The sequence below is a fragment of the Podarcis bocagei genome (assembly GCF_964188305.1).
Source record: "Podarcis bocagei genome assembly, chromosome: 1".
Classification (NCBI taxonomy): domain Eukaryota; kingdom Metazoa; phylum Chordata; class Lepidosauria; order Squamata; family Lacertidae; genus Podarcis; species Podarcis bocagei.
Genome location: NC_138125.1, coordinates 24895078 through 25183435, shown reverse-complemented (window position 1 = coordinate 25183435; position 288358 = coordinate 24895078). Strand labels below are relative to the sequence as shown.

General features: G+C 44.0%; 2 protein-coding genes, 2 long non-coding RNA genes and 1 pseudogene across 11 annotated transcripts; 4 read left to right on the top strand and 1 right to left on the bottom strand.

Annotated features, from left to right (window-relative positions):
* Window positions 1-85189: 85189 nt before the first annotated feature.
* Window positions 85190-231699, bottom strand: FOXN3 (forkhead box N3). Of its 4 annotated transcripts, none has more exons than XM_081173691.1 (8): window positions 230286-231699; window positions 224326-224882; window positions 184857-184993; window positions 155495-155559; window positions 114994-115059; window positions 105221-105329; window positions 87692-94404; window positions 85190-87591 (listed from the first exon to the last, which is right to left on the bottom strand). In XM_081173691.1, exons 2-7 carry the CDS (start codon window positions 224866-224868, stop codon window positions 93834-93836), a joined length of 1491 nt encoding a protein of 496 aa, XP_081029817.1. In that variant the 5' UTR covers window positions 224869-224882; window positions 230286-231699; the 3' UTR covers window positions 85190-87591; window positions 87692-93833. The 4 variants fall into 4 exon arrangements, with proteins under 4 accessions (XP_081029817.1, XP_081029816.1, XP_081029818.1 ...); XM_081173690.1 differs by lacking the exon at window positions 230286-231699 and adding an exon at window positions 229451-230276; XM_081173692.1 differs by lacking the exon at window positions 230286-231699 and adding an exon at window positions 229451-230276 and having other exon boundaries at window positions 114997-115059.
* LOC308575691 (lysosomal enzyme trafficking factor pseudogene) lies at window positions 184056-215678 on the top strand (annotated as a pseudogene). Of its 4 annotated transcripts, XR_014013504.1 has the most exons (4): window positions 184056-184287; window positions 188056-188202; window positions 189583-189616; window positions 214421-215678. The product of XR_014013504.1 is annotated as a lysosomal enzyme trafficking factor pseudogene (transcript). The 4 variants fall into 4 exon arrangements; XR_014013493.1 differs by lacking the exon at window positions 188056-188202; XR_014013482.1 differs by lacking the exons at window positions 188056-188202; window positions 189583-189616.
* Window positions 231700-246215: 14516 nt separating the features above from the next.
* Window positions 246216-278961, top strand: LOC308575902. The gene is made up of 3 exons (XR_014002966.1): window positions 246216-247029; window positions 267032-267193; window positions 277877-278961. It is a non-coding gene; the product is annotated as an uncharacterized lncRNA (long non-coding RNA).
* Window positions 248983-252210, top strand: LOC308576160. The gene is made up of 2 exons (XR_014003121.1): window positions 248983-249074; window positions 252070-252210. It is a non-coding gene; the product is annotated as an uncharacterized lncRNA (long non-coding RNA).
* LOC308592710 (uncharacterized protein) lies at window positions 271676-277757 on the top strand (the record flags this gene model as incomplete). The annotated part of the gene is made up of 3 exons (XM_081204363.1): window positions 271676-272206; window positions 273883-274715; window positions 277639-277757. Exons 1-3 carry the CDS (start codon window positions 271683-271685, stop codon window positions 277755-277757), a joined length of 1476 nt encoding a protein of 491 aa, XP_081060489.1. The 5' UTR covers window positions 271676-271682.
* Window positions 278962-288358: the final 9397 nt, after the last annotated feature.

Here is a 288358-nt window from a genome sequence, read left to right as displayed (position 1 = left end):
TCTCTTCCTCTAAGGAGCTCAGCCCAGCTTATGCCTGGTTCCCAGGCAGGCGGTCTTCCATTCAAGCAGCTTACAAGGTCAGACCTGCTTAGCTTCAGTAGTAGAACAGCATTACTTGCCTTCAGATCATTTTCTGGTTGATTTGTTCTTATTCTCCAAGCAAGCCAGGGAGTTCTGTCATTTTGTAGAAACCCTACAAGGTAGTAGGTTAAGTCAAGAGACAGCGAGACTTGCCCAAGACTACTCAACAAACCTTATGGCAAAGAATCCAGTTCTCCTCCATCCAAGTCTGACACGTTAACCACGATACCACACAGAATGCCTCTGTGGGTGCAATTAGTGTGGCAGCATCTACACTGTGGAACTCCCTGCCTATTGATATCAAGAAGGCGCCTTCACTGTACTCATTGTGGCGCCTGCTAAAAACATTATTGTTTCAGCAAGGTTAGAAAGTTGAGGTAATTTAAATCTGTTTTAGTATTTTAACTTTTGTATGTTTTTAAGTATGGTTGTATTTCACCCCCACCACCTTGGTTTCTTTATCTTTCTGTAAACTGCTCTGAGGTTTTTCACAATCAAGCGGTGTATACATTTTATGAAATAAAATTAAATAAACGAAATGTTGCAGTGTGTGTTGAGTCTGACTACAGTGGTACCTCTTGATGCGAATGGGATCATTTCTGGAGCCCCGTTCGCATCCTGAAGCGAACGCAACAAACGTCCGCACGTGTGCGGGTCACGATTCACCACTTTCGCGCATGTGTGTGACGTCATTTTGAGCATCTGCGCATGCGTGAGCGGCAAAACCCAGAAGTAATGTGCGCCGTTACTTCTGGGTCACCGCAGAGGGCAACCCGGAAACGCAACCTGAAGCTACTTCAACCCGAGGTATGACTGTACTGCACTAGGGCTTCCAGGTACAGTGGTACATTGGGATGTGAACGGGATGCGTTCCAGAGCTCCGTTTGCATCCCAAACAGAATGTAAGACAAGACAGCGTGTCAGCACATGCACGGGTCACATGTTACATCTTGCAGGGGTGGGTGGAGAGAATTTTCATTGTTTCTGTTCTTATTTTGATTATGTATTCTGTGTTTTTATATTGTGATTTTATCCTGCGAACTACCCTGAGACCTGCGGGGTATATAGTGGAATAATAATAGTCATTATCATCCATTCATTTAAAGCACATGGCTTTTGCCAAATAATCCAGTAATCGCCAATGATATTTTGTTAAGGGTGCTGGGAATTGCAGCTTTATGAGGGGTATACTACAGTTCTCTTTGGAGGAAGTCATGTGCTTTAAATATATGATGTGGAGGTAACCTGAATTTGGGGGATGAAAACATTTATGATACGTGAAACCTAGTAAGCCAATTATCACTTGTGCCTTGCTCTCCTTCTCACCCTGCAGTCCTGTGTCAACACTGAAGTAAGCCTCGTTGAGTTCAATGGGGCTTACTCCATGGTAAATTGAACTAGAATTGCAGCTACAGGCTAGTAAACTATTTGCCAACATATGACTCATGTCGTATGTGTACTATAGGGGTTTGCTTGTTTTGTTTTGCAGATGCTGGGTCCCCCCCCCACACACAAATAAATTTGATTTAACTGCAGAATGTCATTGCTGACTTTCAGCTGTTTTTCCATTGGCTGGGTGGGGGGAGGGCAGCCATCTGTTGGCTGTGAAGCCTTTTCAGGCACAATTTCTGCAACGAGAAGGAGAACATATGCAAGTGCTAAACTACGACCAAGAGGAAGCACCAAATGGGGATCAAATATTATTAATAGGTAATCTTAATAAAAAATATTTTGTAAATGCCATGCTATATTGTCATAGGCAACCATGCACCATTGCAGCAAATCGCAGACCACTTGATCTGCGCTTAAACCTATGCTAATTCACTCCTGTGCTGTGCTACAGAACGGTACCTCTTTGATGGAAAGGGGCCTTCCAGTGCAATAGTATTCAAGTTATTTATTCCAGAATGATGAAGCTGACAACCATAGGGCTGAGCTGGTTTTATGTAGATTGAGGATTTATGAGATGTGTTCAGGCTGTGAATGTCAACTGGTAGTTTATTTAGGTTAATGTAAAGCTAGATGTCTGCTTTGGCATTCTAAAGGATACATCATGGACATAAAAAACATCCCACCAGACCTCAGGCCATTCTCCAGGTTCCTCTCTGCACAGCAGGCAGAAATTCAACAGGTGAAGCACCCCTTAACTACATCCTCATCCTGCACCTGCTAATATTGTCAAGTCAGTGTCTGGTATTGGGGTGGGGGTGGGGTGTGTAGCCACTGACAACGCCTCAGAACTGTTCTAGAGATAACAGTGTCAATAAGGGTCTGAAAATCAAAGAAAGTTATGAGGTAATAAGATTTAATTGGATAAGCTTCGTATATAGAACAAAACACCATGTTATTTGTCATTTCCATGAGTGGATAAATAGGGATTTTCTGCATATTAAAAGGCAAAGCCACATTCTTTATAAATTTCTGTCAGGAGTACAGCTGCTCTGTAGTTTTTAATTTGGAGTGCACATTTTAAAAGGAACGGAGCCATAACTGGGACATTAACAGCTGCTTCATATGCTGATATTTTATTTAGAAGGTTAGCCCTGCGTTCCCTTCCTCCTTTTCCCCCATTTATTTTGTTCTATTCAACACAGGTTTCTATTCAACATAGGTTTATGCCACCACAAATACACCAAGCAAAATTCCTGCTAATTGGGGCAATAAATAAATAAGTAGATATTGGATGTGTTGAATGAAAACCATGTAGCTATGCATACAAAAAGTATGGCAAGAAAGAGAAAGAAAGAAAGAAAGAGAAAGGAAGGAAGGTGAAAGTCACGCTAGGGTTATACATTGAATTAGGCCAATCATATTGTCACAAAATAATGTTCAAGCTTTCAAGTTCTGTAGAGTTCTTCATCAGGATAGATACGCCTTTGCCAACCTGCTGTTACAGAACCTGCTGCTATTACAGAATCTACCCAGCTGCGCTTTATTACAATGGAAATGGCTGTTGGGCTGAATCCATCTGCAGTAAAACAAAACTTGTTTTAGGGAGAATCAGCGTGGCATTATTTCAACCGCAGACAGAAAGCAGTCGCTTTTCTAAGTGCATTTCCACCCCTTCCCCCTTCCCAGCTTCTTTCTGTTTCTTCTCTTCCAAAGCTTCTGTTTTTCTGCTTCCTGCTTTGCTTTCCTCCAAAGCAGGGATTAGCTAGCAGCTCAGCCAAGGTTACCGTGCGCTACTGCAGCCTTTCATAATAGATTCCAAGCCTGGAAGACACAGACAAATAAATAATAGCTCCAAAAGGAATAACAATAAAGGCCAGAGAAGAGAAAAGCAGCTTGAAGACAAATGCAAACAAATTAAAAAGCAGAAGCAATAACTGGTTATATTAGTTCCTAAATTGCATATTGACAGCAATAATGTGCTTTGCTGAATGGCCCTTTCTGGCTAGGGCAACTGTTCATATGGTGCAGGGTTAATTGTTTCTATCAACATGGCCCATGATACAGCACAGGGAGGTCAAAAGTTTACGTCCAGCTGTAGTGGTGCTGCCAGCCCAGGCAGCCAGACACAGAGCCTGCTAACATGCATTTGTAAGGGAGCTTAGGCAAAGAATAGAAAAGGGAAGGTAGACAGGACAGGTTGCTATAAGCAGAACCATGCGCTTGGTGGATATACCCAACCAAAAATGTAGGTGGGTTGTAGATTTGTTCAGCGAAAGGAACCGGCTGGAGAAACTTGCCTCTTGGAAAAAGGGAATCGAAAAGAGAAAAGAAGATAATTCCAGCTGATAAGCAGACTGATCCAGATGGAGTCGGATCAGATGTTGACTGGGTAGATAAAGTGATGATTGATCACTCAGGCAGCCAGAGAATTAAAAGGCCTGATTTTGTTTCACCGAGACTGGAAAACACCAACCAGATACATACATACATACATACATACATACATACATACATACATACATACATACATTGTTTGATTCTTTCCGTAAACTACCCTGGGAATGTGACTGAAGTAAAAATTAATACCTACTGTATAAAAAGCAATTTATAAGGTCTGGTCAATTAGAGAGGAGGTTTTTTGTAAAAGGTTATAGGCGACACTCAGCTAAGTCAGATTAACTGAAATCAATGGGACTATTATGAGGGTGACTCAGTTCAGTGGTTCCAAAAATTTTTTTTCCTGTGGAACATTTGAAAATTGCTGAAAGTCTTGATTGACCAATTAATGATTTTTCTGCTTGTTGTAGTAATTGTCATGTGCTGGCTAGTTGCTGTGTGGTTTTAATTGTGTTTGATTGCTTCTTTTGTTTCTTATATTGTATTTTATTGCAGTCCATAGAAATAAAATTGCACAGACCCATTGAATGAAGGTTGTGGATTTGTGGTGGTCTAAGGATCACCATTTGGGAATCCCTAACTTAGTTGGATATCACCCTGCATGTTTTAGTGATGTAGACTGGTGCACAAGGATGAGGGAAAGAGCACCTCAATTGAACCAAGCGGGGGGGGGGGAGGGAAGGGGGAATTCTGGTGCTCACTGTTGTAAGAAATCTTAAATGTAGGTTTACATGTCTGGTGGGTATGACGACTCACTGAAGAACTATCTAGTTCTACAAATTCTGAAAGTAAATGATTCTTCAAACTTAACCAACCGCAGAAACAGCTTGGAACAATATCAGGACAAACCAAATTCATTTCTCTCTCCGCATCTAAATAAAATAAAAATTAAAGCAGGCAGGTGAGAAGAAAGCTGAGTAGTCTCTTTCTGAGCTGCAGTGCAAAAGAAATTACTGCCAAAGAGAAATTGTTTTAACAGCTCTTTATCCTGGCCAGGGCTTCTAATTATTTTCTCTTACGCTTTAATGTCAAGAAGCACTACCCTTGATTAACCTGCAATCAGTTTAAGATGAGATGAACAACTCACCCAACACTTGCCCTTGAAAACAAAAGGGCAAGTTAATGTGTCATTTGCAAAAAGTGCAGGTGGGGTGAGGATGCATTGTACCCAAAATGCCCACATCTCAGAAATGTTTCTGTCAGTGCCATACTACTGGAAACTTCTCCTGAACATTCAATCTGCCAGTAATACAAACCGTGCCTACGCATTAACAGCAAACTTACCATTCTGAGGCAGGCTGTGGTGTTGACAGCACAGATGGTTATTGTGCCCTGGAGTGAGAATTTGCTATATGGAAACTTCTGGGGTTACAACTGTGAGGGTGGATGAACAATTTCATACCCGCTTCGATATTTTAATTAAAAAAAACACCAGGAAAACAGGATAGAAATCCAATAAAGGAATACATAAGTGGCAACAGAAAAGCCCAATCAATTCTGTCCACAAGCACCATGCATTGTTGGTGGCAGGATTATACTATGTATACTTGTTTTACATAATCCAGCAAACATGCGCTGGATTATGGAGAAAGCTAGAGAGTTCCAGAAAGACATCTACTTCTGCTTCTTTGACTATGCAAAAGCCTTTGACTGTGTCGACCACAGCAAACTATGGCAAGTTCTTAAAGAAATGGGAGTGCCTGATCACCTCATCTGTCTCCTGAGAAATCTCTATGTGGGACAAGAAGCTACAGTTAGAACTGGATATGGAACAACTGATTGGTTCAAAATTGGGAAAGGAGTACGACAAGGCTGTATATTGTCCCCCTGCTTATTTAATTTATATGCAGAATTCATCATGCGAAAGGCTGGGCTGGATGAATCCCAAGCCGGAATTAAGATTGCCGGAAGAAATATCAACAACCTCAGATATGCAGATGACACAACCTTGATGGCAGAAAGTGAGGAGGAATTAAAGAACCTTTTAATGAGGATGAAAGAGGAGAGCGCAAAATATGGTCTGAAGCTCAACATCAAAAAAACAAAGATCATGGCCACTGGGCCCATCACCTGGCAAATAGGAGAAGAAATGGAGGCAGTGAGAGATTTTACTTTCTTGGGCTTCATGATCACTGCAGATGGTGACAGCAGTCATGAAATTAAAAGATGCCTGCTCCTTGGGAGAAAGGCGATGACAAACCTAGACAGCATCTTTAAAAGCAGAGACATCACCTTGCCAACAAAGGTCCATATAGTTAAAGACATGGTTTTCCTAGTAGTGATGTATGGAAGTGAAAGCTAGACTATAAAGAAGGCTGATCGCCAAAGAATTGATGCTTTTTAATTATGGTGCTGGAGGAGACTCTTGAGAGTCCCATGGACTGCAAGAAGATCAAACCTATCCATTCTTACGGAAATCAGCCCTGAGTGCTCACTGGAAGGACAGATCCTGAAGCTGACGCTCCAATACTTTGGCTACCTCATGAGAAGAGAAGACTCCCTGGAAAAGACCCTGATGTTGGGAAAGATGGAGGGCGCAAGGAGAAGGGGACGACAGAGGACGAGATGGTTGGACAGTGTTCTCGAAGCTACAAACATGAGTTTGACCAAACTGCGGGAGGCAGTGGAAAACTGGAGTGTCTGGCATGCTCTGGTCCATGGGGTCACGAAGAGTTGGACACGACTAAACAACAATGTAGTCCTTAAAGCCACATGGCCCATGGCCAGGTGTGATGGGAGTTGTGGTTTAGCAACATGTGGCAGACCAAAGATTCCCCACATTTGGGCGAATGTAATATTCTTAAGCGGGTCTTTTGTGCATCTGTTCACAGTTGCACACCCTTGTGTTAACCATGCAGCACCGCAGTGACTTCAAGAGAACAACAGAACAGTTGCTTTGTTAAGCAGAGGGTAAACAAGACTAGGTCTGAGGCCAGCTTACCAAGAAGTGAACTGGAAGAGGGCTGAAATGCACACACAATATAAAGCTCACCCACTGAGTCATAGGAGGAGCTATGGCTGGACTTCCTGTTTTAACCCTTTACACCATATACCCCAGCTTTGGCTTCAATTTTTTTATGTCCTCAGTTTCTCTGCTCCGCCTGATAGTTTATCCACCTTGAGCCTATTGGAGGAATGGCATCATTTATGAACTTTACTCAGCAAAAGCAGGAAAATGTTTTAAAATGTGTTGGAAGAAATGCACGCAATGAATGATTTATTCTTTGATTTGAATACATTTTAAATTTTAGATAATTTGTTTGATGACTTTATGATATCTATATGATATATATGTAGTACACACTTCTTAGTTCTTTTCCTCTTGTTAAGCTCCTCATACCAGCCCAATTTTAGTGCATTTTATCGTGGTATTCTGTATTTTGAATACTCCTTCTGGCCTTTTGCTAATTGATAAAATTATGATTACGATGATTACCACCAGCCTTTCCCCAGAAAGTGCCAGGGAGGGTTACAGCAATATAAAACATGGCTTTAAAAACAGTTTAAAACAAACTTGGCAAACATATGCCTAAGAGTAAATCAGCTTTAACCTACCAGTAGTGATAAGATGGAGGAGAATCATTCATCCTTGCTTTGCCAGAGACAGCCTTCAGGAGCCGTCAGTCTTTATTTTTCAGGAGACAGCAAGAGCTTTTAAGACTGATTGACCATAATGAGCAATATTCAAACCAAACAAGAGTACAGATGTACCGGAATCATGTAAATGAATTAGCATTTTCACTGAATTACTAGCACACTTCAGATTGTCTGATGAGGAGGCTCAAACTAGACAAGATGGTAAGCATACTTCATGGGAACCTGCAGTTGGCTATACCAGAATTGAGAAAAAGAGATCAATCTGTCAATTCTTTCAGTGTCTCTTCCAGCTCATCAGGATCCTTATCATGAGGCAGCTGGTGGTTGAGGTCCTCTGTTGAGAGGAAAGAAAAAGTCCAGCTGGATCAGGCCCCAATGTCGTCTCCTCTTGTTTCCATGGGCTCCACATTTCCTTCATGATGTTTAACAAATCTCTTCTGAGGTCCCAAACTTGTTTAATCTTGATGAGTATAATGTATACTTGATAGTTTAGGTCACACAGAGAATCTGTGTTAATTTTTAGAAGATGAATTAGTGATTATAAGGTTGATTGTAGAAAGGGCAATTAACTTCACATGTGCTAGAGTCTGCACTAAAACCTATTCTGGTGAGCCCTGGAATCATTTTCCAGAGCAATTCTGTGATTGATAACAAAAATTGTGTATCAGATGGGAAGTAGTCCTGCCCTAAAGGGGACAATAGTTGGAAAGGGGTTGGTTGAGCCTCCCTTGGGTGACACATCGCATTTGGCCCAAGTCTAAATACACAACAGATGAGGTAGAACTTGGACTCTTATGTCTTCTGGTTGCAGGAATAACATGGATGAATACTGCTCCTATATAAATCGCTGCCAAAAGAAAACCAGATGCCAGGACTCTAGTCTAAATTCCTCATTGATAAGCTAGTATTTCCCCAAATTAGGGAATAATTTAATGGACAACCATATTCAATAAAATACCATATTCAACGGTGGTTTCGGGTGTTTTTGCTTGTTTCAGTCCAGAAACAGCTTTGTCATGTGTGTAAACTGGAATGCATGGTGTAAATTACAGGCGTAGCTGTAAGGGATTTTTAAAAACAAAAACACAGAACAGTACAAAGCTTCAATAAATACCTGAAGCGATGCAAGTTGGCAACCCATCTATCTAGTTAATAAAGTGTTTGTCGTCTCAGTCTTGGCATTAATGCAGACCTGATAAATATTGATTAGTGGACTTCACTGCAGAAGCAAATTAATGAGACAACAAAAGGCTCCCTTGTTATAAAACTTCACAGAAATAAATGAAGTTGAGCCCACTCACATCAATGGGAATTCTCTCCTCCACTTCTGTGCTTTCCCCCAAGATACTGATACTATATATGCGGCACAGACTTCTCCTGTCAGTGACAGATAGACTTAGAAATCAAAGTGGATTTTATTCAGCTAACTAACTCTCACTTACTGTGCAGAAATGTGAGCCAATAAGTTAATTAATGCATCAAAGCTGTGGTTTGCTGAGATATGGGATCCCCACAAGAAAGAGAAGTGCGAGTTACTCAAAATCAGGCCTGCATTGTCAGCTCGTGTCAGAACTAACCCCAATATATTTTGGCATCTGAGGTGTAAAACCCATAGATTCCCACCAACAATGAAATAAAGAAATAAAAATACTGCTGAGAATATGGGGGCTCATGCAACACCTTCCATGTGCGAAGGGCGGGGGGTCATGGAGTCATGTGAATAAGCTCCGCCCTTCACTGCCACAAGCAACTGCCATGCTCCCTTGCTCCCACATGTTCCAAGTACACCAGAAAGTTCTACAAATGTAGCAATGTACATGCATAGAGTTGGCTGAGGGGAGATTTGAACCCTTGTCTCCCAGGTCCAAGTCAAAGACTCCAACCACAACACCACACTCACAATTCTAATCCCTCATGGAATTATTCTAACTTTAGTTGCGAGAGTGCCCCAAACAGTGCAGATGGGATCATTCCATCTGGCAAGTTGAAATACTAAATGCCTGCGCTGACAGAACTATTGCCACAGCACTATTTTGAATTCCTCCCATTTTTTTTAAAGTACGTAAAGACATGTATTGCATGTCATTCATGATTTTGCTGCACCAACTATAAACCACTGACATATATAGCTTTAGGAAATTTTGCCTGGTTATTTTAGATCACTTTGCCCAAAGGCTTTGTCTTTCCAAAGGAAGTGCACCTGCAGCTTACACTGACTATTCCTAAGGGGGGAAATCAGTTTTATGGATTGTTGTAAAAGCTGGATATATATTATTATGGTATGCAGACTTGTCCAAATCTTCCAGTGTATTTTATCTGTGATGAAATACAATATGCATAATGAAACGACAAATCTCTAAATTAAAAGAACAAAGCATTCCAACCAATGAATTGACAAAAAGTGATTGTTTCCTCTGAGCTGGGACACATCAGAGCACATTTATAATGCATGGCTCAGTCCTGAAGGTGTGAAGTAATAATCTCTGCTCATGTGCAGGGTTCATGACAGCAGGATAATCATAATCAACCTCTATTACGTCTGAGATTTGGGATTCTATCTTCCAGGTTTGGGGAAGGGTGTGCAATAACAGTGAGACAACCACAGAGCCCAAATTTTTCATTTGAGAAATTCAATGAAAAGGTCACATATGGCTGCTGAGAATTCCATTCCTCCCTTGCTGCAGATGTGTGGGATTGTTACATGTCCCATGTCTGTTTACATTCCAGCACTGGTTATTGGAGTCTTGTGAGCAGAAAGGGAGATACGCTGTTTCCGCTCTGTATAGCTATTATTTTTGCAATTCTCTCTCCGAGAAAGAAAGACAGAGAGAGAAGCCATGTTCTTCTTTGTTCTTTTTTCTGTTACGTTTGATTTAATTTGCAATAAATTAGGCTTAGGTGTTACTCCTCAAGGCTGAGCATCTGTTTGGACTCTGCTAGTTGTGTGCTCATGTCCTTGGATATGGGTCACATCAGTTTGATGGGAGACCAGAGGGATGCTACATTGGGGAGTGGGAGTGGCACCGGCCTTGGCGTTATCACCCAACAGTTACCCAATAATGATCATATTTTCTACCCTTCCTGTGTATATGAGATATATCCCTTATTAGGAGAGCACCTTGTTGGAAGCAGATCCACACACCTTTTCTGGAGAATATCTTGCATGTGGCCCAAATCTACCTTCCCTGGCCTGTGGAAACAGGAAGCTGAACAGGAAGATGGGCCATTTAGGGATTTGGTCATTATGGGATACCACTTGCTTCCTGCGATTGATTGCTGACACACAGAATTTGGCTACATTTAATGTAGTCTTGGGATTCTTGTCCTCTAGCAGTAGTTTTAAACTATGGAGTTCCGATACTTTCCTGGACTTTTGCAAAACAGGTGTAATAAAAGTCAAACGTATATCCTCATAAAAACGGCATCGTAATAGTACGTGTGGAGCAGTTTCAACTTCCAACGAGCCACAAGGGCAGACCCGTGCTGTATATGGTTTACCCTCAAATCTGCCCTGAAGTAAGGCAGAAGGGAGAATGTTGAATCTGGTGAGGGTAAAAGACCGTCTGTATTTGGGTACCTGAAGACTTGACAGATAATTAGCTGGAGAGAAACCTCTCCCATGGTCCCTTATTGCTGGATGTTTGATCATTTTGATCATTTCGCTCATGTGGCATTGTAATTCTACGTCCCAGATACGCTGGTGAATTGTAGTCCTAGCTTTCTCGAAGCCTGTCGCTATCAGGGTCTGCTGTGGGATCCCCAAGCCTTTAAGCTTTTCCAGCAGTGTAACTTTCCATTTAAACCATTGGACTCTCTCACTCAGTGTTGTTTTCAATGATGGAAGTGGCTCTCCAGGGCTCACACAGATTCCTTTTCCTGTGGATTGAATTCTGCATGCAACGCTACTTAACCGACTTACAATACTTTCAGACTATAAGAGGAAGATTCTGCCACCTACCCGAGGAGCTCAAACCTGTAGCTTCGATGTTATCGGCATGATGCTCTGATCAACTGAATTAGCTGGCCAGCTTGGATATTTGCTAGCAGCAGCACCCCAAGGTCTTGGGACTGAGATCTTGCTCGTCCCTGTTACCCAAAACTCTTCAGTTGAAGATGCTAAAGATTAAATCTGCTCTGCCACTTTTCTACAGCTCCTTTGAGGTTCTTCCTTGGTGATTCGGAATAAATGAATTTGCTTTCCGTACTCCTGTTCCTGCTGTGCCTCACCAAGCTTAAAGAAACCATTCCTGCCTCCAAATGGTACCATGAGCTTTGAGGTCTATTTTGGTAAAAATAACTAACTGCTTACCAAACAAATGAAGGAATGAATTAATGACCATCCATGATAGATATCACAATAGTGCAAGTAGTGTTTTTGTTTTTTTAATGAATTGGTCCAACCTTAATCTTAAAAAACACCTAATTTACAGCTTAAAGCTAATAAACAAAAATACAGATCTTTCACCTAGGAATGTGTGAGAAATACTTCTTTGCAACGCATCCTTCTGTTTATATGGCACTCAGGGTGCCTTATAATTATCTTACAGTCTGGCGTATTATTCACCTCATTTCACTGATCGTAAAAGGTAATTAGGGACTAAACTGTTTGTGCCTTCCTGTTTGTGCCTGCAGATGTTCAAAAGAATGATGCTTTTTTATTATTCCTAAAGAAGTGCCACTTATCATCAGGGCCATCTTTACCTGAGGGTGCAAGGGGTGCGGGGCACCCGGGCACAGAATTCTCGGGGGCACCAGGCGCCCACTGCTGAAGCTGCCTAGGCTGTTAACTATCTACCTGTTATGAAATAATAAATAATTTTGATCAAGCTAGAAAAACAAAATACATATATACCTATATATACATATATACATATATACATATATACATATATACATATATACATATATACATATATACATATTACCGAAATGTATACCTACTGTTTCACTAAAGGACGTTCGACATTGTGCGCTCATTTACCAGCGGCAGCACAGCGCTTGTCCTTCACAATGGCGGCACTTGTCAGACTCAACAATGGCGCTTGTCATTCACAATAGCGCCATGCACACGAAATTAACTCCAACATTAAAATATTATGTTACGTTTTGTATTGAGCTGCTATGCGGCAGCAGGGTCAGAGGCACCTTTGACACAACTGAAGTTTCTCTTAAGTAGGTGCCTAAACAATACTTATAAGTTTAAATGTGGTGGTGTTGTATTCTTAAGTATAAGCGTATTGTAAATAAATGAGCAAATAAAAAAAGTTTGTTTCTTTCTGACATAAGCACAATAAAAGTTAATTTGGGCGCTAAACTAAGTTTGGGGACACTGGACGGATCTTTGCACCCCGGCGGCGCATATGCTAAAGTCAGCGCTGCTTATAATCTAGATTGGTTTATGCAACTTAGTGGAAAAGAAAGAAGTCCTATGATTAAAGGTCTTAAGAGAACGGAACACCGTATCAGAGGGCTATTGGCTGGCCTTAGTTCAATACTGTCTACATCTACAGATAGTTATTCTTCTGGGGTCTTTCCCAGTCCAACTTGGAAGATTCTGGGATTTTATGCATGCCTTTCCCCATATATGTTAAATTCTGTCATGATGAGTAAACTGTCTTGCTGTATAAAGGAGAAACAAAGGAGAGTAAAAACAAAATAAAAAATTCCTTCCAGTAGCACCTTAGAGACCAACTAAGTTTATTATTGGTATGAGCTTTCGTGTGCATGCACACTTCTTCAGATACAAGTCCATTGAATATACTGTTTCAGATACACTGAAACAGAAGTCCACTGAAACTTCTGTTTCAGAGTATCTGAAGAAGCGTGCATGCACACGAAAGCTCATACCAATAACAAACTTAGTTGGTCTCTAAGGTGCTACTATGGGACGCGGGTGGCACTGTGGGTAAAACCTCAGTGCCTAGGACTTGCCGATTGTATGGTCGGCGGTTCGAATCCCCGCGGCGGGGTGAGCTCCCATCGTTCGGTCCCAGCTCCTGCCCACCTAGCAGTTCGAAAGCACTCTTAAGTGCAAGTAGATGAATAGGGACCGCTTTATAGTGGGAAGGTAAACGGCGTTTCCATGTGCTGCGCTGGTGCTGGCTCGCCAGCTGCAGCTTCGTCACGCTGGCCACGTGACCCGGAAGAGTCTTCGGACGGCGCTGGCTCACGGCCTAGAGCGAGATGAGCACGCAACCCTAGAGTCGGACACGACTGGCCCGTACGGGCAGGGGTACCTTTACCTTTACCTTTAAGGTGCTACTGGAAGGAATTTTTTTAAATTTTGTTTCGACTATGGCAGACCAACACAGCTACCTACCTGAAAGGAGAGTTAGTGCAATTTTTATCTTTTTTCCTAAAATTTAGTGCAAATGAATCTTGTGTGACAATTGAGAACTTTTGAATATTTTTGAACATTAAACAGAGCTCTTCTGAGGTCATCCTTTCCTCTGCTAAAACTGAAGCTTCTTGAAAGAGTCTCATGGCACCTTAAAGACTGGGAAGACTGTTGTTTCTGCTAAAACAGACAAATATAGCTACAAATCTGGAAATTATATTTCTTATTATTCATTTAATGATATGTGTGTGCGCGTGTGTTTTTAAGAACTAGAGGTCATGTTGAAGACCTCATGAGACCTTTGTCGCGGTTTCCAGTTTCTACCAGAAGTCGCTTCCGAGGCTTCGCAGAGCCTCAGACTCTGGTGCAACTTTTTTTGGTAGAAACCAGTAGTTGCGTCAGAGACCCATGGTGCGGCTGCTGAGCACCCACAAAAAATAAACAAATTGTGGGTGCCCTGGCACCCAGGGCCCCCTAGAGTTAGCAGCACTGTCAGAGGAAAAGCAAAAATTGCTGCTTCCCTTCCATGAACAGGAGGTTCTTTTAATTGAACTCTGCTGTGATTTGGCTGGTACACACCTGTATGCTCATTTTTACTGGCTTTTAATTATTTTATTGTTGTACTGTACTGTAGTTGTCCATTAACTTGGGATGGGTTGCCTCCCCTTAAGAATAGTATTAACACATTTTAAATACATAAAATAAATCAAGTTGCTGGCATGTGTTTTTTGTGTCCTGTTTCATTCGTCTTTGTAAGCTACTTTGTTTCTACAGAAAAGCAGAATATCAAACCCCGCATTAGAGCCGATTGCAGCTAAGTGGTATATTGCTAATTTAATAAATAAGAAACAGAGTATTTGTTGAGCCAAGGAGACCAGTTCTCTCTCTCTCTCTCTTTCCTTTGATTAGAGTTAGGTGTAACATTTGGTGTAACACATGAAAAATTATAGTGACCTCTCTAGGGCTAAGCCATGAAACGCAAACTCTCCTTTTGACAATTTATCTCTTTACTCTAAAACAAATATATAATGGTAAATGGGAGTGGGAAAGAACGATTTTTCGCTTTCTTCTGACCGTGCAGGGCGGAATCCTGCCATCCGGTGACATCAATGGGAGTAATTATTGACTTCAGATGGAGGGGATTACGACTTTTGGTGCAGCCTTGTTTTTATTTATCTGTCCCATCCGCCGCGCACCTAGCACTTTCTTTCAATGTTGTTACACCGAGGGAGTTCTGCAGTAACCTTTGACCTTGGCAACAGCCACTAATCAGCACAGCTCCAGTTTAAGCAGCAAACATGACTCTGTGCTGGATGACAACTCTCTAATTCAACGGGAAGGACTTGGCAAGCTGCAACTAGACTAGCGCCTGCTTTGCTGTGCTTTCGCATTCACCACTGCATTTTTCCAGCCTTATTGCTTATTTATTAATTGAATGATCTAATTGAATTATTTGCCTTCTTCAAGTGGATCAGCTTAGTTTGTATTTTAGCCACACAGTCAAAGACGTTTTTCAGTGGAAAGCCAGCAAAATGTTTCCCGAAACAAGAGAGTTTATTCTGGGGCAGGTTTGAAGGGGAGCAGAATTCCTCCTAAATTCGAGCATTTTCATATGGAGGCTGGAGGAACTAGGCAAACCTCAGGTAATGGGATATTTTAGTTACTGCAGCAGTTCCTAACATGCTAATAATACACATCTCCCCAGTGTATCGAAGTGACATTGTGTCAGATTCAGTTAGGCTGCCTCCCATCATGTCATGCAATGCCTACTGATGTGTCCTAGTACGGTCACATGGCAGACCTGTGCCAAGCCACCAAATTAAAGGGAATAGGCCTTCTTTGCTGAAAAGGGGAAGGGTTTTCTTTAATGTTTTAAAATTTTAGTGACAGCCATTATTATATTGCATGCACAGTTTCAGAAGGACTTCCACAGAACTCTTTTAAGTTCTCCTTTCCACCACTGCGTACACCAAGGCCAAAAAGGACAGCATATTGTGAGCCCAAAGAAACAGGGACTGGAAGCATGTTTCTGACATGCTTGGTTTTGAGTTGGATTTTAAAACTTGCTGCATGTTTTGTGCTGCGAGCAATTTAGTGGCAGAATGGGGGGGGGGGAATAGTAGTAAGGAATATGAAAATGCCCAGAAATAAAAACAGACAAATGAGGGGAAGGGCAAAACTCCCCCCTCCCCATTTTTCCTGGTTTGCTCCCGGACCTTTTTATCTCTAAAAGTATGGAAGCATTACATAAAGACCAAGGGAGTGAAACAGATTTTATTTGTATCCCACCTTTTCTTTGCAGTCCTCTAGGTGACACACATCAGGGGACATGGGTGGCGTTGTGGGTTAAACCACAGCGCCTAGGACTTGACAATCAGAAGGTCGGCAGTTCGAATCCCCACGATGGGGTGAGCTCCCGTTGTTCGGTACCTGCTCCTGCCAACCTAGCAGTTCGAAAGCACGTCAAAGTGCAAGTAGATGAATAGGTACCGCTCCAGCGGGAAGGTAAACGGCGTTTCTGTGCACTACTCTGGTTTGCCAGAAGCGGCTTAGTCATGCTGGCCACATGACCCGGAAGCTGAATGCCGGCTCCCTCGGCCAGTAAAGGGAGATGAGCGCCCCAACGCCAGAGTCGGTCATGACTGGACCTAACGGTCAGGGGTCCCTTTACCTTTAGGTGACACACATAAGCTCACATCCAAGCACTTCCCAAAGCCAGACCTACTTAGCTTCAGCAAGGTTGCTGCATTTTAGAATCATAGGACTGTAGAAGGGACCACGAGGGTCATCTAGTCCAACCCCTTTGCAGTGCAGGAATCCTTTGCCCATCGTGGGGATTGAACCCATTCCCCTGAATTAAGCGTATAATACTCTACCAACTGAACCATGTGCCTTCACAGCATGCCCTGGGCCTGTAGTGCACAGCACAGCATCTTTCCCAAGACTCTTCCTACAACTTGCGTTTCTCAGCAATCACCACTACCCGTTTGTATTACTTTTATCTACATTCTGCGTTCTTAAAATCAGCCTAGACTTTACATGTCAATTAAAAAGACATATAAATCCAGATTGTCCATATGGAAAAGCAATGGACTTGAGTAAATATTTGTTTTAAGAGACAGCAAATCAACTGCATTTGCATGGGGAGAGATGGCAGGTCGTTATCCCCTTCAGAGCGCTGTGAAGTCATTATGTAATTGCAAAAGGAGGCAAATCTCCCTGCCAGAAAAAAAGAAAAACAGAAGTCAGCTACATCTTCTAGCCTAAAGCTCCAGCTGCCTGTAAGCTTCTGTGTGACTCAAGAACCATAGCATCTACAATTACACTTTGCTGTTAACACAACAGTTAGCAGTGTAAGTTACAATTGCTGGAAGGGAATCTGGAGGGTACGGGAAGAACAGGATCCGCAGCTATCTGTAACTGAGACTTTGATGCAGCTAGCAAAGCTGATGTCAAGAATATGACCTGTGTTTCCCTGTAAAGGGCAGGATGGGCAAAAGGGAAGAATGCTCACGCAGAGAGCTGGCAGACATCCTCTGCTCCCTTTAAGCTTCATGGGAGAATCATTGCAATTATATAACAAGGGCAGCTTTGTGCTCAAAGATGCCTAATAGTCCAGTCCTATGAGCCACTGTTTTGAAAACTAAGCATTTTTAGGTACAGCGCTGCACGGATGCTATGCTGGGAGGAGGTCGTGTTTGTGCAGCTTCACTGGGCTGGCTCTGGGTTTCTGTGGTGCCCAAGTGAGAAGACTGGTGTGGCCCTTTCCAGGCAAGAATTGTAGAGTTGGAAGGGACCACGAGGGTCATCTAGTCCAACCCTCTGCAACGCAGGATTCTTTTGCCCTCTGTGGGGCTCAAACCCACAACCCTGAGATTAAGAGTCTCATGCCCTACTGACTGAGCTATCGAAGAGACTGACTGAAATATACTCGGAGTCGAGTGTGGATTTCATGCTCTTTATTCAGCTCACAGTAGCGAGGAATGAAGGTTCCCCCACAATATCTGCTTTATATACATTATTTACACAATGGGCTGCACGTGATTGGCTAATTCCGGGATTCTCCTGTAGGCCAATCAGGTTGCGGATTCATTTCCACCTGGAGCTGGATTGGGTGACTCCTGTGGACCAATCATACTGCTGCATTGTTCTAGGACCAATCAGACTGTTGCATTCTGAATCCTATTGTTCTAGGACCAATCAGACTGCTGCATTTTGGATCCTATTCAACTCAGTACATAACACTGACAAACGATCCCACCTCACCCTCATATTCATTGCACGTCTGGAAGGGGGCTTCCTAAGCCAGAGGTTGGCAAGGTTTACCTCGCCTGGACTGGTTCACTCCAGCAGAGATCCCTCAGTGCGATCGCGCGCCCACCAGTGATTTCTGGCATCTGTGCCTGCGCAGACGTGATTTCTGGTGCCACAGAAGTGAGTTCCCGCACCGCGCTGTGCCAGTTTAGCGCAGTGCGTGGGGATACGCCGAGCGGGCGGCTCGGTTTGGTGGCAGTTTGTGGGCCGGTTAAACAACCCCTATGGGCTGCTTGTGGCCCATAGGCCTTAGGTTGCCGCAGCGGCGTAGCGTGAGTTGTCAGCACCCGGGGCAACGCAAGTAATTTGCGCCCCCTAACCCGGGGCAAGGCAAGTAATTTGCGCCCCCCCAACCCCTAACCTGCGAGTTGCCGCTGGCGCTGCCGCGCAAACAACGCTGCTTGCCCGGAGGAGGATGGAGGCAGAAGCAGCCGCCGCCTGTGGCTGGGCCGAGGGGATGGCGGCGGCGGCAGGGTGCAGAGGCTGCCCGTGCCCGGCCAGGCATCGGTGGCGGCGTCGGCGCTGCTGCAGCGGCTGCTCCTCCTGCGAGCAGTGAGCGGAGCGCAGCCACAGCGACGGCGGGGGGCGCGCGCGCTAGGGCGCAAGGCTGGCGGTGGCGGCGGGGAGCCCGGCGGAGGAAGGAACTTGTCCCTTCCCTCTGGACTCGCGCCCCCCCAGATGTTGCGCCCGGTGCGGTCGGCACCCCTGGCACCCCCACGCTACGCCACTGGGTTGCCGACCCCTGGCCTAAGCGCTGAAAGAGTGGTTGAGTGGTTTGCTTTTCTTCCTTTCCCAGGAATGTTTGGACTGAACAGCTGCTACAAATGCATCAAATCAGCTGAAAAGGGAAGGTGGCCACTTTGTCCTCTCTCTGTTTTGGCTTGAAGAGGCAGCTACTTGAGGAAATGATTTCACAGGGGATCTGCTGACTCAGTGAGCTGTTAAGCATATCTAGGCAGCTGTGGCCAACTCCTTTAGTTATTCTGCTGGGAGCTGTTGCTTTTATCACTCTGATTACGGCCTCCATTTGTTCAGATAGTACACAGAAAACATACTTGCTTTTTTTTCAAACATTCCCCACTTGGGGGAATGTTTTTGAATATTTGATGTGCCATCAGTTCTGCGTGTCTTTCTTTCTTATGATTAGAGATCTGTGAAAAAACATTTCATTGTTCATTCTGAATATTTCAGCTACAGTGGTACCTCCAGTTACGAACTTAATTTGTTCTGGAGGTCCGTTCTTAACCTGAAACTGTTCTTAACTAGAGGCGTGCTTTCGCTAATGGGGCCTCTTGCTGCCGCTGCACTGCTGGCATACGATTTCTGTTCTCATCCTGGGGCAAAGTTCTCAACTTGAGGTAACTATTCCAAGTTAGCGGAGTTTGTAACCTGAAGCGTTTGTAACCTGAGGCGTTTGTAACTCGAGGTACCACTGTATATCCCTTTGTGCTTTCTTTCACTTTCCCTAAGCCCTGTGTGAGGATTTCCCCATTTGCCCCTCCTGCCTTAATGGATCCCAGGACCCCATATTTTGTAATTTCTCATAGTGCATTATGTGTTCTTTGAATAAGATTTTCTGTAAATTGGCTGCTGTTATCAAGAAGATGTTGTTACCTGTCTTTTTGTTGGCAAAAGAAACTCTTTTTTTGTCATATACATCTTGGTGGAAAGCACTGCTAACACCCCAAGTTCCAACTGAGAAATGTATCTTTCAAGTCTATAAAGAACCCATTACAAATACCAGAAATTATAAAAAGAAATGACTCCTCATCTTTTTACTCCCAGTAAATCTTGACTGGAGAGTGGTACATTGTACGTAAGTATGACAAGATGTTCAATAATGCACTTAATACTTCAAATAGTATTTGGCAAGAACGCAAGGCCTGATTGGTGTAGTCTGTTCAATCTTACACATTTCATTTTTAAAATTTATGGTATGTGATCATTCCTGCCTGCCTTGGAAAGTTGTGCTTCTGCCAGAGGCCCTGGTTTAAGTTTGTTGTATTATTCATCCATAATGTCAGTTGACACTAAGCTCCAGACAGGGGAATGGAACATGAGATACCACTGGAAAACGAGGACAAAATGTTGTTGGGGTTTTTTTTTATGGCAGAGGGGAAGAGAATATTTCAATGCAGAATGACAGGAGGCAGAATGAGATCAGGAGTCCTAGAGCAGAAAGGTTCGAAGACTTGAAGCAAGGCAGTGACAGAATGATGTGTACAACTCAGTATCTAACCCTGTTTATATCTATTCAAATTCCAGTATCGCAGAAAGCAGTCCTATTGCAGGAGGAAGAAAAATGGCTCTCATGCCTAACCTGGAAGTGGCAGGGGCTCCTGAGGGATCATCAAAGTATAAACTCATACAAGGATTCCCTTTACAAATAACTACATATAAAATGGATTTAAAGGGGCCTGGGTGAAGTAAAAAGGTGCCAACAAGACATTAGAGTCCAAGAAATGTGGATTATTATTTTTTTGCAAGTCCTGTCTTTTTAATTTTTCCATTTCTCTTTGTTATATTTGCAAATAAAAATTACAATTAAATCATAGCTGCTGCAACAACAATGTACCAGACAAGCCTCCCCGAAGGATGATTCCCATACATTGGGCACCACCAAAAAGATGCCATCTTTTTCTTGGGGCACCTGAAGAAGAGTCTCAAATTAAGATCTCAGTGTGAGCAGACTCCAATTGGAGAAGATGGTGCTACAGAGACCAAGGAAGGAGCTGCATAATTCATATCTTGCCTTTCTTGTGTGGAATCTGAAGTAGCCTATAAAGGCTTCCGGTGGGGGGGTGTGTGTGTCTTCCATCCAGAGAGACCAATCTAAATCAGCAAAGTTGCTGTGTCCTGTGCATTCACACCATATAATGAGGCTGCATTTTAATGTTTTAATGTTGTATTTTAATCTTGTTTTTAAGTTGTATTCATTCAACTTGTTTTTATTATTGGTTGTTAGCCACCCTGAGCCTGGTCTTGGCTGGGGAGGGCGGGGTATAAATAAAATTTATTATTATTATTATTATTATTATTATTATTATTATTATTATTATCATGTAATAAAACACCAGGGACGCGGGTGGCACTGTGGGTTAAACCACAGAGCCTAGGACTTGCTGATCAGAAGGTTGGCGGTTCAAATCCCCATGACAGGGTGAGCTCCCGTTGCTCAGTCCCAGCTCCTGCCAACCTAGCAGTTCGAAAACACGTCAAAGTGCAAGTAGATAAATAGGTACCGCTCCGGCGGGAAGGTAAACGGCATTTCCGTGCGCTGCTCTGGTTCGCCAGAAGTGGCTTAGTCATACTGGCCACATGACCCGGAAGCTGTACGCTGGCTCCCTCGGCCAGTAAAGTGAGATGAGTGCCGCAACCCCAGAGTCAGTCACAACTGGACCTAATTGTCAGGGGTCCCTTTACCTTTACCTAATAAAGCACCACAAAATATTTGTTTTAGCAGAGTGATCAAGCAAGAATAAAAATGCCAGTCAGCCCCAAAGCCTGCCTAAGATAGATAGATAAAACTTTATTCGCCTTAGCCAATGGCCATAGCAACAATAAAACATTACAGTATACGAAGAAAGGGAAATTTGATATAAGAGCACAATTTAAGGTCCTGAATCAGCAGTCAGTTAGTGGCCCTTATTCTGATTGCCCCTGCTATGAACCTAGCAACCTTTGCTAGGTTCTGCTCATTTTGATCTGATAGAAGAAAGGACATTATGGCAGTGGTTGAGCACCCTGGGATGGTTAGTACGAGTGGGGTGATTATCTTGTTCCTCAGGTCTTTGTAGAGAGTGCAAGACAGGAGGACGTGTGCCACTGTTTCAATGCTACTGTCTCCAAAGAGGCAAAGACATTTCTCAGGCGTGATCTTTTGGAATTGACCCTCAAGTACCGCAGATGGCAAAACATCCAATCTTGCAAGTGTAAAAGCATGTCTGTATTTTGGGATAATAAGTTTGTGCAGATATGGGGCCAGAGAATCAAAATGGAAAGGTGGAAAATGAACATACCGAGGGCAGAAGACTTTATCTGCCTAAGACTTTATCTGCTTGCTAAGAAGGGCACAAACTGGTTTAGGCATGTATTGGTTGGAAGAAAAGTCCAGCATAAGTGCTACCATGGAGAAAGCATGCGGTAAGCATCTTTTAAATGGGATGTCAAGCATCCTTGTTGTGTAGCAGTATAGAGTCTGGTCCTCAGACCTGGCTACCACAGATCATGTTTAGAGCTTTCATAATGTGTGAACCCAGAATCTATCAAACCAGACAAATTTGCTTGAAGATAAACCTGGTCCTTGAAAACTGCCAGTTTAACAGATCAGGTGGACTAGTCCTTGCTTCATAAGTGATCTTGCATGGGGTGGGATTTAAGGGAATATCAGGGCTATGGCTGAGATTTGGAATTGAGCCATATTCCCAGCAACGCTCCATGACTTGTTATTAGATCATAAGTGGTAGACCATTTTGTAGAAGCAGGAGATTTTGGAAGTGCTGATCTCCAAAGAAACGGGAATGAAATAGTCCATCTCTGAGATTATCACTTGTTATGTTGCAATGGGAAAGTGTCATAATGTATATTTTAAAGATTGTCAGGAAAGAGCCATCAATCAAAAATACATGTCATGGCACGCTGCCAAAATCAATGCACTAAATTTCTTCACTAGAGAAAAGAAAGCATTCTGTTATTCAAGCTGCCCTGAAGAGTTGTGGCTTCCCACAAGCAAATGGTAGTATTCTGGTAACTGGGTATAAACTGCAGAAAAATATATGCAGCTAAAGATTAGCTGCAAATTTTGGCACATGTTGAAGAGGCCAAGTAACTAAATACAGTGGTACCTCGGGTTACATACGCTTCAGGTTACAGACTCCGCTAACCCAGAAATAGTACTTCGGGTTAAGAACTTTGCTTCAGGATGAGAACAGAAATTGTGCAGTGGCAGTGCGGCAGCAGCGGGAGGCCCAATTAGCTAAAGTGGTGCTTCAGGTTAAGAACAGTTTCAGGTTAAGAACGGACCTCTGGAACGAATTAAGTACTTAACCACTGTAATGCAACTTCCATTCTAATGGTGAAAGAAGTGGCCCACACTGCAGCAAAAGACCAAGTTGTTATCAACAACACTGGTATCAGGACCTCAGGATCCTTTGGCCCTAATGCTACAATTTATCCATGTTGTTGACATTATTGAAGGAGGATACAGTGGTACCTCTGGTTACGTACTTAATTCGTTCCGGAGGTCTGTTCTTAACCTGAAGCACCACTTTAGCTAATGGGGCCTCCCACTACTGCTGCCGCGCCGCCGTGCGGTTTCTGTTCTCATCCTGAAGCAAAGTTCTTAACCCGAGGTACTATTTCTGGGTTAGCGGAGTCTGTAACCTGAAGCGTATGTAATCCGAGTTACCACTGTACCTCTTGTCCCTGGCGATTTATAGTGACTCATGCCTTGGAGACACTGAGCACACATCCAGAGTCCAGCAGAGATAAAACGCAGTCAGAGCCAGGCTGGGGTTGTAAGCACTAAGCTACTTTATTAAGCATAAGGCAGAACAAAAGAAAACATAGCTCCTCTCTCTGGTCTTCCTCAGAGAGAAGTCAGAAGCGAAAGCAAAAACCAGAGTACAGTAAACATCCGCTCCCATGATTCCAACAGTCGGTGCTAGAATACATAACACAGACATGTGATGAACCAATCCTACACAATATCTGCACAGTGAAAGGAATAGAAACCCAACATCACCATCTTTTCATCATCTTTAGACGCCTTCGTTACAATTTTTAAATCCCCCAGCAGCAGGAAATCTACCACTAAGTTCACAGATTGTCTCTCCAGATCATTCCACAACAGGGATAACCTTATTAGTATAACTTGAATTGTAGACTTCAACTATGCAAAACAAACACTCTGAACACTTAAGCAAATATTAATTATGGCCCTTAATTCAAATAAAATGCATTCTCACCCCATGATTTCATGTGGTTCAAATGACCATTTTTAATATGCTGATGTATGGGGCCCAATGTTCATTCTATGGTACTTGCATTTAAAGGGTTTTTGCTAGCACATCTGAGTCTTACATTCATGCCCTTTAGACTACTCAGGCATTAGGGAATTGTATCAAATGTATCAAAATGCATACCCATGACCAAGAGTCTACAAGAAATCCCAGCAACTTTAATTAGAAGCTTCCTCCTTCTGATTCTGCTTTCTGAACTAGAATAGACAAGGTATTACTGATTAATTTCCCCTTAAATATCATATAATAAGACTGTTTATGTTTTCTGAGGAAGGAGGCAGGTTATTTATTACCTGCTTCCTCTCGTTATTATTTTGCTTTTCCATTACTATGAAATGGAAATATTACTACTATATACTACATAGTTTTTCGATAAAAGCAAGAACAGGAAATAAAGAGAAAACCAATATTTAAGTCATTGTCACAAGGTACAGGAACTTCTCATAGAATCATAGAGTTGGAAGAGACCACAAGGGCCATTGAGTCCAACCCCCTGCCAAGCAGGAAACACCATCAGAGCACTCCTGACATATGGTTGTCAAGCCTCTGCTTAAAGACCTCCAAAGTAGGAGACTCCACCACACTCATTGGCAGCAAATTCCACTGTCGAACAGCTCTTACTGTCAGGAAGTTCTTCCTAATGTTTAGGTGAACAATTAAAGGGCAATTCATCAGTAATGCTGAAGCATGCTGAACAGGCAGCTGCAATGAGGAAGTGAAAGCTGTTAATTAAAGGTACAGTAGTCATGAAAACCTTCAATCATGCTTTTCTTGTTCACACTGGATAGCATGGCACTGTAATTGTGTCTTAAGCGAAGGGCAACCACAACAAATTAGGTCTTCTAAAGGGTAGGGAACAGAAAACACGGCAATAAAACAAGTTGATAATAATATTGTCTGGATTTTCTCTGAAAAGGATGACCATTTCAGATTAAATAGCCAGAATAGTCCATACTAATAAATTGGCTCATGGAATGACTTAGTATAAGTTACAATCATTTGTTGTCATTTAGTTGTGTCCGACTCTTCGTGACCCCATGGACCAGAGCACGCCAGGCACTCCTGTCTTCCACTGCCTCCCGCAGTTTGATCAAACTCATATTCGTAGCTTCGAGAACACTGTCCAACCATCTCGTCCTCTGTCGACCCCTTCTCCTTGTGCCATCAATCTTTCCCAACATCAGGGTCTTTTCCAGGGAGTCTTCTCTTCTCATGAGGTGGCCAAAGTATTGTCCTTCGAGTGAGCACTCAGGGCTGATTTCCTTCAGAATGGATAGGTTTGTTCTTCTTGCAGTCCATGGGACTCTCAAGAGTCTCCTCCAGCACCATAATTCAAAAGCATCCATTCTTCGGCGACCAGCCTTCTTTATGGTCCAGCTCTCACTTTTGTACATCACTACTGGGAAAACCATGGCTTTAACTATACGGACCTTTGTTGGCAAGGTGATGTCTCTGCTTTTACGATCATATGTTACGATCATATGTTCATACATTTAAGCTAATGGTTCAAAGTGCTCCAAGTTTTCAAGCCTTACAGTATTGTTCTTCAGATTTTTGTTATTAAAGCAAAACTAAAATTAAACTACACAGAATACAGCATTATTGATCCAGCATGAACGTTAGTCACTTGGAGTGTTTGGGCAGCTTGGGCGATGATCTGTGTGCCTTGTGTTCAATGTTTGGCTGTGATTCGTTCTCATGGCTGGCATCAGGGTTGAGGAGCAAACGTGTAGACCTTGTGAGCCCCAGACCAGCAGCAGACAGAGGTGCTGACAATGCAAATTCCCCACAACTCTCCAATATAGCGTTGCTTGGGGGCATTATCAAAAAAATAAAATGGTGGGTAGGTTGCAGCTGCTTGCCACAAGGGAAAATTGGGTTGGGGAAGATGGGCAAGCAGGGAAGCAGAAAGAAAGGCACTTATGGACCCTGAAAACGGCTCAAGGATGCTGAGTGTTGATGCTCACCCTGTTGCTTCTGCCTAGGACAGGGGTGCCCAAACCTTTTTCAAAGAGGGCCAGATTTGAGGACGTGAACATGCGCGAGGGTTGACCAAAGTTCAAAGTTGTTGAACTTTTTTTAGGATAGCACATATACTACCACAGGGACTGGATTAAAATTGGCAGGCCGAATTATTAGGCCCCTGAGTTGGACTTTGGACATGTCTGGCCTAGGAGATACACACATTTTGACTGTCAAAAATTCAGAGGGCAATAGAAAAATTGATAAGTGTGCAGTGTGCATTTCCTGGTCTACTGCGAAGCACCTGTTCTAAACCAAGTCTCGGCAACCTGACAGGTGTTCCTTTGCTTTGCACTCTTGTAACCAACATGTTTCCATTCCGAGCGTAGATCTCATATGACAAATTTCAGCCAATCGCACGTTTTCACGCCTGAGTTGGAAACCCTCGATCAGTGCTGACACAATCTTTCCTAAGCAGGAGGGTGGATGCTGCCAACAGCGATCCGTTTACGAAGAAGACAGACCTTCCTCAGGTGTTCTCCTATTACCTGGCAACTTGAAACGAAGGAAGGAACCTGCTTAACAAGCCTCTGCAGTGTCTGCGTGCCTTTCATACTTTACATGTAGCAGGGAAGATTTTTAGTATGAAAAGAAACAGTTCTGAGAAGTCGGGTCAGAATGTTTTGAAAAAGGCAGGGCTGGCACAGCTACACAGACAGACCCAACAGTTTCTGTGTGCATGCATTCATGCAGGATAATATTTTGAGGTGCATCCATATGATAGTCAAGATTACAGTCCTTTTCCATTAGGAATGCAGGAGAAATTCAGTTCAGTCCACCTTTAAAGGCATAACTATGCAAAGTGAAACAGAGCCATCCTTTCAAATTAACATTCCTCTGAATTTTGCAATGCAGTTCGCCAGCCAAGTGGTGTCTGTATAAATGAAGGATACATTAATAAAAACAGCATGGAAGCATGCATTATATTGGGGGAAACTGCTTTGCAAAATTGAGCATATTGGGCCAATTGCATACAAAAATGTGTATTATTAGGAGAAATCCACACTAAAGTGCTAATGAATTGCATAAGGACTTTTAAAAATAAATAACTCCCAAGCCGCTTAAGAAATGTGGAGAACTGAACTTAACCATTTTCAATGGAACCCAAGCAATACCTTTTACAGATCATAGTGTTATTATTTTGCAACAAAAGCAAGAAAGTGTCTTGTAAGCACCTTAAAGACTATATTTTATTGTGGCATCAGCTTTCATAGGCAAGTATCTGCTTCACTGGGTGTATGATGAATGTGCCCTGCACTATAGCTTTAAAAGATGTTTAATTTCAATTGCAGTCAAAATTAATACGACAGGATCTTTTGCCAGTTTTTTTTAAAAACACCAGTACAGCTTTATAAGTGATAGAAGAGTGGAAGAATAGCACAGAAAAGAATTGATCCCCATCATTAAAAGCTAGGGTTTAAAATTATGCTTAAAAGCAGTGATTCAGCAATTCAAACATGCATTTCCTTAAATCTAATCAAAGCTTAAGTAAAAGGATTGTGCCAGCAGGAAAGGGCTTGATTTTTATTTATTTATTTGAAGCCAAAATTAGTCACTTCACAACATCTGGCATCCATTATATGGACCCTTTTTATATTAAATTAATGTTACAGTTTATTCAGGAAGTCTACACTTTGAGTGAACAGGGATCAAAAGGCAAATTTTATTTTTTCTTGGGTTTCTAAGGCTTTCAAGTACTAAAATGGCTGCTCTAGTGTACTTCATGTGATGTATAAACATAATATAGCTAATTATCAAAAGCTGCACATCTTGTCAGAGAAATAAAGAGAAATGTCATTGAAACAAAAAACCACAACAGACAGAGAGCAAAGTGGCTTGATTCTACCTGATAAGATATCCTTTAATTAATGTGTTGGTGGATAACAAGCAGTGCCAGCTGAATAACTCAATGGGAACCCTACACTGCTGAAAACATAAAGCGTCATAATGACTTGCTAAATGTGCAAAGGTTGAAAAGGGTGCTTACTACTACTACTACTACTACTACTACTACTACTACTACTAATTTATTTATACCCCGCCCATCTGACTGGGTTTCCCCAGCCACTCTGGGCAGCTCCCAAAAGAATATTATTATTAATAATAATAAAAGCGATAAAAGATCAAACATTAAAAACTTCCCTAAACAGGGCTGCCTTCGGATGTCTTCTAAAAGTCAGATAGATGCTTATTTCCTTGACATCTGATGGGAGGACATTCCATAGGGCAGGCACCATTGTAACCTCACTTCTTGCAGTGAGGGAACTGCCAGAAGGCCCTCGGAGCTGGACCTCAGTGTCCAGGAAGAACAATGGGGGCGGAACAATGGGTCCTTGGAATAGTCTCTTCGGTTTTCATCAAATTACTCCCATAAACATCTAAAAACCAAGAATAAGGTAAAGGTAAAGGGACCCCTGACCATTAGGTCCAGTGGTGACCGACTCTGGGGTTGCGGCGCTCATCTCACTTTATTGGCCGAGGGAGCCGGCATACAGCTTCCGGGTCATGTGGCCAGCATGACTAAGCCGCTTCTGGCAAACCAGAGCACCATGGAAATGCCATTTGCCTTCCTGCCAGAGTGGTCCCTATTTATGTACTTGCACTTTGACGTGCTTTTGAACTGCTAGGTTGGCAGGAGCAGGGACCGAGCAATGGAAGCTCACCCCGTTGCGGGGATTCGAACCGCCGACCTTCTGATTGGCAAGTCCTAGGCTCTGTGGTTTAACCCAAAGCGAAACCGTGTCCCCAAAAACCAAGAATACTCTGCTACTAAAGGACATGGAGACAACATCAAGAGGGTTGCAATCCTATGCGTGTTTACTTTTGATGCACTTCCCCCTGAGCAAAGTGGGACTGACAGTATGCACAAGGTCTGTCTGTCTTTCATTCATTTTGCACATTTTTTCCATTAAATGTTTGAGGTCGATAATATCACAATAAACATGCCATATTCAATTAAAACAAGATATTAAAAAGACTAAAACAGCAGTGGGGATAGTTTCATATATATCTACAGCAGAGAGAAAGCCAAAGGACAGAACAAAATTGAGACAACCCTGTCCTCTGCAAACTTGCCCAAGAAGGGAGGTCTTAGCAACTACAACTCCCATCATCTCTTACCAGTAGCCATTATGGTGGGGGCTGATGGGAACTGGAGTCCAAGAACAGTTTGGAGGGCCACAGGTTCCCTGCTCCTGGAACCTATTTTTCCTGGTTATACTACAGACTTGCACTCAGTTCTATTTTTAAAAGAGGATAGATGCAGAAAGAGGATAGAAAGCAGAAGGGAAAAGGGAGAGAATGTCCAACGAGGTTCTTAATAAATTAACTATTATGAGCACTGCAGAGTTTACTAAGCTGCAAACAGAGGTGTCTGCTGTTTTATTTTCCTCTGTATAAATGGCCTTTAATCAGAGTCCTCATTTCCAGTCCTGGTGTGCTGCAGTTCCATCTGGCTTTCTGGAACAAACATAGGTCACTCAGATTAGTGCTAAAGGATGTGTTGTTTCTGGTTACCATGGACATCCCTGCGTCATGGTAACTAAGGATAAATGACTTCTTGCTTTTGCTTTGTGGTGCATTTAATCGATAATGGAGCTGGCTTGGTGGGATTCTGCACCACTGATTCCCATTCCTACTATCATGGTCTAATAGAAGAGACTGTGGCAGTTTCTTGCTTAAGCGACCTTTAAAAAATATCCTCAATTCCAGAGACGAAATCATGGTCTCTAAGCATACCTTCAGAAGTATAGTAATCTCTAGTGGTCTGTCTATGACTCAGGTTTTGGGCCGGCCCTATCATTAGGCAACATGAGGCAGCTGCCTCGGGCACCAGATGCTAAAGGGCAGGAAGCAGACAGAGCCATGGGTTTCACGTGACCTTCCTTGTGCCCTGGATACAGTCAGGTGCAGTAGAGGACAGTGACCCATTACCAGTGCTGAAGTAACATTCAGCTGTGGTCTTCTTGAGTTTTGTACATGTGGTGTGGGGAGACGACATTTTGTCCTTTGCCTCAGGTGCTAAAATGCATTGAGCTGGTCCTCTTCAGGCTCACTGGTTCCCAGAGTGTTAGAAAAGAGCCCAAATGGGAATGTATGATGAGCTATGTGCTTTGATGGGATAGAAAGGTCCCATGGTACAACAGTTTATTGAAACCGCCCCCTAATCATCGACCTGTTCTTGAAATCCCATCACTTACTCCACATTAATCAGTGGCCAAACTGCTTTGACTTCATTGTGGTCAAAGGCTTAGTTCTACACTCTGACGGAAACTTTATCCAGGCATCTTGATGTGACTTACGTTACAGGCACTATAACTACACAAGGCTATCACACCATCCCATTTTGTAATCTTTTTGTGGGATGGATGGGCATTTCTTTCTGCAAAGCAATGAGAGGATGGTTCCCAATTACCTGTTTGGCACCACTTTGCAACCACCCAACTCGGTTCGAGTTATTGTTTTATTAATTCATGGTAATGAGATAACGGAGGATCACATAAAAGGAAGCTACTTTTAGCACCTCACATACTTGCATCTCTCCTGGAGGTAACTGAGACAGACATGGCAGTCCCTTTAAATACAGTAACATTTGTTCAGGTTACAAGTGTATCCTGAAAACTGTGTCCCGGTGAGACCTACTGGCCCCTTCGTTTGATGCTTGTTGTACAAATATGAAAACATTTATTTATAGGTTACAGAAGCCTGATACTATTTCCACACTGCCATCTCTACCTGGCAAGGGACGACAGAACTAATCTTTCTTTATTTCTCACCAAATACTTTTAAAAGCGCCTATAATGTATTAAGCACTGTACATTCATACAGACGTTATTGATTCCCAGAAAACACAGTATAAAATGGATTGTGATGGATTATTATAAAATAATAATTACTACAACCAGCTTCCTGCCCACAGGCTAATTTACTTCTCTCTCTCTGTGTTATATAACCCTCCCCTACCTCTCATTCTCAGTTAAAGTGGTAATAAAAAACCCTCTTTTTTCTGACCCACAAGGGGGGAAGCTACTGAGGATCACACAAAAGTATTAATCAGTTGGATTAATTAAGTAAAAAAAAATTATTATGAGCAATATATATATATATATATATATATATATATATATATATGAATGACATTAGGGTGGGGTGTTTCTCTTCTTTGACATCTTTGGTCCTGAACTGCAGTGAATGGTTTCTGGAAATATCCAAAAGGCAGACAAAATTATAAGGTGGGGGGGGGGACACTGCATCTGCTCCCCACCATGCCACAGGTTCCCCACATCTGCTTTAAGGTTTAACCTTGAGGGTTAAACCTTCTACATAGAATATATTGCTCTGGTGGATCCCCTTTTTTCCTCTGCCTTTAGATATTCTGAGGAGTCAAAGCTGCCTCAGGCCTTGTTTCCCAACTGAATATTGTTAGTGATCAATGTCGTTGCCCTTTCTTCTCATTTACTAAGATTGTTGTTATGGTGCTTTATATTCAAAATATATTGTTTCTATTTAAATTCATGATCAAAAGTGTGACTATATTAGGAGAAACGTGCTGAAAAAAATTCATTCAGACTTCTTTCCCCCCCACAAACCGATGCAGAAATGTTGCAAAGTGAATTTAAGATGGCGAGCGGGGTGAGAAACTAAAATTGACAGGCTTGTCCATCTTTGATGAGGATTGAGTCTGCGGCCACAGACTCCTGAGTGTCTGCTGGAAGGGAGGAATGGAAAACTGGAGATAAGGTGAAAACAGTATGGCGTATCGTGGAGCATGTCATGGCTGACTGCAACACTGAATAACATTCAGTTGCAGGTCCTACCGGTATCACAACTACTTACTCCGCCTCTCGGTCTGTGCCAGTATACATCTATGCATGCTTATGTAGACGTGGTATTAATTTAGTTAGTTATATCTGGCTTTTCACTACAAAGTCATTCAAAACATCTTGCAAAGTAAAATCAAGTCATACAGTAGAACTTACAAGATTATGATTCTAGCTGGAATGGCAGTTATTGCTTTGGGATGGAAAGAAAAGGCCAAATGGAATATGGAAAAATGGAATGATTATGTTTTTGAATACGTAGAATCAGAAATATTCGCACAGATAGTGGTAGAGGATAGATGGGAAAATAAATGCCAAAGAATCACAAATAAATGGGCATTTCATAGAATCATAGAATCATAGAATCATAGAATCATAGAGTTGGAAGAGACCACAAGGGCCATCAAGTCCAACCCCCTGCCAAGCAGGAAACACCATCAGAGCACTCCTGACATATGGTTGTCAAGCCTCTGCTTAAAGACCTCCAAAGTAGGAGACTCCACCACACTCCTTGGCAGCAAATTCCACTGTCGAACAGCTCTTACTGTCAGGAAGTTCTTCCTAATGTTTAGGTGGAATCTTCTTTCTTGTAGTTTGGATCCATTGCTCCGTGTCCGCTTCTCTGGAGCAGCAGAAAACAACCTTTCTCCCTCCTCTATGTGACATCCTTTTATATATTTGAACATGGCTATCATATCACCCCTTAACCTCCTCTTCTCCAGGCTAAACATGCCCAGCTCCCTTAGCCGTTCCTCATAAGGCATCGTTTCCAGGCCTTTGACCATTTTGGTTGCCCTCCTCTGGACACGTTCCAGTTTGTCAGTGTCCTTCTTGAATTGTGGTGCCCAGAACTGGACACAGTACTCCAGGTGTGGTCTGACCAGAGCAGAATACAGTGGCACTATTACTTCCCTTGATCTAGATGCTATACTCCTATTGATGCAGCCCAGAATTGCATTGGCTTTTTTAGCTGCCGCGTCACACTGTTGGCTCATGTCAAGTTTGTGGTCAACCAAGACTCCTAGATCCTTTTCACATGTACTGCTCTCAAGCCAGGTGTCACCCATCTTGTATTTGTGCCTCTCATTTTTTTTGCCCAAGTGCAATACTTTACATTTCTCCCTGTTAAAATTCATTTTGTTTGTTTTTGCCCAGTTCTCTAATCTGTCAAGGTCGTTTTGAAGTGTGATCCTGTCCTCTGGGGTGTTAGCCACCCCTCCCAGTTTGGTGTCATCTGCAAATTTGATCAGGATGCCCTTGAGTCCATCATCCAAGTCGTTGATAAAGATGTTAAATAAGACTGGGCCCAAGACAGAACCCTGTGGCACCCCACTAGTCACTCTTCTCCAGGATGAAGAGGAACCATTGATGAGCACCCTTTGGGTTCGGTCAGTCAGCCAGTTACAAATCCACTGAGTGGTAGCAGAGTCAAGACCGCATTTTACCAGCTTCTTTACAAGAATATCATGGGGCACCTTGTCAAATGCCTTACTGAAATCAAGGTAGGCTATATCCACTGAGTTCCCTTCATCTACCAGGCTTGTAATTCTGTCAAAAAATGAGATCAGGTTAGTCTGACATGACTTATTTTTCAGAAATCCATGCTGACTATTGGTGATCACAGCATTCCTTTCTAGGTGCTCACAGACTGTTTGCTTAATGATCTGCTCCAGAATCTTCCCTGGTATTGATGTCAGACTGACTGGGCGATAATTATTTGGGTCCTCTCTTTTCCCCTTTTTGAAAATAGGGACAACATTTGCCCTCCTCCAGTCTGCCGGGACTTCGCCTGTTCTCCAGGATTTCTCGAAGATGACTGCCAGTGGTTCTGAGATCACATCTGCCAGTTCTTTTAATACTCTTGGATGCAGTTCATCTGGCCCTGGAGACTTGAATACATCTAAACTAGCCAAATATTCTTGTACTGTCTCCTTAGTTATTCTGGGCTGTGTTTCCTTTGCTGAATCATTTGCTCCAAATTCTTCAGGTCGGGCATTGTTTTCTTTATCGGAGAAGACTGAGGCAAAGAAGGCATTGAGGAGTTCAGCCCTTTCTGTGTCCCCTGTTTGCATTTCACCATCTTCTCCTCTGAGTGACCCCACTGTTTCTTTGTTCTTCCTTTTGCTACGAACATACCCATAAAAGCCTTTTTTGTTGCTTTTAACCTCTCTAGCAAGCCTGAGTTCATTCTGTGCTTTAGCTTTTCTGACTTTGTGTCTACACGTGCTGGCTATTTGTTTGAATTCCTCTTTGGTGGTTTCCCCCCTTTTCCATTTTTTGTACACATCCTTTTTTAATCTTAATTCAGTTAAAAGTTCTTTAGATAGCCACCCTGGCTTCTTTAGGCACCTTCCATGTTTCCGTCTCATTGGTATTGCCTGACGTTGTGCTTTTACTATCTCCCTCTTAACAAACTCCCAGCCATCATGAACTCCCTTTCCTTTTAGTATTGCTGTCCATGGGATCTCACCCAGCACTTCCCTAAGTTTTATGAAGTCGGCTTTCTTAAAGTCAAGAAATTGAGTCCTAGTATGCTTGGCTGCTCCTTTCCGCTGTATAGTAAACTTCAGAAGAGCATGATCACTCGCGCCTAATGATCCTTCCACTTCTACCCCACTAACCAGGTCATCAACATTGGTTAGGACCAGATCTAAAATGGCTGTTCCTCTTGTTGCTTCTCCCACTTTCTGGACAATGAAGTTGTCTGCAAGGCCAGTGAGGAATCTGTTTGACCTTATGCTCTTGGCTGAGTTTGACGTCCAACAAATATCCGGGTAATTGAAGTCCCCCATTACTACTATCTCCCTTCCTTTTGCATGCTTGGCCATCTGTTCCAGGAAGGCATCATCTATGTCCTCCGTTTGGCTTGGGGATCTATAGTAAACTCCCACAATGAGGTCTCTGTTATTCTTCTCTCCCTTAATTTTGACCCAAATGCTCTCACATTGGCTTTGAGGTTCTAAATCTTGGATCTCTTCACAGGTATACACATCCCTGACATATAACGCCACTCCTCCTCCTTTCTTGTCTGGTCTGTTTCTCTGAAATAGATTGTATCCCCCCATTATTACATTCCAATCGTGGGACTTATCCCACCAGGTTTCAGTGATGCCTATTATGTCATATTTAGTTTGCTGTACCAAGAGCTCAAGCTCATCTTGTTTATTTCCCATGCTTTGCGCATTAGTGTACAGACATTGAAGTCCATTAATCATTCCCCCGTGTCTCTTATTTAAGGATTTTTTCCTCCCACCACTAGGTCCGCGTGCTGTTTGCTCCATTTGGTCTATGACATTTGGATGATCATCTTCATTAATTGATAGACTCCTACCTTCAGGAGCACTGTCTCCCTCCCCCACATTAGTCAGTTTAAAGCCCTCCTGATGAGGTTTCTGAGATTTTTGGCAAAAACATTCCTCCCAACCGTTGTGAGGTGCAGCCCATCACTTGCCAGAAGTCCATCTTCAAGAAACTGCAGTCCGTGATCTAAGAATCCAAACCGTTCCTGTTTACACCATTTGCGAAGCCAGCTGTTCACTTCCACTATTTTCCCCTCTCTCCCTGGGCCACGTCGTTCAACTGGGAGGACAGACGAGATGACAATTTGTGCATTTAGTTGCTTCAATTTCCTGCCAAGAGCCTCGTAGTCTCTTTTGATCTTCTGGAGGCTATTGCTTGCAGTGTCATTGGTTCCCACATGAACCAAGAGGAAGGGGTATTTGTCAGTGGGTTTTATGATTCCTTGCAGTCGTTCAGTTACATCTTGGATCTTAGCCCCGGGGAGACAGCACACTTCCCGAGACATCTTGTCAGGCCCACAGATCACTGCTTCTGTTCCCCTCAGTAGGGAATCCCCTATCACCACTACACGCCTCCTCTTGGGTTTGGTCGGGGTTCTTCCGTGAGCTGTCCGTTCCAAGGTCGCCTGCACATTCCCTGAGGACTGACTTTGCTGCTCGTCTTCATATACCTGATCGACTGTAATGAGGGAGAGATCCTCAAATGGAGTCTGCTCTTCGTCTTCCATGCTAGGGGAGAGGACCTCAAAGCGATTGTGTATTTCTAAACAATCAGAGTGAACCCTGGGCCTCCTACTTCTTTGAGTCACGTTTCTCCATATATCTGGCTCCTGTGTTGATGAACTAGCCTCCTTCTCAGGGGAGTCCCCTGTCTCCTCCTTGGTGGGGACGGTGTGCTCTGTTGCTTCCAAGAAGAGCTCCAGCTCTCTAATTCTTTGGAGCGTAGCTACACGTTCCTCCAGTTGCTGGACTTTGTCTTTTAAAAGGGCAATCAACATGCAATTGCTGCAGGTGAAGCTGCCTGCAACCTTTGGCAAGATGGCAAACATTGCACAGGAATCGCAGGCGACTGCAGCTGTTCCCTCCCCTTCCATCTTGAGATCGTGTTGTTGGGGGTGGCTACAGAGGTCCTCCATCATAAAAAGCTTGAAGACAGGACAAATAACTTCGCCCACAAAATAAAAAAAACCTAGGTCTCCCCCAACAAACGTTTGAGACTAGCTCCCCTAAATCTAAAAGATGGATATAACTGCTAATCCCCTGCCTCAACAGAAACCCTGCCCCCTCTGACCTTTACACAGGGAAAACAGCTAATCAGCCACAAGAAACACACACACACAAGAAAAACCCTTTTTGCTCCTTCTTCAACTGCTGCCCTACAAACTCTGATAAGCTCCTCCCACAGCTAATCCCCTGCCTCAACAGAAACCCTGCCCCCTCTGACCTTTACACAGGGAATACAGCTAATCAGCCACAAGAAACACACACACACAAGAAAAACCCTTTTTGCTCCTTCTTCAACTGCTGCCCTACAAACTCTGATAAGCTCCTCCCACAGCTAATCCCCTGCCTCAACAGAAACCCTGCCCCCTCTGACCTTTACACAGGGAAAACAGCTAATCAGCCACAAGAAACACACACACACAAGAAAAACCCTTTTTGCTCCTTCTTCAACTGCTGCCCTACAAACTCTGATAAGCTCCTCCCACAGCTAATCCCCTGCCTCAACAGAAACCCTGCCCCCTCTGACCTTTACACAGGGAATACAGCTAATCAGCCACAAGAAACACACACACACAAGAAAAACCCTTTTTGCTCCTTCTTCAACTGCTGCCCTACAAACTCTGATAAGCTCCTCCCACAGCTAATCCCCTGCCTCAACAGAAACCCTGCCCCCTCTGACCTTTACACAGGGAAAACAGCTAATCAGCCACAAGAAACACACACACACAAGAAAAACCCTTTTTGCTCCTTCTTCAACTGCTGCCCTACAAACTCTGATAAGCTCCTCCCACAGCTAATCCCCTGCCTCAACAGAAACCCTGCCCCCTCTGACCTTTACACAGGGAAAACAGCTAATCAGCCACAAGAAACACACACACACAAGAAAAACCCTTTTTGCTCCTTCTTCAACTGCTGCCCTACAAACTCTGATAAGCTCCTCCCACAGCTAATCCCCTGCCTCAACAGAAACCCTGCCCCCTCTGACCTTTACACAGGGAAAACAGCTAATCAGCCACAAGAAACACACACACACAAGAAAAACCCTTTTTATTTTACAGGAACTGGATAGAAAGAGGGGAAGCCAACCCTAACATACAAGCTCGAATGAACAGACTGTGTACATGGATAAAGATATGAAGAAGGAAGGCCTGACTGGGGGCGGGGAGGGCTGGAGTGGGGAGGGAAGGGGGGAGGGAAGTAAACTGGATGGTATTTTGAATTGATTTTGTTATGTAAGCCTTTTTTCAGAAACCACATATATTAATGTTATGTAGTTAGGCGTTGTAGCATGAATGAATTTTGTTCTGTATTCTTTGTTTTATAGAATATATATAATAATGTTACATTAGACCAATTGACAGATGAGAAGGATGAATTGTATGTATACTCCTTGTTAAGAGATAAATATGAATTACCTTAAAAAAAAAGTCATACAGTAGAACTGCTGTTTCAGAATAAACCACCAAATGACTTGACGCTGCTTACGTGATTGTTGCGCATACCACAACACATAGATAGGTGCATTTAAGGCATGTAATGGCTACTGGAGAGGTAGCCTTCCAAAGTTCCATACTGTCTTGGCACAGCTTAAGAGGACTCCTGGTGAGAGATTTTCTGAAGTGAGCCCATCCAGCTGAGAGCCCATCTGCTTAAAGCAGAAAATGGTGCCTTATAAAACCACTGGAACATAAACAGAGGAGTGACTTCCCAAGCAGCTTAAAATTGAAGTTTTATTCCTCTGTGCAAAAATACAAAACAAAAAACAAAAAACACCCCAAAAACATCTCCCTGAGATTCATTAATTAAAAAGGAAGAGCAGCAAATTGTTTTGAAGAAAAAGCAGAGAATTCAGGGCTTTTTGTTGTTGCTGCTGTTAAGCTAAATCCAATCCAAATGAATTTTGCCCCCTGTGGAAAGCTGAAACTGGGGTGTTTTCTGTCGTCGAACTGGTTTAAAAATTGAATTAAAGTTTGGGCAACTCTCATTTTCCATCACCATATTTCATCCAAGGCTTAATCACACAGAATAGATTACATTTTTTAATACATGACCTTGAACAAATAGTGAAATTGCTTTCCATTGAGGGTAATACATTTACAGCATTCTCTCTCCCTCTCTGTCTTCACATCTATATTTATATATCTATATATATCTATCTATCCGGAGGGAAGGGGAGAAGGAGAGATTGAATCTATACAGCTGGATGTTTATATATACACATAGGGTCTTACATCAATTATCTGCCTGATGATCCATTCTGTTTCTTGGCATGCTCTTCTTAAATATCTCAGCATCAAAAGAAGAATCCTATTGGATCAGATCAAGTGTCAATCTTCTAGTGAAGCAACTCGTTTCCCATAGCGACCAAGCGGATAACTCAGGGTAACCCACAATATACAGTCATGAAGGCAACAGTTATTTCACAGCATGGGGTATTCATAGGTATATTACTTTTGAACATCATCCATTCCTTACAGTTTTCTTATTGATAGATACCCATGTTATTGTAATTATCTGACACAGTCTGGTGCAGTAGTGTTTATGTGGATTTAATTTTTTTTAATCCTCTGATTTAAAAATTAACTGAGTTTTGGATGATGATATATATCCTATTAGCTTGATTCCTTTGGGGGTGGTGGAATGCCTGCAACAGCTGCATCTGCTATTTCATTTTGCCTTAATACCCTTGTGTCCTAGAATCCAGAATAAAGCAAATGTCAGTGTCTTGTTCAGTGCACATTATAGCATTATGCTATAGGTACCATACAGCCATGCATAATTCTCCCGATAAGACACTGTTAGCAAATTTCAAAGGAAAGCCATTAGAAGAGTAGTCTGCGTCTCCATAATCCACCCTAGAAATAATGAGAACTCTGCATTGACTACTGACAAATGATCTAAGAAGATCTTCTAAGCCTTCTTAATGCTGAACTGCATAATATTAAAGCCCTGCAGAAGCTATGACAGCTGATGTATGGAACCATTACGGGAAAACTGTATGAAAATCCCACAAGTAATTACTCTAAATCAATGGTGGCATGCATAAAATGCAGGTCTATATGTGTGTGCACTCATGAGGAGAAAAACTGGAAGGGAGCACTTACATACTTAATTATCTGTATTAATTGAAAGCCAGTTTACAAGTTGCACAGAACAAGGTGGAGTGCCAAAATGACAGAATTCTGGATATCTCAAGGGAAAAGGCCTCCTGCGTGTAATACTGCTGCAGATCAGGGAGAGAGATACATTAAACCTTTTTTCCCGGTGCGCTCGTTTTCTTTTAATTAAGATATTCATGGGTTTTTCAAAATGGGAACAACACCACAAACTACTGTAAATACAAAAACATGCTCCCCCTAAAAAGCAAAAAAAGAAACACACACACCTGACACGATGCAACTATTGCATGTATTGCAGCTAAAAGAGCCATAGGAGAAAACCTGGTTAGAATTAAAAGTACAAGCAAGACAGTGTATGTTCCAGCTACAGCTCCTAAAGGACAAATACAATGTGAAATAAGATGATGTAATGCAAAAACTGTAAGTTCCAAACAGCAGCACAATGAGAAATTATTATTGTTAATTCAATTTGTATACTGCCTTATACATACAGGGCTCAGGGCTGTTCACAACATAAAATGCATCTAAAAGAAAGAAAATTATTTGCTCCATCTTTTCAGTTCTCACTTGATCCCTTTCCAAGCTGGACCACAGTTAGCTTTTTTTGGGGGGGGGAGAAGTGTCACCCAGAGATCCCCAGTTAGCTACAAAAAGTTTATTCAGATTCTTATACATACATACATACATACATACATACATACATACATACATAATTTTATTTGTATGCTGCCTTTCCACAGTTGAAACCATGGTCAAATTGGCTTACAACCTAAGTAGTCATAAACAATAAATAAAACATTTAAGAAATACACAGCCAAACTGAACAATTTCCACATAAATCACCAGATCTAAAATAAAGATACAGAAAACTAACATCAACAGCAGCAACAAAACTCCCCAACAAAACCCCCCCCCAAACAACACTCCTAGATTGCTTAGGGAATACAGTATCCTTAACTCGCTGGATCATCACCTTGTCGTGGTGAGTGGGTTTACACGTTGCTATGACCCTTGTGAGCAAAGCCATCGGAAGTCTCGTACTCCCAGTAGGGTCACCCAAGGCGGTAAGTCAAAGGGGAGGAGATAGACAAAGAATGATCCAAGAAGTCCTCAACGGCAGAACAGGCGGAAGATAACAAGCAGTATGTTACAATGGCTGTGAAGGCGGATGAAGGCTGCAGAAGAATCTACCAGTCATTGTGATACTCATGCCATCAGAATAGAGCGTTACTGCGAAGACTGTGTGTTGGTCAGTGTTCACTGATCTACAGACTTAAAACAAATTCACACACAGGTGTCTTACAAAATCCCATCCCAAACGCAAACCTAAAAAAGTCCCATGGCGATCGGCAAATGGTAACAGGGGCAAGACCGTGAAATCTGGAAGCCCCTAGTCATGAACCGGCATGTGGGCCGTAGATACAAATTCATTTGGTCTGACTCAAGGAATGCGGCAGTTGAGTAGCTCAACAGCTGTATCCATGAGTTAGCAGTCCTATTTAGGATCCACTGTGCTCACCCTGAAAAGGAGGAGGGGCTAGAAAAGGTGCCCTAAACATAGCGTGCCTCCCTTTTCCTCTGACTGGATTACTGGGCCCAGTGAGGTCAACACCCAGCAGTCCTAATAGACCATTGAACTTTGGAACATGGAATATACAGACTTTGTTGGATAACACAGATAACGAGCTTCCCGATAGCACGACTGCCATCATTGCAAGAGAGTTGCAAAGTTTTAACACTGATATGGTAGCGCTTCAAGAAATTCGAAGAGCAGGAGAGGGACAACTGAAGGAAGAAAAAAGAACGTTACACATTCTTCTGGAAAGGTCTATCTGAACAAAAACATTGAATACGTGGAGTAGGCTTTGCTATCAAAAACGATCTTGTGAAGCTTTTGTCAGAAGTCCCTACTGGCATAAATGAGCGACTTTCAATCCTTTGAATAAAACTCACCAAAAACCAACAGGCTACTATTCTAAGCGCTTAAGTACCAACACCGGATGCCAATGAAGGCATTAAAAAATTACTCTCAGCTAGATGCCATCATATCAGAGCCGCCTAAGGAGGATAAAATTATCTTCCCGGGTGATTTTAATGCGAGAGTTGGGCATGATTTCAATCTGTGGCCTGGAACTATTGGGAAAGAAGGAACTGGCAACAGCAACCAGAATGGAATCTTCCTTTTTACTATACATACAGCACACAACCTTGTTATTACCAACACACTCTTTCAACAACAAAAAAATTAAAAATATAATAGAGGCACCCTCGGTTGAACCACTGGCACCTCTCAGACTATGTAATTGTCCAAGCTGAAGATTTCCGTGATGTGCTCCTTACCAGAGCCACAACGAGTGCTGACGACTGCAGATCACAGATTAATATGTTCCTCTATAGCTATCAAGATTATACCTCAACACAGCTTCAAGGAAGAAACCAAGGTGGAAAATGAACACTCAAGCCCTGCAAGATCCTATTAAGTGGGATTGCTTCCAAATGACTCTGAAGGACTATCTGCTTTCGGAGTTCCCTGACAACACGAAGGAACACTGGGCCAAGCTAAAAACATCCATTATTGCAGCCTGTGAACAAACTATTGGATACTAAACCAAGAAACACCAGGACTGGTTTGATGTGCTGGCAGAGGAACAGGGGTGTGGAGGGAGCGGACCACCCCTGGCACCACTATTCTGGTAGGGTGCCATCGTGGCGGGCCCCCTGGACACTCACCACGTATCCCCGCATGCTCCTGGTGCCACACCTCCACAGGTGGCGTGCCATGCCCCCAGAACGCACATCACGCCCCCGCGGGCAGTGTGCCATGTCCCTGCGGATGGTGTGCCACCCCCCTGGGATGTGTGCCATGCCCTCCGGGGTCGCCAGCCACGCTCCTGCCTGCTCTCCGCCCCCAGTAGCGGAGCATGCAGCTTCGCCACTGGTTTGATGAGAATGACAGTGAGACTGAACACATTATTGACAAGAAAAGGAAGGCCTTTCAGATCTGGCCAAGAAATAGAAACTGCACCACTAAGAAATAAACCAATAATAATAATAATAATAATAATAATAATAATAATAATAATAATAATAATAATAATACCCCACCCATCTGGCTGGGTTTCCCAAGCCACTCTGGGTGGCTCCCAACAGAATATTAAAAACAGAAGAAAACATCAAACATTAAAAGCTTCCCTAAGTAACGCTAAGGCTGAGGTTCAAAGAAAAATTAGAGAACTAAGGAACACCTGGTGGATAAAAAAAGCTCAAGAAATCCATCACTTAGCTGACACTCATGATGCACAGAGTTTCTTTAAAGCCACAAAGAGCATCTATGGGCCAATATATCATGGCATATGCCCCCTACGCTCAGCAGACGGTATCACACTTCTAAAAGATAAAGAAGCTATTGCACTGTGCTGGAAAGAACATTACCAACATCTCCTTAACCGCAACTCCCCCGTAGCTGCTGAGGTCCTCTCACAAATTCCACAAAAACAAGGTAGAGATGTATCTCGAAATCTGAGAGAGTTGTGTACAGCTATTAACCAAATGAAAAACAACAAAGCCAGTATACCTGATGGGATACCTGACGAAGTCTTCAAAGTGGGTGGAATTGAACTTACAAACTACTTCACATGCTCATTGGAAAAATCTGGGAGAGGGAAGAGATCCCAGCAGACTTTAGGGATGCTAAAATTATCAATCTCCTTTAAAAAGATGATAGAACGGATTACAGAAGCTATTGAGGTATCTTTTTATTAAGCTGCAGCTGGCAAAATTCTTGCAAGGATCTTAGCAAACCGTCTCTTAAAAATATCCGAGGTGACCCTCCCTGGCATTCTGGTACATAAGGGAAGCTACGGTAAATGACTTTCTGAATCTTGTTAAAGGAACCAGGAATTTCAGCAACAAAAAATGTGGCAAACCTGATAACGAACTGTGCATTGTTCCTGTCAACTCTTTTAAGAATCTACCAATTTCTAATAGCCTAATCCTTGTTTCACACCTGAAGCAAAAAAAGAAAAGAACAACAGTATATTTTGCCCTTGTGGGTTTGTTAGATCTCTGACAGAGATTGAATCAGGGTGAGTTCAATTGCTGCAGCCCTCTCCCCACCCCCCTGCTATTAAAAATAATAATACTGAAAGCCCCTATCACTTCTTTGCATTAATTGCACTCTGAGAACACTTGAATACTGGTTTGCTGCAAAGCATTAATGCCTTTATTTAACATGTTTCAGTTTAACATTTCTTAGCCACATGCTCTAGAGCCATGTATCGTATCAAAAGCAGCAGGGCTCTTATTTAACCTAAAAAAGTATTAACGGTAATACTGTGTTTGTTATACATATTCAGTCTCTTTGCCACTTCTCTCCTGCAGCCTTTTGCGTACAGTTGTAATTATTATATTCACTTCTTTCTGCTGCGCTTTAAGAGTTACCGAAAACAGCCAATTTAAATGCACAAGCCACCTGCTGGCAGAACAATTTGGTTTTGTGTTCTGCCCTTGCAAGATTAAAGTACTTTTCATGCTTGATCCTCAAAGCCAGCACTTGAGCAACTCACATGGACTTCAGTGAGGTTCAAAATAATGAGGCACAATTTAATATACTAAACTGAACTAAAATAAAAGGTACTCTTTAAGAGGCTGTAATCCACACCTGTGCAAGTTTACTCAGAAGTAAATTCCACTGGGTTTGGTAGGGCTTACTCCCAGGTAAGTGTGTACCAGGATTGCAGCCCTTGATTACAAACTGTCCAGCCATGCTGCCAGACCCTCCTAGTGCCCCTATTTTCCAGGGACAGTCCCGGATTTAAAGAAGCAGTCCCATTTTCTGGTTTGATCCTAGAATGTCCTGATTTTCCTTAGGATGTCCGTATTTTCATTGGAGAAATGCTGGAGGGTATGGAGTTATCCAGCCCCCAAGCCATCTGAAGGTAACCCTGTCTAGGGAAGGTTTTTTATAATGTTTAATGTTTTATTATATTTTTATATATGTTGGAAGCTGCCCAGAGTGGCTGGGACAACCCAGTCAGATGGGTGGGGTATAAATAGTTAAATTATTATTATGGAATGGGACATCCCTATTTTCATTGGAGAAATGTTGGAGGGTATGTGCTGCTGTGCACATAATAACCTCATTTCTCAAAGGGGAGGCAGTGATGGGTAAAAGCTGCTTGGCTGCCAACCTGCCAGCCCTTTGTGCCTTTCCCCACATCCCAAAATGCCTGGGATTTTTATTTGGCACATTCTCAGATACACCCTCTCATTTAATTAAATGCACTTTGCATTTTAAATCTATCTGAATTTCATTTTACAGGTTCTCTTTTTCTTCTCTGCTGACTAATGTGGTTTATTTTATTTTATTTTATTTTGCTGGCTTTGAAGACCAGTAGTGATAACTAAATTGATATTGTTAGGCTTGCAGTTTGAAATTAAGTTCTTCGTTGTGAAGTTCACTTTTGGTTATAACCCTGTCAATAGTATTATGGAGATGAATTGTTATTGATTTGTTTATCACTTGCTATATTATGCTCCGACTGAACTGGCAATAGGAACCTGCAATTAAAATGTTGCAGTCACTGGAGTTCCAGCCACTCTATTCCACTGGCGTACAAAGGGGGGGGGGAGTGTGGGAGTGTGCCACATCATCACGGCCACACACCCCCAGGATGTGCAACCCCGGGACGCGTGCCAGCCACACCCCTGCCTGTTCTCCCCTCTGGGGGCTGCAGCGTGTTGCTCCGCCACTGCTCTGTTCCATTCTGCCTGCATTCACACAATGCATGTAAAACACATTGCTTCCCCATCCCCAAAATCCTAGTGTTATGTACTAAGCTTGGATCCTAGAACAATAGGCAAGTAGGATCATAGAATGCAACAACTGACTGGCCTGCAGGAAAAGACCAATCAGGCTCCAGGAGGGAAGCAGACTCAGCCAATCAGATGAGACTCATTGTGTAAATGATGTATATAAAAGCCTGAGGTTTGGGGGGCAATTCAATCACTGTTTTACAAGCTGCAATAAAGAGCATGAAATCACTACAGGACTCCGAGTATATTTCACCTAGGAACTACAACTTACGCCTCACAGTGCTAGTTTCCAGCACCTTTAACAAACTACAGTTCCCAGGATTCTTGAGGGGAGGGGGAAGCCACGTGCTTTTGCTTTAAATACATGACCCTGGGCCTCCCCTATTGGGTTTTCCTTTCCCCACAACAGTCAGTCAGCATTCCATGGCCACTGAGCATGCTCAGTCCTCAGTGGTAGCAGGGTCCCCTCCTTCCCATTTTAACTGTTTCCCCTAAAGCCTTTTTGTACTTGGGTCCCCTTGTGTGCATGGCTGGTACTGTTTTGGCTAGGTTTTGGCTAGGTAAAAGGTAAAGGACCCCTGGACGGTTAAGTCCAGATAAAGGCGACTATGGGGTTGCAGTGCTCATCTCACTTTCAGGCTGAGGGAGCCAGTGTTTCTCCACAGACAGCTTTCCGGGTCATGTGGCCAGCATGACTAAACCACTTCTGGCACAACAGGACACTGTGACAGAAACCAGAGCGCACAGAAACGCCGTTTACCTTCCTGCTGCAGCTGGTGTGCTTTCAAGCTGCTAGGTTGGCAGGAGCTGGGACAGAACAACGGGAGCTCACCCCGTTGTGGGGATTCGAACTGCCAACCTTCTGATCGGCAAGCTCAAGAGGCTCACCGGTTTAGACACAGCGCCACCCACGCCCCTTAATTAAATGTGTATACCCCCTATACCCACAGGTCTCAGGGCAGTTCACAAGATGGCTGTGTATACAATGGCTCTCGGAGCCTTTGGGACATTGGGAAGAGACAGTAGAAAGTGAAATTGCAGAGGATGTATTCTTCACCCCTTCACTGGCCACATTTAGAAGGATGCAGAAAACGGAGCTCTTTCAGTGAACACCCTTGAACTAAGGGTTTCCTCAATGTGCCTTACCCTGCAGTGGCTTATGCTACTGCTTTAAACGGTGTGTCTGAACACTGGCTTTCCTTTTTCTTTTGATCATTTTTTTTCTCTTGGTCTGTTCCTTAAATAAAACACGCAAGCCGTTTTAAGTACATGTAAATGTAGAAAAGCAGGGTAGGGTATAGATGATATAAAAGAAATAAATAAATTGCAATTATGCTTTCATATGCAGTGATTTTTTGGGGTGAGCTTCTTGGGCGCTCCAGTGTGGAAAAATGGCACCCAGGTGAAGATTATCCATTGTTGTTGTTTTATGCCATTTTCTGGTCTGAGCTCCAACCTTCAATACAAGCTCCAGGTGGCAACCAGTGAGTTCTGGTTCAAACTGAAGCTTTTCCTTTTCTCTTCCCCTGCCACTTTCCCTTCCTAGAGAAGGGTCGGTGCAGGCCCATGCAGAAGTTGTCTGACACCAGGGGCAGGAGTCACTTAGAATAAAGTTATAAACTCAGACAAAAAAGCAGCCAGTTGCTGATGGGGCTGCCCAGCCAGCTTAGCCCCTCCAAGGCTCAGGGCTGCCCCCCACCGCATGGGCCTGGACTGATGTCAGACCCATGGTCCATCTAGCTTGGGCCTCAAATTTAGACACGTGGGTTTTTTGTGGGTGGTTTTTTTTTTACATTTAATAAGTTCCGCAACTTGTTTTTATGTGCAGCAAATCATGACACACTCCCTCAGCTTAGAAGAAGTTTGGACTTGGTATCCCACCTTTCACTCCCCTTCAGGAGTCTCAAAGTGGCTAACAATCTCCTTTCCCTTCCTCCCCCACAACAAACACTCTGTGAGGTGAGTGGGGCTGAGAGACTTCAAAGAAGTGTGACTGGCCCAAGGTCACCCAGCAGCTGCATGTGGAGGAGCGGAGACACGAACCCGGTTCCCCAGATTACGAGACTACCGCTCTTAACCACTACAGCACACTGGCTGCAAATTTAAGCAAACAAGAGGATGTGATATGGTAAAAGACATAATCGTTACTGATATAGGTTTTGTCATATGCTTAATAAAGTTCTGCTGGTGAAACTGGAAAGGACTTATCCAATATAGGAGCAGGAATAATAATAATAATAATAATCTGAAGCTGTGGTCTGAACTCAGTTGAAGTGGTCTGCTCAAAGGTTACAGAATAGTTGAGAATGTCTGAATTTGGTCCCGCACTTGATTTCCACACACCTTAGCACTGGGGAGCCAAACCAAGGGCCCGTGATTTTCAGCACTGGAGAAGCCTATTAGGTACCGTAATTTTTCTTTTTAACACTGCCCATTAAAGGAGACCTTCTAAAGCTCTGAACAAACATAAACAGGACCTTCTAAACAGCTTGGACTAAGGCCTGTGATTTTCGTAATAAATCACTGGTTTGGATTGTGATGGTGGCACTGAAGAAAATAGCATTTATTTAGTGATCTGTGGATACACCCCAGGATTTTAAAGTTGTTTGTGAAACGGTGGTGCCTGAGAACCACTGTTATGTCGTGAAGAGCAATGCACTCCAAGACAACTAAAAGAGAGAGCAAGCGAGAGAGAGAGAGATAAAAGCAATCATTTTCTAAAACGGGGCCAAACAAATTAACTTATTACCTCTTCATTCATATTAGGTTGTTTAAAGTGGCCCTTGCCAAGGCATGAATTTATATAAAAGGATTTGAATTAGTAATTTTTTTTGCGGTGGTGGTGGGGAACCTGTCTAACTGTAACTGAGAAGTGTTTTTTAAACTTGTGAGCCAAGAGTAATAACAAAATCCCATTAATATAAATGGAACTGCTTGCCTGACTAAAGATGAAATCACATTGCATACTTTATTTGGAAGGTCTGTGGAATTTTCCTCTGAACAAAGAAACAGGATTTGTTGACCTGCAGTTCTTGGCACCTTTGCTTCATTGTAAGTAGAGCAAGTCCTGTCAGTTCTCCTTCCCACCCCCACCCCCTTTTTTTCTTTTGACAGTTAAATCCAGTTCTCCATATTTGTTCAGCATTTTAGTGAAATTTTCTCCTAATAAACACATTTTTGCAGCGGTGGAAATTTGGGCTCTCAAATCTCAGAAGTGCTATGAGTGACACTAAAATTTGCCTCTTGCTACAATTTGACGGGGTGAGCTCCCGTTGCTCGGACCCTGCTGCTGCCAACCTAGCAGTTCGAAAGCACCTCAAAGTGCAAGTAGATCAATAGGTAAACGGGAAGGTAAACGGCGTTTCCAAGCGCTGCTCTGCTTCGCCAGAAGCAGCTTAGTCATGCTGGCCACATGACCCGGAAGCTGTACGCCGGCTCCCTTGGCCAATAAAGCGAGATGAGCGCTGCAACCCCAGAGTCGGTCACGACTGGACCTAATGGTCAGGGGTTCCTTTACCTTTACCTTTACAAAGTTCTATAGAATTGTTTTGGCGACCCTGCAGTGCAGCGCCCAATGCGCCCAGTTGCTCCATGCTAAAACTGCCTCTGATTTTGTATGCAGTTTTTACAAATATATACAACATCTTTAAATATATTCAACATCTTTATCAACGACTTGGATGATGGACTCAAGAGCATCCTGATCAAATTTGCAGATGACACCAAACTAGGAGGGGTGGCTAACACCCCAGAGGACAGGATCACACTTCAAAATGACCTTGACAGATTAGAGAACTGGGCCAAAACAAACAAGATGAACTTTAACAGGGAGAAATGTAAAGTATTGCACTTGGGCAAAAAAAATGAGAGGCACAAATACAAGATGGGGGACACCTGGCTTGAGAGCAGTACATGTGAAAAGGATCTAGGAGTCTTGGTTGACCACAAACGTGACATGAGCCAACAGTGTGACGCGGCAGCTAAAAAAGCCAATGCAATTCTGGGCTGCATCAATAGGAGTATAGCATCTAGATCAAGGGAAGTAATAGTGCCACTGTATTCTGCTCTGGTCAGACCTCACCTGGAGTACTGTGTCCAGTTCTGGGCACCACAGTTCAAGAAGGACACTGACAAACTGGAACGTGTCCAGAGGAGGGCAACCAAAATGGTCAAAGGCCTGGAAACGATGCCTTATGAGGAACGGCTAAGGGAGCTGGGCATGTTTAGCCTGGAGAAGAGGAGGTTAAGGGGTGATATGATAGCCATGTTCAAATATATAAAAGGATGTCATATGGAGGAGGGAGAAAGGTTGTTTTCTGCTGCTCCAGAGAAGCGGACACGGAGCAATGGATCCAAAGTACAAGAAAGAAGATTCCACCTAAACATTAGGAAGAACTTCCTGACAGTAAGAGCTGTTCGACAGTGGAATTTGCTGCCAAGGAGTGTGGTGGAGTCTCCTACTTTGGAGGTCTTTAAGCAGAGGCTTGACAACCATATGTCAGGAGTGCTCTGATGGTGTTTCCTGCTTGGCAGGGGGTTGGACTCGATGGCCCTTGTGGTCTATTCCAACTCTATGATTCTATGATTCTATACATTTTGCTAGTGATTTCCCCTAATATAATGTATATTTGTAAGTTACTTTCATAACATCTGCATTTACACACAAACTTTGTTCTAATATGTGCATTTTTGCACCGATGGCTTGGCTGGGGAACTGTATTGCAAAATTCAAATTTCAAAGGGTGGCTTTGTTTTTGTTCATATATGGTTTCGGAAACTGCAAATTTGTTCAGTTCATCCTTAAGTGTGAAGTGAATTGAATTTCTCCCCATCTCTCGTTATAAGTCCCACTGATGTTAGTGGGATTTCCTTCTGAGTAAACATGCAAACATCTGGTCTGCATACCTGTGAAATAAGCCCTATTTGGGAATTCAATTTTGATTGTGTTTTTAAAAAACAACAACAAGGAAAGGAGAGCAGAGATGCCCTCTCAAACTCCACTCCTTCTGATGTTTTGCCTTTGACCAGCCTTCCACAAGTTTGAGGGCAAAGTGGGAGGCTTCCTCTAATCATGTGATTTAGAGCCATGAGTCTGCAGCGTTCTAAAATTGTTTCAGGTCTTTGCGCTCAAACTCTTGTAGGGCTGAAAACTGGGTGAAGGTAATGTGTGCTTATTTACCCGCAATTAAATTGAATTTTCAAATACTTATATCCCACCTTTTTGCTTCGATGCAACACTGGTGTTAGAAGTGGTGTTCTATTGGTGGTGAAGTTTCAGAGATGAAGGTGCTACCATAGGTTTGGTTTCCTTTGAAGGAAGTCACTGGAGACTGATGATGTTTTGCAATACTTGCATTTATATAAGAACATACAGGTTGAGCATACATAGAGGTTCACAGCAGTAACACCCCAACAGACCTTGCTCTGCCAACAGATTTGTAGCGGGGACACCTAGCATCTTCAGAGCTCCAAAGGAATCCCCAACCCTGATCTTTCCTCATATTGACTTCAGCTGCAACAATGTCGTTTTCAAATACACACACAGCCCGCCTAGGTCATGGAAACAATCTCTGGCAGTTCTACTAATTCAACCACTTTAGTAACCCCACCCTTACCATCAAGAACCATGGGGCTGGAAGGGTTCCAAGAGGACATCTGGCCCAACTCCTTAACAATAAAATCTATTTTCTGTAAAGTCTAGTACTTAATCACATAATTTCATTCCTCCTATAAAAAAATACTGAATTGTCCACACAGCTGAGGATGTGCTTCTAATATATTATTTGCTAATGAAATATGTATCTAACCTGACCTTTCTCTTCTTATTTGCCACAGGAAATGGATTATCTGTTTTGCACAGGCAGCCTTGTCACTGTGCCTCAGGGTAAGGGCTTTGTGCAGGAATCTTTGCAGAATAATTATGGGAAGTTAGTAGGGTAGAAGGAAATGTTCTCAACCATTTCTCTTGCTTCAGAGGATGCAGAGAAAATGGAAATGAGCTTCGACATTGCTGCAAGCTAGACAGTTAAAGTATTCCAGATTTTCACAAGTTTAGTAGTCCACTTCACAGTATCCAATAGGACTATAGGGCTTTAAGATACAAGAAGGTAATCAAATCAGGTTCTTTATCCTAAGGTTGGTCCAGGAGAAATCTCTCTCTCTCCTCTCATTCTGTCTGTCTGTCTGTCTGTCTGTCTGTGAGTCAGTCACAAATATACACAAACAATTCACTTGCACAGTCCAAACCACTATGTGTTACTAAAATGCAGGTGGATTTTCATGATGACTTTTTAAAAATTGCATATTGCTGCCAAAATGTGGAAAACTATATTTTAGAATTAATGCTTTTGAATTATGGAGCTGGAGGAGACTCTTGAGAGTCCCATGGACTGCAAGAAGATCAAACCTATCCATTCTTAAGGAAATCAGCCCTGAGTGCTCACTGGAAGGACAGATCGTGAAGCTGAGGCTCCAATACTTTGGCCACCTCATGAGAAGAGAAGACTCCCTGGAAAAGACCCTGATGTTGGGAAGGATGGAGGGCACAAGGAGAAGGGGACGACAGAGGAGGAGATGGTTGGACAGTGTTCTCGAAGCTACCAGCATGAGTTTGACCAAACTGCGGGAGGCTGTGGAAGACAGGAGTGCCCGGCGTGCTCTGGTCCATGGGGTCACGAAGAGTCGGACACGACTAAATGACTAAACAACAACAACAACATATTTGAGTTTGGGGAAATTAGAAACAGATAGAATCTGAAATTGACAGATCCAGTCATTCCTAACCACGAGTCCCATTATTCCTGCCAAGCCGATGAACGGCACCATGTTGGCTACCCTGACTCATGCTACATTAGTAAAGAAACAGCGTTTTGAATGCGTTATAAACTTGCAACACCAGATGGTGCTGGAGAGTAAAAAGAAATTCTACGCGATTTCCCATAGCATTTCCCCCCTTTTGTTATAACAATTTAATTTCTGACTTATTTTTAGTGTTTTCCCCTGTGTGTGCATCCATCCCAGGATGCATCCTAAGTATTAGAGAAATGACTTTGCTTTCTCTCTGCCATCCTGGGCAATGCACAGCTTATTATTCTATTTCTGGTACACACACTGGGAAAGCTTATACTTAAAAAGAAGAATACTTACAAATTAAAACATCTTTAAAATTGTAGTACAGTTCTCTGCCAAAGTTATTTCAAAGGATACACCAGCTGTTTTAAGGAAGTAAGTACTGTAATACCCCTTCTGGCTTGGAGAATAACACAGCTGGATATTCTTAGCTGCTTGGAGCTGCAAGCTAAGAGTCACAGCTGGTTTGAACTCATGAACTAAAACACAGCAGGTCAGGAACCGTAATGTATGCCAGCCTGACCCAGGCTGCAGATGGAAAGCATGAGGCAATACTTGGTGTCCAAAATTATAAAACACACCTCCTGAAAATGAAAATCCTGTGCCCAACAGGTGACCTAAAGGAATGGAAGAATTCAAAATGATTACTATTCGTTTTAAAGCAATCACACATTAGAAATTTATTATAGATAAATTTACCGTATTTTTCGCACCATAGGGCGCACCGGACCATAGGGCGCACCCAGTTTTTAGGGGGGAATTCAAGAAAAAAAATCTTTTTCCCCCCCGCAGCCCCAAAGAGCAGCGTACAGGCTGCACACAACCTCTCCCTGCCGGAGGGGTTGCGTGCAGCTATGGATCAAGCCAAGGCAGCGAGCGGGATGGATCCCGCTCGTTGTTTTGGCTTCCCCTTTAGCCCCGTGCAGCCTCTCCTTGGCGGAGGGGCTGCACAGGGCTTTCCTGGCTTTACTGGGAGGTGGGGGGATTCCCTCACCTCTCCCCAAAGCCCGCAGAAGCCGTGCAAACCCTTTAAAGAGATCACGGCTTCTCCTGGCTTTCCTGGGAGGCGGGGGGATTCCCCCACCTCCCGCAAAACCGGCAGAAGCCGCGCGCCTTTTAAAAGGGCTGCACGGCTTCTCCTGGCTTTCCTGGGAGGCGGGGGGATTCCCCCACCTCCCGCAAAACCGGCAGAAGCCACGCGCCTTTTAAAAGGGCTGCACGGCTTCTCCTGGCTTTCCTGGGAGGCGGGGGGATTCTAACCAAGTCGGGGGATTCTAACCAAGTCGGGGGACAGCGGCAAAGGCGCGCTGCGCCCCTGCCGCTGTCCCCCGAGTTTGCGGGGCTGGCGACGGGGAGGAGCAGGCTTCTCCCCCCGCCAGCCTTCTAGACAAATCGGGGGACAGCGGCAAAGGCGCGCTGCGCCTCTCCCGCTGTCTCCCGAGTTTGCGGGGCTGGCGACGGGGAGGAGCAGGCTTCTCCCCCCGCCAGCCTTCTAGACAAGTCGGGGGACAGCGGCAAAGGCGCGCTGCGCCCCTGCCGCTGTCCCCCGAGTTTGCGGGGCTGGCGACGGGGAGGAGCAGGCTTCTCCCCCCGCCAGCCTTCTAGCCAAGTCGGGGGACAGCGGCAAAGGCGCGCTGCGCCCCTGCCGCTGTCCCCCGAGTTTGCGGGGCTGGCGACGGGGAGGAGCAGGCTTCTCCCCCCGCCAGCCTTCTAGACAAGTCGGGGGACAGCAGCAAAGGCGCGCTGCGCCTCTCCCGCTGTCTCCCGAGTTTGCGGGGCTGGCGACGGGGAGGAGCAGGCTTCTCCCCCCGCCAGCCTTCTAGACAAGTCGGGGGACAGCGGCAAAGGCGCGCTGCGCCTCTCCCGCTGTCTCCCGAGTTTGCGGGGCTGGCGAGGGGGAGGAGCAGGCTCCCCCCCGCCAGCCTTCTAACCAAGTCGGGGGACAGCGGGAAGGGCGCACTGCGCCTCTCCCGCTGTCCCCCGAGCTTGTGGGGCTGGCGGTGGGGCTCTCCTGAAGCCTGGAGTGCGAGAGGGGTCGGTGCGCACCGACCCCTCTCGCTCTCCAGGCTTCAGCGAAAGCCTGCATTCGCACCATAGGACGCACACACATTTCCCCTTCATTTTTGGAGGGGGAAAAGTGCGTCCTATAGTGCGAAAAATACGGTAATCAATATATGGCCTTTGGCTTGGAATCAACTTGATCCCCTCCCCCTCTTTCCTTTTTCCTTTCTCCTTCTGTGATGGAACTCCTATTTGGGGACTTCCCTGGCTTTTTTCTGGCCCACGTAGGACCAGTCTGGATAGTTGGCCTTGGTAAAGAGTTGACGTTTTCATCCCCAAAAAGTTTTTGATTTGAGTTTCTACTGAAATGAGGCTGCATTTTAATGTTGTATTTTAATCTTGTTTTTAAGTTGTATTTTAATCAATTGTTTTTATACCTGGTGTTAGCCGGCCTGAGCCCGGTCTTGGCTGGGGAGGGCGGGGTATAAATAAAGTATTATTATTATTATTATTATTATTATTATTATTATTATTATTATTATTATTATTATCATCATCATCATCATCATCATCATCATCATCATTATTATTATATCAAACAAGCACCTCAAAAGATCCTAATAAATCCATTAAAAATTTCTTTGTGTTGCAGCCTTGCAATATTATCACACACTAGTGAATTTCAGAACTCCTCTAGGCACGCTTATGGGTGGGTGGGTGTTTTCAACCTTTTTGAGTCCACGGCTCCCTTGACCAACTACATTCTTTCTGTGACAACCCTGTGGGGCTCAGGAGCCCGGTTACCTCCCCCCTTGCCTGCAGAGCTGGCAGCTTCTCACCCTTTTACGAATAGCCTCCCTTGTGGAGCATTCCCCCAGCCTCCTCTCCTCTCCCCTCTCCTTGGGAGTCCTCTGGGCAACCACTTCTGCCACCCCTGGTCTGAGCTGAAGAGAGCTGCCTCCTCACACTGCCCCACAGGGGGCTGGGACTTGTCTGTCCATTCCCAACAGCAAGGGCTGGCAGACTGGCTGGCTGAGCTCCCTCACCTACTTGCTTGCTTACTCCGAGGCCACCTCAGCTCCTGGCAACCAGCACCCCCATATTCTGAAGTTGTATTTATAGAAGGTTTTGGAAAATGCATACACTCATTATTTGTGCAAAGCCAGATGCTAGCAGCTTACCAGCCAAATATTCTTATCTCCCCCCACCCCAAATCTAGCATCTTTGGTGATTTTCAATCTATTCTCCTATACAAATCTTCAAAGTTGAATTCTGGCTTTAGTGGCAAAACAAATTCACCTTGTGGATTTGGGACACAACCACTCTTATTTAAGACCCATAAAATTTTAACAGATTTGCTTAGTAACCATCCCTAATGGATTGCACTATTATCTGGGTAATTAATCTGAAAATTGTGAGATGTTTCTCATTTTGGCAATATTGCAGCGGCAGCGGCAATGTCTTATTGCTGTTTTCATTTTAATACAATAATGTCTTTTATTTGCTCTTTCAGGGTTCAGTCCTAATGTTTTTATCATCCTTCTCACAACTGTCCAGGGAGCCACTCATTGAATTCCCATTCTATAGACTGGGAAACTGAGACTGATATGATACCTAATGACTTCTCTGGAGCAGCAGAAAACAACCTTTCTCCCTCCTCTATGTGACATCCTTTTAGATAGCCATGTTCAAATATATAAAAGGATGTCACATAGAGGAGGGAGAAAGGTTGTTTTCTGCTGCTCCAGAGAAGCGGACACGGAGCAATGGATTCAAACTACAAGAATGAAGATTCCACCTAAACATTAGGAAGAACTTCCTGACAGTAAGAGCTGTTTGACAGTGGAATTTGCTGCCAAGGAGTGTGGTGGAGTCTCCTTCTTTGGAGGTCTTTAAGCAGAGGCTTGACAACCATATGTCAGGAGTGCTCTGATGGTGTTTCCTGCTTGGCAGGGGGTTGGACTCGATGGCCCTTGTGGTCTCTTCCAACTCTATGATTCTATGATTCTATGACTTTCTCAAGGCCATCCAAATAAAAAACCTGCCCACCCCACCCAGCTACAGTCCTCTCCATCACCTCATTCTGCTGCATATGGAAAGCAAGCAATGTGCTAAGGACATTGTCAGGCATCTCCCAGCAGCTGACTGCTGCCCCCCTTTCCAGGTTACAGCTTGGGACAAATGTCACAGTGGCCCCCTGGGCAGCTTGGCCTCTTGCTGTAGTGGGACAAAAGATGAAAAGTCAAAGGGGAATGTTATTTAATTGTGATACGTACAGAAGCCCGAAGCAGGAGATGTACTTGGACACAGAAGCAAAGGTGGGAAGGGCAGTGTTGGGAGAAAAAAGCAACTGGCTTTCAGTGTTCCTCAGCAATCAAGCGTTGGAAAGGCCTGTGTGATCTAAAGTTGGTGATCTAAAGCTACAGAGAGTTTAATGGGTTGTTGTTATGGTGCTAAGGTAAAAGGTAAAAGACCCCTGGGTGGTTAAATCCAGTCAAAGGTGACTATGGGGTGTGGCGCTTATCTTGCTTCAGGCCAAGGGAGCTTTCCGGGTCTGCTTCTGGTGCAACAGAACACCATGACGGAAGGCAGAGCACACGAAACACCATTTACCTTCCCACCACAGTGGTCCCTATTTATCTACTTGCGCTGGCATGCTTTCGAACTGCTAGGTTGGCAGGAGCTGGGACAGAGCAATGGGGGCTCACCCTGTCACGGGGATTCGAATTGCCAACCTTCTGATCAGCAAGCCCAAGAGGCTCAGTGGGTAATAATAATAATAATAATAATAATAATAATAATAATAATAATAATAATTGTCAGGGGTTCAGGAGCAGAGGCGAGGGCAAGGGAGGAAACAGAGAGCGAGGGGGAGGAGGCAGACGAAAAGATGAGTGATGACGACGACCCGAGATCTCCGAGTCTTTCCAGTGAATCAGAAGATTCACAGAAAGGAGCACCAGTGGCCAGAACAAGGGGGGAACCTAGGGGGACACCCCAGGAAGAAGGGTCCAGAGGGGGCTCAGAGGGGAGCAGTTGGAAATCAGGACCAGCGTCACCAACAGAGAGCAGGGGAGAAGAAGGGCGCCAGGTATCAAGCGCTGGCAGCTCGCAACAGGAGGGAGGGCACGAGTCAGGAGTGGCCACACCTCCATCGGGGAGCGAAGAAACGGTCAGGCGGAAAGTGGAAGGTTGGGCGCGCGCGCCAAGTTCAAATGCACAGGAAGGTGGCGCAGTAAGCAGCCCGGAAAGGGAGCCAGGTCCTAAAGCCCGGCGCAAGGAGACAGGAGGGTCCGGGGGGTCCGCGTCAGAAGAATCCCGGAAGGAAGAGACCACGGGGGGCAGAGGGACCCAGAGAAGAACGGTCAGGCGGAAAAGGTGGAGTAAGACTAGGTTAGTAAGCTGGTGCACAGGGGGCGGAGACTCAGACGGAGCTTCGCCGGTCTAACCCATAAGACGTAGAGCTGCACGCAGCAGCTTGAGAATGGAAACTGTAACTCAATAAAAACTTTTATAAAGTGAACGCTGGCTAGCGTGATCCTCTGTGAGCTAGGATCTGGAAGCAGCTCTGACAATAATGTTTATATTTCTTCTCTCCATTTTATCCACATCCTTTGAGGTAAGATAGACCGCGAGTTGGTGACCGGCTTAAGGTCACCCAGTTTGCTTCATGGCTGAGGGGGAAATTGAACCCTTGCCTCATACCCTGATGAAAATAGCGAAACCCTATTTAATAATAATAATAATAATAATAATAATAATAATAATAATAATAATACCCCACCAATCTGACTGGATTTACCCAGCCATTCTGGGCGGCTTCCAACATATATAAAAACATAACAAAACTTTTTTTTTAAAAAAACAACTTCCCTATTCAGGGCTGCCTTCAGAAGTCTTCTAAAGGTTGTATAGTTACTTATCTCAGGGGTTGCATAACTCTGAATCCTCCAGGATTTCTCTGATGAAAACAGAGACATCCTAAGGAAAAGTAGGACATTCAGGGATCAAATCAGAAATTGGGGTGGCTTCTGTAAATCTGGGACTGTTCCTGGAAGATAGGGAGACTTGGAGGGTCTGTGGTCTTCTCCCAGGCCCTGGTCCAACGCTTGCATCCTGTTTGCACAGCATTCTGAGCATGGAAGGCTTGTGTGTGCTCTGATGTCACTGGATCAAAGCACTTTTATGATACAAGATGATAATATAAGAGACAGACCTGGGAGGGACACTTATGAAAAGCAGAGATGAATATCAATAAGCCCGGCGAGATGGAGCCATCCAAAGAAATCTTCCGCAGCAGCCTGTCATATATTTAAATCAGAGGGAACATTGTGTTTGGGCACCCAAGCAGGGAGCCATGTAGCAGCCAGCCAGACTGAGAGCGAAACACAGTCTCATTGTTACATATTATCGGTTTATCCTTTCAAATCTCTTGACCTGCATTTTTATGAGCAAAGTGCCTTTTTAAAAATAAAAACCTAACTCTGCTGTGCCACCTAGAGCCGCAAGATAACATTGCTATATATTGGCATTTCTGGAGCTACGAAAAACACTGGGGCCATTCAGTGTAATATCAACCCATCATTTGGCTGTTACAAGAACGAGCACGCAGGAATCTCTGGCTTGCATGCTCTCCTCACAGGCCACATTCAGTATTATCTGATCCTGGTTTCTCATTTTGTCCAATTGCCTGCAAGCGAGGTTTGGCAAGCGCTGGGCATTCCTGGATTATAGAGCACTATAGCTCCCCTTGTGCATTAGTCACATGAAGGGGGTATCACATGATTACTGTGAGTAGCAATGGGTGAATGAGTCCATTTCCATTTCCCTCAGTTTCCTATTTTGCCAATCTTAAGTTCAGTTCTCCACATTTTTATAACAGTTTTGTGCCAATTTCTCCTACTAAACACATCTTTGTATGCAATTTCCCCTAATATAATGCATTTTTGCATGTTATTTTCACAAATATATGCATACTTCACACTAGCCTATTTTTTTTATACCCTGAATTCCTGTTCTATTTCTTTCTATTTCTTTTTATATGATTTTATCTTTTACTGAATTAAGGTTTGTTGCTGGAGACAATGGAGGAGAGCGCCTTTGGGGGTGAAGTCAAATGGTTGGAAGGTTGCAGTCCCTGCTGTTGCTGCAGAATATTTCTGTTTTAATGCATATTGCAGATAATGTACACTGCTTGGATACTTAAAAAATAATAATATGCAGTTTAGAAATGCTTTTCATTGAATACCTACAAATACAACCCATCCTTGAAACATGGTTCCATACATATTAGGCTTTGCATCAAAGTGTTTACGTACATTCCCTCATGTATGTCCATCTTTTTATTTTCCTGTGCGTCGCTGTGTGCATATTCAACCACAAAGGCGCACTCTTCCATCACCTCTCAGGACAGACGGATGCCATCCAGTTTGGTCCTTGTTTCTTTATATCCACTTTTCTCACAGTTTGTCACAAATTTATGGATGCAAATGCCATGGTCCGTGAGATAGCTGCGGCAGGAAAATGACTGATGTTGGAGAAGGGCCTTAACTCAGCGGTTGAGCACCTGCTCTGCATGCAGAAGAAGCTCAGGTTCAATTCCCAGGATCGCCAGGCAGGGCTGGGAGAGACCTCAGTCTGAAACCCTGGAGAGTCAGTGTAGATAGATGGGCCAATACTCTGACTCAGTACCAGTCCTATGTCCCTATGTTCTATAACTCTGTTACCCTGGGACTCTGGAGATGAAGGGAAATGTTCTTTGTCCCCGGCCAGGAGAATAGGAGACTGTACTCCCTGCCTCTCAGGTTGAGTATCCTGCCAAGATGCAGACCAAGCTGGCTCCATCCAGCAGCTCATAAAAGTGCAGCTGCTCCAATGGTTGTTTCCTCTTCCCTCCCTGTTCCTTATTCCTTTTGTATCATGTCTATTAGATTGTGAGCCTGTGAGTAGGATCTGTCTTCTTAGCAGTTGATAGCTTAAGTGTTTTATAAGTATTATGTATCATTATATATTGTTTCATAGATTATAGTTTTATAGATGATAAATTGTTAATCATATACAGTGGTACCTCGGGTTAAGAACTTAATTAGTTCTGGAGGTCCATTCTTAACCTGAAACTGTTCTTAACCTGAGGTACCACTTTAGCTAATGGAGCTTCCCGCTGCTGCCGCGCGATTTCTGTTCTCGTCCTGAAGCAAAGTTCTTAACCCGAGGTACTATTTCTGGGTTAGTGGAGTCTGTAACCTGAAGCGTATGTAACCCGAGGTACCACTGTAATATGACTTGTGGTATTTAGTTGCTGCTTTGTTAATAATGCTTTATAGATTATAACTGTTTTATTGGCGATTTGTTAATTACTTTACATGACTTACATTACATTTGTGAGGTTTTATTATGTTATTATTATTTATTGTTTGTTAGCCGCTCTGGGATTCCTTTGAATGAAAAGCAGCATAGAACTGAATAATCAACCAACCTTTATTTAAATATAATGATTATAAATTTGAGGGCAAATAGATACATGCATAGAATTATAATCCTCTATCATCTCCAATCTTACTTAACTTTTTCTGCATTTCCCCCGCTTTCGGGCCAGCCTTGGTAGTAAGAATACAGAATGAAACCTTCCTCCCCTACAACGTGGTTCCTTAAACAGACGACAAAAAAGGAAGGGGAAAATCTCCCCATATTATTCTGTTGTCCAATTTAGGTTTCTGCGAGGATCGAACTCTCGATTCCTAAGCAGTCCAAGCGCTGATTGTGCGGCAGCCTCTCTAAAATGTGCAAGGATGTCGTGCAACGCGAGAAACCAGGCACAGAGCAGCTCCACGTCCCGAGGCGCCTTGCAAAAGGGCTTTTTGCCCGCTGCAACAAAAGAGCTTAAAAGCAGCGGCGGCATCCTGGGTTAGCGTCGCTCGAGGGGCGGACGCTGAGGCCGGAAAGGAGCGCAAACTGCAGGCGCAACTGCCGGAGCTGCTTCCGCGCCGGGAGCCGAAGCCGATCCACCCTGCCCGGGAATGCAATGCCATCCGCGCAGCAGCAGCCTGTATTCCTAAGAATTTCCCTTTCCTCTGCCCGATGTGGTTGCAGCACAATGACTATGCCAAGGAAGCCTCGAGAGCCCGCAGGAAGGATGCAGCGGTGCAACTCCACCCGCCGACCCCGTTTGCTGTTTTCTCTGCTTTAGAAGACTGCCGCGGAGGAGACGATCAAAAGGACGCACTTAAGGTCGTTTGCAACAACACCACCACAAAACCAACCTCGGGTTCCTCCTGTTGCACTAGCGGCTTTTGGACGCTGGAGGGCGCAGCGGCACCACATCAAAGCAGAGGAAAGGCAGTCAAAAGCGGGCGGCCGCTTCCCTGCCTTTCCTAAAGGGCTGGTGGACTGATGTGACCGACGTAATTCTACAGACAGTGGCTCATCCGGAAGAGGAATAGACTTCTCATTGGGGCATTATACTAACAACACTCGCTGTGCAGTGTAGGACGCTGTGGCTGAAGGCCAAGGCACCTTTTGCAGCAGAAGGCATCAGGGCATGGGCGCCCCCCCCATGCAGTGCAGCTGATCCACCTCCCCCCATTTCGAAGTAAATGATGAGAAACACACGCCAGGTGTTGGCGGAACAGGGAGAAGTTCCTCTCTCTGATCTGCGCGTCTATGCAGGGTCATACAAGAGGCAGCCCTTCAGTTAGGTCACAAGTTGTTTGGGGTTTTATAAGTCTTAACTGTAATGTGCCTAGAAACAGACCAGAAGACAGTCTAACTGCTGTAGCCTAGGAGCCATGTTATCCCTATACAGTGGTACCTTGGGTTACAGACGCTTCAGGTTACATACACTTCAGGTTACAGACTCCCAGAAATAGTACCTTGGGTTAAGAACTTTGCTTCAGGATGATAACAGAAATCACGCTGTGGCAGCATGAGGCCCCATTAGCTAAAGTGGTACCTCAGGTTAAGAACAGTTTCAGTTTAAGAACGGACCTCCAGAACGAATTAAGTTCTTAACCCGAGGTACCACTGTAAATGGCTTCAGTCAACCTTCTAGCTGCAACGTTCTCGAGCTGCTGAAGTTTCCAAACAGTCTTCAAAGGCAGCCCCGTGTGGAGCACATCGTAGAAATCAATTTTAAGTGCAACTCAGGTTTGCAGAAGTATCTATTTATCTATCTTTTTAAAAGTCCCTATTTTGCAGGGAACAGGGACCGAACAGCTCACTGGTGGCTAAGCAGACGCTGAATGCCTAGTGATTGTGGAAAAGGAAGAAATGGAAAACTGCAGGTGAGCAGCGGGGGAAGGAAGAATGGAATGGAGTATCCCAGGAAAGGGAAGCTGGCTGGAAGCCTGAGCAGGACTCCTCCATCGCAACATTTTGTTGCCCATCCCACTGTTTTTATAGACATACATATAAAGCAATGAAGTGATTTTATATAGTTATCAAAACATAAATGAACAGAGAATATAAAAGTAACAAGGATTAAAAACAAAATATCAGTTATCAGCAAAAATAAGAACATTACATCAAGCGAGTCCAAAGGCTTATCAGAAGAGTAAGGGCTCAACTTGGTTCCTGAAGGAACAGTGTGTTGACACCTGTCAGGCTTTCTTCCGAAGGCATCCCTTAGAAGTTGACTTGGGCTGCAACAAAACTGAAGCAATTGTACAACTTTGCCTGTGGTTTATTACTTTTTAAATTACAAGCAACATTCCCCTCCCCCTCTGAAAGGTGACCAGCCTGCAGGTCAAGTTCAAGCTATAAAATCTAGTTAGTGTCATCGCTAATGCTGCACCTCAGACATTGAGCTCAGACATACTCTTGGTTTTCTCAGTACATTAGTATTGACAAGGCAAGTCTCTCAAATGTATTTTTAATGACCTTTTCATATGGTGTAATATGTCTGAGAATCCACTGCATTTTTTTTTGGCAGTTTGTAATGGTTGCTGGCCTTACGTGCAAGAACTTAAAAGATGGCTTTCCTTCCTCCTATTAGAGTATTTCTTTAATTTTTTTATTTTTTTTAAAGGTGGCCTCAAAAACATTAACACTGCGAATATTAATAACCCAGCCTGCTGGAAGAGTAATCTGGCTCTGCACATATTGGACAAAGATTGCAGCATGGCTAATAGAAAAGTAGCTTTACAGATCAGGACCCAAGCCAAAACTGCAGGCATCTCGCTCCACAACTGATGATTTATCAGCTGGTGTTGACCTTTCATGTCACTGCATTAGTACAGAGATTGTGCAGGCTGCTTAAATATTTAGCCCAAAGTTATCAAACCATCTGCCTTAGGAACATAGGAAGCTGCCCTATACTGAGTTAGAACATTGGTCTATTAGATGACTGGCAATAGCTCTCCAGTTTCAGACAGGGAGGTCTTCCAGCCCTACTCTAGAGACACCGAGGACTGAACCTGGGACCTTTCTCATGCACCAATGAGCTACCACCTTCCCCAAGCCAGGATTGGCCTACTCATCCACTGTCACCACCAGATTCTCTCCTTGCCCACCCTCACAACCCAGGAAAACACAACCAACTAAATAACTTTGGGGTGAGCTCTCCACTCCAGGCTCTTCATCCATAGCTGCCAACAGTCCCTTATTTGGCGGGAAACTCTTATCCCAGCGCCGTTTCCCATTGCTGTCCCGGATTGATGATATTTCCTGGGTTTCAAAGGAAGCAGCTCCTCTCCCTCCCTCCCTGCTGGCCAGGGAGGAGGGAGGCTCCAACTGTGCTGCTTGGCTGCGTTGCTCACCCAATAAGGAGTCTAAGAACAACTGGGGGGTGGAGCTTGCATGCCTTGTGCTGATCAAATCGGCCACGTTGCCTGGGGACTCGCCTTTGCTCAGCGCTTCCCAGCGGAGAGGTGACGGTGGGTTTCCTTGCTGCATCCCCTTTGCCAGGTTGCTGTGCTGTGGGAACCACCGCGTGAGGCTTCATTTGGCTGCTGGTTGACTAAAATCCCTTATTTTGGCTGCTGATCCCTTATTTTCGAGGCTGCTGGTCCCTTATTTTGAAATCTGTAAGTTGACAGCTATGTCTTCATCTGATGATCCTATATGGATGTAAGAAGGCTTTGATGCCAATCCTGACCCATTTTCATCACAGGCAGTGCTGCTTCCATTCAGCTGCAGTTCGGCTTCTAAAAACAACAACATGTCTTCCTGTCTGCTGCGATGGAATTGTACATATAGAAAAAGCCACCCATTACATATTGTTTGTGGACTGAAAACATAAACAGCAGCAAATACTGATGGTAGTTACTGGACTGATTACCATTCTGGTCATGGGATGAATAAACAAACACTGGCAATTTCCACTCAAGCTTCTGTCTCTACGTATGTTGCAAACTATCCCTTTCCCCCAGGGACAGGCTGAATTTCTAGTCTTCTTTCCTGGTGAATACAGCCTTCCTGTTTGCCTTTGGGCATGAGTTGCTTAGGTTATGAAGGGTGCTATATGTGTGCAAATCTGCTGCTCTCACATGCAACCTCTTCCTTTTTAGGATCTTTTGACCCTGAATCTAGGCTGACTCACTGAGGGAGGGAGTTTATAGAGGTGGCCCTGCCTATGGGCTCTTCAGAACCTGAAGACGACACAGGGGTGGCTGAATGCCAGAAAGCTTAGCTTGTCCAAAGCCACCTGATGAGTTCCTCTAATTCGAAGTCCAGAATTTTATGTTGGTAACATATTTCTTACCATTTCCCCTCATTAAAGACTTCAAAAGATGCCTCTCCCCCGCATCCCTGGCCATTTCTGAACTATTCCAGTTCCAATGCTTGTTAGCTGTGTCCCTAGGGTTGCAAACTAAAATGCGCTTACCAGAGAGTATGTTTCATTTAATTCAGTGGGACTGACTTTTGGGTAGATATTGCATAGGCTTGTGTTGTAACCCATCCTGCATTAACTTCCTAGAGGGATCGAGACAAGAAGTACATCAATTCATCCCATGTCCATGAAAGGAAATGGAAAAATCAGCAGTACATTGCACTACCGCCACTGGCAATTGACTGTGTTTTAATTAACATCCAGTATCAGCAAAATCCAGTATCAGCAAAACAAGGGATGCGGGTGGCACTGTGGGTTAAACCACAGAGCCTAGGACTTGCCAATCAGAAGGTCAGTGGTTCGAATCCCCGTGACGGGGTGAACTCCCATTGCTTGGTCCCCGCTCCTGCCAACCTAGCAGTTCGAAAGCACATAAAAGTGCAAGTAGATAAATAGGTAGCGCTCCAGCGGGAAGGTAAACGGTGTTTCCGTGCACTGCTCTGGTTCGCCAGAAGCAGCTTAGTCATGCTGGCCACATGACCCGGAAGCCGTACGCTGGCTCCCTCGGCCAATAAAGCGAGATGAGCGCTACAATCCCAGAGTCGGCCACGACTGGACCTAATGGTCAGGGGTCCATTTACCATTTTATTTATCAGCAAAATACTAGGCTAAAGGCAGCGTCCTATGCATGTCTACTCAGAAGGAAGTCCCAGCAGAGCTCATTCCAGGTATGTAGGTATAGGATTGTATCCTTAATCAGCCATTTGCCATCTGGACTATTCAGAATGTTGTTTCTTCAAGATCAAATGAAACCTCCATTTTGATCTTTTGAAACAGTAACAGTAAACACTAGCAAATGCCTTTCATGGGCTGGGATTCATTTCCTCTCAAGTCCAATATATCTGACCATCCAAAGGGACATGTTTTACTTCTCTTGCAGTTTATAAGACCATGCAGCTGGCACCACCTGTATCTTGATTGTGGCAGATTTTCCCCTGACGTTTTTCCCTCCTTCCAGGGGGCATTGGTCAATCTCACTGCTTTCGTTTATAGAGCAATAAAACCACCTCATCACATTTCTAACTCTCCGCACCCCCCGACTTTCTGTGTTTCCTTTTGTTTTGTCTTTCATTGGAGGCCCATGTTTTCATTAGGGAGTTGGGGGGGCAGGAACAAGGCTCAGCAGGTATTCACTTGGTGCCTATGAAATAATATCCTCTGAAATGAAAATGCCAAAACCAGTTGTTCTTTATAGGCCTGCTGATAAGGAGTGAGTCCCTTGCGGGACAAGGGGTGTTCAAATGAGATTTTCCACGCCATTTCTTCGCTATCCTGTTAAGAACAGGAACCGCGCTTCATCTTAGGGGTCAACAGGTAATTTTCTTTGACACAGACAGCCTGCTGTTCTCCCCATTAAAGTATGTCAAAGGTAATGCACTGAATATTAACTTGGTCTTGCCAAACACTGCCTTTGCCATAATGCCTGTCTTTCCAGGAGGAGGGGGGGGGGAAGTCTGGTGGATCAAAAGTCAACCGAGATGTTGCAATCAATAGTAGTATCTTCTCTAAATTCTTTCTTAACAGTGGTAAAAGTTATTGTTTTCATTTATATTGATTTATTGTTTTATTTTTTTTAAAAAATGAAAGATTTCCTTGGTTTACCAAAGTACGTGCCTTATCTCTGTTTTCAAGTTGTACAGTCTTTTCTACAGTTTGGAGACTGGGGTAGCGTGCGACAACATAAAGAAGGGAAATTTGAATTAAGTACTATGAGGTGTTAAGCAATTTGGGGACCACACCAGTTTCAAAATGCTAACATCACTGGGGACATACTGCAAGAGACATTAAACACCTCAATGTGTTTAACGGTGGTTTGTTCGTTTCGAAAAAGATGCAGATAGCATCAGGATGCAAGAGGCTGGTGATTATTGAGATTACAGCAGGCATGGAGAGGGAATCCTGCTACCATCCTCAGGAAAATCACTCAGAAGCTGGTATTTGCATTGGCCCAACTGACACCAATTCCCTCTCCACACCTCATGTGATTAAGACGCTGATTATGGTTAAAGCTTCAACTGTAGCACTATAGAAGAGCACATGGAACTCAATACACGCACCTCAGCCAACAGGCTACATGACAATTTTTTATTTTGGTGGTGGTTTTCAGAGCAGAAAAGTTGAAAAGACCCACGAAATCTATTCAGGGTAAGTCATTTTGTTCCACATCGAAAACAGCAGCTGTAAGGCAGAAGAAAACAGTGACATTTTTGGAGTGGTGTAGATACGCTTGGTCGTTGGCATCCATCTGTGGAGACAATGGGGAAGTGCACCTTTGAGGGGAAAGTCCAATAGTTGGAGACTTACAGCACCTGCTGTGGCTGTAGAGACTGATACGGGAGAGACATGTTTTGTTGCAGCTTCGACAAATGAAGGCATCCAGTTTCCCTGTTACAGATGCACCATGGCGTTTCTTCTCTCTGTGCTCCTCCCAGCGGTCAATCCTCCTCTGGTCACTACTGTGGCTACATGACCTGACCGATGGTCTCCAGGCACTGTGGTCATCTGTAAGGGATTCCCATACTGCGGGGTTTATTTTATCTTATTTATTAAATTTGTATATCACCCTCCCCCTGTAGACCTCAGGGTGGTTCACAACGTAAAAATATGAAGCGAGAACATAAAATACACAATAAAAACAAGAACAGACCAATAACCCCCTCCCCCAAACTACAACTCCCAACTCCACAGGAAGTCATTAATAGTTCCTGTCTGGGAACTTGGTTCACAGCAAATTGAATCTCTCCCACAGCAATGCTAATATCTGTGCAGCTACATCATCTCATTCATTTTACAGACCTCCCTTTTCCCAGCAAGGCAAAAAAATTCACCAGAGGCAGAACTGCATGTACAGTGGTACCTCGGGTTAAGTACTTAATTCGTTCAGGAGGTCCGTTCTTAACCTGAAACTGTTCTTAACCTGAAGCACCACTTTAGCTAATGAGGCCTCCTGCTGTCGCTGTGCTACCGCTGTGCCGCCGGAGCACGATTTCTGTTCTCATCCTGAAACAAAGTTCTTAACCTGAGGTAATATTTCTGGGTTAGTGGAGTCTGTAACCTGAAGCATATGTAACCTGAAGCGTATGTAACCTGAGGTACCACTGTACCACCAAAATTGAGGCAACTCCCCTCTTTGGGGGGAGGGCAGCAAACACTGGATACCTGAGGTTGGGGCTCAAAGTTCCAGAGAAAGACAGAATCCTGGGGCAGGTGGGAACCTCCTCCTCCTGACCCACCTCCAAGCCAAGTTCCAGGCTGGAGTGGATTTCTGATGGTGCCTGCATCCTCAGCTCCCCTGTTGTCCTATTTTTATTTGTGAAGGAGGAGCTTCAGAAAGAGCAGCTGCTCCTTTGTTCCACTCACTGTTCCCAGATGATCTACCCAGGGTCTAACCCGAAGCAATCCAGTTTAGCTTCAGCAAGCTTACTGTACCAGGTGCCTTCAGATCTCTGTCTATCCTAATATATCCTAATTATCTTCCAATGCCACTGTTGGGTAAGTATGCAAAATTAATAGATTATCATGTGCAGAAGTAGAAGGCTGCACACCTATTAAGCAGAATATTGCTGTTGATTTGGAGGGGGCGTTGCAGGTACAAAGCGTTCAGAAGAAGGATCCAATCTCAACAATTTTGAGATTCAATGTTTTTCAAAGGAGACATGGGTCATGGTATGTTCCCTCTCCTCCAGAGCATCAAGAATCACTTACAAAATGTAATACTAACAACATATTGGGAACAGGCAACCTGCAAGATCACCTGCTCCTGTATAGACTTGTAAGATTGCTTAGATCATCTGGGGAAGATTACTTGTAGCACCAGAGGATGGTGACCCAAACATGGGCTTCCACCATTGCTCCTGCATACATAAAATATCATCCATCTGTTGCTTCGGACGTCTTGTGAATACAGACCTTTTTGCCTAGACTTTTCCTTTTCCGTAAGAATGGGCCCTATTATTACTGAATTCCTTTTTATGTTACTGCTTTAATGTTGCATATCAGTTTTTATGATGCTGCCTTAATTGTTTTTATGTTGCATTTATTTTATTTTTTTAAAAAAATATTTTAAATAAACCAAATAATCAACATACATCACATTGTGCATTTTCCCATTGCCACTCTGACTACCCCTTGTGAGGACAGGGAAGAATTATAATATAAAAGAGGGGAAACTCAACGATTTTGATTACTGCTCCACATCTCCATCGCATACGATTCTGCCCTAATAATGAAGGACCTTAGGAGAAAAATCTAACCTTCCTTTCAAGGCAGAGAACACATTTTATCATTCAGCCTCTCTTAGGAAGGTGAGCGTGAAAAGGTAAAGATCTTTAGCAAATAATTATGACTTTCTAGACACGTGGTCGGTGAGCCTGGTCTTGCAAATCTCGCTCCATCAATCATATCATGCTCCCCTTTGCTATCAGGTCATCATATTTCCATAACCATTAATCATGTTGCCCAATAAATTCTTGTGCAATTATTTAAACTGTTCTCTTATCAGCAGCCCACTCTGCATACTGCCACCTTGACAGCACATTTCCCTGGGCTCCTTTGATTTGGGAGCCTGTTCAATCAGATCAACAGAACGTATGCGAGTCAGGGAGGGTGGGCCGGAGGAGAAGGTGCAATGGGCTTCAAACGCGAACAAGGCATTACTTTCATGTGAAATCTCTCGTTCGGAATAAGCCTTTCAACTCTGAAGCTAAAAGTTTTATTTCTTTCTCTGTAAAGATGGGGGGGGGGCAGCTGCTGATAAAGGGCTCTACCAAACGTCAAATAGGCGACGTCGTATGTATGCGGTGTGTTTGGAAATGAGAGAAAAGCAGCGAACGGAATATGAAAAATAGCAGCTGCGGGAAAGAGATGTAGCCAGCTTAGCTTAATTCGTAGCTGCCAAGTTGCAGTTGCCTGTGAGGGGTGTTTTATTTAAATTATATAATTAGCTAATTTGCATGTTTGAAAATTATTTGCATATACATAGGACTAAAAAAAGAAACCCGACTTGAGTTTTTCGTGTTGGGTAACATCAGCACAGAGGATAATATGAATGAATGAAAACCACGGGGAGGGGAGCATACTTTTTCCTTTATAACATCCCCTTGTTTCCAAGACCCCAGAACAATTTTACATCTCTAAGCCGTTTTTGGCACCAAACTATAATTACATATTTACGAACTGAGTTTGTGAGTAGACACACCATGAAACTTCCACATCTGCTTGATTCACTATTCAGGAACATAGTCAGACAACATTGGTCCATCTAGTTCATTATTGTCTGCACTGACTGGTAGCAGCTTTTGGGGGTTTCAGACAGGTAGTCTCTGCCAGTCACTGCTACCCACAAATAGCTGCCATGTTTTGCTGTTTGTGCACTCAGTGTTCACACTGTAGCAGCCATGAATGCCTGGACCTTCCAAGCACAGAGTTAGACCCCTGCCTTCAATTGAAGCTAGATAGATCCTGGAAGCCAGCAAGGACTGTAAATTCCGGCACAACGTGTTTCTGAATAGACTTACCCACCAGAGGAAGGCTTCCACATTGCGCAGCTTTTGAAGTGCCTGAGCAGTTAAGAAAGACATTATAGTGGGCTTACTTTGGAGTAGCCATGGTTAGAATGGCAGCCTTAGTGCATACAGGCTGTCTCTAGCAACGAACAACTTACACAGAGTCAACAAACACCATTTCAGAAAAAAGAAACACAATGTGGCTCCTATCCTGGCAGTGGCAATTATACATTAATTAATATGTAAATAATGTACACTGCAAAGCAATTCACATATCTATTTACATAGGTGTGCCTGATATTTATTTTTTAAAAAATGTGTTGGCAAAATAAAAGTAAAAATCATTTGTAACAAGAGTCCATGCTGTGGTGGTAGGTGAACAGGTGGACAGGAGCCCACTCCCAGGGACTGAGGTCCCTTTGCGCCCCATAAAATATTAGAAGGGGACAGCCCCCCCAAAGTTGATGGGCATTGCCATGAAAATGGTGTGTGTGTGTTGTGTCATGTGATCAGTTGTGTGTGTTGTGTCATGTGATCAGTTATGTGGGGTGGAGCCTACCTGTGCCCTCCCAATATTTTATTCAAGTTGGCACCCCTGAACAGGTGGACAGAAGGAAATGTACCAGATTTGCAACACCCTATATGTGTGTGATACAGTGGTGGGCCTACATGTTGGGGGGCCCTGAAGCATCTCAGATTTTGAATAAAATTGCTGTACAGTGGTACCTCGGGTTACATACACTTCAGGTTACATACGCTTCAGGTTGCAGACTCCGCCAACCCAGAAATAGTACTTTGGTTAAGAACTTTGCTTCAGGATGAGAACAGAAATCGTGCGGTGGCAGTGTGGCGGCAGCGAGAGGCCCCATTAGCTAAAGTGGTGCTTCAGGTTAAGAACAGTTTCAGGTTAAGAACGGACCTCTGGAACGAATTAAGTTCTTAACCTGAGGTACCACTGTACTGGTTTAACTCACATGTCAAAGTCACTGGTGTGAACAACAATTTCCTATGTCTTATAGTTTTATTTCCTATTCCTTACAGTTTTCAAGTTAGGGAAAATTAGGAAAATGCATCACAGAAATATTTGAGTCTTGCAACTCAGATTGGGTCTACTAGGCCCCCAAAATTTAAGCAATGTGGACTGAAGTCGCTTCTGGGGCCCCTCTGGGATTATGGGCCCTGAAACTTAAACTTCATTAATTTCATGGTAGATCCATGATGTGTATGACCTTCTGTAGATGTTTCTTCTGAAATGTATGGATCATCTGTGCAGCAAGTTAAAAAAAATAAAATTTTGTGTGAGTTTTGGACTTTCAAGGACCAACATAGAATCTAGGCCAGAATGGGGACTCACAAAAAGGAGGAAGGCTAAATTTCACCAGTGCTGCATCCTCAGTCTTCCTCCAATTCACAAAGGCCTATATGAGCAGCTTGCAACAGAGGAACATATATGCAGTAGTGCCAGCAAGGAATGTACATCCACAGCCAGAAAATTGCAAATTTCGACTGGCAATAACTATTCCATTGTCCAGAATCCAATTTCCAAGTTTATTACTGAATGCTAAACTGCAGATTAACTTCCAGTAGTTGGGTGCATGTCAAATGAGTTGCCTTATATTCGCCATGATCTTCCTGTAAGGGAACCTGGCCATATGTGTATCAGGGTGGAAATTATTTTTAATAGACTAGACAGGTTTTAGGTTTTAGGCTAATAGGTGTTCATTTCACACCTAATGTGGTGTTGCATGGGGCCTTTTTAGTTTTTTATGCCAACTCCTCTCAAAGCACTGATAAAATAGCAAGCTATCTGACTAGTAAGCGCCAATATTTCAAACCACACGACATGCTATCTATATTCCACATTGTAAATAACTGTGGCTGTAATTTTCTTTCAAATCCCCTGCTCTATAGCCTCCAGTCTCTCTGGTAGTGTAATGCAAGTCATTAATTTTTCCATTCACTGCTCAGCCAATTCTTCTTTTATTCTGTCCCTGAAAAATATCTAAATTTAAAATACATCTCACATAATTGGATCCCAACCAGACATCACTAAGCAATCATATTTTTCATTGATACTGCAGATTTGCTGCAAACATTAGTAAGAAGCTTCTTCTGTCCGTATTCTGATAGAATTTAATGCCATCAAGTACAAGTTATTAAACATCTGATTTTTCACTCTGTGACTTTACATATCTTTGCAGAAGCTTACGAAGAGCTTGGCCTATTGCTCAACATCCAAAACCCCCAAAGTGCTGCACCAACAAGCACAAAACAACCCCTCTGCTGCACCACAAATCCAACTCAATGGTGTAATATTGGATAATGTCAATCACTTTTCCAACCTGGGCAGTTAACTTTCCACAAGGGCCAACACTGATGCCGAAATCCAGCATCACCCGAGCTCTGTAAGCACAGCTTTCTCCCGACTGAAGTGCAGAGTGTTTGAGGACCGGGACATTTGAAGGGAAACCAAAATGCTTGTTTACAAAGCTGTTGTACTACCAACCTTACTGTATGCTTGTGAAAAGTGGACAACTTAAAACTCCACTCTCCAACTCCTTGAAAGATTCCATCAACGGTGTCTCAAAATTTCTTTTACATATTACTTGGGAAGACAGGCAAACTAATACCAGTGTACTGGAAGAAGCAAAGATCACCAGTGTTGAAGCAATGATTTTTCAAAATCAACTTTGTTGGACTGGTCATGTTGTGCGGATGCCTGATTATCATCTGCCAAAGCAACTACTCTATTCTGAACTTAAAAATGGAAAATGCTGGTGGTCAACAAATGAGGTTTAAAGACTCTCTCAAGGGGGAAAAAAAGTAGTATAAACACCAACAATTGGGAAACACTGTCCTGCGAGTGCTCCAATTGGAGTACAGCCTTTACCAAAGGTGTCATGGACTTTGAAGATGCTCAAACTCAGGATGAAAGGGAGAAACACGCTAAGAGGAAGGCATGCTTGGCAAACCCTCACCATGATCAACTCCTGCCCGGAAACCTATGTTCCCACTGTGGAAGGACGTGTGGATCCAGAATTGGCCCCCACAGTCACTTATGGACTCATTGTTAAGACTGCGTTCATGGAAGACAATCTTACTCGGCTATGAGTGATCGCCAAAGAAGAAGAAGGCGACCATATCTACGAACTACTGTTGGACTTTATTATCTTATATTTTATATTATACTGCTATTGCATAATACTATAAGACTTCGTGTTCACAGCAAGGCTTTTCAACAGCACTACCCAACAAACAAACACACATTCAAAACCACTTTTGAAAGTATGGAGAGTTTCAAAAGTTGCTTATGGCGTGGTACAGAGGTATGTTGCTCAAACAAAACCATATATCAAATTATCTGAGAAAATTCTGCTGAAAATTCTCTATGAGTGAGGGATATAGAAAGTTACTAAACTAACAAACAACCAAGAACAAAACACCAATGAGGGAAAAGAGAGCCCTGATACCCTGATGTACCAATTTTATACGTGTGGGTGATGTATTCGATGGTAGAGCATTTAATCATGTGAGACCCCATTTGGTACCTGAACTAGTACAGCCCAGACACAAGTTTACCACCTCAATGAGAACTTTTTAACAGCTTTCCCAAGGGTCAAGTCCTCTAATCACATATGCAAAGATGTATGTGTGCCCCACATCATATAGGAAAAACCGGGACATCTTGTCTTTTTCTTGCGAGAGCACTGCAGCCATTTTGGTGATCCCTCACAATTTTGCACCATGATTCCCCCCCCAAAAAAGTGCATTTTGGTGGCCTTCATCTCACATAGCACCCCAGAACACACATTTTTGGGTTTCATGGCCCCCAAAAGTGTTTTTTTCAGCAGGAATCACAGCATGAAACCACACAAGATCACAGCACCCAAAATGGCCGCCATGCTCTCATGAGAAAAAGCAGGAAGATGGCATCCCAAAAGATGGTGTCCAGCTTTCTTCTTTCAACATTTTGAAGGATATGCAGTATGCTTCGAACCATGCTCCTTTAAACTGCAATCTTGCATCCAGTTACATTTACTCGTTATTTGTTTGTTTGTTTGTCTGCTTGTTTAGAGCACTTACATTTTGCATAACATTCCCAAAGTAGAAACTCCCAAAGTGGAATTTATAAAACTGGATGAGAAGAAACCTCCAGAAGCAGATATAAATGTTTTTGAGGATGGATGGTACTTTTAAGAAACACATACCTCAGAGTAAGATCACAGCTGGAATGTCTAGTAAGAATGGCTTTTTTAAGCTGGTTGAAACACCACAGGCAGTTGGAGCAGATTCTGAAGTAGTTTCATATCTGCTTTTCATACTGCTAGGAGATTTCAAAGGGGAGATTTTAACTCAAGAGAAAGGTGAACAAAAGTAAAAGATTGGACAGGCAAATAAATCTGAGGACTTCTGAAAAATCAGCCTGAGTCATGAACGGCAGTGTACATTTTAATAAGCACCAGCAAATCTGTTTTCCTGGCACCCAACTCCTTTCTTTGTAGAAGAATTTAAACACCACTTTCATTTCTCCAAGACTGTGATGTCAGGAAAAGCATAATTTTCACATTCCATCTGATGTGTTAAGCACCCCACCGTGTTATGACTTTTCGGATTTCATCCAGTCACATTAATTTACATTTGCCCAGGCTCTCTCAGTGGAATGTGCACTCTGGGTCAATTTCCTATCGTAGCTCGATCACTTTGGCATAGTTGTATTGCAGGGTATTTGGGCCCTGTAAACTGATCTCCACATACCCCATACTTGCAATTCATTAGCAATCATTTCTCTTCCCCGCATGAAAGAATATGAAAAGGAAAGACACAGCAAGAAAGAAGCAAACAAAATTAGCTCACAGTCTGGAATATGGCCTTTTTACCACTCGGCTCGGTTATGTTAGAAAATGTGCACTTAAGTAAGTGAATTGATTTAAAATGGATGTACTGATCCAGCAATAATGTCACTCCCAGCCTGTTTAGACATTCCAGTTTACTCTGCATCCAGTGTACTCCCATAGCTGGTTTAACCACAACCCATATCTGCCCTGTATCTATACAGTGGTACCTCAGGTTAAGTACTTAATTCGTTCCGGAGGTCCGTTCTTAACCTGAAACTGTTCTTAACCTGAAGCACCACTTTATAGCTAATGGGGCCTCCCGCTGCCGCCGCACCGTCGGAGCACGATTTCTGTTCTCATCCTGAAGCAAAGTTCTTAACCCGAGGTACTATTTCTGGGTTAGTGGAGTCTGTAACCTGAAGTGTATGTAACCCGAGGTACCACTGTATTGTTGTTTCTTGGGAAATACTGTATTTTGATGTGGTTTTCCCGAAGCCAGCTTCAGCCAAAACTGATAAAAAGAGCAACCTAGTTGCACTTTAAGCTGGTAGTATGTACACCACCCCAGTCCCTCCATTTTTGATTCAGCTTACATTAGGGGACTCAACAAGTGACAAAAATCCTTACTGGAAGCATCCGAACCCCCATTCCTGCCTGCCATGCCTTTCAAATGGCACTTGACAAGGGGAAAGCCCTCCAGAGTTCATATCTGCCTTGATTGGTGGAAACCATTAATGTGTGTCTGTGTGGAGGCTGCAGGAGTGGCCCATCCTGTTTTGCCACCTGAGGCAAAATGGAAATGCCGCCATTTCCCCTGCTGGAATGCGCCGGCTGTCACTGAACTAAGTGGGAACTGCAGTGTTCCACAAAGTGTTGCCACTAGGCTTCTCTGCCAGTGGAGCGGGGGCATTCTTCTGGTGGCGGAAGTGTTGGGGAGTACGGAAAGTTGCCTCTTGTACTTCCATTGCCTCAGACGGGTGCTTCATGGGCTCTTGTGGCCTGTCTTGCCTAGTATATAATAGAATTCCCACATTCCCATTTCCCCTCCTTAGTTAACTGGGAACTAGTTGGAACCTTAGTCTTGCCCATGGGTAGGCAAACTAAGGCCTGGGGGCTGGATGCAGCCCAATCGCCTTCTAAATCCGGCCTGCGGACGGTCCAGGAATCAGCGTGTTTTTACATGAGTAGAATGTGTCCTTTTATTTTAAATGCACGTCTGGGTTATTTGCGGGGCATAGGAATTTGTTCATCGCCCCCCACAATATAGTCTGCCCCCCCACAAGGTCTGAGGGACAGTGGACCAGCCCCCTGCTGAAAAAGTTTGCTGACCCCTGGTCTTGCCTGTGCAGCAAGTCCTATCTGATATACAGAGCTGCTGTTTTGTTGTTCACGAATAAACACAACTATTGAAGCTCTCCTGCTTCTTGGTATTAGGGCAGGTCTGTTGCAAGGTTTTCCCACACCCTGCGTACCCTTTCCGAACCCATGGGATACTACAGGACTGGTTCTGAAGCTATACCAGCCGCATAATGTGCAGGGCAGAGATGGGACACTTACAGCCCTGCAGAATTTATTGGACTCCAACCCATCAGTCCTAGCCATCATGGCCAATGGTCAGGGAGAAGGAGAGGAGCAATCCAACAGCAGCAAGGAGGACAAAGGTTCTGTTAAGTTGTGGGTGAACATATCAGATGACACAGTGATTCTTCAAACAGCTCTTGTTTATTTACAGGCCCAGAACAGAACTGGGCTGAAGGGTTCAGCCAACCTGCTTATATAGAGCTCAACTACAAAGCAACAGTAACAACTTTCTGTAACTATCCAATCACTGAACGTCACTTTCAATTCCTTATTTGCATATGTGGACCTGAGTGAAAACTATCTACAGTATCTCCCTGCTGGCCCAGGGTGAGAACTTCAGTACGTAACAGGTTCCCCATTCCTACCTCAAAAAATCAAAATCAATCAAAAGCAGCACTCTGAATTGATCACAGAAACAAAGTGGTAACCACCAGTTCAGTAACTGGTGCAAGCTCCAATCATGTCCTTTCTGAACCCAGTTTGTCACAACTGCAGAAGGCAGCTCATTTCATGAGTTGCATGGAGAGACAGACCGACTGGTGGTAGATACAACTTGTTTTAATTTGCCAATATGAAAAGGAAAGGGCAGTTACAGAGGAGGGAAGGAGGAGACACTCAGAAAATGAAATGCTTGATGCCTGAATAAAACCATTATTGAACAAGGGACTAAATTAGCTCCTAATAAGATCCCGTACCAAAGGGAGTGATGCAACTGGAGTGAATGAATCAGTCTTGTTCAATAAAAATCAAAGCCCTTTGTTTTCTTCCAAGCAGTTCTCACTCTCTGCCTTTACATGATAATCAATAGAGGCTGAATTTAGGGAATAGTGTCAGAGCCATGACTGCAGCCTCTAACATTAAAATCCATAGGGTTGCTGAGAGCATTAAAGCATCCAGAATGAAGTAAGTAAGAGCTTTTGAAGCTCGGAGAATCACCAGGCTTTTGAAGCTTAAGCCCTGTTTAGATTACTTTAGATTAAAGTGGGTCCAAAAGCTTCACCAATCAATACTATTTTTTTCTTTTTCTTAAAAGCACAGTTGATACAGAAGCAGATTTAATTAGATCTGCAAGACCCTGCCTGGAAGAGAGTCCTTTAGCATATAATGAGACAACTTGAAGCCAGAGGAGAGAATTTGGGAGAAGGCCTGGGGAAGAAGGGAGGCCAGCTTGTCAGGTTAGCTTTTTAAGAGTGTGCTTGCAGGAACTGCATAAAAATAATCCATTCATTTGGGAAGGTGGTGGGGAAAAACTAAAGAGCAAGGCAGAAAGAGCTGGTGCAGACGGCAGTGGCTAGGTTGCTGAGCAGAGCATCCCTTCGCCATCGTGTAACATCTCTGCCCAAATATCTGCACTGACTGCCAATATGCCAGTGGTTCAAGTTTAAGGCTTTATTATTAGTATTTAAAGCCCTAAACAAAGGGACGCGGGTGGTACTGTGGGTTAAACCACAGAGCCTAGGACTTGCCGATCAGAAGGTCGGCAGTTCGAATCCCCGCAACGGGGTGAGCTCCCGTTGCTTGGTCCCTGCTCCTGCCAACCTAGCAGTTCGAAAGCACGTCAAAGTGCAAGTAGATCAATAGGTACCGCTCCGGTGGGAAGGTAAATGGCGTTTCCGTGTGCTGCTCTGGTTCGCCAGAAGCGGCTTAGTCATGCTGGCAACATGACACAGAAGAGAAGCTGTACGCCGGCTCCTTCGGCCAATAAAGCGAGATGAGCGCTGCAACCCCAGAGTCGTTCAAGACTGGACCTAATGGTCAGGGTCCCTTTACCTTTTAAAGCCCTAAACAACTTGGAAGTAGGTTACCTGAGACTGCCTTCTCCCTTATAGGCCTGCCCTGTCACCAAAATGATATGAAGAGGTCCCTGTGGCTAGCCGGGTAAGCAGAACCTTTAGCGTGGTGGCACCTGCCACCTGGAACACTTGCCCCTTGGAAATAAGGCATGCATTAACTCTGTTTTCAATGTATGCTGAAATCTGTTTCGCTCACCTAAGGATTTTCAGGTTAGTGATATTGGTTAGGACCACAGGAAGCTGCTTTGTTCTCCTTTAGACTATTGGTCCATCTAGATCAGTAATGCTTGTTCTGACTGGCTGCAACTGCCACCGTGCTGTTAGGCAAGAAATGTCCTGAGTGAGGAATTGACTATTGTCTAAAGTACACACACAAGTTAGGAAAAGGCATGTCTATCAGTCCATGACCTCTCAGCTGCTCCTAGGTGTGTACCTGATGAGGCAGTTGCTGTAACAGAGAGGCTATGCCCTCGACCACAACTTATGTATCTCCCCTGTCTGAGCTGCATGCAATAATAATAAATAAAAATAAATTTTTATTTATATCCCGCCCTCCCCGGCCAAAGCCGGGCTCAGAGCAGCTAACAACAGTAAAAATAGCACAATTTACATAAAATCACGGTCAGTTAATTAAAATACATTCTAAAATCAATTCAGAATCAAATTAATGTCAACCATCGGGCTAGAGTTCTATGATGATTACAGAAGGAGAGAGGGGACCAGACTGTGCCTTGGCCAAAGGCCTGGTGGAACAGCTCCGTCTTGCAGGCCCTGCGGAAAGATGTCAAGTCCCGCAGGGCCCTAGTCTCTTGTGACAGAGCGTTCCACCACCAGATCGGGGCCATGGCCGAAAAAGCCCTGGCTCTGGTTGAGGCCTGGGATCTCCAAGATGTTTTTGTTTGTAGACCGTAAGTTCCTCAGTGGGACATACCGGGAGAGGTGGTCCCGTAGGTACGAGGGTCCTAGGCCATATAGGGCTTTAAAGGTTAAAACCAGCACCTTAAACCTGATCCTGTACTGCACCGGGAGCCAGTGCAGCTGGTATAGAAAGTTTTTCTTGATGTTTAGTCGGAATCTCCTTTCTTGTAACTTGAAGCCATTGGTTCAAGTTCAGCTCCCCAGAGCAGAAGAAAACAAACTTGCTCCATCCTCCATGTGATGGATGCCCTTAAGATATTTGAAGATGGCTGTCGTATCTCCTCTCACTCTCCTCTTTTCCAGGCTAAATATACCCAGCTCCTTCAACCGTTCCTCATAAGGCTTGATTTCCAGACCTTTTGTCATCTTGGTCGCATATATAACAACGGCATGCATGAAAACTGTTAAAACAATGACATATTAAAAAACCAGATTCAAATCCAGGACAGATACTGACTTTGCTTTTTTAAAACCAACCAACCAACCAACCAACCAACCAACCAACCAACCTCCACTTACAAGGTATGTTGAAAGAGAAAATTCTACAACATATGCTGCAAAAACAAGAGAGTACCCCGTCTTATGGGTACCGGGAGGGAGTTGCATAGGGTAGATGCTGCCACACTAATACAGAATCACATCCTTTTTATTCTTTTGTGCAGTGCTTTGGGAATTTTAATATTAAAGCACTTTATAAGTATTTAAAATAAAATAAAAGTAATTCATAATCTACTGCCATACATTTTCAAAAGTTCACTGTTTGTCTGTTCTTTATGGCACCTGAAGATATCATAACCAGATTTTGCATGATGGTTCCTGAGATCTTGCATTCCAATACCGCACAGAGGAGGGATGGGTACGGTAATTAATTCTCAAAGCACTTTTGCACACATTAGTTCTAAAACATTTGTTAAAAATACTCAAAGACCTGATTGCTGATGCCAGGTTATCAATTTGTCCTTTTGTCACAGCACTTATTTTTTTTCATTTAACAGGATTTATATCCCACTTAATCATCAAAACCTCTAAATGGTTTACTTAGGGACTTTCAATGCTGGCAGCCCGGCATGCTGCCTTTTTAATGTGAACCCATATTTTGTGTGGTTGGTTGTATACTTGCAAAGAGATTGTGGGTGGAATTCAGCAATTTACTCGATGCGTTGTTGTCACAGCACATGAATTTCACTGCAGCCGGATTTGAAGGGAGGAGCACGACAGTGCAAATTCTGCCTGCCCAGGAGAGTTAAATGTCTGAGCGATTAGCTGCTTCATTCACGGGAACATCAGCAAAAGCCTAACCTTTCCCCATTTGTTTACTTTTCTGGTTGAACAAAGACACAGAACAGGACCTCAAGAGGGTCTGGCATTTCAAGGGGTTAGACTCCAACTTCTTGAGGTTATGTAAGGCAATTCGCCTCTCAGCTAAGCATATGGTGGGAATATATCCACAATTCAGAGCAGTCAGCAGGAACCGAGCGCTGCTGTGAATGCATGTGAAATGCACGAGAGAGCAGTGCACCTTAATGCCATAGCAATGGTGGGTGTGGACATGTTGTTGTTGTTTAGTTGTTTAGTCATCTCCGACTCTTCGTGACCCCATGGACCAGAGCACGCCAGGCACTCCTGTCTTCCCCTGCTCCCGAAGTTTGGTCAGACTCATGTTTATAGCTTCGAGAATACTGTCCAACCATCTCGTCCTCTGTCGTCCCCTTCTCCTTGTGCCCTCCATCTTTCCCAACATCAGGGTCTTTTCCAGGGAGTCTTCTCTTCTCATGAGGTGGCCAAAGTATTGGAGCCTCAGCTTCACGATCTGTCCTTCCAGTGAGCACTCAGGGCTGATTTCCTTAAGAATGGATAGGTTTGATCTTCTTGCAGTCCATGGGACTCTCAAGAGTCTCCTCCAGCACCATAATTCAAAAGCATCCATTCTTCGGCGATCAGCCTTCTTTATGGTCCAGGTCTCACAACTAAATGACTAAACAACAACAACAACATACAAATAAAGAGATACTACTTAATCTTCATGTGTAAGCTTTAAAAATCAATGAATTTAGTTTGTTGGATATCCAGGTTCAAAACGTCCCTCAGCCATGAGACTCACTCGTTGACCTTGGACCAGTCCCCCTCTTTCACATGGTCACTGGGTGGATGAGCTTGGTTATACGGGCAGGCTCAAGACAATTTGCTGCCTAAGGTAAGAGACAAAATGGCACCTCCTCCCAATCCACACACAGTAGATTGGTAGTTGAATCTTACTCCATCACTGGCACATAGACAATGTCCTGCACTACACTTGAGGGCAGTAGAGTAGCTAAGGAAGTATGGAGTTCTCTTTATTCCCTGGCCCTCAGAATCTGCCACCTGAAGCAGGTGTCTCATTCTGCCCAATGGTAGGGCCAGCTTTGTTGAATGCTAGAAGCAAGTGCCCAGGCCATCTTCCTTTTTTCCCAGCTGTGCCCCAAATACCTGCTCTAAGTGGCAACAGTGCTGCCGGTTGGCCTAGATCACCAGTGACCTAGATTAAAATAAGAGCCCTTATTGACACACAGAAGGCAAGGCCAGCAGTCTAATTTTACATCATCGTATCATGCTGCTCTCTGTGACTGGTGTGATTTAAACCAAGGCCTATGCTACGTGTTTTTTAAGAGTGCATCTGCGCAAAGTAGGAGAGGGCGAACGATTCAAGGATGCCCTGTGTGTTTTTGTTAATGTACCATTCGCTGTTTGCCTGCCCTGCTATGTAAACAGAAGTAAACACGGTCAATGCAGTTCCTGCAGAAACCTAACATTTTCACAATAGAAATCACACAGAAAGCAGGGTCAAAGCAGGTGGGGAAACCACTTTGTCATCTATTTTAAAAAGCCCACTCAGCATGGGATTGCAATAAATGATTAGTTACTTGCTTTTGCTGGTTATTAATACACTGGCTCTACTAGGGAGAACATTTTGTGCTTTGATGAGCAATGAGACTGACGTGCTCTCCAGATCAACCCTAGGAGGGCTGGGGTCTCATCCTGTGTGTGTATTGACTAATCAACTAAAAACACAGGGAGCTAAGGTGGTGTTATGGCTCAGCAAAAAAAAAAAAAAAGGAATTCAAGGCCCCCATCAGCCACATGCATAGGAACGATGCCCCCCACCCCCACGTCAGATACTAAAAATAAAAATCCCAAAGAGTTTTAGAATTTTCGCTTTCTCCATATTGGCCAAGCTGAGTGCTCCTTACTGAGGGCTAACTTCAGCCAGGGCTGGCCCTACCATTAGACAGAGTGAGTCAAGCAGCCAGGACTGTCCCATGACACTGAGCTGCCCAATCTGAAGGATAAGACAGCATTTTCATGTACAAGGGACAACTGGCCTGGCAGACAGACCTAATTTCAACACCAGTGGTGGGACAAGGGAAGAAGGGGTGGCATGCAGTCCCATCTTGTAACACAAAAGTGGGGGACAACAGGGCTGGTGGATAAAGGTGGCCCCCAAGCCTTTCTGTCTGGCCTCTAGGGACTTCCCTGGGCCACTCCTCCCTTCCACCATCTCTCCCCACACCTGTCACCACCTGTATTTCATGCTGCTTTGGCCTGGCTGGCATGCACTTTTAAATTCTGATGACTCTTGCTTGCCTGGAGAGAGGAAAGTCTGCAGATATGGTGGTGAGGAGCCTGTGGCCTTCCGGAGACTGCTAGACTCCATCTCCCATCAGCCCCAACCAACATGTCAGGGATGATGGGAGTTGTAGGCCAACAGAACCTGCAGTCCACAGCTTGGTCACTGCTGCTGTAAAGTCCATGAGACCCTTCTTCTGAGTTGGCATCTTGAACATCACACCATATTTTGGGAGGTGTGGGGAGCGGGATGAGGAGAGCTGGCTAGATTGGTAACTCCTAAAGCCTGACTTGACTTGGCAAATAAGCTTAATAATAAAATAAAGTACTTTGGACTTGTCTGAGCTAATCTGATGTCAACTTCCTAGTGCTTAAGTCAGTGAATAAGGTCTTCTTGCTTCTGACTCAGACAGATGGGTGGGGTATAAATAATAAAATTATTCTTATTATTGAAGCAGTGGGATATGGACAAGGCCCTCTTTGTGTTGGTATAGAGGCCTTTTGCATGGCCCTTGTTACTTATATACAGCTTTTTGACCCAAAGGCCCCCCCAAGTGGTGAACAGCATATTGATACAAAATAATTTATTTGGACATGTTAATTATGAATGTATGACTGCAAGTGTATTAATCTTCTGAATCAGTGCCCAATTCTTAATGGTTAATCTGATACCAAACACTGCTAACTAAAGAAAGTGGATACACTAAAGTAGCAGCGCAATGAGAAAAGCCAATTATGTAATGTCTTCAATTAATTCGTCAGCCCTCTGGCAATATGAAAATAATAAGGAAAGTGTGGTGTGGTGAAAACAGAAGGCTCACACTTGTGTGAGTCAGCAACAACCCATTCAAGATGAACAACACTTAAAAGTAAATTCATGGGAATAGATAATTCATAGTCCAATACTTCAAAACCTCTTTTTCTCCAAAGGATTTATGATCAGGCAGGAGTTGCTTCCAGGCAATGCCATGTTGAGTGCCAAGTCCAAGAAAGCTGGTAGCGATTGCCCTACAAATATGAACTACTTTCTCCTGCAGTCTTGCTCAAAGCCAGCGGAGTTTAGTCACACACCTCCCAATCCAACCAATCTCAGGATTGTTGAGAAGGTAGAACAGGATGACCCTACGTTCATCTTCCAAAACTCCTTTCTTGGGAAGAGAATAAATGTGATAAATGAAGACAAACCACAGGAAGAGCCTGCTGTATCAAGTCAATGGCCCATCTCATCCAGTTCTCACAGTGGCCAACCAGATGTCTATGGCAAGCACAAGGGCAGGACCTGATCCCAACAGTGCTCCCCACTTGCGACTCCCAGCAACTGGTATTCAGAGGCAAAACATATCAATTGCAGCCAGCAGCCACCGATAGCCGTATCCTACATGAAAAGTCTAAGGCGGAACAATTTCTTCAAACCCTCTTTGTTTAGGCTGCTTGAAAAAAGAAAAAAGCAGGTCCTGGGGTAATCCAAATCACCGTATTTTTCGCTCTATAAGACGCACCAGACCATAAAACGCACCTAGTTTTTGGAGGAGGAAAATAAGGAAAAAAATATTCTGAAACCCAGAACAGCAAGAGGGATCACTGCGCAGCGAAAGCAGCAATCCCTCTTGCTGTTCCTGGCTTCTGGGATAGCTGCGCAGCCTGCATTCGCTCCATAAGACGCACACACATTTCCCCTTACTTTTTAGGAGAGAAAAAGTGAGTCTTATAGAGCAAAAAATACGGTAAATAAGGATGTTTTAAATTGGGTAGCTTCTTCAGCAGCACTGCCTGCCTCAAACAAGGGCCCAGCAAATATATATATATAAATGAATGAATGAAACAATAAAAGCCAACACCCGTAAGTGCAATTATTCAATTGATGCAACTCAGTAATTTTTATTGCAACTGGAAGACAATACATCACAGAAACTTTATGGTAGGTTTTGGGAAAGTGTTATTTACAATAATAACTGATGAAAGAGTTTGTCTTTGGCAATATGATTACACATCAAGAAACGTAAAATGCAAGTATGCCTCTAGATCAACGTTTTTTTCCTTGTATTTCTGGCTGATTGCACTTGCCTTTCGACTGCTCATGTAGGTAAACACAAATACAACTTAACATCACTGTTTATGCCCCCCATCACAGTTCTCATTTTATGTCAATGAAACTGGCAGTTCCATTTACCTAGTACAGCATTAAAAACAAACAAAAAAGGAATTAAAAAACAGAAACAAAAAAGAGAGGAAAAAATGGCTTATTGCTGTACTAAATTAATCTATTGGCCAATGAAGGTCTCATGACCCCTAAAGCATTGATATTGTACTTATTGGTCTTTTGATTGCTTCATCACTTTTTTTTCCTGCAGAACAAAAGAAATATTTCAAAAATATTACAGAAGAGTATAAAAATGTACAAGTTCATAATGCTTTTCATACACTCAGAAATCATTCCCTATCCCCATCCCTTCCAACATTTGACACCAAGGCAAACTGAAGTAGTGAGTGTGTATAATGCAGATGCGAAACCGGTAAAGCAAAAACAATTGTTTCCCCAAAATACTGGGTGCATTAGGGAAGGGTTGGAGAAGAAAAACTTATCAATAAACTTTTTTCAAAAAGCACTACGTTCTCACTCTGAACTGGAACCAGAGAAAGAAAATTATCAGCTTTCAAGCCACAGTCAGCAAAGTCACATCATACAAAACATACCAGTCACATCAGAAGTCTGAATTCAGTAAAAGGGCAGAGAGTTCTCACGGTCATTTCAATAACACCCTAATCCAACTTCTGCATGCAGATCCTGAGCGCTACATGAAATCATGTGTGCAAATACATCATTCTCCTTCCCAATTCAATAGCCTGGGCAGCACTTGTGTGTCACACCCCTTTTTTAAAAAAAAAGCTGAAATCCTTTCAATTGGCTGTTTGTGGGGAGCTTACTTCCTTCCAACAAAAAAGTTGATGGATGTGATTCCAACTTTCTTAAAAAGCCTACATGTCCAAAGCCCTAGTTCTCTTGTACCCACTCTGTTGAAGCCAAGGTCTTAAGTGGAGTTCCTAGAACTACTAATTCTAATTTCTCAAGTCTCTCCCCTGTACTCACTAGAAATAAAATGCAGTGCAACTTGATAGCATGTGCATCTACAAGGAAGTCAGTATTAAACCACTTTTGTGGTTTTAAACGTAGACCAATGAAGCACAGCATCACAGATAGATGCCTGGTTCACATATGTAAAAATCTATGGTTTGGTGCGAGGTGGACAAACTTCCACAAACCCCTCCTCCTGCATAGCCAAGAGGAGAATTTCTTCCAAGTTTAAATTAGCTTTCCAAGAAGCTTGATTTAGCATGATGTTCAAAATGGGGGATTGTGCTGTATAACAAACAACGGTTAGTTAAACAAGCCAGCTTCCTAACTCACAGTTTAAAGTTGACTTGTTTGGCCAATGTTCTAAACCATGATCCTCCATTTATCTATTAACAAGGAAGAGAGGGGAGTGTGTAAGGCTGTCGCTTCTCTCAGGCTCATGGAAGCATTAAACCATGGTTTATCGTTGCATGTGCTAATGTTTACTCACTTGGTTTTGGTTTCTAGTCAGCAAGGCAAGTGGCTGCTTGCTGAGTTATAGGATTGCGTGGACGTAGTTAACATTGTAAAATCAACCCACTGATTCTGAACTTTCATTCCAGAAAAAAAAGAGCATCAAAAAGGTTGCACGTATTCCTACCAAAATGCTTCCCCTCCTGGTTTGCGGCTGATTACTACAATCAAAGATACGGGGTAGGAACAGATGCAATGAGAAAAGTTCATACAAACCACATAGACTAAATGTTTTTTCTACATCCAGTTAATACAAAGCCTACACCAAAAACGATAAATGGATTTATGCGTTCTGCAAAGGAAAAGTAAACTGGGTGTTGTTAACAGCATCTTTTTATTCCCTACAATAGAAAGCAAAGAGACATTGGATGTTGGCAGAAGATTATCACTGTAGCAAAATGTTAAAAGTATATTACATATTTAGTATAATAAGGTTATTTAAATTAGATCACAGTGCTGCATTTATGTGCATAACAGTGTTTTACATATTATAGGGAGAGCTGGCAAGAACAGTCACAGACTTGACTGTGAATGAGCCTGGTCTCAGGTGGAAGAATACTTTTTAAAAATGGTAACAAAGAAACATGGGCATAACAACAAAACTATTAGATGGGCAGCTTACTGAAGTCAATTGCCTAATTTTACTTATTAATGGCAAAACCTTGATTGTTGTTAGCCGCCCTGAGCCCGGCTGTGGCTGGGGAGGGCGGGATATAAATAAAATTTATTATTATTATTATTATTATTATTATTATTAAAACCTAAGGACTTTTTGCAGGTTATCCAGAGCCAAATAATCTCCTGGTATAAACTGGTAGTGCACCCTTTGTTTTTAACAGTAGTTCTTTCATTTAATGTAGGAAGGTACCTGGGCTCTCTAATCACCTTCTCATCCTCCAGTTTGAAGGGAGATGGTCAGAATGAGTGGGAAAACCAACTGGTATGTAATTGAGAATTGAATAGCCAATGGCACTGATCACCACCATTTGGCCTGTAGCAGCTTACAGATGTGACTGCCATCTTGCCAAACCACCCAAGACCACATGCAAATGTAACGCAGCAAGGGCAATGCATGCCACAAGCTTGGAGTGAATATTTGTGACCAGCAAGCCTCAACAGCCACCCCATGGTTCACAAGCTCTGCCCCACTATATTGAGATTCTCATATTCTGCCTGCCATGTACTGGGGTCATACTTAGTTTGGACAAAGGATGTGCCTGCATCAGCCCCAATCCAGACCATTTCACCATGCACATGAACTTGTGTGCAAGCTGATGCAAAGTTCATTCACTTCTGTCTTGGGGACAGCTCAGAGTGTGCAAAACACACACACCTTTGACCACTAAAGAAGTGAATGCGAGAGCCCTTGATTCACTGGTGTAGCAGCAGTTCTATCACCGATTTGCTCTTTGAGGAGGATCTGAAAACATGTTGAGAGGCACAAGCTTGATGAAAGCAGCCAGCGTCAGGTTGGCTGTCAGAAAGGTTTGTAGAGAACTGCTTGTGCATCTGTTAACGTGGATGATAAACAGACTGTAAGATAAGAATTTAATAAACATAAGCGAACCTGGAAAGACTGGTGGCATACATTAAACATTTTCTTATTTTAAAGGCTTTACCCAAGTGCCCGAGAACTTTGGAAGCTACTTAAGAAAAACTGGATGCACCTGCCCCAATCCTGTATTCAGCCACGGTGAATGGGCAGAGCATCCTCATCACTGCCCAAAGAATGGCCAGCTCAGCAAGGACCTCTGTACCCCATCCATGCATCCTGAAGACGTTCTGAGATGTTATCCCATTTCAAACTATCTGAAGGTCTAGATAGAGGAAGGATGCAGCTGAGCAGGGCCTGCATCTTCTGAGGCATGCGTTAAGTGCTCCAAGACAGCCTCCCATGGGAGTCAAGGACTTACTGGACTGTTGTTCTGTACAGTACAAGAGGCCAAGTTGCTCACCTGCCTAGTGCTAGCTCGGATCCTGCAGTGCAAGGTCCATGAGTTCTCTGGATGCTACCTCTATCAGAATATGCTCTGGGCTTGTGCGGTGTCTGGATCATGCCCACAAGTTTTCAGCACCGAAGCTATGATAACATTTTACATCCAACTTTATGAAAAACCCTCGATTACAGGTACTTTCCACAGTAAAATGGTCATACACAAAACAGGAAGAATTTGTGTATAAAATACATAAGTGGTCATGAATTCTGTGACTTAAGATTTTTCTTGTTAAAAAAAAATCCCCATCTAAATTCTAACAAATAATCAAGTATTTCCAAAATAGTATTTCCAAAACAAGCACTCCCTCTGTGCACTGTTTTCAAAATGTCTGTGGCACACAGGTAAGAAGCTCAAGAAGTGTGGAGGAAACAATCCACCATGTGCTGAATGGAAGTAAGCACATCCCTGCAGCTGAAGTCTATATAATTGGACCCAACTGCTTTAATCCACTTTTGGCATCAAAGTGAGAAGTTGGCACTGTAGGACCTAACACTGGAGTTTGTATAAAAGATGACAGTTTATTGGAGGTGGCTGTGCAAGAGACAAGCCAAGCTTTCATCGGATCTTCTCCATTTCAAAACCATTACTAATAGGAATTAGGTACTTAATTGGGATACTTAAATGAGACATCCTTTGCCTCCAAGAATAGGTAACATGACATCTTTTGCAAAAAGATTATCTGCAATTGCTTTCTGTACAGTGATGATTAAAGGAAGCACCCAGCACAGACAATTTTTTTTACTCAAGCTATGACCCATGGATGGTCAATAGATGGGGCATGACTCACCTAAAAGTAAGGAGTGCCTAGGTCTCTGTGGCTTTTAGTAGGAAAGTGGGGCATGTACTTTAATTTCAGTGGGAAAGCTGTGGCACCAATTGATGAACTTTGGCTTAATTGTGCCTCATCTGTTGAACAGTGCTCCTTCATTCCTGTAAGCAATGAGTCATATCAGAACTGCTCTTTCCTGTTTATGAAACACTCTATCTGAAGATTATTGCTGTAGTAGATTAGCTACTGATGTAAACACTGTGTTTCCCACCTTCCCTATATATTGCCCTGAACACTGTAGGCAGGCCACAGCTGAGGTCTGGTACTACTCACAGGATGATTAGCATAGCAATGAATCCCAAAATTAGATAGAAGTAAAAGTATGTTGTGGACACAAACATTTGAATATTTGGCTCTACATCACCTGCAAAAGCTTCCAAGCCCAAAGTCTTTGGGTGCCTGATTCATGTACAGATATCATTATGGAACCTGAATCTCCATGGTGAAATTGAAGTTTGGGTTGTTGTTTTTATTTTTTAAATACTGTCCAATTAGATTATTTAATTGTTTTGTGGACCATTCTTACCAGAAAGAAGGTAAATGGTAAAACAGTCCATCAAAATGCAAGGGGAAAGGCATTTTTGTACACAAAACATTCGTGCTAGCAATGGTGGAGTATCTATTGCAAAGGAACCACTGGAGAAAAGGAAGTTGTTCTGGGTTTACACTGGTGTTGCTAAGCAAAATGTATGATTAGCATGCCTCCATGTCAAAGAAGTGTAAGGCAGACTACAGCAGTCTTTGCCAACCTTGTGCCCCCCAGATGTTTTGGACTAAAGACTCCCAACAGCCCCAAAGGGCACCAGAGGGTGAAGAGGGACACATTCGTGATTTAAAATGTGTTTAAGGCGTGATGTTTCTTCTAAACAAGCCTCATTCAAACCTCACGGAAAGGAAGGCAGTTGCGCAAGACTTGCACAGCGACCATTTTTTTAAACTTGGGCAAAGGGTGGGTCTGAGGGGTTTTCCCTATTTAGAGGACAAGCAGGTGCAATGACCCTTGAATTTGTAATTCAGCTTGCAGTGCACCTGCTGGAAGTCCATGGTTTACACATGTATTTACTGGGGCGGGGTGTGCGTATGTGTGTGCGCACAGGCAGACCAGATGTAGCAATGTGACATAAATCTACAGCTGCAATCTTCATCCCCCCCCCTCCATGGCTTAGGCAAAGACTCTCTGCATTGAGGACTGACCCAGTACAAAGCCAGAATTCCTGTCAAGTCCAAGATTTAGTTTCTAGACAATGAGCAATAAAGAATTTCTTCAGCATGCTACACTCCACTGGTTGTCTATATAGGCTACAGTGCTGATTCGAGCATGGAAATATTGGCATAATCAATACTAATCAGAATTAAGAACCATTCCCATTTTTGTCATGGTGGAATATCTTTTTCATTCCACTAAACAGGCTACCACATCTTTTTACTATTAAAATTTTGCTCATGCTTGGTAGAACTCCATGGCAACTAAGTATGGCACTCTAGTTCAGAGAGAAAACCCTTAAATTGATTGACATGGTTTATTTTCTCTTTAGGCAAGTGTTACCTCCCCCCTTCTTTTGGCAGACATGGATGTATTGAGAGAACTGGTAACACATAGGCTGAACTTGCTGATGGACCTGCGTCATTCCAAGCCTGATTCAACACTCCCAATATTTCACAGGTCTGTTGGCATGAGTGTCTAACTCATACTGTATGCATTTTCACGAATATCCAAGCCTGCAAAGCGGAATTCCCTAAGATGCTTTCTGCATTTCCTGCCAAAGCCCAACACAAGGCAAAAACCCTGAGCGCCAAAACAGCAAACAACACGACTTCTGTTCAGTGTAAAGCTGTATTTAGTCTACCTACAGGTCTGGAACCCAAAGAGTCTCTCACACATGCCAAATCCGCTCCAGAGGGGGGTTGCCAATTTCTCTTTCTGGCTGCAACTTGTTTTGCTGTTCTAGGAGAACCCCATTTTTCCTATGGTGACCTACAGCTAGGATGGTGGTCCACTGGAGACCTGGTCCATGTGCCGACCTACGGATCACAGCCTATAGGACTGGAAGTCTCACGATTATGGCCTTTGATACCAATGCAACTGAAAAAGAAAAGATCAGTCGGAAGACGTTGCCTTATTGCAAAGCCTTCAATCTGCTAATGGACCCATCACCGCAAACCAAGTATGGCTGTAAACAGAACACGTCTTCAGCATGCATCTCTTAAACCGCCGCAATGAACTCAAACCAAAGCCCTTTCGTTACTTGTTTCCTCACTGGCAGATGAGCAGATTTGCGTGGTCATCGTCTTCTCCCAAATCAAATGGCCAAGTTTTCCCCACCGTTCACAATTCAGTGTCTTCCACTGTCTTCCTTAAATCATACACACTCACTACTTGCCTTGCCCTCGAAATTATTGCGTAATGTTTTAATACATGTAAAGACAAAGAAAGGACAAACGTGTTCAAAAAACAGAGAAGTAGGGGGAGGGGGCTGAATGTGCAGACAAGGCAATATAATTCAACCATCCAAGCCCTACCCGAGCATGAAGTTTTATTTTTAATATTGCAGAGTAAGTTCCCCAACAGTCAGTATTTATCCCTGAAAAAGGTTAAACCTTAAAAAACACCTGCTTCCAAAAAAAAGGAAAAAGGGGAAAAAGAGAGGGAAAAAACAAAAAACAAAAACCCAAAAAACAAACTAAGCCTAAGGGCTTAAAAATTAGAGGCATAGCCTTTTTTCTATTTTTCTATATTTATATGAAAATAATTCATGCTTCATGCTAAATACATTATTTACCTTACAAGAACTTTTGTTATCTTTGAATTAATAAAAATGGTTTGTTTTTATTATTATTTTGTACTCCAAGTCCCTCCCAGAAAGGAATCCATGCAATGTGGATCAGAAATTTCAGCTGGTTGCAGTGGTTAAAATTGGAAATATATTGTCATTTTTTGCACAGATGAATCCTGACTGACCTTAACTGGGTACCTCATTTTGAGGAGCACAATTTCTTTATATTTTTGCCTAGCCAACATGGATTTTATTTTTTGGAAAGAATAAAAAAGCAATATAATACTAATGGCAAGTTTTGTAGCATTTTCCCCCTAGTGAGATCAAATCTTTGTGACTTATAGAAAAGGTTTTCTCATTTTGATCCTCCTTAAATATCTACTCATAATTTTCTTCAGATTTGATTGCTTTTCACTCAGGCAGTTAAGAACTCATAGCTTGTTTTCCCATAATATTTTTGCAGGCAGTGCCAATCTTCAGGCTTATGGCTTTTTATAAAACATTCTTTTAATTTAAATATAGAAGACAATTAATTGATTAAAGAATATCACTAGTCCCCCTCTCCCTCCACCCCTTCCTCTTTATTTCACTGAAACTCATTGCATACACAGTTCAGTATTCCATAATTTATAAATTAAGTCTTCACATTTTGAGCCATATACAGTACATGAAGCACTAATAGATCATTACTGTATGAGCAGCTGTCATTAGTGGCTATTCCAAGATTTCTATGGCACAACCGCAAGCAAATGCCACTATATATGATCCTTGGTTCTGAGGATATTGTGTGTGCCTCTCGACTTCCCCCAAATCTCTAGACACGTCACACACAAACCCAATCATAAGGCCTTTTTTCCACTTTCAATTCTTACAGCCTGGCCTGAACGATTTCCAAATTATCCAATTTCTTCTAGGTTATAAGAGATTTCCAAATGCCGAATTTTTATTCCTCTCACATTAACTGGTGACGTCACAGCATATTCAACCATGCATTTCTGACAAAGCTGGAGAAAGCAATGGCGATTTTGGCTTTTACTTTCTTTCTTTTTTTGTCTTCATGTAATGAAAAGCTTTTGTAAAATTAGTTGAGTATCAGTATGAGTTCTATGGCTTCCATCTCCTTTAAAAAATTTAAAAACAAAAAAATCTCAAGGGTTCGAAAAAAAGAAAACACACACAAACAAAAAAAAAGAAGAAGAAGAGGAGGGGGTGAAAGAAAAACGAAACAAAGAAAATATTTGTTGATATTGCCACAAATCATTAGAATTCACCTGACGTGCTGAAACGAAATTGTTTTATAAGTTCAATCAATGGATTTGTTCTCGTTTTTCGTGGTGTCCTTTTGCTCTTTCTGCCCCTTTGCCGTCCGATTGGTGATGTTGTTCAAACAAGACCGTATTCCCGCCAAGTGCAGGAGCGATCCGGCCGCTTCTTTCATCTCCTCGTCGTCACTCTCGGGGGGTTTCTCCGTACGCCTCTTTTTAAGAGGCAGCGTGTCACTCGGTACTTTTTTTGCCTTCAGCAAATGCTGACGTTTCTTGTGCTGAGAGGCGTAGCCGCTATCAGCTAAAGAATCCTTGGTTTCTTTCCGGGAGCTCTGCCTTTTGTCCTCCTCTTCCGCTTCGCTATGGCTCTCGTGGCTGTGGAAGCTGACCTCACTGCCCTCGCTACTGTCCCGGTTGCCTTTAGTAACAAACTCGTAATGGTCGTCGGCGGAGGAAGAGGAAATGGAGTCACTCGTGGGCGACGTGCTCCGGTGGTTGGAAGATTTGGCACTGCTATAGTTGTGGTCCTCCTTTGGGTCGCCGCTCACCACCGGGGAGCCGCAGGACTGCTCGCTGTCTGTCCGCATCCGGCAGTTTGAGATTCCATTCCTGGAGAAGGGAGAAGAAGGAAACACACAATCAAATCAAATTCCCCTATAAAACTGTATTTTTCAAGAGAAAACTGCTTTCCCTGAATACAAACAAGTACAATCATACCTGAGGATGAAGACGCTTCAGCTTAAATATTTTCGGGTTGCGCTCCGCGGCGACCCGGAAGTAACGGAGCGCGTTACTTCCGGGTTTTTCTGCTCGCGCATGCGCAGACGCTCAAAATGACGTCGCGCGCATGCACAGAAGCGGCGGAACGTGACCCGCGCATGCGCGTCTTACGTTCGCTTCAGGATGCGAACGGGACTCCGGAACGGATCCCGTTCACATCCAGAGGTACCACTGTATAGCCAAACATAACATTGTAAAGGCCAAGGCTGATGGCCATCCACCATAAAAAGTGGCTGTAAAATGGAGGCCCTCCTGGCACTCACTTCCAATTGGGTAAAATGTCTGGTCTGGGCCTCACTGTAGATCGTAGGGAAAGTACAGTCATGGCCTGTGGCAGCTGCAGTCGGCAACACAATCTCGCTGGCCAGTGGGGCCATGAGATGTTAGAGCTATTTAAAATTATGGAAAATAAATAATTTAACTGGCTTTACAAATCCATCAACCAGCAAATTTACTGAAACTTTGGTTGATTTATCTATGGGTATCTTCCTTATCTAAGTATCAATTGATGGAGGCAAGTTGATGCATTTTGATTGGTTGGGCTGAGACTGAGGGGCACACATTTCTTTTTGAAGTCATTTTATTATTATTTTGGTGCATAGTTATAGTACGGAAAGTATTAATACGGACCTTATCTTCTAACAATGAGTGGTAGATGTTTGCATACCTGTCAAGTGCCCCAGAAAAAAGGGTCATCCCATGTTTACACACGAGATTGTGGCAGCCATTTTGGGTGCCAAAAGCACTCCCCGCCCCCCAAAAAAGCACTTTTACAGGGCTGTGATCTTGCGCGGTGTCCCAAAACATGCATTTTTGGGTGCGGGGCGGGAGTGAGATGTGTGTCACGTGACTCACCCGGGAGTGTGTCCTGGAAGACGCACACCCCGGTTTTGGGTCCGAAGGATGGGATGCTTTTGTTATTAAATGGCGAATTCTCATAGTTACCTCAAAAGCCTTGAAAAATTAACTACTTTGAAGCTATCATAGTATGCAGATTTATTTAAATTAACCAACTGCTTGATTATAATGTAATTCAATTAACTGAAATAAAAACACATTTAATCAGCTGGCTAGCCTTTTCATGTTACTGAGTCTTTTACACAGTTTTCTAGATCATTTGGACCATTTAAGAATGACAGAATTTGCAAACAAATTAAGCCTGCATACTTAGTAGCAGAAGTACTGTGTGACCTTTCTACCCTAGCCTTCCTCCAAGTTTTGCTACACAAAACATGCCAAGACAACAGCACTAAAGTTACAGGGTAACTACTGCATTCTAAGAAACCATCTGTTGGCCCCAATACCAGACTGCATATGTACGAACACACAAATATTCCTTTTTTTTAATTTTTACTTGTTGCACAATTTTAGGCCACCTTTCAGGGTAGATACCCTCCCATGATGGCTTATGATAAATAAAATTCAAAACAATAAAAACAGATAAAATCAAATCAATGCAGTATAGTGTCGTGTGCTTTTTGAATCTGTTTGGAGAGGGGGGGTGCTTGAAGATGCAGCCACATTTCTATCCAAACACATCACGTGTGAGGGGAAAATGTTATATACTGTCACAGGGGATTTTCCATAGCATATAGAGAACAGTCTATTATTTACACAAGAACAGGGAAGTCTGAACAGAAAAAAGTAACAATAAGGGAATTTAAAAAAATAAAACTGACAAATGTACTTTGTATTGTATTTTTGCTATACAACACACTAAGATATAAATAAGTACTCTGCAGTCATTTTGTCATTTAGCCATATTCTGGGGAAAATATGGATTCTAGCTTACAGTGAGGGGAAAAAGTATTTGATCCCCTGCTAAATTTGCCCCTTTGCCCTCTGACGAAGAAATGACCAGTCCATAATTTTAATGATAGGTTTAATGTAGATGTGAGAGACAGAATAACAACAGGAAAAACCCCAGAAACCCAGAAGACAAAAGTCAAGGATTGTTGTGCATTATAATGAGTGAAATAAGTATTTGATCTCTCACAGCTACAATAAACCTACCATTAAAATTATGGACTGGTCATTTCTTCGTCAGAGGGCAAACAGGCAAATTTAGCAGGGGATCAAATACTTTTTCCCCTCGCTGTATTACGAGGGTCGTCGCAACTGCAAATTTGTTAGTATGAGGCATCCTGCAAATACTACTTTTACAGTTGAGCTATATATTAAGCCAAGACCATTTTCTTTTTACAGGTAGAGATGACCATTCCATTTTGGATCAGGGTCACTTTTGCATGTTTTTGCCCATCATTCTGTCTAATTTCGCTTCTGCATCAATCTGCAATTTGTGAAACAATTCTTCGCAATATTAATACAAGCTACATCTCAGTGGTAGACCTTGGGGTCTCAAATTTGTGAAGCCAAAATCTGGCACCCCCCGCCTCCCATTCTACATCCCTGTTGCAGCGCCCTCTGTGGTGGCCCTCAAGGCTCTGCACCCAGTGCAACTGGACCAGCCGCACTCCCCCATATCCGCCTCTGTACATATCTAAATAAATATTTGATTTTTCCAAATTTCTGAGAACTACAAAAGAGAAGTGCTAAATCCAGTGGTCAGCTAAAATGTGATGTGCATATTATCATAAGAGGCATAAAATGAATAAAATTTCATATAGGAACATGCAAAAACAGATTCCCTCAAACTTCCAGAGCTACAGGTATTAACTGTAGGGCTCCTTGACACAACTGGGTTTCCACTGCTGCATAAAACACTAATACAAAATAATCATTAAGGACCTGTTGATAACTTCATTTTAACTCAAAGGGATTGTCCTAAAGTACACTGGAGAATATACGTTCCCTCTTATGTCAGTTTAATAAAGTGAGGTCCTGTGATTTACAAGTGCCCTTAATTCTGCCCTATTTGATTCTCAGACTGTATGACTAATCAGAGAAGAACTGAAAATGCAAAGCGTTTCGATGACACTTGAGAGAAGCCACTCCAGGTCTTAATATCATCTTCCGCAGAAGTGATGTTTAAGACCATCAGAAGTGGCCATTAGGTCAGATTTCAGGCTGGATCTACCAATCTTGTATCTGGCTTCAGCCATTATGATAGACCATAGGGCAGCCTCCCTCAGCCTGGTCCCTCTAGATGTTTTGCACTTCAACGTCCATCAGCCCCAGCCAGGACCACGCTGGGGAAGGCTATCATGGAGCAACAGCATAAGAAGCCAGGAGAAAAGGTGAGAAGAATCCATTCCAAGGTGGGTTATCCTTTGGCCCTCCAGTTGTGGCTAAACTACAACTCCCATCATCCCTGGTCACTGACCATGCCTGCTGAGGCTGATGGGAGCTGTAGTTCAGCAACATCTAGAGGGCCAAAAGTTCCCCAACACCTGATCCATTCCTTGCAAAATACTTATAGGGACTGAGACAACAACAAACATTTCCTCGAATCATCTTATTAAACAGACAGTGCTGAGCCTGTTCTTAGTGGTGAAACACAAAAATATTTTCAAGGAGAAATAAGTGAAGAAAGCATTTTGCACGATCTGGAAATATGGTGCTTTGTAGTTTGTTGTGGGAGGGGGGAGGAAAAGAGGGACAAGGAACTTGGCAGAGGGGGTATCACCCTTGCTTTTTTGTACCCTACTAGCAGGGGCACTTTGGGGGTAGACTCCACGGGTCCCCAAGCCCTGTGTTTTACACTGAGCCTCACATTTTTTAAAAAAACTTTGCTTAGTAAGTTGCAATACGTAACTCTAGCAAGACCACAGACACGAATCATATTACTCAGTGCAGAAGCCAGGCTTTATATTTGGGGGGGGGGGGCAGGCTTTATGTTATGGGGCAGAACCTCAGTTAGTTAAGTACTTTTTATTTATTTACTTCATGGGGGGGGGCAGCTGCCCCCTGCCCCCTTGGCTACGCCTATGCCTGTGCTTTGTCTTGTTTTAAGTATGTAGCAAAAGTACTGCCTTATTCTAAACGAGCTTGATCTAGATCTTTTTGAAACCAGTGATATTTTTAGCCATCCAATGGTAGTGAACTGCCCAAGTTGAATATATGCACGCACAACTTTAAAAATGAAACTAAACTCTAATTGGCTTACAATGAGCTAAAACAATAAAGATTTGTATGAGAAAACACCTGATTTCTTTGCTTTGAATCTGTATTAATTATAGCTGTGTCTCAGCACACCAAACTATGGCTTGTATTCAACAAAGTTGTCCTATCTAGCACAGGATTTCTACCTGTGCAACAGGACTTCCCCGCTCTCTCTCTCTCCTCTCCTGCACAGCTTCTGAGCATCCCATTTTGATCCAGAGGGTTGGGGTCACACCCAGAAGAGACGGGTGTGCGTGTGCAGGGAGAGGAGGCCCTGTTTTGCAAAAAAACAACCCCAAAACCAGAGTTTGCTGTGTTGTGACACAACAGCAAGCTATGGTTTGCCACAAACTGCAAAATGATGTGCTTCTGATCATGGTGAGCTAGGAAAGGATGCAGTATATGAGTCTGAGGCTCACAGCTGCTCATACACTTTACATTTAACCATGGTGTCACCATTTGCCACAAAGAAACTTCTATTAGTTATCATGTTAAGCTTTTGAAATGATAAAACCAAAAATAAACACGTATGAGAAGCTGGCAAGATTGCAAAGACCTTTCTTTTCCTGAGAGAGACAAATGTTAAAAAAACAACAACCACAAGTTGCCACCTCCCCTTCCAAATTTCCATCCTTTCTTGCTCAATAACATTTTTTTTTTCCTTGGACATTAGGAGGTAGTTTATGATCCATAAATTATATGCAGAACCCAGCAGGGGGGGAAAAGACAAAGACAAAGCTCTTTCAATTATTAATAGCTAAACGCAATGTCATTCATGATTGTGCAGCACGCCAGATGCATTCACTCTGAAACGGTGTCACCACTGCAGGGGTTGTCATTAAACGATGCCAAATGCTTTAGAGAAGAAGTCATCCATATTCAAAACAATGGTACGGTGCATTTAAAACCAGCTCCTTAAAACCATTCATTAAGGAAGAAGCACGTGACGCCCTTTGAAGTGGCAGATTTCTTGGTTTTTAAGCCAAAATGGTACGTTTTGAAGATGATGCTCCAGATCAGCACAATTTAGGGGAAAGACTTAAGTGACTTGGGTCATCATTATTATTATTTTTGCCTTTACCAGTTCTGGCAATTGCTGAATTAATGCGACGCAGTCAAGAGGATGTGCCACTGAGGCTTTGCACGACACTTGGCAAGAACACTCTTGCTCCGAGGGAGTCGAGGGAGTGAAGAGATTGAGCACAATAGGTGAGAAGTTGCACAGCATGGCAGACTCTGTGTAAGAGAGAACATATCCAGCTTTACAAGCCAATCGGTGCACTACCATATTTTAATTTTACCGAACTTGTTTAGATGGTAAGGGGTGTGTCTGTGTGTGTTCACAGATGCAAACCAGGTTGCCTCCTCGTATCCAAAACTGCAGATGGATAATTGAGGTGAAACATATACTAGTCTACTGATTTGTGCACAAACCATTAACAGTCAATGGGCAACCCACCCTGATCTAAGTTGCTAAGAGAGCCCTGGGAAGCTGCTTCCCTTCTGCCAACCCTATGGAGGTCCACTCCCCTCTCAACTCTCTCCCACTGGGCTAGGCAGATGAGGAGCACAGAAAGCAAGGGCCAACTGTTTAGCCCGACAGGAGAAGAACATGGGGTGCCTCCACTAACGGCATTAGCAATCTGCCCCACGGCATGTAGCCAGTATTTCTCCAAGCTTCCTGGATGCTGGCAATTGCAGCTTGCAGGGACCTTGGAAGCTGCCTTATATAGCAGGCCCATCTAGCACAATATTGTCTGCTCTGAGAGGCAGTGGCTGTTCCAGGAACCCAGGCACAGATCCTTCCTGCCACCTGGTACCCAATCTTCTGAATTAGAGATGCTGGGGCTTGAGTCTGGGGCTGTCTGCATGGAAAGTGTATTCTTTATGACACCTGACTGAAATTAAAAAGAATACATGTTGCCACATGTTCCACCCCCCTCTCTATTTCACACTCACCCACATAAAAATCTTTGTGAAAAAGTTATATCAGATCCCGAAGTCCACATGGAGTCTCCATTCCGATATAACATTTTTCTCTCCACTGGCATCTGACCACCCAAAGATTGCTGCTTTTTTAAACAGTAGGGGCTTGGTTGCACAGAGAAGAGCAGTGGGGTTGCCCATGGTGACGTGGCTTTTCCTGAAAATACTGAGTTGCAAATGCCAATTAGGGTATGTTTTCTGATGCTCTAGGCTTATAGAGTGATCTAACGTAGCATGACTATTTAATTGTATTTATTAAACAAAACTAAACACTTCAGAATTTCTAGGCTTGCCTGATATTTTTTTGCAATTGGCACCCATTCATTGTTAGTCCCTGAACCCCAAGGCAGTTAACGTTGCAACTTTGCTGGGGTACCTTTTAACACTCACATAACTTCTGTTTTAAAACAGCTGCATTGGTTAGCAGTTCATTTTGGGGTCTAAATGAAGGGCCTATGGGATATGTGTTTACAGGGCCCATCCAACTCCTGTGACTGCTAATTTGTTTTTAATTGGCTTGAATGTTGAATTTAAAATGGTTGTGACCTGTCCTGGGATAGTGAAGGGTGGGTAATAAATTAAATAAGTAGCAACTTCTTCTTACTCTTGAAAAAGCCTTTTTGTCAAGAGCTGCAAAGGTGTAAACCAGGAACCATCGTTTGTGCGTGCAGCCTACCGCTTGTGGTGAGCAACCAAAGCTTCAGCATTGCTTATTTTCATGGCAGTGAATTGTCCTTGGGCTTTGGACAAGAAGGGCTATAAATGGGCTGGGAATTTTCCTGAGCAGCAAGGTTTTCCTCGGTATATTTCTAGATGGATCTTGGTTCTGAATTCTTGGTTCAGCTCCTGGTTCTTGGTTTGAAGCTATCCTCTGACAGCTGCCTAAAACTTAGTTCTGACATCTCTCTCTGTGTGTGCACAGTGGTCCCTCTCTACTGATTCTGGTTAAGAGCAAAGTATAGTGTTGTATGGACAAATGTAATTGTTCCGGAGAATAATCTTTGTGAAGACTGCAGCTTTTAGTCGCTGGTGAATCTGGGAAGTTAGTAGCTTTCGCTACTCCATATTTTCCCACACTTCTGTGCAGCGACGTGGAAGAGTTTCCATTTCAAAGCGGGAGAAATGTTTTCTCAGCCACTTCTGGTTCTAAGGGAGTAAATTAGCACTAAGCAGTATTCCCTGGCATAATCAGGTCCCATCCCAGTGGGTCAAAGACTACAAATCAATGAAGCTAAGTCTGTTGTATTATTGGCAGGAAAACTTACAGGAGGGATTTCACATCATAATTATATATGCAAAGCTCCACTGCAAACACAGCCTGTGTAATGATCTGCTAATAAAATGGGGCTTTGACTATTATCAGAACAGATGTAGCATTAATGCAAAGGTGTGCACTGTCAATGCGGAGGGAAGTTCACCCCTGAGAGCATTGGTATCAACATGGCATATGTTTCCAGAATCCTGTATTCCCAAAAGCAACCTCTGCTCTGCGACGTATAAAGTGTTTTTCGGATTGAACAAGGGGAACCCTTTAAATCGTCCAGATTTATTTATTTGCAAACACACTTGCTGGCTTCTCATTTGGGAAGACGTGGTCAGGACTGCGTATGCCTGGTACCTACACTACATGCTACAATGGTTAATTTTGCTTTGGTGCTACTCAAAGTGTCAAAATGGACACTTAAAAAGGCATGGGAGGGGGGAAGCATGTAAAAAAAAAGGCAAATAAATATATTTTGTTTATTTATGAAAAAAGATCAAATTTGTACAAAATAGGTATGGGTATAAAATAATGACAGAAGGCAGGCCTCAAACCAGAAGCTGGAAATGAAGTCCCAGAGTCAAACTGATCTCTTTTTACCAAACCAAGAGCAGAACTGAGGTAAAAATAATACAGTTGGGCCTTTGCTTTATTACCCACCCACCCTTCTCCAGCTGTTGCTGATGAAAAACTAATTGCTGACCACAGTTCAACAGTGCAGAATAAAACAGGTAGCATAATCTGCATGTTTTTCTCAGCATGAGGGTGTGGAAAAGAGTTATTTCCCCAGACATTGCTGGAGTGTACGCTCTCATTTTTCCTTGTATGCAAGGTAGTGTACGTGAACACGTCTAAATACTGAGCAGGAATGCCAAACATTTGTAGTGGGGAGGGAGGCAGGCGGAGGTAACCATTTTTATCCCTCAGGAAAGGCCGCATGTGAGACATGGGAGGAGCCAAGGCCAAAAGTGGGTGGGGCCAGAGCTGGTACCTTGGCACCAATTTTCCTTCTGCCATCCCCTCTCTCTCTCTGCTAAAATCCCTTCCAGTGAAGCAGCTAGGCTTAGAAAAAAATCCGGGCTGGCAACTGCCTCTTCCTATCCACCCCCCTGCCACCAAAAAGGAAAAGAAGAAGAAAACCGGCAATTACGGTTGTAAAGATGCCCCATTCAGGGGCGTACAAAGGGGGCACCCCCCAGATATCACTCTGGGTGTGTGTGTGACAAGATGGACTGCTGCCTCCCCCCAGCTGTAGAGCAGATGAGGGTGCGCATGCAGTCAGTATGGGCACCGCTCACACGCCATCCGTATGGGCTGCCACTCACACGGCAACCGTACAGGCTGCCACTTGTTCGCCCCGCTCCTTGGCATCCTGCCCCGCGTACCAGAGAGGGTTCCTCCACCACTAGTTCCATTCACACCTCCATCTTGGCCTTTATACATTACAATGCACAGGGTGGAACAGAGAGAACAGCTTGTTTAAGGCAGAAATGAAATCTGAACCAGGGACTTCTGGATTCCTGGTTCAGGCTCTTGGTCATTAAGCTTCTAGCTTCCACTCACAATGAAAAATCCTTGCAACCATTCACTTTTATCATGTTCCCATTAACTTTGTTCATCACTGCTCCACCTCAAAAAAGTAGCAATGGAGGCAATGACAAACATATGGTCCCATTTAATAAGAGAGATCCCATTACATGAAAGTTCCCCAATACAGTCTATGGCAGCCTTCCTTAATGTGGTGCCCCCCATAGTCTTTGGACTACAACTCCCATCAGCCCTAGCAAGCATAGTCATGGGCTAATGGCAACTGTAATCTAAAACACCTTGAGGGCTCCAAGTTGGGGAAGGCAGATCCATGGACACTCTTCCCTGGGAAGGCATTATGTGTAAGTTCCAAATGTAATGAATGGGAGCGTAGAATAACCCTTGCTGTTGGCAAATGTTTTCTTGTGATTATGGCTTAATTTCGTCAGATAGGATCACATTTTAAAATGAGTAATTACAAGAAAATTTCAGAGACCACTCTTGTCAACCTGACATTTCACCTGTAAAAAATTGACCACGGACTACCAATTCATACTAGTCAAGAATTGCTCTTCAGAACAATATAATGATGTTTTATAATTTGTATGGGCTTGCTTCCTAAAAAACAACAACAGAATAGTAAAAACAGGAAGCAAAAATAGCAGCAACAAGCAACAGAAAAGCAGCGTGGATACAGTGAAATAAGAGCTGCTGTCAAAAAAACCATGTTCTGTTGGGGCAGCTTTAGTGCTAAATAATGATGATTCAACACACTAAAAATAGTCAATTTCCATTTACAGATTAGACTGAAACAAAAGATCTATTTATGTGGTTTAAGCCAAAAGGACAACAGCAGCATAATGACATAATCTCCCATGGCTAATCTTTGCGTATGTCAAGTGGCGAATTCGCCCTGGGTTTTAGTATTTTCGAACAATGCACATTATCCAAACAATTCACAACACCTTGGGTTGGACACTCAAAGGTGAAATGATTGCAAAAGATCACTAACTAATTGGATCAAGGGCCAGCAGCCAAGTGAGCTTGCACAGAAACTGGGAAACAATGAAATTCATTCATTCAATTACTGTTTGAAAAGGGAACAGTCTACAAATGGCTTAAACAGGCTACAACTGTGAGATGTAATGAACAAAACACACACACAGAGAAAAAAAGTGTACTTAAGCATGTTGGCTAAATACTTAGCTAAAATACTGCATTTTTCTTATGTTGTGAGCACACAAGTAGTCATTTGTACATAATCTTGTGATCAAGTAGACTATGGGCACTTGACCAGTTGCATTTTTTTGGGAGGGGGGGACAAGGACAAAGCATTCCCTGATGGTACTGAAATAGTGAGAATAGACCAGAAAAGAAAGAAAAGAAAGACCCAAATCTAAGACATGTCTTAATATTCAGTGAAATATGTAAAAATGTAATAAAATAAAAAATATGCATTTAATATTTTGCCTGACATGGCAATTGCTTCTGGGAGAATTGTATGCTAGAGCCACCCCTTGACAAGTAAGCACAGAGTAAAAAGCTGGATAAATTTGTTTTTCTAGTAAATGTTTCTGTACGAATCTGAAAAGCTGCATTACTTGTGTGCAAAGTGTGGCCACAGCCACAGAGAAAGGACACCTCTAGATTTTGCTTCAAAAGGAAGTAAATTGTGGTGTAGAAGCTGCACTGAAAATCTGTCAATGATCTTGCAAATAAACCTGTTGCAAGTTCAGCAGCGCTCTCTCAAAGAGTTCTCCTTTCAAGGTTCTTTGCCATCTCCTGCTGCACCACTGATTCTGTACTTACCTTACTGCAGCAGCCATGCTTCCGATTGGGTTTATTGGCAGTGGCCTGACTCCTGGGAAGATTCCTCTACTCAGAATGCGAGCTCCATTTTGGATAACTCCGGGAGGAACTGGAGGCAAATTGCAAGAAAAAGAGGAGGACAAATTAGCTCAGTTGTGAAACTGACATGTTTATTAAAATATCAAGCTTCATTGGAGCAGGGGGAAAGAAGAATCGCTGCTTCATAAATTTATATATATATAAAAACAACTTAGGAAAGAGTTGCATGTGATATTTCATGAGTCAAGTGTAGCCACAGAAAGTTGTGATAGATCAGTCAGTGCAACATACTGACAAAGTATGAGAGCTCCTCTGATCAACTCTCACTCCAGCAACTGACCTCTTGGGAGAAGTCAACATGTGCAGTGGAATAAGAGTGGAAAGACTTAATGCTTGCCAGATCAACTCTGTTTTCTTACTAGAACCTGAAGATTGATCAGCTAGAGCCACACACAAATGATACACAGAATTACTCTCCAGAATATTCTGAACCCAGATTTTTTCTTCTTTTGTACCAGAACTCAACTGAGCTCACAGTCCCTTCACACATAAAAGTCATTCCTACTTAGCTTTCTTCATTTCAGCAGTCTTATTTAGGTGTGGGGGGAATGTTTTGTTAAACAAGTGGGAAACAAAAACTCTTGCCGATGTATGCCAAATCACTCAAGAGATTTACCAGTTGACCCTGGTGCATCTTCTGCCCTGTGTCAGAGAATAGGACGTATCTTTGTAAGGTGTCCAAGTTCAATCCATGGCCTCTCAAGATAACAGGATCTCACATATTTTACTTGTGAGGAAACACATATACAACGCCAAAGGAAACTCCTTCCAAAGGTGAGCAATCTTAAGGGTGACATCAAAATCCTCACCATGATTACTCAGAAACAGAGAGGCACTTTCTCGAATAAACTGATTGTTTTTTCCTTTTTCTTCTTAGCTTCTAAAAATACATTAACAAACTACCCCAACATAACCCCACCCCTCAAGAAACGGACACAATTTGACTAAAGATCTGAAAGAGGCAACCTTAAACGTTAGTTGAGTGAAAATGAAGTGAACTGTGCTTAGAAAGAATCAGCAAAACTGAGGCAATTCATTTATATGCTCCCACTTCTCCCCCATTTCCCTTGTAAAACTATGTGCTTGTGTTTCAGACACCTGTTTAGCTCAGAGCAACTCCCTACTCACATTAAAATGAAGGCAAGGTTTCGCATAATGTTTATTTATTTTTACCTTGTCTTTCGGCTCCCCAAAGGGTGCTCAAGGATGCTTACAATATAAGCGCGCGCGCACACACACACACACACACACACACACACCCCAAATTCATATTCTACAACTGTTACAAGGAAAATAGCCAAAACGGATAAAACAGCAGAAAAATTCGCCACGAAACAGTCAGCCCACCAACATATTCATTAAAAATCCTATTTAAAGTAATGTCCACCTTAAAAACAAATGCAAATTGCTAAGAGATTCTATGAAAGAAAAAGTAATCACGCATCTCTGTGGAACCCAGTTTCTTGATTGTGGTCCAATCCCCCCCCCCATTTTTAACCACAATACAAGCAGGTAGAACAACAATATATAGTGTCTTCTAATAAATTTCGGTCATGGGATCTAGCCAGATGTTATGGGGGCACATGACTGCTGCCAACCTCCTCTTCCCTAGTGATGTAGCTCTCCAGATGTTGCTGTACTCCAGCTTCCATCATCCCTCACTACTGGCCATGCTGGCTGGGGCTGGTGGCAGCTGAAGTCCAACACAATCTAGTGGGCCAAAAGTTCCCCATCCGTGCCCTGTAACATCTAATTGCACCATCAGAATCCACCTTCTAGTTTCTATTGCCAGCATTAAATATTGGATGAAGAGAACAAAATAAATAAGGCACCCATTAATTACACAAGCCGTTAGCATACACTGTAAGCAAAGGATTGCCAGGAATGACAGATTTAATTTACAAGCCTTAACTCTTGTTGCACCCATCAGATGACAGAAAATTGTACATTTTCCTGCAAAATAATCTTTTTTTCTCTTCCTTTTTTTGTCCTAAGGAAATGTCACTTCGAGCCCATTAAAACAATTAGGCTTTTGCTGATATTTCCAGCAGATGTTCCACAGTGTAAGGGTACCCATCACACAACAAGGGAGATCATTTGGAGGAAACTGAAGTTAGCTCAAAAGAGGCCCTATACATCTATTAAGAGTGTTCAATAGAAACGTCTTTGTTCCATGGGAAAACGTTGCCTCCCAATGCTCAGGCTTCATGGCACTCAAATTGAAATGGACATCAAATGCCCAAGGCGGCTGCTGAACTGTGTGCCACTTTTGCACCAATGACATTTGCTTTATGCAGGCGCAGATGTAATGTTCCTAATCAGGCTGTGGGCTTGCAAACTTCCTTCACCCACCACCTCCTCCGTTCAGAGGCACAAGTCTAACCACATCAGCACCGACTATAAGAACGGTTAAAGCTAAATAGATTTCCCACTTAGCCCAGAATCTGAAATCAACTTCATGCCATTATTTCGGATCTTGCATTAAGCAAGTCAACATCAGCGCAGCTGGAACCTGGGACACAGAAGCCAGACCTTTGGTCTACCCAGCCCACTACAAATCTACTCCGACTAGCAGCAACTCCCGGCCTCCTGCACAGAGGTAGTAGGCACAGGAGTCTTCCCTTAGTCCTGCTACCGAATATTATTTTAATTGCAGGTGCTGGAGATTGAAACTGTGACTTTTTTGTGGTACTTCGCATATCTGTGATGGCAACCAGTAGTAGGGGATGTAGTGGGGTAGAGCAGAGCCACCCTCCAGCATTGTTGCTGCAAACCTGGACTGGGATGGGGCAAGATAAGGGCCATGTGATGGAAGTGTCAGGTGAACACAACCTGATAAGCAGCCCTGATGGCGTCAGGAGGGCAGCTCTGCCCTACATGCACATACCGCTACTAATTGAACAGGGGTGGCGTTGTGGTCTAAACCACTGAGCCTCTTGGGTTTGCCGATCAGAAGGTCAGCGGTTCAAATCCCCATGACGGAGTGAGCTCCCGTTGCTCTGTCCCAGCTCCTGCCAACCTAGTAGTTCGAAAGCACACCAGTGCAAGTAAATAAATGGGTACCGCTGCGGCGGGAAGGTAAACGACGTTTCCGTGCGCTCTGGTTTCCGTCAACGGAAGTGGCTTAGTCATGCTGGCCACATGACTTGGAAAGCTGTCTGTGGACAAATGCCGGCTCCCTCGGCCTGAAAGTGAGATGAGCGCCGCAACCCCATAGTTGCCTTTGACTGGACTGAACTGTCCAGGGGTCCTTTACCTTTTTTACCTTTTACTAATTGGAATTTGTGCTGCAGGAGATCCTGTTGCCTGCTACTGGTTGCTTAGCACACTATAGCTAACTGGGGTAAAGCCATAAGGAGCTGTACATCTGCTGAAGCCCAGGAAAGGATTTTTTTCAATCCACCTTAAGCATGGCAAGGACAATGTGGGATACCAATTTAGGAAAATGAATGAAAGAAACTATCAAATGACTCAGCTGCCTGCCCCAGCCTGTGTTGTCTCAACCTGGGAAATGCCCTTCAAGTTCCTAATGGTCCCTGTTGCCCCATTTGGGCACATCGGCCATAACAGGCTGGCCCCCATGCTCACTATTACTGCTTCCACTCCAAACTCTATTTACTTTTATCTGGTCTCTTGCTTCAGCTTCCTTTTGCACACTCGCCTCATTAAATCCCTCCTCAAACCTAATCCTTGGAGAATCATTTTTTATTTTTTATTAGCAACATTGTCAGCAGCCGCTTAAGAACCTCTGTGTCAGCAACATGCCTGCAAATCTGTATCATATGTCTACATTTTATATTTGTTTATGTCTTCCCTTTTCCGTTCTACTCTTCTTTGTGGTACACTATGGGCTGCTAGGTCAGGATTTTTTTTATTTAAATGCCTGAAGTTCTTTGAAGCTCTCAGCAATTTGTGCAGGGTACGTTGCAAATCAAAATGAAAATTTGTGTTAAAAATGTTTTTGCCTTTTAGTAGTGCTTTCCATGCCATTTAAGATTTGGCAGCTCTCAATGCACGAGCTAGCAGCTCCACACAGTGGATAAAGAACAAGTGGCATGGACAACCTATGCCTATGCAGTTAGCAGTGTCGCTGATTATTAGAACCATCATCCAGAGAGAGACAGGAAGAGATAAGTGTACACCAGCTAAGGATGGATTCATCAATTTGTCAGTACATGTCAATTCCACATGTGTACATTCGTACGGTTCCATCCCCATTTTCACATTATTCTGCACGAAAATGATCTTCAAATATTACTCTCTCTCAATGTATGAAATTCTAAATGCATGTTCTAAAACACATGTTTCGTTTGAGTGCATTTTCAAAGCTGGGAATTACGCTATTGCAAAATTCAGGGAAGTGAAAACCTGAAAAAGAATAAATTTCTCATTTCCTGTTCCACACATTTGTCTGGGAGGTGCATATCAAATGATTTCCCATCGGAATTCACAGAAAGCAAACTCCTCAAACATCTCTAGCAGGTGTTTTTACACCTCTGAACAGTGGGGTCCTCCATTCACCCTTTTAAGTTTTTCTGCTCTTAAAAAGTGGTTTGCCATGTACAATATAAGGGAGTTGCTTGGAAGATAAGCCCCACTGCACATGCGTAGTAAGGTTGTGTATGCGTGGTAGAGATTAGGTGGTTCCCTTTAACTTAAACATTTTTAAAAATATAAATAATGGTATTCAACTGAGCCAATAGGATTATAATAATGTGGAACTTTGCCTTGTGTTCCGTGGAGGCGGGCGAATCGGGCGGTGAGAGGCGGGGCGGCGGCGGCGAGCACACGCGGGACGGCGAGCGAGCGAGCTCCCACATCCCATCGCCACTCGCTACTTGGCCTGCGCATCCGCTCGCTACTGGGCCTGCCCCAGGAGGTGGGGTTGCGGGCATCACGCCCTTCCCCACGTGAGCGGGGAATCCCATCCGCCCCCACGTGAGCGGGGAATCCCATCTCAGCCCCCGCGAGAGCAGGGGAATCCCATCCGGCCACGCCTCCTGGCCAGCCAATCGGCTGGCTGGAGGGGGCGTGGCTTGCCTCGAGAATTTTTTCATGAAACAAGTGTGCCTTTGCCCAAAAAAGGTTGGGAAACACTGTTCTAGTGCAAATGTTCATGTCGATATTCTGCATGAAACAAGAGTAGCTCTGCTTGCCTCAGTAGGGAAGTCCACCAAGACAGCGGCACTGATGTAGGAGGGGTCCATTAAAAGATGTCCGTGGTCTTCCACACCTGTCCTTACTTCCCTGCATAGCCCTGTTTGTGACCCCCGCACCTCCAACCACTTAACTATTGTCAGCCTGCCTCTATAAAGGCCTGAACCAAGTCCTAGCCACTTTCTGAAAAATGACTCCTTTCTCTCAGAGAAAGATGAAATAGTCAGCGCAAAAGACCCTAGTGTCCTGGGACCAGTAAGATAAAAAAAAAAGTCTTTTAACATGAATAAATTGCTCCAGTAACAGAAATCAAGGGTATGAAACACACAGAGGTGGTACCAAGGTCATCCCGTAAAGATACAATGAGAATTAAATGAATACCTTGAGGGATGCTCCCTCCCTATGCTTAGTGATACCCATTAACCACGTTAGCATACAGTTCCATAGAAGCTCTCACCTAGCAAACTTGGTGCCCTCCAGATGTTGTTGGACTTCAACTCCCATCATCCCCAACAACTGACCATGCTGATTGGGGGTGATGTAGTCTGTAACACCTGGATGACACTGCATTGGGGAAGGCTGGTCTAGTACTACAAAATCTCTCTCTTGCTGATTACATAACTATGTCATGCCGCTTCCATCCTTAGCAGTCAAAGTCCCCTATGACCATCCATTCTCTTCTGCTGTTCTCCCCTGTGCTGGAACCACAACTCTACGAGTGGGCAGTTAGGCCAAATCCAGATGTCAAGAAGAATGCCACCTCCCCCCCCATACCTAGTTTCCCACCAAGAAGCAGATGAGGAAGGAGTGCCAGTCGTGACAATAAGATGACCCTACATAGTGCTTGTGGGGTGGGGGTACAGGCTATCACAACATTTCCATTTCAAAACAGCCCTGCAGAAAATAACTTGCTGACCAGGGATCAATGCACGTTTTTCTCCAAAACCCTGACTTCACTTCACAGGCCAGGTTTTTTTTTTAGTTCATGGCCTCTCTCTAATCTTATTCTGTCATCCAAACCACCAAATAATCAGCAGCAATCTCTGAAGCAAGGAAGTGCACAGTCGTGATGTGCAATGCAAGGCAGCCCTGTTCAGGGAAGTTTTTAATATGTGACATTTTAGTGTATTTTTCATCTTTGTTGGAAGCCGCCCAGAGTGGCTGGGGAAACCCAGCCAGATGGGCGGGGTACGAATAATTAATAATAATAATAATAATAATAATAATAATAATAATAATAATGTGTTCAGCCTGACACTTTATGCTCAGCCAGCCAGCCAGGTAAGGAGACAGGAGAGGGAGCAGGAACCTTATACCACTCTGCAAAGCACCACATGCATTGATGGTACAGTACTAAAGATAACAATGAACAACAAGACTTGTTCATTGGAACTATCCCCTCTACAAAGCCTTAGGAATCACACAGTGATTTGCAACTATGGTTTGTTTTGCACAATTACAGAAAGCATGCCACATTTTGGGTGTTGCTTGGAGTTTCCAGAAGTGACTCTTTGGTGACAAAACAGGGTGCAAATTCTGAACCACGTCAGACAGTTTAAATGAGAAAAGGCATAGGCTTGCTTTGGAGAGTTAACTACCATTCTGTATCTCCAACTGAGCTTAGAAATCCCATTACAAATATAGCTATGAGGATGGAAAGACAGCCATCTTTTTATCTTAGCACTTTCTATCCACTGTGTGCAAAAGACGATGGTCAAATGTGCTGTGGTGTAATCTGTATAGTAATAAAATAAAAAATAAAATAAAATAAAATATCAGGTCAGCTCACTCAGTTCTTGCACACTTTTTTATCTGGAAACTATCATACATGGTTGGAAGCATGCGCACGCGCACGCGCGCACACACACACCCTGGAAATACTGATAGAAGAAAAATAAAAAAATGTGCACACTTTTAGTGGGGAGGAAGGAACAGTGCCGGGAGGGAAAAAGAGCAACATATCCTTTCCCCTTTAACAATACACTTGTTGTGCTCCTATGTTTGCACAGTCTTGAAACAGCTTCTCCGGCTTCCTGACTGTTTCCAAGGACCATTCAAAGTGTAATGGTTGGGACCTAAGACTGTTCATCCCCGTATGAAGCTGCCCAGGCATTAAGATCTGCTCCAGAAGCCCTTCTCTTGCTGCCCTGCGAGGAATTTAGCGACCAGAGAAAGGTGGCACAGTCTGAATATGGAATGTGCTCCCCAGAGAGCCCCAGCTGTCTTCTCCGTGCTGCATTAGGCATCTGATTAAGAATGTTTTCTTTTCCCGAGCTTCAAAAGGTCAAACTAAACACTGTTTTAACTCTGGAAAACTTTTGCGAAGACTGTTTTATTTACGTTTTTATCTGACGCTTATTACTTTTATTGTTGTTGATGATGTTGTTGTCTGATGATGTTGCTGTGCTTGACTTCACTTCATGATATATCCTAAACTTAGTTTGTGCTTTGCGGATACTTAACTGTTTGCCACTTTGGAAATTTGCTTAGAATCTAAAAGCAGGATAAACTAGGTAAAATAGATTTGGGTCCCAACTACTGCAAAGGGCGTTCGGCTTGTGGAATTTGGAGGGAGGGGTCTAGTCTCTCTGTCCACACTAGAACCTCTCACTTTCCTCAAATGCTGATCCCGAGGGCGAGGAATCCTGAGAAATGGCCTGGATTTGGTTCACAGGACTGTAGCTGGAACAGTGGTGGGGAGAGAGCGATATCGGCAGAAATCAAGGGCTCCTCTCCCCCTCTTCCACTAGTGCACCATTGGATCCCAGCCATTCCCCCCCCCCAGGCTTAGTCAACTGGTAAATGAAGCTCCGTATGTAGTAGTAAGCTTTCTAGCAAATAAAATAGAAATTAAAAGGTTCAGGGTCAGGCTTGAGGAAGCCCCCTCAGGAGGCTTCCCTAATGTGCCAACATCCCTGCCCCATGCTAGCTGATGACCCCCTGTCCTCTTGTTTATTCTATTTATCTCTGCAGAACAGGTGGGTGGGTGGCTTACTAAAGAGGAGCAGAGACAGCAGTGGTGGCACTCCTCTGATGTGGGTGGCCATTATTGCAATTGCTGCAATGTCACAGAGTCTAGCTCTGGGGCCACTACGGACAACTACAAGCAATGGTGGTTGCCCAGCAATGACTGCAGCACCATCAGCAGCAATGGCCCCTCAGCAGATGCCATATTGTGATGCCGTCTCTGGTTAGGGGACAGATTTAGGAATTATTGACATAGTACATCTTAATTTTACAGGCCACCTTTACAGTGGTACCTCGGGTTACAGACGCTTCAGTTTACAGACTCCGCTAACCCAGAAATAGTACCTCGGGTTAAGAACTTTACTTCAGGATGAGAACAGAAATTGGGGTCCAGCGGCACAGCAGCAGCGGGAGGCCCCATTAGCTAAAGTGGTACTTCAGGTTAAGAACAGTTTCAGGTTAAGAACGGACCTCCAGAACAAATTAAGTTCTTAACCCAAGGTACGTATCACAAAAGCAGTTCCAGTAAAAACAACAGCAACAACAGGATTGTTGCCCAAGACTCATCAAGGACTTATTCCACGTGATAACAAGGAACTGTCCTCAGTTTATTCTTTTTAGAGAAGGAATATTTATATGCTGTTTTACACAGTCCATTTTCTCCTACAAGCAACAATCCTGGCACTCGCTGAGCACATGCTCATGTGAACCAATGCAATGTGTGAACCTGGTAACCAGGCACATGGCAGGCAGAGAATCCCATAAGAGACATTTATTCTAGCCACCACCACCACAGGAATTTCCACTGGCTCTGTTTTGTAACGATCTGGTTCCCATTTCATTTGTCCGCACGTACCTGGAGCTATTAGGCTTTGGGACTGTTTGCATGTAAAACAAAATATAAGTTCTGATGTAGTAAGTTTTATAGTCTGGGTAAGAGCTCTCTAATGCAGAAATAGGTTTTTCAAAAGAAGAGTGAATACCTGGACTAGGAAAACTCTGAAGTGGGGAAATCCTGTTCAAGTGCTCCTTTGACAAAGCCACCTTTCCGATCTTTTTTATAAATGGATCTGATTCAGCCATGCAAGTTTAACATTCAAATTAAAGAGTGAATATAATTTTAATTCTTCCTTTCTTCAAGTTTCTCAAAGGCACCCCAAAAAGTGGAAACAGAAAACAGAACATAATTTTCTAGTGGTGGCCCTAGGTGTGACTGTCTTACCTGTGCTGTAGAAGGAAAATACTTATCAGGCTACTATGCTTCATTACGACTGACAATTGTATACATCTAATACATGCCACTAGTCATGGGAATCGGAGGTACACAATTGTTGTCGTTCATTAGACATAGAATTTTACACACAGGAACCACCCCATAAAATTATACTAAGTAGAGAATTTGCAAGGGTCTAACTGAGAAATATTGTTTCTCAATCAGAAACATTTTTTTTTAATGATTATTTTTAAGCCTGCTAGTCTGTGTACTTTGTGAAAGAGAAGGTTAGGCTTACATATCTATGGTGCTATAGGCTATAGAAATATCTACTCACAACCTGCTTGTATCTCAGGGGGAGTATTCAAAAGCATCATGGCAGTGGCAGCATCAATGTCAGGATCTGGAAAAATCAACCAATAAATACATTAATTTACAAGTGGACCAATTTCCACTCCCACTAATTTAAAGAATGAACGGAATCTCCACAGTGACGAGTGTTACCAAAAAGTAAGATTAAATTTGCCAATATATATATATAACTGGGAAAAGAAAGATCCTCGCATTTATAAAAAGTTTGTGTATTATTTATTATTATATGTGGTCCCAATGCTACAGAATTGGCCACCATTCTGCATTTTCCTGCTGGGATAGCCATGCCGTTATTGTGTTCTCAGATAACACTAAACCAAAAACATTGGTTTATTGAACTAGGGTATGCACAAAGGGGATGTACCATATTTTTCGCTCCATAAGACACACTTTTTTCCTCCTAAAAAATAAGGGGAAATGTCTGTGCGTCTTATGGATCGAATGTGTGGTTCCTGGAGACGAATTGCCCGAGTGCAGGGGTGAAAAGCGGATCGTGCGGCACAGAGGAGGGAAGGCTGCAGAGAGGAGGCTGCTGGGGTTCAGGGGCGCAGGGGAAGAGCCCTCCCGTCGGAGCGCTGCTGCGCCACCACCGCCTCCCTGGAGCCAGGCCAGGCTGGGCTGTGCAGTAGAAGTGGCGGCGAAGGCGGCAGCAGCAGCATCGCCTCTGTCAATCAGGTGGACTTCCCGCACGCACGTACTTCCCAGCCAGCCGCCTGTAGGTGTCTCGGCTGCCTTCGCAGCGGAGAGCAGCTGCTCGGAGAGGAGAAGGAGGGCGGATGTGCCAGGGCGAGCGCTGGCGGGGCTGAGGGTTCCCCGCCGCAGGCAAGAAGGGGGCACCGGCTACCCTCCAATGTGGCTGGAGCCCCCTGCAGGGCACTTTTGGCAGCCTCTAAGATGCGTCTTTTTAACGCTCCAAAGCGGAGCGGAGCAGCACCCGAACACACGTCCCCCTATTTACTCCAGAGGAATCCAGCCACTACGTAGGTGCGTCTTATGGTCAGGTGCAAAAAATACGGTACTCTCAACACAGCTCCTTTCCTGCTGCTTTGCTCCTCTCTGCATTTAAGTGGCAGGAAAAAACCAGGTTTCAGAACTAAACCATTGTTTCCCATTACATGTGCACCCAGAAACTACAGTTAGCGGATTCCAAGCAAGCCAGGATATTAAGTCAACTAAACCATGGCTTGATATCCCGGCTTGTTTTGAAGTAGCTAATTATGGTCTCAAGTGTGTCATGAAACAGGTGGCTATATGGCCAAGTGCTGAATCCTGGTTTATGAAGAGAGGAGCAAAGCGGCAGGAAAGGTCCAATCTGAGGGTTCACACAATTCATGCATATATTAGCTTATTAAGGACCCTCCAACATCCTTGTGTCATCACTGGAGTCCAAATCATATCCTTTCCAGATAACATGGCCAACAATCGGGGTGATGGCACATGTGGTCCAAACATCTTTTTTGTATTACATGCAAACACAGGAGGAGTATTGTGGCACCTTCAAAAGATTAAATATGTACCACAAGATTCTTTCTCTGTGTGTATGAATTCCTTTCAGAGTTGTGATGGAGATTTCTGTGAAACTCAGGGTGCGCTCCAGTCCCCCAAAGTCACAGTGTTCGCATGCAGCGGTATTATTATGGGGTTCATCTGACCCCCATTTCCTTATTTCACAGCTCTGAGTCATGCAGTCCATTCAGGAACTGAGAAGTCTCTGTGTGCTTTCCACACCTCCACTCAACCCTCCCTTTTGCCTGGAATACTAGTTACAAGAGTTTCATTGAGCTCTATGGCAATTACTCAGCGTGAAAGCAGTGTTAGAAACTGAGATATGAAAGCTAGGAACTAAATGGCACCTTAAACCTAGGTTATGGGGCGCAACAACAGAATATCTAGGTATGCGGTTTTTTATAACAAGAATACAAAGCTGAAAATGAATGAACTGCAGCTAAGTTATTGTGTTCATTTTTCACATGGTCTAGTCCTCCCCCTGCCCGTCCCCCTAATATTCTTAAGAGGGTCTCTTCTCCAGCCTTCAGAGTAGCTGGAAGTGGGGAGGCAGAAAAAAGTCCTCCTTTCCTTCCACTCTGCAGTTTTAATCTGAAATCTTAGGCGCAGTACTGTGTGCCCAGAGATCAGAAACTGCTTGCGCTAATGAAATTCCCTGTCACAAAAATGCGCCTAGAACAATGGGAGTTTCGAACACTGTGTGTAAGTGCTATTCCTGAGGGGAAATCCCTACCGATATGTATCAGATCATAAATCTGTAGCAAGTGTGTGAGCTAAAAGAGCAGACTGGACAGTCTAAGTCTTAGTACATAGGGTGTACACACACACAATAGCAGGACATCATACATGCCCCACTCCTGTGTCCCAGCAAGTGAGAATTAAAATTCTGTGCCTATATAGGGAGCTTGAGAACCATATTGGGGGGGGGGGGCACAAACCTCACAAAGGCACCACAAAGCCATTTGCATCAGGACCACTGTTACTTTTAATAGAAGGATCATCACTTGTCTGCCGTTATCCCTAATCGGTTTCTGAATCCATCATGCGCAGTTGGTTGACAGATGGCTAGTAAGGGACACAGAGCAAAATATGATCCTTTTATAACTATATTCACTTGCCTCCAAGAGGAGGCCGCACGGCTGCTGTGGAAATAGGGGTAGCCATGACAACGGTAAACAACCAAGAACGGCCAGTGAATAAGCTGAAAAGAACATCTGCCCCAGCAAAGCGTCCCAGCTGCCCTAGGGCGAAACTTGCTAATCGCCTAGTGATGCTGCGTGACAGGGAAAGCCGCCTATGCCATGTTCAAATAAATGAAGTGTGCAATTGAAGCAGACATAAAAATGCACACCCTTGCCGACTGCTGCCTCTGTGCTTCTAAACTGAATGACTAATGGGATCATTTTTAAGGTGGTGGTGGTGGGGGGGTGCAGGGGAGAAGAGGGAGGTGAAACACTTGTCACTATTTATGCTAAATTACATACCGCAAAAATTCAATTTGCTGCTAATAGCTTCTTGGCATTTTATTTTGGGTATTATGTTGGAAAATTACATTTTAGTGTTAAAAATACATATTTCATATTTGTTATAAATGCAGTTCAATTTCAAGGGTAATAACGTAATGGAGTAGAAAGCCCTGCAATCTGTTAATAAATACAGACTGCACACAACCTAAGAGGTTGTAATGGCCACTCTTCTCTCCCCCTCTCTCTCTCTCTCTCTTTCTCCCACACCTGCCCATCCTCTCACATACAATTTCTTTCACCTTTTATGGACTTATTTATCTGATGTCTATGCCATCCTCCTTTACAGATGAAGGCTTCACTCCCTCTAATAGCAAACTCAGTGACCCCCCCCCCCCGCCACCTGGTACTGTGCTAACATCAACAGAGCTGAAATACGGTTACTCAGAAACAAGAGGGAAGTAATAGTTTGCGTGGGGAAGCATCAAAGTTTGAGGAACTACCAAAAATCTTTTGCGTTGTTGTTTTTTAAAAGCCACATACAAAGTGGGTCTGGAAACCCCACCCCCCAACAGAGATGGAAAAACCAAAGAGGAAGAAAACCAACACGGGGTTGGCTGCGGGACAACTTGCAACCACGCGGTTTCCCCTCTGCTCTGACTGGCGCTGCTTCCTGTTCTGGAAGGAAAGGCAATCTTCTATCACTTCATGCCCAGATGAAAAGTCTTTTCAGCATGCAGACTTCTGTGCCGATTTTCTTCAGCTGTCCTCTCTAGCAACAACAGAGGAGGCCACAAAAAAATGTGTCCAGGGCTGAGTAGAGAAGAAAACTTGACTGAATGTATAGTGGTCAGGGTAGCTGCAGGATCATTCATAAGCTGCTGTGCACGAGGATGAACAGTCTATTGCACCCAACTCATTCACAGGCATAGGGACCCATACGAGGTAATGCATGCAATTATACGAGGAATTATGCATGCACATCTGGTCGTGACCTGTAAACTGCCCTGCCCTATGAGCATGCTTCTGCAGAACAGGAAACTCCATAACCACCCATCAGTGATATGGGGTGGAGTGCTTTATTGGTCTGAAGAAAACAATCCATTTCATAAGCTCATCGGTAGCTAGGAACGGATGCCAACCGCAAAGACAGTATTGGGCAAACTTTGGCAGCGACAAAAGTTTTCTTGCATTGTTTACTAACTACAAGGAAAACAAATGTTGGCTAATTATGCCAACTGCATGTCAGTGCAGAACACGGTTTACTTTGGAGTACAGGATGATAAAGCAAAAAGCAGGTTAAAAAAAAAGGCATTAGACTGTGTGCACATACAGGCAGCCTTAGAAAATCCCCAGGCGCATTTTGCTACTGGTGTGGGTCCAACAGCAACGACATGGAGATTTCTGCGGTGGGTGGAGATTAAAACCAAACGCATCTTAGAATATAAAATGTCACGTCTCGAGTTATGCAAGCATATTCTGATATGCGGGAATTCTACCTAAATTTTTAAAAAATGCTGAAATGAATGAATCGTGTGGTTCCTGTCCCAATCAAACGTGTCATTTCATGTTGATTTTAAATTTAACCCAATGCCATATTTGTTTGAAAAACAACCCCTCTTTCACATTTCTCCTTTCAAAAGTTAATGCATACATCCTGAAACAGTGGGGACAGTGGGGTGGGATGGTATGGTATGGCAGTTCTTACTTGACCTCCCGAAAGCAGAGTCACTTCTGTTTACTGAGAGGGAGAGAGGCAAAGCAACGGGGAGGGCAGTGCGGAGAAATCATAGTGGCAGGAGCTCCAGATTTAACTCTGCTGGTGCATCTGCACCACACTGCCCTTCCTGCTGCCTTGCCACTCTCCCTGAAGGTAAGCAGCATCAATTCTGCTGTCAGGAGGTCAGGTAAGAGCCGCTGCTCCATCATGCCATCCACTACTGTCCTGAAAAAGGAAAGAAAATAAAGAAATGCCTCCATTTCTCTCATGACTATGACATCAATGTGAATTATGAATGCTGTGTTAGAAGAAAACTCAGGCTATTGGATGAGAAGTTCGTATGAGAAAGAGGACGTCTTTATAATCTCAATCATGTGGAGCCTTACGCATGATGTGGGCCATATTCATCGCAAAGTCACAGATAATTACCAAAGAACTACTTTAGACACACAGACACACACACACACACACACACACAGACACACACACACTGCAAAGGCTTGCATATTCCGTAACAGCAATCTGTGCTTTCATTTCTTAGAAACCAAACCTTAACTCCCCATAAGTTGCAATGGTTTGCCATGGCACATTGGATGGGTCTGCTATTCAAGTACCACAACTCCATGTGGAATTTATTGATTAGGGCGTGACCTGCTAATTGGTCGTAAACCAATTAGCAGGTCACGCCCTAATCAATAAATTCCACACTCCAGAGCCCCTAAATCAGGGGTGAGGAACCTCTTTCAGCCTGTCAGCTACATTCCCTCACGGGGAACCTTCTAGGTACCATGTAGGTGGAGCCAGGGGCAAAGTGGGTGGAACAACATACATGACTTTCACTTTCACACAGCAGGCTACATTCCTGCCATGCAAAAACCAGAGGCTTACGTCTCTTTCCTCCTTCTAGGCAACCCATTTGACATGCATTCCTCCAAATGCCCCCTAGACCATTCTCTAGACCAGGGGTAGGCAACTTAAGGCCCAGGGGCCGGATGCGGCCCAATCGCCTTCTCAATCCGGTCTGCGGATGGTCCAGGAATCACAATGTTTTTCATGAGTAGAATGTGTCCTTTTATTTAAAAAACTTATCTGGGTTATTTGTGGGGCCTGCCTGGTGTTTTTACATGAGTAGAATGTGTGCTTTTATTTAAAAGCTATTTGTGGGGCATAGGAATCCGTTCTTTTTTTTTTCCTTTTCAAAATATAGTCCGGCCCACCACACGGTCTGAGGGACAGTGGACCGGCACATGGCTGCAAAAGGTTGCTGACCCCTGCTCTACACAGGCAAAAGCACTCAAGGAACACATGGAGCAGAAATGAGGATGTCTGATAAATATAAGCCATATAAATGAATTTAGTTGTGCAACACATTTCAATGTGTGTGTGTGTGTGTGTGTGTGTGTGTGTAAAATGAGATGATCTTGAGTTTTGACACACCTTGCCTTTCACAAAGTGACCTAAATCAAAGACAGAATATTACAGACTTAATTAAAAATGCAATTACATTAAATGTAGCATTGCTAATTGATATGAGTGTTATTCCAAATGCAAACCTTTAGTTAAAGAAAAGCAACAGATAAATATACAAAGGCTCTCTAGCAGCAATATATAAGCACAATCGCTTTCAATTGCCAAGAGGAGATGAAATGTTTTTCTGTGGTCTGCACTATGATACCAATTGGCCAGAAATTATGGCAGCTTTTATATGCTTCTCATAATGTTCCAGTACACGACACTGTGCTGGGAGATACCAAGCTTGTAGACCATTAATCTTTTCTAGGACAGCAATTCCCAGGTTCAAGTGAGCCATTGTTGGTGTTCTCAGAACAGCTTTCATAAAGTTCGTCGCTGAACAATATGTAACACTGATAACAGAAATCTTTCTCCCAGTTTTTTTTCTTCATTGTGTACAAGAATTGCTGCTGAATTATATTTAGTATGCAATGGTGGCATTTTATTACTGAATTAAAAATATGAAGTCACAAAAGCTACTGCTAATGGAAGAGATTAGCTTTCTTCCTTCAACCTCTCTGCTTTTGCCCCAGTCTAAATCCATATCAACTGACCCCTCAATTATCTGGAATGCCAACTGAGTGAAAATGTTTAATCAGAACATGATCACAGAAGAGCAGATCATCGGTGCTTTAGTGGGCCAATGGTAGATGCAGCAGCAATTGAGGGATAAAACCTTCATAAAGAGGCAGATTGTCTAAAAATGTGGCAGATGTACACCGAACAAAGTGTATAATAAAATGAATATAATCTCTGCTATTCCTGCCCATTTAGCATATAATATGGTTATATCAAGCCTCTTACCCCAACCATGACCAAACAGTGCACCACTTAGTATGTGGGTCAGCAGGCTAGTAACGCTTCACTGTTCCAAGACCCACAAAACCCATCTGCATGTGGAAAGAGATCTGCTCCTGCCCCTGTAACATGCTAGAGGAGACTGGAGTAGAACACAGAATTGTAGAACTGCAGAGGTGGAAGGGACCCGAAGGGTCATCTAGGATCTTACTTTTCACATACAGAAGCTGAGACATTCTGAAGATCTTGGTCTGGTGCCACGCTTAACCATGACTATGACAGCTAACATTGGTTTGCTGCCTTAACTCTACTTAAGATCCCAGATTCATACAGAAACTACGTCCATTGCCAAGCTAAGCCCTGCCTATAGAAAATGGGAAACCTTCATATCATGCATCATATCAGTTGGTAGCTGGGGAAACTGCCTTGACCATGCTGAGATTGGATGGTTACTCGAAGTGCAGGTGCTCAGAAATTTAAAAAAAATCCCACTTGCCTTATTGTGTCCCCAATTCAAGGTAGCTACAACTTGAGATGCAGCTCATTCAGGTCTTTGCACCACAACATTGATCTTTTGTCTGCCAATAGTGATGCATGGTCCAAGAGTCCCCCTGAAAGGGAGTTGGCGCCATAATCTGTGGCTGCAACTGAGCAGCTGTCCTCCAATGGGCTTTTTCCATGGCTAAGCGGTGGGGGAACCTGCAGAGCGGGGGGGGGGTGGAGGTGGTGGTGAAGGAGGCAAAGAATCTGGGCTGCTTGGGTATTGAGTCGAAAACCTGAAAAAAGTTGAGGTTGGGACAGAAACCTTGAGGAACTTTCCCGTGCACTTGGACAGAGTGCAATTTTGCTGCACACTGCCCATTCATTTTGACAGGGCTTGCAAAGGAGAACTACACAGAGGAATGATTGTTATATTTGCTTGATATACAGAGTGAGCTGGAAATAGCAGACATATAAAACCACAGGACACAGTTAAAATCATGATAAAACACAGCATAATCCGAAAACACCATACCACTCCAAATGTCTTCCAATATGGGAGAATCTTTCAGCGAGTAACCAAGGACTGTGTCAAATGAATCTCCTGAATATGGGCGTTCCACAGCTGTGGTGCAACAACAGAAAAAGCACCAAATTATCCTCCTTAGTGGGTAGGGAAGGTGGAGAAAATATTCCTCAGAGTATCTAGAGCAGCCTTTGCCAAACTGCGGTCTTCTTGCCACTTTGGACAACAATTCTCATCAGCCCCTGATTGCATCTGATAGTTGTTCTCCAAAGCTGCTCTAGTAGTAAAAGTCTCCCAACAGTGACCAGACAGAAAGAGGAACATGTATTTTAAAGTCAAGAATAAAAATATATATAATAGCTGGGGAACTAGGCTAAAAATCAGTTCAAATCTCACCTCTGCAATAAATTCACTAGGTGGTCTCCTCTGCATTATGGAGGTAATACCTCCTTCTGGCAACTCCTGCAGCCAAGCTGGTGCCAAATGCTTTGCTCTGCTTTCCTTTGGACCACATCCGCAAGGCTGAGAGGGAGGCCTTGTCATCTGGGCAGCCCAGGACCTCTATACATATTGCTCAGGTCACTTCAAAGTTACAAGTGACCGGTTTCTGCAGGCAGAGCAGGTGATGTGATTCTCCAGTGGTTTGGCTTCACTCCTGGAGGAGCACGCCATTGTCTGTCCAAATTGATGCCAGCATTGATTGTTGCGAGGATTGTAACATGAGAAAGCAGGTAAAGTTATTCTACGGAAGTGTTATGGCTATTATATTATTTCAGTGAGATGTAAGAATCCCCTGCACGGTGATTTACGCAGAACCGCTTGCCCAGTATTTGAATATATGGCAACTTCAACAAATGCGTATTGAAAACTCATTTTCTCTATCATTTCCCACAGTTTCAAAAAGGCTTGATGTGCTTTAGGTGTGTATGGGCAATGTGTAAAGTCTTTTTCCCATACGTAATTATGAGCATCAAATCAGCCAAGGCAACGGAAACTCGTCTGCTGCTTTTTTAAAAATTACTTCTTCCTAAAGGTTTAGCTTCAAAGCAACTAAGTGCCAAAGAATTCATTAACATCTTTTTTTTTTTTTTTTTTAAAGAAGCAGCTCCTACTAGCATTAAGTACAATAAGAAAGGGTAATATACCTATAGAAGATAATCCCATTGGAGTCTTCACTCATTAATTCTGTGAAAGGGCAAACTGACTCCCCCATCCCCACCCCAAAAATATCAATGTGAAGAAACATCAGAAGTTCTTAGAACAAGTACTAATGGAGATTAAAGCCCATTTCCCACTGGAACACTTCACAATCCTTGTTTTGCATTGCTGCTGAATCCTGGAGACAGAAGCTAAGTGTATTATAGGGACACATATAATATACACATTTCTTTGGAGGATGGAATGTTGAGTGTTCTCTACAGGGAGAGCAATGTTGAATGGAGAAGATGCTTTTTAATTATTTCTTTGGAGCAGAGAAGGGTGGGGGGCGGCAGTAATCTTGCATCAACAGTTTGGAATTGCTGTTTCTCCAAAATTTCATCTAGTTGCGCATACTCCATCTCCCAAAATTACCTTATCCAGAAAAAGCGTTTGATGTTCCTCTAAACAAATGCATTATTAATTTAATAAACAAACGGACAAATATCATTATATCAAGTTACAAGAAAGGTGATTCAGCTTAACATCAAGAAGAATTTTCTGACAGTAAGAGCTGTTCTAAGCGCTGTTGGACAGTGGAATGGACTCCCTCGGGAGGTGGTGGACTCTCCTTCCTTGGAGGTTTTAAAGCAGCGGTTGGATGGCTGTCTATCATGGATGCTTTTGTTGAGATTCCTGCATTGCAGGGGGCTGGACTAGATAACCCAACTCTATGATTCTAAGAAAGGATTTTGAGCAATTTACGCATGGAAATCCTTCCAGACTTCAGCAATTCAACACATCCTACAGGTTCTATTGACATATATTGCTTTCCAGTTCACTAGGACTGGTAAATTTTTCATAAGGGTTTTTATAAAACCAGATTAGAAAGGCTGCAACAAAAAAGCACTTTTAATTTCAGTGTGGCTTTCCTCTTTTCTTCAGCTGTTCTCCAGAGCGGGTCTTAATTTCCCACTAGGACATCTACAGAATTTAACAGCGCTGGGAAGAAATATCAGTTAATTCCACAGTGAACTGAAGTTGTGAAAGAAAACCTAGTAGTTTTGGGGTTGCTTTCTTTAATCACATATCGGGCAAGTTCCATTTGCAGATAGCTGAGGGAAAGCCAGCTGGTTTAAATTGCAGTTTAAACTGCAGAGACAAAATGTTACTGTTGGTTATTAAACTGTTTTTGTTTATTAAATTTGCATACTGCCCTTCAACCAAAGACCACAGGGCGGTCCACAATATAAAAATACAAAATGAGAAGACAAAATATATAATGAAACAAAAACAAAACAAACCAGAATCAGATCATGAATGAGGGAGGTCTTACTCAGCACAGACCTGGCATTTAGGAACAACAACTGCAGACCCAAGGGCTGGCTCCAAGGGCAATTGAAATTCCCCAGGTTGGAGGTGGAGGGGCTGGCATATGGGCACAGTCACTAATTGCCTGTGTCGTGTGCCCCTTACCTGGCCTACCCCATTACTCCACTATCCCTCCTCTTGCCCAGAACCACTGTGATTGGGGTTACCCCCGCTCTCCCCCCAGGTGCATCCTGCGCCCCCCAATTCAAAAAACAAAACCCCCAAATCTAAAAACACGCAAGTTAAAAAGCCGTTAAAAACCCTTCAAAACATTTTAAACAATTGGGGAAATAATAACAGATGCAGAACCCACCGAACCCCAACAAAACCCCCAAACCCAAGAGTCTGTTCAGCCGCCTCAGCTTTTGTAGCTGGAGTCAGTCCGGGCCCCACCCTCTCAGGCCAGGTGAAAAAAGCCTGCAAGGCAGGGAGCAGGTCTTCCAGGCCTAACAGCCAGGACGATTATGTTATTTTATTGAAAATAAAAGCATGTTTGTCTATTAAATCCAATCCAAATATTGCTCAACTACCATTTTGATTAAAAAAAAGTTTCTTAGTGTAAAATGAAGAGAACTGACAATGCATTAACCTTAACACTCTTAAGTCTACCCTTTCTGAATGCTAATCTTCAGCATTCAGGCTCATGAGAAAATGAAATGCACTCTGAAAGGACCTCAGCACAACAGAGGACCTACTAATCTAGTGACCCTTTCAAGGCGAAGCAGTATGGTAACTTTCAAATTACTTAAATTATCTAATGAAAGACGGTGGCTGCCATTCCTGGAAACATTGACTGGCCTGTTTCTTTGTATGTCCAGTAGGGGGTAGGAAAATCTCAGTGTACAATGAAGAGCTCTAAAATATTTACAATCAAGCAACTTTGCTTTGATTGTGCTAATTCAGCCTTTTCTGCTATACAAAAGCAAACCTAACCTGCTATCCGATACTTTGGAACAGCAAAAGCTCTCACCAGATCGTTGGAGACATGACTCACCGTCTCCTGTGTCCTTTTCAATCCTTCAGAAGCATTTCCTCTAGGCTGGCAAATGTGTTAGAAGTGAGTTTTGCATTGTCTGGGTAAAATATATCACCTGTCATCAAGAGCATCACTCTAGTCTTCCTTAATTAGTAAAACATCCTTGCCACAGTATGTGCAAAAATGAAATGTTTTACTAAAAAAATAATACTGCAAATAGAGAAAGGCTGTTGGGGGCACTGGAAAGAATTTTGGAGACACACAGGCTATCCGGTGTCTGCTCTTGTTCTGCAACCAGCGGTGTGACTGCTGCTTCAAAATGCAACTGGGTGAAGACCGTTTTGCCCTGGTGGCACCTGCTCCCCAGGCAATCCTGGGTGAATTTAACATGACTGAAAAATGCAGGAAACCATTGGTGGCACTGACACTGCAATGATGGTTGGCACCATGAGGAAAGGGCTTCTTATGAGCAGCTGGCCATGGTGAATAATCTCAGCACAGTTGTTGGCTCAAATAACCACCATGCTACAGCCACCCTGTGTGAAAAAGCTACGGTTGTTATGATGATGATGATGATGATGATAATTTATTATTTGTACCCCGCCCATCTGGCTGGGTTTCCCCAGCCACTCTGGGCGGCTTCCACAGAAACCAAAAATACACTAAGATGTCATACATTAAAAACTTCCCTGAACAGGGCTGCCTTAAGATGTCTTCTGAATGTCAGGTAGTTGTTGATCGCTTTGACATCTGATGGAGAGTGTTCCACAGGGCAGGCGCCACTACCGAGAAGGCCCTCTGCCTGGTTCCCTGTAGCTTTGCTTCTCGCAATGAGGGAACCGCCAGAAGGCTCTCGGCGCTGGACCTCAGTGTACGGGCAGAACAATGGGGGTGGAGACGCTCCTTCAGTGTTACTGAATGCTATGCAGAGTACATCCATTGAAGTCAATGTGCATAACAAGTGAGGCTGATTAATTTCAACGGGTCTACTCTAAGCAGGACTTAGTTGATTACAACCCTAAATTACAAACCTGGATTCAACTAACTGGTCATGATAGTCCCATGCAAGGACTTCTTGAAGAACAAGGCTCTCCGTGCCCACCCCCGGTCCCTCTGCATCGTCCAAATCAGCTTGGGGGGAGTCACGAGAATCCCTCAGAACAGTGTGTGGTGGGGAGGAGAGGGGACGTTGTTCCATTGGGCAAGAAGAAATGCTTGCGCTAACAGAATATTTCTAATATTGCTGAACTTCTTCCTACATTTTCGGATTGTTTACCTGCACATTTTCCCCACATATGCTTTTTCTCTGGTGGTGACCATGTTATATACCTTGAGATCTGATCGGTAGAAGCTTGCCTACCAAGTAAAGGAATCTGTAGGTGCAGAGGCACAAAACACCTTCATCCTTCCAAGTCTTTTTATTTTGTACGTCTTGGGTTACAGGATTAAATCCGAAAGCAATGGCTGCAATTTAGGAAGATCTGGCAGAAAGAGTGGGTCACCAAACAGGGCAAAAACCCTTTACAGATTTCTCTTCCTAGTGTCTACAGAATGAAGTCAGGTATAATCTGTTCCTGGGGACTGCGGCTTGGTGTCACCAGGTGAAATTTTGTGTTTTATAAGGCAAGCCCTGGGGAAATAAAGCACTGTTGCTATGTGATTCAAATAAAATCCGTAGCAACACAGTTGGGCATGGGAGATAATAGGGACTGAGGGCTCTCATTTCACCAACAGGTTTAACAGGATTCAGAATGTTAAAGCCACTAGGTACATAAAATACTGTACTTGCCTTGGATGTGGAATTGCCTTGTTTAATCTAAACGCCCCGCTGCTTGAAACCAACAGTTAAAAGAGTTCATCTTCTCAGTGCTTGCTTTACTGAAGAGGCACCCTCCCTCTCCTACATCGGGAGCTGTCTTATCCTGAGTCGGACGGTTGGTCCTTCTATCTCAGGGAAATTCCAACTTTTCATACCAAGTGGGTCACAAGAGTACTTAGACACAGAATCCATGGGGTACACGAGGAGCAAAGTGCCTGAAATCTCCTCTCCGTGAACCCACACATTCACGCTAAACTTAGTGTTATGTGAGAACTAGGTCATAATCTCCACACCCACACCTAAAATCAGGTTTTTATTGTTGTGAAATCAGTATTGTTGGAGGCAAGTTTTAAGGTAAGATTCCCCCACTACCATATGTTGAGTTTGCTGCTTTCTGCCTATTGCAAATGAGAACCATTGGAGGGCCTATAGATTAGTGGTACAGCACATATTTTTATAGTGATCCCAAATTCAGTCTGTGGCATCTCCACATAACAAGGATGGGCCCTTCAGATGTTGCTAGACTCCCAGCTCCCGTCAGTCCAAGCAAGCACCAGCCAATAGTCTGGGATGATGAGCGTTGGAGTCCAACAACATCTGTGAGGGCATAGGTTCTCCACCCCTTACTTGAGAAGGCCTTAAGTAGCAAAGCTTAGAAAGCTTTTGCCAGTCAGAGTAAACTGCACTCAGAAAAGATGTTCTCTCTCTCTCTCTCTCTCTCTCTCTCTCACACACACACACACACACACACACACACACAAACACCCACACCCACACACCACGTCCCTCCTTCTCACAGAAAATTCCATTTAGGAAGTAGAGAAGAATGCCCTAGGAAAGTGACCATTTTCAACACATTGCAACATTATTTAAACGTAACAGGATTTGCACAGCTGTGCACTAGTTTCAGCTCATGAACTTCAAATTAACAAGCACCGGGCAATTTAGGTTTGTTGTTTTACGAGGTTGGGAGTTTATTTTGATTAGAATATTCAGAGCTTCAGTGAAAACTTTCAGCAAATATGGAAACATGGATAAATATTAAATCCCTTACGAGTCGCCGAAAATTACAGCTTAGGTTTATAAATAATGACTCAAAAACACATTTCAGTGCTAACCAAGGAAGGTTCTATTTTGGATGCTGTATCAATTTTATTTTATTTTTTTTGTAATTGCCACAGAAGTCTGTTGCATACCTAAATATAGATGAAAAGGAGAAGATGCTTCCTTCAGACCAGTTTATTTCCATCCAAGTGTGAAAATCACCGCAATATGCCTATGCTTTCCTATGCGTAATCCAAGACGTATAGCGAACAGTGCTTAGCGCACAGGCAGGATGACTGACACTACGTCCATTATTTGGCCCCTAAATCCCTTAACTTTCAAATTGTAAGCAAATTCCCTGAGTAAAACAATTGGCCATCTGAAATGTTATGAATAAAACCTTGGCAAACAACGGTTGACTGTTCCAAGAGATTTGGAGGTGCTCCAATGTTACTGGTATGTTGCCAGCTTTTAGCACAGGGCAATTCCTTGCAATAGTGGAAGTATGGTATCCCAAGCTGTGGGTGGGTGGCTCAATGAATGGTAAATGATTCCCCCTTCAAGTCGCCTCTTTCAAAAGGGAGCACAACCTCTTCCCCTTCCTTTGTAAGTCAGGACTGGGAGAGGGGCTTGCCTGGTCCCTTGTAGGGAGACTGGAACAAATGCAGAGGACATACATTGGGGGTTGTGCAGGTGCATAGCTTATTGAATAGAAAAGATCTGAGCATGGAAAGGAGTGGCAGGCATGGTGGTGCGGTGCCAACCTCCTGAAAGGAGCAATGCTGCCCCATACTAGGGTGGGGGAGGGCAGGGGGACAGAGAAGTTGGGCACATCAGTGGAGGCCAGCAGGCATTCCCATCATTGGGCCCACACAGCCCTGACTTTACTGCTGCCCTGTCCCACCTCCACACAGTGCCAGGAAGACTTAGGGTTGCCATGTGTCCTCTTTGTCATGGGTGTGCAAAATGAGAGTTGTCATAATGATCCATAGTTAAAAGTAAAAAGGTAAAGGTAAAGGTACCCCATACCATTAGGTCCAGTCGCGGACGACACTGGGGTTGCGGCACTCATCTCGCTCTATAGGCTGAGGGAGCCGGCGTTTGTCCGCAAACAGCTTCCGGGTCATGTGGCCAGCATGACTAAGCCGCTTCTGGCGAACCAGAGCAGCACACGGAAACACCGTTTACCTTCCCGCTGGAGCGGTACCTATTTATCTACTTGTACTTGAAGTGCTTTCAAACTGCTAGGTGGGCAGGAGCAGGGACCAAGCAACGGGAGCTCACCCCGTCACAGGGATTCGAACCGCCGACCTTCTGATCAGCAAGCCCTAGGCTCTGTGGTTTATACCACAGTGCCACCCGCGTCCCATAGTTAAAAGTAGAAGTCAGCAAATGCATTCTCTTTTTTGCTCTTCAAAATATGGCAACTCTACAGTAAGTGGCAGCAATGCCAATGGCACAAAGGAAACAGTATGGTTTCCCTCAACTGTACCGGCTCCTCTGGCACACTTGAGATTCGTTGTGGCTAGCTGAGTGCTGCCTGTGGAGTTTGTTGTTTTCCGAGACGGAAACTCATCTGAAGCCACTACTGCTGTGGTTTTCAACCAATGTACCGTGGCACCCTGGGATGCCTTGAATGATGGTCAGGGGTGCCACAGCAACACTGGTCTCTGTCTCTTTTTCCTTCCCTCCCTCCCTCCTCTGATGCCCTCTCACAGCTCTGCCTCCCAAAGGAGAGGAGAGGAGGCTTCAACTAGGGGGGGTGTTTTTCAAAGGGTGATAGGCTGCCAGCTCTGCAGGCAAGAGGTGACACAACTGGGTTCCTGAGCCCCAGAGGGTTGCCGCAGAAAGAATGTAGTTGGTTAAGGGAGCCGTGGACTCAAAAAGGTTGAAAACCTCTGCCTGCTGGTTGGACAGAGTTGCAGTCTGCAAGTCTATGACAGGAAGCTTTGGCAAATACCAATGCAAGTCCCTGGGTATCCCAAGTAACCATTGACTTCTTTGCTTTCCAAGGGGAAATATTCTTAGTTCTGCTTCGCTCAGGAATTTTGGTCAGCTGCCTGGAAGGCTTGGGGTTAGAAGCTGTGGCAGACTGAGTAAAGTAATAGGTTGATGAGCTATTGGCTACCATGCAGTAAGAGTACGGGTGTTTGTTTGTTTACCTTCATTTATGAACTGCTCTTAATTCAAAACTAACAAAGCACTTGACATGTCAACACTGGCAAATGCATTAACAGAGGAAAATAAAATTAGAAAGTCATCTTCAGCCTTAAAAACAGCAGCAAGTAAATGATCCCACACTGTTCACAAACCAAATTTTCCTGAGCCTAACTAGTAACTATCTCAATAAATCTTGAAGGTCGGAGTCAAACGAAAACGGAGTAAATATGTTTTCAGATGGACTTCAAGAGCAGGGAGAGCAGCACAGCTGAGAAGGCTTCACCTGGCAGAAGCATCCTAGAAAGGATGATCACAAGGGCCGGGCTGGCACATGCTGTCAAGTATTGGGGCCCTGAGCCATTTAATTTTTTATTAAGTCAATTGCAATACCTTAAACTGGGCACAGAAACAAATAGGCAGTCACAGCAGATAACGAAGAATAGGTGTAATATGACTCAAACGGTGTGCCGTTCAATAACCAGACAGCAGTATTCTGCACCAGCTGCAGCTTCTGAATTGAAGGGCACCCTCAAATAGAGTGCATTGCAGTAGCCCAGGTGTGGGGTTACCACGGCATGGATGGAGGTGACAAGGATATAGAATCATAGAGTTGGAATAGACCACAAGGGCCATCGAGTCCAACCCCCTGCCAAGCAGGAAACACCATCAGAGCACTCCTGACATATGGTTGTCAAGCCTCTGCTTAAAGACCTCCAAAGTAGGAGACTCCACCACACTCCTTAGCAGCAAATTCCACTGTCAAACAGCTCTTACTGTCAGGAAGTTCTTCCTAATGTTTAGGTGGAATCTTCTTTCTTGTAGTTTGGATCCATTGCTCCGTGTCCGCTTCTCTGGAGCAGCAGAAAACAACCTTTCTCCCTCCTCTATGTGACATCCTTTTATATATTTGAACATGGCTATCATATCACCCCTTAACCTCTTCTCTAGGCTAAACATGCCCAGCTCCCTTAGCCGTTCCTCATAAGGCATCGTTTCCAGGCCTTTGACCATTTTGGCTGCCCTCCTCTGGACACGTTCCAGTTTGTCAGTGTCCTTCTTGAACTGTGGTGCCCAGAATTGGACACAGTACTCCAGGTGAGGTCTGACCAGAGCAGAATACAGTGGCACTATTACTTCCCTTGATCTAGATGCTATACTCCTATTGATGCAGCCCAGAATTGCATTGGCTTTTTTAGCTGTCGCATCACATGTCAAGTTTGTGGTCAACCAAGACTCCTAGATCCTTTTCACATGTACTGCTCTCAAGCCAGGTGTCACCCATCTTGTATTTTGTGCCTCTCATTTTCCTTTCACAAGAGGTCCTCCAGAAGCTTCAGCATACTTCAGGAGAGATTTTCCCCATCAAGCGTGCTCCAGATGTTTTGGGCTGTCGTTCCCATCATTCCCAACAAATGGCCATGCTGGCTGAGGGTAAAGGGAGGTGTAGAGCGCGAGACTCTTACGGCCGTGGGTTCGAGCCCCATATTGGGTGAAATATTCCTGCATTGCAGGGGGATGGACTAGGCGACCCTCATACTTCCAACTCTACGAGTCTGTGATTCTGTATGAGGTTGGGGAAGATCTGTTAAGGCAACTGTGTTGGTTACACATTGGTTTCCTTTTCACATTTTCATGACAGTGAAAATCCGAGACCTTTGGAGAACGAACCTTAGGTCACACCATCCGGCCATGCAAGAGCCCATTCAGATGCTTGTTCCCATCTGTATACTAAATGTGTGAAAAGTGGGATTGTGTCCTTGCTAGCCCTGCTGCGCTGCCCTCAACACCTGTATGTTCAGCATAACACCTGGAGGAGGAACTTTCATATGCAGACTTCCCTTTCCAGACATCACATTGAACACAAGGTCAGCGTCCTAAATCCTTTCTTCTCATTTATCTCATATATATATAGAGAGAAACATATAAAATAGTCCTCTCCTGTGTTGCCCACCCATCCCTCTGTCATCTGACTACCAATGGAAATGACCTAGCAATTCTTTCCCACCTCCTTCTATTCTCTCTAATCTATAAGCACAACAGAAAAAGAAAAGAAAAGAAAACCCCAGCATATTTTGCTAGGCAGCACTAAGTGCTCTTTGGAAATGATGTCTCTCACTGAACTGCCAGAGGCCCTTTTCCTCCTTACTTTATGCAAGAGCTTAAACGGGTAAAAGCCTACCAACGTCTTCATTCTACTGTCATCTCTTTGCTTTGGCTGGTCTCGGTTCATCCATGACATTATTTAGCTCAAATATAGAAGTATTACAGATATTAAGACGCTATAGTGATTCACTCACATCTAGCAGTTGGGTTGCAGTGGCCAGGTTTATAATCAGGGCTTTTTTTGTATACACACTGCTGAGGAATACCATCACCCCTCTTTTCTTTTCTTGCTGTCCATCACAGTCATTTTGTGCTGGCATGCACAGCACTTAATGAGTACATATGAGTACTGGTACCTCATTATTATTATTTTTTACAACTACTACTACTACAACAAAGCCCAGCCCAGCAGCATTTGAAATTATTTCTCAAATATTAGCAAAGCGCTCTCTCTCTCTCTCTCTCTCTCTCTCTCTCTCTCCCTCCCATTTATCAAGGTTCAAAGCAAGAACAATTTAAAGGTTTCAGAAGCATGACTGACAATTACCTGAATCCAGCAAGTATTTGACCAAGCTCTGGCAATAAGTGTATAAGATGTGGCTGGAGATGACATTCACATCTCCCTTGTGACATTAAGGACAGCTTGCAGGGATACTTCCCCATCCCTGCTCCATATAACTGGGTGCTGGTGGGGAGGAAATTGACTGTTTGTCACGGTTCCTTGACATTACAGCGGAAATTTAGGGGAGAATTTGATGGGGATGCCATTTTCAAAAACGAAGCCAACTTCAAACCATGCATGGGTTCTTGCTGAACTTACCAGAATTTGTGATAAAGCACAACCCCCAATTTCCACTCAACAAATTGAAATTTGTTGGAAAACTGAAAGTGAATGCTTTTCTTGAGTTTGTGCCAGCTCATGTCCGTAGCACTAAACAATGGTTTAGTGTTACATACAAATATGGCCTATGAATGCTGCCTTGAGTTACATGATTTAAGAAAGGTGGGACATAAATATAATAAAATAAACATCACAGGCAGATGTACCTTGGAAATATTTATGCAGTCTTCTTTCTTTTAGTGCATTTTTTCAAAATAATCATGGGTCCTAAAGACACAGCCACAGCTGCCTCCTACTGTAACCATTTTGTGGTTTTCAGGGGAAAAAATTGTAATTTATCCTGTTAAAGCACCTTTATTCCTTTTATTGTTATTTAGGCTGCAAGTTTGTTCATGGCTTAAACAGCAATGAAAGGCTCATTATTTCTACAAAACTATGCAGAAAGACCGGTCACCCAGAAGCTTTTATTCCAAAGGCCATTATTCTGCAACCTCAAGCACTATTTCTGAGCAGCATGAACAAGGCAGGGCTTGGGTCTTTTGTTTGGCTAAATTTTTTACATCCACTGGTCCTGCTGCCACAACAACTAAACAGAAAATAAGTGACTTGAGTTCATTTAACAGACTCCAAATTGGGACTCTGCCTGTGTGTCACTTGCAGCAAGGCAAAAGAGAGAGCAAACAGCTCCTTTGACTAAGAGGTTCCTGGTGTGTACATTCCAAATCATGGCTGTGAAAAGAAAGATGCTCTTCAAGTAGTTTGTGTTGATCTAGCTGGTCAAAATTTTCAGCACCGGTCTAAGGGCTGGCTCACAAACATATGACCATCCATCGACAGCAGCAACAAAAAACACCTTCAGTGCACAAATGACACACCACAGATCACCAGAAACATAACTTTCATATTACACAGTGTCAACTCAAACACAATACTTTTTCAACAGTAGTTCATTGAACAGGCAGCCCATCAAGTGTGAATCAAACCCTGTGTGTGCTGTAAGCCCTTCAATAGCTACTATGTATTTTGGGACAGGGGGAGCAGAGAGGTAATGTTTTCAGCTTCACAAGGTAATCTCTAGGGTAGGAAGGAGAGTACCCCAGAAAAAATGGGGAATTGCTTTGAATATGTTAGCTATTATGGCACAAATTTTCAGCAAAACCCATAAAAATGTTTAAAATCATGTGAGATGAAAAGTGTCCCTTGATGTTTCAGTGTGCCCTAGAAAGTTAAAAGAGGACAGGTCCCTGATCCAAGAAATTTATTACATAAAATTTGGCACAGGGGGGGTCAACAGAGGAAGGGGCGGTAAGGAAAAATATGGGGGCAGAACAGTGTATGGGGTTTGTTTTTTTTACACAGTATTATATAGCTGCTGCACTAATGGGACACATATGCAGAATTAATTAGATGATTACCAAGATATAGGGTAACTAAGCCTAACTGTACACAACAGAGATGTAAGTGCATATTTTGTGGTATTGAAACAAGCCTACAAATCTACGTGGGATCATGATCAGAATTATTGTGTTTAAACAGTGGGTTTACACAAAATATGGCATAAATGGCCACCCTGTTTTGAGATTATCCCTTCACATATATGCATGTAGCAGTTTGAAGACTCCATCAAAATTTTTAAGCATCTCCCTGGTCTCCCCAATCTATGCTTTAAGTTCTTTAAACCCAGAGGGCAGTAGCCAACTTAACAGTTCTGCAAATACATTTTGCTGTGCAATAGAAATTCCTTGCCCTCACCTTTCTTTGTGACCCCCATAAATCTGCTCTGGAGGGTTACCTCCCCCCACCCAAGAACAGATTATGGGGCATGGGGGCGGGCAAAGGGAAAGGAGAGTTCCATGGCACAGATGAAAGTCTTTGTGCTAATGGAAGTATTTAGTTGGGTACCATCCAGTATTCTATTAACAAATACCCTATCTATTTTTAGGGGAAAACATGCATCTAGACATATCCAATATACAATTTTGGCAGGAAGTTAATATAAAATCAAAGCAAGGAAGTACCCTTTAAAAAAACTCTCTAGACAAGCAACAGCTTTGGGATGTGGCACACAATTTGTTCCAACTGCATTCTAAAGCCCACCAGGCTTACGATACTACTGCCTGGTAAACTTTCACTTACCAGTACAGACATGTTTGGTGCTCTATTAGATGATCATATTTTCCATCTTCTACCAGTCACTTCCTGAAGGTGTTTATGTGAAGCAGTTGGGCAAAATGAACATAACATCTGTATTCTATTTGCTAATGAGCAATCATCATTTTGACATTTCTCCAACCAGGGATTTTGCTGCTTGGAATACTAATGCCATTAAAATAATAATAATAATACAACCCTTGTTGGCCTCATAGCTGACGGAACATTGTGCATAGTTGACTGAATACTAAAGCAGTACAGCCATATTTCTATATGTGCTATTTTCAAATATTTTAAGAAAATGGGTGCTGGCAAAACGAAAAACAAGCACATGCCACAAACCAAATCCAACACAGAGACAACATGTATATAATAAACCACACAGTAAGAATAGCATTGTAGCACTTTCTTAAAATTAATATTTTAGCTTCACTGTTTTCACAGTATAATCCATAGCACACAGTGGATGCATCTGGACATAGGCAATGCCAACCTTCTTTGGCCATTGATCCATCTGCATGCTGGAGGAACTCTTTATGGGCACCACTACACAAATCAACCCAGAATACAGTGTAATCTATTGTATTAACTACTGGTGAATATTTCCTTTAAGTCTATTTTTTTTAGGGATGGGGGGGGGCCCTATGGCTGCCAGGAAAGGTCTCTGCCAGTGCTCCCATGGACACTGCATGGATGGTCCTGATTAAGCCATGGTTTGTTTTAACCATGGTTTGTTCAACGAATTAAAAGTCATCTCACCGATAAGCAAACCAACCAACCAACAAATCACAGCTTGTTTCTCCAAAGTTTGGATTATTTTCTATCTGCTTGTGCCTTTGTTAGCTTGGTGAGCACCTGGGCATGGCAGCCTAATAAACTATGGTTAAGCAGGGCTGTTGGGTTCTCCCTGCTTGTGCCCCTGCAGCAACTGGCATGCAGAGGCAAAACACCTCCAAAATGTGGAAGAGAATTTTCCCTGCATACGAAAAAGTATCTTGAACTCTCTGAAATCAAGCCAGGGAGAACTTACCTAGCCCATTAAGGATGCTTAAACAGAATACTGATTTTAACCTTGAGAGTGACCTACTGCAAATTAATTATTGGGAATAAGAAACCAAATGTATTATATGTGTACTGCAAAGCCATGGCAACTCTCTCTTATATGTGAATAATAGGAAATAATACATAATAGGAAAATGCCAGAAATGTCGCCTATTGACAATTCAGCTTTGTTTTTCAAGTCAAAGCAGAGAAGTGAAGCATGGAAGCCTTGCAGTCCTTTAAAAATCTAAAAAAAGAACATTTACGGTACCACTTGCCAGATTCAGACATTAGAACAGACACCCTAGATGTGTTGGGGAGAGTCTCCAAAGTGCGTAATACAGGCCAATAATATGATACCTTTGCTACAGTTTCAGCCGTTTCCCAGTTCAAGACATCTTGATGGTAGCATTTCCTTCCTCAGTGCAGGCCAGCTATCTGTTGCTATGGCAACCAGTAACATTTCGCATACCACAAGCACTATATCATGTAAAACAGAGGCTGAACAGGAAATGCCACAAGGCACGTTTAGAAAGCCACCTAATTTGAAGGAGACCCACACATAGGCTCAGAGTAAAATGCTGCTATTTGTGTAGAATCGGTGGCGGCTTTATTTACGATCAACATTTTATCTGTGGACCCCAAAATGTCCTTTAATCACTTCAAGGCGAGTGCTTTGCAAAAACAAAAAAAATGTAATTTTTGCCTTCCTTTCCAAACAGCAGCTGCCCCATAAGGCTTTGCTCATAAAACATTCACTTAGCTTTCCTAGTTGTAAACAGCCGTTCAACAACTGGGGGGGGTGGTGGTGGATGGATCCATTTTTGTCTACTGAAAAATTGCCTAGGGGTAATCAGAATTCCTCGCCTAAGCTCAGAGCAAAACACTGCATTTCAACTGCTATCTCTCCTTATTTCTAAATCTCTCTACTGGAGAGATGTGTTTCAACTAAGCTTGTGATAACCTGAGCACCTTCCCACAACCTACGAACAACTATTCCGTAGTTCTCTTTCATGATCTAATTACCAGAATTTAAGTGTAAGCTGTTGTGACACAAGCTTTTGCTTTTACACCATCTGTTTTCTGAGAAGATCTGTAGTAGGTATCTCCAATGTGTTGCCCGTCAGATGTTGTTGGACTTCAACAACCATCAGCCCAAGCCAGCACAGCCAATAATAAGGGATGATGGGAGCTGTAGTTCAGCAACATCCAGGAAGGGGGGATGGATGTTCATTGGCTACCCTGACCAACATAATCCAAGAGGATGCCCCTCACACAAATTTTAACAACTGCTTTGTCCATCCAATCAGGAGCAAAATTGGATTCATCCCACCCCCCTCCAATATGAACACCACAGCTCTCTTCATGTTCCATTAGACAATTATATCTATAAGAACGATATTGCTGTCAGAACACATATAACAAAAGACCCTGCACAGTATCTTGGATCTAGCAATTGAAAGGGTGGGGAAACCTAGTCGACCCACTGATCAGAATCTATCCATCAAATCACGCACACACCAGCCATTTATCCTTATTCTTTTGACTGTAATGGAAAATGAACTATGTACAGGTCTAGATTTGAGGCTGTGAATCAGTTTTAGGCAGACATGAGGCGTTACAAGGGTCCAGTAACAATTTTCGCTCTCTCCCCCCCCCCCTTTTGAATTGCACACCCACACAATGCTACAGAAAAAGCGTGTTTTTTAAAAACGTATTCTCAATCTGTGAGGAGTATCATCTGGAAGCCCCAAGAGACTGCTGTAGATTATACAGGGAGTTCACCGATTTCAGAGTTCGCGTTATAAATTACCTTGTTAGCTTCTTGGCACACAAGCTACCTAGGTCAAGGGGTACCTATAGTCTTTCAGTGACATCAGGACGGTTCTGCCAAGCGCAGCGAGAAGGGCCAGGACTCCTTAGCCAAGGTTGGTCCAGTGGGATGCCAAAGCAGATTATCCAAGGACATAAAGCCCATATCAATTAGAAAAACAACAACAAAGGGAGGAGGGGATAAAGAACCCTTAGGAAGGATGTGTGACCTCCACTTATGGTCCACTGTACTGACAGTTCTCCTCAAGGACCACCTCTTCCCATATAAACCAACCCAGACCCTGAGATCATCTTTTGAGGCCCTTCTTCATGCCACAAGAGGTCTGGAGTATGGCAACCCTAGAACAGGCCTTTTCTGCAGTGGCCCCCTGTCCGTGGAACGCTCTTTCCAGGGAGGCTTGTCTGCTGCCTTCATGATACATCTTTAGGCACCATTTGAAAAATGCTCCTCTTCAACCAGGCCAGTGCCTGATTAATATTCTGTGGCCTTTTAAATGTGGGAGGTGTTTTTGTTTTATTGTCTTTTGTTTTTAACTATTTATTTTGTGTTTTTTTCTTGTGAACCATCCTGAAGGGTGGTATATAAATGTAAACAACAACAACACTCAAACCTTCAACCAAACATACAGAGATGTGCTTGTATGTATTGATGGCATTCTCAAATTGAATTTAAAACCATGACAGCAAAAACAAAAATTTGAGGGCATTATGTAATGGACACAGTAGTTTTATAATAAAAATGGCGATGCAATGTTAACAGCAGCATGGCAGCTACAGTTTTGTAATTAAGAGAGTTTTCTTTAGGTTATAACACATCTTGCATGATAAAATATGTTCTTTCCTGAGGCATGATATCAAATGTTTGCTTTACTAAAAGCCAATCCATTGGTGTGGGAGAAATATTTTAATGTATGGTAATTTGTAGCCATAGCGCCCAATAGTGCTAAGACATTTTTTAAAAAATCATGTCACAAAGAAAACAACTGTAAACTAATAAAAAAACAAAGAAAAGCACAAGCCCTATAGTGATCGGCGTTTTTGCTCATTGAGTCTGGTACTATAATTTCATAAAGCTGCAGTATCATATCAAAACAGCAGAATGCTTATGACTTGTGACAGGAGGCATTTGTAACTAAGCTTTTTAAAAAAAATAAAAAGCAGAACAATATTTCTTTGTGCAAAGGAGCTGAGAAGTAATAAAAAAGCCCCTCTCTTCTTCTCTGTGTGCTGCCAAGCAAAATGATCCCAAGAACATGCTCTCTATTCTCTTACTGAAGGAAATTACATTAAGAGAAAAATCCAGCACAAAAGATGCTTGGCTGTTTTTATATTATGTTGCACAAAACACCTCGAGACATATATTGACTGGTGGACAAATTTGCTTCTTTGTATAGCAGATGTTTCCTGCTGTAATCAAAACCTAACTCTGGACTCTGGGCATTACTTTAAGTCAGGGGTAGGCAACCTAAGGTCCATAGGCCGGATGTGGCCCAATCGCCTTCTCAATCCGGCCCGCAGATGGTCTGGGAATCAGCATGTTTTTACATGAGTAGAATGTGTGCTTTTATTTAAAATGCATCTCTGGGTTATTTGTGGGGCATAGGAATTCGTTCATTTTTTATTTATTTTTTCAAAATATCGTCCGGCCCACCACATGGTCTGAGGGACGGTGGGCCGGCGCATGGCTGAAAAAGGTTGCTGACCCCTGCTTTAAGTATTTCATTGGGCACCTCTGTGTATACTCATACAGAAAGATACAAAGCACTAGTTAGTGCAAGCTTCCATATGCAACAGACTGCTTTGGTTGGATGCATGAAGTAGACCAAGAATGGGAAGGAGAGCCAGTGTGGTGTAGTGGTTAAGAGCGGTAGATTCGTAATTTGGTGAACCAGGTTTGCTTCCCCGCTCCTCCACATGCAGCTGCTGGGTGGCCTTGGGCTAGTCACACTTCTTTGAAGTCTCTCAGCCCCACTCACCTCACAGAGTGTTTGTTGTAGGGGAAGAAGGGAAAGGAGGGAAAGGAGAATGTTAGTCGCTTTGAGACTCCTTAAAGGGAGTGAAAGGCGGGATATCAAATCCAAATCCAAGGAGGTATCAGGATATACTGGCAGGTCTCTGGGTGATCTGCAGTAGATCAGAAAGGATTTTCAACTCCAAACAGCTTAAAAATAGAAATGACTCTCCCTCCCCTAAATTAATTAGATAGATGAAATGAAAAAAGCTTCAGTAACTAGGTTTGCATGTGGAAGGACAGTAAACTAATCTTAGTAATGGCACACAGAACATATCCCTGTACAAAACTATTCTAAATTTTGTACCTGGTTCTAGCTGGAGGAGCTTGGGGTTCTAGTAAAACACAAAGTAGAAGTCTGCCCTCCCCTGGATCACATGCAGCCTCTCATATTAAAATGTCATTAGGTCTGGGCAATAGTCCTGGCATCAAAGTGGTGTGATGAAATGTGAGCTACAAATTGGGAGAAATAAGTATATTCTCAGTTTCCATTCTGCGCCACAAAGTAGGACACAAATAAGCTCATTAGCCACGAAGAGTCACACCAAACGTGCATCATTTTATTGCTGCAGACCAGCATTCGAGCTCTGGAATTGAGTTTAAAGAAATCATAACTCACTACACCTGGTGTTAATTCTGTGCATGTACAGAGTTCACAAGGTAGCCTGAAATTTCTGAATGTGTGTGGATTTCATTGTATCCAGATATAATCTTATAAATAAGAGAAAGCCTCTCTTTTGCAGTTGCATTAATTTAAAAGAAATATATATTATGTGGCATGCTCAGAATAAAGCAGCTGCAATAATCATGTAAAGAAGTGATCCATTAAATACTGTTTGGTAGAAACATTAAGATAGTTAAGTACATCCCATCGGTGGTTTTGTTCTTTGCTGGCAAACCAAGATTTTCACAATTTCAATAAAACTGTCAGAACTTTAAACAAATGTGCAATTTCCACTGATGTCAATAATAATTTGGGAATGTCTCTCTGTTTGCAAACAGAGAAATCAGCATCAGCCAAGCACCAGCAACAGAACAGAACAATGCTTTAATAAATCCATACTTTGTTTACAAAGACTACACTTCGACTTTAAATTTAGTCTTTATTGGTTCATCAATGTGCTGTTGCAGGAAGCAAAACCCCACAAGGGAAAAGTGAACTGTAACCTCCCTTGCACATACACCAAAAAAGTTATTAGCTCTTGGAATATAGAAAACACTGGGCATCATACCCACTGAACCATTTGGACGGTTAAGTTGCAGCATGTGATTCAGCACAGTAAAAACTGGCACACACCGTGGGGAGTCGGACAAAGAGGAGCTCACACACTGTGGATGTTAGACTTTAGAAGGCCAAGAACATGCAAATAGTCTTGCAGAGCCTTGAATCTAGATCCTGTTCCCTTAGCCAGACTAGACACATCTGGGCCAAACAGCGACAGACTGCACTGTTCCTACCATGAAGCTCTTTCTCACACACCTTTCCTGGGTTTCAGACAGAGATCTTCCTCACCTGAAGATGCCAAGGACTGAACCCGGGACCTTCTGCATGTAAAGTGCGTTGTCTACCACTGAGCTAAGGCTTTTCATTTGGGAAAAGGTTTCTCAGCAGCTGCATTCTCTAGGGGAGACCAGTCTCCACCTTCTCCGAAGGCCTTCCCAAAATAGGTAAGTTGAGGTACACTTTTGGCCGGCTGGAGTAACAATGGTTAAGTTGTTGGTTTTAGTTTAATTGGCTAATGTTTTTCTTTGTTCTGGCTATATTTATGGTCTGTCTGCCTTTATTATATTCTAAATTTAGATTTTGTTGTTGGCCTCCTTCTGCACCTAGTACAGAATACTGGGATAGAAAAGTTAAGTAATAAATACTGTCCCTATATTTATTTATTTATTTATTTATTTACACCACACTCCACTCCCCCAAAGGCAACCAGTCTTTTTGTGGTTTATAAAACTCTGTGCTTTTAGATACAAGTGCTACAATTCGGACAATGTAATTCCAGGCTGCATTTTAGGTGCAGGGAAGTAACACAAAGTAAATTCTGTATCAATCTTTTATTTTCTTTGCTTAGCTTAAGCTGGCAATAGTTTCTGGTGCCGTTCACAAATATCAACCTTGGTCTGATTATGACGGAAATATAACTTTGCAATCTTTTCAAAAGGGTGACCGAAGTCCCCAAAACCTTAGTATACACCTATTTTATCTCCTGCTGCTGTTCAAAAGCCAGGTCACTCTGACATAGGCAGCTTCAACCTTCCAGCCAGGTCATCAGCAATCTATTTACAGTGACAACGTGGAAGGCCAAGGTGTGTGTGGGGGGCGGGGGGGAGGATAAAGAAAGGGAGAAAAGTTTAAAACAAAAAAACAGTAGCAAAGTTCATTTATTAGTAAGTGATGCTGTGGGAGGGGGAGAGGGGGGAATTGCCAATGATCCTAATGTTAATATATGCAAATGAATCACATATTATTAAGAACAGAGCTGACTGTTCTTGTGACAGATGTTGCAATTAAATTAAAAAGGTTTCAAAGCTACTCTTAGTGTCCAGCTCAAAAGTTAATTGTTGGACTGTATTTAATGATCAGTTTATTAGATAAGGATCAGGCAGTTGACGTCATACCCATCCTAAACCCCCCTCATCATTACATAACATGCAAGGCAGAATTCCCAAAGCTTGTTCCCATTTGTTAGATAAATAAAAACGGCAGCAAATCCAGTAGATGTTAACACTCCTGTTTGCCTTGCAAAGGGAAACCCTGGGCTGAATTTATGCAGCTGCATGTAAGAGGGTTTAATGTTCCAGTCTGGCAAGATCCCAGATTCTACTGTGAACTGACTTTATTGACTATATTCCTAAAATATTTTGGCCACCTGACAGAAATTATCAATCTCGGGGGAGAAGATGGGGAGGAGAAGAGTGTAAGCCCAAGGTCTGCCTAGGCTTCCATAGTTTATTATTATGTCCTAATGGAGTCATTCTTGGAAGGGAAGGTGGAATGAAGGGCCAGTTGCAGCTCTTTCTCCCATTGGCAGCACATACTTTGAGGCCCATTTCACCCAAGTCGCTCACTTGTCTTTCTCCCCCATCCCACTCATACAGCAACTGTTCAACACCATAAGCACAATGAGGTGGGAATGGGGAACCAGCAGTTCTCCATACGCTGTGGGAATGCAGCTGCCACCAACCACAGCCAGTAAGGCCACTGGTCAGGGATGCTGGAGTGACAGTCAAACATCATCTAGACTACAGATTCTGCATCCCTAATATAAGGTGGGAGTCATGTTTCTAATATAGTAGATAGATCTTGGTGCAAGATGTGGTTGGAAAAAGGGTTCTATTGCACATCAAAGAGATAACTGTGGTGTCTTGATAACTTCTAATTTTGGTGTACAAAACCTCTCCCACTGTTGTGCTATTATTAAAAAGGTGTATACATCAATAGAGTATTATTTGCAAATAAGGACAATCTATTTATGCAACCATTTTCTGCACTGAACTCAATTTCTGCATCAGTTATCACAAACTTTAATCATATGTAACATGCCTAGAATAGCGTAGCATTCAATACATCCACATTTTCCAAATTTTAGATGCACATCCACTTTAAAAAAAACAACAACCACAACTGTATCATATGCCTTTCAATATATATACAAGTTGAAAAAAGAAAAAAAAGGACTGCACTCTTAACTGAAGAGTGCACTCTTAAGATTGCATACATTGGTCTGGTTCACATGTCCTGGTAAGACAAACTATGGCTTACTGAGACTACACAAATGTGCTGACTCCCAAGGAGGAGCTCACACTTGTTTTGTTCATCCTTGGTGCTTATAACTCAGCACGGAATGGAAGCTAAGCCAAGAACAAACTTTAGTTACAAATCTTACTTAGAGAGAAGAGAGCTTAACCACGACCCCCAGGTTCAGATGACAGATTAAGTCACACAGCTGTGATCTCCTCCCTGGAAGACAGCACGTTCCTGCTAAACCAGGCACCCCCAACCTGCGGCCCTCCAGATGTTTTCGCCTACAACTCCCATGATCCTTTGCTAACAGGACCAGTGGCCAGAGATGATGGGAATTGTAGTCCAAAACATCTGGAGAGCCGAATGTTGAGGATGCCTGTGCTAAACCATGGCATGGTGTTACATGCAAATATGGCCACTTGGTGTGTTTGGACATCAGAGTTAGTTCACTTCTCTCTGCCAGCCAATATTTGTTCTAAATTTACTGATTGTGGCTTTTTAAGGAACAAAAATCAAGATCCCTGGTTCAGACACAACGCTAATGAGGGAAAAATATGGTTTACTGGAATGCGCCAATAGTATCAGTTTCAGCTTGGAACCCAAAAGGTGTTCTAAAATCCAGCCATCACAAAATGTGTGGAACGAGAGTGAAGAAGATTTTCTCATATATATATATTTTCTAATATATATATATATTAAAGGTCAAAGCAGCACCCTACAGGGTAGAAATAAAGTACCATATTTTTTGTCCCATAGGACGCTCCGTCCCATAGGACGCACTTAGTTTTTTTGGGGGGAAACAAAGGAAATTTCCCCCCTTTATTTCCCCCCCAAAACCAGGTCGGGGAACAACTCCCGCAGGGAAGTCTGCCCGGCACGAGGGGTGCTCTGCTTAAGGGCGCGCTGCGCGCCGGGTGGCAGGCTGTTATCCACAGCGTGGGGAGCCCTGCGGGAACTCCCGTGGGCTCCCCAGGCTTGCTGATAGCTTCCTGAAGCCTGGAGAGCGAGAGGGGTTGGTGCGCACCGACCCCTCTCGCTCTCCAAGCTTCAACGAAAGCCTGTATTCACCCCATAGGACGCACACAGATTTCCCATTCATTTTTGGAGGGGAAAAAGTGTGTCCTATAGGGCGAAAAATACGGTAAGCAGAAGGCTTTCATTTGAGAGCAAATTTGACACTCAACTTTATACATAGTCCAGGTTGATTAATGCAATATATTAATATCTTAACAGTAACAAACACAACAGCAATCCCTGTTTGGATGTTGTCTTTGCTGAGAAAAGAAAGAGAGATAATCACCAAGAGCAACTGGGTGTTGTCAGTGTAAAATAAATTCCTCACTACAGCAGCAAAGTTTCTAAAATACTGTCTTAGAACTCTATAATTACATACTGTAACAGTTACAGGTAAAATGGCAAGTTCTTTGGAGGAGGAGTGCGGTGATGCCAAGTCTCATGGAAACTAGTGTAACAAACACAACAATCACCATAAAGGATCTGAACTGAACCTTGCTGGAATTATTTTGGTCCCATGACTTGAGAGGCATCTTCCCTCTGGCACAAGTCTGCTATTTAACTTCAGGTGAACATTTTTTTTACTTTTCTTCTTACATTTATGTCCCATCTTCCTTCCACCATGAAACCCATCCACGCACCAACCAGACCCAGACCTGCTTAGCTTCAGCCAAGTGGTGGCTCCATATGCTTTCAGATCATACTAATAGTATAATGATACGAACAACAACAAGGGGTTGCACTAAATTCCCTTGGGCATCCTTTCCAATTTTGATTCTGTTCATTAAATGCATATTGCAAAGACTGTTCAAAGAGGTTCACCAGCTTTATCAGGTTGCAATTGCTGCGGCAACACTGCAAGGCAAGGCAGTATTATTACCTCCCATAACTGAGAGAGCATGACCAGCCTAAGGCTACCTACTGAATTTGTGGCAGAGGTGAGACTCAAACCAGAGACTTCAAGATTTATGGCTCCGTTTTTCAGCCACTATGCTACCGCAGCTGCCACCGATCTTATCTTCTACTGATGTCTACCATGAACAAACTGTGGTGCAGGAAAGTAGCGTTGGCTTCAGATGCAGATATTAAAGAGGGCATTTGTTAAACTAACCTCCTCACCTTTTTTACTTGGTGCAAGAGATAAGAGCTCTGAAAATCTTTCACTGGTGTTGGCTGTTGTTGTTGTGGTGGTGGTGGTTGTTTGATAGGAATAAATCACTTACAGCACTTCAACTACATGAACTAAAACCAAGTAATGGTTAGTGAATCTATCTGTAATTAAGGCCTCCCTTTATGTCTGGTGGACACACTCAAGTATAATCTACATGTGTAATCCACCAGGAGTGAAGGGCATGCATAATAACTATGGTGAATGGAAAGACAGTTTTCTGATCCCTTCTCCACCCCACCCCCCCAGCCACCTGCACCCATGAAAATCTCTCTTCATTGTACTGGGAAGTGGTGGCTCCTGTGCAATGGGACCATGGAAGAGCTGCTGTGGAAGGTGGGAATTGCCCTAAAACCAGGAATAGCAACATCCAATTTCGGGCAGCTTCCCCCTCTGGCAGTATCCTCTCCTAGTCATTTCACATTGGTCAAGAGTGGCCCCATGGATGGTATAGACAGCTGCAGGGGTAGGAAGGGGTAGAAAATTTATCAGGGTCCAAGCCACAGATTTAGGTGTCCTTCAAAGAAGAAGAAAAGAGGGTGGCGACTCAGAAGCTACGGTGTGCCATTTCCTGGCTGCTGTTTCAAAGTAATTTAAAAGCCACACAATTTTCTCTACAAACATGTGTTCCTTACACCTGGGGTGCTTCCAGACTGGTGCTATTTTTGGGTGGGATGCAATCATATACCAGCAAACTTAGGTTGCACAATTATCACTGGCTGGGAGCTCTTTCTCAAGAAATCTACTTCTCCAAAATATTGGATTTTTTTGCAGTAAGGATAAGTGACAGGAAAATGCACTGGAAAGTGTTGGGTAACACTTCCTTTGATGCAATGTCTTATTTCCTTCCTGCAAACAAATCAAAATGAATGCTTAATAAGCAGGTTGTCTAGACACACTACTGATGGGATACACTACTTTTTTTGCATTTTTGCCCGAGGTTTAGCATGCAAGTACAACTTTTCTGTATGTCCATTAAAAAAACAAACCAACAGTGTTGCACTGCTTGCTTGAGAGAAGTTTCATAAAAACACTAAACACCCCAAATGCTGTAACTTGCATTGGATCAGGCCTACAGACTACAGCACTAGTAAATCGCTGCAAATCGTGATATGTTTTGATCATCACTATGCAAGCATAAATGTTTAGGATTAGAGGTGACAGCGCAGTATGGCTCTGGAGATGGATGCTTGGTATCACAGGTGAGGAGAGTGCTGTTTCAAAAATAAAGCAAGCCCCAGTTACCAAGAGTTTAGAACGCACTGACTTTAGCATATACGAACCTTGGGAGAAAAATATTCTGAGTTCATTTGAAACGAGGAAAAAGAAACTACAAACGCATGGCTTGCATGTGCTTGAACGCTGTCGCCATTTTTTTTCAGGTCACAGTTAAGGACGGAAAATTGAAAGACAAGGCAGCCCAACTACCTGTTTAACTGCATCAATTATCTGCCACCAAAAATAAAGAAGGGATACATGCCTTGGATGCAGTTATAAATCACACACTGATTTAAACACATGGATAGCACCAGTGATCCTGCTTGGAAAAGGAGTTAACAAACATATTACTTCTTTTAGACCAAATGTGGCCACAGCGAACAAACCATTTAATTACCCTATTTCAGATTTCTATAGATGTTGCTCTACCTTATGCTTTCCCATGATCTAAGCATATAATTTTTATTTGCTTTCCCACAGCCCTTTTTAGATTACAACATCAGAGAGGCTGGGCAAGGGCTTGCAAAGAACAGTGTTGTCATCAGCAAAACTATTTTTCATCATGCATTTCAGCAAAGCTAGTGTTTTTCTTTTCCTTTTCCTGCTCAACACTTCATCCAGGAGCCCTGGCTTCAAGAGAACTACACCCCTACCTAACGTTTGTGGTGTACCCTGACCTGACCTGAAGTACCAACCACTCCCCTCGGTTGTCAAGGTAATGTAAACAAAGGCAGCAAACTTTGCCCAGAGGCATTCACAAGTGGCTACGGTAGTCAGCTGATACACAAATCAAACTCAGACAGAGTTTTGAAATTAGTGAAGAATGTTTTTGCCTTGTAGCCAGCTTAGCTATATTATGATCTCTGAAGATGCAGCTAGTTCTTAAACTGTCCAAAATCCCAGAAAACGCCAGAAGCATCACTGGCTGCCTCAAGAAACGGTATTAGGATGGTGTGTTGACTGCAGAGCTATCACATTTGCACACCTATAAACATGCATTTGTGGCATTCTGATATTCTGTCCTGTCACCTTTTTTCTTTCCAATGAATTCAGCCTGCCTCTGCTAAAATAAATCATCCCCATCTCACATTGTCATGGCCACACCTGCGTCCTCTGGATTTAACTGTGTGGGGAATTCCCCATCATTCCACTCTTTGCTGCGGAACAGGAAGCCTTCAATAATTCTGCTGAAAATATGACAGGGAACACAAAAGTTCCACGGAGCACAGCTCAGGTAGGGGAGAGTCTACCGCCTACCCTCCACCAGACAGTGAAGTGAACACAACCACAAACAACTTGCAGGAGGCATGAAACTCACTTGGGCAAACCATTCTATCTAAGCTTACGACATCTCACAAGAGAAATTGTGAAGACAAAATGGAATAGCCCTATGTACATTACTGCACACTTCCTCAAGGAAGGGCAGAAAAACAGATAGGATATTATGCTTCCTACTGCTGAAAACTGTCTGTCCCACTCTAGCTACCCCTTCCATTTTGCCCCATCTTACTAATGACCATAGTTAAAACACAACACAACATTTCCTATATTTTATTATATTTTAAGACTACCCTTCATCCTGGAGGATCACAGTGCAACGAACAGAAAAGAACAAACTTTAAAATCAAGTTAATATACCCTTAAAATCATTCCATAATTCAGCAGCGGATGCAAACCAAAGCCATGCTAGACTCATAATCCACCTTCAAAGGGCTGTGGGGGGAAATATGCGTCCTCAGTTGTCGCCTAAAAATCGTGAGTGCAGGAGGCAGCTGTATCTTCAAAAGAAAGGGAGCTTCAAAAATGAGGTTCCACCATGGAGGCCATGTTTTCTGTCATGGCAAACTATTATTGGGATGAGTTAGCATATTTACGTTTTCGTCTGTATCATGCCAAGGAACCAAAGTAATTTATGTGAAGATTTAGGATGGTACATGTGAAGCCCCAGTGGTGCTCTTCCTTGACCATGTTTTGCAAATCAATGATTCAAAGTTAACAGACTAAATTAATATGCATCTGCTAAAGAGACACAATTTAAACATATTTTGGCACAGAGATTTAACCAAAGGAACAAAACTGTACTTTAACAGAGAAGACCAGAGAAGAAAATGCTAGGTGGCAACCTATGGGAGAAATCAGCAAAAAGGCTAAAGAAAAAGAAACACTGCTGTCAGCCAAGAACTTCTTGTTTAAAAAAAAAATCACCAAAAATTGTAGGAGAATAAAGATTTTAGGATACATTGTAAATCTAGATGCTATTGACTTACATGGATGATGGCCTACTTTTAAGCAACTCGTAGCTCGAGTGGTATATGCTAAATATTGAAAGCAAGAAAAAAATCCCAAGCAATAAATGAATACACTCTGAGGAAGGAATACACCTATATTGGTGTTAAGGAAACAGTATCAAGACGGGATTGTTTTATTAAAAAATGGGTACCCTTTTAAAATTTCTGCAATCGTAAATTGGTTACAAGGAAATGTATTTCACAATGCTACTACTATTCATATATTTTATTTCTCACAAAAATATCACTTAAACCTAATAAACCTAATAAAAGCCCCTTTAAACCAAACACCACCTCATCCATGTACCAATGTAATATCCAATTACCGTAATCAAGAGGAAAATAATTACATTTCTATTTCAAAAGCTTTCCGCAGGATCTGTGCAGCCTGCTCAACTTATCCCTCCAATTGCAACCACTCTGCCTAAAGCCACAGTGAAATAAACACAAGTAGCCAGTCATTAGTTTTGACCAACATTCACTGTAATATAGACTTGGTGAAAGTCTGCCACTCCACAGGAATCTGGTGGTTTTCTTACCTGAATAGATGTTGTTAGGGCCACTGGATGAACAGCCAATCTAGTAGCAAGAACTTAGCATTCGAATATGGGTAAGCGAAATATTTTTAAGTAAGAGACCATTGTACCAAGGCCAATCCCTTTGATATTTAAACCTACTACTGTGCTAACAAGAATACCTCTACCTTCACTGCTGAACTTAAAATACTGACCTATTAAAAATGCTCTGCCCTATTAACATTTATTTTAGATGTATTACAGATCAGATCCAGTTCTACGTTCCTTGACATTTTCTTCAATGTTCACCTCTGTACCCTTTCATCCTGTTCCAAATGTGCAGAAGAATACGGGTGTTAGAAAGTCTCAAGACGCAGATTTTTATCACAGGAACGAACTGTCCTAATCACCAGAAAATCATAGTTCGAGCCGAGTCTTGTTCCATCCATGGTTCTTGCTGTGCTGCACCACTCTTCCCTTCTCCTGATACTACGTTCTGCCTACCTTAATCATATCGGACAAGGAACACGTCTCTTCAACACCCTGCACAGCTCTCATCCATTCAACTGCAAGCTGTACAAAAGTCCATGTACTTATGCATACACGCATGGAAAACGCAATCCTATCCAGGTTTACTCAGAGCTTTGCTCACATCCCACTGTGCTCATTGTAGTTCATTTCCAGGCAAGTGTGAAAAGAAGTGCAGTCTCAGTAAAGCTTTCTGAGATGTTTAAATCTAGGTTCATTGCAAGGACATGGATAACACAAACTTTGACCTCTCTTCCAATGGTAACCCAAAACAGGACTAATCCACCAAATATTTAATCATGAAGCTGACACTGGAAATGTCTCTTTTAATATCACTCCATCAGTACTTGGGCTTTGAACAGCAACTTTACAAGGAAGATGGTGACACTGGTTGGTTATTTAATGCTCAGCCAATAATTATTTTATATCAATAACTGAAAATGCAGAACTGTAAGTCTGAAATATTGCCAAAAGACTGCAAAAGCGTGGTAGCATCAGTAATGCAACTGGAGAGAATACATGCAATGTTAATGTGTTTTACTGACCATATGAACGTTCCAAGGGAATCTATTTGTAGGATTTCAAAATCTTTCATAGTGTTCCTTCTTTTTTGTGTGTATTTGTGTGTAGCATGGGTTTATGATTCTGGATAATTCCTAGTAAAAACGGATGTATCATATTCAATGGGAAGTACCCTGAGGCTGCTGACTATATAAGACTGATTGTATTGCTTTGATTTGCCGATCTATATTTTCAACACACACACACACACACACACACACATATGCTGGAATGAGCAAGGACTCTCTGCTTGTTATAACCAGCCACTGCTATGAACCTCCCTCAAATTACTGTGAGGCAGCACTGAGCTCAAATAAGATTGTATATAAATAAATAAATAAATGCAAGAACATGTAATTCAGTAACATAAAATAATAAAGAAATAAAAAAATAAAGACAATATAAATGAATACAAATAAAAATTAAATATATGCACACACATACATATATACAAATTTGAGTTGTTTCATCCACAATCCCTAGAAAAAATATTTATTGGTGTGGGAGAAGCTGTACACTTTTTAAAGAATGATTTGTTTTATTTATAAGTATTGCCCTCGAGGTCTTATGACTCGAGGTCTTATTGTTACTTGAATTTCACAGAGTAGCATTTTTCGCAGGAGGCATTTGAACACTGCCACCATCATTAATATATAAAATAGTTTTTGGGCACATAGCTGAAAATACGATTGTCAAGATGTCTGCCAAGACAATGGTTTTATGCCTTCATTTATAAAATAAGGCTTTATGCCCTTATTGTTGTCCCAAGGTGAGAATTTTGGGTTAGGCAGCTGTTCCTGCACGTGCCACATGATGGATGGTGGAAGGCACAGTTGCTAAAATTCAGCCTTCTTTAGATACTGCACTCTAGCCTAGTCCAAATGAACTAGAATTCTAAACTAATAAAAGCCCAGATGTGCTTATTCCTCTAAATGACGAAAACTTGCCTGGTACTTAATTTAACACATTCATATTCCCAGGATTCTACAGTGGTTATTGAATTTCCACCTAGCTAGCTGCTCAAACCTACCCATTTCATTGAGCAGCCAAACTCTGATTCACCTTCCATTTCCTCCTAATCCACAATATTAAGTTCTTACAATTTGGTGTGGAGGGGTGAGCTGGGGTGGGGAGAACAAGAGGAGAGAGCCATTTGTAAACCAGTCTGTAATATGGCACACACAAGAAATCTGAATGTGTTTTCAGGGCAGTCCGTTCTATGGACTAGAAGAGGGAAGATATCAAAACAAAACTTTCCCAGCCACAGATTGTAACATGGGATTCAAAAGCAGTCATCTTGGCCGTATGCTGGCCAGCTATTGCTAGACAACTGTGCTATTTTTGGTATGTGCTGCTGCTGCTTCATTGTTCGGCTGTTTGGGTTTTATTTTGCATGGTTTTGCATTATTTTAGTGGTGTTTTCGTTAGGTGCTTTTTAAAATTTGTGAAGCACTGTGGTATTTTTGGATGAACTGCAATCTATAAATAGCTTAAAGGGGAAAATACAGCTGAAACGGTGGATAATGAGTCCCCCATTCCAAGGCTATACAGTGGTACTTCGGGTTAAGTACTTAATTCGTTCCGGAGGTCCGTTCTTAACCTGAAACTGTTCTTAACCTGAAGCACCACTTTAGCTAATGGGGCCTCCTGCTGCCGCCACATGATTTCTGTTCTCATCCTGAGGTAAAGTTCTTAACCTGAGGTAATATTTCTGGGTTAGCGGAGTCTGTAACCTGAAGCGTATGTAACCTGAAGTGTATGTAACCCGAGGTACCACTGTAAAGCCAAAATGGTAATCTTACTTTGGATATGGAACCGTGATCACTGTGCCTTATGTATAGATAATAATCGCTTGCTTAAAACATGGCCATTTCCCTGTTTTGAGTGCTGCTTTTGCATCAGGTGTGGGAGGCTGGGCTTCAAATTTTCATTTGGCATCAAGTTCATTTAAGCATCATCATCTCCATAAAGTACTATGTAATCTATCACTACAACCTGATACTTACAGACATTTTCAGCAAATGCAATCCATGGAAAAACACAAAAGACAAGTACCTCCATTAATCTAGAAAATTAGCCTCCTTGTCTTTTCTAAATGCAAATGAAGCAGTAGCCATAGTCGGCCGCCAGATTTTGGTTACGTGTTCTGATTACTGCCTCCCAAGAGTTATGGAAAGATAGGCAGATCTCCTATTGATATGTGCAATCAAATTTCACAGAATAGCAGCCTGGAAGTACAGCTGATAAAACTATACCCAAAAGATAACCCGAGTCTAGATCGGATTACAATTATGATTCAGAATGTGGCACACGCACACAAGTATGAAAGTGATGCTCCAAGTTGCATCAGATCCAATTTCCAAGTTACAAATGCATAATGTACTAGTTAAGATTATTCTGAATGGAAAAAAGAAGCCTCACAGATATACACATCTCTCCAGTAATGAATAGGGGAAACCGTCGGAATATAACAAAATTTCAAAAACGGAAGACTTTGTGCCTTTATATCAATCACCTTCTGCTGCTGTAGAGCTGGCAGGCGATTGCTGCAAGTTATTTTTGCACAGGCGCAATAAGGAGCAAAGTTATTATCTTTATCAACACAACTGAAAGTTACCGGAACATGTCCTGAATAAACTCTGTTGACTTTGCTAGAAATGGGAGATAACAAAATCAATGATGGAGGGGAGGAAGAAGAGAGCCACCTTCACGACACACTGTAACCTTTTCCAATAAATGTTTTGCATGTTATAAAGGTAGGCACAGAGAAATATATATATTTATATATCTGTGGTATACACACACACACAAACGCACGAGTCCACCACAGCTTCTTTCCAGAAAGCTTGTGAAAATCATGATAATTCTCAAGAGAATTAATGACGGGGAGGGAGAAGGGAAGATGTCAAGGGAAGAAAAATGGAATATATGACCTACCTTGCAGAAGGGCTCCATTTCGCTTGAAAAAGGTGCTTCCTGGCCAAATAGGTGGACCTGATGTGCTGAAGGCAATAAAAAAGAAGCGTAAGGAAAATATTTATGTGATTTCGCAGTTGGCATAATTATACCTTCTTCTTCCTTCTTTTTTAAAGTGTGGCATCTGTTTCGCTGTGGTAAGAACACAGCATTTTGTTTTTAAAGAGTAGGGCTTAGCTCTTCATTAAAAAAAATAATTATTTAACTATCACATTCTATTCACAAGAAGAAACTCAGCCCAATATCGGCCCACACACTTTTAAGAAGGGAGGGAAGAGAAATCTAGAAACAAAAATATTTCTCCCACACACAATTGTAAAAAAACATAATAAATTCATAGCCTGGCAAAACATACATTAAGCTTACTTCTGAAATGCAAAAATGCTTTACACACTCACACTCTATAAGCCAGATCTCACTTCCCATTTTAAAAAGTATAAACCAAAGGCAGCATCTGTTGCTTGCATAAACCAACCCTGAACCAGATGCTGTTTTATTGCAACCTAGAGGACAACTTCTTATAGTGGCAAAGGTGGGTCTTTCCGGGTGCAATCTTCTGAAAGTTAGGCTTCACAGGTGGCGGTGTGTATTTTGAAGTTTGCACGTGTATATATCAACATGTTTGTACACAGGCATTCTGCCTATGAAATCTGTCAACAAGTATGTGTGTGTGTTGATGGATCACGTCTATAAATGTGTATGTGCACAGGTCAAATCGCATGATGATCTACAAAGGTTAACAATTTTCTCCAATTCAAAGGCTTTGGGGTATCAGAATTGGAGAAAGACATTATTTCCTCTTCAGCTTAGAAAAGGGGTTTTGTAAAGCTACCGTATTTTTCGCCCCATAAGACGCACTTTTTCCCCTCCAAAAATGAAGGGGAAATCGGGGTGCGTCTTATGGGGCGAATGCCTGCAAGCCTCGCGCGCCCGGCAGGAGGTCCCACCGGGTGCGCGAGGCTTGGGGCGGCAGCCTGTCGCCCGAAGCACGGGGAGCCCTCGGGAGGGCTCCCCCTGCTTCGGGCGAGTGTCTGCAAGCCTCGCGCACCCGGCAGGAGGTCCCACCGGGTGCGCGAGGCTTGGGGCGGCAGCCTGTCGCCCGAAGCACGGGGAGCCCTCGGGAGGGCTCCCCCTGCTTCGGGCGAGTGTCTGCAAGCCTTGCGCACCCGGCAGGAGGTCCCACCGGGTGCGCGAGGCTTGGGGCGGCAGCGGACTGCTTGCGCGCACCTAGAAGCTTGGGGCGCGCTGAGCTCAGCACGCCCCAAGCTCCTGGTGTAGCGCAGCGATCCGCTAGCCCTGGGAGAGCCCCGCGGCTCTCCCAAGGCTAGCGGACTGCTTGCGTGCACCTAGAAGCTTGGGGCGCGCTGAGCTCAGCACGCACCAAGCTTCTAGGTGCGCGCAAGCAGTCCGCTGCCGCCCCAAGCCTTGCGCACCCGGTGGGACCTCCTGCCGGGTGCGCAAGGCTTGGGGCGGCAGCGGACTGCTTGCGCGCACCTAGAAGCTTGGGGCGCGCTGAGCTCAGCACGCTCCAAGCTCCTGGTGTAGCTCAGCGATCCGCTAGCCCTGGGAGAGCCCCGCGGCTCTCCCAAGGCTAGCGGACTGCTTGCGCGCACGCAGAAGCTTGGGGCGCGCTGAGCTCAGCGCGCCCCAAGCTCCTGGTGTAGCGCAGCGATCCGCTAGCCCTGGGAGAGCCCCGCGGCTCTCCCAGGGCTAGCGGACTGCTTGCCGGCACGCAGAAGCTTGGGGCGCGCTGACCTCAGCTCGCCCCAAGCTTCTGGATTAGCGCAGGGGTCCGCTAGCCCTGGGAGAGGCGCCCGGCTCTTCCACGCTAGCGGAGACCTTGCCGGCACGCAGAAGCTTGGGGCGCGCTGAGCTCCGCACGCCCCAAGCTCCTGGCGTAGCGCAGCGCACCTGGGGGGGAAATAAAATTTTTTTCCTTTATTTCCCCCCCAAAAATCTAGGTGCGTCTTATGGGCCGGTGCGTCTTATGGGGCAAAAAATACGGTATATTAGATGCTCTTGGTTAAACCCTGAAGCCACTTCATCACACAATGCTTAAAGGCAAAACACACCCACACACCCACAACGCTGTGAGATTTGGGGCCAACTTGAGAGCGGCCTATCTAATCATCAATGGCATCACTGTAGCTAGGAAACAACTCTTGATACGCAGAGACTTGCAGCTTAATTTCAGGTTTGCGGCACACTATCAGCACTAAATCAACTAACCAAAGACATTTGATCCAATAGATAAATGGAACTATGTCCAGTTATTTTCTTAACTTCATTGACACGAGGACGTCTGAAAGTTGAATCAGGCAAGGTTTACAATCTGCCACATCCCTGCTCTGCTCTGTCTTAATAGATAGAATAAATTGCAGCTAAGGAAATAGATGGAGGCACAAACAGTCATCATCTTCTTATGGAACGATCATCACATTACCGCCAATTTGCACAACCTTTAGATTGATGATTCAGCCCAACCTTCACACGTCTTCATACCCACTGCTGGGCAGGTTTTAATTATAGTCATAGCAGGTGTATTAGAGAGGATTAGCTGCTTCTACAAGCAACAGCTGAGACCCCCCCCCCCCGCGCTACAATAGCCAACATAACTGCTTTGCACATGTCAAACACTGCATTCTGCATATATTCAGATGCCAAATCCTTTCTATCACACCGTTTCAGCCAAAGTACATATTGCCTAGTTTGTTAAAAGCAACAACAAATAATGTGTGCTATTTTATTTATTGTTGTATGTCGCTTTGGGTTGCATTCTGTCCTCACTGCTGTCACGTAGAATCCTGTGGGAAGCCAACAAGCAGATCCTAAGCTCAACAGCACTCTCTCCAACTGCATTTCCCACTGACTGGTTTCAGAGGCACCGCCTCCAACAGAACAGTCCTTGCGGCTAGCAACCATTGAAACCTTATTCTTCATGAATGAGTTCTGTCCCGACTTCCCTTCAGTCTACTACAGGCTTATAAACCTGGAAATGGTAAGCTTAAGGGGGAAAGGAAAGAGAAGAAAGCATCCATTAGAATCAAGATCTTTCAAAACAGACTCAAAAATATTCCCTTAAATGGGATGCATCTTCTACCTAAATATAGAAGGGTGAATATTTCCCTTCCAGGAAAATGAATTCAATTTAGAAAAAAGAAGAGAAGGAAAAGGCTATTAGTGCCTGACCACAACTAGTGACACAAGAAAGATTTTACATACATGCACACACTTGGTCACTGCAGTTGGGTGTCTTGCAACATTCAAGCGACATAGAGTGGTACTTCGGGTTAAGTACTTAATTTGTTCCGGAGGTCTGTTCTTAACCTGAAACTGTTCTTAACCTGAAGCACCACTTTAGCTAATGGGGCCTCCTGTTGCCGCTGCGCTGCTGGAGCACGATTTCTGTTCTCACCCTGAAGCAAAGTTCTTAACCTGAAGCACTATTTCTGGGTTAGCGGAGTCTGTAACCTGAAGTGAATGCAACCTGAAGCATATGTAACCCGAGGTACCACTGTACTAAGCTAATAATGTGAGAACAGAAGCCTCTTGTTTGTAAGCCTCCATTTATCCAAGTCATCACTATTTCTCCTTAAAATTGGGTTTTAATTTCAGTTATTATTTGCATTTACTCAAGGAGAAGCAAAAACTTTCAGGTACAGCACAAACTGTTTCCGTGTTGAAAAAAGGGGCCTGATGATGTCATCATTTTAATGACATGCCTCTTAAACTTCACACAAGATACACAGGCCCACTGCAGAGTTAAAAAGTTAATTTTTCTATCCATTACAAGTGATGGCATATTATTGACATATTAAAGCCAATGCATGTTAAAACCAATAATGGTTTTAGTGATCATATGATCTTTTTCAACTTTCACCTCTTAAATAGGTTGTAAAATCATAAAAATAAACAGGCACTTCGGATACTTCCTGATTTTTTTCCACTCTTAAGGCAGCAATACGAACATCTAACATGGCCCAAACCTCAACAAATCTATTTGTGATTTAAGGGGGTGGGGCAGTGAACTGAGGGCATTCAAGGGAAATGACAAAAGTAAATACTATATTGGCAGCACTCATGCAAAACAGGTTTTTATCTGAGTCACGAGGGGGAGAAACTGAGCCACCAAGAACAATCAACCCCTTTCCAAGAAACCTAAACCCCACCCCTGCTAACCCAGAGTTCTCTGAATTCCCTGCACATTGGCAAAGCACCCAATGTTTCATAGTTGTTCGTACAGGAGTCACAAGGTCTAGCACAAGATGGCACTGGGCAAGGCTAGCAAAGCAACCATTTTGGGGCAGATCCTGGTGTCATGCCCCAAAGAATTTCCATCCATGGGAGACAGAATGCCTCAACAGGGCTAACTACTGCTTGAGGAGGAGGAGTGGTTCAGAGTGGAATCAAACTTTAGGTATTTCACCAAAAGGGAGGGAAAAAACCCCAGTACATACATAGTCCAAGGCATTCTGATTACTCGAAGTCTTGCAGATTATCCTGTATGTTTTTTTGTATATTGGCAGGGGGTTTAAGGGGCCAACATTCAATGATAAGAGCACATTCTTTGCACGCGAAGGGTCCAGGGTTCAATCCTTGTCTCTCCCACCTCCCCACCCCTCAGATATGGCTGAGAAAGACCCTTGCCTGAAACCCGGAGAGCCACCAACAGTCAATGCAGATGATACTATGCCAGGGTCATGGACTGGCTGTATGCAGAAGAGTGGTGGGAGGCACCAGCTAGGGAACCCCCCTGGGGAAGAAGGCTCAGAGCTAGAGGATTGGTGGTGGGATGGTGATGAGTGGTCAGAGAGAGAAGGAGCAGGCTAGGAGGAGGCGTCGGTGTCAGAAGCAGAAGTAGTGACAGGGTTTAGTGAACAGGAAGATGTTGCAGCAGGGAACAGTCCAGACACCGAGGCAGAAGTGGGGCTTGGGAGGAGTAGGGCCAGGAGGAAGGGAGGCCAGCTGCAGAAGAAACCAGGGAGTCTCCCCCTCCTGCTGCGACCAGCTTCCCTCCACCCTGGTCTCCTAGAACACACAAGAGTAATAAAACGGCCAGATCAAGGGTAGGTTGCGTGCAGATGCAGGCTGAGATGGCATGAGAAAGACCTTGGAGAGGAGGAGATCTAGTGGGCAGGGACCTTCAGTCCTCGCAAATGCTTCATTGGGGCAAGACCTCCAGCTGTGGTTTGCTTCCTTGAATAAAGAGTTAACTTCACTGGCCTATGGTGATTTATTGTTTGGTTGCTGACCTACCCAACTCCAGCCCTGAAAGCTATCTGACTTGGGTAAGGAAGCCACTTGTGTTTGACACCAGGGGTCTTATAGTCCTTCCCTTTGCAGTCTCTTGAAAAGGTACTGCAGCCAGAATATGGGGAAATTGCCACACTCTTACATACCCAAGTCACTTCACTAATCCAATAAGCTTAGTATATAGTTCCCACTGGTAGCTGCTTTCCAGGGTTTCAGGCAGGGAACCCTTGTAGCCCCACCTGGAGATACCAGGGGTAGAATCTGGGGCCTTAGGCATGCAAAGCCAAAGCTCTACCTCTGAGTTACAGCCTGTCAGCATCTTGATTGCAGAATTGCTTTCTGAGTGTGCATGGGGCTCTTTGCATCTTGCCCAACAGCAACTACTGTTCCAATATAAACCAAGCCCAATACTTTATGACTGGCAGGAATTGAAAGGAGCTTAGTCCCCACAGCTAGTCATCAAAGCGGGAGAGAAGGATTTGCAATCAGGAATCCATCTACACTTGTGAACGCCCACAGGTCTTATTAATGTTCATATCTATGTTTATAAATAATCACTTGGCAATCTGAAAACAGCCTTCAACAACGTACAATACAATGATCTGCTAACGTTTAGGGCAGGAACGAGGTAGAAGTAGGATTAGAGACTGTTTCTTTAGCCAGAAGTTCTACAAAGAATTACTAATATATAAAACCTAGTCACAGCCTAGTCTACATTGCAGCATTATAAAATTTTGAAATTAAAAATGAATATTTATGTCTTGCCATCGCTTTAGTAAATTTTGTTAACAAGATAAAAGAATTTACCGCTCCTTCTGACAGCTGCTGGCAGTTAATATCACAATTAGGTGTTACCTAGCAACAGCTAGCAGTATTCTTCACAAGTCAAGGAAGGGAAGAAACAGAAAAGTAACTGGACTAATTAAAATATATTTCAATATTTTAATGTGTTTATGCCAAGACATTTAGGGCACCATCCATCTAATGTTCAAACACGTTTAAAGTCTACTGTTTTGAGTATTTAAAAGTGCTTGAACTCAGGATGGATAGGGCTCATAATATTTTTACTACGTTGTAAAATAAACTAATGTTGGGGTTAACAATTTCTCATTATCCCCAGAAACGTCTTCAAGAAATATAAACTAATTAGAAATAAACAAGTTAAAATCTTCTCACCTCCACCCCTCTTCAATGACAGACTGCCTTCCATTGTTAGCATGCAATTCTCCTGTTTCCATATTTGTACAGCAATCTTGCTGGGTGAGACACTAAGATCTAAGCTACGGGAATCATGCCTATATAAATTTGAGGGGAGCCCATGCCTCTTTTCCCATGAACAGCAAACAGGAGTACTAACTAGTTTTGAGTTCCATCAGCGGGAAGCTGCTGAAGTCAGAGAAACGACTTACTTCAAGAACAAATTTATATATACTGCTTGGCATAGTGGCAAAGAGCGGAACTCTCTGGTTCTGCAGCAGAGTTCTGGCCGTTGCCACTTTCTTAAAATAGTTTTCAGAAGATGTGAGCAAAGGATCGAAAACACCTGAGTCCCTCTTGGGTTACTTCCAGTATAACTTTGGAGAAATATATTTTCAAATCAAGCTATCTAGTTCAAACACTTAAACATTTTGACCAAAGCTTCTCCCTCTTTTTCTGCTTGTTTCTGAGAGTGCTGTTAAGATTTCTTTGAAAGCATTTCCTCCTCCTTCTCCACCACCACATTTTACTTCGGTGGCATTTGTAGGGAAGTTGCCAAGGGAAAATTAGGATGCCAGACATGTTCAGTAAAGCTGTGGGTTAATGAAACAATGTTTAAAAATGTTTCCTTCTGCAGACATTTTTTTTTTTTTAAAAAAAAGAAAACAGCAGCCCGTAATTTGTGCACAAATGTGCTCACAAGTAATGGGCCTGACTGGTAGAGGCTCTCCAAGACTTCAGAACTGGGTCTCTCCCAGCCTAGCCCTTTCCCCACAAAGGGCATACATTTAACTTTAGCAATTACATAGGAAAGAGACTGGAATAGTTCAAAAGTGCTGCCAAAAACACAAAGAAAGCACCCTTCCCCCATCCACGAAGCTCAGTGTAATTATCAGGAAGGGATGGAGATTTCCCCTGCAAATAAAGTTAGATTAATAAAGTTGTTAGGTTTTTGTTTTGTTTTGTTTTTTATATCTTAGAAAAGCGACTAAGGACAGCAGGAGCAGCGGGACGAGGGAGCCTGATAGATGTTAACAAAATTAAGATCAGTGCAGAGAAAGTGAACACAGATAAATCCCTTCTCCCAAAACACTAGAATCCGAGTTGCACGCATAAATTGACTGTCAGCCGGTTTGAGTCAAACAAAAGAAGCACTTCTTCAACACAGCAAGCAATTAACTTGCCTAATTCATTGCCACATGGCCTCTAGCGCAAGTATCTTTTAAGACAACTTGGATAAATCCATTGTACAAAAAAATCCATTATTTTATTATTTCTTTTTAAAAAAATCCCACCAGCCCTCATAGCAGGATGCAAGGGTCTCTTTCCCAAACCCCATCTTATTCTCACAACACTACCGGGAGGTAATTTAGCCTAATACTGGGGTCAGCAAACTGCTTCAGCAGGGGGCCAGTCCACTGTCCCTCAGACCTTGTGGGGGGCCAGACTATATTTTGAAGGAGGAAAAAATGAACGAATTCCTATGCCCCACAAATAACCCAGAGATGCATTTTAAATAAAAGGGCACATTCTACTCATGTGAAAACATGCTGATTTCCGGACCGTCTGTGGGCCAGATTTAGAAGGCGATTGGGCCGGATCTGGCCCTCAGGCCTAAGTTTGCCTACACATGGCCTAAATAGATAGCAATTGGATCAAGGACATCCAGTGAACTGGATGAGGATTTGAATCTGGGTCTCCCATGGCTCATGGTTACTAGCCATTACAGTGGTACCTTGGGTTAAGATCTTAATTCATTCTGGAGGTCCATTCTTAATCTGAAACTGTTCTTAACCTGAAGCACCACTTTAGCTAATGGGGCCTCCCACTGCCGCTGTGCAATTTCTGTTCTCATCCTGAAGCAAAGTTCTTAACCCAAGGAACTATTTCTGGGTTAGCGCAGTCTGTAACCTGAAGCGTCTGTTACCCGAGGTACCACTGTACAACTAATCATTGAACTTCTCTGTTCAGAAGTTGTGTACCTTTGATTATCAGTCGCTGGGAACAGTATCATGGGATGGCTATGTCCAATTGTGCCCTTCTTCTGAGTTGTCCTAAGGTATGTGGTTAGCTATCACTGAAGGTGGAAGCTAGGATCGTGCAACTCCTTGGGGCTGTAGCCAGAGACTTGTGGTTTGCCCTGTCAGTTCCTCCACCAGATAAGAACACAGGCTCCAGTTCTCTCTGCTACTTGCTGATCTGCACCAACTATCACATTTCTGTTACATCCTGAATGGGCAAAAAGATCGTTGCACTAATCAGTCTGCCTTCAAAGCAGAATTGGAAACCGCTGTTTGAACTAGAAGACAGAGCGTACAAGTCCAAGTCAGGCAATACTTTGAACCACAACAGTAACTGGAAGATCCTAAGGCAACTAAGAGACCACTTCGTCCAGTCCACAAAATGTCCTACTGAATTTGTTTGTCCTTAATGTGCCAGAAGTCTTAATTGTTTTTGCTTCAACAGGCTACAACACCTATGCCACTGAATGATCCAAGGTAATTCTCACGCAGGGTTTGAAATTAGCAGGGCACCAGGCACATTTTGTGCCTAAAGATTCTCCATTTGCAAGCACCTCCAGAAGTCTGGGTGCCATTTTTTGTGCCTGGCTGACACTCAAGGATTACTGAAATGTATGCGCTTTGAAGCCTCAAAGTATAGGTCAAGGATAGACAATATGTTAAGGAGTTTAACAATAAAGAATAGAGTGTTTTGAAAACTGAAGTATGGTACCTATCTTTTTTATTGTAAAGGCCAAATTAAACGTGTATTAACCATTTCTGCTAAAAATGTATCATTTAGGTGAATTGCATATTAATTCATGCTTACCAAAATAGTAAAGAAAAAGTGTTGCCGCCCTAGACTAGACATCCTGTTTTGGCACCCACAACCCTAGTCCCAGAAGCCATTTGGCTCCTAGCTTTTCTATCTCGGTTTTTGACACTGTTATCAAGGTAGCATGGCTCAAACACCCTGGATCTATTTATTCATTATATATACACTGACTTAACCTCCAAAATTTGACATCATGAACAAACCATACCACAAGTTCTTCTGCTCACACCCACTCCTAGAAGACATCTGAAGGCAGCCCGGTATTGGGAGGTTTTTAATGCTTGATGTTTTTATTATGTTTTTAGACATGCTGTAAACCACCCAGAGTGGCTGGGGAAACCCAGCCAAATGGGCAGTGTGTTTGTGTGTGTGCATGCGCAATAATAATAATAATAATAATAATAATAATAATAATAATAATAATAATAATAATAATATAGACCTAGCCACAGGCCCTATATATTTACAGTTAATCTTGGAAATCTGGATGTATGTTAAGTGCATAGAGTTTTCTTTAATCATGACCTAAGCAACCACTACACTATCAAACCATGCATATTCAAGAAAGAAGGTAGCTGCTGCAAAGCGAGAAACTTTTTGTTGTGCAGAGTTAAGAAGTGGTTTCTCTTCTCTTCTGCTACTGCATTGCTCAGGTCCTCCAAACTTCCAGAGAGCTTACTAGCGGAGCAGCTTGTGTTCTGTTTATATTTCACAGACACATGCTTTGTATCATGTTACAGTGATGGTATGCATAACCATGGTGACAGCTACTTATGATAAGTGCTACCAATCCATTTTTTTTCCCTATTCCAGGAGGCCCTGAGGTGGCAGGGGGCAAAGTACCAGCCTCTGCCCTGCAATCTACAAAAACTATCAGAAGGCCATGCTTAGCAATAAAGCGTAGACATTACCTATTAAATAATAACTAATAAAAAAAATTCCACTGTGGCTTTTTTTCTTTTTTTTAAGGACAGCTAGAAAAGTTTATCCTATTTTAAAGAGAACACAGGAGTTCGTAAGCCTGGCAGGGAAGAGTCATCTGAAGGCCAATGGCTCAAATCCAAAGCATTCCAGGGGTGAGGGAAGATGCTCTTGGCGACATGATAGAAGCTTATAAAATTATGCATGGCACACAGAAAGTGGATAGGAAAAGGGTTTTTTCCTCCCTTCCTCCCTCATAACACTTAGACTTAGACTTATTATGGTTGGAGACCAGCTTATAAAACACACTTGGGGGTACAATCCCAGAAGGAAAACAAACATTTAAAACAATGTGCAACAATAAATTTAAAATTTATAAATGTGATAAGTGTATAGACACTTAAAACTTTAAGATAAGCTACCACAGAGAGATGAACCCAGAGTCACCCATGAAACCGAGTTTGGGTCGGGGGATGGTCTGCACCTACAGATCTGTACACAGAATCTGGCGACCATCCGGGTCGTTTTATGATCTTTGCCTAACAGGAAAAGGTCAAATTTTTGCTTTTCCGGGAGGTCTGCTAGCCTCACCAGCAGGGGATTCAATGGTCTCACTACGTGCCTCTTCATAAAAGGGACATCTAAAGAACAAGTGCTCATAACATTTGGGCACATCCAATGAAGCTGAATGTTGGGAAGGTTCAGGACTAATAAAATCAAGCACTTCCTCATGCAGCGCATAAACTATGGAACTCACTGCCACAGGAGGCAGTGATGGCTTTAAAAGAGGTTTGGACAAGTTCATGGAGGAGAGGGCTATTGATGGCTACTAGTCATGAGGCTCTGCCTCCATGGCTGGAGGCAGTAACGCTTCTGAGCACCAGCTGCTAGAAAGTGCAGGAGGGGAGAATGGCCTTGTGTTCAGGTCCTGCTTGAGAACTTTCCACAGGCAACTGTTTGATGGTGGACTAGATGGGCCATTGGGCTGATCCAGCAGGATCTTCTTATGTTCAGCTATTATGTTCAGCTATTATTAGGTACAGCATCTTAAAAAGTAGAGACATCACCTTGCCAACAAAGGTCTGTATAGTAAAAGCTATGGTTTTCCCAGTAGTAATGTATGGAAGTGAGAGCTGGACCATAAAGAAGGCTGACCGCCGAAGAATTGATGCTTTTGAATTCTGGTGCTGGAAGAGACTCTTGAGAGTCCCATGGACTGCAAGAAGATCAAAGCTCTCCATTCTGAAGGAAATCAGCCCTGAGTGCTCACTGGAAGGACAAATCGTGAAGCTGAGGCTCCAATACTTTGGCCACCTCATGAGAAGAGAAGACTCCCTGGAAAAGACCCTGATGCTGGGAAAGATGGAGGGCATAAGAAGAAGGGGACGACAGAGGACGAGATGGTTGGATAGTGTTATGGAAGCTACCAACATGAGTTTGACCAAACTGCGGGAGGCAGTGGAAGACAAGAGTGCCTGGTGTGCTCTGGTCCATGGGGTCACGAAGAGTCAGTAACGACTAAACGACTAAACAACAACAACATTATAAGGTAGTTCAGACAGTGGCCTCCGTTTGTTCATTTCAAGAAGCAAGTGCATAAAAGCAGATGTTAATGGGCTGAAGTTTCTTGTGAACTATTTTAAGCTGGGTTTGGCTGTTTTTTTTTGAAGAGAATTTCATTTAGATCTGATCGCTGCATTCGTAAGTAACACAAATGACCAGGCTGGATTTCCACCCCTATAATATTTGTGTCAGGGGACTGCCATCGGAACAGGGGAGGGAGGCAGGGGGCCTGCAGGGATACAGGGAGCCTCCAAAATTCCTGAGGAGCAGTTCCTCCTCCAGCAGTGGAAAAAAACACACCTCCAGTGGAGAAGAAAGGGAAGGGGCCAGCCAAGCGAGGAAAGGGCTGAGAGCCCCAGCACCTCACCTAGCCAGGCTGGGCAGGAAGGACGCAGGCCACTTCTGTCGCCCAGCTTGCGCAGAGGGGTGAAACGAAAAGAGGGGAGGCGGAGACTTGGGGTACCGAAGTTCTTACGCTGGGGGAGAAGCCGAAAGGGGACACTCCCGGATTCTGCAGGTGACTAAGACGGACATGTACTTTGTGGTTCTGCACTGTAAATAGTTTGCACAATAAAACCTGTAAAAGACAAGTCAGAGTCCTGCCTGGTTACTCACAAGCGACCATCACCTGCGCCTGGCAATTTGAAATGAATGCAGTAAATTTACATGACTGCAGCCTTGGGACTTCAGAGCTGAAGGGCAAGCACTGTCTGGCCTCTGACATCTATCAGGGAATGAAGGACCACCAGGAGCCTGACAAAAACAGGAAGATCGTTGTGGCCCCATCCATCAGCCAAAAGAGCTACAGCTCCGTCCTTTCCTCCTCTCTGCCTGGAAGTCTCTAACTGCCAGTTGCCCTTGGGAGTGCAGAAGGCAAGGGGAAAGGCCAAAGGGAGAACTCCCACCCACCAACTGCTCTTCAAAGGAGAACAATCAGTCCGGGAAGATCAGCCTGGCCTGAACTAGATAGAATATGCGTGCAGCTCAACACTTTCTTCTGGACTTTAAAAGCTTGTTTCCACCTTATCCCTCCTCTCCCCCTTTCCCTCTTCTGTGTCTTATCTTTTGGGTTTGCCAGACTAATGGCAGGACTTGTCTCACTTTTAAAACTAAGGCCACCCCCTCTTTAGTGTGCAGGTTTCATTCGTATTCACCGCAGTTCTCAAACCTGCCGTCAGCCGGCTGAGAATGCTAAAAGTCTATTTCGCTACTAACTTCATAGCACTTTAATACTTTCCCCAAGACAAATGACGCTAATCACGCAGGTAAGGCCGCCATTCATTAAACAGCGGTGACCTTTCCACAATTTATGCAGAAGGGGTCAACTTCCTCTCAGTTGCCCAAAATTCTTCAGATGACTGATTAGCAAATTACCAAAAGGGAAAAAGGGGATCACGCTGCACAGCACGCAAGCACCTCATCCAATCCACATCTCTCTCTTCCTCTCTCTCTCCCAAAAGATGTGCCACATGCGTGCAGTGGCCTTGAAAATACCTTCCAGCACCTACTTGCAAGCATCATAAGGTAACAGCTAACCTTGTGCAAAGGGATTCCCAAATCATCTTCTCGCAGGGTGTTTTTACATGACTTGAATGTGTGCTTTTATTTAAAATGCATCTCTGGGTTATTTGTGGGGAATAGGAATTCATTCATTTTTTTCTTTTCAAAATATAGTCCGGCCCTCCACAAGGTCTGAGGGACAGTGGACTGGCCCCCTGCTGAAAAAGTTTGCTGACCCCTGCTTAAGACACTCACACAAACTCCTGGCCTGGACTGTAAGTCTCAAGAAATCACTCACATACACAATCATGCACACACCTGCAACATATCCCTAATTAATTATATGGTACCTTTTTGCGCATTTTAATCGTAACTCATCTTGGGTTGAGAAACATGTTATAGTAATTAAAAGTTTTCTTTTCTTTCTTTTTTTTAAAAAAAGAAGTCTTGAAGAGTCCTCGAGTGACCTTAAAACAAGTAGAGAGGTTCAGACGCAGATTATCCAGATAAACACTTTTGATTTCTCATCTGCTGATCCTGTATTTTTGTCTGGCTTTAGGTTTTGTTTTGTTTTTTTTTTAAGACTCAAGCTTAGCCCTCGGTGCTGAGATAAGGATTACAAACACTACTGCTGAACTAGAAGCTGAAAGCTGTCCATCGTGGATCTTTGGGTGGGACAAAATATTTACACCAAACACAGTTTTAAGGACTCAAGGACATGTTTTTAAAACGTTTGGTTGGTGGGGGAAGGGTGAGACCCAAACCGGACACCTGCAAGAAAATGAAGCAACAGGGCAGGCGAGGTCCAGATATCGTTTCCCATCTCCCCACTTCAGATAAAAAAACCCCTTTCCTTAAATGAAAAAGAACAAAGCCTTTAATTAAGGCACTAGTCTTTTAGGATAGCTTCTTTAGCTGCTGAAGGGGGTGGGAGAACTGTTGGGGTTTTTTCCCAAAGAAACGAAAAATGGGATCAGCTGCATCTCCAAAGCCTCAGGATGCTGATCTCACACTTACAAGTTTTCTAAACTGGATTGTCGCAGCAGCAGCTTGAACAAAACTGTTGAATTATTTCCTTAACAAAAGAAAGGCACTTTTAGGTCCCATAATCTCATTTCAAATCCCTTTACCCCACTCCCTACTCTTTTTTGCCTTGAAATTGCAATCCTCTTTAAGTAATCTCAAGACTAATTGGTGCCAGAATTCCAGCCTCTTGCCATTTCCACCCTCCTTCCCTTCCTCCTTTTCTAATATTATTTAGGTGCTCAGAAGATCAGGGTGCCAAAGCAGAGGGGTCCTCTGCCCTGGGGGGTGTAACTTTTTTTTAAAAAAAGAACCCCACCAGAACTCTTTTCGCCAATTATTAAGTCTCACAGTTTGAGCACCAAGATTTTACAGAGGCAGGCTTCACTGTCAATTAAGGGTTTGGGATTGGGGGCAAAGAGGAGATTTCAGTTATTTGCCTGCACAGAATGTTAAGGCAGTTTAGTTTTATTAACAGAGGCAGGCATTTTAAAGTTTGCTTTTCCACTTCTCTTGCTTCTCAAGAGATAAAAACAGCAGCTGAATCCAGCAAACCTTTAAGATCTCAATTCAACAAGTTGAGGGAGGAAAAATGGGAACATTTTTAAGGAAATGGAGAAAGGAGACGTTACAAATAAGTTAATCTATTTGGGGTTTTATGGTGTTCATTTTTTAAAGAACTCATAGCATCTCCTTCTTTCAGCTATTTATTCATTACATTTAATATCCTGCCTTTCCTCCAAAAACAGCAAGCCGTGTTCACATTTCTCCCCGCTTACAACAACCCTAAGAGGTAGGCTAGGTTGAAGACGACAGTGACTGGTGCTGGGATGGAACATGAGGCTCTTAATCTGAGGGCTGCGGGTTCGATTCCCACATTGGGCAAGAATATTTCTGCACTTCAGGGGGTTGGACTAGATGGCCCTTGGGGTCCCTTCCAATTCTACAGTTCTAGGGTTCTACGGCTTCATGGCTGAGTGGGGAATTTCAACCTGGACCTCTCCAGTCCCAAACTGGCACTAGCTACTAGTGCTCAAAGGGAAACCCAAAATGGACAGCCAGTATTGGCAAAGGGATGATCAAAGTCTCTCCCTTCAGAGAAGGGGATATCCTACCCCCTGTGAAAAGTATCTCTGTGCAGTGGTTAGAACAGGGGTGGGAAACCCCACCCCAAGGGTCAAATTCTTTCAGGAGAAAATGGCTCTACATGATTCAACGAAATGATGGAAACTCTCAAGAAGTGCCTGAGGGACAGTGGTGAACTGGATTAGACTGAATTAATAACGGTCAAGTTCAATTCAGACAAGAAGCAGAGGTGCGTGTCTGTGTGCTTGGTCTGCTCCCCTGGTTCTGGGTGGTGCATAAACCTGAGGCAACTGCTCAACTCAGCATTACTCCAGGAGTCTCAAGGAGCAGCCACTAACGTTTAGTACCAGCTCTGGCCACTCCAAGGTGATGACAGCCTGGTCCCCTGACACAAAAGGGGTTTGGTAACCTCCAGGCTGGACATCAGTAATTCGCTCTGTACTTTTGCAGTTTGAAACACAAACCTACGTGTTGTTAAGTATTTCATTATTGATCACTGTTGTAAATGGTTTTCTTTCATGCTGAAGGCTGCTCAATAACTTCATTAGTGCAAAAACGGGCTGCCCATTTGTCCGACTCTAGGGTTGTGCGCCCATCTCACTTAAGAGGCCGGGGGCCAGCGCTGTCCACAGACACTTCCAGGTCACGTGGCCAGCGTGACAAGCTGCATCTGGCGAGCCAGCGCAGCACACGGAAACGCCGTTTACCTTCCCGCTAGCAAGCGGTCCCTATTTATCTACTTGCACCTGGGGGTGCTTTCAAACTGCTAGGTTGGCAGGCGCTGGGACCGAGCAACGGGAGCGCACCCCGCTGCGGGGATTCGAACTGCCGACCTGACAATCGGCAAGTCCTAGGTGCTGAGGTTTTACCCACAGCGCCACCCGCGTCCCTGCCCATTTGATTACAAGCTCCCAAAACATTTTTGACTACATTATTCCCGAATACTAGCTGAACGATACTGGACCTGTCTGGCAACATGCCCCAAAAACTTGGAAAAAACAGCAACGGTTCTACTATAAATGCAGAAAGTCCCTTAATCTCAATTTCTGTGTACCTTTGGCATTTGAAAAATATTTAATATATTATTTAATATTGTTATGTAATATAGATATTTAATTGACACATATTTTTGTTTAAATGGGTTTCGTTCATACAGCTAGCTGTGGAAAGCTGCTCTGTAAGCCCATTTGTGTGGTATGAAGGGATACAAAGAAAAATAAATAAAATAATAATTCATAGTTGTGTTCTTCATGGGACTAGGATTTTTGGAAAAATAACAGAACTGTTTGTTTCTTCGGTACACACACCAGTTACCGTAGTGATGATCTTGGGGGTTGTTCTAAGAATTTCAGTCCCACAGCAACACTTCAAGCAAGGAAAATGTCACAGTTAAAATCCATTAACTTTATTGAAGCCAGAAAAACAACATATTTTGACCGGTGCCCTCAACTGAAAAAGCAGGATAAATGTTCTAAAAAGAGAGGGTGTAAATTACACCCACTTTCAAAATTATAACCAATAGTGGAGACTAAATTAGCACCTCACCCTGTAGGCTTTGAAGCATTTTGCTTATATAGAAAATTATTACAACCACAAGCTGCAAAATATATGTGATCCAACTGAATTTCCAGATGGTGGTCCTTCAGACACTTAAACTATTAACTTACTAGTAAACAGCTTTTCATTCCTTGGTGCTATAAAAAGGAAGCATTAGCAAGTACAATACTGCTCTTTCCAATGCGCAAGTGATATTTTTCATGTATTCAAAAGCACAGGGTACCTACAGAAGTAAATAAGACCCGTGTTCTTTAGTTAAGAGGTTGGCTTTGTGTGAAATAGGTCCCTTCCCCCCGCTAGCATATCCTTCTTGTATAGGCAGGGCTGTCTTAAGCATATGTGGCACTGGGGTGCAAAAATTTGCCTGGCAGGTCCCACCCCCACCCCACCCCGCCTTCTGGACGGAGCTGCTGCAGCTGGAGCTCAGTCGGATGCCGGGTGCTGGCGACAGGGAGGGGTTTACAAATCAAATAAAATGGCCGAGCCTATTTCTTTGTCACCTGCATTCCCCTCCCTGCTCCCATGTTGCCCTCCGTCTCCAGCAAGGCGCCTAAAATTTGGGAGGCAGAGAAAGGGAAGGGGGAAAGTGGCAAGCCTCTGTGGGCAGCTCGCGAAAGCACGTCTGGGGACCAGGAGCCCCCACTCGCTTTGGTCCCGTGGCACCTTAAGACTTTGACGATGATGACCGCCATCAGACGCTGGGCAGGAGGGCGGGGGGTTGGTGTGGAGAGCCGCCTGCAGCAGAAGAGCTGATCGCGGCGCTCCGACAGACGGGTGGGCTCTTCCCCAGACTCAACTCTTGGGACCCAGATTCTCGGCCTGGCACCCCTAGCACCTATAGGTAATACGGCCCTGTGTATGGGAAAGAGGAAGGCAACTTCAGAGGTAGGACCCGAATTTGGCACTTGGAAGCTGACCTGGTCCTTGGGTGTCTCCTGAGGTCATGCCACTCAGAAGTTCTGCTACATGCTCTCCTTTAATGCTTTTGCCAGGAAGAAATGCGTCCTTGAGCTATGACATTGCCTCTTACTTGCCCTGATTTGAGGATGAACAGGTAAGGGTGTGTAAACCTCTGACTTCTGCATGCTTCAAACGCAGGCTATTATACCACATGGCACCTGGAAGATTGCGCATGAAGGAATGTGTCCTGTAGGCTGAAAAATGTTCCTAGCCCGCGGTGTGCAAGAAGTATGTACACACACCACATATATATTGTGGTCTTCAGCACTATAATAATAATAATAATAATAATAATAATAATAATAATAATAATAATAATAATAACAACAACAACAACAACAAACACAACAACAACAACAACAACAATAATAATAATTTATTATTTATACCCCGCCCATCTGGCTGGGTTTCCCCACTAAAAGTTGTGTCTCCACACATGGCTTTTCAACACAAAACCTGTATCCGTATAGGACAGGCATAGGCAAACTCGGCCCTCCAGATGTTTTGGGACTACAACTCCCATCATTCCTAGCTAACAGGACCAATGGTCAGGGATGATGGGAATTGTAGTCTCAAAAACATCTGGAAGGCTGAGTTTGCCTATGCCTGATACAGGATATAATCTTGAGTGAGCTGGTTTTGAGGCTCAGCACAAGAATGCAGCTAGCAGCTTAAGGATCAACTCAGAAGTTTTAAAAAATACTTTATCTTAGAGGCTGATCAATTCACCAAATTCAGAAGTTGGAGTGGGGGAAAGCATCAAAATGAAACAAAGGCTTTTTATTCCAAACTAAGCTGAAAGAAGAAGAGGAAAAGCAGCCCAGTTAGATCAGTCCAGCATCCTGTCTCCTAAAGTAGGACTTGGGAGATTCCCATTAGTAGGTCTGCCTTCCATACATTTCCACCTAAGCCTATCGAAGACTAGCGGCTGTCACAACATCTTGTGGCAAGGAATTCTGTAAGCTGGCTATACATTTTCTGCCCTTAATCTATTGCCAACCAGTTTCAAATGGATGATTCAGAGTTGTAACATTGGGGGGGGGGGGAGAAACATTCCTCTAACCAGAAATCAAACAAACAAACAAACAAACAAACAAAATAACTGCAACATGCCTAATTTTCTAAGCATCTATGTCAAGTCTGCCACCCTGGCTGCCTTTTGCCTACACACACGAAAACAGCCAAATTGAAGAGAACGTCCTCTAACCCCAAGATCATTTTGGTTGATTTGTGGGGTGGGAAGGGGCTAAAGGAAAACACTGCCAAACTCAGCACAGAAAGCCTTTTACAACTATTATTACTGTCTCCATCAAGCCAACCTTTGAGATTTAAGAGCTATGATACGGATATGAGAAAAGATGAATACAGTGCATTTCACCCAAACTATTATGTATTGGCACTTACTTTGATAGCATATATTTTGAATTATGTGGGATGATGCAAAATGCTGTTTCTTTTTCTGAAAGGAAAGCTACTCTGAAAGATTTTCCCATTTCCTTGTTAAGTGCAAGCATGTTTTCTTTTCTTTCTTTTTTTTTACAACCGAAAGAATTTGTTCTGAGGAAAGAAAATGAACGTTGGGACATCAGAAAGTTACAAAGAGAAGTCAGCCAGTGAGTCAATAGCTTTGCTTTAGCTCTGCAAACACTTTTTATAGGAAGGATATACATTCTGTGGGGATACATTACAAACACTGCAAATAGGTGTATTTCCCAGAAGTTAACTTTAAACAGTGTTGACTTCAGCAATGGCATCAGCTGCTAAGGAAAATGCAATCATATAACTTTGCTTTATTTACAGTGTAAGTTCAGAAGGACAATGTGGGTGGATTTTTGTTCTATTGGTTCAAATTCTAACTAATATTTCTGACCCCTTATAAGGCTCAGGAGAGGTAGCAACACTTAAAAACGCCCCCCATCTTCCAGTTCTCACACAATGGATGGCATTCTCTTTCCCCAAGAGATCTGCAGTTATGTATTTTTCCCCCCTATCGTTGGGTTTTTTCTTTCCAAGAGCTATTCCTTGCTACTGCTGCTGCTGTGTAACTTTGCCTTGGTTACCTTTAGCATGTCTCCAAATTTTGGGTGATGTGCTGTTTGTTATGTGTAGAAACCTCTGAATTTGGGTGGCTGGAATATAGCTTAATGTACAAAAATTGCACCCATTGCTCGCGACTCACTTGTTCCCACCACCCATATGCAGGCACACAGCAGGCTGCTCACTAGGGAATGTGCTCCTTAGGCTGTATGCCTCTTGTTTAGACCATAGTTTCCCAAATTGGTACCTTCCAAAGGTTAGTGACGACCAGAGTTCTGGATGGGGCTGATGGAAGGTGTAGTCCAAAACATCTGGAGGGCAGCAGACTGGGAAAATTCAGTGGTTTGCATCCAATGCTGCATGATTGAAAATCCACATGAACAATGGGACTTTCATATACTCTTTTCCCACACGCCCTCAAATCTGCTCTGAAGGATCCTGCAGCCCTACGGAGCTGATTTTAAGGGTATGTGAGGCACTGGAAGGGACAAAGAGGGAGAGGATACAGAGATGTCTGTCGCATGAGCAGAGCTATAGTGTTCAATAGCATCCAGCATGTGGCAGAGTCCTGTGTTCTGATGCTGTCGCTGCTCCAAAATGTCACAGAAAACTATAATAGAAAACAATGCATGGCAGCTAAGTATTCAGCAGAATGAGCTCTGGAACAGTTGGCGACAAACTTCAATCTTTGTTTCTCTGCGAGGTTTGAAAGACACAAACAGTGGGTCAATTTGCCTCCACGGGATCCTGCCAGCAGAGCTGTATAAACCTTGTAATTCCTTCCGTTAATCCAGCCCCCTAGAGGCATCTTAATATTGGGGGAATTAAAAGTTATTCCGCGTGTAGTTTATTAATTTCAGTCACTGAGCTATGGAGCCAAAGGTGTCGGTCTTTCGGAGCTTTGGGGGAGGCGATGGAATGCTGCCACACAACTTTCCTTTGAAGATAGCATCTGCACACCTAAAACCACAATTTCACTTTGCAACTTCTTACAAAACGCTGACTGGCAAATGGGAGCCTGCTCCTCCTTTGGAGACACTAATTGTTTCTGAAAACTAGTTATACAAGTTTCCAGCACAAGACAATTTGGACAAGCTGAATGTTTCTCCTATATACACACAAAGTTATATAGATAAGCACGTCCATTATTGAAGAACTGACAGCCAGCATTTGGTGAAATTATTTCAACATCAAATTGCGTCTTTTAACAGCTTCCCAGAAGCCCCTTTGTGCAACGGCACTAGCATTAGCAATTTCAGTAAACGAGAAATGAAGTGCTTTACCAATCAGGAGGTAATCCAATATCCCAGAATCTTAACTGGAAATTGCTTAAAATGCCAAGGACTGCTCGAGTTTTCCAAATGAGGGAAGGGAAAGTATGACAATTTTATTTTTAACACCTTTTCGTAATTTATTCTTTTTATGCCCAGTTAAGGAAAATTCAGGATAGGAATGTTTCAAAAGAAACGAATTGTGCCTTCTTATAGTAAGACTGCCTGTAGCATCTTAAAAGCATTTTCACTGGCATAAACTTGTGTGAACTAGAGTCTATTTCAGGCATAGGCAAACTCGGCCCTCCAGATGTTTTGGGACTACAACTCTCATCATCCCTAGCTAACAGGACCAGTGGTCAGGGATGGGAATTGTAGTCCCAAAACATCTGGAGGGCCAAGTTTGCCTATGCCTGGTCTATTTTGCAGGATACATGGTGCAGCTACTTAAATGAGTACAGTAGGAGCAGGGACCCTGTTTTCAGACACACTCCTTTCTGAGCAACTTGTGAGTGGTGTGTGGGATCAGAGGCCAGAGCAGGCAGAGCTATGAATGTACATTTTGTCCAGAAGCCAAGTTTCTGCACACACCCATTTCCATGCTCCAGCCGGTCAGCAAAAATCATTATCCAAAGTTTAAGGGCACATTCTAGCCAGGCAAAGACATGCAAGAAAGGTGTGAAGCATGGTTAGTTTGAGGTGTGGTTGGGGAGGGGTGTGTGGCCTGAGGAGAGTACTGAAGGCCAGCGTTTGGTACCTGGTTCCCCACCTCTGGCACATACAGAGAGAGAAAACAAAGGGGAGGTAGGAACTGAATATTCAGAGGGACCATAAAACAAACAAACAGCAAGACATAGGTCTAGGTTCACCACCCACAATTCTAAAAGAAAAGTACAAGATCTAATCAGAGCAGGGCAGGGCTGATACCCACAGCCCCTGGGTATAATGCTATCTTCCTTGCTTTGTTAATTTAACCATCTAAAGTGGGAAAGTTACTTTCAGTGTTGAGAAAGCCACTCCTATAGCTTGTTGATGAGAGAGTATCAGATCCGTTAATCAATTCTAACTCAGACCCTTCCAGACCCCTCTGAGGAGGTTGGATCAGTTACAGAGGGAGGGAGGGAGGGAGGGAGGAAATACTAATGAAACCCAAGCCCAAAGGAAACCCAGTTCCAACGGTTTCAAACTCCTTGGAATTTTTTAATGCGTCACATTTTAATGTATTTTTAATCTTTGTTGGAGGCCGCCCAGAGTGGCTGGGGAAACCCAGCCAGATGGGTGGGGTACAAATAAATTATTATTGTTGTTGTTGTTGTTGTTGTTGTTGTTGTTGTTGTTGTTATTATTATTATTATTGAATGGCATGATTCAAATAAGTAGCTGGCTTAACACAAAGTCAAGCCACTGGCCAATTTAGCAACAGCAAGCCTGATTGGCAAAGACTCTTCCATGTTATAGCAGAACCTACAGCTTAATGGTAGAGCAGAAGTTTTGCACGGAAAGGGTCCTGGGTTAACTCTGTGGCATCTCCAGGTAAGGGTAGGAAAGCCGGCCCAATGGTCAGATTCAGTACAAGGCACTGACAAGCTTCTCATGTTCCTAAGATCCTTTTTAACTGTGGATGTCACGGACTGAACCTAGAAACTTACATGTGCAAAGCATGAGCTCTCGTTTCTACCGTTAACTCCACTCAAGGTCACTCCAGCTGTTGGTTGAAATTATCTAAGATTCCTGGTGGATAAGAGGCCTACTGCGGGTGTGAGGAACCTCTGACCTTCCAGATGTTGCTGTACTACAACCTGTATCGGCTTCGCAAGCATGGCCAATGGGAATTGTAGTTTGGCAACATCTGGAGGGCCAAACGTTCCCCACATCGGCCTTGTTGAGTCTGGCATTCCATTTCCCACAACGGGCAACTAGCTGCTATTGTTCTCCGGCGACTAGTTATTTAGACTCATATCCCATCTTTTTTCTTGAAAACTTCGTGCAAGGACGCTATCGGCCAAATCCACGGAGGTGGCGGCACATGGAACAACCAACAAAGCATCACCAGAAGATCACCAGGAGGTTCACATGGGAGCAGATAAGCTCAAAAATCTGCCCAATCTAAGCTTGTTAGGGCTTTGAGAAGGTCAAATGCACTTCCTCGAGTTGTGTCTGGGCATCAGCCACTGAAATTCCTTCAGTGCTAGTCTGAAGTAAGATTTGGATTGCTCTGAGTTGAGGGGGAGGGGGTTGTTCTGCAATAGTTATTTTTATTATAAATTAAATTGTTGGTGGTTTTAGTGGCATTTTATAAATTTTCAAATTGCGGTGTTCTGGCTTAATAAATTGGAGACTGCTTTGGTCACTGCTTGACAAAAAGTGGAATATAAGCACCTGAAATAAACACATACATAAATAATTAGTGTATTCACTGCAGGCAGAATTTGGCACCTGGTGATGTTTCTGAGCAGCCTTCAAGTACACCCCAAGGACAGTTCACAGCATTCAAATAAAAAAGCTGAGAAGTTGCCAAGACAGGTATAGCAGACGGCAGTTCCTATAAAGCCTAAAAATGAATTGTCCTTCAGAAACCTCCTCTTCAATCTGATTTCACGCGGAAAATTAAGGGGCCAGGCAGCAACGGCACCCAGAGGTGCTTCTCCCAATGACTGACTTAGTTTTGTTAAAAGCATTTGTAAACTGCTTGGTGTTTGTAAATTTTCTTATGTGGTGTGCATTTCAAAACAAAACTATTAAAACAAAAATACAACCCCAGACCACTTAAACAATAGCATAAAAGCATATTAAAAACAAATAAAATAGGCATTCAGGGGATTCAAACGCATAAAATAGAGTCTTACCTTACGGGTGAGGGAAAGTCTGGGCTAAAAAAGAAGTCTTTACAAGATGTCTGATGCAACTGATGGTTGTTGCTTCACATATGGCAGAGGGAAGGGACAATAACAGAATAACACAGGGACAATAACAAAACGCCTGGTTTGGGGGGTCACTGCTGTATGGCATTCAGTGGGGTGCAATGCCATGAACAGAATTTCCCCCAGATAATCTAAGTGGTCTTACAGGTCTATACAGGGCCAGAGGAACTTTTGGAAACATTATTCAGACTCCTTCCTCCCTTTGGCCTGGATTTGGCAGCCGAAGTGAAGGTTCTAGCAGTGGTTGATGTTTATGGCACACATTCTGCTTTAAGCTTCTACCTGACAATAAATGTTTTAGACCCGACCCAAGCATGAGGGATTGCGGTCGCAGGGGTGGGGTGGGGGCGCTGTACATATTTTTATTGCATTTTTATTCTGCCCTTCCTCCGAGGAGCTCAGGGTAACCTCTACAAAGGCCTTCTCCCCCACCCATCATGGAAAAAAAAATCCAGAACAGCAAGGGTGTGGAAAGCAGGGTTAGAAATTAGCAGGGCGCCAGGTGCTTTTTGCACCTAAAGATTCTCCATTTGAGAGCACCTAAAAAAGTCTGGGTGCAATTTTTTTGTGCCTGGCTGACACTCAAGGATTACTGAAATGTATGTGCTTTGAAGCCTTGAAGTATATGTTAAGGATAGACAATACGTTAAGGAGTTTAACAATAAAGGGTAGAGTGTTTTGAAAACTGAAGTACAGTACCAATATTTTTTACTGTAAACTCCAAATTAAACATGGATTAACAACTTCTCTTAGAACTGTGATACTGTGTCACTTATGTGAATTGTGTAATATCGAAGTAATAAATAGAAAGTGTTGCCGAACCCCACCCCCCAATGGCAACTAGACACTCTGTTTTGGCGCCCACAACCCAGGTCCCAGGAGGCATTTGGCTCCTAGCTTTTCTATCCCAGTTTCTAACACTGGTGGAAAAGGGGGAAATAAGTGAAAACCACCATCTCTTCCATTAATGGAGGGCTCCAAAAGCACCTTCTATCCATGAAAGCAGGTGTGTAAGGGGCCAGGGACTGGCTACTTTTTTGTTTCAGTTTATAACTTTATTTTAACAAAATTCCCACCCCGATCTTAACACAAGCTCTGCAAAGGCCTCCATAGAAGGGCACTGTTGAAATCATGTGGTCCAGTTATCTATATAACATTGGCAACCAATGCTATTTTTCTAGAAAAAGAGGGGCCAGGACTCTTCATGAACACCTCCCATGTTCTCTGAGAATGGCAATGGCGCCCACCTGAGAGGTGCCGGAACTTAGTTCTGGCTTAAAAAAAGCCTTGACAGCAACTTGAGGAGGTGGAGGGAATGTTAGTTGATTACAAATTATTCCACGGTGATTTACAAATAACAAAAGCACATCAATAAAGTCACCGGGACAAGATTTTGTTATAACCAGGATCACCAGGAGTCCTTCCCATAAGGGAGCTGGGATCTTCCCATCTCACAGGGTTCTTAATCACCGTAGTCAACTAGTTCTAAACCAGGCATCCCCAACCTTCGGCCCTCCAGATGTTTTGGACTACAATTCCCATCATCCCTGACCACTGGTCCTGTTAGCTAGGGATCATGGGAGTTGTAGGCCAAAACATCTGGAGGGCCACAGTTTGGGGATGCCTGTTCTAAACAAACAACTACTATGCCAGTAAATGACACCATAGCCAAGCCCTGCAGCAGCTTCATGTGCCGAGTTGGTGTGGATAAAATTCGGACCCATCCATGCACCCTCTTAAATGCCTTTGTCCCTGACAGTTCTCTCCTGCCCTCCCAAACTGTGAGTGCCACTTAGGGTCGAGCTATGCATGGCAGAGATAAGATATTGCTGTTGTTCTGCTGTAGCGTAAGTCTTGGCTTGTACTGTTGTGGCTCTATAAGGTCAGGCTACAAAACATTTAGTTACTTTGGGCCAGAGCAGATTGGTGACTAATTCAGGGAGGGATACAGGGGAAAAACACAAACATCAAAGAGACTATTGTGGAATTTACTGGGGGGGGCACGTTTGGGAGGATAAAGCAGGTATTAACAACACAATTTTATATATGCCAGCGTAAACAAACCCATATACAGTGGTACCTCGGGTTAAGTACTTAATTCGTTCTGGAGGTCCGTTCTTAACCTGAAACTGTTCTTAACCTGAAGCGCCGCTTTAGCTAATGGGGCCTCCTGCTGCCTCCATGCCGCCAGAGCACAATATCTGTTCTCATCCTAAAGCAAAGTTCTTAACCCGAGGTAATATTTCTGTGTTAGGGGAGTCTGTAACCTGAAGCGTCTGTAACCTGGAGCGTCTGTAACCCGAGGTACCACTGTACATCTCCATCAGGCTGCAGGACAGAGTAGAGACGGGAACCAGCACTGTTCTATTGCCTCTGCAGATACCAGTTGCCTTTGGGTCCCCCCTCCAACTACAGTGGTACCTCGGGCTACATATGCTTCAGGTTACAGAACTTTGCTTCAGGATGAGAACAGAAATCGTGCTCCGGCGGCGCAGCGACAGCAGGAGGCCCCACTAGCTAAAGTGGTGCTTCAGGTTAAGAACAGTTTCAGGTTAAGAACGGACCTCCAGAACGAATTAAGTCCTTAACCCGAGGTACCACTGTATCACCTAACTGCAGCCATTCCACCCTCAGGCTCCCTAAACCAGAGGTTTTCAACCAGTGTGCCGTGGCACCCTGGGTGCCTTGAATGATGGTTAGGATGTGCTATGGGCAACACTGGCCTCCGGCCTTCTTTCCTTCTCTCCCTCCTCTGATGCCCTCTCACATCTCTGCCTCCCAAAGGCTTGCACAGCTGTTTGTTGCAGCAGCCCTGGCTACAAGCTCCCCAGGCGAATGGTGCCTCTGGGGCCGGCCAGGGGGTGCTTCCCAGGCCCCTGTGTAAGGAGGCAGCTCTCTTTGGGGGTAGAGGGGGCCAGCATGACTAAGCCACTTCTGGCGAACCAGAGCAGCGCACGGAAACGCCGTTTACCTTCCCGCTGGAGCGGCACCTATTTATCTACTTGCACTTGACGTGCTTTCGAACTGCTAGGTTGGCAGGAGCAGGGACCGAGCAACGGGAGCTCACCCCATCACGGGGATTCGAACCGCCGACCTTCTGATCGGCAAGTCCTAGGCTCTGTGGTTTAACCCATAGCGCCACCCACGTCCCAACTAATAATGTCTACCAAGACATAAACCTCATTAAGTTCAATGGTGGCAAACATGAGATGGCTGCCTTAACCTCCAATATTCAACTTGCTACAGCAAGTATCAATTCCTTAGGCGCAGCTCTTCCCCTCCTTCTGTCATCAGTGCTCAATCTCACATTCAGTACACCTTTTAGCAACAGATACCCTGGCAGTGAGAGCTCCCGGTGCTGCTGATCATAGATTAAAACAACAACAACAACAACAACAACAACTTGGTAGAATGTCTCTTATTATTATTATTTTCTTTAATCAGGAGGGTAAAAATGCTGCAAGTCCACTGTAGTTGCTATGTAGGGTTATCCGTTACCAAGGCAACAGCGTATATCTTAGTACTAATGGCCTGTCCTTTTGCCAGGCAACAGCCTTGTGATGCAACTGCACCTGTCTCAGCTATGCGTTGCTATGGAGACGTTCTAGTCGCTATGGTTACCATCACGCTAATCGCCTAGCAAGGGCAGACATACAGCCGTCTCCTGCAAAAGCCCAGCTGTTCCTCCCAATCTCTGCCTGAAGATTGATTGTCTGGGTCATGTGACGGAACGCGCGGATCAACACAGATGCACGAGAACCTCATTAACGTTACCAGAACGAAATTACTTTGCATGTTGCTGGCTTCTTAAAAGCAGGGAAGAAGTGATATAACTTGAGTGGGGGGCGGGCGCAGAAGAGTATTGCACCACCCCCAAAATCCCCACCTAAATACACATTTAAAATTCCTTATTGGCTTTTAACACGGGCAACAGACATATATATCTGCAGCCAGGTAGGGTGTAGCTTAGATCTAATTTGTGCAACAGGTTACACAAGTTTCTAAATTATTATTATTTATAAATTTGCCTATTGTTGTCCTACGTGCAGATGTGATTTGATTCCTCCGTTTCTAGAAACAAATAATTCATTTCCCGAATGGTTGTTATGAAAAGCAGGCAGTTTGATACCCCGTAATTATCTCATACTTTCCCCTGAGTAGGACAAACAAGAAACAAACAATCACTGTTCAAGTGCTTCCATTTCCCCCCCTCCAATGACATTTCAAAGTCACCAGTCCTGGGTTCACCTTTTTTACAAGATGAACAGGAGTGAGCTATGGCAACTAGGCATAACCATGCACAGACACACTCGCCTCACAGAGCAGGTAACCACAACAGCAAGGGAAGCTTCCTGTTACCTAGAAGCAAAAGTTTATATAGCTGCGTTGACAAAGCGATCTACCAAGTAGGGAGCTAGGAGGACAAAAAGCACCAGCGACCTGCTTCCAAAGAGGTACACATTTATTCATGCAAGCAAAGAGGAAAACCCAGCCGGTTTCCTTTCCCTTTTAAAACTCCAGCTATGGCCCTGAGCACAAGCAGCTAGAATGTTTTTCAGAAACATCCAAAGGAGCACTGGAAACTTACAATGACAAACTGCAAATGAACAAGTCGGTTCCTCCAAAACCGGTAAGACATACTGCGGCTCTAACCGACGATTTAAGTACCAATAAGTTTACGGAACTACCATGCTTTCTGCAGCTGCTGTAGTCCTTTATGGCAGGGAGTGGGCAGAAGACAGACTGTGGTCTAATTTCTCTCCACTGGGCCACCAATGAGTTTCCAGCGGGCCACTGAGAGCTAACAGGTTGCTGTGTTTCTTGCAAAAAAAACAGTGAATTAGGTGGGTTTTGGTTTAAACCAGCAAAGGTGCATCCTGTGCTGTTAAGCGAGATTACATACCTGGGATCGCTTATCACAATTAGTTGTGCCTTAAAAGATCCCAAATATGCACAATTAGAGCTAAATTTACATACCAAGAGTGCATACTTTAGATCTTTCAACAGTTAAAGTACAACTAATTTGTGATAAGCGCAGTAATCGCCTTTGCTAGCCCATCAAGCAGTGGAATTCTAGTAAAAGCTAGACTACATAATGTTGTTAGCAGCCCTCCCCAATTTCTAGACTTTGCCTGATCCAGTATTTGAGACAAGACAAAAGCAACTGCCCATGTTAAAATTATATTCAAGTTTTCTTACCTTTGATATGCCTGAGGAGACGCTGGAGGGGTGCTGAACACATGCGAATATGGGTGATAGGGGGTCTTTTTCAAAGCCTGGATAAGATTTTGTCTATATTCTGGGTCTATACACCATAAAGACCCTTTCCCAATACTCTGCAAAGGAGGATAAAAAAAATATCATTTTAAATGACGTAAGTGTATCTCTAAGTTTTTCAGAAAACCGAGAATATTCCTTCCTGCTTATGAAGAACAACAGATCTCATTTTTCTGCTACAAATGCTAGTTTAGGTGCAGCTGTATTTCAGTTTTGATGTTTAAGAAGGAATTGGGGCAGTCTGATATTGTATGTAAACTGTGAAAATAGCTACTACTGTGCTCTGTTCAGCAGTTTTCTGGAAATTCTCTCTCCCTCTCTGTCAGTGCAGCACACATACCACATATTGAAATATCATAGTTATTCTTCACGGCCAAGTTGGAAGATAAATAAGCTTCGCAGACAAGAAACTAAAACTGTTATTCTCTTCTGGGTGTTGTAAAAGAAACTTGGAGGAAGGTGGGCTTAAGCTCCCTAAGCAACTCATTTTAAAAACTAAGTGTTCCTAATACCAGAAAGCATGAGTGCCTCATTACCACAAAAAACTTAATCCCTCAACTCCACCTACTGTCTGGTTCACACCAAGTGTAATAATTAAAATAAATCTGAATATATGAAGCCTAGGTTTCTGTTTGGGAGATCTAGAATTTCAGTTTTAGCCTGAGAGAATCGTAATCAGTTTAGCTTGCCTGCAACAGGTAAGGCTTAAACAAAATTTACTAGTTATTTTCAAGTTCAGAGGATTCCACTTCTATTCCCTTGCAACTGGTAATAATGGGTGGAATTCAACCAACTTGTCCTTGTCAGTGCAAGCAGAACTTGAGAGCAGAACTATATGTGGAAGAAGGCAAGGAGGGGAAATTCTGTTGTGCAAGTGGAAGTCCTTGCACTAACAGGAAAAAAAGCACTCTTGAGTGGCAGAAGCAACATTGATTCAGGAACCAAGCACAGTGGGTTGTATCCCACGAAGTCTGCCTCCTGTTAGCGTAAGGACTTCTGCTTGCACAACGGGGTCTGTGCTCGTTGCCCTAATCTTCTCTGAGGGGCATGTTCAAAAAAATACCAGGATGGACAACACATCATATCCCCATTTATTACACTACTGGGAATGTGCCCCTGTTATTAGAAGGAATTACAACTTTTCAGGGACTCCCAGATCAGGTCAGTCAGGAAGGTTTGCATAGGGAATAGTTTCCCTTCCATCCCCAAATCCAATTACAATTCATACAGATGACTCTATCTTACTTTGGCAAGGCAACCATCCAAGAAACTCCACTACAGGTAATGGCTCAGGGCATTGCTATTAAACCTATGTTCGAAATCAGTACTTAAAGAGCACCACTTTACTACGAGAAAACTAGAGTGAAACTAGAATAACCTGAAATGATGGGCTGTGCACTCAATAGCCATGTGAACTAGCAATGAGCAAATCTTAGCCGTTCTTCTTAAAGTTCACAAGTAAGAGCTACTATAGCCATTCTTTTTTGTGATATCATACAAGCAATATAGCTGGTGAAAATTCCAAGATGCATCCAGGGTAGATGTGATTTGGTGAGGAGGAACGCCTAGCATGCTACAGTAGCCTGGTTTCTTGTACAGCTTCAGCAACTTGTCTATTAAATATTTGGCATGAATTAACACAGAAATATAGCAGGCAACTGTGGTAGGTTTTGCTATGTCAGGAGGATGGATAAAAGGCTCCCACAGCAGCTTACAAATAACCACAATGCAATGCAATGCAGTGCAATGCAATACAACACAATAAAGTCAAGTCAGTCTGTGTCCCCTGGCTTACAATAAAAAGACACGGCACAAAAGGAAAATGGATTGAGAAGGAGGAAAGAAGTGAACCTGGGTTCACACCCTTAGTTACAAGTTGTTCTAATGACCAATATGGATGGGAATATTCAGGAGAGGAGACAGTATTAAAGCCTCTCAGAACCACTAATAAAAGCACAGATTTAAAAAGTATTTTAAAGGAATTTAAAATAATACATACATATATACATTCACATAGGTAGGAGGCTTACATGAAGAAGGGAAAGCAAAACAACTTACAGTCATACCTCGGGTTGCGAACGTGATCTGTGCAGGAGACACGTTCGCAACCCGCAGCGCTGCGTCTGTGCACGCGTGTGACGCGATTCGGCACTTCTGTGCATGTGCGTGGCACCGAAACCCAGAAGTAACCCATTCCGGTACTTCCGAGTTCGGTGCAGTCCGCAACCCGAAAACGCACAACCCTCAGCATTCCTAACCCGAGGTATGACTGTATAGCCATTAATATATATATATATGAATATATATATATGAGAGATTTTATTTAAGTGAACAATAAGGTTTTAATGATAAAGGGATTTAAGATTCCAAAAGAAATAAGCTCCGTGAGGAGCACCTTACAATGGTAGAAAAGGCCCTTGTTTAAAAAGGAAGCTAACAAGATGAGAAATTAATTCACAGCCTTTTTGGGTCTCTGTACTTACATGGAGAAAAATCCTAATCACTTTCAACTGAGCATCATTTCATGACACAGTAATTTGGTTTTACTAGCAAACTGAAGTTTAAACCAACCGCTTTCCTGCCCTGGGAGGAGCACGGGCAATGTTCATGTGACACACTTACACACTGCAGCTGACACACGTCGCGACACACAGTTTGGAAAGCTCTGCTCTAAAATAAGCCGTGCCAGATGAAACTCATTTCTTTTCGATAGAGTTACAAGCTTGGTGGATCAAGGGAATGCACGGATGCAGTGCATCTTGATTTCAGTAAGACTTTTGACAAACTCTCCCATGGTATTCTTGTGGATAAGTTGGCAAACTATGAGCTGCATTGCAGAGAGTTGGACTAGATGACCCTCAGGGTCCCTTCCAACTCTACAATTCTATGATTCTATGAAAATGTGAAGCAGCCAAAAAAGGCTGATCACATACCAGAACTTCCAATAAAGAGAAAGTTTGCTCGATGTTACAGCCTTTTTCAGTTGAGAGCTGTCAGTGAGCTAAGTTCCAGGTTGAAGTATCCTTATCCCACTAGCAGAATGATTACATGTGAGTTGTGAAATGCTAAAGGTTTTTTTAAAAAAGCAGACACTGACAATATTTTATTTGATATGGAAAAGGTGTGAAGAACACCTTGTGTGGTTCTTCAGGAAGGATAAAAACAACCCTTCACGTTTCCAAATCAATGGAGTTTAGACCAATCCCTCAGTGATTGAATTTCCATCTTTCCAACATTTCGCATGATACTCCACCACACTTCGAAAGCCGTAATTCAACAGAATCTTATGATAAAAAGAGAGGAAAGGGGTGGGAAGGAAGAGCCCTTTGATTACATTTGTCTCCAAGGCAACAAGTAGTGCATATGGAGTGGATTAAGAGCTCCCAAATCACTTTTGCAACACAATGTTTCAAACTCCTCAAGCACAACACTGCAAGCCTTGCTACAGTCATTCATTCATTTGCTTTACTTGTCCTTCAGTGATGAATGAACGAAAACGGGTGCTGGTTGTTTCCTCGGTCATAGCTCCAAACTCACAAATAGCCACAGAAACATTTACTGGTCCACGTGTTTGAACTTACTTAGTTGCCTGCATCCATTTTTTTACTCATCCGAAGCAGGTACCATATTTTTCGCTCTATAAGACGCACCAGACCACAAGACACACATAGTTTTTGGAGGAGGAAAACAAGAAAAAAAAATCTGAATCTCAGAAGCCAGAACAGCAAGAGGGATCGCTGCGCAGTGAAAGCAGCAATCCCTCTTGCTGTTCTGGCTTCTGTGATAGCTACGCAGCCTGCATTCACTCCATAAGACGCACACACATTTCCCCTTACTTTTTAGGAGGAAAAAAGTAAGTCTTATAGAGCAAAAAATACGGTAGTTACTTAAAGAGAAGTTACAGGCGAACAGGTCTGTATAGCTTAGCATTGGCCACATCTGCACTCTACATTAAAAGCATCCTTAAGAATCCTGGGAGTGGTAGTTTGTTCAGGGTGCAGAGTGTTGTTAGGAAAGACACAGCCACCATTCTCAGAGTGGCTTAAAAATCAATCCCTCTTTGAAGGGAACTCTGGGTATTGTGGCTCTGTGAGGGAGATAGGGGGTCTCTTAACAAATTACAACTCCAACCGTTCTTTGGGGGAAGCCGGGCCTCTTAAAGTGGTATCATAGGTGTCATAGTCCCCAAGGTATCAGGCTGACAGAAGGCCTGATGAAGCTCTGCTACCTGAGATGATTTGCCAAGCAGAAATGTCAGGGACTGAACCTGGGTCTTCCACATTCACGTATTTCTTTTACAGCTGAGCTACAAATTCCTTGGTACTACGCCTTTGCTTGGTCCCAGAAATGGCCAAACAATTTTGGGGAGCTTGCAACTCCACCAAAGTCAACTGAAACTTGAAATTCAATGTGGTATGATGGTTAAGACTGTAGGATAAGGTAAAATCCCAATCATTCATGAAACCCTCTTGGGTCAGTCCCTATGTCTTGGCCTAACCCACCTCACAGGGTTGTTACAACCATGTATTTGTCTGGGGTATACCTTGTACACCACCTTAAGCTCCTTAGAAAAGTGGTGGATTATAGTGATAAATAAATATATCTATTATGGTCAAGTTCCAATATTTTTATGTGAATTTTTTTTTAGCATGTCTCCTGATCAAAGCACAAGTCACAGAATAGTAAGTGACTTTTTAATTTATTTATTTTTTTTACAGCAAGTTACCTGAAAGGTATATCCTCTCAGATACAAGAGGGGAAGATTAAATTGCTGAGGTTCAAATTTTGTGCACAGTACACACACACAATCCATATGGAGCTGAACACAGACAGGTTATTGAATTAAGGACTAAGTTACTGTATTTGTTCCTGCACTGCAGGGGGTTGGACTAGATGACTCTTCATGGTCCCTAGAATCCTATGATTCTATTGGGACCTTAAGAGAAGGCCTTATACCGTATTTTCGCGCTACAAGACGCACCAGACCATAAAACACACCTAGTTTTTGGAAGCGGAAAACAAGAAAAAAAATATTCTGAATCCCAGAAGCCAGGACAGCCAGTTGGATCGCAGTGCAACGATCCCGCTGGCTGCCCTGGCTTATGGGATAGCCATGTGCAGCCTCTCCTGGGCAGGGGAGGCTGCATGCAGCTAAGCAAGAAGCCAGGGCAGCCAGCAGGATCGCAGCGCAGTGATCCCACTGGCTGTCCTGGCTTATGGGAAAAGCCCCGAAGAGCTGCACACACGCTCCACGCGGCTCTTTAAAGGGAGGGCTTAGCAGAGCCTCCCGCCTGCATTCGCTTCATAAGATACACACACATTTCCCCTTACTTTTTAGGAGGGGAAAAGTGCGTCTTACAGAGCGAAAAATACGGTAGGTAACCAAGATCAATTTGAAAGTACCAGCTCTGTGTCAGAGTTGAGCATCTGTTGGGAACAAGAGGAAGGAGAGGCTACTTGATTCAGTCCTCCTCCACAAACAGGCATTGGAATTGCATTAGCAGCCCACAAACAGCCACGGGTTTCTGTGCGCAATGAGCTCTGCGCAAAGTCCCTCCCCCTTTTAGCCCTGCAGAGCATTCTTTAAGACGAGCAGAGTGTACCCAGCAGGGTGACCCAAACGTGCAAACTGGGCTGATTAACCTAAGACTGGCAGGAGGTACCTGAATAATCCTAAGTCGCAAAATCATGCATGAAAAAAGAAATATGCAAGAAAATGTAAATTTATGGTCAGTTGGCATAATGTTATACAAATTATATGACCAAGAATTGGGTCAGAATTTCTATCGCTTGGGATCAGAACTGTAATTTCTTTTTAACACATGGGCATGAACACACAGCCCTGGTACAGAATGTTTAGGACCATGATGCTAAGTTCAGATCTGCCTCAAGTTTACTCTTATACAATGAATCACCCTCAGTTGTCCCAGAAGATTATTATTACTAATTGAACTTATGACCCACCCAACTCAAGATGGTATGACCTCACAACAATCCTGAAAGGAACTTTAGGACAAGAGATAGTGACTGGCCCAAATCCACCCAACAACTTCGTGGGTGAGTGAGAGATTTGAATCTGTGTCTAGCCAGTCATAGCCTAACCTGTTAACCACTACAGTATCTCATTCTCAGATTGGACAGGAATTGGCCATGCCTTAAGTACAACAAGGGCTTCAGACTCATATACTGTTTCCAGCATGAATTGGGAACCATGGTACATATCTGCTTTAGCTTGTAGGAATATTATGCAAGTCCTGGGAGAAGTTCAGGAGACAGAAGGGCAACAATGGTTTTATTCACTAAGAATCAAACAAAAGCACCAAATTGCAGAAAGACAGGTTAAGGCTATGATGCTAAGCACACTGCTTGAAATACGTTCCACTGACATTAATGGAATTTACCCCCAAGTAAAACATATTTAGCATCAGGCAGTATCTTTTAGGATGTGCATCCTAACAATGGGTTCCACTTCAGATGGCAATAGCAAAATAATTTTGATGGGATCCTCCGTGCCACACACCCCTGCCCCCCAAAAGATGCCGAAACAGACAAAAGTGATCAGCCCCATGGAATATGATGTTTAAGCACAAAGTCACATATCGTTTCCTCTGGCTCTGCCAAATCCTCTTGGTATTACAGCTCCACATTATGCCTTTGCTACTTGAAATTTAGAGCTGGCAATCTCAACAAGCTTGGCACCTTAGCTATGTTTCTCTCGCCAGTTTGCATATGCTCAGAGAAATAATATTACAAATGTGAAATGCCCAGATGGTGAATTTAAGACAGGGGGAAAAAATATTTTGCTACAATGATATATCACCCCCCTCCTCATCCCCACCCCCTGCCCTGGTCTCTCAAATCTTTAAAAAGTTTAGCTGAATCCCAAGGCCCTAAAAGCTGCTTCACATACCATATATATATGGGTATAAGTTACAAACCTGTATTGTGTATGCTGCAGAACAACATCAGGAAGCTTTACAGCTCATTGTGGCTCCCAGCAGTATGTTTCAACAATGTAGGGGAAGTGCACTTGAAAATATGTGAGCTTCAAAACATCACAGTTTTATCAAGCACATAATGCCAGTTGCCCAAAGCTTTTTTTTTGAGAGTGGGGTCCACCTTTAACCCCAGCCTCCTACAATCATGGAATTTACTGTCTATTTTTTTAGCCATTTAAAATATTTTTATCTCGCTACCTCATTACAATCATTGTTCAAAGTGGCCACTAAGATCAAATGATGTAAAAAACATTTGGGGGGTTGGGTTGGGGGTTGGGCAGGGGAAGCCAGCTTTCGGAAAGAAATCAACAGCAGCAAGGCCCCATCTGCAGAAAAGCAGGCCATACGAGAGCATCCTCCATCAGACCCTACGGCCAGGGCTGTATGACACAGAAAGACAAACTACTGGTCCCTTTTAATCCTGAGCCATGCTGAGCTAAATCAAGGTTTGGGCTTAGCATGTTATTCGAACCCAGGCTTGTGGCTAAGCTCTCCTCCCTAACTACGAGGTCACAGTTAGTCATAGTTTAGCTTACCATGTCATATGCGAACCAGCCCACTGTAGAACAATTATATCCTTCTACTTCTCTCAACACTACCATTTTTCTGCATTACCTCCCCCACTTTACCTTTGTGTGTCCCCCCCAAAAGGGGGGGGGGCAAAAGAAAATGATTGGATTCCAGGTGCAATTTAATTTAGGTTGGTCCATGACCCAGTCTGGCACACCCAACACAGCAGCTGAAGAACTGAAAGCAAACCTAAAGTCCAACAGTCACAAACTCATTCAGTGCTCCTCTGAAACCTATACAATTGGGTTGAAGCAATAAAGGCATGTCATATTGGTGTGGACAACAGCACACAGGAATTAATTTGTGCCAGATTTTCACCTACTCCAGAATCTGGTTTTTCCTACTACATCCAGTAGTAATAGCTGATAAGTCAATTTCCTCTGCCAAACTTTACCTGCTTCCAAAATATTTTTGATCAAATGCTTAACTCCATTCTCTGTCTCTGTCTCTCACAAACACACAGTATTTTAACCTCAAGCGATACTAAGTATGCATCTCTTTCAATCAAATTTAAAGAGTGTGTGTGCACATTAGGGTCAATGGTATAACTTCCCTATACACATTTAACTATATTTTAAGGGCCACAAACAAATGTTGTATCAGCCTTCCTCCATTCTGTATGCTCCAGATGTTTTGGGCTATGACTCCTATCATCTATGGCCACTGGCTTTGCTGGCTAGAACTGATGGAAGTTGTAGACCAGCTGGAGGGCTCCCGTTCTACCTGCTCCATCCTAAGCAAACTCTATGCTGATATAAAGCTCAACCCTACTTACAGAACTGTGTTTTATATTGGCTCCTAAGACATTAACCCCCCCAAACTAGCTGATATTCCTACTTCTTAATTCAATGCATGCTCCACCCGCCATCTCCAGCGCTCCATGTCATAATGCCCTACAAGGAGGCATGAACTTCTGATTATCTGCATGTTGTAGATATTGTCTCACAAGCCATTCAGCTAAGTGAAGCCATACTGTGCCTTCTGACTGACATTTTGGAAACCGGGCATCCAAAATTTTCATGGGTGTCTGCAGAACCGAAACACACATTTAATCATCAAAACAGAGCAGCCAGATGGATTATTCAGAGACGCTAACCACTTTGGTCCCCCATTGACTTCAGGCATTCAGCTGTGAAAATTTTGGCCATGCATCTGGTGATGGGAGCACATTAGAGGGTTGCTATGAGAACATGAATCCACCGGCAGAGCTTATTCACCATTCCGAGATTTTAAGGGGAAGAGCAGTTTGTGCCCCCTAATCGTATTGACTGCACCACAGCTGCCATAAAAGCCAACCTTACTGGCACACCAAATCCAAAAAGGAGAGGATGGGGAGTACAACTGAGAGCCACTAATAGGCCAAAAGTCAGCAGAGGATTACACCACTCTGCATTATTGCAGTCTTCCTTCATCTCAATTATGGAAAGACTTTCCCACTGAATAAGAGTTTTCCCAATTTGCGAAGGCTTTTCCAATAACAATTTCACAAGAAATGCAACAACGGGGCTGTTCAGCCGCTCCTTTTAAAATAATAATAACAATATCCATTTTGTATCGAATTAAGACTTTCTGGGCAATGCGGCATGTAGGAAATTGTGGCTCTTGAATGCTTAAAGAAATGATGCCTTGAGCTTTTCAGCGCACCTGAGGCATGCAATAATCTCTCAGAAATGCACTTTGGGGAAGAAATGCTGGCTTAAATAATGCATCTGCTTTTCACTAAAGGAAAGGATGCGAAAACAATTTTTAAAAAATAAAAAATAAGAATTACCAGAGTGTATTTGGGCTTCCTTCACTAGCGTGTGCTGCAACTCAAGGGAAACACCAGCACTGGGGGGGGGGGGCAGCATTTCCGTAGGGCGGTAATTCAACAAATCAAGCCCACTGTGACCATTTATGTCTGGTTGTATCAGCAAAACTGTGGCCCAAGGTTGCCAAGGGCAGAGAAGCTTTGCCACGTACAAAAGGGAACTTGTGCAGTGATGAACGCTCCTCTTAAAAGCCAGCGCTGTCCTACTGATTCTCAAAGAGGCGGGGGGGGGGGGGGAGCAAAACACGCTTTCCTTCCAGCAATCTCTTCCGCACTTGAGTTCCATCAGTTGAGCAAGAAAGAGATCTTTCATTCTGCAATGCTTTAAAAGCTTGGGTGGGTGGGAGTAGTGGGGGACCAGTATATCACAAACCGAATGGTACAATAATTTGGTACTGGACACTATAGAATGTAGGGTATATTTATAAATTCACAACCTGATTTCCCACCATTTGTGAACCAATATCCAGTTTTTGCCAGTCAGCATGAAAGAGTTGCAGTTATTCTTTCTTTAGCGATATTTTGAATTTCGAATAGTCAAGTCACCATCGTTTAGAATTTCTAAAATGTGAAGTTTCGACCAACTTCTGCTTCTATAAACAGTAAACTGGGAAATCTACACTGGCAACCTGTTAAGACAACAGAGTTTGGTACTATTATGCTGAAGGCAACTGATCTGCAGTCTACAAACTAGAGTCATACCTTGGTTTTCGAACAGTTTAGTTTTCAAATATTTTGGCTCCCGAACACCGCAAACCTGGAAGTGACTGTTCCAGTTTGCGAACTATTTTTGGAAGCCGAACGTGTGATGGGGCTTCTGATTGGCTGCAGGAGTTTTCTGCAGCCAATCAGAAGTTGAGCTTTGGTTTCCGAACGTTTTGGAAGTCGAACGGACTTCTGGAATGGATTCCGTTCAACTTCCAAGGTACGACTGTACAGTACTTCCTCCCAAAGTACAGTGGTACCTTGGGATGCAAATGGGATCCGTTCCGGAGCCCCGTTCACACCCCGAACGGAATGCAAGATGCGACGGCGCATCTGCACTTGTCGTGTTTCGCCAGTTCCGCACATGACGTCATTTTGAGCATCTGTGCATGCGCGAACCGCGAAACCCGGAAGTAACGCGCTACGTTACTTCCGGGTTGCCGCGGAGCGCAACTTGAACGCACTCAACCCGAAGCACATTCAACTCGAGGTATGACTCTAGTTATTCTTCCTATGTTTGGATAACACTGCTCAAAGACTGCAGCCTGCATTCTCTTCTCAAGCTACAGTCTGGATGGTGTTTAAGTAAGGCACACAAAAATAAATTGGACCTATTTCTCAAGCAATTGTTGAGGCCCGCATATCATATCAATGCTGAGGCTGCCCAAAGCACCTAAGGTATTTATATCTTTTAAAAATAGATATTCATTTGAATTCAGCAAAACACGTCTGTGATTTTTCTAATACAGAACAAATAAAATCGCAGCAGAATTCCTAAAGAAAAACAAATGAATTGCCAACCATTACCGCCAGTTACATGCCATTTCAATCTCCTGTAATGGCACATACAAATTACAAAGTGCTCACGCAGTCAATAGATTTTCTACACTCCTTTCAAGCATTCTTAATAGGAGTGGGACTGTCTGTAAGCTCCGTCACACAGTTATTAACACAACATTTTAGACAATGTAAAATAACTTTCCAATAAGTGTTTTTATTAAGAAGAAAAAACCAGGTGCCTTTTTATCTAAATCAGCAGTAGTAACACACTGTAACTTGCGCAGAGGAACAAAGTGTGCTTCTTAAATAAGGAGACTATGAAAAAATGGAAAACACCACACACACGCACAACAAAACAATGCTTGCCTTCTGCTCCGAATGCCACCTCCACAAACCATTTCATAAAAGCCAGTTGCAAGAGCCAATTGGTGGGAGGTGCTTCTGAATAGTTATGCAAAATTACATCACAGTCACACTTTCCTTGATTCTTTGGAAGTTCAGGGAAGTTCAGTGGAGTAAGAATGCTGGAAGGAGAACCTACAAATTAAGAAAATGGTATCTTGTGCAAGAGGATCCCTGACCCCTCCATCCTTCAAGAGTGGGGGCTCTTCCACACTTCCGCTCGCCTAATACCTAGAAAGCACGGGTCCGAGAGGTTTTCCACTTGTCCCCGGGGAAATCTGCTTGTTACCGCTGAATCGGAGCAAACGTCAATCTGCAGAAAACCCAATTGACATTTGCTCCAATTCAGCAAATGAATTCAGTTACGAGCGGGTTTTCCCGGGGGAAAGCAGCAGAAGTGTGGACAAGTTCTTAGAGAATATTTAGGAGACAATATTGAGCTAGATGATCCAATGGCCTGACTTTGCAATGTCCCATGTCCCTGTAGGCTTTTCTCTCTTTTTTGGAGAGCTGTTCAGCCATTGTTGATGCTGCTGCTTAACCAAATGTGCTAAATGAGGATCCAAGTCTTTGGGGGAAATCATGTCCTTTAAATGGATGGTGGGTACACTCAGCCTTACTGACATGCAGGTGTGTATAGGTTTGCAACCTAAAATACACTGCACTTCCACCTTACAAACCTAGCTGACTATTTCAAGGCTCTCTGAGGATAACAAAAACTGTTACCAGGAGAACAAATGAGACCCTCATTTTAATTTTGCCACTTCCTACATTACTATCTACATTACAAATGTTTAAAGGGATTAAAAAATAAACAGCCATGCCTTAAGTACATAAAGAAGGTCTACTCAGATGAGCCACCAAATCGCCTTGCGCATTTTCTAAGGTATACCTGGGGCAAGTTCCCATCGGCAGCACTCAGCAAGTTTTCACAACATGCAGAGGGAAAACATTAGGCAGAAGCGAAGTGTCAGGTGTCCAGCAAACAGGAGGCCAAGCCTTTGTCAACAGAGAATTTCTCACTCTACTGAATGCCAAGACAAAGCACTCATAGACCACACCTGGAGTACTGTGTCCAGTTCTGGGCACCACAATTCAAGAAGGACACTGACAAACTGGAACGTGTCCAGAGGAGGGCAACCAAAATGGTCAAAGGCCTGGAAACGATGCCTTATGAGGAACGGCTAAGGGAGCTGGGCATGTTTAGCCTGGAGAAGAGGAGGTTAAGGGGTGATATGATAGCCATGTTCAAATATATAAAAGGATGTCACATAGAGGAGGGAGAAAGGTTGTTTTCTGCTGCTCCAGAGAAGTGGACACGGAGCAATGGATCCAAACTACAAGAAAGAAGATTCCACCTAAACATTAGGAAGAACTTCCTGACAGTAAGAGCTGTTCGACAGTGGAATTTGCTGCCAAGGAGTGTGGTGGAGTCTCCTACTTTGGAGGTCTTTAAGCAGAGGCTTGACAACCATATGTCAGGAGTGCTCTGATGGTGTTTCCTGCTTGGTAGGGGGTTGGACTCAATGGCCCTTGTGGTCTCTTCCAACTCTATGATTCTGTGATATAGTCCAGCCTACCCTCAACCTGGGGCTCTTCAGATGTCTTGGACTGCAACACCCATCAGCCCCAGTCAGGATGGCTAATGGTTGGGGAAGGAAGTCCAGAAAGGGGGGTGGGAATTAGAGTCCACCAGGGCACCAGGTTGGAAATGGCTGATAGAGTCCATGTGCTTGCGATGGAGTTTTCCCCCAAGCAAATTTGATCAAGCTCCTTCATCCCTTTATGGCCCGTGGTGCCTTAGTAAATAGCCTCTTCCTTGATGTTCTTCCTGCATATAAATTCTCTTCCAACACACCCCTACATTTAATATTGTCGCCTACTACACATATATCTTAGGGACGCGGGTGGCGCTGTGGGTTAAACCACAGAGCCTAGGACTTGCCGATCAGAAGATCGGCAGTTTGAATCCCCGCGACTGGGTGAGCTCCCGTTGCTCAGTCCCAGCTCCTGCCAACGTAGCAGTTTGAAAGCACATCAAGGTGCAAGTAGGGACCGCTCCGGCGGGAAGGTAAACGGCGTTTCCGTGGGCTGCTCTGGTTCGCCAGCAGCGGCTTAGTCATGCTGGCCACATGACCCGGAAGCTGTCTGCGGACAAACACCGGCTCCCTTGGCCTATAGAGCGAGATGAGCGTGCAACCCCAGAGTCGGTCACGACTGGACCTAATGGTCAGGGGTCCCTTTTACACATATTTCTTGCAAAATTAGGAGGGAAAGGAAGGGAGACTGAACCAAGCCAAGCCTTTTAGGCTTACTTCCCTTGATGCAGTCTATATAGGTTTCGCAGAATTAAAGTTTTTAAAAGTGGACAGTAGTACTAGACAAGTACAAACATTGGAAATGAGCAATATCCAATATGAATATGACCTAGTTCACACGCTATTTCGGGCCTAGACTGGGAACACAATCCTGGACGCACTTGGATACGTCTATTCCCCACAGACTTTGACGCATCATAAAAGCCTGTAGCTTATTTCAAAACTGGAGCCAAGTTTCATATTGTCTCACAGGCTTGGCTATCGTTTGGAAAGCCAGGGTGGGGTGGTGGTAGTGGTCAGAATGTCTGAGGCATGGGAAGCCTCGAGTTGAAATCTCCACTCAACCAAGGACAATGGACCAGCCACTATCTCTCATTCCCAAGCTACCTCGCAGGGTTGCTGCGAAGATAAACAACCATTGGCCTATCTAGTCCAGTGTCCTGATCTCACAGTGGCCAACCATATGCCTGTGGGAAACCCTCAAAGCAGGACATAAGCAGAAAAGCACTGTCCCCTCTTGTGGTTTCCAGCAGCTAGCATTCAGGAGCATTACTGGCGGAGGCAGAGCATAGCCATCACAGCTAGTAGGCTTTTGACAGCTTTATCCTCCATGAATTTGTTCAACCCTCTTTTCAAGCTATCCAGGTTGGTGACCATCACTGGCTCCCGTGAGAGCACAGCTGTCAACCGTCCCTTATTTGGTGGGAAAGTCCTTTATCCTAGTGCTGTGTCCCGTTGCTGTCCCTTATTGATGATGTCCCTTAAATTTCCCGGGTTTCAAAGGAAGCAGCTCCTCTCCCTCCCTCCCTGCCGGCCAGGGAGGAGGGAGGTTCCAACTGTGTTGCTTGGCTGCGTTGCTCACCCAATAAGGAGTCTAAGAACAACTGGGGGGGTGGAGCTTGCATGCCTTGTGCCGATCAAATCGGCCGCGTTGCCTGGGGACTCGCCTTTGCTCAGCGCTTCCCAGCGGAGAGGTGACGGTGGTTTTCCTTGCTGCATCCCCTTTGCCGGGTTGCTGCGCTGTGGGACCCACCGCTTGAGGCTTCGTTTGGCTGCTGGTTGACTAAAATCCCTTATTTTGGCTGCTGATCCCTTATTTTTGAGGCTGCTGGTCCCTTATTTTCAAATCTGTAAGTTGACAGCTATGCGTGAGAGCAAGTTCTGTAGTTTAACGATACGCTCCGTGAAGCAGTGCTTTCTTTTATCTGCCCTGAATCCATCCCCCTTGATCATTTTGAACCCTGAACCCTGCCCTAATCTCCTTGGAGGGAAAGGCATCAGGTGTAATAAATACATTCATGCCTTTAAACCACTTCAGTGTTTCTGCTACCGGTGGCTCTCCCTATGACGAAGCCTAAGAAATTAAGAACTCAGCTATAGCTTGAGGGAAGAGAGACACAGCTTAAGTTCCAATAGCTAGAGGCAAAATTTTTGTGGCAGCCAGGAGCAAGGTTTCCAAGCACGCAGGCATTAGCAGGACTACTTTTGTGGGGAAATGGTACTTTTCAGCTCATAGCTTTAGACCTTTGATTGAAAACTAACTCCTGGGTCTTTGGTCCTGGGTGAACAAACTGAGCATTAGTGAGCAGCGATACCACGGCCTCTGCACTACTCTAGCATAAGGGGAGGGGGGCAGCAAGTGAACTGCTGAGAGCCAAAACCAAGACCCTCAACGGGTACCAGCTTTCCCCATCCCAGAGGAGAGTTGAGAGAGGTGGCTTGGGCTCTGGGAGGTGCTAGATAGGCTATTTCAGAGCAATAGGCTCACTTCCTCCCAAGTGGCTCTCTAAAAAAGGAATTGTCAATCAGAGCCTCTGCCCAAAACCCTGGAGAGCCACTGCCAGTCAGAGGCTAAGGTAAAAGGTAAAGGACCCCTGGATGGTTAAGTTCAGTCAAAGGAGACTATGGGGTGTGGCGCTCATCTCGCTTCAGGCTGAGGGAGCCGGCCTTTGTCCACAGACAGCTTTCCGGGTCATGTGGCCAGCAGGACTAAACCGCTTCTGGCGCAACGGAACACTATGATGAGTGCCAGAGTGCACAAAAACGCCGTTTACCTTCCTGCCGCAGCTGTACCTACTTATCTACTTGCACTGGCATGCTTTCAAGCTGCTAGGTTGGCAGGAGCTGGGACCAAGCAACGGGAGCTCACCCCTTTGTGGGGATTCAAACCGCCGACCTTCTGACTGGCAAGCCCAAGAGGCTCAGTGGTTTAGACCACAGCACTACCCGTATCCTGTCTGCCAGTCAGGCAATGTTGGGCTCATAGAACAGGATAACTCATAGAATCATAGAGCTGAAAGGGACCCTGGGGATCATCCAGTATCCAACTCCATGCAATACAGGAATATACAGCTGACCCTTATGGGGAATTCAACCTGAAACCTTGGTGTTGTCAGTTCCACACTCTAATCAACTGTGCTATCAAAGCTAGATGTGTGCCCTGGCATAAGGCAGTTTCCTAAATTCCTATGAAAAGGGCAGCACTACTACAAGCACACAGTTTACCAACACAACTATGGCCCTCTTATTTATTTATTCATTCATACTTACATACATAATACACCACCTTTATCTTCCAAGGGGCTCAAGGAAGTGTACATGATTCTCCTCCTCTCCCTTTCATCCTCACAACAACCCTCACAGGCTTAGGACATGGTGACTGGCCCAAGGTCACCCAGTGGGGTGAGTGAGGCTGAGTGGGAGATGCGAACTCTGCTCCCCCAGGTCATAGTCCAACACTCCAACCATTACACCACACTGGCTCTCCTTCCCCCTCCTCTGGATACCATAACATGCCCTGCACACATTTTGACATTTTACTGTATTCAGTAAAAGGGAAGAGCGCCAGCCATCAGCAATCCAAAGTGATGCTTGGCCAACATCTAAACCTACCCCTCACCACCTGAAGCCACGTGCTTTTTTATATCCAACAACACCAAGCAGGTAAGGCAATAATGGTAGAAACAGTATGTTACAGAATAGTGGTTTAGCCTGTATGTGTTTTAAATCTCTACAGTTTGCAACACAGGCAGAGGCAAATGGCACACATACTTACGGAAATAACTGAATTCCTCTGGAACTGCAATCGCAGAAAGGCTTGTCATTTTTGTGTAACATTTATCTAACAAGAACCAGCTAGGATCAAGTCTATTATGTGCAAGGTAGGAACAGGATCAGGTCTTCAGACACCCAGTACCAACCAGAGAAGGGCAACAGTCGCATGACGCTTTCCCAAACTAAACATTACAGTAAGCCCACAACTTATGCACATTTAACTTGTGAACTTTCAGCTTTACAAGCTTTTTTTTTTGTCGGTGTGTGTGTGTTAAATGGTTTTTTAAAGGGCAGAAAGGGGGTGGATGTCCAGGAAAAAAGACTTTGGTAATCCCACCTGTCATTGCACCCAATGTGTTTCGACTTTATGCGACTTTTATGCGATTTTGACTTTAGTTGTGATCCCCAGAACATAACCCCCATGTAGGTAAGGGTAAAGGTAAAGGGACCACTGATCATTAGGCCCAGTCGTGGCCGACTCTGGGGTTGTGGCGCTCATCTCGCTTTATTGGCCAAGGGAGCCGGCGTATAGCTTCTGGGTCATGTGGCCAGCATGACTAAGCCGCTTTTGGTGAACCAGAGCAGTGCACGGAAACGCTGTTTACCTTCCCACCAGAGCGGTCCCTATTTATCTACTTGCACTTTGACGTGCTTTCGAACTGCTAGGTTGGCAGGAGCTGGGACCAAGCAACTGGAGCTCACGCCGTCGCGGGGATTTGAACCGCCGACCTTCTGATCGGCAAGTCCTAGGCTCTGTGGTTTAACCCACAGCGCCACCTTGCTTGGGTAGCAATCAGACCTGGGGTGTATACATGTGTTTTAAAATTTAATACTAGGCAAAAAGAAACAGCTTTACATAAAAATCCCAGCACAAGGGGAGTAGAAGTTTTGTTTTCCCCAGTCGCAAACCTACCTACTCCCACTGCCGCACTGCAATTAACCTGGTGGAGCGGGGCGGTTCCCATCAACCCCAAGGGAGCATTTTCCCTAAGGCTAAGCAGCCCACCTGGGGCACAATTTTCATCAGTATTTCAGCTGGGGGGAGAGAGACCATGAGCTGTGGTCCCAATGAAAACTGGGAGGACTCGTTTCTGTAACACAGATGGATTTGCCAGCCACAAGATCATAATTACATTTGTTCTGGTCTTGGAAAGGGTGTAGAGTGGACCGTATTCCTCTTAAACGTTTCTTTTAAAAATGGGAACGGACAAGTCCTTTACAAAAGACACGCAGAAAAGAGCACTGACTGCTTCCCCCTCAGCCAATTTCAGGGGAGACATGATGGGGGGGACGGACCCTGTTGCACAAGCAGAAGTCCTTGTGCAGTACTTCTTCTGACCGGGTACTTTGGGCGAATGCCACCCATAAACTTCTAAACAGGAAACTTGACACATGCCACATTAAACCACCAGATCATTCAACTCAACACTGTCAACACTGACTGTCAGTGGTTCTCCAAAGTCTCAAGACAGGAGCCTTCCCCCCTCCCCTGAACGAGCATGACCTGGAGACGTCAGGAATTGAACCTAGCACCTTCTGCACGTGAATAACAGCTTACCCACCAAGGGGCAAAATGAGGACTCTGGAGACCGCTCTACTGTTTATGTGAAACGGCTCTGGAAATTTACCACAAGCAAACTTTCTTCCTTACATTTTTTTGAATGGCGGCGGATGAAAACGGAGAACCATGTGAGGAGCAGAAGAACAGCTCCATTTCTGTGGTGTTTAAGGAAACACCAGGACAGCTGTCTACAAGCACAAAGTAGCCTTGGCATATGTACACATATATACACAAACTGATGCCCTTAAACTATGAACCTAGGTGTATATTCCTCTACCCTGACCCGGGTCCAATTTCTCCCTCACTAAACTTAGCTGCTGACGAGAACCGTAGACAAATTGAAGTGAGATAAAGGATCTGGATGAAGCAAAGTTAGGGAAAGTACCTTAGAAGAGGAAGAAGCTCATGCAATGTCATAGTCATAATGGAAAAATTAAAAGAGAAGTGTGTTTCGTTAAGGAAAAGAATATATTGCAATTCCTTTAAAAGCTGCAGAAAATAACTGGCCATAACTTTAAAAATTGCTGGCGTCCATTTAGTGCCATCCTTCTTGGGAGAGAGAAAAAACCCTCCAGCAACAGCAACGAAATTCCAGGAATACGGAATCAATGGGATGCCCAGAAACCATGTAGAAAACCAGAAAACCGTGCAGAAATATTTTCAAAATACTTGTTTTTCATTCTCCAAGGATGCCAAATCAAAATTATCAACACCCTAGTTCTGTTTTTCTAGCTGACAATTTTATTTAAATAAGTAACTTTTTAAAGAAACCTAACAGGTAAAAAGTAAACAAGGAATCACATTTATTTATTTTTTAAAAGCACACAATTAGATTTACTACTTGTATTTTGCTTTGAAAGGCAAAATTATCCAGAGACACATCAAAAAGCTTTTAAGACAAAAAAATGGAAAGAAGAGTAATGCTAAGGATAATGAAATAAGAATATCATCTACCATGCTATACCACAATAAAGGTGCCACTTAAAAGAGAAATATCCATTTTTTATTTTAAAGCCTGTACATATACCAAGCAGATATACTGCTTGAACTGAAGGCTAAATTAGATGTTCTCTCAGGAAAATTTTTAAAGCCAATCCTCTTTTTAAAAAGAAAAAAAAATGGGGTGCATATTTTGTACTCCTGGACAGGGGCTGTTTCAAGAAAGTCGGGTCTTAATTGCCACAGAAGGAAAAAGCATCTCATTCAGGTTTTTGTTTTTTTAATTTGGGCAATATATTTTAAGAAGTCACACCTCAACGCTTTTCGGGTTGTTGTTCTTTTAAAGTCTATTTTTAGTCCACAAGAAGCAGAGAAAGCATGTGAAACCAGCAAAAAATAGTATTGATGTGTAAAAATATCTGCCAGTGTGGAAGGCCAAGATTAGTCATATCAACAACACTGCTGCACCCCATCTCTCATTTTAATACAAACTGCAAGCATCATCCTAAATTTAAGGTTTGAGAAACGGAATTATTTCCAGATAATGTTTCACTTCATGAAATATCTCTTTTTAACTGACATCTCGGTTAAAATATGTGTTCTCCTACCTCAGTTTTGGCAAGTTATAGACTGTAAGGAGGGATAAGTCTATAGTCCAGTAAATATCAATTAATTTCTGTACCTTAAATGATGCTTTAGCAGATTAAGACTACAATCTCCACAGTTTCTAGGAGCATATCACCCAGAGAATGACTTTTCCTGAGCGAATTCCTAGGATATTGTGCCCCTCAAAGAAATATATACCTCCCCTCACCCAATCCCTTCTCAAAGACATTCTGACGCTACTCAACCAGAAAAAAAGACCTTCATTGCCAGGTCACCTTGTACAACAATTAATGATCTTCTCTGCTATGCTTCCTACAAAAACCTACTGAGCCCCCCTCTCCCCCAGGCAGAAGGGGCTGAGGAGAGCAGGAGGAAGATCATTGGAACTTGAGCCAAACTGGATGTGGATGCCTAGGGCTTAAGATAGTGGTTCCCAATTAGCTAATTACTGAGGACCCCCTATGCGATGATAATAATAATTTTATTATTTATACCCTGCCCATCTGGCTGGGTTTTCCAGCCACTCTGGGCGGCTTACAGCGTATATAAAACATAGCAAAACACCAAACATTAAAAACTACCCGATACAGAGCTGCCTTCAGATATCTTCTATTTTTTTTTATAAAAATTTTTTATTGCGTTTCTTTCCATAGGTGAACAAATTTGTTTGAACAACAATATACAAGAAACATTTTCCATATATATAAAGAAAAACATAGAAAAAAGAAAAGATCATTATAAAATTTTTTCGACATCTTTTTGGACCTCCTCGCATCCTCTCAGCATTGCGTTCATCATTCTAACCAATTCAGCAATTTATTATCTTATTTCCCAACTTATTATACCTTTGTATTTATTATGTTACCAATTTCAAAAATTTGTAATTTAATTTTAACACTCTTAATAAACATAATATTTTGTTTCTAGTTTGTCTCATTTTTTTCCATCAATACTTACTTTATCATTTACTTAAAATAAATTGCAGAAGCATAACGTTTCTTAATCGTGCATAATCTTAACACTCAAACAACTTATAATGTTTTTGCAAATAGTCCTTAAATTTTTTCCAGTCCTCCTCCATTGTTTCTTCGCTCAGATCTCGAATTCTGCCGGTCATTTCTGCCAACTCCATGTAGTCCATCAGCTGCGTCTGCCAGTCCTCCAGTGTGGGTAAATCTGGTGTCTTCCAGAACTTTGCGATAAGAATCCTAGCTGCTGTGGTTGCATACATAAACAAGGTTCTGTCCTTCTTTGGCACCTTCCGGTCCACCATGCCCAGAAGAAAGGCCTCTGGTTTCTTAGAAAAGGTATATCTGAATACCTTTTTCAACTCATTATGTATCATTTCCCAAAAGGCCTTTACTTTCGGGCAGGTCCACCAGAGGTGAAAGAATGTCCCTTCTGCCTCCTTGCATTTCCAACACTTATTATCAGAAAGATGGTATATTTTAGCCAACTTGACTGGGGTCATGTACCACCGGTATACCATTTTCATAATGTTCTCTTTCAAGGCACTACATGCCGTGAATTTCATACCGGTGTTCCATAACCTTTCCCAGTCCTCAGACATAATGTTGTGTCCTACATCCTGTGCCCATTTTATCATAGCAGATTTAACTGTCTCATCCTGTGTGTTCCATTTAAGCAGCAAGTCATACATCCTCGAAAGTACCTTAGTCTTTGGTTCTAGTAACTCCGTCTCCAGTTTCGATTTCTCCAACTGGAAACCCACTTTTTTGTCCATTTTGAATACCTCTTGAATTTGAGCATAATGTAACCAATCTCGCACCTTGCCTTCAGATATCTTCTAAAAGTCATGCAGTTCTTTATCTCCTTGACATCTGAAGGGAGGATGTTCACAGAGAAGGGCAGCACTACCAAGAAGGCCCTCTGCTGGTTCCCTGTATCTTCGCTTCTTGCAGTGAGGGAACCGCTAGAAGGCCCTCAGAGCTGGACCTCAGTGTCCGGGCTGAACGAAGTGGGTGGAGACACTCCTTCAGGTATATTGGGCCAAGGCTGTTTAGGACTTTAAAGGTCAGCACCTACACTTTAAATTGTGCTCAGAAACATACAGAGAGCCAGTGAAGATCCATTAGGACTGGTGTTATATGGTCCTGGCAGCCACTCCTACTCACCAGTCTTGCTGCTGCATTCTAGATTAGTTGTAGTTTCTGAGTCACCTTCAAAGGTAGCCCCACATAGAGTGCACTGCATTAATCTAAGCGGGCGATAACCAGAGCATGCACCACTTTGGTGAGAAAATCTACAGGCAGGGAAGGTCTCAGCCTGCGTACCAGATGGAGCTGGAAGACAGCTGCTCTGGTCACAGAATTGACCTGCACCTCCATGGATGGTTGGGAGTCCAAAAAGACTCCCAGGCTGTACCCCGGTCCTTCAGGGGCACAGTTACCCTGTTCAGGACCAGGGAGCCCCCCCCCCCCAAAAAAACAGCACTTCTGTCTTGTTGGGATTCAACCTCAATCCGTTAGTCACCATCCATCCTTAACCGCCTCCAGACATTCACACAGGACCTTCACTGGTTCCGATTTGAAAGAGAGGTAAAGATGGGTATCATCCACATATTGGTGAACACTCAGCCCAAACCCCTGATGATCTCTCCCAGCGGATTCATATAGATGTTGAAAGGCTTGGGGGAGAGGACGGAGCCCTGAGGCACTCCACAAGTGAGAGTCCAGGGGTCTGAACACTCATCCCCCAACACCACTTTCTGGACACGGCCCAGGAGGAAGGAGCGGAACCACTGTATGACAGTGCCCCCAGCTCCCAACCCTTCTAGTCGGTCCAGAAGGATACAATGGTCAATGGTATCAAAAACTGCTGAGAGATTCAGCAGAACTAGGAAACAGCTTTCACCCTTGTCCCTAGCCTGCTGGAGATCATTGACCAGCGGGACCAAGGCTGTTTCAGTCCCATGATGGGGCTCAAATCCTGATTGGAAGGGATGTGCGCACACGTGTATATCTGAGGCGTTTCAATGAGGTATGTTTTATTACAACATGTCGGCTACCGTGAGAATAATTTGACTGAAAGATACGATATAAAATGCATACTTAGGTGGGTTGCACATAGCAGCGGTATAATGCAACGCAACAGAGCAAAGTAAGACAAGGGAAGGAACTTGTTATAATTTTAATTGTTTTATTTAAAAAAACACACCATCCCAGCCTGCTCTTGCAAACAAGATTTCAGCGCAACACTCTCCTACTTGATTGCCCAAAACAAGGTTATGCAACTGTCTTCCCATGTTGTGGTGATGGAACAAACAGCTTGTTCTTACATGACTACCTAATCTCTTTTTTCGACGAAAATGTATTCAAATTTCCCACCCCCTCCCGTTATCAAGCAAGCCAACACACAGAGAGACACATCTGAGAAACCTGATTTAGCTCTTAGTCCATTGTACACTAGCTTGGGTGTAAACCCTCCATAACTCTTTGGTACTTATTTCAAACCAAACATACCTACATCAGGTGTGTATATGTATATGTATATGTGTATATGTATATGCAATAACAATAACAATAATAATAGTCCTTCTTGACAGATAACCCAACTGAAGTTTGCATATATATATATATAAAATAAAATTATTATTATTATGCAGAGCTATCAAAGCAGTAAGCAACAGAACACCGTAAAAATAATTATCATAACCGTTAGGTAGAGATGGCCAAACTTCCTTCTGTTGACTGGCAGAATATTATTAACTAAGGGATGAAGAACACAGGAATAAGACCTTTACACCGTGCAAAATGGTGCCACTTGGGTAACAATAAACAATAAAATTATGTCAGGGATTTAAACATAGCTTTTTCCACCAGGTCTGCTGCAAGGAACAGACCTCTCTAAGAACCAAACAAGGTTACAGCAATGAGTCTTGGTTTTCAATTCCTCAGAGCAGAGGATCTACGTAATTTAGAAAGAATCCTTCCCAAAGTAGTGCAGCAGAGCTCTAGTGACTGCTCACCAAGGTACCCTATGCCCCTTCCCCTCAATGCACTAATATCCCTTGATGGGTCCAAAGGCTAGGACTAAGGAGAAGCGTATCTCTTCCTTTTTTTCCAACTGAGATGGTGATGTAGGAGAACTCAAGAGGACTGCTGGAATTTACACCAGGAAAACAACAAGCCACTCACTTCCTTTTGATGACATATGAACTAGGAAACTAAATGGAGGATCCAGGTTTTACTGCAACACTTTTCACATGTTCAGCTGAACAAATTTTAGGGGAAGGGTGGAAGTAGAGAGCAGGATTGTTCCACTTTTTCACCTTATATGCATATTAATATGAAGATGCAAAAAACTGACTGTGCACATCCACGTGAGTAGCTAGAGTCCATGCTGTGGATAAAGCCTGTGAACACAGGATTTCATGCCATCACCTAGATGCATCCATAGGGGTAGCAGGGAAAGTGGCTGTGAGCGGGCACAAAACTGCTTACCTCCTGTACATGTGAAAGGGACTTGTACAAATAGGGTTTTTTTTGGGGGGGTGGGAGTATCTTGCTTATAGTGGTACAGTGGTGCCTCGCAACACGAAATTAATTCGTTCCGCGAGTTTTTCCGTCTAGCGAATTTTTCGTCTTGCGAAGCACAGTGTCGGAAAAGTTTTGGAAAAGCTTCAAAAATTGCCAAAAACCTCAAAAAAGGCTACTACACCGCGTTCTATGAGTTGCTCCTCGAAGTCAAGTTGCAACTGTATTAACAGTGTTAAGAAAAAGGAAACAAACTTGCAAAAAACGCAAGACGTTTTCGTCTTGCGAAGCAAGCCCATAGGGAAATTCGTCTTGCGAAGCAGCTCAAAAACTGCAAAACCCTTTCGTCTAGCGAGTTATTCGTCTTGCGAGGCATTCGTCTTGCGGGGCACCACTGTACAATTCACCTGCCCCTGTACCATATAGGAAATAATTATACTTTTATAGAGGCAGAAGCAACTGGTACAGCAGATTTGAACGAATATTACCAGAAACTCTCTCTTCTTTTGCAAAAAGCAAAACATCTGCCCATATCACAAAACTTCACAGCTCAGCAATCACTAGGACCAGATTTCTTTTTCCTTCTTAGGAATGTAAGCTCAGATCGTTAGGACTCTATATGGACTGCCAAACTCTTTGATCATAGTGAATGAAGATTCCTAAACACACTTACTGAAAACTGCCTCCACTACAGATTCAAAACAGTAACAGTAGAGGAGAAGGAATCTAGAGTTTTAGCCTTAAAGCAACCACACCCACCCACCCCACAAATCTTGAGATAGTGGTGTGTGTCACCATTTGCATGCAGGTACACACAAAGGGATGCTAATGTTTGGGTTTTCAAAACTGCATTCAGATGAAGCTTCTCTGCAAGCACCAATTCTTGTAAAGAAAGGGTGATCCCAGCATTTGCCTGTATAATGGAATACAGCTAGACTTCCCTGGGGGTGGGAAGTCGAATAGCAAATGCTCAGCAGGCTTTGGAATGTTCTCCTCCCCTTACTGAACCGAAATTCTCCATCATTTAGCAGGAGGCACTTCCCAGAAGCTTAAATACTTGATGAGATACCATGGAAGAGGAGAGGAGAGAAATAAACCAGGGCAAGGAGAATGTCAACTTCTGCAAGGAGGTTCACAGAAGCCAAGAGGAGAAATCATAGGAAGGACAGTTGGAAGGAAGGAAGGAGGAGGAGGAGGAGGAGAGAGACAAGAAAAGGCACCAGAAAATTTATGGCTGGCAGCCTCTGCCTCATAGGCTCAGAAGGGAACTCCCTTCAGTAAGGCAAAGGATGGGAACAAATGTCCTCACGGTGAACTTCGTTCCCGTTTCCTATAAACACACACAAAGCCACATGGTCTGCAGCCAACACCTTGCTACCCCCAAAGGCCCCCAAAGGGCAAATACTTTAGCCAGCTCCATGCCTCCCAAAAAAAACAAAGGCTGCAACAAAAGATGTTCACGGTCCCCTTAATCGGCAACAGCACTAGTGGGCACTTCCATAATTACAGCAGACCTGCATAATGCATTTGAAGCGTCACAGGCCTTTACCCTGAAAGCCGAGGATCTGCCACATCAGTAACTCTGTTGCTAGGGCAACTGCTTACTTTCCATATCAACTGCAAACTCGTTGCTACGGAGACGCATATACAAGAAAAATTCCTCTCCATAGCCAAGGACCAGATGGTAAGGGAAGCCAGGAAGAGTCATGGGCTAAAGGGATTGTACTAAATGGGACACATACTAGGGCATTCAAATCTATGCACTAGGAAACAGGATGAAATCTGAGCAATTGAATATGTAGGTCTAGCAATAAGGAGAGATATAAAAGGGGGGAAGGAGAAAAAAACCTCCCATGTTATGCTCATGGTGGTACCATTAAGATTTAGTGCTTGTATATAACTAGCTGACATGTGTTAACAAGAAGGTTTGTAATGGTACTAATGCTCCCCTCTCCCCCAGCCTTCATTCTGCACACACTCACACAACATTTACTTCATTAAAAATAGGTTCATTTTGTTGTTGTTAAATCACTTTATCACTTTCCATGTCTGATTTTTTTTATAAATCTAAATAAAAGTTTAGCATGTATCTTGTTGGAGAAGAATATTGGAATAGAAGACTCTCTGCAACCATCATAGTGAAGTCTGGAAGGTTGGAAATAAGCACGCAACGTATAAATGGATTACATGGAAAACAGATCAACACACATACACAATTACTCCACAGAAGAAAGTGTACTGATCAAACCAGGAGTGGGGGAAGAGATGAACCACAGCACTAAAGAAAGGCTCTGGTATTTAAGAAGTCATACCTAGTGCCCAATGTTTGCTAACTATCACCCTGTTTCACCACCAGTCGAAAGACTGTTTATATGCAATGCTGTTCTTAATACCACACATTTAGTTCCTTGAAAGCTCCTCTGAAAACAATGGGATTTATAAATAAATGTAAGACAATACACATCAGAAGACTTTGCTCTTTCAGATGTCTGGACAAAAACATGGCTGTTACCCAAGGTTTTTCATTAATTGTTCTCTTGGCTTTATTATTTTATCTGAAGTTACCTCCATGACTTATTTTCTTTCATTGCAATATTTGGATGCTATTTTTGAAATTTTCATATGCTTTTATGTGCTGTATGGCCTGAAGATACTGCACATATTTGGGCTGTTGCCTTTTAGGAGATACACCCAAACCACAGAGTGCACTGACACAGGGCAAAAATATCTCAGCCGCCTCAAATGGGGCCATATTGTTTTGCTCTGTTTTCCACAGTTTCAGAAAGCAGTGCCGCCACTGAGAAGGCCCTGTTCTAACCTCCCTTACGGATGCAACTCTGAACAGAATCTTGCATTCTGATGGGCTCATACAGAGAGGAGGCCTCTCTTTGGTACACAGGTCACAATTCCAGAAGAGAGTCATCAGTTTCAAGTAGTAGAGAGACAAACGCCCCAACTGTGAATTGGTAATTAACTACTGCACAAAACTTGCATTTGGAACAAGTTCATCTTCTGAGGTTACAATCCTGCCCTCTTTCCCACCAACCCAGCAGGATCTGGGAGTTCGGCGACCGACCTTAATGTTCTTGACCGAGCACAAACAAAAAGCTGCCCTCCCATATTTCCAGCAATTGTCTTCTCTGCCACCCATCAGGTCGGTGTTTGTTAGCATTTCAGCGCTCTTCCCCCAGCATCAAGCTAAGAGAGATCTGAAGCTGTACAACAAGCAATTCAAAAACCACACACTTTTTTTAAAATAAAGCACCCATGCTTCATCCAAGTTTACTTTCAAAAAAAAAATGGAGGGGAGGAGAAAAAATGGGAGTTAAAAGAAAGTGATAGAAGATGGGTGTGAATGCAGAAATTATACTGAACATGCAGATAACAAGTGGGACCTAAAACACATCAACAGTTTGCAGTGTTCAGGGTTCCAGCCAGTGAGTCATGACCTCTCGTGGGATTCTCCGTTCCATTTCTGCCTCATTCCCCCAGTTCCCCCACGGCAGTCAGCCAAAGGCCACAGGGCATGCTTCGTCCTTATTGGACAGTTGTGGTTCCCTCTTAAAGTTGTTTTGTACACCTACAACCTTTGGGTTTCCCTCAAGCTTGCTGATACCTTCTTCCCGTGCATAGATGGTGATATAAATTAGTTCACGGTTAGTACATGGGATACTGAATTGTCAGTAGGCAAAGCCTGACAGCATTTCTCATCTGTTCTTGGATATATTAGAAGAGATTGTCTAGCTGCAAATCTCATTCAGCAGGCAAGTCATTAAATGGTAATCTGTGGCAATGAATTATACCAATGTAGCTACACTTACAAAATAGAGGCAGCATAAATTCAAACTGAATACTGCAGAAAGATGAACAAGTCGTCGCAACTGCAAAATATAGGGGTGGAGAGGGAGACACTATTTTCTTTTGGTCTACTGGTGTCTTCAAAGTGTACAAGTGGATTTCTTGAATCACCATGTTTCACTTATGTGGTTATAAGCTGTTAACTAGGAATACCACATTATACTACTTTAACAGCCATGGTTTACAGTAATTGTGAAATCTATCAGTGAAAACAGTTGAAAACAATGAGAAACATCTTAAAATAATTAAAAATATACTCTTTTGCTCCATATTTGTTGCACACAACAAAAGAGCATGCAGCCTTCGAACAACTAGATGCGTGAACAACTAACAGAATGCCGCTGGGTGCTTTGCACGCCTTATCTCTCTCACGAGTGCCTGTGAAAACACATCCAACACATGTCTACATCCACACTGTAATTATATCATTGAGGTGTGCCACCTGATGTAATACAGCACGCAAAATACAGCACTTTGCTTGGAAAATGTTAAGGCCACCCTCCAGGAATGGGGCTGAGCTAAGAGGAGGGCTCCTTCCTCTGCCTGACTGCTCATTCACCTGCATACAGTTCTTACTCGCCCATGACTTCCAGGCTAGTGTTTTAAGGTGGCTTTAAATGTATAAAAGATTTTTTTGGGGGGGAGGGGTTGAGCAGAGATGCCTGCAGCCCTTCCTGCCTTCCAGATCCTGTAGCGCAGCCTTTCACAACCTGTGGGTCCCCAGATGTTGTTGAACTACAACTCCCACCAGCCCTAGCTAGCAAGGCCAGTGCTCAGGGAAGATGGGAGTTGTAGTCCAACAACATCTGGGGACCCACAGGTTGAGAACCGCTGCTGTAGTGCATGGGTAGGCAAACTAAGGCCTGGGGGCCGGATCTAGCCCAATCGCCTTCTAAATCCGGCCCCCGGATGGTCTGGGAATCAGCGTGTTTTTATATGAGTAGAATGTGTCCTTTTATTTAAAATGCATCTCTGGGTTATTCGTAGGGCATAGGAATTCGTTCATTTTTCCCCCCTCCAAAATATAGTCCAGCCCCCCACAAGGTCTGAGGGACAATGGACTAGCCCCCTGCTGAAAAAGTTTGCTGACCCCTGCTGCAGAGGTTGCATTATTTGTGTTAGGAAGAAGACAGCACCTGAAATCCCTTCATAGAGCACTGATGTCCAGTGAAAGGCAAAAAGCAAAAAACTGAACTTCACGAATAAACCATTTATTTTAGGCCAGGAAGGGGCTGAGAGAAGCAAACACAATTGACCAGTGCCCATAATTCTCAGAGCTGACAAGAACTGTAAAAGGCTATTTTGCATCCACTGCAGCCTCTGAAAAGATTTCAGAAATATGTCGTCTCCTAAGCTCTTTTCTTATACGTTCCCCTTTTATTTATTTAGACAGTATTGAAGATTACAGACATCAAACTCATCAGCGTGCAGACAATAGTGAAGGTGACACTGCCTGTTAAGGGTGTTACGGGAAACAGTCTGAAGTGAAGCACAGAAAGTCTTGGTTTTGGACCCTCCTCACGTGACGGCAGCCATGTCGCATGGCATCAGAAGCAGAGCTCGAAAGGGGCAGGCCCCAGGTGGGCGGTGGAAGGGATGGACTCAAAGAGCGGCTCGGCAGGAGCGGCGGTGGGGTGACAAGGGTTGGGCCACCCGCGCTCCCTCCTCCTGGCTGTTCATTCCCGTGTTTTCCTGCGGAGGAAGGTTCAGAGCATGGAGAATGATGAACTTCCGTCAGAGGATGGGATGGATTGGTGTGGGATTATACTTAATAGCAAGTGCGGCAGCATTTTACTATGTCTTTGAAATCAATGAGACTTACAACAGACTGGCACTGGAGCACATCCAGCAACCTCCTGAAAAACTGAGAGAAGAAACGACCTGGATGCACTCCTTAAAAACACGGCTGCTGTCCGTACCCTTTTGGCTGTGGACTATTATCTTCTTGATCCCTTATATGCAAATGTTCCTGTTCCTTTATTCCTGTACAAGAGCTGATCCCCAAATGGTGGGCTACTGTATCATTCCTCTTTGCCTGGCTGTCATTTGCAAACGTCACCAAACATTTGCGAAGGCCTCCAACCAAATTAGCAGACTGCAACTGACTGACACTTAAACCCATCTGTTTCCCGATGAGTGCTTTTAGATAACCTGAAGGATCTTGGCTGCATCAGTTGAATATACAAACAGAATGTGAAATTCTTTTTCTTCACGTTAACTACTGAATAGAGTATCAACCTTCTATTTTTCGAATAAGTTGAGTATGGTTGCATTCCATTTGGTGGAATAACTGAGCTTTCTTTGAGACTAGAGGATGACATTCTTTATATTTGCCCTATAATGCAGAATTTCTTCACTCCTGAAGTTTTTGTGGAGAAAACCTATTTGAAACCTTATTTCACTGTGCATGCCCCCTTTTAACTTCAAGCTTCCCTCAATGATTTACAGCCCCAAGTGCAAATACATATAGAGGAACTGCCGGGTAAACAGACAACTTCTAAACAATGATCAATCCTAAACAAGCATTTGCTTTCCATTTAAAGTTAGTTGTGTACTCACTTTGCTTCTATTGTGGAAGAGAAGACGAGTCCACGTTTGTAATAAAGACATGAAGAATCGCAACCACACAGTGGAGTGCTCACAAAAATTGCAAAGTTTCAACTGAATTAGATTATTTTTGGAACTGCTGAAACTATAGAGAAGTTGAAGCAAAGGGGATGGGGAAGCAGACACAAGATTGTTCAGAAGACTGGAAAGATCATGAGCATTATATCTAAGACAACTGTGGCTACTGTTTTTGTCTTCTGGACATGTTGGGTAAGAGAGCAGGCTCTTAACTAGCCGAGTGGGGAGAATCAGACATTTTAGAGCTGATTAATAAGTGTGTCTTAAGGAACACTTGCAATAAGTTAGGAAATGAGATAATCACAAGCATAGAGAAAAACATATATATACACTCTCTCTCTCTCTCTCTCTCTCTCTCTCTCTCTCTCTGTGTGTGTGTGTGTGTGTGTACACACACACACCCCAAAACAAAAACGACAGCAGCTTTGATGTTAAGATACCTGGAGTAAAATGTCCACTTTCCATTTAATCAATATTTTTCTGTGCTAAAAGCAGATATATAGCAACAATGGAAAAACTCTACTGTTGTGTGTGCCTGTGTTTAATAAAAAGAAAAACACTAGTGCAAAAAAAACCACCCTCTACCAATTGAAACTGGGTAAGATGCAATATACATGCAACTTCTATTTAGACGCAGTGCTGTGTAGCATCTTCTGTTTCTCTGCAATGTACACTTCAGTATTAAGTAAGGGGTATCAAGAGCATACAGTGAAAACCAATCTCACCCAACAAACAACTCTGCCTGCTATTTATAGCAACTCTGGGCCACTTAAGATATAGGAAATGCAAATAAGGTCAGCATGTCATCTTTTACTGGGCCAGTTTAGTAGGATATGCAGACTTTTAAACATAAATCTTCGTCATGCATATAATTGTATCTTTCCGTTCCTGTCCCATCAAGTCACCATCTACACACTAGCAGTAACAAATAAAAGTCCTCATCAGAGAATTAAAAAATTTCACACGATTAGTACATATACCCAAAGACATCACTGCAACCCATTTATTGGGTAAGGGGGGGGACACCTTATACAGTCATACCTCATGTTGTGAACGCTGAGGGTTATGTTTTTTCAGGTTGCGTCCCGCGGCGACCCAGAGGTACTGGAAAGGGTTACTTCCGGGTTTCGCCGCTCACGCATGCGTAGACCTGCAAAATGACATCACACGCATGCGCGGAAGCGGCGAATCGCTCCAGAATGGATCCCGTTCGCAACCAGAGGTACCACTGTATTCCACTTCTTTTCTCCAAGTGAATTCAAGGCAACTTACAAAACACAACCTCACAATAAAATAGAAGCCATATTTCAAACCACATAGCATAAAATCACAACCAGGAAAGGAAACAGCATTCAAGTAATGACTAGAGAAACATTCAGTCAAGCGTCTTCATAAACAGCCACGTTGAATTTAACCAGCAATCTAAAACCATCCTGGTGTCAGGAGCAACACAAGCACTGTATTGCTCTCAGACTAGAAAGGATTTAATTCCTTTTTTAAAAAAAGCTACAGTATTATTATTTTTTTAAAAAGCCTAGTTTAAAATGCCATCTAAAATGAATCCAAACATATTAAAGCAAAACCAATACATACTTCTTTAAACTGAATATGTCAACCAGTCTCAAATACATTATGTTAGGACTGTAAGAATGAACTTAGAATATCTGTCTGTTCAGCTTATGCATTACAAATATGGTACAAAATATAATGAGCCATACTTTAAAAATAAATTAATTAATGGGCTTGATAATAGTGATAAGGAACTGGCAAATCTTCCAGTGCCTCACTTTGATCCTGTACCCAACTAAGCCTATGGGGGTAATCTTATGCTGACTAACTAGCTGAGCTCTGCAATTTGCTCTGTTTTCAATTTATGAATATGCATTACTAGCACATATTACCTGTACCTACCAGCAGTTGCTTCCTGGAAAAATTCTAGATCATGGGTCTACAAGTAAACGCCTTTCTCATTATTATTTTGAGTGTGCCAAGACAGAAATGCAATCAGAAAAAGTTAAAAAACAACAACATGACTAATGGCAACTGTCCTCCTGCACTCCTCATGTGGAAGATCCCAATACAGCAGTCTTTGCCATCCTGGCACATTCCAGGTGTTGGGTCTACAAATCCCATCAGCCCCAAGCATACTGTTTGGTAATCCAAAACATCTTGAGGGCATCAGGTTGGCAAAGGCTGAGCTGGAGCATAACAGATCCTCTTTTCCCCTCCCCCTGAGGTATGTACACAAAGGTGAGTGTGCTGGCACAGAGTCAGCCTATTTCTTTAAGCATCTTCTAACCTCGCCCCTCTGCTCAGTCAAAATGTCTTCTTTGCCCCATAAGCCAGGGGTAGTCAATATAGTGTCATCCAGATGTTGCTGAACTCCCATCAGCGCCAGCCAGCATGACCATGGTCATATGAAGTAAGTTAGGTAAAGGGACCCCTGGCCATTAGGTCCAGTCGTGGCCAACTCTGGGGTTGCCTCGCTCATCTCGCTTTATTGGCCGAGGGAGCCGGTGTACAGTTTCCGGGTTATGTGGCCAGCATGACTAAGCCGCTTCTGGTGAACCAGAGCAGCGCACGGAAACGCCGTTTACCTTCCCACCGGAGCAGTACCTATTTATTTACTTGCCCTTTGAGGTGTTTTCGAACTGCTAGGTTGGCAGGAGCAGGGACCGAGCAACGGGAATTTGAACCGTCGACCTTCTGATCAACGGTCCTAGGCTCTGTGGTTTAACCCACAGCGCCACCCGTGTCCCAATATGAAGTGAGTTACGATCCCATTAATATCTGGAGGACACCAGGCTGGCTACCCCTGCCCTGGGAGGTAGGATCATGCCCTCTGCCAGTGTTAGAAACACAGATATACAAGCTAGGGGGCGAATGGCACATTAAACCTGGGTTACATTTGGCACAACAGATGTCTATTTAACAGGGGGTTGGACCACATAACTCTTGGGGTCCCTTCCAATGCTACAATTCTACGAACTCAACTACACTGCTTGACTGTAATTTGCTCTGACAACAATTCACTTGTCCTAATACGGGAGGAGAAACACACACAGTGGAAACGGAAATGGAATTATCTATGGAATGAGAGGCTTTTAAACTGCAGTCGCCCACCAGGTGCCCAGAAATCTCCATGCCAGTAGCAAAATGCACCTAGCGCCTGGCTAATTTCTAACACTGCCCTCTGAATGTGTGCGTATAATTTCAAACTAATATCCTTCTGCAGCTAGGCATAAAATTAAATTAAATTAACAATCATCCGATAACCTTTCAACTGTTTGAGAAAATGTTTTTGTTTTGTTTTTAAAGAAACAGCGTGTTGTTGTTGTTGTTTGGTTGTTTAGTCGTGTCCAACTCTTCGTGACCCCATGGACCAGAGCACGCCAGGCACTCCTGTCTTCATGATCCCCTTCATGGATCACTGCCTTGCCGTGGTGAAGGGGCTTGAATAACTCAGAGAAGCTATGAGCTATGCCATGCAGGGCCACCCAAGATGGACAGGTCATAGTGGAGAGTTTTGACCAAACGTGATCCATCTGGAGCAGGAACCGGCAAGCCACTCTAGTATCCCTGCCAAGAAAACTCCATGGACAAAGACAACAGAGAGCTCTGCCCAGTTAGAAATCAAAAATCAAAAATGGTTTCGGCCAACCACTGCTATCTATGCCCAGATCTATAGATCTATCTATGCAGATCCTGGTTTAAAGCTAATCTTTTTTCTTGATGTTGTAAAGCACGATTGAATCACCTTAATTTTTTTTTTTTAAAAAACCAACAATCAGAACCCACCCTCCCTCTTATCTGCATCCTGATGCAACTCCTAAAAGACCTTTATCAGCTCTTTTCACCAAGCACCTACAAAGAGCTGGGGGATGTTAATGTTAAATAAAAGAAGGTTGTAGCATCTGGGACTTTTAGTTTAGGGGAAAGGCAAGTAAGAGGTGACACGATAAAAGTTGGTGGCATGGAGAAAGCGGGTAGAGAGAAGTTTGTCTCCCTCTCTCATAACCCTAGAATTAGTGGACATCCAATGAAGATGAATGCTGGAAGATTTGGGACAAATAAAAGAAAGGACTTCTTCACACAGTTAAATTATAGAACTTGCTCCCAGGGGAAGCAGTGATGGCCACCAATCTAAAGGTAAAGGTAAAGGTACCCCTGCCCGTACGGGCCAGTCGTGTCCGACTCTGGGGTTGCGTGCTCATCTCGCTTAAGAGGCCGGGAGCCAGCGCTGTCCGCAGACACTTCCGGGTCACGTGGCCAGCGTGACGAAGCTGCTCTGGCGAGCCAGCACCAGCTCAGCGCACGGAAACGCCGTTACCTTCCCGCTATAAAGCGGTACCTATTTATCTACTTGCACTTTTTATGGGTGCTTTCGAACTGCTAGGTGGGCAGGAGCTGGGACTGAATGACAGGAGCTCACCCCGCCGCGGGGATTCGAACCGCCGACCATACGATCGGCAAGTCCTAGGCACTGAGGTTTTACCCACAGCACCACCCGCATCCCGGCCACCAATCTAGAATACTTTAAAAGAGGATTAGACAAATTCATGGAGGAGATGGCTACTGATGGCTGCTCAAGGATTATGCTCTGCCTCTACAGCTGGAGGCAGTGATGCTTCTGAATACTAGATGCTGGGAACCCCAGGACGGGAGAGTACTTCTGTACTGGAAGCTTGATTGCAGGTTTCCCACAGGCATCTGGTCGGCCGCTTTGAGAACAGGATACTGAACTAGATGGGCCATTGGCCTGATCCAGCAGGCTGTTCTCATGTTCTGATGAGCAAGAGAATGATCTGTGGATGCTTGGTGCCAAGGGAGGTGTAGAAGAGAAGAGACCACTGCAGACTACTGTATTGCAGAGTTCAACTTCCTTCTGTCCTTCCATAGCTAAACAACACATACCATTTATGATCAAGGTTTTCTGGGACTATCCTCTTAACTGAAGGTTAAAAGAACACATCTCCGTTGCATGCTTTAACATTCAAGCAAAAATCAGGACTAGCCGATGTGGTATCTGCCAGATTTTGCAGGCTACAACTCTCCATCATTCTCCACCATCTTGGCTAATAGCTAGGGATGATGAGAGTTGTAATCCAAAGTATCTGGAGGGCAATACATCAATGACCCCGCCACAAAACCAGGATTTGTACTTGCACCACTCATTTTTCCTGGCACAAATACATAGGCCAGTTGACTGGAATGCTGAACAGTAGCACCTTCACTAACACCAAATAACAGAAACTGAAGTAATACAGTGGTACCGCTGGTTACGTACTTAATTCGTTCCGGAGGTCCGTTCTTAACCTGAAACTGTTCTTAACCTGAAGCACCACTTTAGCTAATGGAGCCTACCGCTGCTGCCGGGCCACTGCCATGCGATTTCTGTTCTCATCCTGAAACAAAGTTCTTAACCAGAGGTACTATTTCTGGGTTAGCGGAGTCTGTAACCTGAAGCATATGTAACCCGAGGTACAACAATCACTTCAGGCCTGCAGAGATAGTTGGTACCATTTCTCTCTTTTGGCAATTGGGAGAGGGTGGGGAAGCATACCCAATGCCCACTATGCCATTTCTACTTTCTAGCATTTTGAAGAAACAGGATGGGAAAGTTTACGCCTGGCCAAATAATTAAAGATTTTTTGTTTATTATTATTATTCTTTTGAGAGTGTTCTTGACCATTTAGTCACCAGGAGAGTCCGAATAACCACACTCTTACCTGCCACTTACTTTGCTTACGTAACAAATAAAGTTCCTAAATTTCATCAACTTTGATTTAAATGAAGCCTCCTTACTGCACACAGGCAAATCTTGCCTCAGCAGCTGTTTGCAAGATGCATCCTCCCACTGAAATGAGGACATGCTTCTAACACAGCTACATAAGCAACTAGCATTCTGCAAGCAAGCTACCTCAACTCCTTCACCTTTCAAATTATACAAAGGAAAGAGCCACGCAACAGAAATGTGCTCATAGGATTTTGTTGTTGGGACCTGTCTGTCTCGAGAGACAATGGAAAGCAATTCTGGGGGTGAAATCAAACTGCTGCGTCAGCAGCACTGAAGTGATCTCCCCAGGGTGAAAGCCTGGGCAGTGTGCATGGAGGTCTGGGGTTGCCCAGATTACAAGATCCCCTTCTTGGCCTCACTGATGTGGTCCAAAGGAAAGCAGAGCAACCCATTTGGCACCAGCTTGGCTGCAGGAGTTGCCAAAAGAAGGCATACAAGGCATTATCCAACCTGATTAGAGACAGCATTCTGGAATTCTTGGGATAGTGATTTATTTTTTTATTTTTTTTTTGTACTTAAATATAAGAGTCTCAGAAGAAGCCACAAGACGTTACCAGGTCATTACAATGGTCCAAAGAAAGGTCTTTAGTCATATGATATAGCTCAGCTGCTAAAACTATAGGGACGGACCAGGGCCCTATGGCAGAGTGCATGTTGCTCATGCAGAAAGTCCAACATTCAATTCCTGGCATCTCCAGTTAAAAGGCTCAGGTAGCAAGTTATGAAAGAAGACCTCTTCCCTGAGATTCTGGAGAGGTGCTGCCTTCATCCTTGGCCATGCTACCTGAGGCTGATGGACAAATCGTCTGACCTAGCACAAGGAAGATTCCTAAGTAAAGCAAAGGGATATTTGATCCCAAGCAAGCACACAGCTTAAGCTCCCTGCAATATCGCTGGCAAAGAAGTTGAGTATGTGAAATACTTTCTCCTTGAAGATACCAGAACTTCACCTCACCCCACCTCATGTCTCAACTCAAGCACAGAAAAGAACAGGCCAAGCCTTTATTCTGCAATCGAAATTTTCCCCCAGACACACTGGTCTGTGTGGATGTACGTACAAGAGTATTTGCAGCTTCATCTCTCCTGAGCCTAAGCACCACTAAAAGCCCCATGTAACAGAAGGCAACACGCATAGTAAACCAACAGCTCATAACAAGAACAAAAGTGGATGCAAGGACACCCAGGAACCTTTACATTTGATTCTAGGAATAAGGGAGGAACTGCAAATATTTTCAAGGTTTACTCCAATTATCAGAGATGCAACCTGTCTAGGAAAGATTCGCCCCCTCAAAAAAATGTTTATAGAAGTAACTAAGTGAAGAACAATGTTCAACCCAACCTCTGCGGTTTACATGCATCTAGTACTCCTAGCGGTGCAGCAATAAAACTGCTGGCACATTTGCATAGCTAAGCAGTGTCTGGTCAAGTACGGTTTCAAATTGGATGGGAACCACATTCCTGCACTGAAGGAGGTTAAACTAAATGAGCCTTGGGGTCCCTTCCAATTCTACAATTCTAGGATTATAGTATAGCAGGAAACCATCACACAAGCACAATATTTCATGTTATTCATGGAGAGACAAGATGGGAGGTTTTTTCTTAAAGCCATGTACAACATGCATTTATACAAACAGCACTTTCTTACAGCTGTCTAGACAAAGATTTGAATGCTGTTAAAAATGAACTATTCAAGAGCAAATACTGGCTCTTGGAATGCAATGAACTAAAAATGGGAGGATGGGAAGAATAGACACAGGACTGTTTGTTGCATTTTAAACATGGATGGGAGGAGGCTTTTGCTTTCTGCTTGACAGCAGTTTGCTGTGTTGTCTGATGCGAGAAGATGTGGTGAACACAAAGTCTTGTGCAAACCATGGTTTCTGAAACTGTCTTGTTTGGCCTGATCACAGTTAGCATGAGTTGCAATTCAAGGTCCAGACAAGTGGGCAGACTGTGGTTTACTGGAGCTGAGGGTGAAACTGTCTGGTATCAACCTCCTGGCCACATGAGAAAGAGAGAACATTGTGCAGTCCCAGGACTGACTTTGGCTCGTGCACATTGCACTGAACCACGTGCAAATGATGTGCAAATGTAGGCAGTGAGTGAGCTAGGAAGTTTACAAACTGTCAAGGATTCATTCCCATCTTAAAGGCTTTTTAAGTCAAAAAAAAAAATCACAAACTTGAATGCTACACTTAGGCAGCAATCCTATACCAATTCACCTAGAATAAAGTCCCACTGAACTCAATAAGGTTTACTTCTGAGTAGATGGAAGTCAAGCTCTCAACTCAGATTGATTGAGACAACTCATTCTAGACCAGTCTTTTCCCAAATTGACACCCTCCAGATATTTTGGACAACTCCCATCAGCCCCAGGCAGCACATTGTCTCCAAATCTGAAGAAGGCATGTTCTGTATGGTTTTAGTCATTTCAGGAGGGTCAGGGGTTCACTCTCTCCAAGGGCCATCAGCTCCTGTTCCAGCTGGACTCTCTGCCTCCCCACCAGCTGCCCTGGGGGTATAACCCCAATGACTTTAAAAAATGCATTTTACTGCTGGCTTGCAAAGCATCCTGGACGGATTTGCATCCCAAAAGCCTGCCCTGTATTCTGTTAACTATAAGTTTTAAGATGTTTGTCCTGAGCAGGACCCAGTAGTTGAAGAGTGAGATGGGAAGAGTGAGAGCAACTAGGCGGGGGCGGGAAATACACTGAGAATATGACTAGATTTATGAACAAAGATCCTCTTAAGAATCACTGGAAGCTATTTCTCACGGATAAAAGAGAAGGAACAAAAGGCAGAATATAAACAATAGGAAATCGCCATCAGCAGATCAAATGGGTTACACGGAGTAGTATCACTCCAGCCTCACCTGACTTCTGTCTTTGTCCACCTTCTTAAAACACTTATTCAACGACAGATTATGCCTCACAGAGTTTTTCCATCCAGTGGGGGCATTTGCAAAATAAGGAAAGTGTTCCAAAATCCAGTTGTATATATCCTTTACAGGCAGCCGTTTGGTTGGAGAATCCTCAATGGCCATAAATATGAGGCAGCTAAAGGAGTAGGGCGGTTTGCAGTTGGGGTTTTGCTTGGCATCGTAGGGCATGTCAGCGTGAGCAGGTGATGGAGGGGTGTCGTCATCAAGGTCTTGTACTGGGCTAACACTTCTTAAGACCGAGTCCCCGAAACTTTTCAGCAAGTTCTTGCTCTCGTGCAACCAGTTCAAGTTGGTGAGCTCTTCATCCTCCATGGGACCTTTTTCCAACCGGAGGGCAGGTAAAGGAAAGTCTAAGTCCTCATCGTCGTGAAGCGTCTTTGCTAAGTCTCTATCCCGGTAACACTGGCTCAATCCACTGGAAACACTAATTCCCGAGCTTTCTGGCTTCTTACTGGGAGGCATAACTGGACCCATTTAGACGGAGACTCCTGGTAATAAATCCAAATTTTTAAAAAGAGTGTTAGGTGGTAAAGGTATAGACAGCATCACAACATTCTGGTAGCTTTTCCCCAGTCTACAATTTGGCCTTTTATGAATCCTACTTTTTTTAAAAAAACAAGAAGACAGACTCACATAACATAAACACACATCCAGGCTTGTTAAGCAGGAAGATTCAGAGGCTAGAGCAGAAATGAGATTTCAATCGCTGGCATACAAATGAAGATGCTTCGTTTTTGCCTTCTTGCAAAGCTCTAAAGTGGAGAGAAAGGTACTCATATATTCTAGGGGTCCTTCTTAAGGCTGCAATCCTACATTACACTTACCTGAGGAGTAAGCGCTATTGGAATCAGTGGGACTTACTTCTGAGCAAGCATGCCTAGGCTTGGAGGACTGCAAATATCGCTGGTCATGTCACTCCTACCGCTTGTAATAAGCACAAAAAATTGAGAGCTTAAGACCAGTTGCTTCAGATTAAGTTCAGCTGTTTCACTTCCAGTACGAACACTGCCACATTATAATTATAGCCTCTTTGGCTCAGTGCGCAAGCAGGCAAAACTCCATGTTTACACACACACACACACACACACACACACTCTTACAGCCAAGTGTTCATTCTCTGCAGCTACCAACTTTTTGCCTCCAAAACAGCAGGGCAGAAGGATTCTGCAGCATGGGTTAAGAATCAAGCTCCAGGGATCAAAGGGAGGGGGAGAAGGAGACACAAAAGGAGATTCCACCCCAGTGAAACAAATTTAAATGAAACAAGAGTGAGCGATGGATATGATAAGCATGACTTAGAAGAAAGCATGAAGAATGACATCATACACCAATCAGTAGAGTTGCTATACTGAGCCCAGAGAATAATAATAAGCAAAAATAGACAAGGCTTTAGTGCATTTTAATTATCTCAAACCAGGGTATTAAACAAAACAAGCTGCAACACATATAGAAAGAAGCTTGAATTTATGTAACACAAAAACATCCATACTCAATCTTCATAGTTCTTTCTTTCCCAAAAGCCAACTTCCAAATACACCTATAAGTATCAAGTCTGACTTCTGTGCTCAAGATTAAGCATCCACCTTACAATCCAAAGCATATCAACCCAGAAGTAAGTCCTAATGAACTCAAGGGGGCTTACTCCCAGGTAAGTGGGGTTAGGACTGTAGCTCTCTAGGCCATATTTCTACCATCAGCACCAATATGATCCAGAACAGGCTACACTTCTACCAAAGGCCTAAGGCAAACCATTTGATTATTTAAGAAAGGAGTTGGTACCTGTTCTATTCTTTATTCATTTAAGAGCACGAAAACTTTTGTATGGTTGCAAAGGTTGTATGATGAAGCACATTGAAAGTTTGCCTACTCTAGCACCGACTGCAATTGTTCTCATGAAATACATCATGCTACGTACACTGCATAAAGTTTTTAACAGGAAGTGTGGTATACAATTTTTATACAGGTCAGCAAACATATACTCTAAGAGGAAGGCTTTCTGCTTTAAAAGAAAAAGCATCTGAGAAGTGAAACTTGGCTCTTTAAAAAAAGAGTCAAACAAGTGTTTAGAAGAACCTCTAATTTAAAAACACTGCATTACACTTTTCAGAGAATTTTCCACCCAACACAATACTTTTCGATTGTGTTTTGATGCTGTCAAAGAGATGCTTTAAAACAAGGGAATGTTATAATTACATAAGAGGTAATTAGAGATGGGGAGGGCAGAGAAAGATTACCATGCAATAAAGAATGGATAAAATTGGACAATGACGTAGATGAAAATTAAAAATCTTAGGGGGACAAGTTATTTCATATCAAACTCTGTAAAGCCAAGCTCAGCAAATGAAAAGAAAAGTGTAACTTATTAGGTTTTCTAAAAGTAGTTTAAAAATGAAAAAAGTTGGAAATTACATACCCCAGTTCCCCTCCCAATGTGGTGGAAAAGATTTTTATGCCCCGGAAATCACTTCCATATTCCTGTTGCTCTAGTAATATTTAAACTTTTCATTTGTACTTACCATTTAATGGGAAGTTATTTCAGAAAATGTTTCCCTTTAAATGAATCGAAGAACTCAAGTATCGAGGGGGTGGGAGAGGGATGCATAGAAAAATAAGCCCTAAATTATACCACACTTTGTGTGGGTCCCTAAAACATCATTTATACCCTCCTCCCCATTCACCACTTCCAGTTGGGAGTAGTGTAGCCAAATGAGTTCAGTACAAACAGAATGCATGTCCCATGAGCAAGCTTTTAAATAGGAAAATTATATCATGGCTGACAACATAATTTAATTGCACTGTTGCTATGACGACATGCTGCTCTCTTTCAGTTTAATTTGCTTACTTGCCCGCGTTCTCCCAAAGGGCCATATCATACCACCAATTTTCACACAAAAACTAGTGACATATCTTTAAGAGATGGGTACAGGGGCTCAAAATCCTGCAGCTCTCAAGCATCAAGCTTAATTGCATGGTGGCGTGCGAGCCTGACCAAAGTTAGTTAAAGCTGCAATCCTCAAATCACTTATCTTTAGTATAGCAGACACAGCGGAGGGAACTTCATCACATCTGCCACTTTAAAGCATGTGATATTGGGGCAGCAACCCAAAGCAATGCATGCTAGGAGTGAATGCAACTGAACTCAATTTAGGATCACATTGTAAATGCCTTGGAGTTTCTACTAATAATAGTTTGTTAAAACAATGAATATGCTACTGGGAAACGTCACATTTGAACAAAACAAACCTGAAGCTGCATTAGGCCATACACATTTCAACAGCAACAACCTTGCTTTAGTCAGCTGGTTCTACATGTTTTAACTCCGCTGTAAACATTTGAAACATGTCGTCGTTTTGCAAACGCTGCAAAGGACATGCAGGGTTTTGTTTTTAATATAAAGGAGGACAACCATTTCCAGGAGGGAATCAAAACTTCTTCTTTTTCCCCTTCACCTTGAAATCCAGGAGCCTCACGTCACAATTCCATACGGAGGACATGGAAAAGTTCCCAGTACCGTGCGAGGACAGACAATCACGTAGCCTCTAAGTTACGTTAGAGGACAGAAATCCTAGCCCTGGATTTAAGTGTGTGTGGAGGGGGACTCAGAAACACATTAAAAAAAAGATGTTTCCCAACACCAGCCAATCTTTCCAGTGTCAGACTCCAGCTCTCTCCTGCACTTCGTACTTCACACGAATCAGAGGAGGTGCTGCAGTTAGGCAAACATTTTTTAATCTGCTGCCAGTTAAGTAGCTCCATCAGATATGTCCACAGCTGCAGTGCTTAGGGGCAAGTCTAAAAGCAAACTTCATTGTTGTAGAAGAAAGGCACAATATCTCTCGCATTCTCGGTTGTAAAACTGACATGGCAGAATCAGACAAGAAGCGGGGAGTGCGGGAATCAAGCCAGATCACTATTAGTGCTTCTCAGGACTGATATATACATTACAGGCCAGGCTCAAACAGATGTGTCTCTTTTAAAAACATACAACGGGGGCGTCATTTTGAAGGGACTAAAAGGACAACCAGCCAGGGTTTTTCTCGCTGCACTTTGCTACACTCCCTACTGTACTTGTCAAAAACATTTGAAGGGGAGAAGGAGCTCGCGGATTGGCCGGGATTCGAATCAATCAATGGCGTTGCTAGGAGACTGCAAAACTGCTCCTATAAAGTGCCATTTGCAGCAAACATACCTTCAATGCTGTTCAGATGTCATAAACCTTGTACTGCCCCCCATTACACCATAATAAATGCAAAAAAAAATTCCTCAAAACAAACTTACAAACTAACTTCAGGAACTAAATGGACTATATATATATATATATATGTGTGTGTGTGTGTGAAAGATTAAAAGAATATGAAGACTGGCTTCCTCCACTGGAGAATAACGAGAGGATTTTAAAACAAGATAAATAAAGAACAACACTCCCCACCCCCGTCTTAAAAAAGAGTTTGGTAATAAATGCACTACAGAGGGATAAACCACTCTCAAGCCAATGGGCAAAAATAGCACACAAATGCTTTTAAAGGTTGAAGCATTCCTCGACTGGGCACAATTTCCCCCCTCCCTTCCTAACTTTCCATACAATGCCAACTCTATTCGCCAACAGTCTTCGGAAATCAGGCAGCTCCAGCAGCAACATTACATATTCGGGTCGTGGCTGCAACTCTCAGCTCGATCCGCTTCCTGCTTTCCTTCACCCAACACACACGGGAGTTTCGGGGTGGAGGGGTAGTCGAAATTAAGACGACCAGCACGTTGCTTTTTCAGACATCCCGAACTAACTGGCTGCCTTCTTGTGGGGCTGACCCACCTTATCATGCGTGCGTGTCTCTCCCTTCTCCCCACCCCCCCTCAACCCACTCCGGCTTCTTCTTCTTGCCGATTTCATTGCAGAGAATCTTACGCAATCTTCCCAACAAGGGAACCATGAATTTTCAAAAAACAAAAATCCACACACAGCGCAAGACACAAAAAACAAGCAGCAGCAGCAAGCACGCACAAATATATATGTATTTTTATAAAATAATAAAAAATATAGATAAATCCCCAAACTTACCTGGGGCTTGGAAGAGCTCTAGATTTTTACTGCTGCCTTTTCCATGGTCATTATGCAAACTTTTCATCCGACTGAGCGAGGCATCGCTTCCTCCCCCAGCCTGGAGCCAACAATGTGGCCGAAGGGAGCGAGTGGGGGGGAGAGAGAGAGAAGGGGAGCCAGGAGCCGTGGGGAGGGGGGAGCATGGGACCCTGCTGCAATTCCCCCCTCTTCGCTTCGCCCTCCTACCTACCTACCCACCCACCCCCGACCTACCTCTCCCCCCTCCCTGCCTGCCTTTCTGTCTGCCCGCCTGTCTACACTACTCCCGGTTGGAGTAGCGGTTTGGGTCAGAGCGAGCCGAAGAACGCCAAATTGTTTCCACTGCAAACAACAAAAAAAGGCAACACATGACCACGGGTGGGAGGGAGCGGGGAGAGAGAGAGAGAGAGAGAGAGAGACGGAGAGAGAAACGTGGGCAGGGCCAGCCGAGACTAGCCGCCACAGCGGGAAGGAGAAGAGGGCTGGGCTAGGACCGGGGGAAGAGGAAGAGAGAGGAAGGTCCCTCGCCTTTAGCGCGCCGCGAGCGCAATTGCGCGGCAGGAGAAACGCGAGGAAAGGAAGCGCCGCGGCAGCGCGCCGAGCTCGGGGGCGCACGCAGCCCTCGGCGGAGGTCGCCAAAGCAAAGGGCGCTCCATGCCCTGCTCCTCCTCCTCCTCGCCTGCCCCGACCGAGGCCTGTGATCCCCTCACAGGAAATTCTCAGGCTGCTTCTGCCTGCCGCCGCCTCTTTTGGCCTGCTTCCCCCGGCTCTCCTCTCCACCACTTGGAGAGTCCGAAACGTTGCACGAACCCACCTCCTTCGCTTCTTCCGACTGGCTTTTCCGTCTCCCCTCCGCCCTGCTTCCCACCAGCCTACGTGGTATGTGGATGAGCTTGAAAGTCACTTCAGGGAAAGGAGAGAGAGCGAGAGAGAGCGCGCCTGGGTGTGTGGTTTGTGTGTATGCGCGCGCGCGCACACACACGCGAGCTTCACCCCTCTCGAACAGCAAACCGGTCAATAGTTTTGTATTTCGAAACCCTTCAGCAAAAAGACAGCAGACAGCAAGTTTCAAAGTCGGCTTCAACTTGGTGAGAAGACCACAGAGAAGAGAGTGTGTTTGTGTGTCTCTTGGGTCACATGAAGAGGAGCGGTGCTGGAGCAGCCCGAAGGCCTATCTGCTTTAGTCCCACAGCAGCCAGCCAGAGGATGCCCTTTGGGAAACCTGCAACAGCCCTCTCCGACTCACAAGTGTAGAGGCGTCTTGACTGGTAGCCAACAAAACCTTCACAAGTTTTGAGGCTGCAATCCTATGCATGCTGATCTGAGAGTAAGCCCCACTGAAAATGGAGATTGACTTCTGAGTAAGCTTGTGGAGATTGCACTGTCATTGTGCAGAAGCCTTCATGGGATAGTGTCTTCATAAGATGAGGGTTCTCAGATGGCAGATTTTATGTATTTATAAGCAAGTGAGAGAGCTGTAAACAGAAGGGGGGAAAGGCCTGAAATGTCTGTAAGCGTTCTGTTGCCAACTCACTGTAAACAGTTAATCTTTAAGTGTTTCAGGCTGCGATCCTATAACCACTTTCCTGGGAGTAAGTTCCATTGGATATACTTCCAAGTAGACATGGATAGGCTCGCAGTGTCTTTTATTTATATATTGTCTCCTCAAACTCTCGCTTTAAAAGCCCAGCTAAAGAATGCAGCAGAAACAGTTGTGATTCTTGAAGGCTATTTCACTCCTCAACCCAAGGATTAATTTCCATCCTCGAAAAAAATGTATTTTATGGACTATAAAAGTACCTGTTTCCCACAATGTAAATGAATCAGGAAAGCTGAAACTCCCCAAAATACACCATGGAGGAGAACAAAGGACACACCACACACACCAGTGCTGAAATTTTAGCAAAATACTCCATCCTGGGCATGTTTACGCCCAATGAAGGTCTCACTGAGTTCAGTGAGCCTTGCTCCCAAGTAAGCACATACAGGAACCAGATACAGTCATACCTCATGTTACGTTTGCTTCATGATATGTTTTTTCAGGTTGCGACCTGGAAGTACCGGAAAGGGTTACTTCCGGGTTTTGCCGCTCGCGCATGCGCAGATGCGCAAAATGACGTCACACGCATGCGCACAAGCAGCGAATCATGACCCGCGCGTGTGCAGATGCAGGTTGCATTCTTTTCATGTTGCGAACGGGCCTCCAGAATGGATGCCGTTCGCAACCAGAGGTACCACTGTATTGTATATCTGTGTATGTATTGAAGGTTAGAACATCTGACGCGGCCAGCCCAACCAATTAAGCAGAGATGGCCCAAGATATATCAGCATGTGAAACAGAAAATTTAAGCAATGCCCACGACGGTAGGAAAAACAATAGACAAAACAAGTATGACCTTGCAACGAAATGTTCCAGTGTGGGATGCTTCTGTTAGGATTCTAACCACTCCATTCCACCCTATGCCTGCTCTGCCTGGTCCTGTCCTCCCTGCCCAACACTCAGCTTTCTGTACCTACAGAGCATGTTGTCTTCATGACACCATTTGGAGGTTTCTCCCTTTTTTCGGTTTTGCAAAGTGGGGTGGACAGCTGTGATCATTCCCAGTTACATTAACATCTTGGATTATTCCACTGATGATACAGCTGTCTTCTGTCCCTGGGTACATACAATGAAATAGCTCTTTTCCCCTTTTTTAAGGACAGAGACATAACTCTTACTTTGTTCCGGCCACTCCATTCTACTCTCCCTTCCCACTCAATTATCAGGTTCCTCACTTCCCATGCCCTTCTCTCTGTCTTTTGTGCCACAGAGTTACTGTCAGGCTGTTTACTGGGTCCTTCCCCCCCATCTTTCTTCCCTTAACTTGTGCATACTTGGGGTTACTTACTCCCAAGTTCTGCCACTACTCTCGTGCATTGCTGCTGTGGGTTTAGTTACATAAGCACAGGAAGCCTCAAATTGGTATTAGTGTACAGGTTGACAATTTGCTGCCCTTTAATAAGTATCCTGAAATTGGTCACGGGTCACCTGGCAAGTTGCCTTACTGTGGAGTGAGCCAAGCCCCTGCCTGAGGATGTGGTCTGTTTAACAAGTGTGTGGCATGCTCCATGGGGCTACAGCTATTTGTCAGTTTCAGCCCTGGCCTTCCTTGATGACATGGATAGAAAGGATTACAAGTTGTGTAGGCACTTCTTATCCCTGTTCCCCTCCCACAGTATTCCGTGCCTGCTTAATTATGACTTGTGCAATATCTTAAAGTGTTGCAATTCTACAACAATTGGGTTCCGCAACAAGCTGCAGGGTCAGTCTGTGAGCATAAAAACACCCCTGTTCAGCAGACACTTAGGCTCTGGATTTTTTTATGGAAGTATTTTTCTCAACAGCCTTTCCATGGCTGTTCAGAATCATCATCCAAGCCATCAAAGGTGAGGTTGAGAACTTCCTCCATCTTACTTCCCATGCACATTTTAATCAAGCAAGCCTTTTCCCATCTCTCCCAGACTCTCCCCTCCTTGAGTCAACTGCTGATCCAGAAAAGGATCTAACAGCCTAATCTGCACATTAACATTTCTTTCCATTCAGAGGCTAAAGCAATCAGGATGAATTCATCATGCATTTCACTAGCCCAGATTTCCCCCAACTTGCGCTACAAAACTAATGTTTCAATTATGAGTCCTAAATTTGAAGGCCTCTTTCAGTGCTGCAGGACTTGCCTTTTTGTTTAACTGCATTTTTAGTCTTTCATTTGAATTGCTGCGTTTTTAGGATTTAGTTGTAATTTCTAACAGGTTTAAATGTAAAATGCTTTTGAGCTTCCCTTGTAAGAAAAGTGACGCGATGATGATGTCGTACCCTTGGCATTCAGTCCTGAATTTGGGTGGGATCTACCAAGTGTCTCTGGTCTAAGGCCATCAGAAACCAAGGTCCAGGCCTTTTATTCACACATAGGCATCTTAGGGTATTTTAGAGCACAGTTTTGTTTTTTCAGGGTGCATTTCACAATTGTTCACATCAGCACTGCTTCATTAGTATCAGATTCATTTCTGTTTGTGTACACACCAGGGCAAGTTGACCAAACAGGGGCATCTTTACCTTATGCAAAAGTGTTCCACGCTTTGGATGGAGACAAATTAGGAACAGCTTAAGGACTGCGGTCCGCAAGAAGCTGGTTTGAGAATCAACACATTGAAAAAGTAGAATTGCATAGCAAAGTACAGGATATATATGCATTTCGGATAACCTTGTGTAAACATGGATTAAACCCGGCACTGTTAATTCAATGAGTGCACAGCAAATGGGAGTGTGAGCACAGCCCTCGTTGAATTTTATGGAAAGAGTTTGTTCAGTATGGGCAGGATCTAGCCAATGATAAAGCACTTTTGACTGTAATGTCATTTAATTCCATACATAATTTACTTGGAGTAAATTCAAATAGAACATAGTGGGACTAGCTTTTGAGCAAAATGCCTAAAATCAGGCTGCAATCCTAACTAAGCCTGTTTACCTGGGAGTAAGCCCCATTTTGAGGGACGCGGGTGGTGCTGTGGGTTAAACCACAGAGCCTGGGACTTCCCAATCAGAAGGTCGGCGGTTCGAATCCCCGTGACGGGTTGAGCTCTCGTTGCTCGGTCCCTGCTCCTGCCAACCTAGCAGTTCAAAAGCACGAAGTGCAAGTAGATAAATAGGTACCGCTCCGGCGGGAAGGTAAACGGCGTTTCCGTGCGCTGCTCTGGTTTGCCAGAAGCGGCTTAGTCATGCTGGCCACATGACCCAGAAGCTGTACGCCGGCTCCCTCGGCCAATAAAGCAAGATGAGCGCCACAACCCCAGAGTCAGTCACGACTGGACCTAATGGTCAGGGGTCCCTTTACCTTTACTTTAAGCCCCATTTAATTCAGTGGGACTTACTTCTGAGTACTCATGGTTGAGATTGTAAGTTTCTATTTATTTTAATGAGAGGTATGCGACGGGTTGAGCTCCCCTTGCTCAGTTCTGGCTCCTGCCAACTTAGCAGTTCGAAAGCACGCCAAAAAGTGCAAGTAGATAAATAGGTACTGCTCCGGCGGGATGGTAAACGGCGTTTCCGTGTGCTGCTCTGGTTTCGGTGTTCCGTTATGCCAGAAGCGGCTTAATCATGCTGGCCACATGACCCAGAAAAACAAACGCCGGCTCCCTCGGCCTGTAAAGCAAGATGAGCGCCGCAACCCCAGAGTTGTTTGCGACTGGACTTAACTGTCAGGGGTCCTTTTACCTTTACCTTTTTATTTTTAAGTTTTGCAATGTGCCCATATATTTACTGCCAGAAAAATCAAACACCACTAATGAAAACTATTGCATGTCCTCACACACTACGTGCTTCTTCAGACCGTATGCTACTCTGTACATGCTTTTGCTCAGATGGGTATAAATCTCCATGGACATACAACAGTACAAACCAAAGTAAAATAGAGCACATATCTTCCTTGCATTCCTACCTGTCGCATACATACATGCAGAACTGAAATTTCATGTTGAAGGATGTTTTATCAGAAAATGGTATTCTAGCCCCCCCCCCCGCAGTTGCTAAAAACAATTCTAAAACCTCATTAACCACTCACATGTTCATAATAAATCTCAATAACTGAAACAAAACCCTTTTCCCTTTTGAATATCTTCTAATTAAAGATCTGGACAACAGATCCTGATTTTAGTAGGCCACAGAGAAAAATAAAATACCCTTTGCTAATGGAGTAATAACACCATTCTGATAGGCAGGAGCCTATGAACGACATAGCTTTATTATTGTATCCCTGTATCTTATAACTCCAGAAGAGTGGCTGAAACTTTGTCCTGGATAATGTACAGCAGATTCCCTCACTGCCCAAGGCAGCCCCCTGCCAATCTTACTTCCTACTAGCAACAGGAATTAATAAATAAAACAGTGGCCCTCATAAAGCAAAATACCATTGTTCTTTTATCCTTGCTTGCCCTACAAGCATGCCTGTTTATCTAAAGCTAAAGCTGGACCTTGAATTATTAAGTCAAATACCCCTTATCTCATGGCCATTTTGTTGTTTTTAAGACTGCAACCCAAGTTACCAAATGCTAACCCCACCCACAGAAATGTATACACTCGAAAGAGCTCCGAGAGCCCTTTCAGAGAGAGATAAGTAGGTAAATCAACAGAAGAGGAGACGTTGTCCCTCTATTTGCCACTGATGTCAAAAGTCAAGTGTCTCAAAAAACATGTAGGTCAGTTTAATGACCACTGTTTTCAGTGGCAATAAACAGCAGCTCTTCTGGGGCATGATGGGCGGAGGAGGGGCGGGCAGGAAATACATACACACACTTTTAAATACATAGCTAGGAGAGGGGAAACTGGAATGGTCTTATTTATCCAAGAACCAGTTCTGTGCCATTTGATCTTAAAGGGGAAACAGCCATTTGATTCTAAGGAGATCCATGGAGAGTTCTATAACCTAAATTAGAACACAAGGATGACGCTTAAAATCAGTCTGACCAACTTTGTAGTTGTTATAGTGCAATGCTATGCATGTTTAGTTAGTAGGCTAACCTGCCCAGGTCATTGTGTATAGGACTACAATCTTAATTGTTGCATGTGGTGATTAAATTACTACTTAGAATCACACCCAGGTTTGATTGGATGAGGCAATTACATTCCAAGTTTCCTGCCCCCATTGCCAGCCCTTTCCCTACTTCTCAAATATCAGGCAGTCTACATGCACACACACATATATACAGTACAAATGCTTTGTAAAAGACACGTGCTCTTCACTCAGGAACATGTCTACCCTAAGGGTGCTTTCACACAACAACACTCGTGTCAGTTGTTGTAAATGCAGGACATAATACCAAGGATAATTTGATCGTAAAGCCTGCATTGGCTAATATACACAGTGTGGTGTAGTGGTTAAGAGCGGTGGACTCGTAATCTGGTGAGCCGGGTTCAATTCCCTGCTCCTCCACATGCAGCTGCTGGGTGACCTTGGGCTAGTCACACTTATATTATAATAATAATAATAATAATAATAATAATAATAATTTATTTATACCCCACCCATCTGGCTGGGTTTCCCCAGCCACTCTTCTTTGAAGTCTCAGCCTCACACACCTCACAGAGTGTTTGTTGTGGGGGAGGAAGGGAAAGGAGATTGTGAGCCGCTTTTGAGACTCCTTAGGGTAGTGATAAAGTGGGATATCAAATCCAAAATCCAATCCAAACCAAACAACTGCATTACAGAAAGTACATCAGTACTCACACCCTCCCTTCCTTTCTCCCAATTTCCCGAAATGGGTCAGTGGGTGGAAAGCAGGAATCAGAAAATAAAGCAAGAACAGCCTAGGCTTTTCCAGGCAGTCCCTGATTCCATACCCTCCAAATATCCCTATCTTCCAGGGAAAGTCCCGAAACTATGAAATCCAGCACTTGTCCTGAGCGGCGGCAGCAAGGATGACTCTGAGGGGGCATCCCGTTGCCTCTCCGTGGTCTCCTCCTTTGGGCAACTCGTACCAACTGCTGGAGAGTGGGAAGGATGGAGAGAGGCTGCCTCTACCAAGGCCCAGCTCTGGGTGACGCAGAGAGCTCTGAGGTGCAGGCAGAGGGCAGGGCTGCCCTGGGTAGGAAGAAAGGGGGAGCAGAGCAGAGTCCAAGGAGTTTTGATCTGTTTGTTTGTTTGTTTTTTAAACGCTTTGTGCGTCTGTGTCTAATCTTGCTACTTTCTCAAAAAAAATTATTGGCGTGTGTTTTACTTTTTGTAAATCTACCAAAAAAATAAGATAAAATTGGGTTTAGGGGGCTTTCTCAGGACGGTGGAGGGTGTGTGTGCTTTGTCCTATTGACGCAGTGGTGATGGCACTTGTCCTTCTGATAGGAAATGCTCTGTGAGGGGTGTCAAAAATTGGGGGTGGGGAGATTGATAAATGTCCCTGTTTTCATCTGAGGAATGTTGGAGGGTAGATGCATTTATAGCTGCTGCTGCTTCTTTGGTTCTTGCTGTGAGTTACCTAGCTATGTTCTCATACTGCTGCAGTGCAGGTTTTACAGATACCACATTTCCCTTGCACAAATATAATACTACTTTTGCAAGGAAAATGCAATTATTCGCTTGCATAGCACAATCAGCATGACTGCCACAAGCACCTACTGGTTTTGAAGTGCATGTGCACTTGCAGCACTATGAAGTAAAGAAAGTGACAAATGGCTTCTCCAGGTTACCTTGGCAGCAGGTTGACAAGCGAAATGAAATTGACAAGGCTGGTGTTTTGTCTCCACCTCAGCAAAGAATCTCGGCTATGATGAAGCCTGCAGAACCCCCATAAGACTTTACCTGGATTCATTGCACAGTTGGAGAGCAAATTCACACTATAAACTTAAATGGGTTTAACACATGTTGCTTTTCCCCAGGAGACTAAAAATAATTTTGTTTTCACTCCCCATCCCTAGGATTCTTTCAGTGAAATCATTACAATTAAACTATAACTTCGTAATGTAGAGCTGCATGCCTAGAGACAGAGCCTAAGAGCATCTAGAGGGTCAGAGCTTCCTACTCCTCCTTTAGGGACGGAAATTACTCTGGCTCCAGTGTGGTCCTACTGCTGTTTCCCCCCCCCCCCCAATTCTTATACACACAACATTACCCAGGATGCAGAGCTACCCTGCAGTTTCTTGTGAAATACTGTGGTTTGATGCACTTCCCCCCTAAGCCGGCATCAATCCGAGTTGAGATCAGTAGCAGAAAACGAACTAGACAAGTGGTACCTGGAAGACATCCTTTGTCCACCCCCCACCCCCGTCCACCCATTGGTGTGGACCAACTGCGGCCAGCGTGGAAGCACACCATGCGTACAGCAAGGTGTGACCTGAAATGGGAGTGGGGGAGACCTCGCTGTGTTTTAAACTGGTATGTGGACATAACAACAAACGGGTCGCTTTGTCACTGCTTCCCTTGCCTTATGGAAAGCAAGCGGTACATTTCTTCTTCAACGCATTAGAGACCAGCCATTCGCTTCCTTGCTGCTCTGCCAAAAGCCAAGAAGAAAATGATTCATCGTCCACTAGCTGTGGTCTAAAACCACAGAGCCTCTTGGGCTTGCCAATCAGAAGGTCGGCGGTTCGAATCCTTGCGACAGGGTGAGCTCCTGTTGTTCGGTACCTGCTCCTGCCCACCTAGCAGTTCGAAAGCACACCAGTGCAAGTAGATAAATAGGTACCGTTCCGGCGGGAAGGCAAACAGCGTTTCCGTGCGCTGCTCTGGTTTGCCAGAAGCGGCTTAGTCATGCTGGCCACATGACCCGGAAGCTGTACGCCAGCTCCCTCGGCCAATAAAGCGAGATGAGCGCCGCAACCCCAGAGTCGTCCGCAACTGGACCTAATGGTCAGGGGTCCCTTTACCTTTACTTTTACCACTAGTGTAGCAGACCTCTGCAATTGAAATCCACCCCCCATCACCCACAGCCCTCTCACACACCCTGAAAATCTGTTCCAGGAAGGCAGAGGACCCTCTGGAGCAGATTTTAAGAGTGCAGAGGGAGAGAAGAGGAAGAAGTCCTGTTCCTCATGTGTGTGTTGGATACAACCCAATGTGTTACCATTTTTTACCAGCCCTTCGCTGTAACATCACAGGGTGGGCTACCACACTGTGAAACTTCAGTTATAAAACCATTTGTTATCTGAAGAATAGGACGGTTAAAGCAATTGCAAAGGTAATCCCATGCACTGTTAAAGGGAGATAATCCCACAGGCAGGAAGAATATATTTTCATACTCCATAGACATCAGCAGAGGAGAAGAATGTTACTCCCCCTCTGGAGCTCACTGTGTCCTAACAGAATAATCAGCAAGAGACAGAAAATACTGCTTACCTGTATAAAGCACTTGGATGTTCCCCAATGTCTTTTCCTGCAGCATGCCCAGTAGTGTGAAAACTGATAATAAATATCTGTAAATTGACCTGAAGAATCCATTTCCAGTCATTCCGGAAACATACAAACCAGACGCAGACTAATTTATTGACAGAAAGCTTGTTTCTGAATAACTTTCTGGACAGATTAGTATATAATCAAGGTTATACAGTCACCCTACTGCTTCCCGTTAAGGACCATTCAAGTTATCACTTACACTTAAGCTATGATACAGGAAAATCTACAGAGATCTGAATTTACTGAGAAAATGAGCATCACAGCAAATCTTTTAACAAGTATACATGAGGTCAACAACAATCAGAGGGAGTAAATTATATGTCTGCGGCTTGTGTGCAATTTTTTTTTTAAAGAAAAATGATTTTCACGTAACAAAATGCGCTGTAAAGTGTTTTTGTATAAAACAGTCTCCTTATAATAACTTGCTCTGATGGATGTTGCTATTCTAGTTACACGCACTTCCCAACTTATAATGAAAGCTGTATACTTTGCCCTAAAATTATATACTTCTAGTTCACTGTCAGTAAACATTACAGACCTAATCAAGAATATATTGATTCATGAATGGTGGAGGAAAAAACACACAAGTGGCTGCAGGATGGAAAGGGCAAAGAAAGAAAAGGAAGGGATAAAAAGATAAAAAGAAACCCAACCCCAAAAAACCCAAAGCCACAGCAAAATGATTTAAGTTTATTGTCCAAACACAAAAGTTTGCCTACATACAGATTTAGCCAAGAACCTGATAAAGACCAGGCGTGTTTTGTTTTGGTTTTAATTTTTGTTTTAATAACCTGGGACATCGTTCCGGAGGGACATTATTTAAGAACATAGGAAGCTGCCTTATATCGAGTCAGTCCATTGGTCCATATAGCTTAATAGTGTCTACACTGACTGGCAGTGGCTCTCCAGGATTTCAGACAAGGATCTCCCAGCCCTACCTGGAGATGAAGTTGAGACCTTCTGCTTTCAAAGCAGATGCTCTACCAGTGAGCTGCAGAGATTTCCCCAAATTTGATTCAGCTAAACTGATAAACAAGATATAGTTTTTGACAAAATATTCAGCATCAAGTACAGTGGTACCTTGGGATGCAAGTGGGATCCGCTCCGGAGCCCCATTCGCATCCAGAAGCAAACATAACTAGCAACGGCATGTCTGCGCACACACGTGTCACTTTTTGCCGCTTCTGTGTATGACGTCATTTTGAGTGCGCATGCGCGAGCGGCGAAACCCGGAAGTAAATTTGATGCATTCAATCAATTTCTTTATTCGACCGATAGTCAGAATTAAAACATTACACAATAATTATAAACTATAACATCATAGGAGATACATAGGTAAGGTAGGGCCACAGAAATAGACCTCTCACAGATAACCCACATCAAAGCATTCAGTTATACGTTTCCGACGCTTGAGTGCCAGGAAAAGAAATTTAGCCACTGACAAGGTTGTTTTCCCAGAAGACTTATTTAGCAGATATGCTGTCTGGATTCCTCCTTGTCGGGAACTGAGCTGGGGTAAGTATGGAGTTATAAGATACTGTCTTAAATCGTTGTAGAAGGGACAGCTCAATAAAATGTGCTCTGTGGATTCTACCTCATCCAATGCACAGTGGCATAATCTCTGGTCATATGGAACTCCTCCATATCTTCCCTTCAGGACCGCCGAGTCAAGAACATTCAGCCTAGCCGCAGTAAATAGTCTGCGGTATTCCACGTAGTGGATATCCGCCAGGTAGCGAGCTGGGGCAGCCCGATACAACTGCTCCCCCAGAAACAACCCAGGTTTCACACGGGCTATGTCCTCCTGTCTGGCAATATCCCTTAATCTTTGCGCGATCACCGCCTTTGCGTGGCTATACGTCATGGACTCTATATAAAGGGAGGACAACCCACACTTCTGCACTTCCTCCACTATCTCCCCATCCCATGGAGATATAAAGTTATCCCTCAGAATCAAGGGGGCCAAACCCACCGGTCTGAAACAGAGCTTGAGCCATAGCCATAGCTTCGCTTTCAGGGCCACATACCTAAAGGCTTGGCAACCGGTTTCCAATCTCATGATCGCGCCTGCCACGGAGGGGGGGATCCTGAGTATGGCCCTGAGGAATTGGGTTTGGATAGATTCCAATTTTTCAAAATCCCTACGTGAGCCCAAGGCAATGCCCACCAGCAGAAGAGGGAGGACTTTCATTTTAAAGAGACGTAAGGCAACATTGACAGTCTGTGCCTGTTTCTTGGAGTACAGGGTTCTAATCGCCAGGGCTGCTTTGTATGCGTTCGAGGCTATGTATTCTCTGTGCGCCAGGAAGGACCTATTTGATCTTACAACCTGACCCAGGTATTTGAAGCAACTGACCTGCTCTAAAGGAATACCATTAATTGACCATAAATTAGGTTTCGGTCGAGCAGCAAAGACCATTATTTTGGTCTTGGCATAATTTAATTGGAGCTCGTGTTGGGTCTCATATTCATGAAGAGCTCGAAGCATCCTCCTTAATCCGATGGGGGAGGTAGCTAATAGGGCGGCATCGTCCGCATACAGTAGGACATTTAAGGCTCGTCCTGCCAGTTTTGGTGGATGGAAATCAGCATTTGCCATATGCACCACTAGCGAATTAATATAGAAGTTAAACAGAGCAGGGGCAAGCAAACAGCCCTGTCTTACCCCCCTAGTGGTGGCAACCGGATTGGAGACTAGCCCCTTACTATCTATCCTAATCCTCAAGAGGGTATTTGTATGCAAATTAATAATCAGCAAGAGAAGGCGGCGGTCGATAGATGTCGCTGCCAATTTTGTCCATAGCTGGTTCCTGGGAATTAGATCAAAGGCCTGCTTAAAGTCTATAAAGGCGACGTGGAGGGCTTTTAGGCCATTGCCAGCGTACTTGGTGGCCAAGTGATTTAGGATTAAGATTTGGTCTGTTGTTGATCTTCCGGGGCGGAAACCCGCCTGCTCCTCTGCGATGATATTGTTGCTTTCCATCCAGGTCGTTAATTTGTTAAGTAGAAATCTTGAATAGATCTTCCCAATAACATTTAGCAGGCTAATTGGTCTAAAATTGGCCGGGTCTGTGCGCGGCCCTTTCTTGTGAATTAACACAATCAGTGCAGAGTTCCAGCTTGGAGGAAATTGTGCTGTTTTGTTTATATAAGTAAAAAGAGCTGCTAGAGGTGGACACCACCAATCCTTATTGGCTTTAATAACATCTATGGAAATAAGATCGTCTCCGGGTGCCTTGCCCGCCTCAAATTGGCCTATAAGTGTTTCCACTTCAGAGCAGGTAACAGGATCCCACTCTGGCAAGGGGGCCAAATCTAACCTTCCTCCGCTGGGTGCGTGAGCTGCATATAAATCGGAGAAGAAGCTTTCCCAGGTGTCAGCTGAAATTTGAGGTTCTATCCTTGACAACGGTCTACCCAGGTATTTGGAAATTTGGTGCCAAAAGGAGGAGGGATTTCTATTTTCTGCAGCTTTTAGAAGGTTCTTCCAATCATTTCTTTCTGCCGCAAGCTTCTTTTCCTTTAATAGTGCTTTATACCTTCTCTTGAGGTTCATAAGGTGACTGCTAGGTGCGGGGTCATTTGATGCCCTATATGCCAAGAATTCGTTATATAGGTTGTTCTTGAAGAGTCTACATTCCTCGTCAAACCACTTTTTATGAGAGAAATGGTTACTATTCATTACCGGGGTCTTAGCCAACGAAGGTTTTAGCAGTTCTACTAAATTGTCATATATTGGCAGTGGCTCAACTGCCTGGATAAGGGAGTCCCTTGTCTCTTGCAGTTGGTCAGACCAAAGGAGTTCATTTATCCGTTGAGCCATATTGTCGGTCCATTTTAGGGCAGTGGTCGTTACTTCCGGGTTGCCGCAGAGCGCAACTCCAACGCGCTCAACATGAAGCATATTCAACCCAAGGTATGACTACTGTACAAGTCACTCGAAAGTCACGTACATTTAACTTGTGAGCGTTTGATAGTCCATGGGGTCACGAAGAGTTGGACACCACTAAACAACAAGAAGTGTGCCCCTCGCCAATCAACTGTTTCTGATGAACTGCTGGCAAATCAAAAGAGGTGCTACTGGACATATATATATGCAGTACATATATATATGTGCCACTAAAATGGATTAAAACTCTATAGACAAGGTGTTTTTTTCCCTTAGACTAGGAACATCTCTGCAATATTCAGGTTATAAAATAAATTGGTGGCGGTAGGTTTTTTTTTTTTTTAATGAAGTTTGAGAACTTTAGTCCAGATCACAAAGTTCATACCAGGCTCTTTCCATGGTTAACTTGTGTTTAATTTATAATCTTAATACTAATGGGAGAATTAGCCCAGTTATAGTTCCCACGTAGATAAATCCTTAAGCTATAAAGGTCACAAAATACCACTTCCTTATACTTTCTACAGTTTTAATTCTTAAGTGGTCACTCCTTAATTGGTACAGATAGCTTCAGCAGTCTGTTGAATTCAACAACCACCCCATCTATCATTATATAAAGAATCTCTGCAGCTAGCCTTTTATGCTTTATTGGTTAGTTATACCCAATACCGCTTGTTATCAGAGTGACATTCAAATGCAGAATAAAACACAATACAGTCATACCTCAGGTTGAAGTAGCTTCAGGTTGAGCATTTTCGGGTTGTGCTCCGCAGCGACCCAGAAGTAACGGAACATGTTACTTCCAGGTTTCGCCGCTCGCGCATGCGGAGACGCTCAAAATGATGTCACGCGCATGCGTGGAAGCAGCAAATCGCGACACGCGCAGACGCGGGTTGCGTTCGCTTCAGGATGCGAACAGGGCTCCGGAACGGATCCCATTCACATCCAGAGGTACCACTGTAAATAATTTTAAAACAAGCAGTAGCTATTCAGAAACTTGATTTATACTATAAAAACCAAGTAACAAAATTAGAGATCAATATTAAAGGGCTGTTGGTAAAAACTGCAATTGTCTTGGTCTGGCTGGATGCACTATTGAGAGCCAGTGTGGTGTAGTGGTTAGAGGATTGGAGTAGTACCATGAGAGGTCCGGAGGGTGGCAACACGAGAACAGGCCTTTTCTGTGATGGCTCCCTTTTTGATGCTCTCCCCAGGGAGGTCTGGCAGGCGCCTTCATTATACACCTTTAGGCGCTAGGCGAAAATAATTCCTCTTCAACTAAGCCTTTGGCTGATTGACATCTGATGCCCTTTTCAATGTGTCATTAGATGGGGGGGGGAGAGATTATTGGTTTGTTATTGTTGTTCTTATTTTTACCATGTATTTTGTGGGTTTTATATTGTCATTTTATGTTGTGAACCACAGATGAAGGCTGGTATACAAATTTAATGAATAATAATAGTAGTAGTAGTAGTACCTAGGATAAAGGTAAAGGGACCCCTGACCATTAGGTCCAGTCGTGGCCGACTCTGGGGTTGCGGCACTCATCTTGCTTTATTGGCCGAGGGAGCCGGCGTACAGCTTCCGGGTCATCTGGCCAGCATGACTAAGCCGCTTCTGGCGAACCAGAGCAGCGCACGGAAACGCTGTTTATCTTCCTGCCGGAGCTGTACCTATTTGTCTACTTGCACTTGACGTGCTTCTGAACTGCTAGGTTGGCAGGAGCAGGGACCGAGCAACGGGAGCTCACCCCGTCGCGGGGATTCAAACCGCTGACCTTCTGATTGGCAAGTCCTAGGCTCTGTGGTTTAACCCACAGCGCCACCCGCGTCCCCTAGTGTCAGGGAACTGCCATCGGAGCCAGAGGGAGAGGGAGGGGTCCAGAGGGATTCCGGAGAGCGTCCCGGGAGGGAGAGAAGCAGCCCATCTTCTGGGGAAGGAATTCAGCGTAGCACCAGTGGAGAAGAGGGGCAGATGGGGGAATCGGCGAGGTGGCTCCATGACTCCTCGCCGGAGACCAGCGGGGAGAGCACTGGTCCTCCGCTGCCCACACCCTCCTTGCGCAGAAGGCTTCCACGCAGGGAGAATAGGCGGCGACTAGGCGTCAAAGAACTTTTATGCTGGAAGAAGTTCAAGAAACGCCCACTGACGGATTCTGCCAGCGATTGAGACAGCCAAGGGTGAGTGGCTGTCCGGACAGTAAGAGTTCACCCAGGTAACCCAGCCATTTGTGGCGCCGATTTACACACAAGCAACCCCTAGAACCATTACACCTAGTACCTAGGATACTAGGCTTCAAATCCCTACTCAGCCATTAAGCCTCACTGAGTGATCTTGAGCCAGCTACTGCCTCTCTGCCTAACCTACCTCACAGGGTTATTGTTGAGGAGGACAACCACGTACGCCACCTTGCACTCTTTGGAGAAACACAATCAATCCATTTATCCTACTGCTGGGTCTGGCAGTGATGCTTCTGAATATCAGTTGCTGGAAACTGCAGCTCAGGCCCCGCTCGCAGGTTTCCCACAGGCACCCGATAGACTAGATAGGCCCCTGGCCTCAGCAGGCTCTGTTTATGTTGTTATATTAATCTAGGTATTTACATGCTTCCTGGTGTACAAAATAATTCTTGGATCAAGTGATGATCGGAGAGGAAACATCTAAACAGATATGCTCATTAAGCTTGCCCCTCTTCACACTCTTCCACATGCAAACAATCCAACAGCAAACTTCGAAGCAAATTATTTTCACTCCTAGACTAAAACAGCTGTTTGAGGTTGAAAGCTTGTTAAAGATACAGGAACAGAAGTATTAACAATAACACACGTAGGTTAACAGGGGAAGTTTTGAATAAGATGTAAAAGTATGTTTAATTACTGTTGAAAATGATATGTTAAAAAAACTAATAAAAAATTATATTAAAAAGGGGGGGGGGTTTCACATCACTTCCTCTCCACGCCAGGAAAAGCTTCCCTTGCTAAACTTTTGCATGTTAGCAAAAAGAAAAATGGCAACCTCACTCCGGTTACTTCTTCTTCGCTACCATATTTGCATCACAGAGAGTAAAGCGATCTCTCTTGACAAGCAAGGCCTACAACAAAACGTTGCAGTTCTGGAGCGTTCTCGTTCAGGCTTCCAAGCCACCTAAGCCATGCCCTTTTTCAGGAGACTTCATCCCACTCCTTGGAATAGCTCATTCAGTAGAGCATAAGACTCTTATTCTGAGGCTTATGGGTTCTAGCCCACATTTTTCCGAAGATTCCTGCATTTCAGGGGGTTCCAACCTTGGGGTCATTCCAGCTCTACAATTCTATGATTCCATGATACTCCTCCTTTGTTTTGGTTTCTCCCCACATCCAAAGAGCATTGCATGGCCTCTGAGCGTCCTCAGTCCTAAATGGGCTGCTTTGGAGTCTCCTTATAAAAACACCAGGATTCTCCAGAACTGCTGGTTGCATGAAAATGACGGATAACTCAGAAGGAGGACAGCAGAGTCTACAATAAGAGGACCCAGGAGCCATATAATGCAAGCACCAGCTCTCCGCCGAAGAAACGCCCAAAGCCTGAGAGTTACCGGACCAGCGCTGGGCAACAGAATGGGGGGTTTGAATAGGACACAAAAGAAAACCCCACGCTGAAAAGAGGCGGCCTAGCCTGCTACAAGCAAGCCAACTGCCAAACTGTCATTTTGCCATGCGGCTGAACAGAAGGGCCCATGTAATGACAACCACCAAACTCATTTAAACTCTGAAAAGGTGACTAATGAGCTCATTCATGCTGCCTATAAATTATTCACCACAACACTGACCCCACTCCAGACAAACAGCAAAGTAAACTTTAAACACAGAAATCTAGCGCTCTCCCGATGAGCCAGAGTTAACGCCTGCAAAGAGTCTTACAATAACAACAGATAGCCCGGCTCACTTCTGCTCTTTTGTCCAGAGTCATTCTTATGTTTACACTTTTTAAAAAAAAAAACTTTAATCAAGTTAAGGCAGACACAGCTGTTGCACATTTATTTCTCGGCTGCAGAAAGCAGGCCTTTCTCACACACGCAGCCTGCTCGTCCCCCTTCTCCCTATTAGTTATTACAGGCAATCGCAAAGCACTATAAATAGCTTTAAATTATATTCTCCAGAAATTGAAGGCTGACCTTAAAACGAAACCCGGCTCTACGGATGCAAGGAGACCGATACACACGTGATGAATGAGAAGCACTGCGACCAAAAGGAATAGACTACACCGACAGTCACTTTCAATTATTTCAGCTCTTGATTACTCTTTTTTTACATTTGCTTCTGCTCTGAGGAAACAGTTATACGAAAATGCCGCCCAGGCTGGCACGGTTTGCTTGATAACTTGCACAATCCAGGGCATAGCAATAAAAGAATTAAATCATATTTTAATTTATTTTGAAAAACAAATCCTGCATTCTTTTTTCCCTCTGGCCCAGATAATAAATGTAGCAAAAGCCTTTCCTGTCCCTTCCCCCTCCAAGGCCTTTACATTAATAAGAGCAATTTTCATCCACTTGTTTAACTCAAAGGCAGTGTTTGTGCAGTTAGCATCCTGAAACGTAGTAGTCGATGTTAGAGTACTTGCTGTAGACGTAAGCCATTTGCTTAAATGGGACTTTGCCCAACTTCGCATGTCGGTTTCCAAGCCCCTTTTGCTAGTTCAGGCAAGCTGCTCATGCAGCTTTAGAAATTGCAGTTAGACCTTGGGCAAGTCAGCCTTGGACGGAGCGTGCAAAAGTTAAAAATGAAACTAACTGAAGGCCAAATTCCACCCTCCAATAAGTCAACGCCTCTCCCCTCCGTGAAGCCAATGGGACTTGCATACAGACTGAATGTCAGATGATACTCAGAGAATAAGAAATAACTAGGCAAAAGCAAAAGAGGCAGTCTCTGGAGCAAGTTTTAGAAGTACTGCAGGAATATCCAGCTTGCAAGAGGTTTTACGCAACACACATAAACTAACAAGTAAGCATGCAAAGGGAAGCAGAGAGGTTTAACATTTGCACTTCATAAAGGTCCACACACACAACTAACACTCTGATCCAGCCATTATTGGAGGGAGGGGGGAATAGCTGCACTGCTTGTTCCTCTTAGGCACATTGCTGCATTATTCTTTAAATTTTAAAAGGCACGATCACCTACCAGGAACTGCCACACTGAGTTTGTAATATGGCTCTTTCCATCCACTTCTTGGACTGGAGCATAAAATAACACTTCGGAATTCCCATTGTCCCCATTTGTAGAAAGGGAGAAAAGCAGCTGAGTTTGAAAGAGTGTGAATGAGAGAGAATCAAGACAACAGTAACAAAGTATTTTGCAATCTTTGTGTACCCGCACAAGTCTTAACTCCTCTGAAGCTCTACGCCTGACAAGATTCTCGTATCTCCCATCTAGCTGAAGGGTGTTGGCAAAATCCTGCTTTGAAACTGTGTCACATGCCCTCATTCAACAACCTGTCTGACCAGCAGAGTTCAGCTCCTAGTTCATTTGGTGGCAAACGGAGAAGCTTTAAGTTCTAAGTCTTTCCACAGCAGCCGTGTGATTTAAAAACAAGCGCGTACACACACACACACACACACACACACACACACACAGCCAGGACAACAGAGTTTTAAAAAGCAACCTCTGTGGAACTTGAGTTGTGAAAGGAAATACGCTTCATAAAGAGCTGAAAGGCTGATAAAATTGTGATCTACAATAGGGTCCTAACAGCTATAAAAACGAAAGAACAAATTCAAGTTAAATAGACACCGCAATCCTGTATAGGCCCATTTGGAAATACGGTAAGTGCCATTTTACAAAGTGGAAATTGCTTCTCATAGTCAGTAGGCATATCTAGGGTTGCACTGCATACCTTAAAAAAAGACCATTCACTACAGAAAAACACTACTTTTCCAGTCTCTCCTTCTGATGATCGGGCTGTCAGCTTTTAATTGCTCTCGCTCCTGCGCCTTCAACACCATTGAATTAAAGGCAAATCTTTCCCCATTACTTTGGTTGGAAAGAGGTGTTTCTGTCCCGCTTTTACCAAGTTGAAGGGGGTTTGATCACTCTTTGGGATGCATAAATTCTTCCCACTTCTGGTATGCAAGTTTTGAATGACTTCAAAAACCCACAGAACCTGTTTGACCAAAGCCGACAGTGGGACAAAAGAAATGTATCCCCACAAAGGACTTCTGCATTGACTTTCAGCTCTCTTAAACATCACCGCCTGCCTCCAGACTTCAGTTCTACTCCAGGAAAAGTTTCAGCTTCTTAACTTCTGCATGTCAGGCTACTAAATCTCAAATGTTCCTGCAAATATTTATACTAAGGCATAAACCTCAACTTTTCAAGATAACAACATTAATTATCTCAGTGTCAAGTCTCTGGAATTGCCATCCACAAAACATTTTGCATTGCCACAAGTTGAATCTGGGAAGGGTGCCATTCGTCAAACCAATCTCCATCACAACAACACAGCAGGAATCCAAAACTGACGTTTAATATGTTCCCTAGCTGGGGTTGCCAGCCTTTTTGTCTGGCGTGATTCCTGCAAGAGCCCTACTGAACCAGACTAAAGGCCCGTTACCTCTAGCATCCTCTTCTCACAGTGGCATCGTACTTTAAAGACATGCTTAACAGCACCAAATTAAGTAGATGAGCATGTAGTTTTTGGGGAAGTGTCTCTGGCCAAGCTTTTGCTTGCTGTGGGGTTATTAAAGGTGCAAGGGTTAGGCCACAAAAGCAGCTGGGAACCCGGTAAAGGACAGAAATGCAGTACCAAGTAGATAACCCAGGTTAAATGTAAATGTATAACATCAGCACTTACTACCGTGCTATAAGCAGGCTAATCCATATACCTTGAGGGTCTGATTAAAAGATGTGGGGCCCAGACCCAGCACTCAACTTTACAGGTGATGTTTTATATGCATAAGTGGAAATTTAGTTCAGAAGGAATGCTTCCCTGTAAAGGTAAAGGTAAATACAGTGGTACCTCTGGTTACATACGCTTCAGGTTACATATGCTTCAGGTTACAGACTCTGCTAACCCAGAAATAGTGCTTCAGGTTAAGAACTTTGCTTCAGGATGAGGACAGAAATTGTGCTCCGGCGGTGCGGCAGCAGCAGGAGGCCCCATTACTTAAAGTGGTGCTTCAGGTTAAGAACAGTTTCAGGTTAAGAACAGACCTCCGGAACGAATTAAGTACTTAACCCGAGGTACCACTGTAAAGTTTCCAAGGGGAGGGGCAGAGGTAGGAGATCTGGGGCCCAGTCCCAAACAGCTAGGGCTTAGGCCTCTCAAACTGTTAAGGACCCAACTGACCCAATTCCATTAGTTACCCATCAGTTTCCAGGCTCAGTTCAAAGTGCTGGTTCTGATCTTTAAAGCCTGGATAGCTCAGTAACCACCACATGCCCACAAGCTATTACAGTAGCACCTCAGCTTACGTTACCCTCAGGTAAAGTAAACTTCGGGTTGCGAAAGCAGCAACCCCAGAAGCGTTTCACGCATGTGCAGAAGCGCTCTACCGTGCCGTGTGCATGCGCAGAAGCGGTTCCTCCGGTTGCGGAAACCTCGGGATCTGACCGGAGCTCCGGAACGGATCCCGTCCACAACTGGAGGTACCACTGTATTTGAATTATGAAAGGCAGCTTGCAATACTATGTACCATATCAGCAGTATTCAAAAGATTCCCCTTTAGAGACAAAAATGTAGTCTTCATGCACCATGTGTGTGGTTTGGGTTTCGTGCTTGAATATTTTTGAGCTAATAGCTCTGTGCTATTGAGGGCCTGGATAGCTCAGTTGGCTAGAGCGTGGTGCTGATAACACCAAGGTTGCAGGTTCAATCCCCATACGGGACAGCTGTATATTCCTGCATTGCAGGGGGTTGGACAGGGGTCAGCAAAGTTTCTCAGCAGGAGGCCGGTCTACTGTCCCTCAGACCTTGTGGGGGGCCAGACTATATTTTGGAAAAAACCAAATTAACGAATTCCTATGCACCACAAATAATCCAGAGATACATTTTAAATAAAAGCACATGTTCTACTCATGTAAAAACACCAGGCAGGCCCCACAAATAACCCAGAGATGCATTTTCAATAAAGGGACACATTTTACTCATGTAAAAACACGCTAATTCCCAGACCGTTGGCAGGCCAGATCGAGAAGGCGATTTGGCCGGATCCGGCCCCTGGGCCTTAGTTTGCCTACCCCTGGACTAGACAATCCTCTGGGTCCCTTCCAATTCTACAATTCTATGCTTCCGTGTGTTTCAGTCAACTATCTGTTCTCTGCTTGAGGTTTGAATTGCTTGAAATCTTTGTTCTTGGGTGGATGGTCCTGGCCAGGGAGGGAGGGGCGGCGGCTGGTGTTTGGCCCTTTCCGGTTTGTAATCTGCATAATTTCTAGGAGGGCAGGACTTTCCCAAGAACCAATGTCCTGTTTTTAAGCAAATCTGTTGAAAACCACAGAAGGTGACGTAAGGTAGCTCGGGATCAAATTTGGCATGACATGGATGATCTGACTTGAAGTCATCCTGTGTCTAGCCAAAGGGAAAAGTCACATCTTGTTTGGGCCCCTACTGGTTGAGAGCGATGATGGACAGGCAACAGGCTTCCTCAGCCTGGTGACCTCCATGTATTGTTGGACTTCAGTTCCCACCTGCCCAGCCAGCATCATGAAAAGGAAAGCTGATGAAGAGTAATTAAATGAGCATTTGTGTGGCTTCTGGTGGTTCTCTGATGGTTCTTTCTCGACATACCACAGTTACACTTTTGGTTTCTCTCTTTGCAGATATGAAGGCATGCAGAGCAACTGTTTTTAAATAATGACCTGACTATGGAACAATTTGCATATCAGAAGAGATGACAAACATTGTATTCTTTAGTATGGGCATGAAAGCACAAAAGGCAATAAAACAGATGTATAAAATCATGATTACTCTAGGGAAAATCAATAGGGATCTTGACTATGCCTTTTGTCGTTAATCATTAATGGCGGTCCTTTGATGCAATTGAGAGACAACAAGTTTAAAGCAAACAGAAGGATTTTAGTTTATTAAGGATATATTTCTCCCGCAAAAGGATGAACATCCAGTGCACAGTTGAAGCATGAAAGGATCGGGGGAATTTCAATATTTTGCAGTGGAAACAAGAAATGACCACCCCCAATTTGCTTATATCAATCCATTTAATTGTATGCACCCTAAAAGTAGCTTCTTGTCTTGCACTGAGGACAAATTGAGAAATCATAGAAGCAAACAAACAGCCAACCAGGGGGCAACACCATTGCTCTAGGGTGCCATGGAGACTAATTGCGCAAGTAGATTGCAAGGGAAGACTCCAACAAATCTGAATAACTCATTCATGAAACTGACTAGCCCTGTTCGGTTGCTATTCACTGTTCTAAACCACAGGGAGAGCCTATGCACAAAATAGGCTTCCCCAATACAACATCTCAATCAATCATTGAAATGGCCAGGTGGGGGAAGTCCTGCAAGGTAGGGAGCATGTATGCTAGGACTCACAGCCAAGATGGTTCCCAGTGCAAAGTGGGGGGGGGGGCAGGAGGGGACGCAAAGGTAGGGACAGAGCCATTGGGAAAATAACAGCTGAGTGGAGTGTTGCCGTCTTTCTCCATTCTCTGCATGTGCTTCACACTTACAAACCTATCCCTGCAGATTACTCATTACTGCAATTACGGTAATAGAATTTACAGACTGTGATTGACCCATTGGCTGTTGTTGACGCTGTTTTTCTGCAGGAATAAAAATTAAAGGATATACACAGACACAAGCACTCCCAGCTTAGCTCTCATACACAGCCATCCCCACAAGCTCACAGGCATCGCCACTCTCACACAAATCCCCAAAGAAGCAGAGATAGCTCTTCAACCCACACAAATGCGTTCATACAGTATATAAAGAGGAGCTCGTCCACCTTCCCTGGCGGGGACATGCTGCTGTGTTAATGCCTCCAAGACAAGACAGGAAGATTGGAGTACTTGCTATTAAAAGAGACTATAGACATGAGCACGTAAGAAAAGCCTGTTGGATCAGGCCAAAGGCCCACCTAGACCAACAACCTGTTTTCACAGTGGCCTGCCAGATGTCCATGTTGTTGTTGTTGTTGTTGTTTAGTCGTTTAGTCATGTCCGACTCTTCATGACTGTTATGTACTGAAGTTCTCACCCTGGGCCAGCAGGGGGATACTGTAGATAGTTATGCAAATGAAGGATCGAAAGTGACGTTTAGTGATTGGATAGTTTTGTATGCAAATGAAGGATCGAAAAGTGATGTTCAGTGATTGGATAGTTTTAGAACGTTGCAACAGTTACAATTGTTCTGTAGCTCTATATAAGCAGGCTGACTGAGCTCCTCAGTTCAGTTCTGTTCCAGCTTACAAATAAAGAGCTGCTTTGGAGAAATCGCTGTGTCGTCTGCTATGTTCGCCCACAACTTAACAGTGACCCCATGGACCAGAGCACGCCAGGCACTCCTGTCTACCACTGCCTCCTGCAGTTTGGTCAAACTGCTTCGAGAACACTGTCCAACCATCTCGTCCTCTGTCGTCCCCTTCTCCTTGTGCCCTCCATCTTTCCCAACATCAGGGTCTTTTCCAGGGAGTCTTCTCTTCTCATGAGGTGGCGAAAGTATTGGAGCCTCAGCTTCAGGATCTGTCCTTCCAGTGAGCACTCAGGGCTGATTTCCTTCAGGATGGATAGGTTTGATCTTCTTGCAGTCCATGGGACTCTCAAGAGTCTCCTCCAGCACCATAATTCAAAAGCATCAATTCTTCGGTGATCAGCCTTCTTTATGGTCCAGCTCTCACTTCCATACATCACTACTGGGAAAACTATAGCTTTAACTATACCGACCTTTGTTAGCAAGGTGTTGTCTCTGCTTTTTTAAGATGTCCATAGGAAGCCTAAAAGCAGGACCTGAGTGCCACATTTGATGCCAACACAGTGAGCACTATCAGAAAAACTGAGGAACAATGAAAATCCTGTGAGTTATGGCCATCTTTGGGTATGATATGTTTACAAGAGGACAGGGAAAGGCAGATGGGTATTCATGTGGCTTCAGAATTGAACCCTAGTGAGTAAAGCTGAACCAGTAAATGTAAAGAGAGCTCTGCTGGATCAGGCCAGAGGCCCACCTAGTTCAGGAACATCCTGTTTTGATAGTGGCCAACCAGCTGCCCATGGGAAGCTTGCCAGCTGCCTCCTTAACTAGCAACTGGTATTCAGAGGCCGGAAGCCAAGGAATATTCTCACTACAGTGAAAAGGAGAAAGTGTAGTAAGGAGACCCCTCTTTATAATGATCAGAGATGGGACCAGACCCTACTCAAAATCTTTCCGGGGGGGGGGGAGTGTAGCCAGAAGCAACTTGCTTTTGTTTTCCATTGCTGTGCAAGTCATAGACACATTTCACATAAGCATCTTTTCCAAACCAGTAAGAATGTTAGGGTTTCACAGCCTGCTGTGCTGCCTGAAATGGCCTTCTCAGCCTCTTATCACATACGATGTTATTCCCATCCTTATCATCAACCCAGGTGCCAAGGACTCAGGCTCGGTGTCACTTTGCTTCATCAGAAACTACAAGCAGCTTGCACAGAGCCAGACATTTCCATTGCTGTTGCCCATTTTAGTGGCTGCTCTGCTGTTTGGCGAACCCAAGGGCTGTGTTTCCCAAACTTGGGTCTCTAGCTGTTTTGAGGCTACAGTTCTCACCATCCCTGACCACTGGGAGTTGTAATAAAAAAACAGCTGGAGGCCCAAACTTGGGAAACAGCCCTACAGGGTCAGCACATGAGTATTACTGACTTCAGGTCTTGGCTGTGGCCTCTCCGAGGCAGTTCATTGAGAAACCAAGCATGCTAAGACTGCAATTCAACCCCTTTTGAGCCAGCTAGGGTGGAGGCATTGGACTGAATAGGGCTGTCCTTCCACCCAGTCCACCCTGTGAAGAAATGCCAGTGTCACCCCCCAGGCATGGAGCTCCCCCTTCCACCTGACAAGCATGTCATGCTGCCAACAGAATCCTTGCCAGCCCCCAGAACACCTGAGTGTTCCACCTGGGCAGGGTTTGGACTGCAGTGTAAACTAGATGAATTTCGGGTCAGACACAGCAGAGCTCTTCTTACATTATTCTTAAACTCCTGTTTGTTGTGAGAATAAGGGAGATATAAATATTCAACAGCAGGCAATAGGATACCCTCCAAGATGCATCCAACAACCCATTCCTGAGTGTTTGGAGAGACTGAGTTTCTCTTTCACGCTTTGTAAGGTCTTATCAAGAAACACTAGTTCAAGAGCATAAGGGGAGCTCCGTTGGGTCAGACCAAAGGCCTAATCTAGACCACTGCTCTCATAGTGGCCAACCAGATGGCTAAGGGAAGCCCACAAGTAGGACATGAGCACAACAGTATTTGCCCGCTCAGGACCCCCAGAAACTGGTAGATATTGTCTCAGTTACTGGACATAGTACACAGTCGCCATGAACAGCTGCCATTTTAAATACCACAAGCACACCTGCTGCCATCAAAGGTTTGATTGTAGCTTTATCTGGAGTGAGGTTCAGGGCCGTCTTAAGCATATCCAGCGCTGTGGTGCAAAGCTCCCTCCAGCGGCCCCCCATGTTTCCCAGAGATTTTTAGGGAGGACGGCGCTGCTGGCGGGGCTGGAGGAGGTGGGCGGCGGCTGGAGGGCAGCTCCTCTGGCGGGGAAGAGGTGGAGACTGGACGCAGCGCCTCCCAGCTCTGCTGGCTGCTTTGTGCCACAGTGGCCATGGCAGACGGAGGCTCTGGGCGCAGTGCTGTATTGGCACGGCATGGCGGAGGCGGGTGAGGGCGGCGGGCTGATGCCAGGAGGCACCGCGTCCAGCTTCCGCTTCTTCCCTGGCGCCCTCCAGAACTTGGCGCCCTGGCGTCCCGCGCCGCTAGCCTCTATGGGTAAGACACCCCTGGTGAGGTTCCATCTTTTGACTGCTGTCCATATTTCACAACAGTTTATACAATCCCAATTTTGTCGCGCGAAGAAGGAAAACAATTCTGCACGTGGAATTTTTCAGATGGAAACTCCAAATGAGGGAGAACCTAGAATTCCTCTCAAGTGCATTAGCTAAGTGGCAAGTCTAATCTTCATCCTTTGAAAAGGCAAGAGTTCAGGGAGGAAGATTACATTTTATAGGTCTCTTGTAAAAGGCACACAGTTTTGGTTCCATTATTATTATTACATCTCTTCACCACCACCACCACCCGCGCACCCCCTGCCACCGCTTTTGCCCCCCGGCTTTCTTGCTCTGCTTCTGAAGAGAAATGCTCACTTCCTATTAAAATGCTGCTTAATATTATTCAAGCTTAAATGGGTCGTACTTAAGGAGAATAAAGCTGCAGAGGAACTTGGTTCAGACCAAGGAACCAGCAACTGCCAGGGGTGCCTAGTCACACACCTTGCCTAATGTGACATTTATGTATTATGCAGGTACTGTGTGTGTGTGTGTGTGTGTGTGTGTGTGTGTGTGTTGAGGAATTGCCCCAATCCAGCAAGGGAGCTCCATGCATGTGTAATGACTGAAGCAGCGTAATGTACAGAGTATTAGAGACCTGCAATCTAAACCAGCAACGTAAGTCTCTAGAATAAATCTGGTCCTGACAACACAGTCACAAGCCAAGCCAATGGAACTTTAGCTGACCTCAACGAACATGGAATAGCACCACCTAGTGGTTGGAGGTGTTGCTTATGTAATCATTACACTGTACATCGTGAACTTTATGAGTGTGCCCACTGATATTGGGGGGGGGGGTTGGACCCTCATCTGGGGCCAACTGTCCCTTGCATTACCTTTAACCAGAGCTTTATTCGGACCAGTTAGATCTTTCTGGCTTGGTATCCTCAGACTGGCCACAATTTCCCCCAGAGAGTGTTCTGAGAGTATATTTTGCTGCGCAATCTGACCTCTTCATGTCAGTCAAGCATGATAATAAGTCCTAATGTCACCTTTGACTAGACATACTGACTGAATGCATGGACAGGGCAGAAGATCAGGCAGCTGGCTTGCCTCCAATCTCCACAGAACCGGCTGAAGGTGAAAAGGGCTATACACACGCACACTAGCGTTCCTAATCAAATGTGCAACCCCAGTAACAGGGTCAGTTCAATAATGCACCACGGCACTCAGGCAGAGGATTGCACCTCCATTTTCTGTCCATGGGCATCATGGCTGACCAGCGGTTGCTCACCAGCTGCTTAACTGTGACAGTGGCTCCACCTGCCACTATCATGGGCTGTGTCTCACCCATCACCCATCCAGCTGTGGATATACAGTCATATCTTGGATCCTGACCACCTTGCGAGTCGAACGTTTTGACTCCCGAACACTGCAAACCAGGAAGTGAGTGTTCCGGTTTGCAAACGTTCTTTGGAACCCAAATGTCCAACGTGGCTTCTGCAGTTTCTGATTAGCTGCAGGAGCTTCCTGCAGCCAATCAGAAGTCGCGCCTTAGTTTCCAAATGAAATTGAATGGACTTCTGGAACGGATTCCATTCAACTTCTGAGGTATGACTGTATCACAAATCAGTTCTGATCTCAAATCTATAAAATATCTCCCTAGCACATGACCACCTTATAAGTATTTAAACATATATTGTAGCATAGATGTAAATCCCTATGAAAAAAGACAAACATTATTTTGGTCATTTTTAAAAAAGTGATTTATTGAAGCATGTTCACAACAGAAAAGGAACATTATGACAATAACAACATTTCCTCCCACCAAAGACTTAGAAGTGTGAGACAGTTTTAATATACTCCACCACGCATTATTAAAATAAACGTCTTCATTTTCTAAAGTGATTTTGTACTTCTCGGTACTTAGACCTCTCTTATTTTATCAGCTTTGTAACTTGGAAAGGGAGCAAAGTTTTTTTTTATTCTTCTTCTTAGGTTTTCATGTAACATTTGCCCGCTTTCACATGGCTGCCGCGCCCCAACTTCTGCATAACTATCATATGGAAACTGCAAGGGCCGTGAGCAATTTCCCTGTCCAGGGTTGTATGTAAGCACTGTCTCTGTAATTTTCAGCATCCTGAAAAGGGTAGACTACCACCTTAAACGAAATAAATCAGAACAATATGAAAAGCTAAACTTTCATTCAAAATTTTCCTCCCTTTTTTTTCTGGTGACTATTAATGCATCTTATAACGATGATTCCCTTGAGAGGAAAAACAAACAAAGCTGCCGTCTTGCTACTGGAAGACGGGAGTTAATTTGACACAGTTGCCATGGCTAAATAAAGCCGGACTACTGGATGATGTCAAAAGAATCTACAATGTGTTGCCGCAACAGATTCAAAATGGGCTCCCATAAGAATATTATTTGCGCCCATTAAAGGCCACTTTTCACACACAAGCACACTTTAGTAAATAGCACAGGCCTTGAGTTTCTAAGAGCTGAGCATTTTCAATTTTCAATGGTAACTAAGGGCTTGGGGCACTGTGTACTTTGCAGAATGAGGCCTAAGCACACGGCTTCAATTAAGGCATGGATAATGTATCTCCTGATGCATTTTGTTAACAAGTGCAGATTAACTTCAATTATTCATGGTAATGCGTCACACAGAACTAGTTAATGTGGTTTAGGATATTCTGCAACGGTGATAAAAGTCTCACATCTAAAAAAACGAGAAGATTAATCATGAATGCTGCCTCCCATTTGGGTGGGGTGGCCCCAGCTGACCCTATTTACTAAAAACAGTCTCTGCTTCTGATCGGTGTTTTGGGTTGCTCACTCCTCAGGATTTAGGCTTTAGCAGTCCCATGGACGGGAGTGAGAGAACATCCATCTTGTCTGCAATGTACATATGTGAGAATGCCTGCGCATGAACAGTGAAGCACCACCAGACAATGCACAGCCTGTTATTTCACAGGCTGCAGCTGCAGAGGTGTTAAGCAGGCAGCCCTATGCCCTCCTTTACGTAGGAATGTCCTGCATTTGTTGGACTCTCCAAGGAGAGCCCTCCATTTTAAGGCAGGCTGTCTGGTCCAAGTCCAATTTCTGAAGGAAGACCAGGGACCCTGAAGTGTCCCACTAACAGCACTCACAAAACAGGGTGAGCAGGTACACAGGTTGGCTCACTATGGCGAGTTGGTTTGGCCTTCTATTTAAATTACAGTACTTTCTAAGTGTGCATCTATCTTCTTTCTTTCTTTCTTTCTTTCTTTCTTTCTTTCTTTCTTTCTTTCTTTCCTCGTAGCCGAGTAAGATTGTCTTCCATAAACACGGTTAGTAAAGGGAGATGGGAAAAGTTTCTCTCAATATTTTATTCTGTTGCTCTCATATATTATCTACACATAATAAATTCCTGCACTCTGCTAGGAGGGTAAAAAGCAGTAGCTTGCAAAAGTCTAAAAACAGACAGGTCATGAGGCCGCTTTCTTAACAGACAGGTCATGAGGCCGCTTTCTGCCTAAACCAGCTACTTGAAACTGCTGATGCTAGCTACAGGTCAGAAGGTCGCTTCCTGCCCAGCCAGAAACTGCTGTTAACCAAAAAACCACAAGCAAGATGTTTCCTGCTCTACTTCTGCTTTTAAGTAATGCAAGATAAGAAGAAGATACGAAGGAAATGCTTTGCTAGCAAAAGAAGACACGTGTACAAGGAGGTGGGAGGGAGTGCTTGGCTTAGCAGAAAGACAGAAATGTTTAAGCAAGCAATAAAATGTGTTTAGCAAGCAAGGTCTGCGGGTATAAGAAAGTCTGCTGAAATGTCTTGCTCTACAGCCAGTACATTTTTAGGAACTATCCAACAGGCTGTCTCTGAGTACAGACCTTAACTCTGTGCACAGAATTTCAATAAAACTCTTTTCTCCAAAGAAGAAACTTTCCTGGAATTTTTTATTCTCTTCTCGGCCCTGGGGACGCGGGTAAGCAATTCTCTGGCAAAGTAAAAGGCATAAGCCTACAGCTTGGTGCATTGGCCGGGAATTGCCCCACCCCAGGGGCCCCGGGAAGAGCCAGGCTCAACCAAGGTGAACAGCTCCGATCGGCGTTCGCATTTCCGGTGCACACCCTGCCAGTTTGTAGGGGGAGATTGCCACACCGTCCTGGAGCAGAGACATCTAGTTGAGGGAGAATAAGAGGACAGAACGGCGCCGAGGGGACAGGTCCGCAGCGAAAAAGGTAAGCCCGAAGGAAAGGGCTAGGGGCCCGAGGGAAAGGGCTAGGGGCCCGAGGGAAAGGGCCAGCAGAGGTCTGATCAGCCTCACCTGGTAGTTGGCAATAGGGTGCCCGGCAGTAAGAATGCCACCAGGAAAGGAATTGGTAAAGGTTTGGGAAAGGGAATGGGGCAGAGGGAATTAAGTGTTTTGTTGTGTGTCAGATACACCAATGGATGAATTGTTGAATGGGGCCAAGGCTTAGTGTCCCCTTGGCCGAGCGATTGTAGGGTTGTGCATTTTCTGACAAACTGTAGCATGTGGAGTGTGAGAGAATTTTGAAAACCCAGTTAGGAGCGGTTGTATCTGAAAAAAATAGGGTCTAGAGCAAGCCAATGTATTCCTCTGAATGCTTTTTAAATAACTGGAAAACTGCCACGAAGAGTGATGATTCAAATTGAAAAACAGAGACTCAAAACTTTATGTGAGGTGGACTTGCCAACCCAGGGAACTGCGTGGCTTTGATTTGCAATTAATCAACCTCCTGTGGCAAATCAACCCCCTGTGGCAAAATATATTAAATGTCCACCCAGACCAGATCCCCTATATCTTTACATGGAAGACCAATGTAAAAAAAAGAATCTACCATGGCTAAAGTCTTGCTGTGACAGCAACACACAGAACAGGATTTGTACAGTGAAGCCTCTGGTGTTAGAAGACCCAGAAGATGAGGAGGGGGAGTGATTACGCCACCACCTTACACTCCACCAACAGCCCCTCCAACCCCCCCCCCCAGGCCAAGATCAAGAAGCACAGGGAAGTGCTGGTGTAGGGGGAGGAGGACCTGCGAAGGAGGATAGTGAGACGGAAGATAACGAAGAGTTTAGGAAGACGCTAGATGATATGAATCAAGGAAAGAAAATGTGGACAAAAAGACAGAAAAAGAGACTAAAGGAGTTTGCAAAGCCATTTGAGGGAGGAGTTGGATGTAAGCCCCTTGTTAGTCAGCAGAATGCTGCACCCCTGAAAAGAGGAAGAGATGGCAACGTAAGTGGGGACAGGCGGCGAAGAGAGTTATGTCTCACAGACAGTATGAGAAAACCAGGAAGGATCAGGCAGCTGGAGAAATGCCCCTTCAGAGGGTTCCCCTGTCCCAGCTGGACAAACGGAGGCACAGACAGCATATACCCTTTTCAAGTGCAGATGTTTGTAATTGAAGAAATCAGAACCCCTCTTTTGAGGAGAATCCAGCAAAGATTGTAAAATTGTTTGAAGGGATTTTTTTTTAAAACCTATAATCCCACTTATGATGATGAACAATATCCCCTGGACTCACTACTAATTACAGAAGCATTGTTTGGCCACTGCATGAGTCAACTAGGGGAATAGAGAAGGATCCTTTTTATATGGGACAGGGAACAGCAGCAGGCTTTTCAGGATCTCAAAGTGACATTAAACCCCAAGAAGCCTTTTACCCTGTTCATAGATGAAGACCAGGGGGGTAGCCAAGGGAGTCTTATGCCAGAAACTGAAAAATTGGCAGCAACCTGTCGAATACTTGTCAGAGAAGCTAACCCCAACAGAACAGAGGTTGCCCCCCCCCGTATGAGAGTGATTGTGGCAGTGGCCACCCTACTCACAAAGGCAGATAAATTCACGTTTGGACAGGACACCAGCTGTGTAACTCCAAGAGGAAGTGCCAGATGCTGTTATTACATTCACGCCTGAAGTTTCAGGTTACCACAGCCCTTAGCCTAGCTACCTTATTACAGATAGGAGAAGGTGAACAAGGGAGCTGCCCACTCAGTCTTACCTGTGCCTGTAACAAAACCCACAAACCAAGTGGTTAATATAATTGGAGCCACAGGTAAATCACAAAAGGCCCCGTTTTTGCAGTCTGTTACCTGCTGCCTAGACAAATTTTTGTATATACCAGAGTGTCCCATTCCTTATTGGGCCGAGACTTGTTAACAAAATTACAAGCCCAGATTTCCTTCCAACCAATGGGGAAAGTAATGATGACAACTGGACCAGCAGGAGAGTTTTCTTTAGAAATACCCCTGAGAGACCATTGATGCTTGATGATGGTAAAAGAAGAGGAGGGAATCCTCCCTGTTAGCCTGCTTCATGATGTTGACCCTGGACTATGGGCGGAAGATAAAAACCAATACCCCATCCCACGACAATCACAGTGAAACACCCCACTGTTGCCAGTGAAGAAGGAAGATGGTGGGTACTGCATATAGGCCCCAAAAGTTCTGGAAAATAGGAAAGGAAGAACAGGACTTTGAAAAACCACTGACCCAAGAAACAGGGTCTAATTGGGTGTTCATGTTGCCCTTGGCTTTGCTTAGAGTTTGTAGCCTCCCATTGAAACGTATTCACTTGTCATCCTTTTGAAGTGATGTTTGGAAGACCGGTTCCTTATGTGTGCATGCTTTCACCTATCCCTGCTCAAGATGTGGAATTGAACAATTATGTACAGTCTCTCTCTCGAGATTTTCTCTCTCAACCCAGGCCCGAACTCCTTGCGTGACCAGTTTGAGCCAGGTGACGAGGTGTGGATAAGACTGGTCCCAGGCACCACTGCAACCGTGCTGGAAGGGCCCATCTGCTCTCCACACCCACAGCTGTGAAGATCGCTGGCACCACCCCTTGGGTCCACTACATAGGAAAGCTGCTTCAGATTGGACTGTGTCTCAGCATCCTGAAGATCCCCTCCAGTGACGACTGCCTTGCTGATATCACTCCAGAGGCTGATATCTCTACGCACGGTGAAGAATTGGATGGGAGGGGCGCCCGCAGGCAGCGCCCCCAACGTAGACATTTGTTCTCCAGCCAATTTAGAGGCACCACCAGAACCTTTGATATTGGTACCAGAACTCACTCCAGACGATGTGGAACCACGTTACACCCTTGATGAACAGCAGTGGACCAGCCAAGAAGGAGCAACGCTCCAGGAAGGACCAGACAGCCGTGTTTTTGTGCCCCAACATCTGGCCAGCACAATTGTAAAGAATTACCACGAGTCCACCCATTTGGGAGGCCCAGCTGCTAAAGCACACCTTGGGAGAATATTCTACCTCAACTAACTGCTGCTATATCTAACTGCTGCTATATCCCAAAATGTGCCCTGTGCGCCAACCAAGAGACTGAGAACTATCACCCTTTGAACGTCTATATGGCAGGCCAACCCCTTTCGTCCGAGACATCCCCGCCAGTTTGGGGCAGATGGGAGATCACATCACCCAAGAACAAGTGCAATCCCTGTGTTTGTTGTGTGTGTTTGCTTTCTTTCCAGGTATTCCCTCGAGCGTACACCTGCAGTCCCGCGGCAGTCTCGCTGAGCCGGTTCACCAGTTCCTCTGAGTGACAGCGTCTGGCGACCCCCTCATCCCCAACTGCAGTGGAAGTAGTCGAGGTGATCCCCTGGGTACATCACACGCATCTGAAGAAGGGTGTCTGGACTTGCAAAAGAAATCCTGCTGACCCTCTGAAGTTGATCATCACCTTGTGTCTGACGCTACCAGGAAAAAAAACGTTAGGCCACGGGCAACGCGATCCTGCGACTAATCATCACAAGGACAGTTACAAAGACTTTCTCTTTTCTCTCTTATTTTCTTTATTGACTTGCTCTATGTCTTCTTGCCCTGACCCTACCGAACCATACCAACCCTATTGGCCTGCTGGCCTCTGCTACGACTGGTTCGTCTTGCCGGTGGTAAGAGATGGCGTGCTCCTTGGCTATTGGAAACTGGGGTTTGATGAGATTACCGTATTGAGACACCCCACTACCCCGTTGTGGCTCCTCTCCCACACCACTGACCAGCACGCGTGGACAGTGCTCTTACGGGAAGCTGCAGAGACGATCGAAATCTATCTAGTTCTGTACCGCTCTTGCTGTTGTGGGAGGGTAGTCAACTGTTATCTGGAAGGTAAAGCACTGTACCAACCTCATTTGATAGACCAGGTCCTACTCTTAACCCAGGTCATAGATGGGACAGAACCTATCTTAATGCAAGTATTGCAGGGGTGGGAGCCTTAGCCAGGTGTGCATTGAAATTACTAAACAAGTGCCAGTAAGAATTGCCACCCCAGGATTTCAGCTTCCATATGCTCTGGTCACTAGGGAGGCAGCACGAGAGTTCAATCCACCCAACAGGGTTAATAGAAAAATTGACCCACATAGTGGGAGCATCAGCTCATCGGTGGGCTCTCATCCTTGAGGCTCAACAGGTAGTCGGGCACAAATATCAGTGGGCTCTTCAACAATGAGCACACCCCCTGAATATTGGTGGGAGGAACCATGGAGATATTGGGTTTGGTGGGTAGGAGTGATATGTACCGCCCTTGTCATATGGATGCTCTCGTATTTCTGTTGGCATGAACGGTATCGTATTTGTGGGAAGAATAGGCCCAATAATGCTTCTATTGCTTTTCTGCTTCTGTATACCCTGCTTAATGCAATGCCTGCAACATATGATGGGAAAGATGATGTCTCGCATGATGAGACCTCGCGTGATTGCTGTAATGAGAGAATATAGACCCCTACCCCAGAACGAATCTAAGTAATAGATTGTTCAAAAGAAGAGGACGGAGTAAAGGGAGATGGGAAAAGTTTCTCTCAATATTTTATTCTGTTGCTCTCATATATTATCTACACATAATAAATTCCTGCACTCTGCTAGGAGGGTAAAAAGCAGTAGCTTGCAAAAGTCTAAAAACAGACAGGTCATGAGGCCGCTTTCTTAACAGACAGGTCATGAGGCCGCTTTCTGCCTAAACCAGCTACTTGAAACTGCTGATGCTAGCTACAGGTCAGAAGGTCGCTTCCTGCCCAGCCAGAAACTGCTGTTAACCAAAAAACCACAAGCAAGATGTTTCCTGCTCTACTTCTGCTTTTAAGTAATGCAAGATAAGAAGAAGATACGAAGGAAATGCTTTGCTAGCAAAAGAAGACACGTGTACAAGGAGGTGGGAGGGAGTGCTTGGCTTAGCAGAAAGACAGAAATGTTTAAGCAAGCAATAAAATGTGTTTAGCAAGCAAGGTCTGCGGGTATAAGAAAGTCTGCTGAAATGTCTTGCTCTACAGCCAGTACATTTTTAGGAACTATCCAACAGGCTGTCTCTGAGTACAGACCTTAACTCTGTGCACAGAATTTCAATAAAACTCTTTTCTCCAAAGAAGAAACTTTCCTGGAATTTTTTATTCTCTTCTCGGCCCTGGGGACGCGGGTAAGCAATTCTCTGGCAAAGTAAAAGGCATAAGCCTACATTTGAACAATGAGTCCATAAGAATCCATCCTAAATATCTTCACAGAAGCTTATGAAAAGCTTGGCCTATCACTCAACATCCAAAAAACCAAAGTGCTACACCGACAAGTAGAAAACAACCCCTCTGCAGCGCCACAAATCCAACTCAGTGGTGTAACATTGGAAAATGTTGATCACTTCTCATACCTGGGCAGTGATCTTTCCACAAGGGCTGACACTGATGCCAAAATCCAGCATCACCTGTGCATCTATATCCGTAACTCAGCATATGTAAATTTTATGCAATTTTATGGCTTTTTTTTAAAAAAGCAATGCCACCCAATGGCTAATATATTGTAGGACGATTATCTTTTTTTAGTATATCTTTAACTACATCTCTGCTAAATGTTTTTGATTCCTTCTTTTTATTACTGGAAATTGGGGAGGGGGCATTTGGGAGGTGTGGGGAGGGTATTTGGACAAGCGACAGCAGCAGAGCTTTTCCTTTTCTTTTTGAAAACATAGTCTGACTGCTGTCACAAGCAATCTTATGGCCCTTTCTTAATAGCCCAACCAATCCAATGTTCTCACGTAGTGCCTCGTACAATTCTATGTTTCCAACCATAGATCCATCTGGTGTGGGGAATGTCTTGGCTTTCATATTAGCTTGTGGTTTTTTGTGTGTGGTTGTGTGTAACCTACAGCCAACAATCCGCACAGTCTTCTCATAGTCAAAATGAGGTGCAGCACCCCACCCTCCCCAATTCCTTTATCCCACCATCAGTGAATGAAAAAGATTGTAATCATGATCAATGTAGGGTGGGTGGGTGGGTGGGGGGAATCATAGCAATTCTGCAATTATTTCCCTTCTTGTTCCTGCATGGTAATCTCGTTGCGTAAAGCGAGAGCTTTCGTGAAATCCCCGAGCCTTGACTAACACTTGATATTGTCAAACAAGCATATTTTGTTCCTCCCTAGTGCACTTTAGGACGGCCGTGTATTTTTTGTTGAATCATGCAACCAGTTTGCACAGATTTTTGATGAATGAGTGAGTAGCACATCCGTAGGCGCTGACATCTCACTCAAAACTGTCATGAGCTATAAACATACAGAAAAGATACTTTAACCTCACTGGACAGTTGCGCATAAACACAGCGATGTTCTGGTGCTGTGCCAAATCTATAACTGTAACCTGTTCGGGGAACACGAAACGAAGTTTTAGCATTTATCTGGAACCAATTCTAGTGTTCTCAGATCTATATTATAAAAAAACTCAGTCACCAACCCTTTCCCTTAATGAAAACAAAGAATAACATTCACTCCAGCTTTGCCTTTTCCATTTTTCAAGCTTGGGTATCACTGGGCATGTTTAATCGTATCAGTCCTATACAGCAACAATCTGAAAAGGTCAAAACAAAATGGGAAGAGCCAACACTATCCTTGGTCCAAATCGCTCATCGTAAGTCCTGTTGCACCAAAGACAGATCTGGCCTGAAAGCTTTCCATTAAGGTAAGTGGAAAAAGAAGTGTACTTGTTGTCTTAACTTTACTTTTCAATTGATCGGTTCTGCTCTGCGTGCTTGACTGCAATCGATGGGAATTTATCTATTAGCACAAGTTAGAGCAGAAAGAGCTAAACAACATAACCAGAAAGTTCAGATATTACATATCTTCTGAAATAAGAAAAATAAAAGCTTATGTTCATATCTGTTTCAAGTAGCTATCAAATATAGCCAATGTGGTGACCTACATATACGTTGCTGGATTACAACTCCCATAATCTCTGACAACTGGCTATCTGGCTAGATGGGAGTTGTAGTCTAACAGCATCTAGAGAGCTAGCTATCCCCGTTTTGAAGGACTCGGAATAAGGAGCAGCAAGACTCGGGCTCCCTCCTCCTCCTCCTCTTCTCATAGTTGAAAAGGTCCACTTTTAGATGGTATGGGAAGAAAGGCAGTTTTGTACAAATTACCAACCCTAGATTAAGACTCAGCAATTTGATCTTCCTACCATCAAAGTGTTTGATTTCACAACTCATTAAGCAATGTCTGTTCACCAAAGGAAGAAAAGTATACTCTGAAAACGGAAACAGTTCTCCCTTGCAACTTTCCCCAACAGTACATTGGGCAAAATATTGCAGATTCATTTACTGCTCACTAAAACTTCAGGCCCAGAACATCAGAGCCACACTCAGGGCTTTATGTGTCTCATTAGCAAGGCTTTTGGGTGTAATCTTCGATACCTCCCTTTCCATGGAGGCGCAGATTGCAGCTATAACAAAGGCGGCATTTTTTCATCTCCGCCAAGCTAAACAGTTGGCTCCTTACCTCTCTCGCCCTGACCTAGCCACTGTGATCCATGCGACGGTCACCTCCAGACTGGATTATTGTAACTCGCTCTACGTGGGGCTGCCCCTGAGACTGACCCAGAAACTCCAGCGGGTGCAGAATGCCGCGGCGAGACTCCTTATGGGGTCTTCGCTGCGGGATCACATTCATCCGGTGCTATACCAGCTGCACTGGCTCCCGGTGGAGTACAGGATCAGGTTTAAGGTGCTGGTTTTAACCTTCAAAGCCCTATACGGCCTAGGACCCTCGTATCTACGGGACCGCCTCTCCTGGTATGCCCCACAGAGGAACTTACGGTCTTCAAATAAAAACATCTTGAAGGTCCCAGGCCACAGAGAGGTTAGGCTGGCCTCAACTAGAGCCAGGGCTTTTTCGGCTGCGACTCCAACCTGGTGGAACGCTCTGTCACAAGAGACTAGGGCCCTGCAGGACTTGACATCTTTCCGCAGGGCCTGCAAGACAGAGCTGTTCCACCAGGCCTTTGGTCAGGGCGCAGCCTGACTCCCTCCTTTGGCAATCTTTACAATACTTTAGTTTATGGTTGCCATCAATTTTGATTTTAATTAATTCTTATGATGTTTTTATAATGTTGCACTATTTTAGTGTTGTTAGCCGCCCTGAGCCCGGCTTCGGCTGGGGAGGGCGGGATATAAATAAAATTTATTATTATTATTATTATTATTATTATTATTATTATTATTATTTTGTGGTGGCATCTTAGGACACTTTTGCAAAAGGTGTCTGAACGGCTCCCAGACACTAACACGCAGAACAGGCGTACAATATAGTCCTCAGCTAGTAAAAAGAACAAGAACAAAGGATTGCAGGTTGCTCCACGTTGTCTGAATGGGCATTCAAATGTAATTCAATGTAAGGAAGTTTAAAGGGATGTGCATTGGATCAAAAAAGTCCTGACTTCACATATGTACTTACTGGTGGTGACTAACCAAGGCAAAAACCTTGGGGTTGTGGTGGATAGCTTGTTGAAGATGTGCAGCTGTGAAAAGGACGAATTGCACATTAGGGACTATTAGGAAAGGAACTGAAAACAAAATGGCAACTGCTCATGATTTGGAGCTTAGGATCTCCATTCAGTCAGGACTCCCACACGGCTATTTGAGGCACAGGAGCTCCACACAGGTTCTTTTCCAATGTTTGTACAACAGCAAAGGCAAGGGTTGCAGGAGCCAGGTTTTCCCCAAGATTGGGGGAGGGGGTGGGTGCTGGTATGTGTGGCATACATATGATGTCACACGTGTGATACATGCCACAAATCTTCCAACACGGTGCAGGCCAAACCAGTGTGGCCTAGCGGAAGGCTGCACCAGCCTGCGCAATGTTGGGAGATGCTGCTTAGGCCGGTTCAACCTTGCACCAGGCTTTGCTGGTCCCCACAGCCTAGCTGCGCCACACTAAGCTAAGTGGTTCGACCTCCTCCGCCCCCTCAATATTTGGGGGGCTGAGTCTTCTGCTAAGGAATATTGAGGGGGCTGAACACACCTCTGCCTGTTACAGTTGGCGTGCTTGCAAGAGCACAATCTCAGGGGCATGGCCAGGACTGCAGCCATGCTCCTGCCATGGGACGTTAATGCCATATACACAAGTAATGCGTGGACATTACTATTGTCATTCTGGCCCCAAACTGGAATAGATGGTGTAAAGGTCTGATTCAGAATTAGCCAGTTTCTCGATTTATATAGCCGAGTCAACATTAGCTCTTTTATCTCTGGTCGGGGACAGAGGGTGGCACTAGGGAGGGAGATGTCATCACGTCCCCCCTTAGTGTGTGGAGTGCCGCAGGGCGCAATCCTCTCCCTGATGCTTTTTAACACCTTTATGCGCCCCCTTGCCCAGATTATCCAGAGCTTTGGGCTGGGTTGTCACCAATATGCTGATGACACTCAGTTCTGTTTGCTGATGGATGGCCATACCGACTCGATCTCGGACACACTGACCAGATGTTTGGAAGCTGTGGCTGGATGGTTTCGTGGGAGCCGATTGAAACTAAATCCTTCAAAGACAGAGGTCCTCTGGCTGGGTCGGGATGGTATGGGGATGAGGGACCAACTCCCTTCTCTTGTGGGGGCCCAATTAGTGCCACTGCCTTCCATTAAGAGTTTAGGTGTAATCCTTGACGCCTCCCTTTTCATGGAAGCGCAGGTTACAACAACAGCCAAGGCGACATTTTTCCACCTTGGCCACATTAAGCAGTTGGTCCCTTACCTTTCCCACCCCGACCTGGCCACAGTGATCCATATGATGGTCACTTCCAGCCTTGACTACTGTAATTCGCTCTATGCAGGGCTGCCCTTGAAGCTGTCCCAGAAACTCCAGCGGGTGCAGAATGCTGCAGCGAGGCTCCTCACGGGGTCTCTGCCATGGGAGCATATTCACCCAGTGCTTTTCCAGCTGCGTTGGCTCCCGGTGGAGTACAGGGTCAGATTTAAGGTGCTGGTTTTGACCTTTAAAGCCCTTCACAGCCTAGGACACTCGTATCTACGGGACCGCCTCTCCCGGTATGCCCTACGGAGGACCTTAAGGTCCACATATAGCAACACCCTAGAGGTCCCGGGCCCTATGGAAGTGAGAGCTGGACCATCAAGAAGGCTGATCGCCGAAGAATTGATGCTTTTGAATTATGGTGCTGGAGGAGACTCTTGAGAGTCCCATGGACTGCAAGAAGATCAAACCTCTCCATTCTTAAGGAAATCAGCCCTGAGTGCTCACTGGGACAGATCGTGAAGTTGAGGCTCCAATACTTTGGCCACCTCATGAGAAGAGAAGACTCCCTGGAAAAGACCCTGATGTTGGGAAAGATGGAGGGCACAAGGAGAAGGGGACGACAGAGGACGAGATGGTTGGACGGTGTTCTCGAAGCTACAAACATGAGCCTGACCAGACTGCGGGAGGCGGTGGAAGAGAGGAGTGCCTGGCGTGCTCTGGTCCATGGGGTCACGAAGAGTCGGACATGACTAAACGACTAAACAACAAGAGGTCCCGGGCCCTAGGGAAGTTAGATTAGCCTCAACCCCTTCATGGATCACTGCCTTGCCGTGGCGAAGGGGCTTGAATAACTCAGAGAAGCTATGAGCTATGCCGTGCAGGGCCACCCAAGATAGACAGGTCATAGTGGAGAGTTTTGACCAAATGTGATCCACCTGGAGCAGGAACCTGCCAAGAAAACTCCATGGACAAAGACAATAGGCATATAAAAGTTATGACTCTGGAAGATGGGCCCCTCAGGTCGGAAGGCGTCCAACATGCTACTGAGGAAGAGCGGAGGACAAGTACAAGTAGATTCAGAGCTGATGAAGCGGCTGGGCCAAAGCCGAAAGGATGCTCAGTTGCGGATATGCCTGGAAGCGAAAGGAAAGTCCAATTCTGTAAAGAAAAATATTGCATAGGAACCTGGAATGTAAGAACCATGAACCTTGGTAAGTTGGATGTGGTCAAAAATGAGATGGCAAGAATAAATATTGACATCCTGGGCATCAGTGAACTAAAATGGACGGGAATGGGCGAATTCAGTTTGGATGACCATCACATCTACTACTGTGGGCAAGAATCCCAAAAAAGAAATGGAGTGGCCCTCATAGTCAACAAAAGAGTGGTGAAAGCTGTACTGGGATGCAAATCTCAAAAATGATAGAATGATCTCGATACAAATCCAAGGCAGACCTTTTAACATCACAGTAATCCAAGTTTATGCACCAACCACTGGTGCTGAAGAAACTGAAATTGACCAACTCTATGAAGATTTACAACACCTTATAGAAATGACACCAAAGAAGGATGTTCTTCTCATTATAGGGGATTGGAATGCTAAAGTAGGGAGTCAAGAGATAAAAGGAACAACTGGCAAGTTTGGCCTTGGAGTTCAAAATGAAGCAGGGCAAAGGCTAATAGAGTTCTGCCAAGAGAACAAGCTGGTCATCACAAACACTCTTTTCCAACAACACAAGAGACGACTCTACACATGGACATCACCAGATGGGCAGCATCGAAATCAGATTGATTATATTCTCTGCAGCCAAAGATGGAGAAGCTCTATACAGTCAGCAAAAACAAGACCTGGAGCTGACTGTGGCTCAGATCATCAGCTTCTTATAGCAAAATTCAAGCTTAAACTGAAGAAAGTAGGAAAAACCACTGGGCTGGTAAGATACAATCTACCGTATTTTTCGCTCTATAGGACGCACTTTTCCCCCTTCAAAAATGAAGGGGAAATGTGTGTGCGTCCTATGGAGCGAAGACGCCATAGCCCCGCGACCCTCTCCCGACTGGAGAGGTGACACGCGGCTATGGCAGGAACCTCTACAGCCCCGTGTCACCTCTCCAGCCGGGAGAGCATGCGCACGGGGCTAAAGCAGCCCCCTGCGACCCTCTCCCGGCTGGAGAGGTGACGCGCGGCTATGGCAGGAGCCTCTATAGCCGCCCGTCACCTCCCCAGCCGGAAGAGCGCCTGCGGGGAGTGTCTGCAAGCCTCGCGCACCCGGCAGGAGGTCCCACCGGGTGCGCGAGGCTTGGGGCGGCAGCCTGTCGCCCGATGCACGGGGAGCCCTCGGGAGGGCTCCCCCTGCTTCGGGCGAGTGTCTGCAAGCCTCGCGCACCCGGCAGGAGGTCCCACCGGGTGCGCGAGGCTTGGGGCGGCAGCGGACTGCTTGCGCGCACCTAGAAGCTTGGGGCGCGCTGAGCTCAGCACGCCCCAAGCTCCTGGTGTAGCGCAGCGATCCGCTAGCCCTGGGAGAGCCCCGCGGCTCTCCCAAGACTAGCGGACTGCTTGCGCGCACGCAGAAGCTTGGGGCGCGCTGAGCTCAGCACGCCCCAAGCTCCTGGTGTAGCGCAGCGATCTGCTAGCCCTGGGAGAGCCCCGCGGCTCTCCCAAGGCTAGCGGACTGCTTGCGTGCACCTAGAAGCTTGGGGCGTGCTGAGCTCAGCACGCCCCAAGCTTCTAGGTGCGGGCAAGCAGTCCGCTGCCGCCCCAAGCCTCGCGCACCCGGTGGGACCTCCTGCCGGGTGCGCGAGGCTTGGGGCGGCAGCGGACTGCTTGCGCACACCTAGAAGCTTGGGGCGCGCTGCTTCTAGGTGCGCGCAAGCAGTCCGCTGCCGCCCCAAGCCTCGCGCACCCAGTGGGACCTCCTGCCGGGTGCGCGAGGCTTGGGGCGGCAGCGGACTGCTTGAGCGCACCTAGAAGCTTGGGGCGCGCTGAGCTCAGCACGCCCCAAGCTCCTGGTGTAGCGCAGCGATCCGCTAGCCCTGGGAGAGCCCCGCGGCTCTCCCAAGGCTAGCGGACTGCTTGCGCGCACCTAGAAGCTTGGGGCGCGCTGAGCTCAGCACGCCCCAAGCTTCTAGGTGCGGGCAAGCAGTCCGCTGCCGCCCCAAGCCTCGCGCACCCGGTGGGACCTCCTGCCGGGTGCGCGAGGCTTGGGGCGGCAGCGGACTGCTTGCGTGCACCTAGAAGCTTGGGGCGCGCTGAGCTCAGCACGCCCCAAGCTCCTGGTATAGCGCAGCGATCCGCTAGCCCTGGGAGAGCCCCGCGGCTCTCCCAGGGCTAGCGGACTGCTTGCCGGCACGCAGAAGCTTGGGGCGCGCTGACCTCAGCCTGCCCCAAGCTTCTGGATTAGCGCAGGGGTCCGCTAGCCCTGGGAGAGGCGCCCGGCTCTCCCACGCTAGCGGAGACCTTGCCGGCACGCAGAAGCTTGGGGCGCGCTGAGCTCCGCACGCCCCAAGCTCCTGGTGTAGCGCAGCGCACCTGGGGGGGAAATAAATTTTTTTCCCTTTATTTCCCCCCCAAAAATCTAGGTGCGTCTTATGGGCCGGTGTGTCTTATGGAGCGAAAAATACGGTAAGTCAAATCCCTTATGAATACACAGTGGAAGTGAAGAACAGGTTTAAGGATTTAGATTTGGTGGACAGAGTGCCTGAAGAACTATGGATGGAGGCTCGTAACATTATACAAGAGGCAGCAACTCAAACCATCCCAATGAAAAGGAAATGCAAGAAAGCAAAGTGGCTGTCCAACGAGGCCTTACAAATAGCGGGGGAGAGAAGGCAAGCAAAATGCGAGCGAGATAGTGAAAGATACAGGAAACTGAATGCAGATTTCCAAAAAATAGCAAAGAGAGACAAGAGGGCCTTCTTAAATGAGCAATGCAAAGAAATAGAGGAAAACAATAGAATGGGAAAAACCAGAGATCTGTTCAAGAAAATTGGAGATATGAAAGGAACATTTCGTACAAAGATTTCCATAATAAAAGACAAAAGTGGAAAGGACCTAACAGAAGCAGAAGACATCAAGAAGAGGTGGCAAGAATACACAGAGGAACTATACCAGAAAGAAATGGATGTCTCGTGTACCCCAGGTAATGTGGTTGCTGACCTTGAGCCAGACATCCTGGAGAGTGAAGTCAAATGGGCCTTAGAAAGCATTGCTAATAACAAGGCCAGTGGAAGTGATGATATTCCAGCTGAACTATTTAAAATTTTAAAAGACGATGATGTTAAGGTGCTACACTCAATATGCCAGCAAATTTGGAAAACTCAGCAGTGGCCAGAGGATTGGAGAAGATCAGTCTACATCCCAATCCCAAAGAAGGGAAGTGCCAAAGAATGCTCCAACTACCGTACAATTGCATTCATGCTAGCAAGGTTATGCTTAAAATTCTACAAGACAGGCTTAAGCAGTATGTGGACCGAGAACTCTCAGAAGTGCAAGCTGGATTTAGAAGAGGCAGAGGAACCAGAGACCAAATTGCAAACATGCGCTGGATTATGGAGAAAGCTAGAGAGTTCCAGAAAGACATCTACTTCTGCTTCATTGACTATGCAAAAGCCTTTGACTGTGTCGACCACAGCAAACTATGGCAAGTTCTTAAAGAAATGGAAGTGCCTGATCACCTCATCTGTCTCCTGAGAAATCTCTATGTGGGACAAGAAGCTACAGTTAGAACTGGATATGGAACAACTGATTGATTCAAAATTGGGAAAGGAGTACGGCAAGGCTGTATATTGTCCCCCTGCTTATTTAACTTATATGCAGAATTCATCATGCGAAAGACTGGACTGGATGAATCCCAAGCCGGAATTAAGATCGCTGGAAGAAATATCAACAACCTCAGATATGCAGATGACACAACCTTGATGGCAGAAAGTGAAGAGGAATTAAAGAACCTTTTAATGAGGGTGAAAGAGGAGAGCGCAAAATATGGTCTGAAGCTCAACATCCAAAAAACGAAGATCATGGCCACTGGTCCCATCAGCTCCTGGCAAATAGAAGGGGAAGAAATGGAGGCAGTGAGAGATTTTACTTTCTTGGGTTCCATGATCACTGCAGATGGTGACAGCAGTCACGAAATTAAAAGACGCCTGCTCTTTGGGAGAAAGGCGATGACAAACCTAGACAGCATCTTAAAAAGCAGAGACATCACCTTACCAACAAAGGTCTGTATAGTTAAAGCCATGGTTTTCCCAGTAGTGATGTATGGAAGTGAGAGCTGGACCATAAAGAAGGCTGATCACCGAAGAATTGATGCTTTTGAATTATGGTGCTGGAGGAGACTCTTGAGAGTCCCATGGACTGCAAGAAGATCAAACGTATCCATTCTTAAGGAAATCAGCCCTGAGTGCTCACTGGAAGGACAGATTGTGAAGCTGAGGCTCCAATACTTTGGCCACCTCATGAGAAGAGAAGACTCCCTGGAAAAGACCCTGATGTTGGGAAAGATTGAGAGCACAAGAAGAAGGGGACGACAGAGGATGAGATGGTTGGACAGTGTTCTCGAAGCTACAAACATGAGTCTGACCAAACTGCGGGAGGCAGTGGAAGACAGGAGTGCCCGGCGTGCTCTGGTCCATGGGGTCACGAAGAATCGGACACGACTAAACGACTAAACAACAACAACAACAAGAGGTCCCGGGCCCTAAGGAAGTTAGATTAGCCTCAACCAGAGCCAGGGCCTTCTCAACACTCGCTCTGACCTGGTGGAATGCTCTGTCTCATGAGACCAGGGCCCTGCGGGGTCTGATTTCTTTCTTCAGGGCCTGTAAGACAGAGTTTTTCCACCTGGCCTTTGGCTTAGAATCAGTTTGATTCCCTCCCCCTCTTTCTTTTTCCTTTCTCCTCCTGTGAAGAGGCTGCATCCTAATGTTTTAATGTTGTATCTTAATCTTTTAAATTGTATTTTAATCAACTTGTTTTTATTATTGCTTGTTAGCCGCCCTGAGCCCGGTCTTGGCTGGGGAGGGCGGGGTATAAATAAAAGATGATGATGATGATGATTATTATTATTATTATTATTATTATTATTATTATTATTGGGCCCAGAAGCTCAGAAACTGAAGGAAACAGCACCATACCATGTTGCTGCTGTTGGCTGATGTGGAAAATAAACGAGTCGGTCTAATCTCAGACATGGATTCCCATTCCCAGTCCTGCTGGCCACGATGTTTCACCTAATTGGATAGGCCAGGGTTTGAACATGGGAAGGACCACAGCTCAGCAGCATGCAGAAAGCCCAAGGTTCAAGCATGTTTGGGAGAGATTCCCTACCTGAAACCCTGGAGAGCAGCTGCCAGTCAGAGCAGACAGTGCTGAGCTAGATGGACCAATGAACTGGCTCAATGTAAGGCATCTTCCTGAGTATCCATAGCAGGGCTCTGCCACTAAGCTGCAGCTCATCCCTGGGAGTCTTATTGTTCTGTCCTTGGCTGATGGAATTCAAGTCACGTTTGCGGGCCTCCTTCTTGGAGAGAGAAGATGAGTCAGGCTAATCTCCTTCCCTCTCACTTTACAAGGGCCCTTAGCCGGGTGGCCCTAACATCATCCGTTAGGAAAATTTACTTTTGGATTTTCAAAAGTCCTTCACGACCACAAGGCTATCTGGGAGGCAGAGAGCAAGCCTAATGGATCAAGCTAATCTCGAGGAAGGTCTATTAAACTCGAATTTGTCAGGTTTCATTACTTTCAATACTTATCCTCAATGACAGTAATTTCCAAGATCATTTTATTATTCGCCATATAATGAGGCCGCGCTGCCTCCAACCCTGTTTCCCCAACAACAAAGATTGCGTTTTGCTGAAGTTGTAAGTTGGCCTGGAATCCAAACAGCTGTCCCTCCGACCCCCAAATCCTGCCCACTTCCAAGCTGGATATCTACCATGAAGTGATGGCAATGGGCAAACAGGGTACATGATGCTGGGGTCTCACTTAGCCAGGTTTCTGTCATCCTCTTTGCCCCACTTGCTCCAGTGCCATGACTGGGGGGGGGGTGTATCTAGGGCTGCAGTGGAGGGTTCCTGGGTTTCAGAGTGATTCTGTGCCCCTAAAGAACCAGGTGCATAGCCTTGGGGTCATTTTGTCCATGGAGACACAGGTTAATTCTAAATTCAAGGCAGCTATCTACCAGCTCCATCAGTCCCTACCTGCCTGTGCTCTATCTCACCAGAGTGGTACAAGCTCTAGTTATCTCCCATTTGGACTACTGCAATGCGCTCTACGTGGGGCTACCTTTGAAGATGACTCAGAAACTACAACTGGGGGCAGCTGCCAGGGCCATATAACACCAGCCTTATATAACCATAAATGGCCTTGGCCCTGTATACCTGAAGGAACATTTCTACCCGTATCATACAGCCCAGACACTGAGGTCCAGCTGGTGAGACTGGTGGTCCAACAACATCTGCAGGGCCACAAACATTTTGAGTTTACCATGATAACCGCCAAGTGAGAGCAATTTGTTTCTCAGGAACTGATATTTGCACAGCCATTTCTTAGCTGATCCACAGCATAAAGGGGAAACACTGATTAGGGGTTGGGCAATAAACTTTAAGTCATCCTTTCCTACAGGTCCATGACAGAATTTTTATAGCTACTCATCAGTGATGCAAAATGCAAGAGTGAGAAGGTCCAAGCAAAGGAAGAACTCCAGCAAAAGAGTAAGGACATCAGCAACCCTGTAGACACATATGTTGTTATTACCACATGTTTTGATAAACTTGATAAACACCCCGAGTGATGGGTACTTTGATACTATACTTTAATTATTCTTAATGTAATGCAGAATCTACTTTATCTCACTGGATTTGAAGAACTGGAACTTGTGCAAGTTTGTGCACTACAATCACATCCTTCTTGCACTGTGTTGACCACTTTTTCAAATATCCACAATGGCCATTACTTATCCACAGCAGCTGTTCAGAATCTTGCATCAGAAAGTGATGGGCACTCCTTTGGAAGTTTTCAAGCAGAGGTTGGATAGCCACCTGTCAGATGTGCTGTAGTGGTGGCTAGGAGTTAGACTAGATGAAATTTGAGATACCTTCCAACTTCAGTATCTTTTCTCCTACTCTGACTAGCAAGTTGCAGAAGCAATAAGGGCCAAGTGCTCCTCTTGACTTTGGTGATTCTATATTAAAGGGCCCAACTCTTTCAAACTATGTGGTTGAAAATGCCTATCACACTTTTGAGTACTCCTTTTTCAGTTAATATTTTATAATGTGATTGTTTGCCTTTGGTATTCACTCAAATAACTTTTGTTATTTGATCCTGCTGTAGTGCTGTTTTCTGCACAAACAGTACAAGAGTGACACCTACTGACAGAAAAGAAGCATTAGCACTCGAGTTTCAATATACCAAACCAGGGGATAGGGAGAGGCACTCACATTTTGCATTCTCAAGAGGATGATCTGTATAAATAGGAATTGGAAAAACAAAAGGAGTCCTATGTGTTCATCTTGTTATAATTTCAATAAGAAATTTGCTTTGTATCCCTGCAACTAAGGTTAATTATTTATCATGAATAACCTTGAACCATTTCTGTATAGAGATGGAAGCTGTACCATTTATATTGTTGAATGTAGCTCTAGACAGATTGCACAAGTATCCACAGTAAATTAGTTTAAGAAACCAAACCAAAATAAAACATGCTACAAATATTTTGAAAAGAACCAAAAAATTGAGTCTCGTTTGTTATCAGACACTGAACAATCTGTTAAATTGGCTTTCACACTTACTAAACATGGCATCAAATTTCAGTTTTGAATGTAAAAATTACACGAGCTTGATTTAGCCTCTCCTATCGTCCCTACAGAAAGGGACTCAAAAGAAGAAAACTCATAAATGCAATTTGCATATTCCAAGCCATTTGCTAAAGAAAACTGCAGCAGGGCCATAACTTTGTACATATAAATGCACATAAATTATTAGAATGTTTTCTCTTGGCTAGTTTATTTTGCTTCCAGAGCACAACTTAAATGCGCACTTAAATGCTGATACTAAGGGAGTTATTACTGAATGGTTTTTATTAGCTGTGACCAGAAACTTCCATTCACAATGTGATTCCTTTGATTTGTTCTCTTTGTGCATTTGGAAACACACACGTACACACTGTTTATAACTTGCATGGCCTTCTCGTCAAGCAAACCAAACAGCAAAGGACTGTTCATTCAACGGCATTGTCATGCCTTTGGCTCACTTGGCAGGACTAAGGCTTCACTCCTATAACCACTTACCCAGAGCTCCATCAAATTAAATGAGACTTGCTCCTGAGCAGACATGCATAGGGCTCAAGTGTAAAAGACCCACACTTGTTGCTTGACTTGATTTATTTGTATGAAAAACTTAAAGAGTCTTAACTTCCAAGCAAAATCACAGACCAACAGCAACAAGATATGTAGAACAGGGCTACCCAACTGTTTATACCAAGTGGGCCACAAGAGAACTTCAACATGGAACCCGTGGGCTGCATGTGTGGGGTGAGGAGCAAGCCCAAAATTTGACACACCCACCCAGCCCTTGTGCTGCCTTCCCAAAGCCAGGTAAGTGAGGTGTTGGGGGTTTGGGAAGGACGTACAAGGCTCTGGCAGGGTCCTAGAGCCCATCCACCTCTTCCTCAAAGCTGGGGAAGCAGCTTTGGTTTTTGACAAAGTCCTTTAGGTGGGTAACATCATCTATAAAGCACAACAGATACACCAAGAGCCACGTGGTTGCAAAATGAAACAAGCAGCCCCACAAATGCAGGAGCCAGCTCCAGATGTTCCATCCAACAGAGCAGATGGTATCATTTGGCCCTGTGGCAGGGAGAGGTAAGTCAGGCTGCAGCAGGCCTTGATGTAGTCTTTGTCTCCCTCCAACACCCTCTTTTCCCTTCCTACAGGGCAGATGGTATCCATCTGGGGGGAAGGGACATCACTCAGCAGTAGACCATCAGCTTTGCATGCAAAAAGTCCCAGGTTCACGCCCTGGCATCTCCAAGTGGGTGTAAGGGACAGGACTGAGGAGGAATGGTGGGGACCGCCCCCCAAACCTTCCTGAGAAGAAGAGGACAGTATAGATTTAAAACAGTGGTTTGCAGAAGGTCATAGTTCAGAGACTGCGGGGGGGGGGAGAAGCTGGGAAATATTGGGAGAGCAGCAGCAGTAGCAGGAAGAAGAAAAAGAAAAAGAAGCACTAAGGGAGTGACAGCTGACAGACTCAGTGTCTTTTGAAAGCATGCCAGACCCCCCCCCTCCCAGGACCCGGCGTGCATTAAGAGTAGTAGAACAGAAAGCTCAGAAGCAGAAAGCACAGGTCAGCCGGTGCAGGGATGATGTAGAATAGGAGAGACGGAGGGGGTGGGATTTTACTCGGAGTAACGCCATTACTGGAATGGAGGGGCACTTTTCAAAACCTCTCTCTGTGAATACTGAATAAAGGGCTAGGTAAGAACTCTTGTGATTTGCTTCTTGGCTGCCCACCGTGGGAGGGATAGGATTTCATGAAGCCTGAAAGTAGGGCCGGGAGTGTCCCTCATCTGAAACTCTGGCAAGCTGTTGTCAGTCAATGTAGGCACACCCTTCAACATTTCTCCAATGAAAATAGGGACATCCTATTCAATAACAATAGTAACAACAACAACAACAACAACACCCCACCCATCTGACTGGGTTGCCCCAGCCACCCTAGGCAGCTTCCAACATATATAAAAACAGGGCCTTTTTTCAGCCAGAACTGACTGGAAATGAATCCCAGCACCTCTCAAGTGGGCGCCATTGCCATTGTAAGAGAACAAGGGAGTCGTTCATGGTGAGTTCTGGCACCTCTTTTTCTAGAAAAACAGGACTGTATAAAAACACAATTAAACATGTAAAACTTCCCTGTACAGATGTCTTCTAAAGGTTGTATAGTTACTTATCTCCGTGGCTCAGGGGTCACATAACTCCACACCCTCTCAAATTTCTCCAATGAAAATAGGAAAGTCCTAAGGAAAAGCAGGGCATTCTGGGATCCAGTCAGAAACCGGATCAGCTTCTGTAAAATCGGGACTGTCCCTGGAAAACAGGCACACTTGGAGTGTCTGAATACTAAGGCAGATGAGCCAATGGTTTGCCTGGGAATAGAGCAGCTTCCTATGTTCCTATTGGACACGTGAATACAAGGGTACAGTCCAAATTGCCTTGTGGTTGCCCCTACTTGAATGCTTGCAATATCCCTCCTTTGAGTATGAGCAACCCCTGGGAGGTTTGCATGAGGCCACACAGGGGGCTTGGCTTTCTCCTTGATGCCACCTCTTCAGTATAGCCCTGTGGGCAATTTCTCCAGGCTGACACCTTTACAGCCACTGAATAGCTTCCCGTTTCACTGCAGAGATGTATGCCAGAGAAGATGATCACACGCCATCATTTCCCTCCCACGCTTCCACGAGAATCCTTGGGTCGAAAACTCCAATCACGGTCTGAGTTTAATGGCAGCAGGCAAGTCTACCCCCAAAATGACATCAAACACTGCAAGGTTAATGCCAAAATTCTAGGTTTAAGGTTCTTCTGTAGAGGAAGAAAGTTTGAAGGGCTGTTTAGAAATATTTGCTTCTGTGCACGCACATGCGCACACAGACAGTAGCCCATTGTAAGTCTAATAAAAATGGGCCTCGGAGCCTTTAAGAATTGCTTACACCAGTGTTTCCCAACCACTGTTCCGCGGCACACTAGTGTGCCGCGAGATGTTGCCTGGTGTGCCGCGAGATGTTGCCTGGAGGGAGGCGGGAGAGTCGGGCAGCGAGAGGCGGGGAGAGGCCGCCCAGCGCGGGGCTCTCGCCGTCTGCCTGCCTGCGAGCTCGGCGGGCAGCGCCTCCGTCCGCAGCGCCCGCCTCGCGGCTCTCATTCCCTGCCCCTGCCAAAGCTCACCCAGCCAAGCCGCGCTCTCCTTCCTGCCTCGCTTTGCTGCCTCCTCCCCCCCCACCCCCAAAGCTTGGAGGTTCCCCGGCAAGGGGGAGGGAAAAAAATGAAACTTACACTTTCGTGCGTCCCTCCCGGCGTGACGCTGCGCGCTGACGTCACGGGGCTGTAATGGTGGTGTGCCTCGAGATTTTTTTCATCAAACAAGTGTGCCTTTGCCCAAAAAAGGTTGGGAAACACTGGCTTACACCACCTAAAATGCTACCTTAATTCCAGAACCATGGTGATTTTATGTGATCAGCCTTTCAGTGAGAACTGGAGAACTCACTGATGCCTCAGTAATACAGCCATGGAAGATGGCAATAATTTATCATCTCTGCAGTAGTTCAATCCCAGATGTACCATTTGCTAATTTATTTCCATATGCACCTGGCAGACAGATTAATCAGGCATCCATCCCTCTCTGAAACCTGGGTTGCACTTTACCCTTTTATCGGGGAAGAGGAAAAGAAGTGTACACAGCAAAACAAGAATTCCAGTTAAAAGGTGCTCTATCAAGTTTACTGCTGGCTAAAAAAATAAATGATAGATTTTTTTTTTTAAGGCACAGCAAAACCACTTTGCACATCAGCATGTATTACTGCTATCATTTGTGGAGGTGCTTTGAGCTAAAATCTCAGAAAAGAAATGGGATTAAGGGGGTGAGAATGAGGTCTACATGATGGTTCTTGGGTTAGGTACACCAACGTGGTTCTGGCTTGTGTCTGTTTGTTTCTCAGGCGCCGGGGAGGAAATGAACCTCCTCATTAAAGGGATTGATGAAATGAGCCACTGCTACCAAATTATCATTGGAGATATCACTGTGAATACATCTTTAGCATTCCTGCTGGTGGTTTTCAGGGAATTGTTTCTATGGCCACTGTTGATATTAATTAGATACCACTGCTACTGCTATCAAATGTTGTTAGATGTATTTAGACTGGATGTTCTGAAGTGAACATTCTGTGCAAAATCTCTGATTCCTCTGCAAAAAAGAGAGAGATAATTTCAAACAAAACAGCAGCTAATCAGCATTGAAAAGAGGTCACTGTCTGGAAGACCCCTCTTGGAATGCCAAGTACCGGGGAATGCTGTGGCGAGGTACCTGCATGCCTGTCAGAGGGCATCCTCCTCCTCTTTCTGAATGCTTTCTCCTCCTTCATGTCCCCCTGAAATATTGTCCAAATGGGGATGTGTATTTAAACGTGGGAAGGAGAAAGAAAAAGGCCACATTCTCACCATATATTTAAAGCGCTATACCAGCACTTTAAATAGATACAGCTGGACCATAAAGAAGGCTGATCGCCGAAGAATTGATGCTTTTGAATTATGGTGCTGGAGGAGACTCTTGGGAGTCCCATGGACTGCAAGAAGATCAAACCTATCCATTCTGAAGGAAATCAGCCCTGAGTGCTCACTGGAAGGACAGATCCTGAAGCTGAGGCTCCAATACTTTGGCCACCTCATGAGAAGAGCAGACTCCCTGGAAAAGACCCTGATGTTGGGAAAGATTGAGGGCACAAGGAGAAGGGGACGACAGAGGACGAGATGGTTGGACAGTGTTCTCGAAGCTACCAGCATGAGTTTGACCAAACTGCGGGAGGCAGTGGAAGACAGGAGTGCCTGGCGTGCTCTGGGCCATGGGGTCACAAAGAGTCGGACACAACTAAACGACTAAACAACAACAACAACAACCAGCACTTTAAAGCACAATGGTACCACTTTAAACAGTCATGACTTACCCCAGAGTATTCTGGGAGATGTAGTTTGTTAACGATGCTAAAAGTTGCTAGGAGGCCCTTATTCCCTCCACAGAGCTCCAATTGGCAGAATTCCCTGGGAAGAATGATTGATTGTTAAACCACTCTCAGAACTGCAGCTCTGTGAGGAGAATAGGAGTTTCCTAATAACTCTTAGAACCCTTAACAAACTACAGCTCCCATAATTTTTTTTTGGGGGGGGAAGCCATGACTGTTTAAAGTGGTACTATTGTGCTTTAAATGTATAGTGTGAATGCAGTCTCCCTTTTCAGCTCAGCTCTAAATTAAGGCTGCTATCTAAGCCTGAGATCTGCTGGGCTGGAGGGGGTTTGGATAGGGCAGAGGCCTCCCTCCATTCAGCCTTCCATTGAAAGGCCAGTTCAAGTTCAAAGGGCCTTTGAACACAGTGCTGACAATCCCCCAACATTCTCCAAACCAGGACAGAGCCTAGTCTTGCTTGGCATGATCATGGCTGTAGCTGCCGCATTCTTTGCTGTTGTTTTGGTAGTGGCGTTGGCACCACTCATTGCCCTACAGATATACTTCAGTAGTGGATGGGCAGCCAAATGGGCAGTAGTGAATGGAAGCCAAACTCATTGGTCATCTATGGAGACTGTGTACCATTTTAGTTTATCTTCCTAGAATATACGTCTGTGTAACCAGTACATTTCATAAATCTATGGACCAGGACGTTGCATTCTGGGTAACTTAAAAGAGTAGGCATCCCCCATGAATAGCAGTTGTCTCATCCAGTATGTCTCTCTTGACCAAAAACAGCTCTCCAAGATCTTTGGCAGAGATAATTCTCCACAGCTATTTAGGGTTGCCATATTTTGAAGAGCAAAAAAGAGAAGAAGAAGAAGAAGAAGAAGAAGAAGAAGAAGAAGAAGAAGAGGAGGAGGAGGAGTTTGGATTTGATATCCCGCCTTTCACTCCCCTTCAGGAGTCTCAAAGCGGCTAACATTCTCCTTTCTCTTCCTCCCCCACAACAAACACTCTGTGAGGTGAGTGGGGCTGAGAGACTTCAAAGAAGTGTGACTGGCCCAAGGTCACCCAGCAGCTGCATGTGGAGGAGCGGAGACGCGAACCCGGTTCCCCAGATTACGAGTCTACCGCTCTTAACCACTACACCACACTGGCTCAAGAGGACGCTTTGACGACTCTCATTTTAAATACCCCTACTATATGTAGGGTATAGAAGCTGTAATATATTGCTGAGGGTGGCCGGGGGGGGGGGGGAGGAAGCAAGTCTTCAACCACCAGTTATGTCTATGTCCCATCCAGAAAGTATAGCCAGAGACATTTTGGCAAATGTAAAAAATTCACCCGGACAGAAATTTTACCCCTCAAAAAGAGGACATGTCCTGGAAAAAGAGGACACATGGCAACCCTAAACCTGATCCTTTAAACTGGAAATGCTGGCTACTGAAACAGGTGACTTCTACATTAACCAATGAACTCTGGCCCATTCTTTGAACAAAGATTAAAATGGAGTGAGCTTAAATAGCTGAGATGCAATACAATAACACAATTTTAAATTTGCCCTGCTGCAGTCAAACAACCGGGACTCCACCAGCTTTGGGCCAATAGCAGCATAACGTTCTGTATCTGCATCCTGCATATGAACAGTTATTGCCAGAATTGGTCATCCATGCAGCTTCCTCATAGATCATCCAGTGCACAGCAGCTATCTAGGAACTGAGCCTCGGCTCACGGGATCACTGATAAGTGCTGCATGAACAGCCCATTCCCATTAAACTCTTTCACATGTTTGCACATTTCAAAATGCAGGATTATTCATGGCAAGAACCATTCTACAGTTTGAAATTCTGAATATTCGTTTTAAAACCGTAACATGGGATCCTGATCATCTAAATCGCACCCTTGCATTGGTGCATCATTCTCTTTGCTCAAATCACCCCACTTACCATGGTGCAACACTGCAAAAGTTACTCACAACCACGGTTCTGCATCAAAGGACACGGATTGAAACATCCCCAAGAGGCTGATATAAGCAAACTTTACAAGTGACTGTGGAGCAAACTGTTACTGATCCGTTCGACTTAAGGATGTGGTTTTCAAACACCGTGTTCCATAGTGGGTTGGGAAGGGGCGGTTCTCAATGGAAAGATCACTAACACAAGACAAGCTTAAATGAAAGACATGCATATCCTCTACTGACAGTGTATGCTCCACTGGAGAGTGATGTGCCTCTCTTAGAGCCTACAAGCTAGGGAACCTGTAGCCTTCCAAACATTTTAGACTAAAAGTCCCATTATCCCTGACTCTTGGCCATGCTGGCTGGGGCTGATGGAAGTTCTATTTTGTAAGTAGGTTATAATAAGGAGAAGATGAAGAATGGCTCTGTTCATTGTGGTTTAGATAACAAAAGATGGCAAATTTCCACCAAAACTTGAGATGGGGTGTTCAGATGGGAATGGATGTGATGTTCTCTGGCCTCAACTGGCCTCAAGCTTAGAAACAGCCGTGGATGGCAGAAGGCGCCTCTTCAGGAACCACTGTCTTCCTCCATTGCTGGAATAAGGTGCTTTGCTGGACTCGTCAGACTCCTGGTGCAGCCCCTATTGTTTCCACACCACAGGAGCCAATGGGTGAAGCCACAGCCCTTTAAGGAAAAAAGGCAGCTCCTCAGAGGGTGCTAAGCCAACAGCAGGACTGTACTGGCCTGCCTTCAGAAGGCCTCAGCACATTGTTGAGACAACAGTTCTACCTTGCCTAGGTATGGAGGCTCCAGCCAACCCTTCACAGTGCCGGCCTGCCCTGTGTTTTTAAGGCCTTTGGAAAGTTATGTGAAATAGACTTACCGTAAAGGTAAAGGTACCCCTGACCGTTAGGTCCAGTCACGGACGACTCTCCGCTCTATTGGCCGAGGGAGCTGGTGTTTGTCCGCAGACAGCTTCTGGGTCATGTGGCCAGCGTGACTAAGCCACTTCTGGCGAAACCAGAGCAGCACACGGAAACGCCGTTTACCTTCCCGCCGGAGCGGTACCTATTTATCTACTTGCACTTTGACGTGCTTTTGAACTGCTAGGTTGGCAGGAGCAGGGACCGAGCAACGGGAGCTCACCCCATTGTGGGAGTTCGAACCGCCAACCTTCTGATCAGCAAGCCCTAGGCTCAGAATATACTTTTTCTTAAAAAATAATAAATGTTACGATCCCAGTATTATTTTTCTGATTCTAGTCAGAGCATATACAGTAAATATTTGGATCTGTGGTGATTTGCACTAGAATAGTCAACTTGGTAAATCATTTGATTCAGGTGTTGGCATGTTTTTCTCTTGCTCGTTTCCTGATAAAAAGGCTGCATCTTCCCCAGAATTCCTATTTAACTAATGGACTACAGTCTAATGTAAGGCAAACTATTAGGCTAGTCACTAAAAGGCAAGCTACGGCTGTGTCAATTACTCAAATAAACCAAGGGGCTGAACTGTTTTTCCTTTGCGCTTTCCTGGCTGAGACTGAACAGATGCAAAAGTGAAAAGCTGGATCTGAATTTCCAAGGGCAAAAAGTCAACCATGGAGCTTGCAGTCAATGCAATGTAACCCCACGTAATAGTTCTATGTTTAGCACAAGCCTGAAGTCCGGAAGTGCATGCAAAGTTTCAGGGCCTTAGGCCATGTACAAGGCTTAGAGGAGCAGGAAGGTTGCCCAGTGCAAATTGTATGTGCTATACCTACATGTTCCCTTTCGAGGAATTAAGAAATCAAACTTTCCCTCCATAGTCTGTGTCCCAAAAGTAAAATTATTAGGAGCTACTTCAACTACAAAACTGGCATCAGATATGGAATGGAGCCATGTGACTCCACTGCCTGTCATAGTTCTGGAACCAGAAATGGAAAAGTCATCATTGGACTCTTCCTGAACCACTGTTCCTTCTTTAACTTTGAACTTGTGAACTATGCTTCCAGCGATGTCTCTAGGAACATTCAGTGCCTTCGCGATCTTTTTGTATCCTGCTCCTTGTTGTGAAGGGTGATGATCTCTTCTTTTACCTTCTTGGACCATTCTCTTGACTTAGCCATTATTTCTAACATGCAGCCAAATTTGACACTCAGCAAACCCCTAGCCAGTTCTGGTATTTCATGTGTTCCAGCTCAGGCACACCTGGTACAAGCAATGTTGCATCAGGTGTGCTTGAGACAACAACTGTTGTATTTGTGCTGTTGTGAGGGATTCTGTTCAGGGGTTTAATACTGAAGAAGCCAGTATGTTGCAATTTCAGCTGAATTTGGGGGAACCACTTGAAGCATCCATTGTGTTGAAATATTTTGATTGCTTTTGTTTGATTTGCTCATTGCAAACAGCTGAAAGTCTGTAAATTTTGATAATAAACCCAATTTGCATCGGGGGTTGAA

Coding starts and splice junctions, on each gene's coding strand:
- FOXN3 (XM_081173691.1), bottom strand. CDS start 224,868: ATGGGTCCAGTTATGCCTCCCAGTAAGAAGCCAGAAAGCTCGGGAATT. Junction 184,994..224,325: donor TGGACAAAGACAGAAGTCAG/GTGAGGCTGGAG, acceptor CCTCCTTTGCAG/AGTATTGGGAAAGGGTCTTT. Junction 94,405..105,220: donor AGCATGGCTGCTGCAGTAAG/GTAAGTACAGAA, acceptor TCCCTTCTCCAG/GAATGGAATCTCAAACTGCC.